The sequence below is a fragment of the Pholcus phalangioides genome, unplaced genomic scaffold, assembly GCF_987345545.1.
Source record: "Pholcus phalangioides strain wild (caught in Gottingen) unplaced genomic scaffold, Ppha-v1.0 ptg000015l_1, whole genome shotgun sequence".
NCBI lineage: Eukaryota > Metazoa > Arthropoda > Arachnida > Araneae > Pholcidae > Pholcus > Pholcus phalangioides.
Genome location: NW_028301608.1, coordinates 24,281,952 through 24,570,309, shown reverse-complemented (window position 1 = coordinate 24,570,309; position 288,358 = coordinate 24,281,952). Strand labels below are relative to the sequence as shown.

General features: G+C 37.3%; 1 protein-coding gene across 4 annotated transcripts; it reads left to right on the top strand.

Moving 5' to 3' along the window:
- The first annotated feature begins 84,658 nt into the window (after positions 1-84,658).
- Eph (Eph receptor tyrosine kinase) lies at positions 84,659-272,356 on the top strand. 4 transcript variants are annotated; one of them, XM_089243216.1, is made up of 17 exons: positions 84,669-84,973; positions 251,899-251,978; positions 254,108-254,768; positions 254,879-255,034; positions 256,103-256,405; positions 259,753-259,967; positions 260,255-260,336; positions 261,592-261,700; positions 261,808-261,884; positions 264,773-264,817; positions 266,240-266,383; positions 266,510-266,757; positions 266,957-267,055; positions 267,351-267,461; positions 268,505-268,699; positions 269,012-269,154; positions 271,052-272,356. In XM_089243216.1, the coding sequence occupies exons 1-17, from the start codon at positions 84,889-84,891 to the stop codon at positions 271,317-271,319; spliced, it is 3,021 nt and encodes a 1,006-aa protein (XP_089099342.1). In that variant the 5' UTR covers positions 84,669-84,888; the 3' UTR covers positions 271,320-272,356. The 4 variants fall into 4 exon arrangements, with proteins under 4 accessions (XP_089099345.1, XP_089099342.1, XP_089099344.1 ...); XM_089243218.1 differs by having other exon boundaries at positions 84,776-84,973; positions 261,808-261,875; positions 271,052-271,418; XM_089243219.1 differs by lacking the exon at positions 264,773-264,817 and having other exon boundaries at positions 84,659-84,973.
- Positions 272,357-288,358: the final 16,002 nt, after the last annotated feature.

Here is a 288,358-nt window from a genome sequence, read left to right as displayed (position 1 = left end):
AGATGGGCGGCGGAATCGTATCCAATCATATCTATCAGAATGGCGCCCTTTCGTGCAAGAAAAAAAAAAATTGCTAATATTATCGTTGAGATGTCCTCTAGCGGAAATATATTCGTATAAAAATGAAATTGTCGTAATGGTTTGCGTGGTTTGAATTTCTTTTTGATTCATGGATGAGTCGTTTGTCCTCGAAATGAATCGGATCAAATGACCCGTTTGGAATTATTTGAAAATAATAATGAGAAATGAATTGATTTGATCTTTTGTTGAAGATTTTGTGGGAGAGGAGATATGTGAGGGGGTTTTCTATTTTTAATGTTTCTATATAAGATGGAGGCTCTCATGTGTAATATTTATGAAATTTTTATGTTTTAATTGTAGAGCTGTATTTGCATGTCTTTTGTTTTTTGACGACGGTGTATAATTAGATTGCGAATTAGTGTGAATAAGAGTTCGATTGGAGGATTTTCTTTTAGTGAGCACCTGGACACTGATTTCATAAGATTTTTTGGTGAGGAAAATAGCATTGTTTTCGCAAGAACTTTATTGGGGGGAAAACTTTGTTTTCTCAAGAGCTTTGTCGAAGAGAGCGTCTTTTTCACCAATGGTTTATGGGGGAGGGATTGTTTTTATATTAGCTTTGTGGAGAAAAAAAAACATTATCACAAAATCATTGTGTGTGTGTGTTGACAAAAAGCAAAAACACTGATTTTAAAAAATCATTTTGACAATTTTTTTTTTCACAAAATCATTTCGACAACAAAAATTTTATTTTCACAAAATGATTGTTGGCAAAGGAATTTATTTTTACAAATGATTTTTGAAAAAAAACCCACTTTTTTACAAAATCATGTTAACAAAAAAATTGCTTTCGCAAAATCATTGAGGGCAAAAAAACATTGTTTTCATAAAATCATTGTCCTTGTCAGAAAACTTTCCTGACACAGGGGTACAAAAAAAAACCGGCGACGTGACCGCAGAAGAAAATTGCTACCGCCGGGAGTCCCCCGTCGAGGTGGGCTCCGACCTCTCGATGAGTATAAAAAACAAGCCAGCCGTTCGGAATCGGCATTAAATTGTAGGCCCCGATCTAATTAGCCGTTGTGTGCAGAAAATGACCGTGGTGACAAAAATGATCAAATTATCAATGAAATAAAATCATTGAGGGCAAAAAACCTTGTTTTCATAAAATCACTGATGGCTAAAAACATTCATTCTCCGAAACCATTTGTGTGTTGGTAAAAACATTCATTCGGCGAAACCATTATTGGTAAAAAAAAAACTTTTTATTCACAAAACCATTGTTGACGAAAAGCATTGTTTTCACAAAATCGTATGAAGCATGATTGATTTTGTTGAAACAATTTTTTTTTTTCGCAACAAAAAGCTCTTGGAATAAAAATGTTTTTTTCTACAAAAAGGAGGCAAAATGGAAACAATGTTTTCTCCTAATAAAGTTTGTATGAAAACGAATCCCAACAAAGCACTCGAGAAAACAATGCTATTTTCTAAAGCCATGTTGTGTTTTTTTTTCGGGCCCTAGGGGGCCAGACTTTTCTTGAGGCCCTTTTTGAAAGAATTATTATTATGGAAATAAGAGTAAGTTTTTTTCGAGCTCCCTTTTCGGGCTCTGGGACAGTGCCCCGGTTGCCCCCAGCCTAGTTACGGCCCTTTTATTTTCCTTAGCCGAAACTCTTATGAAAAGGAGTGATCATTTGCTCGGTTCTTCCCAAATGATCTAATCCTCTAAATCTCTTATCCACACGATCTAATTTCACAAAAAGAAACATACAAATAAAGCTCAACAATTAAAACTTCACAATTTGTTATGTAAACCAAATTTCAGACACACCGTGACCCACACTTTGAGAAACATTAGAATTAGAATTCAAACATTGAAAACACATATAAGTGAATTTATTATCAGCAAATTATGAAAACTATGTTTTCCGTGATAATGATAATAATTCATTGTGTGTGTAACAAGGGACTAAAAGGCCTTGATTGTAATATAATTTCTGTGTACACGTAACTCTCTGTGTTTGTAATCGAGTAATAATTCATGCAATTAACTCAACCTTCCTGAAATCAAGGACCAGTAAAATGTCTAAAACAATTTGACGGACTACTTGTGTCCCGTATTACGGGACATACCTGTAATTTTAGTTTTCCTGACTTTTTTTTAATACATTTGTCCCGTTTTTTCAACGATACTTATTTCAATTTCAAAACATTGGGAATTTAGGACCTACTAAAGTCGCAATACATACACACACACAGCGTTTTCATAATATAAATTATATTACGATAAAATGGCAAAAATTATACATATAATCATGACTTATTTGCCAAGTTTAACGTTTTTCCGCAATTTTAATCACGATCGGTGATTGTGGCTACTTTTGGCAATGTTTTTTAATAACAATTGGCGATGTCCCGTATTTTACAGATTGCATATTATCCATATTGCCCAGTCTATCTTTTCTTTGTCAATGAAATATGGTCAGATCCTTTGAAAATTTTTTTCATGAAATACTACAACTACTAAACCACACATGCACCTCGTCCACAATCCCCTTCCGAACTTCTAACGAATTGGTACATGTTGTAATGTGCGTGTCCGTGTTGTGAACCAAACGTGAAGTTTCTTATAGTGCTGCCATCTATTTTTCGAACTATGAGTGAAGTGTAATAAGATTGAAGGATTCGTGAAATACTGTACATTTCGTGAACTGCGGTTTGTAGCAGCACTTTATTTCCCAACACCCTTCACAAATTTTAGCAGTAATTAGAAATTGCATTTAAAGCAATGAATTGCAATTTTTGGCAAAATTTTGTGACATCCAGTATTTAAGACCGCTATTTCTTCCATTGTCTTCGATAATGTATGATGAACACTATGGCAAGATAATTTTACTTGAATCCATATGGATATTACTATGTAATATCAATTACAACGGGTGAATAATTTTATCAAGTCTGTTCGCGGAGCACCTACGCCATCGTCGCGGACTACCTCTGGTCCGCGGACCATTGAGAAACGTTGCCTTAGGTCATAGTCTCCCAAACTTTTTGTTCCATCGCCCCCTTCATCAGAAAATGTTTTCTCTCATCGCCCCCCAACTCAAGGAAACCAATAGGATCCTATGTTAAATCAGTAGGTTCTATCACCCCCTTGGACCATTCCATCGCCCACCAGGGGGCGATATTGCCCACTTTGGGAAACACTGCCTTAGACGATCGATTCCCCATAACATTCAAAATGAACATTAGAAATTAATATCAATTTATATTTTTGTTGGAAACACGACGAAAAACAAAATAAATGTAATGATAGAAAAATATTTATTTCATGGATTGTACTGCGGTAAATCTTGAAATAAAATAAATAGTGCAAAAAAGAAAAAAAACACCAAAGCAAAAAAGCCAATTGTTTGCAATGGCAATTTCCAAGTGAAGATATCATCTTGGCCCGGAGATCGAATGTCAAGTCAGTGTTTGTCCAGTGCTACTGAAATATTACCGTTCCTTTTCTATTTGGAATGGCGATGGGAGAGGTCATTTTTCTTATTCAGTCGACATCTCTGTCTCTCTCCATCCACCTACTACATCAACTACAGCAGTGGACACACAACAACACCGTATAAGGACAAAAAAAAAAATAATAATAAAATACACCATACACTGCAATCTTTTCTATTTGTAAGGGTATTAGAAGAAGGACCCGGCGAAAGCGTTGATTGAATCTGAGGGACCCGTACGTAGCTCTCCTCTCGCTGCCTCTCGCCTTGTGTACGTACCACCTCCAACCATGTCCAGTCAGTTCTTTCAGCTGTTCAATGCCAAAGTACATTTTTCTCTCGACTTTATTTATTTATTTTTGTATTCTCTGGACACATACCTCCCGGAGTTTTTTCCCACTCCCAAGTCCCGGGAAAGAAAAGAAAATATTCGTAGGGATGCCGTGTTTTAGGAATCGGTAAGGGGGTCGAAGGCGGAGGGGGGGGCATAGGAATGAATACAATTGCCCGAGAAAGTTCATGATTTCCTACCCCATTTTTCTTTCTATTTCTTTTTAACCCCTGAGGCTCTTGATGACTGACCGCTGGCGATCGAGGCGGATATGAGTGATTGGAAAATATTGAGCGAGGTCCCCCCCCCCCCCCCCACTTTCTATATAAGTGAAAATCTGTGGATTCTTCAAATCATAAATTTATGGATCCGGGAAAATTTTGAGTGGAACTTTTTTTTGAGAATTTCTAACATTATATACAGCAGTGTTTTGCCCAACTTTTTTGATATCACGGACCCCCCCCCCCCCTATAGTAAAGGTCAATGCACCGCAGACCCCCTGCGGTGCAGAAGGCCAATTTCGATGCCACTCTCACGTAAAATTTGAAATGCATTGTTTTTTTATTATTTGCATGTCACAAAAAAATGGAATATGTTGCGATTTCACAGTACAAAATATGTCATTCATGCAATGGTAGTGAGTGAAAAAGATCTCGTGGAGGAGGTCCGCGGACCCACGGGTTGGGAAACATTGATGTACAGGGTGATTGTGAATTCTTGTGTGAAATATAACTTTCATAAAATAAATGAAATCTTCGAAAACTGCAATTGATTTTTAAATGAAGAAAATCAATTGCAGCGTAAATTAATTTTTTGTGTATTATTGTATACTGTGTATATATTGTTTACAATTTTTGTTAATTGCATTTTTAATTGGGTTGCTATATTTGTGAAATATATGACATCCATTCCTCTCATCGCCCCCGACTCTCATGCAAACCCATAGGATCATATGTTATATTTATAGCTTCTATCGCCCCCCCCGGACCATTCCATCACCCACCAGGGGGCGATATTGCCCACTTTGGGAAACACTGATCTAGGCCATAGTTTTTAAATTTTTTTCTCCTCATCGCCCCCAACCCGAGCCAACCTTGGGGTTTAGTATAGGATCCTATACTAAACCCCAAGCTTCTGCCACCCCTGGTCCCTTCCATCGTACCCCGGGGGCGATATTGCCCACTTTGAGAAACACTGGTCTAGGCTGGCCCATTGTCGTCCTCACAAGTTCAAAGGCCCAGACCTAAGCAGTTTTGCTTGGAGCCCTTTGAATACGCTTTCCATAGTACTTCTACTTGACCGTACACGCACCTCGTAAACTCGTAAACATCCTTCTGGGGCAGGGGTTCTCAAACTTTTCCCACCCACGGCCGGCACCCCCCTCTCCATGATGAACGCTTATCCGTGGCTCCCCAGAGAAGTTTAACAAAGAATCTCAGCGAAAAACCTTTGTCAGGGGCGCCACTCCGCTGCTAACAGATTGAGAACCCCTGCTGTGGGGAATTTTCAACGAATTTCCACCATGTCAGAAAGTGTGTTTTTAATGTGCAGTATATTCTGAGGCGCTAAAGTACGTACTTATGCTGTCAGGGTTATGCGTGTGTCGTGTGCTGTGTCCATCTGTCTTCCAAATTTTGAAGTAAAAATGCTAAGTGCCTGAATTTTCATATTATGTAAGAATAGCACTGAAGGCCTGCCTATTCTCTGCTGAGATTCTGTTTTAAAAATTTTATGATAAAAATCGTTAATAATTTAGGTGGCCCCTTGTTTGAAGCAGAGCCTCTTCGACCCACCCTTTCAGACTCCTCGAATTAACACTGTTTCCCCCCCCCTTCTCTTCTGGTTCTGAATTGGTAACATTGTGGTCGAAGTGACTGCACTTCGATCATGGCAAGGTGATGATTGGTAATTAATGATAATGTGTTTGATGGCCGTTTTTATTTCCGTGAAAATATCGTCAGCTGTGGGTGTCTATATTCGTATTTTATAAGTTGAAAGCTTGGGGAATTTGCTTTTAAGGGTTCCGCCAAAATGCTCAGCCTCCTCCCCCCCCCCCCAACAAAAAAAAACTTTAATCACGAGTAAAGTTTGCGCACTGAATTATCCCGTGAAATTTCAACGGAAATTCTTGATTTTCGTCACTTTTTTACGCGATCATCTTTTTTTTTTTCATTTCAAATTCAGTGAATTCAACGCGTATTTTAGTGGCAAAATCAAAAATTTCAGTCAAAGATATCTCGGTGAATTTCCATTTATAGATTAAGCTGCAATTTTACTAACTGACATTTTTTTATTCAAGTCCGTAAAAAATTGTAATTTTTTCTATTTCCTCCAATTATTACTGCGCTATCACAACTTCATTTCAGGTTTCAATATTCTACTGATATATATATATTTTTTAATATTATACTTTAGTTTTTTTTTTTTCGTAGAATTTTCATCCCATTCGGAAACTTTTCTTATTTCGTGTAGGAATTCACAGTATCAAGAAAATAATTTAAATAATTTTCTGGATATTGTAAACTTTCTCGACATGAAAAATGATTATTATAAAATAATCATTTTTCATATTGTACATGCAAAAAAAAAAAAAAAAAAAAAAACATTTCCGCATAACAAGACGTGTTCTCGATTTTCATTGACCCCATGGCAGGCTTATGTAAGCTTCATCAGGACGGTTCTGATCGCGTTTCCTTACTGGGAGGATGGACAATTAATTATGTTATGCAGAATGGGAGAAAGAAAAACTTGCATAATGCTTAATACAAAAAAAAAAGAAAATAATTTTTCCTTTTTTTTTTTCTTTTTTTTTTTTAAGAATAAGAAAGAAAGCAAACAGGTTTTCTTGTAAGAATATTTTTTGTTCAAGCCCATGTTAAGATGATGATAGTATCTTAGCCGGTTTTGTCGCCATTTTGTTTTTCTATTTATTTTTTATTGTGTTTTTTCCCCTTTCTTTTTAATCATTGGCTTTTTCTCTTTTATTTTCTTTCTTGTTAATAACATGCTCTTCTTTGGAACCGGATTTCAACGAACAATTTCTTTATTTTTCCACCGATGGAGGAGTTCATTAAAAATTGTAGAAAATGATTGGCGGTTTTCATTTATTTATTATTTTATAATCCTCCATGATGAGAAGGATGAACTAAAAATAGTGAGAAAAAAAAATCACTTTGAAAGACTTTTTTCTACGTTTTTTTTAAAGGAAAATACATGAAAGAATAAGGCATGGTGTATAGCAGCAAAATATCAGCGTTTCTATTAGTTCCGAGTTTTTCGTGCCTCTTGTTGTCAGTAGATGGCTCTGTAATATTTTAAGCCTAGTGGATTTGAGGGAAGAAAAATTGTAGAAATTTAGATATTATATATATATAATAAATTATTGACAGAGAGGAAAAATGTAACAGAAATTTCAATTGAATTATTTTCAGATATTCAATAACCTCCAAAAGAAAATTATCGGAACTATGTCAATTCATGTTCTTCTCTAATATAAGGCGTTCATAGGAAAAACAACTTTAAAGCCGGAATTATACACTATAAAAGTCTTATAAAAAGCCTTTTATAAAACATGAAAAATTCAGCCAATAAACTTATCGGTAGCATTTGCTTGAATGTAACCTATGATCTTTATTGGTTAGATTTTTTAGGTCCTATAAGATGGATTTTATCAAACTTTTATAGTGTAATACCAGCCTAAGAGGAGATATATCTTGTAAGACATCTATAAAAACATTTTTAATCATGTTACGTGCGGTCGAATCGCAATAGCAAAGGCGGTGGAGGGTAGTTTTAGAGAGTGCCCAACAGCACTTCACCAAAGGCAAATATATTTTTTCGATGGATTTGCTACGATATGTGTCATCAACCATTCGAGGACCATATGCATGCGCCTTCGGATCGAATTGCAGTTTGGCTTTTAAGGTTAGGCTTCACTAAACAAAAGGTAATCAAAAGGTAAAATGACTTGTGGTAGAATTTACGTTGCCCAGGTTGGCCATGAGAAGGCCTACCATGTTCTTTCCAGTCGAGTTAATCGTGGCAGGGCCGCAATTAGGGGGAAGGAGAAACGGATCTTTTGTCCTCCGTCTCTGGACCAGGAGGCTACACAAATCTCACCCTCTTTTACCCCTCGTTCAACATCACTAAGGGCGCGCCAAAATGCATATTTGCCCCGGGTGACCGAGCATCTAGTAGCGGTTCTGAATCCAGGAATTGGAGCCCTAATGATATTGAACAAAAATTTGATCTTGTTGATCTCTGATAACTTACCCATAACGTGGGAGTGGATGATATGGCTCTGAACCGAAGCCTGGGATAAATAGTAATATTTTTTTACATGAAAAAAATGTTTGGAAAGGGTCTGTGAAAATCTTGGACTGGGGCCAGCAAACATGGGTCTCGAATCCCCGCTTCAGGATGTGAAGCAATTGGCATACCGTAGATATTGCAGGTATGCTACAAACGACTTCAAATCGAGTGATTTTTTCCAATAACAATTAATCGGAATCTGGGAACTGAGCGTCCCCAAAAAACTCTGTAAGTGTGCCGAGCCCCCTTTATAATTCAGGAATATAAAATGCAATGCTCCTCTCTTCTGCGTACGCCATTATATCCTAGCTTCCCCCCCCCCCAAATACTGTCTTCGTACAGGACAGGGTCATCTTAACTCCATCATGAGTCGGTCCACTTGGTGAAAAGACGCTACAGTGTCTCTTACGTCTCTTACATCCCTGCAGTCCTCAATTTAGAGCAGGTGTGACCATATGCGCCAATTAGACGAGAACCACTCTCCAATAAGATAAATGCTATGAATTCCCTTTAAAGGATAACAAGGGCGTAACGAAGGGAGGGGGGAAACTTGGGGGTCTGCCCCCCCCCCCGAAATGTGAGAAAATGACCGAAAAAAGGGAAAAAGATGGCCAAATCCATTGTTCTGTCACTTTGTTCCCCCCCCCCCGAACGAAATTTCTGGCTACGCCCCTGAAGGATAATATTCAGCACACGGTAAACCTTTCTAAGCACCCCTGGGGGTCCGTGGAACCCTGGTAAGGAACCACTGATTTAAAGTAATGCTACTCGTACTCGACTTAAAGCGATATGGCTCCTTGCGGTCCTAGAATATTCGAAGGAAGCCACGGGTAAATCATATGAAAAGGAAGCCAGAAAGCGGTGAAGAGATGACACTTTCAAGTGGAATATAGTAAGAAAAAAAATTGATTTCTTTCAGAATGCAGCAAAGCTGTCCATAAAACCCAAAATCATCTTAAAGAAATGGCCTCAACGTGGGAGTAGCTGATATGGCTCTGAACCGAGGCTCGGGATAAATAGTAATATTTATGGCCTCTAGGCCCATTCGAGCATTGCCGAGCACTCATGTCCATGGGAGGGGGGGGGGACCTACATGAGGAGATCTGGTACTGTGATTTTTGAATGTGAGTATGTAAATGTGTAATCTGTTACTTAGCTAAACATGGGGGGGGGGGGCCCAGAATATCACTTTACCCGGGGACCCTTTATGTCCAGACGGTGTAATGCATAAACCCTTTTCCCCTCAAGAAGAATCCAGGGACCACTGATCTCCAGGGTAGGCACGGACCCAGAGTAATGCGTCAGATGGGGGTGATTAATTGTGTAGGTTTGTGTGTGTTGGGTCGTCCCGAATTCTACACACACCTACATTTCCCATTTAATTTCGCTCTTAGGAGGGATGATCACCTTTCCCCCCCCCCTCCTTCTAAAACCTTACCTGGGCCCAATGTTCCAAAAATCGATTTTGTTCATGATAAAATTAGTTTTTAGTAAATTCAATTCAATAAATGCAAAGTTTGTCGCTCCTGGAAGAGAGTTTGCTGAATAAAACAGTGGATTGGTCACGAGAAGAAATGTGGTTCAAAAGGACGATCGGATAAACAATGTTTAGAAACACTGATTTAGAGCAGTGTTTCTCAACTTTTCTAAGACTAAGTACCACTAAATTATCTATAAAAATTCGACGGACCACTAATTTACAGTTATGTGGACCTAATTTTTTATTTGGACCTAATGTGAAAATGTCATCAGCAGTAAGTATATATATACAGTGGATCCCACTTATAAAGTTTTTCAAAACACCGTTATGAAGAAAATGTTGTAAGCGGGAATACGCTTTAAACGAGAAATTTCAATCAGTAATAGTAACAGCTATTACTTCACCAAACACCAACTCTGGGGGGGCCATATCGCTATATTACAATTTACTACCATTAATGAGATGGGTTGGAAATGAAGGCGCTATCTGTCGGAGATCGCCTCAAGTTCGTTAGGGAAAATATCTTATCTATATCCTCCCTTGGGTTTGAAACTAAGACCGTGAAGGCAACCTCTTCACGGTGACAGACGAGCATCTTACCACCACGTCACTCGGGCTTGGGACCGACCGCGAAAATCAGTCGCACTAAGCGAGAAAACGTTGTAAGTGAGAACGTTATAAGTGGGATCTATTGTAGTTGCATACCTCTCCGAGACCGTCCACCCGTTTCGGAAAGAGCGCAAACCGTCCCAAGATGGTCTCTCTGGGCGGTCAGTGGTCATGTCCGTCTGTCTGTAGTTGCATACAATTGGGTTATTTTCGTTCATACTGAATAAAATTTTCAAGTTTGACCACAGACCGCCTGTCTCATCTTCACGGACCACCTCTGGTCCGCGGACCATTGTTTGAAAAACCCCGATTTAGAGCATTGTAACATGTATTTTCCATCCCCATTCTTCTCTCATTAAAATTAAGCCACCTACGTACCAGAGCCACCCATGCGCGGGTGGGTTCATGTGTCAAATAAATTTAAATTAACTTCAACGATTAAATATAAATAAAATTAATAAACCATAATTAATTTACATGAACATGGATACATAAAATCTATACATCTTTTAAATCTTCAGCTTAAAAAAAAATATTAATCTTAACAATACCTCTCACAGATCCCTCAACAGCCACGGATACCTCTTTGAAAACCCCCGAAAAGCTTCGATATTTTTACACAATAAACCAATTCCATCCGATTATATCCTCATCTTAACACAAATTCAGTCTCCATTGAATTTTATTTTTTCAACAGAAAATCCCGATAATTAATTTTCTAACGGGCTGATTTTTGTGTGGAATCCATCGATTCTTTAGAAATCACGTGACCGACAAATTCTTTGAATTCGAAATTGGTTTTTAAAAGTTAAAGGCAAATAATATCATTCAAAAAGAGAACGGAGTCAGCTATTTTTGGAACAAAGAAAATACTTTTCCCCGTACGAAATGAACAGAATATATTTATATATATATTTTTTTTTCGGATTTTCTTTAAAGGAATTAGAAATTCTTTTGTTCTTTTAAGAAAATTTTTACGCCGTGGCAGCAACTCTTGATAGTGAGTGTGTGTGTGTGTATCCTTATCTTTAATCTCGAACACAAAAGAGCTATTTAGTAAAAAAAAATTCCACAAAAAATTCCTGAATTGAAATTTATTCCCCCTATACATTCTTTTAATCAGCTTTGAAGTGCCGAATTATTTAACTTATTTGAATCAAGAAATTTATCAAGATGTTTAAAATTAAATTCCTTCATATTCTTTGGAATTAAATTTATCCATTTCTTTGAATTAAATTAATCAATTTCTTTGAAATTAAATTAATCAATTTCTTTGAAATTAAATTAATCTATTTCTAGAAAATTAAATTAATCAATTTCCTTAAAATTAAATATATTCATACTCTTTGAAATTAAATTAATCTATTTCTAGAAAATTAAATTAATCAATTTCCTTAAAATTAAATATATTCATACTCTTTGAAATTAAATTTATTCATGTTCTTTGAAATTAAATTTATTCATACTCTTTGAAATTAAATTTATTCATGTTCTTTGAAATTAAATTTATTCATACTCTTTGAAATTAAATTTATTCATGTTCTTCGAAATTAGATGTTCTTGTATAACAAAAGTCCTGCAAAAGAAAAATAAGAAGAAAAAAAATTCAGGCCATCAAAAAACAAATGAATGGAAGAAATAATTTGCGTACCGGGGAAAAAAGGGGAAATAATTTGTGGATCGGCAAAAAATACATAAACAGGAGGAGTAATTTGCTGACCCGCCAAAAAGAAATAAAAAAAAGACAAAAATTTCAGACGATCAAAAAACACATGAATAGGAGATATAATTTGCGGACTAGGGGAAAAAATGGGGAAATAATTTGTGGACCGGCAAGAAACAAATGAAGAGGAAAAATAATTTGCTGGCCGGAGAGAAAAATAAATATAAGAAAAATAATTTCAGACCCCCCCTTCAAAAAACACGTGAATAAGATAAATAATTTGCGGACCGGCAAAAAAATGCACTAAAAGGAGAAATAATTTGCGAACCGGCAAACAATATGTAAATAGGAAGAATAACTTGTGGATCGGCAAAAAAATACATGAATACGAGGAATAACTTGAAGACTGGCAGAAACAACGCATAAGTAATAGAAATAATTTGCAGACTGGTAAAAAAATAAACAAAAAAATAAATAATTTGTTGGACCTGTGCAAATAATAAATAAATAGAATAAAAAATAATTTCAGACCATATCAAAAAACACATGAATAGGAGAAATAATTTGTGAATCTTAAAAAAATACATAAATAGGAGAAATACAGTAATTTGCAGCCCGATAAAAAATACATAAAAAGAACAATTAATTTGCAAACCGGCAGAAAATACACGAAAAAGAGAAATAATTTGTGAACCGAAAAAATACGTAAATAGGAGGAATAATTTGCGGGTTGGCGCGGAAAATACTTAAATATAGGAGAAATAATTTTCAGACAGGCGAAAACAATATAAACAGTGAGTATTTTGTTTTTTAAAATCTAAAATTATGTGGCGGCTACATGAACTGGTGGAAATGTTTCGTGTACCGGCACCGGTCTGCGGACCAGCGGTTGTAGGAACACTGATCCAGTGCCGTCTTAAGGCATGGGCCCGCCCGGACACGGCCCGAGTGTCTCAAGATAAGAGGGGGCCCTCACAAAAATGAGATCTGGTTGAAATTTTCGAGAATTTGCCTTGTAGGGCCTCAGAAAAATCCCTTGGCCCGGGGGCCCATGATGCTCGTAAGACGGCTCTGCACAGATCTGGATATTTTGCATGCATTTTGTTATAACGTAGCGCCAAATAGTCATCACCTATCGGAGAGAATTTTCCAATTAATTTTTTTTTCATTATTGTGAAAAAAAATTAGACTCTTCGACACAGGGTGGCAACTAGGAGAGTATGTGGGTCTGGTGCCCCAGGCACTGGATCAGGCAAGGCACTGAGTTTACCGTTTTTCGTTCTAAATTACGGGTGGGGGATTGCCAAAAGGGACATTGGCCCTTGCGGGCAGTGTAAATTTTCGTTTCTAGTTGCTGCCCTGCTTCGACAAGTTTATGAGCGCAAACCGCAACTCAATGAGAACCCCAATCATTGAACCTCATACGTTGATTTTTTATGATTTTTTAAAATCCATCCAAATTTATGTGACACCCTGTATACTCCCCTTCCGGTAGGTAAATAGCCCTGCGCTGACAGGTGACAAACAAACAGTGCCATGCTCAGTACACATGCTCAGGCGAACGCCCATTAATCACGTTATGTTGATTCCTGCGATAATCGGAATCACTGCCAATAAATGATTGATTTTTGCTTCGTCTATTATATCGAGTAAACGGGCGGTCAAGCCCATTACGAGTACAGCATCAGTATTACAGAGGTACATCATACTCGTGTGCATCGCGTGTCCATCTTTTCAATGCCGTGAGTTGAAATATGAACGCGTGTTAGCCATAAGCATTTATAAATGGCGTGTTCTTCGCGTTTAATAACGGAAAAAGCGGAAGGGGCTCGTGAAAGCGCGTACATCATTACCGGTGGTACGGTGCTCTCTTACGTACACTCTACATATTGTATTTTATTTTGTTCACCACGGTCCATAACGATGTTGTTACGTGAATGAAATTCAATAAGGTCATTTACGGTACGGAAATTTTTAAGGTTGGACTGGACAACACGACCGTTTGCGTGCGTTTTTTTATCGGTAAATTCTCGGGGTTTTTTTCCATGTGGATTTTCTTCACGAATTTGTGTCGACGAAAATGGTTTTGGTTTTATTTTTGTACCGTTTAAGAATCCAAGTAAATACTGTCGGTCGAAATTTAAATGCCGCGGAGTTATTTAATTGCCCGTATTATGTGCTAATACCAGCGTTTGTATGATAGGTCCCGCTGCTGCTGAATAATTTATACAGTGGCGTTTAAACGTGTAAGTGTTGACAGGTTTTAGGAAAACGTTTTCTTTGGTTTTTCTCTTTTGTTTGAATGTCCGACATTAGCCTGATGAAGGAAAGGATGGAATACGAAATTGCCGTTTTTTTTTACTCCTACATGTCTTCCGGAAAATGAATTCGTAAAAAATTCTGGAGTTTTTATTTAAATGAAGTTTTTTCGAATGGAAATATTTTTTGCGAATACAAAATACGTAACATTCTCAGCATTATGAAACGTCATGGTTTGACCGAGATTTTACCTGTTATGGTGCCCCGTCTAGTGACTATGGGATCTGGTGCTATGGTTTTTCCCAAGTATAAATTGGTAAGAGTTTTTTTTTTGCCGAGTAGGAAGCACCGACTATCTGTGAGCTCGGGGAGCCCTGATGCTTTTGGGCGATCCTGACGTCAGTTCGCATCGTGATGAACAATTAGAGATGATAGATTATATATAATAATATCAATATTTACATACAAATACAACGCCACAACAGGCAAAATGCCCAACGTGGTGGCTGAGAAAAAGATGCCCATAAAAATATGAATGTCATATATTTCAAAAATACAGCAACCCAATTAAAAATGCAATTAATAAAAATTATAAACAATATATACACGTGATAAAAATTATACAATGCCCATAAAGAATACTTATGGTTGTCTTATTACCATATATAATGATATGTATCATAAATCTTCAAAAAAGGATTACATATTATTACAGTTAAACTCGATTACAAAGACATCGAAGATTCTCTGAAATTGTGTCGTTATAACTAAGGTGTCGTTACAACCGAGGTTTATGTTTTCAAAATCCTTTAAGTATAAAAACTTACTGTTCATTCTACATTACACGGAGGCACCAAAATGCGTATACGTCCCGTGTGAAAAAGTATCTACTTGTAGCCCTGTTTGTGCAAGTATTAGTAACAAGAAAGTTTTCTTCTTTAAATGCTCTCTGAGTTCCCGGGTTTTTAAGGGTTCCGTGACGTTTGTGGTACCCCCAAGAAAGCAGTCACGGAAACCTTTGGAACACCAGTGGGACCCTTTTGGTCATTCGTGTGCTAGCAAATACTCTCAGTCACACTTTTACCGACCTGTCCCCCCCCCCCACCTCCTCCACTCACGTGTTTGCACACCGTTTTGATCACTCACATTCTTGCAAACTCTTTAGGCCACTCTTTTGATCGCTCATTGACCTGGTCCCTCGCTCTCTAGGCCACTCTTTTGATCGCTCATTGACCTGGTCCCTCGCTCTCTAGGCCACTCATGTGCTTTCACACTGTTTTGTGCCAGGTCACACCATGGTTACAGCAGGAATGGCTTGTTCTACACGTTAAACGGATACTTTTTCTAACTGGAAGTATACATCTAAAATAAACGGTTCGCCAGTAAAATGAGGCAAGAGGAATTATGGAATCACCCTGTACAGGGCCGCAACTAGAATTGTAGACGCCCGGGGCAAACGTGATTTTGTCACTCCCCCCCCCCCTCCACAACTTTAAATTTCGATAATTTCTAATGGTGTTTTTTGTTCCCACCTAAAACTGCCGCCTTTATAAATTTTGCCACCCAGGGCAGTTGCCCCCTCTAGTTCCGGTCCCGATATATACCAATCGTATATAATCCTGTATACACCAATGTCCACATCAAACTTTATTAGAATATTCGGGAATGAGTGTGGATACCGCTGCCAAATTCCACGTGACTCATTCCGATCCCATTCATCCTTCTGGTGTTATTTGACAGCAAACAATATTCATTATTCATATTATAGAAAGAAGGCCATCAACCTCCCTTACTTCAATATTCCTCAATGTAAAAAGGGTTGGTTCCCTTTATTTTCCTCACAATCCTGAAGGTACCACCGCCGCAAGAATCCGGGGGATCCAGATGCTGCTGCTCTCCCATCTTTTCGGAACTAGTTTTCGGACCATAAATCTCTTCCCAAAGTCAGTCAGTCAGTCTTTTTCCAACCACTGATATATTTGACTGCCAGTCAACCCCATCCATGTGCGAAAAAAAAGCAAAGTCTTCTCTATTATATTGGGAAGAGTAGTAAAGAGATGGGAACCGGTTTTTGGCTTGGGAAGTGATAAATCACCATCTAGTGATGGTGATGGTGCCTTCCTTGCTCGCCCACTCAGTTTGTGTCGCTCGCTCACAGAATATTATCATACATAGGACAGACTAGAGACGGATTTATAGTTTTGCCGCCTGTGGGCTCTACACAAATTTTTTCCGTTCTCCACGTATTCCCGCCTAATTTTTTTGACCACTCATTGCTACAAATTTGCCGCCCTGGGCTATATAGCCCGCTTCCCCTGTAAGTAAGCCTCTGTCTCCATGTCCTTCTTTTGGTAGCTCACTTACCTGGTCCCTAGCTTTCTCCGTTACTCTTTTAGTCTCCCATGCTTCCATACACTCTAGGCACTGCTGTCTTAACGCATGGGCCCACCCGGGCATGGCCCGGGGCCCTCAAGCAAAGAAGGGGCCTCGTCACAAAATTAGATCTGGTTGAAATGTTCTAGAATTTACCAGGTAAGGGCCTTGCAAAAATCACTTGGTCCGGGGGCCCCATGATGGTCTTGGGACGGCACTGACTCTAGGGCATTCACATACTTGCACACACAATAGGTCACTTCATTAGTCAATTACGTGCTTGCACACTGTTTTGGTCACTCCCATGCTTTCATATCCTTTAGGTCGGGGGGGGGGGGGTTCTCAACATGTGCTTCGCGGAGCCCTTGGGTACCCCTCCGCGTGCACTTCCCAGGGGCTCCCGGATGCTCCAAGAAGATAAAATAAATCAGTAATTTAGATGAGTAAAAAAAAAGTTAAAAACCACCGCTCTTTTAGTCTTTCACATGGTTTCATATGTTCTCAATCACTCTATTGGTCTCTCACCGATCTGTTCTCGCTCTCTCCATCTTTCTGAGTCACTCACTTGTTTGCACATGGTTTTGATCACTCACATGCTTGCAAACTCTTTAGGTCATTCCGTTGGTTACTCGGAATACTTGCAAACTCTCTTGGCATACTCTTAGTTATGTACCCCCCCCCCCTTTCCTCCGCAAATCTTGGTGTCTTTGTCAAAACAAATTTTGCCTCTTTTCTCCCATTCGTTTCAATTTCTTGCCCACTCATTGCTCAAATTTGCTACCCTGGGCTATATAGTCAGCTACCCCCCTCCCTTACCTGCAAATACGCCTCTGGGAGAGACAGAGAACTGACTACTGAATGCCATGATGAAGAGAAAGGAACCAAATATCTAGAAACAAATGAAAAAAAAGCGCTCGGATTCCTGATGGTTTCCATCCATTTGGTGCTGCGCGATCCCCGATCGATCCATTATACTCGTACAGCACCATCCTTCCCAGCAGGACTAATGTGTTATGTATCGAATGTTCGGGAACCTCACGTCTTTGGTAATCGATCGACATATATTTTTGTCCGCCACACCATCAGCTATTATATAACCAACCCTCCAATTCGGAGGGAGGGGGAAGAATGCAGACAGGAGTGAAAAAAAAAAAAAATGGGAGATGGTGGCCGGCCACCAAAGTCATCATCCATCACTCTCCGCCGAATGGACACCAGAGAAGACAATGCATTAAGCACAGCGTGGTCACCAGTGCTCCCCGCGTCGATGTACGTCACATTTCATCAATGGGTATTAAGATAGTCATCATCATCGTATCTGCGAGACTTTCTAGCAAAAAAGCAGTCATAGGCCTGAATAAAAAAAGCAGGCTTGTATTAAATGTAAAGAACTGTTGTGTGTGTTATATAGGAAAGATTCTTTTCAACTTTTTATTATTTGGCCTGTGGCCGCTGTGGCTTCATTATCTTCTTGTGGCCCCTCAACTTGGCCCGGTCTCTCTTATAAAGTTGGAGCGAGATGTAGGAACCAAAGTTATTTGAATAATTTAAAAAATATATTACTTATTTTTTTTAAGTTTCGGAATCAAAAAAAAATTTGCGCAAAAAAATTGTTGGAGAGAAAAATGCATGAAAATAATGTGTGAAAAAGAAAAGTATGTGTGGAAAAATGCACAAAGGTATGTGTGGAAAATTGAAATCGTGAAAATATGCATGGAGATACGTGAAAAATGGTGAAAACGTGAAAAAAAAAATTCATGAAAAAAACAAAACGAAAAATACATAAGAATATGTATGAAAAAATACATGAAAACGTGTGAAAAAATGCATGAAGATGTGTGTGTATGTGAAAAAAAAAGTCGTGAAAATACGTGTGCGTGAAAAAATATTAAAAAATAAAAATTTGTGTGAAAAAAGGTATGAAAATAAGTGTGAAAATGCATGAAAATATGCATGAAACAAATTCATAAAAATGTGTATGAAACAAAAATGCATAAAAAATTTATGAAAATAATGCATGAAGATATGCGTGAAAAACATCGTGAAAATAGATATATGTGTGAAAAAACAAATATATATATACGAATATATATAGCTTACGCATACATGGGCACACTATATGTGTTTATTTTGATATTATTTCATATACTTTGTATTCCTGTAAATATTTATAATAAACCGAAGACCTCTCATTAATTTCGGACACTATTCGGGAAACACCCTCCCGCCCCCTAACGTACGTACAATGTCTGGCAAACGAAAACGCAAAATCATCTGTCACAAGTCATCCAAATGAAATCTACATTATTTACTGAATATATCACTTCAAATAGTCTCTAAAGCCATTGTTTAACTACTCATCATATCCTTCCTGTGTATATGTACGCATACAACTCTGCTCATAGCCACTCTAAACGGATAATAGAAAGCCCCCCAACCACCCACAATATACGTATGAAAAATACAGTTTTTTTTACTGTTATTTCGCTCCCTGTATATATTGACTAATCGCATCCGCCCGATCCATCCTCCCACGTGCCATACGCATTATATTAGGAGAAGGAGCAATACTTCGAACCAGTTGATCCGAATAGCAAATCGAGTGATTAGTCACTCGTACAGGATCTGATCTGATCTGATGTTCGGTTGCGCAGACACGCGTTCCGTACCACCACCATCCTGATGACTTGGCCTTGCTGTTGGATGATGGCTTTGGCGTATGAGGGGTGGTTGGTACTGTAGTATAGTATTATACACACATACACAAAGAGCGGCGGATTCTTGATGGATGGGAGTCCGACGTAATTAAGCATCAGCCGCTACCAACGCCGTTTTGAGGGCGATTTCCTGGCAAAACAGGAAGGCATTGACTTTGATGATAAGTATTCCTCTCCTACTATAACCCCCTTGAAACAAACCTCTTCTGGTCTGGTCTGGTTTTCATCGTCATGCAGACGTTGTTGTGGTAATCCTTTTACGCCATTTATAATGGGTAAAGCAAACCGAAACTCCATATGGACGCTTTTGCACTTTTTGGCGTAATCTCTTTTCTGTGGTTTTGGTGTTGTATCCCGGTCTCATCTTCTCTTCTTATAGTTCGTTGGATGGATTCAGGCAGCAGATGTTGCATTGGTTGCACTGCTAGCGATAAAAGGGGTTTTTTTTTTCCATCTCATTTCTCTCCTGTAGGTACTGTTGGCGAAACATGTTCGAAAATGAGAATTTAAAAAGAATTATCGGTAAAAAAAAAAGTGAAGACAGGGAAGGATCACCTTGGTACTTACCATCAGATGGCTCCGTCGAAAATTGACGAAGGGGGGGAAAGAGAGAGATAACAACGAGGGGAATTCGCGTTGATGCGTCAACATGAATGACATGAATCTCGAAGACCAAAGCTGCGACATGTGTCGGCTGAAATGGGTGCGATCATTAAGCACAATTGAAATGTTTCGTTAGTGGTGACCATTAATCAGCGGAGTGCAGATTTCGCTATTTTCCTCTATATAATATATTAATTGCGAATTACTCATTTCGCGAATTTTCAACTGACAAGGTTTTCTATAGGAATTCCCAGTTCCGACATTTGAATATGCGAGGGTTATTTCGTAAGGATTGCGCAGGGTGGTGCCACGCCACTGTGAAGTGAATGATACTACGATGTCAATACATGTATAATTGAGTTGAATTGACTTGTGAGACGGAAAAATTGGACGTGTGTTTTCGTTACTTCTGTGTAGTGAAGAGTTTCTCAACTTATTATTTAACCCTTGCAAAATTCTTGTAATGATGCCCATTCTCCTCAAAATAATTCTTGACGCTATATATCAAAATTCTATGGAATCCTTGATGCAATGCTAGGTCTAGAAATATGTTGAATTCTGTGTGTTCGAAAATTAGTTGCAGTTTTTCTCAACTTATTTCTATGTATTTAATACTGATATCTTCACGCGTATTTTTTTTCACAGCTATTCGACTCCTTCTCTCTTCGATCCTGACTATCTTCCACCTCTGATTTTTACCCGTAGTCCCCTTAGAATGAAAAGCTTATGTCCACAACAGGACGATTAAGCCGTTGAGCATTCTGCTGCAGAGTTTTTCCCATTGATGAATTGTAGGTTGGGATTGAGAATTGATATATTGCGGCCACTAAAAAAGAAGAAATTGTGGTCAAAAATTAATTCACCAAAGAAGTCCATTGTCCCAATCGACACACCAATGAGAATAATTACAGGTCGAGCATATAGTCACGTTTAGCTTGAGCTCTGCGTGAATCAATACTTGATCACAAAATTGTGCAACAACTCATCTATATCTGCATTATAATCGTCTTTCATTGATCATTTTTGTCGAACCACAGTCATTTTCTGTACACGAGGGCTAATTAGACCAGGACATACAATTTATTGCCGATTCTGAACTGCAGCCTTTTTTTTAATAATTACTGAAAGGCTGGTGCGCTAACCCCTCTGTATGGGACTCCTTGCCGTAGCAATCTTTTTCTGTGGTCATATCACCGTTTCTGTTGTACCCCTGTGTCAGGAAAGTTTCTGACAAGGACGAACCGAGTATCGAACTATTGACACCTCTAAACATCCTTTGGTACAGTATTTTACTCCGTATAACCCTCAGGTTATCGGTTAAAAAGTGGTTAAATATTAAAAAATGCGGGTTATCTACCAGATAAATTTGCAGATTTTTTCCTTCTGGGACCACGAAAATAAATCGTACTAAGCGGGGAAATAAGCGGGATGGTTGTGAGAAACAATATTATTTAAAATAATGTCTGTAATAAAATATGCATAGCTCATTTAATATAGCCTCCGTATAATAACATATATAATATATATACTAACAAACAAACAAAAAAATACGTTTTACATTTACAACATCCACTCGCCCTTCTATTATATACGCCAGTGTTTCTCAAATTGTTATCACCTACGGCTCCCTTACCCACTTCGTCCTCGGGAACAGTTTGGTATGTATTTTCTTATACAAAAGAACCACTTCAGAACATAAATAGTCTCACAAATAAATATCTCCAGAGCTCACCGTTACTCCCTTGACAAAAATTGGCGACACCTTAGGGGGCCGCTACGTACACTTTGAGAAACACCGATATATATAAGACCAACAGGAAGAAAATATGTCAGAACATCTCAAATAAATAATCAGTCTGGGCGGTCAGCCTGAGTGAAGACGTCGATCAAGCCTCAATCATCCTTGTTTGAGACACGTGACCTCTCTTTCTATGAGTGTGTGTGTTTTCCTATAGCTCCTGATGCTTTGTTATAGACAGTACCCGGAAAAAGATATATCACACTTCCAATCACTTCTAGCGACCCACTCAATATTATTTGCTTGTGCTATCCTCTCTTGTCGTGTCGAAATCCATCATATTTCTTGACGAACTTGTACACAAGCGTGATTTTCCGCATTTCTTATTTTTCTTAAATTACCAGGTGATCGATATGTATATTGTACTTGTATCGCTGGCGGAAAGATTTGGACAATTTTTCATTGTCCAAAACTGTCTTTTTAACTGCCCATTTTTCACTCTTTGGATACGGAAATGTGTCGTCAGCCGTAAACAATCATAAAAATTGACAGCCATAACCGATAGAGTAGTACATACTACGTATACTAAAAAACAACCCCCAAAGATGGTAGGCACTACATTTGCTGTACTTATTATCATGAGTCACCTCAGAGTCTGTTGGGTACCCGGTAGTGGTGTGATAGATAGAACGGTCATAAAATCATCAGGACACCCCTCTACGGGGCAGATAACTGAAACCTTCTCCGTACTTTGAGGAACAAAAGAGTACCCTGATAATGTACGGGGGAAGGGGGGGGGGGAATATAGGAAAGTTAAAACCACATACGTTTCAATGGAGATGGGTTTTTTCTCTCTCTCTTTGCCAAACAATGTGGGTGGCAACCCCTTTTTCAAAATATAAGGGGAGGAAGTACGATATAATGGCTGTCATAGTTAATTGTCCCCCAAGTGCAGATAAAGTCTGTACTGTGTGTGTGTGTGTAATCTCAGTGGCCCGCCCCACAAACTTGGGGTTCACCACACAAGAAATTCCATACATGGTTGAATTGCCAACTTGAAAACGCCCCTATGGAGAGAGAGAGTGTGTATAGATATATCGTTGAGACTTGGACAATGGATGGGCACCTTCTTCTTCAGAGCAGGACATAGAAAAAAAAAAGACGGCTCCTTTTTTTTTCGTTTTTCAACACCTGTGGAGGTTGACATTGGATTCATGTTCGCATGCCATTGAAAAGTTTCTACCGCATGTCTCGAGATGTTCCTTTTCTAGTGGGGTCCAAGGTCTACGTGTTCTGAAGCCGACGGGCACTTATAAATTTATGGTGTGTATAAATTTAATCAATAGTGCTCAACCTATTAGAGAGTGTGGGCCATAGGCGTACACAGGATTTTGTCAAGGGAAGGGAAGGGGATTCAATTTTTTTTTCTTCTAAAGGGGGGTTTAAATTTTTTACCTACAAAATAACAAATTAAACTGCAAATAAACTGTAATTTCAGCTCGGAGGGATAGAGGTTAGACCCCACCACCTATGTACACCATTGTAAGCGTTTATTGGAGTTTATTAAAATTTTCAGATCAGGTGGTTGATCAGAAGCGATCGGGACATTCGCGGTCTAGCAGGAAACGTGACGACTGTGGTCAAGGTCTGCCATAACTTCGTTGTTGGCGTTTTATCTCTCATTTTCCCCCCGAAGTTGCGATGAAATTATTGGAAATTATTCCCTAGAGTAAATAATTTTCTCCCCAAACCAAGAATTTAGTAAGTATCATTGCTGAGGGTAATTCCTGTATCCCAAGACTCAGTTCTTGTCACCAGCGACAGACGGTGCTCGTGACATGAAGAATATTGAAATCTTCTAGAGGTTTATACTGATGTTCAATCAATACACGAGATCCTTTGGAAATTAGAGATTTTCCGATAACATTATATTGTAATTAGAAAATTTCTAATATCTCGGCATTTTTCAAAAAGATATTATCATTCATTGTCTGTTCACTAAAACATCATCTATTCCCGATATACATACAACAGATTCTTATCCCACCGTTACCTACAGTAAATACAGATAGAGATACTTTGCATAAATCTGGTGGGAAAACAAGGCAAACAGTGGGTGGTCGTGATTCCAGCCAGATCACAAGAGTCTTGAGATAATTTTTATATTCCGTGCTAATCACCTTCTTCCCTGTTAAAATATTCATACCTTCTGTAGCCAATAGCGTAATGAACGCAAGTACAGTACGTACCTCCGGTGCTCAAAGATGATGATGATGATGACGAGGACAGGGGAGGGGAGGAATCGTAGAAGTAAAGATGAGTTTTCCAAAACAGTACATTACGGTTTTTGCTGCCATTAACGCTCGGGCCGCAAACGTTAACGGCTAATTGCATCTTCACCGATTACCACCCATTTCCAGTTACCTAATTAGTTATTATATATATATGCATGCATGCACAAATTCAAACACGTACCACAAAGAATATTTGCATACATGAATTAAACATTATACATGGAAATTGGATGACTTTCTAGGTCCCCCCTTTTTTTTTACTCTGGTTACAAAATCTGTATTTGATACTGAGTAGCCTACGTACTTTGATACGTGAGGAGATAAAAATACTAATTATTATGATGAACTACGTTCCAATCGACAAAAGTACTTTCTCAGTGGGTCCTATACTACTACTCTTAAGAGTAAGTGTTTCGAGGAGAAAAACAACAATAAATATTTCTTTGATTATTATACTTTGGAATCTGAGATGAGAATAAATAAATAAATAATATTGTATATACTGTATTATATATATATATACTGGGCGTAAATGATTTCCTTCTGGTAATGACTCTGATAAATCAAAGAAGAAACTTGAATCTTCTGTTTTTGTTTCAAGGAGGAGAATTCGGGGTGATGGTACGAGTTAAGATGGAAGAGACTGGACTGTCTGGTCTTACCGAATTACTAATTTTTCGGTACGTTGAGCATTTGTCATTAACAAAAGTTCATTTCCCGGTATTTTTTTATTTGTTTCTCAATGGCTTCGTATAACTAACTGATGGACCTGTAATAAGATCGTCGTCGAAATTAAGAACTATTTTCAAGAAAATGTTTCATTTTTTTTATCTCTTGATGTGTTTTGAAGCTTTTAACCGTATCCTGGAGCTGATAACCATCAATTTACCGAATTTTTCTGTCATTATAACGCTCTATGAACGGTGATGTTTCAAATGATGATGAGAATCTGGAAGTTTTCTGAAAAATTTATCTAAACAATGTGCAGATAACGTAGCTGTCAACCCTGGAGAATGAAAATTAAAGATTTTAGCACGGATATGAATTCTGTACAAGAACATTACGGAGACAAATATAAAATGGATTTTTGTAAAGGAAGTAGGGTTTTTGTGTTTTTTTTATAAATGAAAATAAAATCGTTTCTCTACTATGTGAAGTGTAATAATAGCCAAAAATTCTGATGATCATCCAAAGCTGCATCAAGAGAAATATTGAAAAATATCATGCAAAAAAATGAGCGCCAAACGAGAGGAAAAGGATAAGCAAAATTGACCATCAACTAAAACTGCAAGTAGAATTACATTTATGGCCAAAAACTGCGTGATCCCTGCTATTAACTTTTGCACTGAGCTCCGGTCTATCGCCATATGTAATTTACAATTGAATGAGTTGTGCCAGAATCGTACATGTGTACCTAACAGTTTGACAGAATTATGAGTGAATTGTAACGATCGAACATTTGACCGTTGTAGCTTTAAGCCTAATGCTCTCTGCGACGAGACTTCGTAACGGAGAGATCGGCCAATACCATCTGTAACAGAAGGTCTCCGCGCGAAGATCGTGACGTCACTGAAGAAGGTCATCTCACCTACAGACCTACAGCCATTGGATATAGCAGACCGACGCAGACGCCACGAATTTTAGTTGGGACCACGAAAATCATTCGTACTAAACGGGAAAACGTTCTAAATGGGTAACTTTATATGCGGGATCGACTGTAATACAGGGGTGATTCCATAATCAACCCTTCCCGCAGATTACTGGTGAACCGTTGATCCCAGAAGCGTACTTCCAGTTAGAAAAATTATCCAAATAGCATTCACACACATGTTGCAAGGGGTTGTAGAGTTATTAAAATTCAAAAATTAACTTTTTATACAGGCACTTTGTGATCAAAAACTCACTTAGAAAGTTGCTATCCTATCTGTGCTGAGGCCAACAAAAAAATTCCACGATTCTAAGTGCAATATTCGCTGAGATATTTGAGTTCCAAATTGGAGAAACGTTGGGAAAGAACAGCATAAATCAGGGAAAGAAGCGTTACTCGTAAGTCGATGCGTTCTTTCCAAATTTTCCTATGGTTTTTGAATTCAAACATCTCTACAAATAGTGCACATAGAAACTTGGAATGTTTTTCGTTGGTCTCAAGAGAGACAGGAAAACAACAACTTGGTAATTGAGATTTTGAGGACAGGATGTCCGTATAAATAATTCGTTTTTATATTCTGATAACTGTACAACTCTTTGCAATATGAATGGCGTATATATATCTTAATCCCTTACCGACCAGTCCCTCGCTCTCTCAAGGTCATTCACGTGTTTGCACACCGTTTTGATCACTCACATGCTTTGCAAACTCTTTAGCTCACTCTTTTCATCACTCACTGACCTGGTTTCTCGCTCTCTAAGTCACTCGCTCTTCACATTGTTTTGTAGTAGGTCACACCATGCTTGAGACATGAATGGCGTATCTGAGTTCTACAAGTTACTTGAGTAGGCCTACTTTTTTCTAACTGGAAGTAAGCCTCTAGGAGATCAACGATTCCTCAGTAAAATTCTACAAGGGGCATAGGCGTACGCAGAATTTTCTCAAGGGGAGTATTTGAATTTTTCTTTTCTCAAGGGAGAGGGGTTTACGTTTTTTCCTGCAAAATAACACCATAATCTCGGCTTGAGGGTGGGGGTTAGCACACCCCCCCCCCCCCTGCGTACGCTTGTGACAAGGGGAATTAAGTAATCACCCTGTATATTTCAATTCATTGAAATGTACAGCAGTTCAGTTGTTCTTTATTACTTTCAATTAGCTATTTCTCAGCAATTTTAGCAATAACTGGCTTTCCCGCCCCCATGTTTGCTTAATTTTTTGGCTAGAAAGATTGATTTTTCCGGTATTTATTAACAAAAAAAACAATAATTACGGTCTCTCTCTCTCTATTTCCAATATTTTTCTCGATAGAATATGGTTAGCCTTTCTCTCAAATTAAAAGGTGTCTCTTGATTGCAACTCGAACAGGATTACATGGGAGATGTTTGTGTTCATCACAAGTAGAAACTCCAGCAAAACTAATATGCAATAGCCCACTGGGTGCTCCAGTGAGCAGCATCACAGTGCTCGCGAGCAACTAAAGATATCAGCCGCAAGCCATCCGTGAATCCAGCTCAAAAATAAAAAAAAATTCACAAAAATGCATCCCATATCGGGAAAAGTCACGAAAATATCGATTATCGGAAGAAAAAAAAAATCTTTTCGTGAGAGAGAAATCCTTTCCCAAACAGACATCAAAGACGGAGACAGCGTCATCTTAAACGGCGGCAGAAACATCTTAGACAAAGAGGAATACAAAAATAAGTAAATGGGGACGATCAACACAATATATGTAGGTTTTATAAAAGATATACGTATGTAATATAATATTTTAAAAAAAAAAATTGTCTGCCTAACCGAGCTGAATATCAATCGGTGGCACGAATCCGTTAATTTGTCTTTCGAGTTTTGACAAGCCTCTGAAAGAACGGCTGTAATTTGCCTTGATCGATTAGGCCCGGCCGGCATCTTTTTTATAAATACAGTGCTCTCTCTCTCTCTCATAGTTGAATAGTAATGAAATAACCTTCGGGGAAAGGGGACGCTGCAAAAAAAAAAAGGTTCCATCATCATCACTATCATTACTATATCATCACCATGATTTTTTTCATTCACTTATTTATTTATTTTTTATTAAAAATGTACCGGCAAGAATTTTTAGTTAATGGATTGAAGTGTTCGGAGAAAATCATTTCAAAAAGAAGAGGGGAAAATACTTTCTTTTTTCCTGACAGTGTACGTGTAGATCTTCCAGCCTTTGAAAATATATTATATCGATATAATATTCATTAATCTGAAATAATCATTAATTAATTAGTTACAGTAGAACTTGTTAATTGGAATTTTGGATAATTTTTACGAACTACTTTTTTAGTTTTCTATCTAATTAAGTGTTAAAATTTCTTGTTTAATTCGAGCTTTTTAGATAATTGGAAGTTGGGGGAAGAAAAATCATGATTTTTGTATGTGTAAAGTTTATTTTGGAAAAATTCTATACAAGAAGCCAGTCTTTGCAAGAGCGTAGCGGGGGGGGGGGGGGGGGGGACTTGGGGGTGTGGTCCGTCGCCCGAAATGTGAGAAAATGACCGAAAAAAGGGAGAAAGATGGTCAAATCTATTGTTCTATCACTTTGGTCCCCCCCCCCCCGAAATGAAAGTGATGATCCCCCCCGAACGAAATTTCTGGCTACGCCCCTGTTTGTGCTTTATGCTTTTTTCTATGAAGTTGTTAAACAGAAAATTGAAAATTTTTAAAGACTGATGGAAGTTTAAAAATTCTAAAGTTGTTCTAATATAAAATAAAGTTTTCATAACATTTTTTTTGATAATTTAATTCAATGCATTTAATTTAATTCCCATTTTAACATTGTTTAGCTGGAGTGCACACATTGAGAGTGTTCAACACACATCGGGACGTTCAGGTTGCAATACGTTAATGAAAGCATATTTCCTTGATAGCATAAGCGAAAAAAACGAATTATAGATAAACGAAATTTGGGAAACACTTTCATAATGGATGATCATGAACTATTTTCCTAAATCAGGTTTTAAACGTGGTCCAGAAACTCTGCAGTGATGTCAATTCCACGGAACAGTGTAGCAGCTAAGATCAATTATATGTATTATAATTAAAAGTAATTAAAATTTGGGAAACAGTTTGTTATAGCTGATGACAAAAATTTAGTAATTGATAAATATTATCCTATTGTGAATGTCGATGATAAGGTTGAAATTTATAGTCATTTTACAGATCCAGGATAGATTAATTGGATAATTGGAACTTTTTTCCAGTGGCTTTGGACTTCGAATTAACCAAGTTCGACTGATTAATAACGTTCTCTTGTTGATGTGTATCGTTAAAATGTTCTTTTAGCAATGGAAAATAATGTTCTTTCTGTCTCTACCGTACACCCTTTATATTCCCATTAATTCCTTCCCTGACATTCAGTTCTGGATATCGGACAGGGCAGGTGTGAAGGGGGTGATCTCATCAGACCGCAAAATATTAAGGCTGTGGCGTACACAGAAGTGACCTTTGGAGGGTCAATCCTGCGTATGGGTCCGTTCAAGTATTACGTAAGCAAATTTTTAGCCATTTTCGACCCCCCTTGTCAGCAAAAGTTAGCAAAACTCTGACCCCCTGCCCCCCCCCCCCCCTTGTCAGCAAAATTTCGTCATCGGCTCTGCCCCTCTGAATCCTAATGCATATTGGTGGGATCAGAGACGTGCACGGGAGAGGGCATAGGGGGTGCACCCCTCTCACAATCAAAAATTTATTCTTTAATGCAAAAAAATATTTTTTTTTTAAATTTGAAATTTCGGAAGAGAATACCTTTACATGTTATTATAATCAATTTCTGTTAATTTCAATGTTATTTGAAGGCTTTTTTTTTTTTTCTTTTTTTTGAAGCCGAGCACAACTCAGGTCTATCGCCATGGGCAATTTTCTACCTAGTGAGTTGTGCCGGAAGTGTAAGTATGTGTACCTAACAGTCTGTCTGAGTGCGTATTTAGTGTTGTGTATGATTTATTTTATTTATTTATTTTTTTTTAGTGCTGTCATCTATATCTCAGAAGTGAAGTGAGTGTAGTGTAATGACTGAATATTTGTACTGTTTGTAGGACTGTTGCTCTCTGTGGCGAGACTTTTTAACGGGGAGATCGGCTCGCATTTGCGCCTTGAAGTTGAGAACCACAGAAAACCAACTTCAGCCGACCACCACTGTGGTGACGGTGGGGCTCGAACCCGGGTCCCCTCTAAGCCATATAATGATAAATTGCATAAAGGCCCTTGGCCCGTGGACCAAATATGGCCCTCGGGGTTATCTGATGCGGCCTGCCATCCTCAAACCTAATTTTGTAAAAATGAACTCAGCGGCACATTTACAGACAGCTTAAGCGACCCGTGCCACATTTTTAGATCACTTAAATGACCCGGGACACAGTTCCAGAACACTTAAGTGATCCGTGACACATTTAGAGATCCCTTGAGGGACATGTGACGTAGTTTTAGAGCACTTAAGTGGAGCCCCATTGCGGTTCTACATCACTCAAGTTACCCGCGGCACATTCTCGGATTATTTAATTGATCCGCGGCATATACTTACGGATCACTTGAGTGATGCGTGGCACAGTTCCAGAGCACTTAAGCGGCCTGGACACAATTCCAGATCACTTGGATCCGCGAAACATTTAGAGATCACTAAAGTGGCTGTGCAGGGCACTTATCAATAGGGGGAGGGGGATGTTACTTCAAGTGCCCACAAACTATTTTCTCGTTTTTGGCGCACCGAGTATAAGATGCCATTAAGAATATTTAATACTTTCATAAAGGGTGGTTGATGACGTAAGCATTATCCAAAACCCCTTCCACTTGCCATCAAAAGTCAGCAAATCGGAAACCCCCTCCCCGCCCCATCGATAATGAGGTAATACTTGAACGGCCCCTATGCCCCTGCACAAGATTTCAGAAGGACACAATGAATATCCTCCACAGGATTATTCTTTGTTATCCAACCTTCCAAAATCATATGGAATTAACAGAAATTGATTACGACAGCATATAATTGTTTTTCTTTCAATTTTTCAATCCATGGGTTTTCAAATGGTGTTTCGTGACAACTTATTTGAAGTTCCGCATGATCAAACGCCACGGAACCCTTAAAAATCCGGGAATCCGGAGAGAGCTTTCAAAGAAGAAAACTTTCTTGTTACTAATACTCGCAAAAAGCTGTTCTTTATTTTAAATTTCAATGTGATAGTGGCTTTTTAAAAAAAAAATCAGACCACTCTTGGATGACTAAACAACTTGGAAACAGTAAACATTTCATTTTATTATTTTTTTTACATCGAATTTTTGAACCAGATGTTTATGAACATCATTTTTCTGTTTCATCAAGAAATTATCTATCTATATATATAAAATTGATTTTCTGTCTGTCTGTATGTGTGTGTATGTTCTCTATACAAATCTACAATTTTAAATCGATCGTCGTCAAATTGTGCATATATACCGAATGGGACCCGACTTGAACGATAGGCTACTTTAAAATTTTGTCAGAGCAGGGCAAATGCCCCAAATGGGCAAAAAACCGTAGGGCAACAATGTTTTTGGGCCTCAACAATCAGTTTCGGAACGTTTACTTTGGTTACCGTGGTTCCCTAGCAATGCGTTTCAGACGTGTATATGCCTTTACAATGGTTTGTTACTTCTCTAATCCTGTTATTATATGAATAATAATTTATGCTTTTATAATAGCTTGTCACATTTTCAAGACTCCCTGTAATGAGGTTTTTTTAATGACGTCATAATCATCATCAGCATCGCTTTGAGGGTCAGGGAAAGGGTGATCCTCATAGAAATCAGTGTTAAAATTGCGAATTTCAATGTAGAAATGCGGAAATTTGGTGGGGTTTTCTGTCACATCAATAATTTTAAAAATTGTATTAAATACTCGATTTTTGAAATATTGAGTTCGCTTAGAGATATACGAAGCCCACGACATTAAATATGAAGTAATTGCCGGACGTACTTTCGAGTTGGATATTCATGCAATAACATTGATTTCAACTTTTTATTTGTATCTTCTCAAGCATGAAAATTAATGTCTTTGTATTGTCTTTTAATATGCAACTGCATAAATTCATATAGTTTAGGTTTGCTATTTAAAATTAATTATGGGCCCGTAAAAAGTACATCGAAAAAATTCCACAGCTTTAATTAAGCATTTTTTGAAGCAGAAACAGGCAGAGATGGATAACTTGAAGTTCAAAGGGGGGGGGGGGGATCGAAATAACTTTATTTTTACGTTTCTTTAAATCTATATTTGTTTCTTGCGTGAGTCGCGTAGGAAGTCGCCATATTGGTGAACTTAGATACGGTTTGCGTGTCTCTCAAAGAAAGAGGGAGATATTACGTGATCCAAAAAGCCTCATTGAAGAAAACCCGGGCAACGCCGGGTATTATAGCTAGTAAAATATAAAAATGGAAAATTTTTTTTTGGAAATTTTTTGTCGACTAGTGATATTCTTGAGAGTGATGATTCTTGATTTGCAGAATTAACGTGCACTTTACGGGCAACCCAGGGCAATCTTAACGCATTAGTCCTACCCGGGCACAGCAAGGGGACATTATTTGCATAGGGGCCTCAGCAATAAGATCTGGAGCAATGATTTATGAAAATAAATATGTAAATTAAGAGGTGGTGCCTAACCCCTTCTTTTATTTTACCCTAGGACTAATGAGACGGTAGTAGGGAAGCAATTTTTTTTGGATAAATGGTCAAATATTTGTTTGAGTTCCGTGTAACAGCCTCAATATCATCAAGGGTTCCGCGAGAAGTTTTACGTAGGAAACACCTAATCTAGAGAGTGTGCAAACACATGAGTAACCAAAACAGTGCACAAGTATGTGAATAACCAAAATAATGACCAGGTAAGCGAGGACTGAACATCAGTGTCCTAGACAGTGTGAAAGCATGTGAATGACCAAAAGAGTGACTTAGATACAGAGGCACATTTATGGTGTGGGTAAATATGCATACAATGGGCAAAAATGTATACATATTGTAAAAGGTTCTGTTTTGGTTGAAAAACAATTGTTGTTCATTATTGCTGTATTGGCGCCTTCTGTTGTAACCACATATGTAAGGAACATAGCCAAAGATGAGTTCTCATGCGTCCTCATGTCCAAATTTTGGAGTATACGACACTACTTCAATGCTTTCACTCTCATGTTGAGCTCGTAAATAATAAATACTGTCGTTAAGTTGGAACTCCTGCTACCATCTGTGAAATACAAAAAATACTAACCATCAGCCTGCTTAAAACACTCGGCGGAGCAGAATAAAGTATTTTATTTCAATAGCATAAAAAATGTAATGGCGATAGTATACGAGGGATCATTTTTCTTCCAGATAGTGAGCACATTCTCTTTTATTTCCCCTGCACTGACCTGTTGTTTCTCTGCGCACAGAATGTCGATATCTGTGAGAAACGACATCCCAACAAGCTACCTTCTACAATATAGGGAATTTTTCTCTACTCGGCAAAAACCCTCTGCACAGGGAAGCATTCTCAGTCATTCTCAGACTCTAAACGTTCATACTTTTTAAACTTACACACAATTAAAAAAATTAGTGCCTTTTTCTTTACTACTTTCGTCCATAACTAATAAACGGGTGAAAATAAAATTTTATCAGAAAAGATATGATTTCTAGAAAATACTGGGAATAAGTGTACAGTACAGGTATACAGTGTGTCCGTCCGTCGTAGAGGTAAATAAAATTTATAATAAGATTAAAAAAAATCAACCACGTGGAAAGTGGGAGTGAGCCACCATATAAAAAAGTAAAACAGAATGGTAAATGAAGTTTCCAGTGGTGGAGCTAGTTTAATACCGGGTTTTCCGTAGAAGTGACAACGCCTTACCTTTAAATAATCTTAATGTGCTTGTGATCTGAAACCCGATATCCTAAAAGTGAATTGAGCGGCACATTTACAGTTCACCCAAGCGATCAGTGGCACTGTCTCAGATCACTGCAGCACAGTTCCAGAGCAGTTAAGCGACCCGCGGCACATTTACAGATCTTTCAAGAGGTCTGCGGCACATTTTCAAAATCATTTTAGTAACCCGTGGCACGGCTATAGATCGCTTTAATGACCTACGGCATAGTTCTAGAATCTAGATCACATAAGCGACCCCCAACACATTTACAGTTCACTTAAGTGACCTGCAAAGCACTTCCGGATGGCACCACTCCAGATCATTTAAATAAGTGTAACACGGGACAGTTCCAGATCACTTAATTAAGTGGCCCACGGCACAATCCCAGATCACTTGTAACCTGCGTCACTGTTCCATAGGACTTAATTAAGTGGTGCGTGAAGCTTTTCCAAATCGGTAAAGTGGCCCGCACTCCTTTAAATGTTGAACACCCTTGATGTAAATCCTTGGGAGCAATTTATGATATTTAATTCAGAAAGTTTGAGGTCTATCAATAACCCACGAGGAAAATAATCAGCCTCTACGGCATCGATCTTGAATGCTTCATTGAGCACTGTAGTGCTCGCAAGGATGTCATGGTGAAACTGCTAGTTATAGTCTGACCAATCACAGTGATACAATAAAAAAAAAACTAAGACATTCCACATAATAAACAACATTTATATAAACATGTTCGTTGTTTGAGGATGTAAATGTTCACACATTCACTAGCCAATCATTCATATAAACGCGGAAGACTCACGCGACGCGAACATTTCCGAAGGCAACCCATTGAAAGATCGTGACCTCACCTATCGTCGATACGAGTCCCAAGTACGTGGACATCAATCAGTTTCACTCTATTTCATTGGCCAGGTATGACCTCAGACAAAATGATAGTACATCACATAAATATACACTGTACATTAAATCCATTTCCCGCAAAACGGTAGTCGAAGCCGGAAAATGAAAATCAATCCAATGAACTCTATCCTGAGATTTTTCATATCCAATAAAGGGATTAGTTATGATGTAGGCCAGCGGTTCTCAACTGGTGCTCCTTCTGCACTCTCCAGGGGCTCCGCGGCTGCTCGAGAAAAATAAAAAAAACCAGTAAAATTAAAAAATATATAATTGTAAATCCTTTTAAGAGTAGTAAAAATAAATCAATAACTTTGATGAATAATTAAGAAATGGGCCTACGGGGCTCCGCCGTAGAATTTTTTTACTAAGAAGTGCTCCGCGAGTCAAAAAGGTTGAGGAACCGCTGATGTAGGAGAGTGAGAGTTTAGGCACTCGAAATCGTAAAAAAAGCCAGAAAAGGCACCAAGAATGCTTAAATAGGCACTAAAAAGCATTTATAATTAATAAAAAAATTAAGTGAAAATAACTAAATACTAAAATATTAAGGGTCCAAAAATTTTCATTCGCAACATGTTTTCTAATTATGTTTATTTTTAATTTATTTTTCTATTATTTTTGTTATTTTCTATTATTACATTTTCGTAATTATGCAAGTTTTCGCATATGTTTTCTCCTGTATTTCTGTAACTATGTAAGCAAGTATGCAACATGCTTTCCCGTCTCATTTTTGTAATTATACAAGTTGGCATTTTCTCCCTCTTTTTTGTAATTATGTAAGTACTCAACATGTTTTTTCTCACATTTTTGTAATTATGCAAGTTCCCAACATGTCCCTCCCCCGTATTTTTGTAATTATACAAATTTACAACATGTTTTCTATCCCGTTTTTGTAATTATGCAAGTTTTTGCAACGTTTTCTATCCCATTTTTGTAATTATGCAAATACGAAACTTGTTTTCACCTCACATTTCCCTGATTATGCAAGTTCGCATTTTTTCTTTCATTATACAAGTTCGCAAATATGTCTCCTCCTCCCCCATTTTTGTACCCGGGCAACGCCGGGTATTTTTGCTAGTTAAATAATAATAATAGAATTAGTGAATAATTGTAATTACTGTTTAATGAGAAATCTTAAAATATCGATGTGAGTCAGAGACATACATTGGGAGAGGGGCATAGGAGGGCTCATGCCCCTTATGCAAATTGTAATTTTTTTTTATATTTCTGCGAAAAAAAATATAGAAAGAAAATACCTTTTGTTTTTTATTTCAACCAGTGCCGTCTTAACGCATGGGCCCACCCGGGCACGGCCCGGGGGGCCTCACAAAAATGAGATGCGGTTGAAATTCTCTACGACTTACCAGATAGGACCTCCGAAAAACCACTTGGCCCGGGGTCCCACGATACTCTTAAGACGGCCCTGATTTCAACCAATTTCTGTTAATTTTTAAATGGTTTTTGGAGGGTGGTTACTCAAAATTTCTCGGGAACAAAATGTCTGTGCCCATTCCCTTAAGTCTTCTGTGCTCCTTTTCCCCCAAATGTCGATCCTGCGTGCCCCTCTGATGTAAGTAGTTTGATGGTATGTTGATTGCTTTATCTGAAAACTACGTATAGCAAAGATGTTTGTCAAAGTCTTTTTCACTTCTATGCCTGACAACACAGCTTGACCATAGACATGACCATTTATAGAGGAGAAAGCAATAAAACTTCGAATCAAATATGCCTATGGCTGTGTGTGCACATTTAAATAGACCTATCAAAATCCCACGCTCACGAAATTACGGCAAATAATTCTGAGAAAAGATTCTTCAAGATCCACTCCTTCTTCAAGATTCCAGAAAACGCATGGACTCTCGAGCCCAAATGGACAGCAGAAATCACTAATAACATGTCACCACAAACTAATGACATCACTATTTAGTGCTTGTGCCCGGCCTGTCGTCCATCCATCTTATTGCCTGTACTTTTTCTTTCCTTTACATCTAGTCTGACGAGAAAACGGAATCGCCAAAGATTACCGCGTAGGCGACCGGAACGGAGGCCTATTTTTATGTCCACATGTATGGTCACATTCGACATCATCCATCTTGATAAGGTCCCATATGCCAGTTCTACTGATCTGTGAAATGATTTTTTTTTCTTTACCTTCGACTTTTAGGCCGCATTATCAGTCAAAAAAAGGGGGGCGGGCCTACCTTATTGCAATGCCTACTGGAAAAAGGTATTGAAAAATAGTTTCTACCATGACCGTACACACACAAACGTCAAACCTAGGTATGACTATTATTTCCGACAATGAAAGCCGACGGTAAAAAGCTCAAAAATTTAAACCGAAAAGGCTATTTTCTTGTTGGGCCAGGCTATTGAATAAAAACGGCCGGTGATGAAAGGGGTTGCGAACAAAAAAAAAAAATGCTGCCCAGCTGCTTTGCTCTTTTTGTTGTGACCCTACCCGGTAGGGCTTTGTAATGGGAGCTTGAAATTCAAAGAAAAGCATGCAGCAAATAGGATTAGTTGGTTGTATATATTACAAGCACGACTAAACTTGTTGATACGGTCTCCATGGGCAGAAATTTGGCTTTTATCATATTCAGCATGGCGGGGAAGGAAGCCCCCACTTACCGAAAAAAACCTACATTTCACCAGGTATTGAAATACATAGCACAGAATTTAATTTATTTCGTCGTTGCCCAGCCCAATGAGGCTGTCTGACGACTTACAAATAGCCTTTCTGAGGCGTTGTGAAGGAGAAAGACAAGTTTGCACATGTATATGTAAAGCATGAGTGTGTGTAAACAAAAATCCAGTCGAACGTCATGTGTAAAGTACAAATATAGTATGTGCTCCAAAAGATCGAAATTAGGGGAAAAACTAAAATATCCAGTGTTTCAAAAATCGTTGGTAGACAAAAACCATATAACACATATAAGACATTATAAGATATGGAGATAACGCATACAGATACAAGAACGAGTACCGTGTACCAGTTGCAGAAAAGATGAAGTGGGATATATAATAATTTATGTGGACAAATGATTATGAAATTTTCCAACTTTCTGATCAATATAGGCTATGTCATAAATTGCTTAATAGTTTAAAAACTAAAAAAATTGTATATTTGAATGCGGCTTACAAAAAGTAACTCTCACAAAAAAGGAAAAAATTTTTTTGCCACATAAAAAGAAATTATTTCAAACTTTACATTAGTGCCGATAGATAACGCTGCTGCACAAAAGCAAATCACTGGAAAATATGTAAATCAGCATAGGCGAACGCAGACTTTTCTCAAAGGGGGGGAGGGGGTTAAATTTTTTTTTCTTCTGAGGGAGGAGGGTTTTTACGTTTTTCCTCCAAAATAACAGTATAATCTCGGCTTGAGGAGGGTTAGACCCCAAAATCCCCCCTTTGCGTACGCCAATGCAAATCAGAGTTCTATAAAATACAGAGTTTACAATTGAAAGCTCATTTCTGAATTTTCGGGTTATTGTGATTAGCACTTCATTGTGATATTAATATTGGTGAAATAAAGCCCGATTGGTGAAGTTGTTGCCACGAATCACCGGCGAAAGCTTTACGAAATTTCGGACACAGAAGAGATTGAAAAAAAGGTTCGGATCCAAAATTATGTGGCTTGCTTCCGTGCAACGCTTTCTACCGACAAAAATTTAAACTAATTTTTTTCTGAACCAACAAAAAAAATCCCTTATCGTGAGAATAACTTTTTTGCAACCCCCATTCAAATTTAAAGCTTCCTTCAACTTTTATGGATTTTTTTTTAACTATTTACGAATTTGTGAGACATCCCGTAGATTAGGCATCTTCAGTCTGTTCCTCGTGAGCACCATGGTGCTCCCCAAAGTACTCAGAGTGCTCAAGTACTCAGAGTGCGTGAAGCTCCATAACCACCTGCACTATCTAGTATGCCCATGCATAAAGACGGCCCTGCTTTTTGGTACCTCCTCGGAAATTTGTTTGTAACTGATCTGAATTCCAAGACTTTTTTACCAGTCCCACTAAATTGAATTTCGGTGAATGTATAGAGCAAAAACGAGTTAATATCTGGTCCTAAACCCTATCACATACTGAGGAGGGGGGAGGGTCACAAAATTGTTCTCGCACTGGGCACCTAAATACATAAGTCCTCACCCTGATATTATTAATAAAGACATCTTAATACAAAGACTCGAGATAAATATAACTTGAATAAGTAATAATAACCCAGGATTGAGAGGTCAACGTTTTTATTTAATATTTTTCCTGCTCTCACTTGAGATTTTTCCGTCCGCCCTGTTCTTATTACCACGGACGGCCATTATTGGATTGACAGGCACTTGAGACAGGAAAATAGAAAGCCAAGTAGTCAGTGTTGTAACGCCACTTGTACATTTTTTGACATCTTTTTTTTTTCCCCGTCGATACGTTTTTTCTTTTTCCTTTTATTTTATTCGATTGAGGTATGGATAAGTAGATACTTTTGTTGGCGAGCCACTTGCTCGTATAATAATCAGAGTCCAACCTTCTTGAAGTCAAGTGCCCTGAAAATGCTCGTTTTGTTGCTCTCGAGATCGTTAGCTTTTATATTTTGTATGTACTACCTCGTTGAGGACGTTCGCGTGCGACCGGAATAAAAAGCCTCACGCGATATTTTTGCGACCTTAGAGAGAGAAAGTGTAGCCACCCACGCGCCCGTCACTGCCTCTTGTATATGTACTGATAAATATACTGTGTACATATATATATATTTCTTATAAGTTTTCGTTTTCCTAGTCGATAATAATGTCTACCACGAACATTTACGATTTGTTTCATGTAATAGTTTTGTTTTTTCTTCTGATATTTTTGTGTGAGGGGGTTTTCCCCAGTATTTTTGATTTGGTACTGTCTATGGTGCCACCTCCATATGACACCTATTGTCTTGATAATGGTCTAAAAGACTTGCGGGGGAAAATATTATATTTTCCAGTGAGATAGAGAGCCATTTTTTCTAAATCTATTACGCTATTGAAAGGCATATGGGAAAAGCTTTCAAAACATTAACCCTCAATGGTCCCGTGTATACTTGAATATATGAATATACATGGCAAATAAATTGTTAAAAAATCCATTATATCAATTTATTTTCTCGTGTTTTGGTACTTTAGAAAGTTCATCTTTTAGTGTAATTTTAGTACGAAATACGGCTATGTAAGTGGACGCTGTGATGGTCAAGTGGTCATAGTGACGGACTCGCATCCGACGTCCCAGGTTCGAATTTTACTGGTGCCACAGTGGTAGTTGTATGAAGTTTATTTTCTGTGGTTCCCAACTTTGAGGCGTAAATGAGAGCCGATCTAAAGTTAAAACGTTTCGCCACAGACAGCAACAGGCCTACAAACGGTACAAATATTCAATCATTACACTTCACTCACCTCACTTCTGAAACATCATTGAAAAATCAGACACAACGCTAGATACGCACTTAGACTGTTGGTACTTACACTTCCGGCACAGCTCACTAGTTAGTAAATTGCCCAAGGCGATAGACCGGAGTTGTGCTCGGTTTGAAAGAACTGCAATACTTTTCATCTAGAAAGAGTTGATTTATTGTATCAGGGCCGTCTTAAGAGCATCATGGCCCCCCCGGACAAAGTGATTTTTCTGGCACCCTACCAGGCAAATTCTCGAAAATTCTAACCAGATCGCATTTCTGTGACGCCATTCTTCTCTTGAGGTCCCAGGGGCGTTCCCGGACGGGCCCCATGCGGTAAGATGGCACTGCTCGTGGGAGTCATTTTTTGAGAGCTGCTGAAATTTCATTGCTTCAGAGATGTATGAAATCACACCAAATTGAGGAGGTCGGAAGTAAAATTTAAGGTTCAACTTTCTAACTATTCAACTTTTCTAAGCAAGATTTTATCTGATTATAGATAACATTAAAGTCAGGGCAAAACATTTACCCTCAATCAACCATTTTGCATGTTTAAAAATCCAAAATAATTAATTCAATTGCAGAGTAGATACAACATTTCCATGTATGAAAAAATGTTAATAAAACCAATTTACATCTATTTTTGTAAAAGAGAAAGAAAAATTCAATCCATTTTTATGGGACCATCAAGCAAAATAAGCATGTGGTTTGGAAGCCAGGAGAAAAGGAACACCGCAAAAAATCATGAATTTGTATTCATCTGAATGGGGGGGGGGGCACTAACATCACTCGCACTATTGCTTAGGACCTTCTAATATATTAATCCGACCCTGGGTGAGCAATAGAGGGTTAAACGTTTACGTTTAAATTAGGAAGTGAGTGAGATTATCGCGTGGCAGCAGCACATAATAAGATATATATTTTAAGAACATATCCGAATTTTTGGCATTGTGAATTTTTTAACGCAAATTTTTCATTTTTTGAAAATATTTTGGAAGTATTGACTTTTTCAGGATTTTTAGTGCATATTTTGAGGTTTTAATGCATATTTAGGCCTTTCAAGTGTAAATTTTGTCATTCTAAGTGCATATTTCGGCATATTTTTAGAGCATATTTGCATATTTCTAGAGCATATTTGCATATTTCTAGAGCATATTTGCATATTTCTAGAGCATATTTGCATATTTCTAGAGCATATTTGCATATTTTTAGAGCATATTCATCAACTTTTTTAGTGCATATAATCCGGGCTCTAGTGATTATAGTAATTATATGAGATATTCATACATTAGTTATTTATACCTTACAACGACATTGAAAAATATCTTCCCTTATTTTTCAATCATGAGTATGTAAAGTTCATGAAATGAACTTTTTTAGCGAAGTCCACCATTGTTACAGAGAACCTTGAAAAATATTTGAAAAAAAAATATGGAAAGAAAATAATGTCATTTCTACTAGAAATTCATACGATTCGAACATAGCCAGACAAGTCTACAGATATTTCAATTAACTTAAACCTTGAATGGGCAAAATTATAATTTGCCAGACTGAAGACGCATAGCAATTTTTGAACAACTGACCTGAATCAGGAATAGATAATCAGGACCTTAAATCCATTAAGACGTGGTTATTGAAAGTAAAAATATAATGTCGTCTTTTGTAAAAGGAAATTCATGTTTTTGTTTAAAATAAGTGCTGAATTTCTGAGAGTAACACAAATTATAATCACGAAAACAATTAGAAAGTAACCATGGGAATTACGAAATGCTTCAATATTTTTTAATTGAATGTGATATTTTTGCATCCTACATACATAAGTTATGTTATATGATTTTCTGTCTGTATATTCTATATAGAAATATATAATTTTCGATTGATGTTTTAGATGAATTTCTCATACACAACGAGGTTTATTTTTTAAATGTTTTACATGAGTTTTCCCATCTGAGGTTATGGTTGATACGTATGATTACCTAGAAAGTTAATTGTGGAAACATGTTCGAGACACGGGCATGTATGTTAGGTAATACAAATTTTAGTCATATTCACAATTTTTAGCTTAATATAAGCACGTTTTTACCAAATACCCCAATTTTTAGCACAATGCAAACAATTTTTAGCCTAATATACACAATTTTAATCTCAATATATTTTTTAGTCAATGCGCCAACTGTCATTTATTAATCATTTTTAGCCTAATATGAAATTTTTTTGGCTTAATGGAAATTATTTATAGCCAAATATAAAACGATTTTTAACAATTTTTATCCAAGTATAAGCAATGTATTCCCTGACCAGGGGTGTCAGACTCAATTGGACCTTGGGTCATTTGCTTCAAAATTATCTCTGAAGTGGGCCGCCAATTATTAAAAATTAATAATCATAAATATGTTAAATTACAAAATTTGGTAATTAAAATTTTGTTAGTAAACGATTAAAAATTAGTTTCAAATGTTTACAAAACTGTTCAATTGGAATTGGAGGGATGTGAGAGAAGAATCATAAAATCCATAAAATTAATTCTACCTACCTTCAAAAATGATTCAGAATATTTCTTGTCTAAATGTCTTTTGAGCAATTCAATTTGCTCATAAACTTGCCAGTGCATGGAAAATTATAGGCTGATCTTTCCCTTGAAGTTGGACATTCAAGTTACTCCAATACTCTGTAATACCAATTAGAAATGCTAAATATAGAGAGCACCCGTGTCTTATCATCTCTCTTATTTCTAGAAACGTTTACCTCTTTTAACAGTAAAAACGAATTATAGGAATAAGAACTACTTGGGGGTCCCTGAACCGGATAAATTTCAAAGTAATCGTCGCAAGCTTTAGAGAATACAACTTATTTCTAACTCTTTACATCAAAGGGTCTGCTGATAAATGACGCAATGGAAGATTGCAGTTTAAGAAAATCTGAATACATTTCCTTCAATTTTGCTGTTAAGTCTTGAAGCAAAAGAGTTTCGTCAATAGAAAAGATTTCTTAAAACTCCTTATTGATGTTAATATTATTGCCCCCCCCCCCCGATAAAACAGTCTTTGAGCCCTATGAATGCCAGAAATATCGTCGAGCACTATTGAAAAGCAATGCGCATTTGGGGATACTACTTCCAACTGGTCACTGAAATTATCAGCTATTGTTTTTATTCTTTCGCCCCCAATAGGTCTCGATACAAAACTATCATGAAATGCTTGCACATGTTTAAGACGGACATTTTCTACAGCGCATTTATATCTATTCTTTAACCAATGAACCGTCGCTGAAGGGTTTGGAATGCTTCTCGAATATGTAGCTGATTTCATATGTACGTAGAGTAGTCTCATTGCCATTTTTTGAGCTGAACTTACACTTTTTACTAAAAAAATTATTCATGAGTTTGCTTTATTTTAATTAAAAAAAATATGTATACATTTTGCATCTTGGGACGTCGTGGGCCGTAGCGAGTTCGACACCCCTGCACTATACATATAAATATGAGTGACTTTCAGCTTGATATGAAAGATTTTTAGCCTGATATAAATAACTTTTAGCTTAATATAAACGGTCTTTGGCTAAATAGAAATTTTTTTAGCTCGATATAAACGATATACACACATGCATAAATTTCTCTTCAAAATAAAATCACTAATATTTTCTTCTCCTTCCTCTCATCGAACATACTTAATATGTAATTAAGAAAAGATTTAATCATCAACAGACATAATCATAGGTGACACACGTCCCATCTCATACTATATTAAGAATTCATTTTCCAACATCCTAAAGAATGTACAGTTTTAAGGAAACACGAGAACCTTGTATTAGGATCCTATGTCTCTGCGGTAGGTTCCTCATAAAAAAAGAAAAGGCAGCATAAAAATCTGATGCCGTGTCTCCTTATCGTATGGTCGACTAAATTCAGGCAATCAATGGTCAGCCAGACGCGAATTGGATATTGATACTCAGAAAGGGGTTATAAAATGGTGATGGAAAGGGAAATGGTGTGTTTATTCATTCATGTGTGAGGGTAATAATCGATAGCCGTGTGTTGTGTCCTTTTCCATCCTACCTATAAAGGTATCTTTTTCCTTTAGGTAAAGAGTCTAGGTAGGCTAAACACGAAAAGAAAAAGGAGGTCGAGATCGTGCTCTAAACTATCCGGTCGTGACAGCGATAACTATATACCTATAGTATAAGTAGTTTGCTATGTGAAGCAAGACGATGGATGATGTTCTTGGAAATTGAGAGGAGATGCTTGACGACAACGGCTGTCATTACGCCCGTTGATTACTTATTATTATTTTATTTTTATTTATTTTTTCGGATTCCTCTTCTCTTTTTTTCCTTTTTTTAAACGTTTAATGGTTACGACAAGAGATTATTCGTGCATGTATTCCTACGCAGAAAAATAAATGCCCGGAAAATAAAAATCTTCGTTACATGTGCATGTGATAAAATTCTTGTTTTCGAGTTCATAGCTTTACCGAGAAATTCAGTATCGATTATAGGCTACTACTATTATTCTTTTTTTTTCCCCGATTCTTCTCTGTGAGAAAAAACGTTCCTTTGGCGTGATTTTGGACCTTTCGAGTGGACATTGAACGGACGCGGGGAAAAAGTCCCTGGTTGTTAGAAAACGATGTATTATCTCCTACTGGAAGACGATGGATGGTATTATCATTCACAAGTACATGGAAAAATGTTTAATTTTTCTTTTTAGCATTTGATTTGTGACCATTTTTTTACCATGTTATTATTAGAATAAAATGACTAGGAAATCGATAAGTATCTGCACGGTCGAAATCAGGCAGAATACTAGTCTAACACAATACAACTGAAATACATCAAGTACGTATTTCATTTTGTAAAATTCATGAAAATCACATGAAATTTTCTATCGATTTGTGTTCGTTACGTCAAAAATATGAGTCAAACATTCTGTCTTGAGAGCGGGGGCCCCCGAGCGAACCCACCCCTCTCCAAGACTAGAGAGAAAAACGGGATATATTTATGCGGGTAAAACGCGTTTTACCCCCCACTCATCCTGTTTTTTCCCAACTTTCCTCCGCTTGTGAATTTCCATATCTCAGTGAATATTGCACTTAGAAACGTGGAATATATTTTTTTTTGGCCTCTGTAAAGTGTCCATATAAAAAGTTATTTTTTTTTATTTTAATTACTAAACAACCCCTTACAATATGCACGACTTATCTGAGATCTACACGCTATTTGGATACTTTTTCTATTCGGAAGTATGTCTATGATCAATGGTTTGCCAGTGATTTGCGGCTGTTTGCTATGCGCTCTGTATATTCAATACCACTGATTTACAAAACACTTCATGAAGCATTGTGCTTTACATTACTCCAAAACTTCGACACCACTTTACCCCCAACATTCTAAAAATTAGTAATTTATCATACTTCAAAAAACCCACATGAAGCAATACCAATTTTCAGTTATTCACACCTTCTATTGATTTTTCCCACTCCCATTATTCAATTCAATTATGTGAATCAGCTCAGTTTACATATTGCATTTTATACTCATTCTTTACAATTTATGTCGATTTGGAAATCGCGCAATATGTGTATTTCACGTAAATGCACTCCCTTCTGTTTCCAAAAAGGTTTAGAAATCACGATAAAGTATTATGGGCATTCGATTTTGTTTCCATACTAACCGATTACGGTAAACGTCCGTTGTAACGAGTATACGACTTATAACGAGAATATCGCTATTACAAGTATTTCGCAAGTGATTGTCAGCAGCTAATATGTTAAAGCTACAAAAAATATTCGATTATAACGATGTCATTTAAGAATCAAAATCAGAACTCATTCGCTATAACGACAATGGAAACTCTCGAAAAGCATGTTTTCTTTTTTACTTTCTTGAAGAATTATTCATAAAATGGAGACTGGAAAAGGAGTGGAATTTTTTTTTATCTCTTCACCCTATTCACAGGTGTTTATAAACGGGTCATACCAGTACCTTCAAATATACAAGAGGACTGCATGCTATATCTTATCTTCCTACTATTTATATAGGAGGTTGAAAACACAAAATTTTATTTGTAGGTGCGTTGGGTGGGCAGGTGGTGCACGACCCCTGGTTTTGACGTAGTTGTTAGTTCCCTTGGAAAAATCCCCCCCCCCCATTTCTTGGAATCTTCCAAAACTGGACACAGAGCAAACAGGTATTAATCATTTGTTCTGTCTTTCCTTCTCTGCATGAGTGAGATAGTCTTTGATTTTTTTTAGACTCTTTCTTTCTTACAAAGGTTTTTAAAAGCTGGCTGATGCGAAGATATATTCTGGAAAGGGAGAAAATTTAACTGCCCCTGCGGGGAATCGGATCCACGTCCTTTCACTTTCCGGGTAAACGCCGTAGACCACTATAGACCAGTCTTTCTTTCTTCTTTTTTTTTCTTTCTTTTTTTCTATGGAATAAAAAAGGAAAAGTTTAGCAATCCAAACAACACTTTAGATTTTATTCGAATGTGAAAAAAATGACACAAAAATTAAAATCGCGAAAAAATTCGGGCTTCCATCGTCATCTTTGTGTTCAAAAGTTCAAAATAGAAGAGAAAAAAGGGTAATTTATCTAGTCTGTGTTTCTTCCCAATTACAGTCCAAAAAACTAAAATTCGTTTGTAACAAGAAGTCCGTTATAACGACAATCTTCCCATCTGATTGGGAACTGTCGTTACAACGGACTTGCAGGACCGTCTTAAGAGCATCATGAACTCCCAGGCCAAATAGTTTTTCTGAGGCCCTACCAGGTAAATTCTAGAAAATTTCAACCAAATGTCATTTTTGTGATGCCCTCTTCTCTTGAGACCCCCGGGCCGTGCCCGGGTGGGCCCATGCGTCAAGACGACACTGCGGACTTGTACTGTATATTCATTTTTTTTTTCTCCCTCTCTTTCTCTCTCTCAAAATTTCTGCGCAATGCAGTCGAATCCCGATATGGCGAACTCCAAGAGACCGGAGAAATCACTTCGTTATAACGAAATTTTGTTATAAAGCAATTCCAGGTTTTTACATTGTTCTTATGTAAACTCATCTGAGAGTATTGGAAAAGTGTTCGTTAAAACGAGATTTTTCCACTATAATAGTATTCGTTAAAACTGGAATCGATTGTATTTTTTTGTTGCTTATTCAATGGCTAACAATATGTATTTGTGTTTTGTTAATAGGATACTTCCATTGTATAAACCGGTACAGTTTCGGAATCACTTCGGAAGTTTTATTCCTTTCAGACAGACAGGTGGTAGTAGAGAAAACAATATCAAGTTCCCTATTTCCAAGAAAACTTTCAAAAATCTTCAAGTTCTCACTTTGTTTTTCTTCTAAATTTTTGTTTTTTTCGGGAATTTTATACGCTATATTTTCTTTTAAAAGTCGAGAAGACCTTAACCAAATAAATGGCAATCGTTTCCAGAATTGAAAAGTTCGACCGATCTTGTAAATCGAGTGGTAAACAAAGTCCGACGCCCGAAAGGAGAAGCTCATTGGGCGTGAATCACTCTCACTATCTCTTATGTACAGTATAATAGTAATAATATGGTGAAAGAAGGGAAGGAATCCAATGGAACGTGATTGAGATGCTAGAAGTTTCCTCTGACGAGAGACGGGACTCTGACGAATCACCTTTCCCCAACGTTTCGAGTTTGTTCAGCGAAAGGGAATCACGAGAGGAGATAACAAAAATATAAGAAAACGTGGACGAGCCATCCACGAATATACAGTACGAGCCATCCAACGCAAGAGAGAGAGAGAGAGAGAGTTGGTTGGCAATGGGTTAAAGCAAAAGGAAATGAAGCAATGATGTGTAAAAGGGGGTAGGAAAAGGAAGGTTTTAGCGGTTCCCGGACCTTATTCCTTCAACTTCTCAACCTCTGCCATTTCCAGGATAACCTTTTCTCCTGAAGGATCTTGGGTGTTGGTGGGAGAAATGTCGGGCTTTAGCTCTCTCTCTCTCTCCAGCACTATTTCGTTTCCTCCCATGATCAATGAAGATACTTCTCGGGTGTAAGCTCAAAGGATTTGAAATTTTCCTTCAAGTTTATCTTCGGAATTTATCGTGGAAACCTCTTCATTTGGCTTGTGCGAGGATCACGCGAAAAGCGTTTGCTTGCTTCTCTACCCTCTAATATCTCTTTCCGAAAACGTTGGTGGTTGGTGAATGAAGATCTCTCTCTCTCTCTCTTTCTACGTTGATCCTGAATGATTAGTTAACAACAGCTACTTTTCTGTCGTATAAGCTCCCCTTCTTTTGTAGATCAAACAAGATGGCTGATTGAGGACTCGGTGAAATCATCGGATTCGTGCGTTAAATTAGGATGAGTTCTTTCAACACTTGGGAGGTTTGGAATCATCAAAATTTATACTGGGTGATTCTAAGTTCACGGGACAAGCTTTAAGCGGTGTGAGACCTATGGAAGCATTTTTAGTCATAGAATGTGTGGTCGAATGGCAATAGCAAAATTGGTAGAGGGTGCTTTTAGAGAGTGCTCGCTCAACAGCACTCCAAAAGCGACGAATATCATTTTTTTCCGACGGATTTGCTGCGATATGTGCTATCAGCAATTTGAGGGTGCATATGCACCTTCGGATTGGATTGGAGTTTGTTTTTTATTGGTACTTGATTGGGCCATCGAGGTTATGCTGCTCCAAGCAATAATCATGGGGTATAATGACTTGTGGAAGAATTTCATCGACGTTACAGGCAAGGTTCGTTAACATTATTTTCAATGAAAATTTCTCGGACTCGCCAATTATTGGCATAACTAAGATGTCGTTACAACCCAGGTCGGTATGATGAGTTGAACTGTAGTTGCATGATAGTCAAAAAATATTTCGTGCTTAGTTTAATTAGTTTATACATCAATGCCAAGGATTATGTTTGCCTTTCCTCCATGAGGTTGATTTTTTAATGAAGCACGAATGGAAAAAAAAAATCATGAGTGAAAGAGCCCGTACGCTATTTTTTACCGTTTTCCTCTATTTTTCTCCTTTTCACAGATTTAATTTCGAATTTTTTCGGTGCCTTAATTCAAAGAGTAATTAAAAGGAGTACACAGTACGACCTCTAAGAGTTCATTGCACTATATACGTACAAAAAAATTCAATCAAGAGGCATCTTTACTCCAAAACTAGACAAAATATTATTTTTATACACTCCGCACCAAAATAGCACCAAAGTTCAGAATTACTTCCATCCACTAAATAGAGGTAGTGCTGCGTTGACGAATAATTCATTTCCTCAACATCAGAATATGTCTACCATGTGGGTAACATACGTACGCAAAAAAAAAAAAAATTATATCATCGTAGTACGATGTAGAAATGTCTGGAATTTTACAGGACGTCTCGGAACAAGAAGAAGAAGATGATGAGAAGAATGTAGGAAAAAAAAATGAAGATATGATGACGTCTTCATCATCATCTGTGGTAGTAATAGTAGAAAGACATTTTCTCTTGATGGCAAGAATGGATTGCGTACAGGAGGGGGCCTCCCCTCCTTCACTACTGCATGTCTCATCATTTCCTTAAGGAAACATACTTGAGGTTCATTCCCTTATGTAACGATAAATGACAAGAAAAAGAGGGAACTTAATGAATTAAATGAATAAGGACACCCTTGAATTTTTTCCCTCCATTTTTCTTTTTTTTTCTACCGTCATTTCAATTTATCTTTTGCCTTCTTTCAACTAGTCCTTTTATTTATAAATTGTAATTATTCATCCTATTATTTAAATATTTAATTTATATAAATTATATTATTTAGTTCTAAAAATATTAATCTCCTCTATTTGCTCAGACTAACTAACATTCTATTCAATAAAAATTAGTTCTCAATTTTTTTTTTAATTTTGTAATATTAATTTGGATATGTTTTTGAATGATATCAACCTATTTTGAAAACTGCATTCTTTCTTGTTTTCAAAAATTTTTTCTGCTTTTTGTGTTTTATCTAATTAATGTGTGTTTTTATGATTGTCTAATATTGCTGTTTAAGTCCTTAAATGTTCACATTTTTATCTTATGCTATGATTATTCTTCCAATTTTAGGATTAACCTTTTGAACGACATAGTAGGAATCATTAAATATATGTGAAATGCCATACCTTTTTTTTTAATGAAGTATGCTTTCTTCTGATTTTCTGTAGCAAACTGTAAATAATCACTATAAGTCAATAACTGTATTATACTGAAAACATGAGCGTTTGAAAGAATAGACACTGCACAGTCCGGCAGTGATCTATCAGTTAGAAATTCCTCGAAATATGGACTGGATCGCTGTTCGGTGAGTTAAACTAATGAGTACAAACTAACGGATATAGGAAAAAGCGTTCCATTGAGAAATCAACTTAACAAAACATATGAGTTTGTCAATGCTAAAATAAGATTCTTTTAAGGAGGCGAGATATCTCATCAATGCCGCTTAAAAAACTAAAAGAGAAAATTTTAACTCTCAATCAATTAATTAATTTATTTATTTATTACAATATTAAATGTGTAAGAGTTGTTTCATACATTCCTTTCCAACACCAATTTTTCTAAACGTATATATATATATGAGTTCTTCATAATACATACTTTAGCTTATACATACGTTATGAAACATGTATCGACGGCCCAGTTCCAAAAAGCAACAACTCATAAAATTGAATTTTTAAGTCATGCAAGCCATGAGAACAGTGGAGAAATGCCTCTACATATTGCAAAACAGCAACAACTCACAACCTTTACCTTTTACCGGCTAAATTGAGATTTAAACTGATATATTCGTGATTTTTTTTTCTGTTATTTTCCCTTCTGATTCTTTAGTTTAGAAATGACAACCATAAAATTCTTGAAAAAAAATTCTGTATGCTCTTTAGACTTGGCCATGTTCATAAAAAAAACGAAAAAATCGAATTCCATTCTTCCATGAGAATAGGTGATTTAAGAAAGAAATTATGGCACATAAGTTCTGAAAATGAATGAAATTTTTGTTTTTTAAATTGAGTTTGGTCACACATTCAGGAAAAAAAATTAAGCGCTTTCATGTAAGAAAATTTGTTTTATAATTAATAAAAGTTGGCCGTGAAGAAGTTAATTAAGTATGAGTTGATTTCCATTCACTCCCATACAAAATAAATCATTAAAATGAAGATATCTCAAAACATTCAATTTTAAATTGTTGCCTTTTCTTTTTCAACCGGACTGTCGATATCATCTAGAACAGTATCTCAAAGCATGCGTCGCAGCTCCTAAGGGCATTGCCAACCTTTGTCAGAGAAGTCGCGGGGAACCAGAGTTATTGATATATGTACCTATTTATGCATTGAAGTGGTTCTGTTAAAAGGGAAAATATATCTGCTAAAAATTTCTGGGGAGCGGCAAAAGAATCATGAATCGGGGAAGGGAGCCGCGAAGGACAAAAATTTGAAAACCACTGATCTAAGAAATTCGGATTTAAATAAAATTGAAATAATTCATTACTACGCAGGGCCGTCTTGGGCCCCCCGGGCAAATATGTTTTTCTGATGCTCTACCTGGCGAATTCTAGACAATTTTGACCAGATCTCATTTTCATGAGGCCCCTCTTCTCTTCAAGTGCTCGGATTGGCTCATGCGTTAAGACAGCACTGTTACTATGTAATATACTGGGTAGGCACAAAATAATGGACACTTTTGAACATTTAACCCTTCAATGTATTTATAATTTTTAATTTACCTTTCTTAAATACTATTTATGATTCAAAACGCATCATTAGTTTTCACCACTACTGCAAGAATTTATTTTTTCTGTAGTCTATTACAATCAAATACATTCAGTCGATATTTGATTATTTATCGATTGATTTAGCAGCGCCGTGATTCAGTAAATGAAATAACATCAGTCATGTTGGGGAACGGCATTGTTATTCATGATTTTCTTTTTCAGGCATTTTTCATTGAATAACTAAACGATTTATTATTTTTTATATTATTGTTTAAGGTATACACAATAATGAATTATTCCGATCTTTCATTCCTCAAAAATCATACAAGAACGAACAAACATCCTAGAGCCAAGGATATTTCCAGCTAAGACTAAACAATAAATTGAATTAATAGTAAAATAATAAAAAATTTACATTGGATTTTTAATAATTGGAATGTATTGCGTTGATTTAAGTACACAAACAAGTTTGATAGCATTTATTTGCGCTGTGCTAACAAGATTTCTTTCACACTGAAAGCTTCTTACAGTCAGACCTCGATATAATGTCGCCCCCTACAGATCGAATAAAAATGGCTTCATAAGCGGGGTGGCTTATTGCGAGTAATCCCAATTCATTAATTATTCTGTCCCATAAAAAATGACGTTATAGGCCGGACGACGTTAAAAGTGATAACGCAATACCGAGCTCTTACTGTATTTATGAAAGCTCGTAATAAATATTACACGGGTACTATGTAACATTTAAATAAGAATTTTCAATTGAGACGTGATGCGAGATCGCGTATGAAAATTAACAATCCTCCGATTCAAAAACTATGTAGAGTGAAACTTCTATGAAACGATATTCTGCGAACCAAGAAACAAAATATTGTTGGTGGTTATCAGTGGTTATCAAACTTTTGTTACCTCCGGCTCCCTTATTCAATTTCTTTTTAACCTGCGGCTTCCACAGAATAGTTCGATAGCTATTATCCCATATAAAAGAACTACTTCAAAGCATAAATAGGCACACGAATCAAGATCTCCAGGTTGCCGCGACACTCTAAGCCCACTCTTTTTATCACTCACATGTTGCACACTTTCTTGGTCACTCTTTTTTACGTTCACTGACTTGGTCTCTACACGCATCTGAACAAATTCGAAACGACATTGAGGTGAAAAACTTGGAACTTGAGTTTTTTTTTTTTCCTTTTGGAAAAATATATACACAGACGCACATACTGATACAATATTTTTAAGCTTTTTGTTCTCTACAAAAATAATTTTTTTTTCTCGCATTCATATCATTTCAGGAAGCGTCAAGTCTCGGCGAGACTGTTCGAACGCTTCACTTCTCAACCATTCATTCTTATTGTGTCCTCGTGTGGTTTCAACTCGGTCTGAGTACATTCGGTAGAGAGAGAAAAAAAACTGAATCAGTTTCGAATTTATTGTTCTGGGTACCTGACCATAGGTATGGATTCACCTTTCATCAAGTAACATAGCGTTCTATTGAAGCATATGAGGCAATGGTAGAACTGTTTGCGTTTCCGTGTCCTCTAATTTTTAGCGTCATAGCACCCGGTGGGGTCTGTCTAGATCAGGGGCACCCAACGTAAAACTTCTAGAGGAACACTTGATAGCTATAAAGCTGTCCCGTGGAACCCTTGATGATAATGAGGCTGTTCCACGGAACTCGAACCAACTTCGAATATTTATCCAAAAAAAAAAGACATGTCCCTACTGTCATCTCAATAGCATCAGGACAAAATGAAAAAAAGGCACCACCTCTTAATTTACATATTTATTGTTATAAATCATTGCATCAGATCTTATCGTAGAATCCCAAATGCAACTGAGGTCCACGTGCAGTGCCCAGGTGTTAGGTGCTTCGGTCTAGTTTGTTAGTTAGTGCCCGTTTGGGACTCGTGTGTTAAGATGGCCCTAGGTGTCGCGTAAAATACACGTAAATTCTTCAATTCAAAAATCCTTACTATCAAAAACGCAACTAGTGGATAAATATTTCTAAAAAAAATCGTTTTTACAACGTAATCTCCTGATAAAATGGAAAATGATATTCATGAACTTCTGGAGCCTCTGGTCCGAAAATTCGGTGTAAAAAAAATGCAATGTTACTGTTTCTAAGTTGTTCAGTCATGCAAATGGTCCCGATCTTCTTTTTAAGTGACACTATTTCGTTAAAATTCAAAATAAAATGCAGTTTTGCGAGTAACAAGAAAGAATTTTCTTCTTTGAAAACTCACCGAGTTCCAGAATTTTTAAGGGTTCGTCCGGTTTTTGATCATGCAGAGCTCCAAAAAGAAACTCTCACAGTAGAAAACCCATGGCCTACATCAGTGGTTCTTAACCAGGGATGCAGGAAATTATTATTTTTTTATTTTTTTTGGGAGGAGCCAGATGAAGAAAAAAAATATTGAAACATGCTGACTGATTATTCAAGTAAACTGAAATGACATGATGTGAAAAATTGAATTTTTTAATTTAAAAAAAAAAACGAGTCATGCCTACGTTTCGACACATCATGTTTTAGCTTAGACAACAAATTGCAGAAATGTGTTCGCTAAATTTTAATGTTTCCATTCTGAAAAGATTTTAGAAAAGCATATCCTTAATTTCCAAATGCATTTGCAAGTTTCTTTTTCTGTTAAAACTATACTACATCCATTTCTTTTCGATCTTAACTGCATGAATGGTAATTGAAATATGATTTCATTGAGAGAAGTGCGAGTCAGCTCACGTATTCAAGTCAAGTAATTTTAATTTTGTTGCGTTCATACTTGAGTACCTTTCTTATTCAATAAATTAATTTTGCAATTACATTTCAAGTTTAGAATTTTTATAACAAACAGTGGATAATTAATGTGGTTAATTGGAAAAAAATGAAATATTTAACAAATAGGCAACACATTATTTAAAAAGGGATGCAGGCAGGTAAATCGTATTACGGGTGCGGGATACAAAAATAAGTTAAGAAAAACTAGACCCCCTAAGATGAGCTTTTTTCGAGAATTCATGAGTTTCTAAAGCAGGAGTTTTTAACGTGGGTTGTACAGACCCCTTGAGTGCCTTTGAAAAGATTTCAGGAGGAAGCTTTGATTAAAAAAAAACCCCTCTTTGTTTTCTACATTGCTATATACAGTGTAACTTGGCTAATTTTGAATTTTGGATATAATTGAAACTTTTACAATCTCCACTTGTGTTTTCTAATTTAATATTGAAATTTCTTGTTTAATTCGAATTTTTTTCAAATTTTTTGGACTATTCGAAGTTGGAGGAAAAAAATAGAGGTTTATGTATGAGCAAATTTAGTTGGGAAAAAATATATTAGCAAGTCAGACTGTGTTTCTCTTGACCAAGTTGTGAAACAACAAATCTTCGAAAACCAAAAATACATAATTTGGAAATTCTGACGTAATTTCGGCACCTAAGAATGCTGTTCTTTCGATCTTCACTTCTCGTTCGAACTGCCATGCTAACATTTTGTCTGCAGAGCAACGTGGAAAAAAATGGAGAACCAGTCCTTACCCATGTATTACGGCAGACTTTTGATTTTAAAAAAAATGCTAAAACGTACGTCAGATTTTAATTTGCTTTTCGCGTTAGATTTCTTTTTTTCATCAATTCAGTTCGACAAAAAAAAATTACCATTGTTGATCGGAAACCGGCAAAACTCCATAAAAAGCTTATGCGTGCTGAATGAATCCAACAAATGTGCTTGAATGACGAGTGAGCTATTTCAAATACAATGAATTATCAGTATACTCTCCAGTCAGATAAGGGGGCTTCTTGAACATCACTTGTTCGAGGCCCCCATGATGCTTTTGAGACGGCAAAGGTTGTAGATGTCAGCAGTCATCAATTGGAGTTGGCAGAACGACATATGAGCATACGATGGCTTTTTGGCCTGGATCAATTCTATTCAGTTCTGTGGCGTATTCATCAATATTTTGTTTGGATTCAAAGAGAGAGATGAAAGTTCTCAAAAACTTTACTCAGTTCATTTTCTTACCTCTGTAAAACGCCACGGTCTCCTTTCACGAAATACAACTTAGCTCCTGGAGTCTCTTAATGCCCTGTCACTGGTACCCTTGCACTGCATTTAATTTTTCCCAATAGTGCTGCTCTCCTTGAATATCCTAACGTCCTAGGTTGAGAAGCACTGGAGAAGATAAAAATCTAGCAAATTACAGTTTAATACATTCACTTAAAATTGAAATCATCTGAGACAGTCGGATAGTTTCCAGTGGCTGGCCATGACTCTTTCGAGAGAGAAAAAAGAGCCACCAAACAAGGAAATGAGTCTCAAATGACTCACTTTCACCACGACAACGGCTTGGTTTAACTTTTCTCAGAAAAGAGAGGGGTAACTACTATCCATCTATACGTCTACTTCCCCAGCGATTGAGCACCCGGTTGTTATATTCCATAGATTATAGATGTTTGATACGCGATTATCATCTTTTTGATCTTCTATTTCATCACACACAAAAGGGTTAAAAATCTTCAATGATAGATGCTCAACTACCCTAATCATGCGAGCGCACCTGCTTCAATATGGAGAGATCATTGTAGAGAGCAATGAACCGATACTTCATAATTTTGTATTTTGGAGAGAAAAAAAAACATGGCATCATGGGAAAAAATAAATAAGTAAAAAAAATCCTCCAAAATCCCGAGAATCGGATCGACGAACACGATGATATTAATGCGAGAACATTTTCATAAATGGCCGACCGAAACACGATACACGAGTACTTCAACTAAAAGGCAATAGTCATCCCCGATGACGACAAAACGATGAAGATCGATCATCCTATTCAATCTTATTAGTATTCGCACGACTTTCATCCACCATTTGATCCGGTTTTGTCTTATATCAATACAAAAGTATGTTCCTATTTTGTAGGCAGAGAGAGCGCTTGCTGTACATACGTATATCTATAAAAGCTTGTTGAGTAATAAAACGTGATGTGTAATGGCCACCTCTCTCTCTCTCTCTCTCCTTATGGACTATTATAGCTACGTATTTGTGTGAGCACGTCGATTTTTCTGGAAAAGAATCCAATCTGTATCGAAGATTCAGTTCTTCGACAAGTTGTGGCTAGTTAAATGTTGATGGTAATCATTCGCAAAAATACTTTCTCTTTCCTGGAAATTCTATGAAGGAACTGAAACACTAGCGCAGTGTTTCCTTTTTGATATCGCAAACTCCCCCCCCCCCACTGCAGTGAATGCACCACGAACCCCCCTCCCCCCGTACCCATAGCGTCAGAAGGTCAATTTTAACGCCATCCTCAAATAAAATGCAAAATGTATTGCTTTTTTATAAATTTGCATATCATAAAAAAAATTTAATAAGCTACAATTCCACAGCACAAAATGTGTCATGCTATGATGGGAAAAAATGGCCTCCGCGGACCCGTCACAAAATTGTCACGGACCCCGGTGCGTCCGCTGACCAGGGCCGTCTTAAGAGTATCATGGGCCCCCGGGCCAAGTGGTTTTTCGGAGGCCCTATCTGGTAAATCCTAGAAAATTTCAACTGGACTTCATTTTTGTGAGGCCCCCGGGCCGTGCCCGGGTGGTCCCATGCGTTAAGACGGCACTGCCGCTGACCACAGATAGGAAAGCACTGCACTAGCGAATTAACTTTTCAATATCATACGTGTCTACTGTAAGGGCGTTCAGAATGCGGGCCGCTTCATAGATGTGAAAACGTGCCACGCGCACTAAATTAAGTGATCAGGAATATCACCGCTGGTGACTTCAGTGATCTTTTTATGAGTGGTCTGTAAATGTGCTGCGGTTCACTTAATCCATTTAGGAATGTGCCATAGAGGTACAACATAGTGCACGCTGGTTTCCGATTCCGTAATAATCCATAACGGAGTGGATTTACGGAATCGGAAAAACGACCGTGCACTATATATTCGTACCCTAAGCTACTTGAGTGATGGGGAACTAAGCCGTGGGTCACTCAAGTGTTCTGTAAATGTGTCGTGGTCCGTCTGAGTGATCTGGAACAAAGCCACAGGTTATTTATGTGATCCGGAAATGTGCTGCGGGTCACTTGAGTGCTCTGAGAATGTGTAGTGGGTCACTCAAATCCGGAAAGTGCCGCGGTCCACCCAAAAGTGATCGGGAACTTCACACCAGATAACTTTATTGATCTGGAAATGTACTCATGATCTCACTTAATTGAAAAAATTAGGTTTGACGTGGAGGCCCCATTTGTCACGCGGAACATGGGTCGAGAATGGTTTGAATTAGAGTGTATCAAGTTTACGATACCACATGTACAACTAAAAAGTTAAGGTGCGTGTTTACTTATTATAAATAACATAGAAAAATTATTTAGCACTATCATTGATTTTCCTTCTGCAACAATTTTCAATTGTCCATCTGATTGTTTTTCACGGAACACTTGAAGTGGCTTCACGGAGTACAAGTGTTCCGTGGTTCACGGATTGAGAACCACTGGGTTAGAACGTCCCCATTGGCTTGAGCGAGAATTGCCTGAGGTATCCTGAGGTAGCTATAAATGGTACATGTTTTCTGCATAACTTAATTCACCAAATAGTCTCTACCCGAGATGGTAGAGGTGGTCTTTGGTGGTCAACGAGATTTTTGGTGGTCAATCTGGTTTTGTCACCGGTGTCAAAGTAAGAAATTTTTAATCCTGTATCTTTAATGAGTATCATGTTATAACTCATGAGTTATTAATACTCGGAAAATCAAAATTTGTAGGGTAAGATCACCCAGTGAATTTCGATCTTCCATTCCCATCTCGAATGTTCAAAATATCACATTCATCACCATCTTTATATGTTTTCCACATTCGCTCTGATGTATCCATGACCAAAAGAAAATAAGTGAAAAAGTTAGTCGTATGTGTATCAGACAGGGTGCGGGGTTGATAAGCGTTGCCACATCTTGTCTCACTGACAGAACACGCGACAACCGCCCTTGGACAATAAACGTCGACAGAGTGTCACAAGCGACGTGTCATTCACATAACATTCTAAGAGTTATATCTTCCCGACTTTTTCGTCCCGTTGAAAATCACGAACTTACAGAATGGGAAAAAAACACATATATATAGGACGCATCATCGGAGCGATCGTAAATTATAGTTTAATTTATAAGCTCCACCTTTTTTTAACCAAACCTTCGTGGATTTTTCGGTTTGTGATACCAGATCTTCAGGGGAAGTCGAATTATGGGCATCTCCACAATGTTTATGCGCCGTAAATCCACAACAATTTTTTGTTTTTGTTTTAGTTGTTGACCGTTCGTAGAATTCGAAGAATGAACCGTTTCTTATTTTTTACATTGTCTGAAAAAATGTTTTTTCCTTTATTTATTCATTCAAGGGGAAAAATTCCGCGATACACCACTCACTCCGTTAGTCCAATTTCATTCAAGTCAGATTCACAATGCAATTACTCACTGCCATAGAAGGAGTTGAAAAAGCGAAAAAAAATCAATGGGATAAATATTCAGAGCACAAAAGAAATGGAATTCACCGATGTTTTGTTGGGAAATTAAATATTATGTACAGACAATTCGATTGATTAAATAAGAAAGAATTAAAAGTCTAATTATCCAATTAATCTCTCCTGGAAATGTAAAATGATTAAAAATTTCAACTTAATCATCATCATCCACGTGGGATAATAACGATCAATTATTAAATTTGACATGAATGTCGCTCTCCACTTGTTAATACAAGATATACAAAAGACTGGATGTTGTGAAGATATTTATTATTTGAGATGTTAATTTTTTAAGGAAGGAAAAAACTCATCTCTGCCTCTACCGGGAGTCGAACCCGGGTCCCTCGATTGCCGGACGAGTGCTCTGTACATATACGCTCTAGCGAAGGAAAATCTCTATCTACTCTGTAGCTTAGTGGTCATAGCACTCGTCCGGCAATCGAGGGACCCGGGTTCGACTCCCGGTAGAGGCAGAGATGAGTTTTTTCCTTCCTTAAAAAATTAACATCTCAAATAATAAATATCTTCACAACATCCAGTCTTCTGTATATCTTGAATTATTAAATTCTTATAATCGGTTACGAAACTGTTCCCCGAAATTTTAATAATTTAGTTATAATAATATTGATATAATCTGTTACATTATTACACTGCTCTGGAATCGGCATCACTGCGAAATTGCATGACCATGTTCAAAGCTTGATTTACGGAAACAGTTCATGATCATCAGTTGCGAAACTGTTCCCCCAACTTTGCTCATCATTCTTATACTATCAAGGAAATATACTTTCATTAACGTATTACAATCTGTAAAATCCATACTCTTAATGACGACAGAAAGATTCAGATGTTGAATGGTACACGTTGATCATTATGAAAGGGTTTGCACCACACAGGCTGTGTACTAAACATTAAGTAGTACACAGAATCGATGCACTCCGGCTGGGCTGAATAATGTTAAAATGGGAATTAAATTACGAAAAAAATAATAATAGACAAAAAACGAACTTGTATTAGTTTTTGTAAAATTTTTGTTTAACAACTTTTTTGAAAAAAAAGATGCAAAATCTGACTGCTTGTAGAATTTTTCCGAACTAAATTTGCTCATAAAAAAATCTTGATTTTTTTCTCTACCTTCGGATTAGAATTCGAAAAAAAGCTCGAATTAAAGAAGAAATTTTAACATTGAATTGGATAGATTGAATTGGAACTCAAGGGGAGTTCGTAAATATTCGAATTAACCAAGTCCTACTGTATTATGAAAATTATTTACATGATTTTATGATATAAGAAAAACAAATTAAAGAAATTAAATACAGTGAAAGAGATCGCTACAACGATATTCGATATAACGATAAATCTCTTAAGAGCAATATTTTCTCAACTTCCACTGCCGTCTGTTGCGAAGAGCAGTCGAGTTGCGAAAGGCAGTCGAGTGGTTAAGGAACTAGCTTCTCACTGTGCAGGTCTTGATTCGAATTTGGTTCGGGCTGGATGTCTACTAACAGTAACAAATTCCCTGGATGCATCATGCTGATCACTTGGTATATTTTTTTGGGAATACGTGAAGATCACGTTATTTAAAAAAAAAATCTTGTTTGGAATCACCGATAGTTCACTGTCCTCTCGAGAAATCTTCTCGATGCAACGATATCCTTTACTGCAATAAACTTTTCCATAACGCTATTCTTGAGATTTTGAAACCGCTACCACGATATTTTTTTATGTTTCATTTGAAATGTCCTTCAATATATTTTTAAACTCGTCAAATGTTTGAATTCTCCCGAGGACGTCTAACAATATCAGTATTTGGTACCAGCTGATCATACCGAAAGTGTTGATGAAGTTTTCGGTATCGCTACTTTTTGTGTAATACACCAGTGTACTGCGATAAACCTCTCTTTACACAAACCCAACTGAATTTTGTTTATCAACTGAAATTAAAATTTACACATGCTATAAATATATGTAAAATGAAATTTTTGAGGTGAATTAATACTCGAAAACGCGCATTTTTTTGCTATTTCTAGCAACGCTGATTTAGAAAAGATGCCAAAAACAACATAAATTTAATCCATTTAGCAAGTGATGATAATGCTGCCCCTCGATATAACGATAATCTCTCTACAACAGTGTTTCTCAAAGTGTGCGTCACGGCTCCTAGGGCCGTCGCCAACCATTGTCAGGGACGCTTCCTGAAATGGATGTGAATGCCTGGGAAAAAAACCACTTCTATACAGGACAAAAAAAAATTAAAATATTTTATCAGATGAGAAATTGTATATATATTTTTCTTAAAAGAAACTCTTGTTCCAAGTTTCCACCTCACACTCAATTTCATTTCATATCTCGACTCGAATCTCCTGACGCAATGCTTTTTCTGTGTCACTCGGGACGTCCGCTCATCAAGATCTAAAGCGAGAGAAAAAAAAAGATATACGCGCATATGTATTGTGTATAAGAGTGACCGGAAGAACGTGTGCAACATGTGAGTGACGAAAAGGGTGCAAGCATGTGAGCGAACAAAACATTGTGCATGTTATGTGAGATAACAAAACAGTTTACAAGCATAAAAGAGACCAAAACAGTGTGCAAACATGTGGATGACCAAAAGTGACCTACAGCGTGTGGCAAGCATGTCCACTACCGAAACAGTCTGGAAGCATGTGAGAAACCAAAACAGTGCGCAAGAATTAATGAAAAGAGTGATTTTTTTTTCCAACTAGGTCAGTGAGCGATCAAAAGGGTGACTTAGAGATTGTGTGAGCATGGAAGAGACCAAAAAATCTTGAGTGGATATAGGGATATCCGCTTGTGGGGATACAAGCGGATTACCTTGCGGCTGGGCCATGCTGGAAGAACTCTCCTGGCATCTGGGCCCGGTGAACATCCCCCGACTCGCAAGCCCCAGCCGGGACCCCACTCCATTGCAAGCAGCAGCAGCCACACTCCAGGAAGCTCCCGGAAACCTCCGTCGGTCAAGAAGGAGCACGGGTGGACCGCCCGCCAGTATCGCACCACTAGATCTCCGACCCAGCAGAAACATCCCGGCGGCCCTCGGCTCCACCAGCCCACGAAAGAACACCTTCATCCATGGCTCATCGCTCAAAGGAGCAACAGAACGAAACCAAACGTCCGTACTTTTCCAGCAGCTCGTGTCTGCCCATGTCATCATTGCACTCTTGTCCCCACCAATCCATCTGTAGATGGACCCATAGCATTTCGACTGCCAATCACTCGCTTCAGCTCTTCTGCCACCTGAAAGAAAGCATACATAAATGGCACAAGCAGGCACTGAACAGAAATGACAGCGAGTGGAAACTGTCAGGAAAGAACAACATGATATACATCACAGTTCTGTTAAATGGGCGGGACAGAAGCAAAAAAAAAAAGTTTACGGTGATATACGCGGTGAAAATTTCCATGAAACATCACAGTCCATCCGATGGGTATTCAGGATTACAGAGCAATGGGAATTCGAGAGACTAGACACAAAATAGTCTCACAAAACATCACAGTCCAAAATGCATTCCAGGACTTTTGCTGACAGGGGGTGGGGGTCAAAAATGGCTGAAAATCTCCTTACGTAATACTTGAATGGCCCCTTATGGTCATAGTAGAATTTTTTCACCAAATGGGAGAGGGGGAGTTGTGTGGTATTGTAGACCGAGTTGAAACATTACAGGAGGCAGCGGTCGAAACCACACGAGGACACAATCAAAAACTTTACGCTTCCTGAAATGATATGAATATGCGAGAAAAAGAAATTTTTTAAAAATATTATATCAGATGAGGAATTGTGTGTGCATATATATTTCCTCCCCCAAAAAAAAGAAAACAGTTCTAAGTTTTCACCACACACACACACACACAATTTCATTTCAAATCTCGACTCGAATCTGCTGACGCAATGGTTTTTTTTGCGTCACATGAGACGTCCGCTCATCAAGATCTAAAACAAGAGGAGAAAAGGGTATACTGTACGTGTGTATGTACAGTGTGTGTGAGTGTATATAGAGAATGCGTGTGGAGTCCTCCGCGCAGGAAATGATTCCCAAAGCAGCTGTTCGCGATCCTCTGCATCCGAGCTCTGGTTATTGGATGTGACAATCTGAACCGAGACTCCATTTCGCGATTCTCTCTTTGTGTCTTCTTATTCTTAGAAAAAAACATTACGTGGTTGACACAATAAATTCGAAACAGATCTTCTTCTTCGAAGGAGAAGTAGGAAGAAAGAAAAAACCAGTATTGTATGTGTCTGTGCATATTTCTTTTTATGTATCCTCGTTTCAAGAACACTTGTAACTCAACTGTAGATTTACTACGCATGTGTGCGCATAATGTCACTCTGAATAACCCTGGAATATTCTTTCTTATCAGGCGGAGAATGAAATTTCATTCCGACCAATCGCGTCGTTTCGTTGGGATTCCGATTTATGCGACTGGTGTCGTTGGTGGATCGCGAATCACAGAAGAGCACAGAGTAGGACAGTGCGGGCCACTTCACTGATTATAAAATGTGTCGTGGGCCGCCTAAATTATCTGCAGCAGATGACTTAAGTGACCTGGAAATATGTAGCTTGCTACTTAAGTAGTGTGGAAATGTGCCAGGAGTCACTTGAGTGATCAAGAAATGGGCCCTGGGCCAGTTGAGTAATCTAGAACTAGTATGTCACGGGTAACTTGAGCATAGCCCAAACATCCTGCAGCAGGGCCCCTCGTCTGGGATCTTTATCGAGTCCCTTCTAAAATGAATTGAAAACGTGAAAATATAATAAATGATGATAATCGTCTTGGGGGGGGGGGGCAGGGCTGGAGTCCTGTGACTCCTTACCTTGTGGAGGCCATAAACTTGAAACACCGTGGTTTATGTACTCCGCAATTGTGCCACACGTCACTCAAGTAATCATCAATACGTCACAGGTCACTTGATTGATTTTTAAATGTACCGCGGTCCACTTAAGTGATCTGTAAATGTGCGCGTATCACTTAAAGGATGTGGAATTATATTTCGTGAATCGCTTAAGTGCTCTGGAATTGTAGGTGACTCAAGTGATGTATAAATACGTCGTGGGTCACTTGAGTAATGTGGAACTGTGCCACGGGACGTTCAAGTGCTCTCTGTAAATGTGACACGGGTCACTCAAGTGACTGTGAATCTGCCGCTTAGTTCATGTTTAAAAAATTAGGTGTAAGGTCGCGGGCCACATCAGATAACTCGGAAGGCCACAGTTGGCCCGTGGGCCATAGGTTGAGTATATATGCAGTAGAGCTTTCATAATTATCAGTTTCAGGAAAAGGATTTGATTACTGAAATTTGTTAAATTACTATAATAGGTATCTAATATCTTTCATTGTGGTCATCAAGTCGAACAGTCGCTAAGGTGTCTGACTGCTTTTTTTAAGACTATAGATAGGCTTGCTTAGTGATATAGTATAGAATTTTTTTTTCTTATTCAGTATTCAGTAAATTTAATCTTTGTTCCAAACCAGGAGTTCCTCAATGCTTTCCGAATCACGGGCTCTGTTAATGCACGGTTCCCAGCGACTTGGGAAGTCAAGGAAATTAAAAAAATGATCAGATGAAGTGTAAATTAGTCAGAGAGGAAAATTTCAAATTTTGAAAAATAAAAAAATCGTAATAAATAAAAATTTTTTAATACGAATCACCATCTGAATCTGCCTTATCTCTCTACTGCGACTGTTGACAAGATGAATAATCTTATGATGCCGGAGTTCCCAGGCAGCAAAATACTGTATTAAAAACCGTAGAAACAAAATACATTAAAAAATGCGCATTCCCTACATATAATCCATCGCAACCACCTAACAAAGTCCTAGTTGAAAACTAAATAATAATAACTCTAGTAGTCTAAATCTTATTATACAGCGTGTTCAGGGAGTCCTTTCCCGGGCCTTTTTTCTTCGCAACCGGTTATGGAAGCATCTTCAATTAGAAAAATTGTCCAAATAACGTGCCCATTTTACACATGATATTTATTTTGATAGTTGCCCCCCCCCCCAGAAAGAGGCCGTGTCAGGAAAATTCACCAGGAAAATTCGCAGACCAACAATTCACCGACCTCAATTTGACATGAGTGAATGATCAAGTGAGCAAATGAACGAGTGAGTCAATGAATGAGCGTGAGCGAAACCGGCTTTTCACTAAAACCAACTTGCTCTCGTTCACTCACCAGGTCACTCAGTCGATCACTCACCAGGTCACTCAGTCGATCACTAGGTAGCTCATTCTATCACTCACTCACTGGGTCGCTCTCTTGCCATTCACTCACTAAGTCGTTCATTATATCATTCACTCACTAGGCCGCTCATTATATCACTTACGCAGTAGGTCACTCATTCTATCATCAACTCACCATGTTGCTCGTTCTATCATCAACTCACCATGTTGCTCGTTCTATCATCAACTCACCATGTTGCTCGTTCTATCATCAACTCACCATGTTGCTCGTTCTATCATCAACTCACCATGTTGCTCGTTCTATCATCAACTCACCATGTTGCTCGTTCTATCATCAACTCACCATGTTGCTCGTTCTATCATCAACTCACCATGTTGCTCGTTCTATCATCAACTCACCATGTTGCTCGTTCTATCATCAACTCACTAGGTTGCTCACTCTGTTACACACTCAATTACCTGGTCGCCCACTCTATCATTCGCTCACTCACCACTCAACACTAACCACTCTGTCACTACTGTATCAATTGCCGATTCCCTCACTCGGTTATTCCTCGCTCACTGACTCGTGCTGAACTGTTGACGGTGAATTTTCCGTAAACCCTAGAAATTTTTTTGGACATATGCTATACGAAATTAAAACCCATATTTGTGCGGGCCTCAACACGCACCCACCATTCAGTCATTGCAGTGAGTCGCAAAATTACCACCAGGCCGATCCCGGCCTTTTAATAATTTCAGTAACGTAAAAATTGGTCTTTTAAGGCTTTTATTTCAAATTTCACAATAAATCGATGCTGGAGAAACGCTTGCATCGCCCCACCGATAATCACATTAAAGACACGAAAGTGTTTTCATTTTTTTGATTCTTTTATGCGCCCGCGTCGAGCATGTGATTGGAAAAAAAAAAAAACATGCCCGGTAAGAAATTTTCACATGCCCCGGGCATGTCGGGCAATAGCCCTGCTGTCTATTGAACCCACGGCAACACATGCAGAATTTTCCATGATATTTTACTGTTTTCTTCTTGTTTTTACACGTAAAAAACAAAAAATCCTGCTTGAATTAATTCACCTGAAACTTATGAATAATCTATTGAAATTTTTTTATATTCTGATATGAAACCGCTTTCTTTTTTTGTTGGAGCGGTTGAAAAGTTATAGAGATCCATAAAAATCATATCTCATCACTAAAAGCTTGCGGAGAAATAAATCATTTGCTCGATATGTCGGACGAGAAAGGCATGAAATACACGTGACACTTTGATTGATCGATCACATTTTCCAAAATTCAGTTCAATGGCACCGTCGAAATAAATCTTTTTGCTGAATTCTTTTTTCTTCTTTTGAATTCTAATATAGTTATTAATGAGACACAATTTTTATTATGGTATCATTAATTTAGGCGATAAATTTACGTCATTAAAATTGCCTTTTTTAAAAAAAATATAAATCGAGTTTTTTTTTTTACTGACTTAATATGAATTTTTTAAGGAAAGACAGCTTCATTAAAGGAAGTCCGTCCCATGGATGATTTGATCATAATTAACATTTCAGGTTGAAAAATAGAGTCATGATCGATTCTATAACAAAGGATTAAAATATGGCCCGTCGGCCAAATTTGGCCCTCTGAGTGATCTGATGTCGCCTCAAAACTAGCTTTGTAAAAATAATTAAAAGCGACATATTTCAGATGAATTAAGTGACCCGGGGTGCTGTTTCGCATCACTTCAGTGGCCCATTGCATGTTCTCAGATCTCTCAATCGGCCCGCGGCACATGCACATATCACTCAAGCAGCCTGCATCACACTTCCAGTTCACTTACGTGGCCTGCGGTGCCGTTCCACATCGTTTAAGTAGCCTGCGGCACATTCCCAGCCCAGGTCACTTCGGTCACCTGCAGCACATTTCAAGAACACTTAAGTGGTCCGCGGCTAATTTCGAGATCACTTAAGGAACTCGTGGTACGTTTCCTGACCACTTAAGGGATCCACAGCACGTTTCCAGATCACTTAAATTACCCGTGTGATATTTACAGATCGCTGCGGCACAGTTTCAGACCATTCAAGTGGACCGCGGTACATTTACAGATAACGTAATTTCCCGAGGTGGTAATATGCTCGTCTACCACCGTGAAGGTTGCCAGGTTCTAGCCGCGAGATAAAATATAGATAACACGATATTTTTTCCTTCATCGAGCTTGAGTTGACCGCCGATAGATGGTGCCCTTCAGTCAAAACGAAACTCCTTAACGGCAGTAAAATGCATTATAACGATATTGTCAGAGTTGGTGTTTGATGAAGTAGATAACGTAATTAAGTGGCCCGCATTCTCTTAATGGTTGAACATTCCTTGACACAACACATTCTTTTCTGATTTTTTTATTTTATTGAATTTTAATGTCATTGTGTAAGAGGTTTGCTTATCTCATTGAAATAATACGGAAAACTAGAATGGTAAAAATTACGTCTTTTTTTTGTAATTAAATTTTTAAAATTTGAACTCGGAACATACAGGAAAGCAAAAACTTTCTCACGTGTAAATTATCCCAGATATTGATATTATCGTGTGACAAAAAATAATAATTGACTTTCCCCTCCCCCTTATCAATTTTGAATTTTGTTGATCAAGATGCTCTTTCTCCGCTTCTTTACCATGGCAAAAATGTCTCCGGTTATCTCATTCACTTCGTCGAATTCAAATGACTTCCTGAACAAGAGGCATTTTCTCATTCAAATAAAATTCCATGCATTTTATTCCGGTGTTTCGCAAATGATAACAGAAGACTGAACAGAAATAAAACGTCACAAAGGGTTGCAATTTATGTTCATATCATTGAAACCCGTGAATTCTATCTGATGGGTATCGGAAATTATGTCGTCTATCATGTACAGCTTCGTGCCGAAAGTTCCCACGGCTTCTGTTCGTTGCACATCAAATAAAAGACTCGTGATATGATAGACGGAAAGCAGTGTATATTATATAGAAATATTGTATCTTTAACACATCATTTCTGAAGCATGATGATTCCTGATTCAAAGATAAAAGAGAACCGATATCAGTCCGAGAATTATTATTATTATTATTATTGTTAGGTTGATGTTTCTCAGAGTGGGCGATGAAGGAACCGATTAGGGGAGCGATAGAATCCACAGATACCCCTTGGATAGGCCCAGTAGGAGGCGGTGGTAACATTTGTTTTTCTGAGAAGTGTGAAGACAAAGGCGTACGTGAGAGGGCACGGGGGGAGGCTTACCTATCTCCAGACGATCAAAAATTAAAAATATTTTCATTATATAACATGATTTAAAAGAAAACATCGAAAGATAATATATTTATGTGCTGTCGTAATCGATTTCTGTCGATACAAAATTATTTTTGAAGGTTGATAATTGGTGACAGAATTCTATGGAAGTAATTTGTTTGTTTGTTCCCGAACCCTGTGTGCCCCTCCCTTTGGAGGGGGCCAATCCTGCCTCCCCTGGGTAAAGATGAGAAAGAAAAATTTGCATGCTAGATTTCATATTTTTAATATAAAAAAAATGAAGATTGGTCAAAAGGTTGTTATTATCAAATTCATGGTAGTTCAAAGCAGGGCCATACGCAGGATTGGCCTCTGGATGCGTACTCCTCTGGTTCAAAGTAGCCACGAGTGTGTTAACTGGCTACAATATTTTGGGGACGTACTTACTGAACTACCAAGTAAAGCTAAGGCCCCCACCCCCACACTCATGTTCAGCCTGATTCTTTTTTTTAATCTTTCGAACGAGCTCAAAACTGCAATCTGAGAAAATCGCGTTTCAAGTGTTTCCTTTCTAATTTACATACATTTGCACTACAATTCATTTATTTTTTGAATTTTCAGTTTCAAAAGGAAAAGTTGACGGATTGATACGAAATTGTTTACATTTAGTTTGCGTTGAAATGGAGTGCTTTTTCGAAAAATTGTCATTTTACGAACCGGGTATTGAACTCGCGAGGCATCTTTAAACATCCTTTGGTAATTTAGGCAAGTATCTTATCGACCTGGGCTGCCGAGCCCGGTGCGTTAATACATAAATTTTCCAAAAAAATTTTCAGAAAAAAAAATTGAGAAAATCATCAAATTGAAATGGTGAAAATTTTATTGAAATGCATTCGAATAATTCTGATTAATACGAATTTGAAGGGATCTATCCAGAGGCGTATTTACGGAGGGGGTTTCTTAGCGGGCCCAGGGTAGCAAGTTCAAAGGGTGGTAATGAGTAAAGGGGCCGTAATGAGTGGTCAAGAAAATTAGTAGAATTGGAGAAGGGTGGCAAAATTTGTGTATCCCACAGGAGGCGAAACTAGAATTCCTCCTCTGCCGAGCAAGGAAGGACTAGGAAAGTCGATGCCAAACCAAATGACCTAAAGCAGCGGTTCTCAACCTTTTTTGACTCGCGGAGCCCTTTTCAGTATATATTTTCTATGGCGGAGCCCTGTTTGACACGAGAGGCCTGTTTTTGTACATAATTTTTATGGCAGAACCTTGAAGGCCTCTTTTATTTACTTATCTATCAAATCTACTGATTCATTTTATTTTCCTCGAGTCACCGAAGGGCTCCGCGGAGCACCAGTTGAGACCCGCTGACCTACAGAGCGTGCAAGCATGTGAGTGGCCAAAAGACTGGACTAGAGACAGCGCCGTAGATCGCTTCAGTCACTAGGATGACACCTTAGGGTTTTTGTGAGGGGAAGGGGCAAACATGATTTTGCTGTCCCCACCACTGGAAAATTGAATTATTCTATTTCCATGTTTTTCGTTTATTTCCCTCCTGAAATTCGCTACCTGGGGCAGTTGCTCCTCCCCTGCCTCCTCTCTCTAGTTCTGGCCCTGCCTAGACAGCTTCTTCCTCAGGGAGTCAGTGAGTGACAAAAGAGTGACCTAGAAAATTTGAAAGTATGCGAGTAAATCAAAGAGTGACCTAGAAAATTTGAAAGTATGCGAGTAAATCAAAGAGTGACCTAGAAAATTTGAAAGTATGCGAGTAAATCAAAGAGTGACCTAGAAAATTTGAAAGTATGCGAGTAAATCAAAGAGTGACCTAGAAAATTTGAAAGTATGCGAGTAAATCAAAGAGTGACCTAGAGAGCAAGGGTGCCAAATCAGTGAGCGTCATCCACAGAGCTTGCAAGCGTATGAGTGGCCTAGAAAGTGAGGGACCAAGTTAGTTAACGGCAAAAAGAATTGCTCAAAGAGTTTACAAGCATATGCGTGACTGAGCGAGTGACCTGGAGAGCGAGAGAGCAGGTCGTGAGCGACCAAAACAGTAACCTGGAGAGTGTGTTAGCGTGGAGAGACCTGGAAGGTGTGTAAGCATGTGAGCGAGCATCGGAGCGACCTAGAGGGTGTGTGAGCGTGGGAATGACCAAAAGATTGCCACAAAGAGCGAGAGACTAGGTCAGTGAAAGATCAAAAAGAGTTACTGAGAAAGTAGGCAAGCATGTGAGTGCCAAAGAGATTGAGTTAGAGACAGAAGCATATTCTGAAGGACTGGGTGGGCGAAGTCGGCTATAGCCGAGGGTTGCAAATTTGTGGAATGAGTGGTCAAAAAAAGGCAGGTCACTCCATGCTCACACACACTCTCTAGGTGACTGTTTTGGTAGCTCACGACCTGGTCCCTCGCTCTCTAGGTCACTCATATGCTTGTAAAACTCTATGGGTCATTCTTTTTATTGCTCACTGATCTGGCCCCTTGCTAGAATGGGACTAGAATGGAAGAAGTGCGGCGAAATTTGCGTAGCCCACAGGCAGAAACATCATCAATCCACTTCTTCATCCCTCTGTTAAAAAAGAAAAGTTTCTAAACACAATCTGATCATTAACAAAATATTTCTTAAAACGATGACGTCAGAAACACAATTTTTCAAATCGCAATTAATATCTGATTATCCAGATAATCTTCGGGTCATTCAAACAATATTTTTGGAAACTATTTTCATAATATAGAAATAATAATAATTTCGAAATCAGATTCCCTATATAATGCACCTAATGGTTTCCTGAACTACTAAAGCGCGGAAGTTCAGACTAAATGCCGTAAATGACTTTTTTCTTTGCCTATTTTCGCACTCTTTGTAAAAATGCTTTTTTTGAGTTTTCCTGCCGTAAATGCCTATTTTGACATATTTTTTACGTTTATTCGTGGATTTAAAAGGCCGTATTCTGTAGAACTTTGGTATTTTTAGCATTGAGAACTGTAGAAGAAAATTTTCCTGTTTATAAAATCTTTAACTCTTAATATTTATTCTCATCAGCACTACCGGCTCTATTTGAATGCATATAGACTGAAGTGCCCGAGAGACAGGAAAATTGGTGTTTTGCATTAAAGTGACTCAGCTACATACAGGGCGCCCTGTAAGTGGCTGCACGGCCTTTATCTCGTCAATCGTCCGTCGTAGAGGTATGATTTCAATTTGAAAAATGCTCAACAGCCATTCATAAAGTACCCTGTACCAGTTTTGATAGTAAAAATACAGTGTGTAACAAAGTAAAAACAACAACATTGTAAATGCTAACTGCATCAACAGGGCGGGTGGGAACTGACATATAATGTTATTTTGATTTTATTTCTTTTACGTCGTAAATAAATGCATCGCAAAAAACCATGTGACAAGTTATTACTGAGATTTGCAAAAATCATCTCCAGAATTTTTGAATTTTTTTTTTTTTCGAATTGTTTCAAAGCGAAATTTTTTTTGAAATTTTTTTGGAAAAATATATCATTTTTATAGCATGTTTTGTAAATAATTTCATACGAAAAACATTACAGTTTTTATAAAATTATTCTTTAATTTCAACTAGCACTATTGTATATATATATGTCAGCTAATTATTCATTAAGTATTCGAGTAAATCGAACTTAGACCTAACCCCAAAGGATCACTAACACTTTTTTTAGTATAATAATATTAACATAGCTAATAATTAGGGCTGAAAATCGATTAAAATTTTTCACTGTAACTCAAGAAATTTGAATAGATTAATCGAATTTGAATCGAATACTTTTAAGTAGCCCTTACATGGGGTGTATAGTATTTATTATTTTACAACAAATTTATTTGGCAATCTTTTTATATCAATTGACGCTACAAAAATATATATTATTCATTTCACTCACCTTTTCACTAGCTGAAAGCAAATATTGGAATAGATTAAGAGAAATTAAGGCCCTGCGCTTGAAGTGATGCTGAACATTTTAGTCAGATTCTGGAATTTCTTCTCAAGGATCTTGTCATTTTTTTACAAATTCAATCATCTTAGGTTAGTCACTGATTTCGAAACTGCTTACGATACTGTTCACAATGGCGAACAAATTTCGGTATTGTTTTCTAAAACTGAAAAAAACCTTTAAAATTGAAATCACCACTAATTTTCCATGAATCGACTTGTATTTTCTCCATGTCTTCAAAATTTGATCACAATATTGATTCAAATATTTTTAAATATGGTCACTCATCCCAAAAAGTTACATCTAAAAATATAATTTAAGACATCTAATCGGTTTCGGCAAACAAATAAAAATAAATGATGAATTTTTATTAAAAATTTTAATCTAATTCTAATCGGATTAATCGCTTCAATTAACTAAACTAAAATTTTTAACTGCGATTAACAATTGATAGATTAACCGATCCGATTATCGTAACAGCCCTACTAATCACGATTAATATCGATTATCCAGATAATCATCGGGTTATTCAAACAATATTTTTGGAAACTATATTTCCGTAATATATTACACACACATCGAGGGGAGAAAAGAAAAAAAAGTACATAAGGGAGAAAAGAAAAGTAACAAAACGGCTGGGAAAAAGAAGAGAAAAGGAAAAACTGTTGAATTATTAATGTCATCTAGTGAATATAAATACGTTCCTTTTCTCTTTTCCTTATGTCTTTCACTTTAGCAAAGCAAACAGAGACCGCCCATTGCCTAACGGGCTGGAACGATACCTACCGACATCGCATTTTAAAAGATGCCAATTGCCAGCCAAAAAAAAGAAATATGATAATAATAATAATGATAATAATGATGACTTCTTCCTTTTCTTTTATTGAGTATAAAAGTCCTACGTTGCTTATATAGGAATGCCGTCATTCTTTTCTTTTTTTAAACCTCTGTCGATATTTTATTCATTTCGGTAACAGTCGAGCCTCGTTTATACGTCGCTCAGTTATACGACTTTCGTATTTATACGACGTCTGGCTCTTCGGTCGCGATTCGTTCCTATAAGGGCTGGTTCGGTTAATCGATTGATCGGGTCGGTTATTTGATCAATTGTTAATCTCAATTGAAAATTTTAGTTCAGTTAATCGATTCCATGAATCCAGTTGAAATTTGGTAGAAATTTTCATAAGTTCATAATTTTATTTCATTTCTTCGACGAAGCCCGTTAGATGTCTTAAATTATATTCCTAGATACAGTCGACGCGGCTTATTAGAATCATGCATAATGTTATCATCTGGGTATTGTTTTCACTTTTTTTCAACATGGAAAAAAATTGGGACTTTGGAATATGTTACTAAGTTTTTTTCCGTCAAATGTTTTTATGTGTATTCTGAAGATAATGTTTAGCCAAACTTAATTTTTTTCTTGTAAGTTATCGTTATCAGGCTGCAAGACTATGTAGGAGGCTAGAAGGTCCCCCCCCCCGCCCCTTGTTGATAAACATTTTCGTACTTAAGTAACAAAATCAGTCCATAGAATTCGATGTGATCCGTGTACGTGTGGAGCTGTTTTTGCAATGGCTTTTTTTTATAGTGAAGGCAAATGCATGACGGAAGAAAAAGCCCTTTCCTTCAGTTCATGATCAATTTCTTCCAACTGACCGGATTCAAATTTATTTTCCCGAGAGACTTCCTCAAGGAATTTATGGAACGTATTGTGTAGATCATAGTTTCCCAAACATTTTTTTTTTTCATCGTCCCCTTCAGAATATTTCTTTCCAGATCAAGCAAATCCATAGGATCCTATGTTATACTCGTAGCTTCTATCGCCACCCGGGGGGGGGGGGCGATATTACCTACTTTGGGGAAACACTGGTGTGCATTAAAAAAATATCACAATTTGTGATAAACATTAGACAGTTCTATTCTAGCCTCACAATCACTGAATAACAAACATGCAGAATTTTAGCTTAAGGGGAAAAAAAGGAGGTCCCCTACACACAAACAAGTACAATAAAAAGCAATGGGAACGATTGAGTATTTTGCAACCAATAATGTGTGAAAGAAAAACAGTTGTCTCATTGTACCCAATACCCGTTTACCATATGTCCCGTTCAACCAAACGAGAATTATGGTCACTGTACTTGCAAGCCGGACTTTTTCAGATATAGATATCATTTGGTTATTATTATAAGATACCACGAGTCCCGCTGTGATCACATCCTGTGACGTAAACTGTACAAAATTTCAGAAAAGGGACCAAATATTTAAAAATATTTTAATCAATGTTTTGACCAAGATTTTCGACGTAACGGAAATACAAGTCGATTCATCGAAAACTTTTTATAATTTCAGTGTTTTACATGGGTTTGATAGAGGATTTAGAATACAAGACCCAAAATTTGTTGCCTCCACCGTGAACAGCAGTTTTTGCAGAGGTCTTAACGCATGGCCTGAGGGTCACATTTGGCCCTCGGAGTTTTTCGTCATTTTCAAAAAATAGTTTGAGGTCGCGGGCCACATAAGATATTTCCGAGGGCCACATTTGACCCGTGGGCCATATGTACGCATTAAGGACTTGTGAAAAAAACGTAAAGCCACAGCAATTCATAAAATAAACAAATAAACGATAAAATTAATCAGTCGATTATCGTCCGCTGTGGCGGTCAAGTGATCATACTGATGGACTCGCATCGCAAGGTCCTGGGTTCGAACCCCACTGGCGCCACAGTAGTCGGCTGAAGTTGATTTCCTGTGGTTCCGAAATTCGAGGCGCGAAAGTGAGAGCCGATCTTCCCATTAAAAAGTCTCGCCTCAGAAAGCAACAGGCCTACAAACTGTACAAATATTCAATCACTGCACTTCACTCATAATTTGATACACAGATAGCAGCACTGAAAAATCAGACACAACTCTAGATACGCACTCAGACTGTTAGGTACACACGTTCACACTTCTGGTGCAACTCATCCAGTAGTAAATTGCAAAAAGCCTCCACGTGAAGCTCGTGACGTCACTGAAGTCGTCCATTTCATCTATAGTCATTGAATATGCTGCGAAACAATGTAAAGACTTCGCATTATCCAATGGCTACAGGTGGAATGGGCGACTTCAGTGACGTCAAAGCTTCGCCGGGTGTCTTTCTGCTATAGAATGTGTTCGTTGAGCCCGGTTTGAAAGAAAATTGATTAAAATTTTCTGATCAACCATTCAAAAATTTCAATCGATTCCCAGCCCTATATTAAAGACAATAAATTTTATAATATTTCGTATGCCTGTTGGAGGGGGTTACTATTTCAAAGAAGTCTCAGTTATGCATTCATGAGACGTTTTGACCCGACCTCTTGAACGTCGTATAAACGAGGTTCCACTGTATTTAGACTGGACGGATGGACGGACAGCAGCTGCTGCTGTTGCTCCAGAAAAGAAAAAAGAGAAAAAAAATCAGAAAAAACATAATAATCATAATTCTTACCAGATTCATCCGCGGTTGATTTTTTTTTTCTTTTTTTGCAACTGAGTTATCATCATCAATGATTAGTAGAAAATTATTACATATCTTTACTAGTACGTACGTACTTATGTTGCTGTTCACCACTGCTGCAAACACGAATGATTTTGATCCATGTTTGTTTGATTAGTTATTATTATTATCATACCCCCGTCTTTGATCATGACCCGCTTTTTAGCCTTTGGGTTTTTTTGATCGTGACCAGCTGCCCTGTTTTATCATTTCGAGTCTGGGATGAACGAAATATTTTGTCCGCGGGTTATGTGTATAAGGTTGCGAATTCATACACCGGGTGTGTGTGTGTTTCGAGACGTACCACCCTTCTAATTACTACTGACAAGACAAATAAATGTGCGATATAAATTAGTAGGGGAATATATATCATTGATGCAAATGACAGAATTTCTTGTACGAGTGTTAATGGATGGCTAGCAAAAGTTTTCAAAAAGTCATTAATTGTGTGTTATTATAAAAAGAGAGGGTTTTATTTTTTGTCACCAGGTTATTATGGTTCGATTCATTACTGAATTGATTCGATTCTGGCACTAGGAGAATAAAAATATCGCTGTTATTTATTAAATCGAATTATTTGTCATTGGTGAAATAATTTGGACTCATAACACTACAGAACAACTAAACAATCACCAAGTGTTTTCAAAATTTTGCTCTTTTCAATAAAAATGTCTGATCTATATGAAACGATAACGTTACGACAAATTTCATGATCGTACCCGATATAATGATAAAACCCATGTATGAACTATCATATATAGCATACCATATAGTAAAATTTATCAAGTTAACCAACGACGCGACGCTTGGGCATTTTGCATAATCGCTAGTAAAAGTGATAATTTTTTTAGTACTTATTAAATTTACCAACGACGCTGGGGTACTATTAATTCCCCAGCGCGACCCAACCCGCAAGGGTAAAAGGCTTATATCCCTGGAGGGACAGAGCCTGGGCCGTGACTGGTTTGTCAGGGTACTATTAATGGAATAATAATCACCGGAAAAAGTCATAAAGTTTGAGAAATTTATCAAACTTCCGAAATTTCCCGGCGATTATGCATAATAAGCAGTTATTATGTTATGTTTAATAATTATCTCATTTACCGTAACATATATTCAGATTCTTTATAAATTTATTTTTAATTACATTTATTATATATTATATTTTTAAGTTACTATAAAATCCCTCTTCTAAATCTTATAAAATTGAAATTCGTAAAAAGCATTTTGAAAATTTCGGTAAAAAATTTTCATTAGTGTTCAGTTTGAAGTTGTTTTTTTTTTTCTAAAAATATTTTTTTGGAATTTATGTATATTCACGAATTTTGTTTCAGCTTAACTCACAATTATAATTTTTTTTTTTGTGAATGTATAGTATTTAAAAAACACTGGCAATGCACGTACTGCTATTAATAATCATGAAATTTTGAATTACGTTATATATAAAGAATTTTTCACGATTTGGTATACCCAGAAAGTTTAAGATATTGCATTTATTTGATTTTTTTAGGAGAACGCGTGATGAAGCATGAAATATGATATAATTACCGATTTTTTTTTCAAAATAATAATTCAGAGTCTTTTCAAAGGCCGCAAAACTATTTGTATAATAATGTCTTAAGGTATCTTTAACCTACAGTACTACGGTTCTCCCTGAAGCACCCAGAGTGCTCGATGCTGGTATCTAATTTCGTGCTCGCGAGCACTTGATCAACGTTTCAATTGCATGCCTTGTAGTAATTGCATTCAAGAACTGAAATCATCCTGGTTTTTTTTCATGCATTCGCATTTGCACCTTTGATGATGAGTATAGGCAGTGCTCACGACTAGAAAAAGTTGTCGACCTCTAATATACAGGATGATTATAATTAAAGTTCCCATACTCTGAGTAGTTTTTCTCAAAAACTGCTTATCCGAATATTGCCAAATTTTTGGGCATTTTTTCATGGGTTGGAGAAATTTATGAAATAAAAAAAAGTGGTGCTTTTTTATATTGCATTTTACATTTTCCCATGGTCCATATAGCGCATATACTAAGTTTCAATGGAATACGTCTTCCAGAACGGGCTCTTCATAGGTCTGAGTAGTTTCAGTATACTAGCACTGCTCCGACCAACGTAGCACCCGTCAGTATACTGACACTACTCCGACCTATGTAGTGCCCGTTTTGGAGGACGTAGTCTATGGTATACACGCTATATGGTCCATTGGAACAAGGAAAATTTAATAAAAAAAGGAGTCAATTTTCCACTGGTGGTCAAAAATTAAACTTTTTTAAATTAAATAAATCTTTCCCCGTGGCCTCATTAAGATATCCTAAAAACTTGACTGTATTCGGATAAGCAGTTTTTTAGAAAAACTACTCAGAGAGTACGGGAACTTTGATTATAATCACCATATACATTAACAGATTACCATTATTTCAATTGAGATTAAAATTGTTTAACAAATACTTGATCGATCAGAAATAAAATTACGTTGTCGAAAAACCCGGTGTAAGTTGAAACAGGGGTAGAGTGATGCAACACGATTTCAGAATTGTTAAAAAAGTAATAAGTCGTGAAATAAATTAAGCCCAACGCGCGCGGGTTCTCAGACACCTCGTTGGACATTTTGCCTGTTGTGGCGTTGTATTTATATTTGTATTAAGAATTGGTGAAAGAAAAATTTATTTCAGAAAAAAAATTCAAACTTAAAGAAGATATAATTTCAGATTAAACAAAATTGTTCAATAATTTGTAGAATCCTGTTTAATAATTGGGAACACCATTGGTATATGTATATGACTTCCTGGCCCACGGGCATCATAGAAAGTTTTAATTTTTCCCGGAATGTCTATGACAGGTTGAAAACCCCTGCTCAAAGACTCTAAATTAATTCTCTATGATTATTTCTGTGTAAAATAATATTTATGTACTAAAAAAAGTCTACAAATCTCATTTATTTTCAATTTTTTTTACGATAATTATGTGCTATATGAGTCAAAAAAAATATTTTTGAGGACGAGTAGACACAGATTAGTTGGGTACCGCCCAGAATATTTTGGGCATACAAACTCATTCTACACTCGACGTATATCCAAAATACTGATAGAAAAATTACTATTTTGATTTAAATAAAAATTGATTTTAATATCGACGATTCAAAGGAACTGTATTACTTTGTTTTTGTTTTTGCAAAATCCTCCTTGTTCTCCTTCACTTAACTTTCTTAGAAACGTTTCCGACTATTTTCTCTCAATGGCATTATTACTTCCCCCCATCATCTTCTATCAGTGTTTGTACGGTGAAAAATGATGTGGCGTGAATAATTGTTCTTCAGTCGTCAATATGAATATCGTCATAACAATTTCTGTCCAAAAAGAAAACATAATAATATCAGTGTTTACTTAGGAACCAATCTTCTTAGATCGTTATCAATAAATTTCCATATCGCATGCATATTGATCGTAAAACATCTGGATCGATATGTGATGGAAATTATGAAAAATCGGTTCATTTTTTCGACCGTATATTTGATCCACAAATGATTTTCTCGCTAAAATCGTTTTATTTTTGTATTCTAAAAAAGTCAGATAATCATAGTCAAATAGATCTTTATATATGAGATGTTATTTCTACGAACGAAATACAGTGGAAACGAGGTACGTATATATACTGTGAAATATAGAAGAGAAAGTGCGATAATAGAATACGGTGGGAAGTGTGGGAAGTGGGGGGCACTCGATCGATCCTTATAAATAGTTGATCGTTTTCCACGAAAAAATAACTTTTTTTAGTATTTTATGTGAAGGATTTTTGGAGATATTCAGAGATTTTCTCTTTAATGTTTCATTATATTATTCTTACGGTTGTAAATTTTAGTTTTGAAGTATGTTAAACTGTCAGAATGAAGCGACTGATCGATGAGTAAGCCATCTTTCGCACAAAAATGTCAGATTTCATGATGAAATGTTAAATTTTTCTTCTCTTTTAAGGCACGATTATCTCTTTTTGAAAAAAAATATAGAAAAGGCAAAGTTTTTTTTTGTTTTATTTGAATTAGTATAATAATACACTATTATTATCATTTTATTTGCTAATTAATATAAATTAGTAAATAAAATGTTAATATTTTAAGGTTGGATTGAAATTAGTTTTTTTTCTCTGCAAAATTATAACAAAAATTTTTAAAAAACTAAAATTTATTTTTCTTTTCAATCTTAGTTTTCATCTTGAATTCAAATTTGTTTTTATGTATTACTTATTTATTTACTAAATTACGCATTTTTTTTTTATTTCATATTGAATTCGAATTTATTTTTCTTTCATCGTTAAATCAAAATTTATTATTATTTTGAATTCAAATTCATTCAGCTCAACATTAAAGTCGTAGCAACGCAAGTAGTACAAATTTTTTTTTAGAACGCACAAGTAAAAATATATTACATCCTACCCAATTCAGTTCCCCCTCAGTGATCACCAGCAGTCTCTTACTTTTCACAAATGCATGGGAGTCGCTTGATGACATCAGTAAAATGGTTTCTAGTGATCACAGCAATAAAGTGGATGATTTAAGTGTTGATATTATTCACAAATATGTCGTTAAATTTTACAATCCACTCTACAGTAAAAGTGGTAATAGTAATATTTTGCAGGTAAAAATGCAAAATATTACTAGACAGCAACTTGTCATTCGATAATTGGCTCTGCCTTGAGATCGTCCACCCTCACTAGAAAGTGGATGGTCCCGGAGTTTTGGCGATCCACACGTCAGCTCTTCCCCGGAATTAACTTTGTGATCTCCCTCTAAGTTATTGGTTGAACGTCACGTATTTCCAACTTTGATTTTATTGAAAATCGTAGAGGAAAACTGAGGAAACGTCATTCCAGTCTCATCAGATTCACAGAACAGTAGACAGCGTAGAAAAACTTGTCTCAACAAGTTGTCTTACTTGAAGAGCAACATCTGAACCTGGTTACCGATGGAAGAGTCAGCGTTGTTCTAGTTTCGCTAACAGACCAAAGTCTCATCCTTCATATTATGAAGCGGAGGACAATTAAGTATCGGGCGATGATCATTCTCCCAGTTGAACCACCGCCCTGACGATCACATTTGCCGGAAGCACCAGCAATCCCCAAGTAAATGAAGGAAAGTTTCATGTTGTATTCCACCAGTTTGACGAGGCAATCGGTTCCCTCAGAAGACTTTACGAAATCAATGAATCACAATTTGAAATAGGGAAACGGGATAAGTCAACTGAATAACCTTCATCGTCGGAACTCCAGAGATCAAATACAAAACACGCTCTTTATATGGGCAAAAAGCCATCCGACATTGTTCCAGAAACAATGAGCTACCACGGCATGGCCAGCTCAGTATCAACAATATGGCTGAAATTTTCATACAGCAATGGACATGAAAAGGAAGGACATCTCTGTTATTCTGCTATTGAGTATCTAAAACTCAGAGAAGGAGACATTTTCTAGCTTCAGTACATATCAGTTATTATATCGGAATATTTTGTATTATGTGGAATATTTTGGTGAACTCGGAAAGGAAAGCCATCTTGTCTCAGCCAGGACTCGAGCCCAAGCCCTCTTGCATACCGGACAAGCATGTTACCATCTGTATCACTGGAGACATGACCGAGATCACCTCAGCAAAATATCCAGAAAATATCTGTTTCCTTGATATCTTGGGCTGAGGAAAAAAGCCGTCTATCTCTCTCTACCGTCCCATTTCCTGAAGTTTAGAGAAGCTACTACTAAGGGTTAGAGGATGTTCCTGTTTGTAATAACGGCGAGCCTAAAGCCGACAAGAAATGTGCCGCATGCAGGTCAGTTCAATATTGTGATAAGTATTGCCAGAAGCTGCATTGGTTCACTCACAAAACTCTATGTGCGTCTCTGAATAAAAAACGGCTAGCGGAAGAAGAAGCAGCAGCGAACAAAAAGAAAGCCTGACCAGAAACGGTTCAGGCCGAGGAAAAATCAGAAACCACAGAAACTGGAGAATCAACTTCTTCAGCCAAAGAGAAATCAGATGGCGAAGATAAGAAAGATAACTGAACATTTTTAGTCTCCTAAAATGCCACCAGAAAACATTACACGGTAGAATACTGTCATGACTTTTTACCCCAGATAAAAACGCTGAAAATATTCGGGTAGGAGATAATGTGAATTTTTCATTAAGAAACCTCAACATCGAATCAGATTTATGTGTGCGTCCAATGGCGACTGCCCACCATGAGAGATGGTTGATGGTCACTCTTTGAAAAGTTAAATTACCTCTGCTGCCGATAATATCCTGTGAACTGTTTTAAGTGACGCTTTAAATACCAGTTAATTTGAGATTTGGTTGTTGTTTCAAATTTGTAATCATTTTAATTTTGACTAGTAAGCCAGGGTCGGAACTAGGAAGGGAGGAGCAACTGCCCTGGGCAGCAATTTTAGGTGGGAACAAAGAACACCGTTATAAAATTATTGAATTTTAAGGTTGTGTGGAGGACGGCTGAACATTTTTGCCCTGGGTGGCAAAAATCCTAGTTACGGCCATGCGTAAACTATAATTTAAGACTTTAAAACAAGAAAAAAACTTCAGTAGAGCTCACTTTACCCAATCATAACGTTTTCCGCTAATTTTTTGGATTTTTCTTTGATGGTTGCAAGATTATCTACTCCCGTTAAGTACAGATACCCACAACTGATCACATGTCATTGAGACGAAAACAAGACGTCCAGCCGATTGGCATCCAGAAAAGATTAAATCACCTATCGAAACCTTACATATAACAAAATTGGACTCGACAATATGGTTGTCTTGTTCGAACCAATCCAACCGGCACCCCATGCATATACAGGGTATTGGAAAAGTAATAAAGAAGGCCACACACACACTCATTCTTTTATGAATCTTTTTATTTTTGCACAGGGGCAAATTCTTGTGCTTGGATTTTATTCACAAAATTGTGGCACCTTATCAGGTTTCCCATCACGAAAGCCTCATAGATGCCAGCAATCGTGTAGTGGTGATTGACTGAATATGATTTTCAGATGGTTTGATTTGATGATCTTTTCTGGTTTTCTGACTTTTAAGCGCGAACACGAGTTTGTTTCTATTTAAGAAAAAAAGTCACTACAACGAGTAGCAACAGAAACAACTGGGGTTTCTGTTTTCGGTCATCATTGCGCTTAATTTAATTTTTATCAGCCACCTCGTTCGGCATTTTGTCTGTTGTGGCGTTGTATTTGTATTTGTACTAATGCCTCTACTTCAGTGAGGCATGATCGTGTCTCCAGTGGTGTAGATGGTAGCATGCTTGCCAGGTATACAAGAGGGCTTGGATTCGAGTCCCGGCGGAGTCAAATGGCTTTTCTTTCCGAGTTCACTCAGAGGTTCTGGTTCACCTCAGCATAATATAAAGAAAATATCGATTTCCTCAAGAGAGGTTGCAAATGCCTCTACTTCAGCGCTTCACGTAATTGAAATAGTTAAAGAAAGAAGTGAAGACATCTGAACTAAAAACCAGTGTATCTTTTAGTTTTTGTCTTTGTCCTGTTGAAGTTAATATCAAAATTCGAGGATGGTACTAAACTTTTCAAAATTCTAATCTTTGAAATGTTGATTTTACTGTACATTGTGTAACATTTAATTGAAATCCGTTATCGTTTCTAATAGTCCTTCATCCACTTTTTGGTTGCAATTTGTGTATGACTCTGCTGTGATGGCAAATTGTTGTTTTTATCTTTGCAATAAGTTATTGTTCGTGTGAGTTCTCCAACAATTACATTTACTTCCCTTCATGAGATATTTTAAGTTTTGTGGTAGTAGAAAACAATTTTTTTTTTCGATTATTTACTCACTTGATTTTTATACAGAAATAAAAAATCTGATTCATAACATTTCTGATTAGCCTGATGAGTTCATGCTATTGTTATCAGTGATTGAGTTGCAGCAAAATAAATTTTTTTTTGTCACGTTTTAAGAACTGTGGTGTAGATGGTAGAATGCTTGCCCGATTCGCAAGAGGGCCTAGGTTCGACTCCTGCCCGAGACTAGATGACTTTTCTTTCTGAGTTCTCCTCGGAATAATATCTAGAAAATATTTATTTTTCCTTGATTTTAATGTACAACGAAAACCTTGAAAGTCACGTTCCCCTTGCTCTGCGATACACGAATTACACGAAAGACACCCCCCTCCCCCCAAAAAAGAAAAAGGATTTGTCCCTGGGCCAACCCGGACTCATCAAAACATAACATTAACCCCTTATTATTATAAGTTAAAATAAGATTTTACAAATCAAATTCTTTAAACAACACACACAAATTTCACAAGACGTCGGACAAATACTTATCGAAAAACAGAGAAAACGGCAATCGGCTAATGAAAGCCTTTTTCTTGAAACGAGCTCATAATATTATATTGATATTTTGATTGATATTTCAATTGATCCAAAGCTACACATCCATATCGATAGTCATTTTAAAATAATCAAATATTTAATGTTTACTTTAAATGTTAAGTTTTACAAAAATCATAGGAATTTGGGGTGTGGTAGTTTTTTTGTTTTTTGGCCTTTCTTCTTCATTCCCCCCATCCCCTCCCCCCCCCCCCCGTTCTTCTTCCAATCAAAGAAAAAAAATAAAAAGATTTTTTTTTTCCGTTTTGTTCTTGCTTCGACAAGCCCAAGCCGAGAAGAAGAACCAGTCGCGTCCCTCGGATATTTTTTTATGACGTCACTGGCAAAAGAGGCGTGGCTTACGGGGAAAACGCGGAGGCAAAGAAGATCACAGGCTGAGCGGCTGAGCACTGCTTCTCAGTTCAGTTCAGACGAGGGTTTGCCACCCTCCGCGACAGTTGTGCTGGCGGGGAGTTCATGCGAATTATTATTATTCGGCAAGTTTTGAACTCTTCTTTGCCGTCTCTTCTACTAGCTTGTCAAGTTTTTGTTTTAGTTATTTTATTATTATTTTCTCGGCCTTCTATACATTTTGTTTGTTATATATATTGCATCTCCAGTGGGGGAAAATACATATATGTGAAGGAATATGGCGTCCAAAATATGTTTAAGGATTTTTGCCACAGTTTTTGTGTTATTATGGACATGGACAACAACATCGTACGGGAAACAAGGTAAGAAAATGTCTCTTGTAATTTCTCGAGATTGTGTTGATGCCATCCCGGGAGGATGAAAATGTTTTTATTATTACTTTTTCTTTTTTTCTACTCTTGTATCTCGCCACCCGGTTCTTCCAGTGTTGGTGGCCACCGACCGATCCTCGCTGGCGTCGAGGATATGGTGGTGGCTGCTGCTGATGCTGCCCCATTCGGGTTCACTGCGCTCTCTCCTCGGACTTATACATTGAAATGATAGTGTAAGAAAAAACAAAACCGAACTCTCCCGTTCGAAACCCGAAACCTTGACGCTTTTGATACATTCTTTCTCACAGCAAGCCATCTTCTCCAATGGCGATGAAATTTTATCCCCTAAAAAAATGCTCAGCTATACCACCCTTGTCAAAACTTATAAAGATGTCCAGGCGCTGTTAATATTTGTTTCAGTCTTTTTTTTGCCATCTTTGAATGATGCTCATCCATTTAATTTGAATGATAATCATGCAGTTATGTTATGGAAAATGCTATTTACTAGCAGATTTCTGCCCAGGTTTTTCCATACAGTAAAACCTAGCTGCAACGATAAAATCCCTCTACAACGATATTTTTTCAAGTCTTGTTTGGAAATGTCTATATTCTAATGTTAAACTGCTGCCTCTCGATATAACGATGATCCCTCTCCAACGATATTTTTTATTGGTCGGCAGAGTACCGTCATATCGAGGTTTCAACCATTTGGAATATCAGAAGCTTCTAAAGAGGAAATTACGTCTTTGCATTGTTGGAAGCCAAAGCAAAAAATTCCTGTTGAGTTAAAGTTAATATTTAAGCCGAGAAATCATTGTTGTAGGTTAATAGGTTGTAATGGTGACTGCTGAGATGCTGCCCCATTCGGGTTCACTGCGCTCTCGGACTTATACATTAAAATAATAGTATATGCACAAGAAAAACCACCAAAACTTTCCCGTTCGAAACCCGAAACCTTGATGCTTGTGATACATTCTTTCTCACAGCAAGCTATGTTCTCCGATGGCGATGTAATTTCATCTCCTAAAGAAAAATAAAAAGCGATATCACCCTATCAAAACTTATAAAGATGTCGTGTTCCTGTGATCACAACGCAGTTGATATATATTTTTTTTTTCTTACTTGAATGATGCTCGTCCATCTAATTTAAATAATAATGTTTATCAAAGGTCATATTAAGTGTCAGGGTTGTTCAGTGGTGTCGGATGTCTGAATTTTTGATGGAGTGAAAGAGTTAATCGGAACTGATGGAGGACTGCTTTAGTGAAGAGTATTAAGAATGAAAAATATGTTGCCGGTGCCGTGAATTGACGAATGTTGTCTATTAAATGATGCTAAGTCGGGGTGATGTTGTGATATGTGCTGAGATCGGCATTTCTTTTCGTGTTTGTCGAGCCAGCTTCCTGCATTAGGGAAAAGTCCTCTTAACTGATTTGGATGCCCCGGGGGAGCCGTTTCTTTAACCCTGATTTTATATTTCTGGAGGAGCGAAAAGTCGGCATCCTACAAAAGGCGCAAACATGTTTACTTTCATCATCCATATTTTTGCTTATACAAACATGTACTTTCAACATTCCAAGATCACAAGCGTACAAGAATTGCTTGAAAACGCAAAAAAAGTCCATTAATTTTATGGGGAAGAGACCCCTTGCTGTCACGTAAAAACCCCCACTGTTCTAGTTATAAAAGTTGTGCATTTGTCATCTATGCAACGTATCAAGTTATTTATGTCGAATGTCGAAAAATAATTCAATTAATTGATTATAAATGGTCATTAAATCAAAATTTGTATGGTTATAGCAAGTTAGGGATTGTTTATTAGCTAGCTTGAATTAATTATCGAGTAAAGGAGTCACTCTTCAGGCAGTTATGTTAGGAAAAATATTTACTACACTTAGCAGGAATACCCAGCCTCTGGAACATTTGGGGTTGTAAAGGGGAAAAAATACGTCTTGCATTGTTGAAAGCAATAAAGTTAAACATTCGTTAATACTGAAGCCTTGGAACAATTGTTGCAGAAATTTTTTTTTATTACCATTTTGCTCTGGAGCTCTGCTGAAATTTTCAAATAGCAAAACAACATTATTCCCAGTACCTGAAAAATCAGGGCAATAAAAAATGGTCCGGAGAAATGTAAAATATTTCACGAAAATCTGGCAAGTATGCAAATATTTGATGGAGACTGGAAATTGAAAAACATTTAGAAAGTTAGAATTTTTTGAACTACATTTTCCTTCTTCAATAGCTTTGGCCAGGGAAAGTCGAGGAAACTTTTCAGTTTTAGTTATAGAAATTATCTATTTCTAGCAGATTTTTCTGTGAACCCTGTTCTCTGTCTGGACTTGCTTTGAATATTTTTTGCTAAGTTTAGCGAAGTTACATCCAGAACCGACTTAAGAGCATTGGGGGGGCTCCCGCAGGGCCGGAACTGGGGGCAGGGTGGCGACTGCCCCGGGTGGCAAAATTTAGGGGGTGGCAATTTTAGATGGAAAGAAAGAAAATCACCATAAAATCGTCGAATTTTGAAGTTGTGGGGGCGGTATAATTATCTTTGCCCAAGGTGGCAAAAATCTTAGTTACGGCTCTGGTTGCCCGGGAAAACTGATTTTTTTTTATGTCTCACTTGGCAAATTCTCGAAAATTTCAACCAGTTCTCATTTTTGTGAGGCCCCCGGGCCATACCCGGGTGGATCCATGTGTTAAGACGGCATTGGTTATGTCAGAGACTTAAAATTTTAACGACAATTATGAAAAAAAATACATTTATGTCAGAGACAATAAATGTATTGACAAAAAAAAAACGTGCGCAAAAAGAGGGAGGCGAAGTGCTCCACGTTCTGGAGAGCCGGAAAAACAATCAGGGTTCCCAGCGACCTGGAAAGTCAGAGAAGTGAAAAATTGCCGTGAAGAGTCAGGAAAAATGTAAAATATATGTCAAAAGTCAGCCAAATTTGCAAATATTTGATAAAAGTCAGAAAAAAGCTTATGTAAATGAAAAAACTGAAACGCATGAAAAACAACATTTCGAAATTTAGAAAATATTAGTTTTTTTTCTATTATATTTTTTTCTTCTTCCGAGTTTTGTTCAATGAAAGTCAAGGAAAAGATCAAGCAGATTTTTTTGGGAATAACAATAATGGTTGTTGTTACAATTACGACAAATGAAAAATTCTCTGTTAAATACTCGCATTGTGTGTGTCGATTGAAATAGAAATTCTAGCTGAGAACCTCGCATAGTCCAACAAGTTCAACTTCAACACTTGTTTATGTAATTGATCTCACAAAACCAGAAAGATAAATTTATTTGTACCCTTTTTCCCACATGAAAACGCATTTTAATGCCCTTTTTATCGATACTAATGCTCCGATAACAGAAACAGAACGTTTAACTATCGATAGGTCACTTTTTTTCCCCGATACCTTTCCGATTCCATTATATTCCCACCCGGTCATTTCCTGTCATTATACCTAAATTATGAAATCTGTGCCAACTTGACTATTTTATTTTTTTTTCCTCCGGTGCCAAGACCGAAGCAGCCTTTTTCTCATCAGGCTGTACGTGTTCTTAACGCTCTGACGAAGGACTTGAGTGAAATGGTCATTTAGCAAATGTGATTTCAGGTGAAGTAGTAGTAGTACACACAGTATATAGACAGGGAAATGGGATGAAATATCACTTTGACTGGTTGCCAAGTGGTTCCTTATTACGAAGGACACTACTCGCCATCCATCTACCATGTGGCTCTCATTATTATTATCATGCCTTGAAAGAGTCACTCCGGCCTGTTTTCACACTTTCGGTCACCCACCTTGGAAAGCATGTGTAGGGTGAATTTCCCCTCAATTTTCCTAATTACGTAGGCGCCACTCGGCTACAGGAAAAGAAGAAAAAAAATCTTTGTAGATTTTAAATATATGTAATGGGTGGAAGTAAATTTTTACGGGCACATAATCGCTTAATTTTGCTAATCGAATAAACGTTTTATATTTTTCATTCAATTAACTACATGTATTTTGCTGGCAGCTTTGCATTTTACAGCTTGGGTAGCAGTTCAGTAACGAACACGGTAAGCTCGATATTATCCGATATTTTTAAAGAAAAGTTTATTCCCTTGCCCAATTTTGCTTTCAAAACATTGTTGTCAAGGAAAATTGTTTTGGAACTATTGTTATAACTTCGACCTTGTGAAGTGAGAACACACTAAATTTCAAATTCCAAGAAAATTATTCTGCGTGTATTTTTTATGAAAATGTGGGAAAAAAATGGGCATAATGGACAGCCATCAGGACTGGACAAATTCCAGGCACCAGATCGTCTTTGCGACTACAAAAACGGTATTGGCACCTAAATTTTTCTACATGTGGTTGCTAAATTAGAGTAAATTTCTATTATTTTTGAGGTTTTTAAACTGAGAATGGCAAAAAATTTTCTGATTCCATTGTCGTTTAACGTGGAAAAGTAAAAGAAAGCATGTTTAGGGCCATTTTTCTCGAGAAAAATATGCTTGGCTGCTAAGCAATCGGGCAGGTGCCTAATTATTTAATTTTTTTTTCTATTTGTCAAGCTCTGACAGTCGTGTGAAATGGATGTAACAAAAAATAATGCACAATGAATAGTTAGGACGGTGCTTTACGAATGAGAAATCATTTTTGTTTGTTTGCTGGGGCCTTTTTTTTTCAAGACTATAGATAGGCTTGCCTTTTTCCTTATATATATATAGTATTCAGTAAATTTAATCTTTGTTCTAAACCAGGGGTTCTTCAACCCTTTTTGAATCACGAGCCCTGTTAATGCAGGGTTCCCAGTGACCTAGGAAGTCAAGGAAATTAAAAATGATCAGGTAAAGTTAGAGTAAATGTGGCAAAAAATCGAAAAAAAAATCTGTCGAAGAAAAAAACAAACTCGGAAAACATTCAAGAAGATTTTGAATTATATTTCTTTCTGCAGTAGTTTTTTGTCCAGGAACATTCTGGGATATTTTCCCATTTTGGTCAGGAAAATGAGCAGACAGACTTTGCTAGAAACCCTGTAATGCCCATAGTCAGAAGAACAGCATGATTATCTTGACATTATTTGCATCTGAATCATCGTGTTGCTAATTCTTGTTCGTAGCTTGCATTTGGTGTTTAATTAAGTCGGAGGTGTTGAATTGGTAGGCCAGATCAATACCCGTAATTTCAATTAAAATTTTTGAACTTATCATATTCTCTACATGCTGTATTTATGAATTTTGAATACAAAATTTCACGCGAGGCCACATTTTGTATGCTTGAAAATTCGAATATGAAGAAGCCTTTTGATGAAGACTTTATCTGTTGTCCTTCTCTCTGAAGTTGAATATGAATATATCTGTTCTAAATGAGGTAGCCGCCACGTGTTTCGGGAATCATGCTTTATTATATACTTTATAGAAAACGCTATGGCCAGCTATAGATATGCTGTATGACAGGGATGGACTAATCCCCGGTACTAGGTTGCCATGGGGACTAAAAAATTTGTGCAGGTACCTAAAATATTCCAGGAATTTTTACTAAATTTATATCAATATGAAAATTCAAAATTTCGTGTTTAACTCTAACCCGAAATATTGTTATCGCGTCAACCAACATAGAAAGGGGTATTTAAATCTCGGAAACCAATCATTTTGAATCGTTTTTCGCTGAAAAAATATGCGTGACTCGAAAGATATTTTTCTGGTGCCTAACTTTTTATTCGATTTGTCAAGCCCTGCTCTATGGCAATACATACGTATACGTATATAAAATTATGTATTATTTTTCGAAGAGGCATCTCTGGTGTGTTGGAATCCAAGCAAAATATATTGTAGCCGCGTGTTCTCCAATGTACAGATCTGAACCCATAATGGTATCATCAATGGTAGAACTCGTTAAATGAGATAAACATAATTTATTAATAATGCTTTCTTATCAACAAGACCCGGCGTCTGACGGGAAGCAATCTCTGGAGGAAATCGATCGATTTCTCTTTTTCTTCTTCTTATTTTAGTAACATAATATAAAGTAATGGCTGTATATCAATCATATCTGGCATCCGAATCCAATCAGTTCCGAAGATAACAGGAGATTCTGAGCTAATGCACTCCCTAAGAATCCACAGAATCGCAGTAGGCGACGAAAGAAAAGTTTCTAATAAAGGAATTTTTAACCCTAGATAAGGTCGGGACTGTTATCGAGACGTCTTTATTTGTATTTAGCCCCAGCGCTGATTGAGAGTTATCATTCGTTAAACAAACACAGCAGTCGAGTGCGATAAACAAATGCTGGAAAGAGATAAAAACTAAATAGAAAAACTCTCCACCAGAGAGAGAGAGAGAGAGAGAGTGAGAGAAACCATATAGGCAGATATATTTCTGCTGCTGTCTATATAAATGAATAAGAAATGTTGATAAGTTGGTTTTGGCATATCAACGTCAAAACACATTACGGCGGAAATCGACAACTGCGTATATTTTCTCATACAAATACTAAAATAGCATTCGCATGACATTAGGGAGGTTGGATTTGAGAATGTAAACATGTTGGCACAATGACGTGTTTCTAAACATCGTTTGTAGATGGTTGTTTGTTCCTTGTACACCAGGGTTATATTTCTCTCTCACGATTGATTGCGCGGAAAGAGTGCGTAACAGCTCAATATATTCATCGAGGGCTTGAGAAATCCCAGGCGCCAGGGCGTCTTATGCTATGGCTACTAGAAAATCGGTATTTGGTGGCTAAAATTTTCTATGCGTGATTGGAGTCCAATGATAACAAAATTTTCTGATTTCATGACAGCCCCAAAGCAGAATGTTTTGCATTGTTCTGCAACGAGCCGTCGGCTGACTGGAAATGTTCTGCGATAAAAATCTCAATAGAGCATTTTTCCTGTACTTTTTCCTTAAAATTCTTCCAGATTATTTTGCAGTAGCACCAATTGTTCTGCGACATACTTCGCAGACTTTGGCATATACTGCTTTGAGGCATGGCAGTCTGTCTTTCAACATGAAAAGGAAACAAAAATAAGGTAACGAAAGGTTGAAAAAGCATCATTTAAGACCCTTTTTAAAAAAAAACCAGCGGCTGGTGCCTAAAATTTTTCTAGATTTGTAAATCCTTGTATTCAGCAATGAATGACTTCTAATATTTCGACGTAATTTTACAAACCTGCTCGCAATAGTAAAAATACAGGTGAAGCTGGACCCAGAAAAAGGGTGGGGGAGTCCACACCAACAGAGCATTGTTGGAGGGGGCAGTAACTTAAACTAACAGAACCTATCTTATTCATATTTATAATTGTGATGAATTTTGAGAAAATTGATATTCGGCCAAATAACTGTTCGTTCCATTTCCTAATCCCTAGTGCATCACCTCGAGACAATTTAAGGTTTGATCTAGATTTGAAAAAAAAATGTGACAATAGAAAAAAAATGTCAAAAAATTATCTACGACTTCGATAAAATTTCAAGTTTCGTAACGACTAAAATAACTGTGCAACATTATTCAAAAGAGAAATAGTTAATTTTCTATTCCAAGTTTTGATATCTGTATTGCATCATATAAAGTAGCTACTGAGACCGCATGTTAGTAATATAAAGTAGTTTTTCTCTTTTCTTCTTGTCTCATATGTTTTATCAATCAATCATTCTTTCGATTATCATGAGACTCTCATATGATATTTCACATATCCTTGGAAGGTTCTAGAGTTTCATCTCGATTTTTTATATTTCGCGACACGCCTTCTCTCCAATGTCCTCTCAATACTATAACGTCAACTGTCATGCAATCCAACGCAAGGTAAATTAGGTTTGTGGTACAAGCACATGTAAATTTTTCAATTTCTATCTGTTGATTGAAAAACAAAAATGTAATTAGCTTTTCCTTTGTAATTACTTGTCGATATATTGAACCAATTATGAGAAAAAAAATGATGTAATTAAAATATGTTTTCTCTTAGTTCCAATATCCTCAAAACAATTTATTTTCCATGTAAGAAAATTCAATTAATTCAGTAATTTTAATGAGTTGCTTTATGTCAGTTTGGCATGATTCCAACGGGGGGAAAAAATTATAGTGTATTTTAGTTATTTTCCAAAATGTGGTCCTTGGACCTCTGGAAGTTGCTGAAGGATCAGCGGATGTGGTTCCAATAAAGACTAAACCCCGTAATGAAGAACTTCCAGGGACTTCAAAATTTAATTCACTATATTCGATATGATACAGTAATAAAAGAACATCCTATGGGATGAGAACATTGTTATCCGAAAAAATAATTTTCCAGAGTAATTTCACTCCTCCCCAAAATTTATTTGGTAAGTTTGTAAAAAGATAGAGATTTTTTTTTTTAAATGAAAACAGAAATGACTCTTAAAATAGTACCTAAAATTTGAAGGAGTATTTTCCTTCTTCGACGAAATTTTGAGGAGTAAAATTGAATTTTGATGCGTATTGGCGAACATGGATGAGACCAAAAATTTCGTCCGTCATATTCGGAGGCTCGTTGTAGCGGGATTTGAATGTGTCAAGTCCAGTGGGTGATTTTTAGCCGGGGTGCACAAACCCTCTTGGGAGTCTTTGGAGAGGTTTTAGAAGCTTGGATTAGGTAACAGTTAACTTAGTAAGTTTTCAGATTAATATGTGCTGAATATTCTGTGAAGAGGGGAAGGGGTGGTCTTGATTTTACTGACAAAGGGGTTCTCAGCCTTTCTCTTATTGGCACAAAGGGGCCGAAGAATTGGGTTAAGAATTTCTGATGTAGTGCAGGGTTTGACAAATCCCCATGAAACAGGTCACAATAGTGCATCAGTAGCAATAAAATAATATATTAGCGCCTAAAATTTCCTTGGTGTGACTAAAAAGCTCGAACGAGAGGAAGACGCTTTTCTCCTAAAATATGTGGTTTACACCTAGATTTTTTCTTTCTCGATTTATCAATCCTTCATCTGGTGGCTTCAACATAGCCCAGGTAATCCTTAGCTCCTTCGATATTTGACCAAAATCTCCTATAGTACCACAAATACAAATACAACGCCACAACAGGCAAAATGCCCAACGAGGTGGCTGATAAAAAGATGCCCATAAAAATATGGTTGTCATATGTTTCAAAAATACAGCAACCCAATTAAAAATGCAATTAACACAAATTACAAACAATATATACACATGATAAAATATTATACAATGCCCATAAAGAATACTTATGGTTGTCTTATTCTAAGAATGGATAGAGCTTCTCGATTTACCCCAACATGTTTATCGTATTTCTTTTTAAACGTGTCAATTGTGTTACAATTTACTACCTCCGGGGGTAAGCTATTCCATTTATTAACAACCCTATTGGAGAAAAATTCCCTGCGACACCATAACCTTGCATTGTCCCTCACCAATCGATACTGGTGTCCCCTTGTAAAAGCAGTCGATTGGCGGTGTACTAAAAGTTCATGGTTCATCCTATCCATCCCATTGAAAATTTTGAACACTTCGATCATATCTCCTCGACACCTGCGTTCATCCAATGTAAACATATTCAAAAAATGAAGTCTTTCTTCATAACTCAAGCCCTGTGTGCCAATAAGGACACGCGTAGCTCTTCTCTGCACCCCTTCAACCAAGTCTATGTCCCTCTGTAGGTATGGTCTCCAAAACCTTACAGCATACTCCAGTCCAGGGCGAACTAAGCCTCGAAAAAGCGGAAGAATGACTTTAGGAGAACACGAAGAGACCTTTTTGAAAATGAGACCAAGCATTCTATTCGCTTTTTTGACAACCGCTGAACAATGTTCAGAAAACTTAAGTCGCTCGTCAATGAGAATTCCCAAATCGGTGACTCTAGTTGCATCCGGGATAGTGACACCATTCAACTCGTAAGAGAACCGTGGGTTGTTCGAACCAAAATGAGCGACCATGCACTTATCTACGCTAAACGTCATGCTCCATTCATTTGCCCATGCTGCAATCTTGTTTAAGTTGGTCTGGAGCAACTCCCTATCGCTTTCATTCCCGATTACCCCCATTAGCTTCACATCATCTGCGAATTTGCTAGTAATTCCATCGATACCCTGATCGAGTTTGTCGATAAAAAGTGAAAAAAGTATGGGGCCAAGGACACTTCCCTGAGGAACTCCACTTGTGACGTCTGTCCAACCAGAGAATTCCCCGTTCACCATAACTCGTTGCGTAAGTAGTGAATAATTTGTTTTTAAGTTTTCAAAAATGCTTGATAAAATTTAACTAAATTTCTTAATATTTATCTTACATGAATTTTCGTGATCTATTTTTTCTTTCATCACATGATATCTAATGTTTTTCTAAATATTGTACGGAGTAATACTTGTACGTTTAGCCCATACCAGGGCTTGACAAATCCCCGATTGATAAATTGGAGTCTCAGGATGACACAAAATTTTCTGAATTTACATCAGTGTGTCGAACAACATGAACATGCTTATGAATTTTTTTAAGCACATTGTAATCCATATACGGAATTTTCGCTTGGAAGCTTCCCCCACTAACATCTCAAGGAGGTTTTTATATGGCCGAAAAATTACCCCTAAAATTAGTATGAATTGAAGCACGAAATCTCCAAAGTTTGTTCATTACTGTTTTTTACAGTCGCGTAATGGTCATAATGGCGTTCAGACGTTGCTGGGTGTTTTTAGATTGATATATATATAAAAGGGTTCCCTCCTATTCATGCACGCATTTACCCCGCATTCGCGTGAGCTCTCCATCTCCCTTGATAGAAAAGCTCCACCCATTACTTTCATTTCCAGTGTTTGTGGAGTAGCAAGTGCAACAATAATATTTACGCGCGTATCTGTACCATTAGGGGGTTTTTACATCTTTCTTTATGGACTTTCTTTCGACGATTCTGACATAGTTGAAGCCGCCCGTTTGATGAAAATGAACATATGTTGAAAAAAGAAAAATTAAAATGCATGAAGTAACGGGAAATAGGTGAAGATCAATTGCAATGACAAAACCTTTCCAAGATCATAGATAGGTTTGGGAAAAATCTTGGATAAAGCGTAGGTATCGAAACCTACTGATCTGATCCTTGAAAGAGCACCTGTATGGCAACTTTGACATGATCACAAGCTAATGATGATTGAAACTTGTTCGAGTGGGAAGTTGGACATGAGCATTGAGTATATCTTCAGTGAGCACTGTGGTGCTCGGGAGAAACACGTCAAAGATGCCGGTAATAAAAAGCAAGGAGACCGTCGTAAGAAGAAATTTTTAATCATTATTTAATGCAATTTTATGAAATTCCCAATTAGGTACCACGTGCGTATCCGAATATGCTTCCGGAATAAACTAGTGCAATGATTTCGTTCACACATCAGGAATACTCAGAATAGCTGTAACTCAATCAATACGTGTTCTTATGTTATTTAATACAATTTCCATTCGCCAACATGATTGGATCATCTCTGCGCGTGATGTTACAGTGAATGATAAATTATATTTTTTCGTTCACACTGTAGTTTTTGGCTGATATTCTTGTTGGACCTGTACCATAGGCGGAGATAGACTTGGAAGTCTAGGGGGAGGCACGGTTATTAATGCTAGGGGGCACGATGATGATGATGTCAATTCATATTATATTATTCATATACATTAGATCAGTCGACTCCACCTTTGACGCTGGGGGGGGGGGGCGCAACGCTTCCCTCCCCGTACCTCCGCGCATGACTTGTACTTGCTGGCTGATATTCTTTTTGGGTTTGTTCTTGTTGCCTGATATTCTTGTTAGAATTGTTCTTGTTGGAGGATATCCTTCTTAGATTTATTCTTGTTGAATTTGCTCTCGTTTGATTTATTCTTGTTTGCTGATATTCTTCCTGGATTTATTTGTGTTGAATTTATTTTTGTTGGTATATATTCTTCTTAAATTTGTTCTTTTTGGCAGATATTCTTGTGCTGGACTTGTGCTCGTTGGCTGATATTCTCTGTGGATTTATTTTCGTTATCTTATATTCTTGATGAGCTCATTCTTGTTTGCTCGTATTCCTGTAGGCTTATACTCTCGTTGGTTTGTATTCTTGAATTAGAATTCACCTCCTAATTTCTCCTGGAATTTTCTGCCGCGATACTCATGCAATCATAATGGCTTGTCATTATCTTTTCCACATAAGAACCCCACGAAGTTTATCTTCCCAGAATATGGCGTTTTTGGTAAGAAACCATTTTCTTTTCTTTCTTAAAGAAATAAGAAGCCAACCTTTGCACCCCATGTGGTGCCACATACTGACAAAATATCCTGTATATATATACAGGTTGGTACAGCTCTTGTATCGCATTCCAGATACCGTATAATGGCGTAGGAGATAAAATATATATATATATATATATATATATATATTTTTTTTTTTTTCTCTCCTGTGTATTTGCTCTGAATTTTTATTTTTTATTTTCGTTGGATTGTCAGCATCAGGAAACACTTCAAGTCAGGATGTTTTCTTTTTTCTTTTTTTTGTTATTCTCTTCACCCTCGAAGAAAGAAGCATTCCATATCCACAGTAGAGAAGTATGCACTTGTACCCCCCACTTCTGCTTAATGGATTGCATTGCATCGCAACCTTCCAGTGCTCCCTCTCTCTTCGAAGACTGTAGGAGTTCCGTAGAAAATGTAGAGATTGTTAGGTAATAAGTGCTCATTTCAGCTTGTTTTTGTGTCCTTTTTTTTTTTTCGTCTCTCTTCCTTTAGGCGGCTTATCGGAGGCCTAAGTCCACCAGAGATTTCTTCCCAAATCTTTTTTACATTTCCGAAACCATCTCGAAAGTGTATGTCGAAGCCATTCTTAAGTCCATTAGTCGCCGGGTAGGCCTCCATTGTTGATAGCTGTAATTCGCTATGAAAAATAACGAAAAAAAAAAAAATTGGGAGGCCCCGTGTACTAAAACTGTCGTGCATGCGGCCGATTAGACAAGAGTCTGGACTCCTGACAATCGACGCGATTCTTTTTGCGTGTCTTTTTTTTAAGGTTTTCCTTCTATTACCGTGCATGCATGTGCCTCCATCTCCAGAGGCTCCATCCCCACGCGAATTTCCTTTCGATGATTCTACGATATATCTTATATTAAGTGTTTATATCCGCCGTTGATGACTTTATTCACGAAAAATGCTTGACTTATTTTCATAGAAATACAGATTGTAATGGTACAGTGACACCTTTCCTGTAACGTCAATATTTGGCAGTCTGGACTGATTCCCATAGTGAATAATGTGTCAACGGACCTTACTTATGACGTTGATTAAAATGCAATGACCTAGGATATAACGTCACGTTTTAATGTTAATCTCACATATTTCACATATTTTATTCAGGAAATACATTTAAAATCACTGCAGATTTTTTGTAGTCCTGTATTTCTGTATAGGAGTTCCTTTATAAAGGAAGAAATAGCAATTTGGCAACAGTTTTGGCAAGAATTTGCGATGTCCCGTATTTATGATCCCTATATTTCCGTTTTTTTCCTCGATCAAATATGGTCATTCTAAAACAATTCTTTACCAGGGGTCCACGGATCTCTTATGGGGCGTGGGGGGGGGGTCATTGAAGAGGTTTCAGTGGGTCCGTGAGCTTGTATGTGGAAAAAACTATTGACGTATTGTTTTAACATTTTGTGCCGAATGTCACTCGGTAAATGAGTCCCTGGCTTCTGCCTTATTGGCACATAAGGCTCGTGGAATACAAAAGACTAAGGCCTCCTCCTAGTGTGAAACAGCAGGGCTTCACAAATTGGAAAAATTTTAGGCGCCAACCAAATTTCTGGATGGCCAAGAAGGGTTTTGATGTGTGTGTGTCAAGAAAAACGTCCTAAAATATTTTTCCCTGACTTTTTTCCCCTATATCTTTTTCCTGTGTTAAAACGACTTAATTGTCATGAAATCAGAAAATTTTGTGACATTCGTAGACTCTAATTTAGCAATCACATACAAAACAGAACGGACGGAGCATGACTAGGTTCCGTCTCTTACGCGATTTTAGCTCATTGCCCTGGAGGGCGCGGTCATCTCTGAGAAAATTGGGGTCCCTATCATGTGATCTAAATGACCCCTAATCATGTATAAGCATTTATATACAATTACAAAAAACACGCGCAAGGTCAGACATATAACGAAGAGAATCAGATTATACAATGAGTTCGGGGCCCCCTTTTTAGGGTACTCAGGGGGCCCTTAGACAACATGCATTCACATACGAGATTCAGCAATCACGTATACAACAATTTAGGTACCAATGCTGATTTTATAGTAGCCATGGCGACCTGGGATTTATCAAGACCTGGTCTGAAATAAAGAAATAACTTCATGCATAGTATTTTATTGCATCTCGTTACATTTGCCATCAAAGAGGGATCTTGATAACGTAAACCTCGGTTGTAACGACAAAATTTCACTGTGCTATGGAGGTTTACTGTACCACATGCATGCGTACGAATCATCTTCCATCTCCTTCGACATCATTTTTTTTCTTACTAGGCGAAGGTCCTTCACTGTTTTTGTTGTATTTGCGCAATTCTTAGTGTTTCCAGTGTCCCACATAATACAGTTCATTTGCTAACCAGGCTTCGTAACCAGAGAAAAATTCATCAGCGAGACAAGAAAGACACATACACACACACACATATAGAACCTGGCAATTTGTTTGCCCAGTTGACCGCAGCGGTCGTCGCTGCTTTTGTTGTGTGTGTGTGTGTGGACCCTTAAGAAGCAGCAGCGGCTTTCATTGGCTGTCATTTTCGTGGGTAATGTTTGTGGCTAACGTTGTAACCATTTTTTTTCTTTCATATCAATCAAGACAATTTTTTTTCACCTTTTCGTTCTGGTCTGTGTGCCGCTTGTACTATATATATATAGGTCTATACTCTCTTGTCATCCCCACGTGAAAAAAGACAATGCAATGGTTGTGTTTCCAAATCCGAGTCTTTCACTGTCACTCGATTATCTCCAAAGAAAGATGTCGGTTGGTACATCTTTCGTGTTGTTGTGTCTTGTTATCTCAAAGAGCAGATACAAGAGTTATTTTTTTTCAGGTCGCTCATTCTTGGGAAAATTCAATTTTCTTAGCAAATAGAGCAGATACGTATATGCCATGCTGATTTTGTCCAGTGTCTTTCTATCAGTGAATAATATTTGTTAGTAAACCTTTCGTAAAAATCTAAAATAACGTTTCTCAATTGTGGAGTTAACGTTATAGACTAGATTCTTAAACTTTTGTACCCCACGGACCCTTCGTGACGTGACAATAAGATGAATGCCGATGACCCCCCTTCCCCCTGAAAATAAGATGAAGACCAGGGGCACCTTTACAGAATAATATTTAACACATAATGACGCAAAAACAATAATTCACTTGTTTTTTCATCCAAGCTCTTCCGGAATCCCCAAAAATCCTCAAGGAACAAATCGTTTTTACCAGTAGAACTCGGGAGAAATAGTGATGAATCCCGAGATGAAAAATAGTTCTCACGATGTTTTATAATTTTTTTTTCTTTTCTTAGCCTCCAGGGTTTCCTGCCTGTGCTCAAAAGCCTTAGACTTTTTTAATTAGTTTCGCCATGGCAGGACTTGAGCAGGTGAGAAGGTTGCTGTACGAGCGGGCCGCAAAATGTTAGGGCGCCATAAAACTGTATTTTAATACATTGTTTACTTATTGTATTTTGATCTGAACTGCTTAACGAATCCATAGCTTGAAAATCTATAGATAGGGCTCGACTAATTTCCAAAAGTCCACATGCTCCGGATATATTGGACTGTAGCTTTGTCTAGCTCTGTGGGGAAAATTTATCTCACGCGTTATATACGGACATACATGTGGTCACAAACTCAACCCCTCCCCGATCCTTGAATACGATCGTTATTTATTTGGCAGGACCCCATACTAAGGATTTTAGCTACCTCCTTGCATTCATTTTTATAGTTTAAATATTTAAATAAATATTAGATATTTAAATATTTTTAAATAGGATGTAAGATGACCTTCTTAGGCAAGCACCCTGTTAGCTTTCCTATGCCCCCCCCTCCATTGTGTTGGCATCACCATGAGCTCCCGGACAAGTGAGATTCACTGGACAACATCCTCTCACGTTTTACCACAAGCGTCTTTTAAGTCCACCCCTGAATGTCACAATGTTTTGGGTTCCGTTTATAGTTTCGTATTGTTCAAGGGTTTCATGTGAACATGAACGTTGTGAACTTGTTTCTTAGAATGTGGATATGTTTTCAATTGTTTCTCGGGAGTAAAAATGTTAAGGAAAACTGAACTGAAGCATGGTTCTCAGCAATGATATTAACACACAAAAAAAGGAATGGACGTCTGGTGAGTAACAGCTCTAAATCGGAATGAATCGTTTGTTCCCATGAACTGTAAATTTCACGAAAGCACTGATCCAAGTCGGGATTTTAAGTCGGCTCAGCTGTCACTCATTTCTAAATCCTTGATTTGCGTGCTTTGTTCAGAAGTCGTGTGCATAGACACGTGTTTTCTTCCACGTCCATGACTCACGGGAAAAACATCTTCCTAAAAACCGACCATCACGTTTACGAGATTTTACAAAATGCCAAGACGTCCTTTCTTGAATGCGATGGCAGTTTGAGCTTGAATACAAAGTTTAAGCTTTTCTCCTTCAGAAGAAACGGATTCGGATTCATGGTCTTTTCTTTTCGCCTGCCAAATAGATCAACCACCTGTATACCCATGGATATATTTTTTGCCCCTAGTAAGTTCCTGGCGTCTGGTTACCTCTTGGCAAATGGTTAAATCACGGTCAAGAACGCCCCAAGAAACTAACCTTAGGCAGCAGCGACTACAAATTACTAACTATAAATGAATCAATTCTCTTCCTTTTCTTTTAGCAATGGCGTATTTTGAAGGTTAAAATGGAAAAGGGGCTCTAACATCTGTTATGGTGCGACCTGTTTACAGAGAGGGAATCCCTACAACACGTGTGCTGCAATTACTGTACTAAAAAAGTCAATATGTAGTGTTGTTATTTCAGGAGGGGCGGTATGCGGGGGCCTCCAACTCTCGCGTCATCCAGCTGTTGTTGCAATAATACTGCGTACCTGCCAACATTAAACATGTATGCGGAGGGAGGGTGGTATCTTTCAATTTCTGGGAGGTTCACTCTCTTATGGGGGAAACAAACAACTCACGATGAATCCGGTTTTTCAATTTTTTTGTGGAAAAAATAATAAACCATCAGAATCATGACAGGCCATCAGACTTTTTTGTTCATTTCCACCGATGACCTCGATGGCTCCTCCTCCTTCCCTCCATTACACAAACATCGTTAAGCTGGTTGGATTAATGGACATGCATTTTGTTCGGACTGACTATGTACTTTTTTTTCGTGAAAATATTGTTAAAGGTATCCTTCACGGACGTGCGTTTCAATGGAATCGCTATTTGCGGTTTTTAATAGAATTAATGAACAATGTTTGTGCTGACATTGCGTAAGAAGTTTTTATCCTGTCGATAATCATCAGTTGAAGCCTTATGATGTATGGAATCGGTAGGAAAGTCGTGTGGATTTAACGGCTTCGGAATATCTGGGGTGGTCCAATGGATGTACCTATCCTATCCATCCCGTTGAAAATTTTATACACTTCGATCATATCCCCCCAGACACTTGCGTTCCTCCAATGTTCTTCGGAGGTCCGGTGGTGCGATGCCGGCCGGCGTTCGGCCTGCGTTCTTGGTGGCTGGTGGGCTTTCGTTTTTCCAGCATGACCCACCCGTATAAGGTGACGTGCTTGTATCCCATAAGGGACAGAGCGGGGGCCATGTTTGGTGTTTGCATAGGGTAAGGTCCGAAAACCTTGCAGCAGCATACTCCAAGACGTACTAAGCCTCGGAAAAGCGGAAGAATGACTTGAGGAAACGCGAAGAGACCTTTTTAAGAATGAAGCCGAGCATTCTCTCCGATTTTTTGGGCACCGCTGAACAATGTTCAGAAAACCTAAGCTGCTTGTCAATGAGAGAATTCCGAACAAATAAGTCATACTAACCAGGAAAACGTTCTGAGAGGGATCACATATTATACAGAGGGGTTCTACTGTATTTTAAGATACAAACATAATCAAGTGGAAATAGTTGGATCTCCGAACGATTCAGATCCATGATGGTGATTCGGTAAGTAATGTGATGTACACACTGTAACATATATATATATACACACACACACGGAACTCACTCTCTTTCCATCGAATAAAGCGAGAGAATTTCGACGAACCATGCCTTCGATATACATACTCGTAGTTTGCCTATCCACCGATCTCTCTACTGCTTTTTATTTTTTTTAGTATTAAGCCTTGTATTAAGTGGCTCGGTTGAATGAACTACTTTGAAACGTGTTCTCCACGGTATAGATTCCACTCGCCCTCCCCGAAACCCAGGGTCCAAATCCCAGTTCGTTCCACCTCGATTAAAAATTCAGTCATCATCATCATCATCACCACCATCATCATGGTATCTATCTCTCTGCGATCCCTTTTCAGAGAATTGAGCTCTTCAATCCGAGTAGCAGCTACTCTCCATCCAAAATCCCTGTTGGCGCTCGTGAGTCACGGCCCAGTGTCTTATCAGTAGTTTGGGCTCTCTCTCTCTCTCTCTCTTCTGTGTTGTGTGCGAGGTTTTTAATACTTTTCAACATTTCTCCATCCTGCTACGCCCGTAAATGTGTATGTACGGAGAGAGAGATATATGCTGATCACGTGAGACATCATTCCTCGCACCCCCCCCCACCCCCGGGTCCTGATAATCCCATCATCTCTCGATGCCCCCTTCCCTTTTCTACATCAGTGTTTTTTTTCTTCCCCTCATATATACACCTGTAATTAATTTTCATGAGTCTTAAAGTCACTTTTTTTTCCTCCTCTATTGACTCATTTTACCTCTCACGAGCGAAGATTTCTCCATTTCTTTTTTTCCTACCCCACCCCATATTTTATTTATCTATATACATGCTATAAATGGATTTTATGACCTGAAAAATTGATTTCTTCATCAATTTCTGTGGAAAAAAATTTTAATGGAGTTTTCCAAACGTTTTTAAACGAAACAGATATTTTATTTTGACTCGGATTCTTGTAGCCAGGGTTGTGTGTGTGTGTGAGAGAGAGCTTACTGGAGTCTGTGCCCCTTCTGAAATATAATGTGTCAACCCGTTGCCCCCCACAAGGTTATGACTGGCCCGGGCCACAGGACGATTCGTCCGAAGTTTACATTAGAGAAAAGAGAGACCTGTAAAACAATTCTGGCCTGCGGGGGGGGGGGGGGGGTTGCCGCCAAAGATCCCAGCCTAGGTTTCCTGCTCGGTACATGCAACCGCACACACGAGAACCTGACAGAGCTGTAGCCTTGAGCCCAAGTATGGAAGTGAAATTTATTTTCTCAATCACATATAACACTACTTCACCACACACCAACTCCGGCTACATCGCTGTAGGCAATTTACTGCCATTTACGAGTTGGGTTTGAAATGAAGGCGTCACATATCTGCCTGTGGTCGTCTCAAGATCGATAGGGAAAATATCTTATCTTAGATATAAGTTAGGATTAGGTGTCTCTTTTATCCAGGGGTTATATTGGATAGATTTCGGGAAGTCCGAAATCTATCCAAACCTCCCAAAATGAGAAATAAATCAACTCTGTTTTCACAATGTTATATGCTGAATTTATTTTTTAAGGGGTCAGGGGCTTCATCTTACCCTTTTTCAGTCAGCTGAAGGCTGGTTGCAGGACAATGTAAAACATTCTGCTTTAGGGTCCTACAACAATGGTTCTAAACTTTTGTCACCCACGGCTCTCTTGCCTTGGTAAATGTTCATCCGAGGCTCCCGAAATAGTTTAACGAAGAACAATCCAAAGCACCAAACAGGAACACACATCAATATTGAGAGCTCACCGCGACACACACACACTTTGAGAACCACTTTGACCTTTGAAGACCGGACACACCCGACGATATCTGAATCCATAGGCTCCCAAACGGACGGAAAAAAACTTCCTATGCGACCCTGTACAATATACATACCACCCCTCACAACGAAGGGGCTGACGGTGTGCCAGCCTAAAAGCCCGAAGATCAGTCTTACACATAAGTACAATTTCTTTAATGTATACTTTATAAAAAATTGACTGTAAAATCAATCCGGCAGGGGGAGCACAAAAAAGGATTTTATTTTATTTTTTTTTATTTCGAAATATTTTTCGGCCCGAGCGCTGCACCTTTTACGCGTAACTATATCCGGCCTAGTGAATGGCATCATAGAAATCTTTATCATTTGCACACTACAGTCCATGCAGAATAATTGCGATTTTTATAGTGACGTCTAAAAAAATTGGCATTAGTGCCTGAAATTTTATACGTGCGTGCGATTATTGAACTGTGGTCTGAGAACAATACAAAATATTTAGAAATTATGTCAGCATGTCTATCAACATGGAAAAGGGTCACTTGGAAAAGTTCCAGAGAAGTTTATTTTGGACCATTTTTCTCGGGAAAAAAAACATGTTTGGCACTTTAGTAGACTAAAGCTGGTGGTGGTGGCGTTGGTTGTGCACATTAGTGTGAAATGAAAAGATCTTCAGCCTCTCATCTCTCCGTAAATGTTCATTTATGCAATTTTGAAGCTGTTCATTTTAGACTTCGGTCAGTTTTGTCGTTTTTGCAGCTCTCCTTAGTGTTTAAAAAGAAAAGGAAAAAAAAAACGCAGTGCCTGGAACGAATTGAACGATTTTCCTTAGAAACCTATGAGGAATCGAGTTTCGACTAACGAATGTGATTCCGGAAAGAAGATATTTCGTTCCAGAAATAAAAGTATCCCTGTACTCGCAAAAGGTCATTCTCGTAGGTCAAGGTGCCGCTGCACATTTTATCTGCTTTTGTATATATGTATATACAGTATAATCCGCCATTCTACTCTTCCATTTATCAGAGCTACATGTTGGTACCATACTTGTGTTCGGTAATGGCACACACGCCATCACTTTCAATACACTTTCTTTTGAAAGTGAAAATTTTTCAGCATGAGTGTCTAGACTTTATCAGCGTATATTTTTAGGAATATCACTCCTGAACGAGAGAGAGAGAAAGATCACTTTTTTTTTTTGTAACTGAGCAATTAAGAGCAGCACTCTGCACAGTCTCTTCCCGCCTTTCAACCTTTTCAAGAGACAGCAGCAGCAGCGCTGGCAGTTCCTTATCGGCTTTTAAAGCTTTTTCTGCCTTGTCACTTGCACCCTCGCAAAAGAATTACGGAAATCAACTCTCTCTCTCAGCCTCCGTCACAATGAGGTAGATTCCTGGAACTCGCTTTTTCGCCCCCACTCAACTGTACTGCAGTGACTCACTACTGCACTGGTGGTGGTGGTGCATTTCTTGCCTGTTCCTGGATCCTACATACATACATCCCTTTTGCGATCCACATTCCCCAGTGCTCAGTACATCCGCCTGGAATTTCGGCGGCGGTGGATGGTGACGAGATGAGTATGCTCTGGAACGAGGGGAGAGAAAGATAGGTGTAGTGCGGGAATCGAACCTGCATTTGTCTATACTACTACTACCACCACCACCACCCCACTGTTACTCGCACGGAATTTTCTCTCCACCTCGCACCAATCGATCAATATACTGTACCATGGGGGAAAGGGTCGGTTTCCACAACACGTAAGCAATGTGCAGTGCGATTCTATGTACGCGGTGGGCGGCGTGGGGCGTTCTAGATCGAGGCCTAGGCTTCCAGCTTATTCTCACCCAATGTTTATGAGGTTGATGGGTTTTGGTACGAAGGGAAGAAAGTTTGCGTTGAGGGATCGCATCTGACAGCCCCCGCCGATATCCTTGGCCATTACGCCACCTAAAGTGTGTAGTAGGTAGATATCGTTGAATTATTCCAATCCAAGCACACTCTACGGTGTTATGTAATTCAATGATGAGATTGGGCAATATATAGATCTGTTTCTAGATATAGTAATTACATATCACTAATTAATATATTGCTGAATTAGTTCAAGGCAATAGCAAGGGTGGTGTCAGCATCAAAGAATACTTAGAGGAGTTGAGGAGTGTTTGATTGATATAATTAAAGAAATTTGTCATTTATTTATGACGGCTTTGGTAAATATGTATAAAATCGTGTGCATCAACTTCATGTAAATTCGTCAATACTACCAAACCCCCATTATAACGAATTTTAAGGGTCCCAAAATTTTGTTTGCTACATCCTAAGAACATTCTATGGGACGAGACTAAAAATTTCATTTATTATATCTGGAAATTCGTTATAAGCCAGGTCGAATTCTCTATAGACTGGTTCGACTGTAGTCCTTGGATTTAAATCAAAGAATCACGATGATTTTCCAGTTCAGGTTGAACAAAGTTCGAGATTGAGTTGGAGCGAATTTTTTGGAGGAACCCTCGCCCGTTAGCCTACTCGTTTATGAGCCAATGACTGCTGGTCCAGAGATATATAAAGTAACCGAAATTCAGTGATCATTAACTATCATTAAAACCATCAAACTAACGATAGACCGAGGGCACTTAACCTCTTAGAGAGTGCAAGTATCCCAAGGGATTTGATTACCTGACACACACACTCACAATGAAATAGTAATAATTTTTTGCCCTCGTCCCGTCTCAACCAGGGCCGCAACATCGAGGAGTGCGGCCCTTTCTATGTATAAAATGATTTTGAGTAAATTTATAGTGCTAAAAATTTCATAAATGAGATGGATCTCCTTACCCCGGACTATACAACCATCAGGCTGCCTATTGTAGGCGTTTTACGTGTAGATTTACTGGATTCTAAGGTCATCTATTCTAAGATTCTAAAAGATTCTAAGGTCTATTCTTAATCATACTTTTTCTGCCATATTCGACGTAAATATTTTTTTATGTGTGTTTATTTTTTTCGCAGATTCGGGTGAAAAGAAGGAGTCTTGTGTTAAAAACAAGCCTGTAATAACCTGCAACTCCCCTTTATTTGGTCTTCACCCATGGCTCTCAGGGCTACAAAGAAAGTTACATGGCCCCCTTGGTTTAAAAAAAAAAAATCTTCAGAGTTGAGGGACTGTAGAAAAAATAAGTTTGGAAGACTCTGAAGTAGAAAGAAGCAGATTGCAATTAGTACTGCAATCCGGGGCTACTTTGCACCAATGCTGTAAAAAGGATTCGACCTTACCTAGCGGTTATTTTAAGGAAAATTTCCAAAAATTTTCGGTTCTGCGTGACAGGAGACGTTATCGGTCAACCTCATGTATTTGAGTTACTGTGATGCATTCGTCATTTTAACTGTAAATTTGACTTTTTATGGACTACAGTTCCAGCTGAAATTGACTAACACAAATTGATAGGTAATGTTGGATTCTCTTTTCAGCATTGGTGCAAAGTAGCCCCTGTAGGTGCAAAGTAGCTATGGTCGTCTTAAAAGTATCATGGGTCCCTGGGCCAAGTTTCTCCCCCCCCCCCCCCTACCTGGTACGTAGCTAAAAATGCTTGCCTGCAAATTTGAATTCTTACTCTCGAAAATTTCAATCGCATCTTATTTTTGTGAGACGTCCTTCTTCTTTCGAGGGGTAGGACCCCTTGCGTTAAGACGGCACTGAAAGTAACGTCTCATTCCTGATCCAAGTTTCATCTGCCCCCCACCAAAAGCGTGAACCTGGCAGGGTTCCAAGCCTAGGGATCTTGAGAAAAATCTTATACATATATATTTGCTATACTAAAATTCACTCACTACGGGGAGGGGGACGTAAATTTCTGGCCTGATCTCAGCTTACGGACTCAAGGATGTGAGGGCCATGCCGAGTTTAACAACCGTGATATGGTTGGCATACAAGATTCGCCCGTCCGTCCATCATCATTTCTGCCCAGTCGGGTCGTCCGTTGTGTTTTCATTGGTCTTTTTTTTTTTGTTTTTCGAAAAAAAAGGCGATCGATATCCACCACCACCACGTACACGTATATAGAGTCGAACCCAGAGCCAGTCTCGAACCTTCGTTTTCCACCCGACACATAAGCTCTATTTTGCTGTTGTTCGTTTTTCTCATTCTTCCCTCGATAGGGAATTATCTCACATTCCATCGGCAAATTTTAATGGAGACACGTACTCGGTTATTGTTACTTTTCTTTTCTTCTCCTTCAATGTGCATGTATGCACTTCATACACGTTTGGCTGTTATTATATAACATTGTCTTATTTTGTTTTTATTTTTCGGTTGAGAAGATAGTTTTGTGCTTGTTACTACAATGTGGAAAAAAAAAAGTTCTTATCGGATTTTGTACTTCAATGCATTTGGATTCCAACGTAAATAAGTATGAAATTGGGTACGGTTATGTTGGTGTGTGTGTGTGAATGGTATACAAATGGGGGTTGGGAGGAGAGAGTGAGAGAGACCTCTATATAAGAAGATGATGTCTTGAGAGTTAATTGTATTTCTATATCTTTCCTCGTATGATATTTGTAGATGTTCATGTTCTGGGTTTATCTTTTGACATTGTAACACGACTATCATGCCGTTGTTTGTTGTGCTTGTTTTTTTAATGGGAATGATTAAAGGGAATGGAAGAAATGTTTGAGTTGATTCATGGCTGATACTCGCGTGGAGAGTGTATGTGCGTCCTGAGTCATCTGATAGCAGGATATTCACTGTACGAGAGGTTCGAATACCGGCTGGAGCAATGGGTTCCTGATGCCTTCCCGAAATCAGGGATTTATATGTGCGAAGTTATCATTGGTTAGGTTTATACGGTTGTTTTCCATTATTTTTATGGAAAAAAAAGTCTGAATTTTTTTTTTGTTTACATATATCAGGAGATGGGTGGTACGAAAGTAATTTTTATGGTCCTCTCCACACATATTGTATAGTCCATTGCAAGAGTGCGGCTAAAGGCACTAGGACCGATTTTCATCATACATTTTTATATTTTTTTCGTTATAGATATTGGATACAGCCGTTCTCAAACGAGATTCAGTGGAACTTTAGGGGGTCTCTTGAGATATTGCTTAGGGTAGGGTTTCTAAAATTTTTGACTCCCTTAGACCAGAGCCGGAACTAGAGAGGAGCAAAAGGACAACTGTCCGGGGCGGCAAATTTTAGGGGGGGGCGGGTCATAATGTCATTGAGTTTTACAGTAGTTGCATATAATTTTACAGTGGAAAGGGGACAAACATGATTTTGCCCCCCCCCCCTCACACACACACACTAATCCTAATTACGGCCCTCCCTGCCTAGTCAATATGTATCCACAGCTCCACAGAATAGTCTAACAGAGAACCGCTTCATAGACCGAACACCTAAATCAATAATGTCAGCTTTCCCTGACGGCTCTGACAAAGGTTGGCAATGCACTGGCTCAGGGAATCTAAAGAATGGCAGCGCAAATAGTTATTAGTAACGCCATACATTATAATGATGTTTTGCATGAATATTATTTCAAAGGTTCCCTAAAATGAGGAAACCATTTCGATTTTAAATGATTTCTTAGAGCAGGGGGTTCTTAAACCTTTCGTGTTCCGGACTTTTCGTGCCAATAAGACTAAAGCCGGGACCCTCGTTTGCCAGTAAGTTGAAGGTCGCAGAGCCCGCCCCCCTCACAAAATATTATTCAGCTCATATATAATGACGTAAAAACAATAAGGTGATTGTTATTTCGTCCAAGCTCATGGACACCCTGAAACCTCTCCAAGGATCCCCCAGCTCAGAACACTGTCTTGGAGCATGGTTATTTTTTGTCTCCTAGAGCCTAGAACAGTGGTTCTCAAACTTTCGTCACTCGCAGCTCCCTTACCCGATTCATGGTTCATCTGTGGCTCCCCAGCGTAGTTTGATGGATATTTATTTTCTCATAAAAGATTCACTTCAAATCCTGAATTTCCAAGCAAATTAATATCTCTAGCTCTCCGTGACGCCCCTAGGAGCCACGACGCCTATTTTGAGACACACTGGTCTAGGACATGGAAATTATTTCAAGGGCTCTATAAGAGCAAAAAGCCTGAAAACGGTGATATAGAAAATCAATATATGGGGATGCTAAAAGTCCTGGCGAAGAGAGTATTACAAACTGGCTCAATAGGCTCTATCAGGGCGTGACAAATCAAAGAAAACTTTGAGCGCCAGCCAAATTTCTTAGAGGCGGAACGTTGTTTTCGTTGAAGAAAATCGGTCCTAAATAATGTTTCCTTCGACTATTTTCAGGCACATGATTATTACTTCCTTATGTAACTATTTACTAACAAACTGTCATGAAATCAGAAAATTTTGTGCTATCCATAGACCAGAGCTGGACAAATCGTAGGTTCTAAGTCTCCCATGGCGATGAAAAATTCAGATTGGCACCTAATTTTTTTTTATGTTTGTTAACTGAATTGAAGTCTCAGTACTGTAAAATTTTCTGAAATTATGTCAGCCTTTCTACTGGGAAGGAAAAGGGTCCCTAAGTCCCATAGATGTCAAAGAATACACTACTGCATTTTGGATCAATTTTTTTCTGGATAATGAATTTAGGCCTGTCGCCTAAATTCCCCGATTTTTCAAGCTCTGGCATAGACTCTAATTTAGTAATCATTTATGGGAAATTTTAGGCACCAATACACTGATTTTCTAGCCGCCATGGCCTCCTGTCCATCCGTGGTCTATATGTGTGTATATTAAAAAAGCCTCAATAATCGTATTTTCTATATGGCATATATACCTACGAGGTACCTATCCTCATATTGACGAAATTTTAAGTTAGGTTAAACTTAAACAGTTGAAATCGAATCAATACTTAGTCAATCAATATATTTTCGTCACATTTTACGGAACCGAATGCTTCATGGCCCGGTGCGACTGCGCCCTTTCCTCTTATAAGCCCTATACTTTTATACTATTATACACATTGGACTAAGTGCATATAATCGCGTGTTGAACATAATAGGAATGTATGGTTTTGTTTTTGCTCGAGATATTCAACAATGCGAGACATTTTTCGGAGTTTTCTTCCCGCCTCTACGGGAACGGATTATGTTTCATATGGCATTTTAAATGACTCATATGTCAAAATTATGTCGTCAGTCATCACGTCGAGCAATACTATCAATTCTAACTGGCATTAAAAACAGATCAGCGGTCATTTAAATCGGATTCGATCACCAAACAAAAGAAACGTGACTCTTTTGAATAGGAATTTAAATTCGAATAAGAAATTCCATTTGTGAGGACGTCATCAGTGATGTATCGAATTTAAGATTAACTGGGGATTTTGGGTGCATGTCATTTTACATGAACCCGGTCATGGTTTTCTTCTTCTTTTTTTGCTGTTATTGGAGAGAGAGGAATTTGGAATAGTGGGAAATCACTAATTAATTATGGATCATTTAGTGGATAAATCACACTAGTGATAAATTAATTCAGAATAATCTAATGATCTAGTAAAGGGGTGCACAAACTTTTCATTCCGTGGGCCAGAAACTTGTGTGTAATGGGTAACCATAAAACCTGTATTTTACGGGGCGTTCTTGTAATTTTGGCCTTCTAGATTTTAACCCTTATTTTTAACGAAGCTTAATTGAATTTTCAAATTTTTACTTAGAGGACTTATCATTTTCCATGATTGGCGATTTTTCAGCAATTTTAGAGATATTTGGCAACTTTACTTGCTTTTGGCATTTTTTTCAGCTGTATTTCCCTAACGAACATATTAGAACTTTCCTTTGATCAATTTTTCAGCTGTAAATGGCCCCCCGTACTTGCCTTTAAGAATTTTTCTTTTGCAATCTTGCCTTTGACAATTTTGTTGGCTGTTAGCAACTTCACTTGCCTTTGACATTTGTTTAGCGATAATTGGCGATATCCCGTATTGATCCCGATAACCTGCATTTTTTTATGAAGGAAATATGGTCAGTCCCTTGTCATTTATAGTGCTGCGTGTATTGATATTTTTCTAGAGATCACCTTTCGCGGACCGGATGAAACTCCTTGTCGGGCCCCATCTAGGTGGTAGGAGGTTGTGCACCCCTGGTCTAATATGGGATCTGTATCTGATCCCCTGATTAACAGCACAATGTGGCAGATTTGAGGAACGAGTGGTCTATAGCTCTATACCATCAAATATAACCGGAGAAGGGCTAAAATTTGAAAAGTGATCACTAAATGCACCGCGGATCACTAATATTATCTGGGAATACGTACCACAAATCCCTGAAGTGATGTAGAACTGCACCTCAGATGACATCGAGGTCAACATTTGGCACGTGAGCCATGGGTTGAGCATCACCATCTACAGCAGAAGGCCTCTGCGCGAAGCTCGTGATGTCACGGTAGAAAGTCATCTCACATATAGCCTTTGGATACTGCAGGCCAACGCATTCGCCATCTTTACTCTTTTTTTGTAGTAGATCAAATGGCTATAGGTGAGATGACCTTCTTTAGTGACGTCACGAGCTTCGCGAGTAGGCCTTCTACTATAGAGATGATGTTGGGTTGAGCATGAATGCATTGATGCATTGACTGATGCTTATTGTCACTTTGTCGATAATGATATACCGTACGTGTATACTCAGTTAGTTATTTCCAGTTCGTACGATGCATTAAAACAAATTCCATCCCGAATTCTATTTCTCCGAGGATCTCTGTATCTTCAATTATTGCCCTTGACCCCCCCCCCCTTCCGGTGTGAAATAGGAGGGGGCTCCCCTACCCGTCGCAGAGAGAGAATCCTCGGTGGGGTTATTGCCAACGTACATTTGTATTGTCTAACCGGGTTTCCATTAATTCAGGTTGACATTTCTCTCACCCCTTTTCCCATCTGTATCTGTACATTATACAGACGAAAACAACGTCCATACATCGAATGGTGATTGGTTGCGGTGGTAAATCAACTTAACAACTCTGGTAACCCCGGCCGCCCTTTCCCTCTCCCTCCCTAGTCATCTACAGGGGGCGAATGCTCATTTTGGTGTGGCTGGTGAAATACTGTAGGTGACAGGAGGTGATCCCTCAGCGGTCGTAAATGACCATATACCGTATTACCTGCTTCCCTATCTAGTGGGGATTGGTATTCTTCCAATATTGCTTATCACTCGTTTCCAGGGAATTCGGGGTCCATGGACGCTGATTCGAGCGATATTTTTCCTTTTCTGGGAGCGGCCATTTTGTTCTTATCTTAGTGGTTGCATACTGTCTTTTGGACATGCATGGACTTGCCTACAACGAGACCTGATATATCGATGAATCTCTGTCACAAAGAAGCACGAAAAATTCTGATGAGTAGAAATGATGCTGTAATGTCAAACATTTCGAGAAAAAGTGTAACTACTTTTAGGATCAAACCGAGCTGCCATCTAAGCCTGTGTTAATGTGAGGCTAAACCAGTGCCTCGTGTCGACAGAGGGCCTACACATTCAGATCTGGTACTTACTTTGATTTTCGCATGTAAGTGTGTAAATACAGTCGGGCCCAATTAATCGGAGAACGGATAATCTCGCTGAAACGGAGAAAATCCTCCAACACCAAAACGTCTATCATAGAGGAAGCAATGTTAAAGCTCCCCGCATGATATGAAAATTTCAACGACCTTTTTCCCTCCGCCTATTCGAATATTACGATTCACACGTCAACTTTTAATACACATCAACCCCCTATACACATAATGTTTTTATTGAACGAAATATTTGTAATTAATGGTGGAAAATATGATACGAAGTTAAGATAAATACATTTGAGAGTAGTTACTAGCCTCCAAGTGTTGAAGTCGTCTTCAATACGTACATTTAATTATATCGTTTTTATTCTCTGTTGATCCAATAGAGAGCGCTAACTTTCCTAATGAAAAAGTAAAAATCTTGGGTTACAGATTCGAGATGCTTTATTTAGTATTGATCCTTCATCAGTTTTCAATATACAAACTATACTAATGTTGTAAAACGATAATTGAATTGTTCCCTGCATTAATCGTATACCCCGCTTAATCGGATATTGGGTACTGGAATCGTTGATATCGGACTAAGCTGGGGCCCGACTGTACGTGAGCTGTTACTTCGAGCTAAGTACCGGGGCCCATGATGTGGAGAAATCTGTACATTGAAACCACACAAGACGAACATTCACTGAATCAATTAGCCCATGGGTCGTCCATATTTATAAAACTTCTCTTTGCTATGAATTTACTCAAAAAAATCAATTCAATTTAATTGCGCAGGTTTTTACTCAAGGATGAAGGTGGAAGGGGGCACAAGAATAAAATATGGTGCGAATTGAGAAACGGTAAAAGTGAAAAAAGAAGAGAGAAACTGATCTTGTGGGATATATTTATAGAATCAAATAGCCAAGTATTGGACAATGGCGCCTCATTGTGATTTTTTCTGTAAAAAAATTATAAACATGACTCTCAGGACACAACACAATTCACTTTAATTGTTTTTCCCCCCATCCAAACTAATGTTTATTGAAGAAAATGAAAAGCCATAAATAATTTCGTTCCCAGAAGTAATATTTGTGACTCCAAATCCGTCACTCGTTCCCAGAGGAGTGATTTTTGAGGCGCCACGGCAGCATCACAATGCTCCGTGAAAATACCTTTCCGAAAATGAAGGCTAATTTTTCCCCCGATCGGTCTTCTGATCTGTGCCTTTTCTACTCTTCGGCCCCTTATTTTACAAAAGGTGAAGCGCACACACACCCCAGGGGGAACGGTTTTTCAGGTGGCCTAGACACAATGAATAGCGATCAAGCAAGCCTCCTCCTCTTGCATTTTTCCTGCCAGGAAACTACAGCAAATCCGCAGCACGACAAAAGACGCAGATCTGCCCATAAGAATAGGCCCAGGTAGCTCTTTTTCACATATGGTTTTTCAGAATGAAAAAAAAAAATGTCATAGGGGGATGTGGGCAAGAGCAACAACAACCATAAATCTTTCTATTAACCATTCATCCAACGTACGGTATGTAATTTCTATGGCAAATGAAAAGCCGTGGAATTCTCAACCATTCATGTTTCCAATGGAAATAATATATAATATAATAATAACATAATCCTCTGGAATATAATATAATAATATTAAACTCGAAGCAGGTCAATGTGAAAATATGTGAGCTTGAATATTTAGATAAATCAGTTTTTGTCATCTGTGATAAGCTTTCCTAGCCTCAAACCATATATGCTCAACTCATGGCCCACGGGCCAAATATTGTCCTTGCACTTATCTGTTGTGACGAGAAAAATGAACTAAACGGCACGTTTATAGTTCACTTAGGTGACCAGCGGCACATTTACAGATCACTTAGGTGACCAGCGGCACATTTACAGATCACTTAGGTGACCAGCGGCACATTTACAGATCACTAAAGTGTCCTGAGGTATTTACAAATACTCAGGTAGCTCGCAGTGCAGTTCCAGAGCACCTAAGTTACTCGCAGCACAGTTCTAGAGCACTTAAGTTACTCGCAACACAGTTCCACATCACTCAAGTTACTGCAGCACAGTTCCTCATCACTCAAGTTACCTGCAGCACAGTTACAGATCACTCAAGTGGCCCACGGCACATTTCGATGTGACTTGAATGGCCAGTGGCGCATTCCTAGATCTCTTGAGCGGCACGAGGTTCCTTTCCTAAAGATTGAGCACCCTTGCCCTGAATTGAATCACTGGACGATATTGTAATCGATTTTCGTTTACACGAGTGTATTTCCGCATGTTAGTAATGTCTCAAATCATTTTCATATTTCGTTCCGTACTTTTTTGATTGATCGTTTTTATCATTTCCACACGCAAACTAATCATCGCAGGAGAAAACTGTAGAATTTCGTTATTATTTTATTATTATTTTTATTCATCCGTAAAAACGACTGATGCTGGGTCTTGAACAAAACAAATCTTATGCCTCATTAACCGCACGTCAAGACCGAGTATCATGCATTTTACGTTATCAATAGCGATCCTAGTATTCGTTTAATGCATCTTTGAAATCTATAGGCCTATTATACTCATACGTACTGTTCATATGAACAAAAAATAAAATCCTGTCAATCATTATACAGTGGAATCTACCAGAAGTTCTAAGAGGGTCACTCTCTTCTTGTTCCTTTTGAAAATCGGCCATCCGGAGAGTTGGTCGGTTAGATCAGTGTTAGTATTTTTCTCTCGTGGCCCTTTTTTTGAACAATATTTTCTTCTCAGTCCCCCTAACCTTTTCCCCATGAGGGAGACCCTTTCTCTACTTATTGAATTGATTTTTTTTGATAAAATTTATAGCGAATAAAAATTTATATATGGTGGCAGATTTCTGTTCCCTGGGCTAGAATTCATTGTCCCCTCCCCCACCCGAGGATCATGGCAGTATCCACCCATGTGTTGAGATAGCGCTGGTTTTATATGCAGTTTTGTTTGATTCTGAAATTGATCACTTTTTTTTCTGCCGTATTTCACATTAAAAGCTTTATTTCTTCACATCTGAATTTCTCTTCTGAGTTCTCTCTGCCCCCCCCCCCATAACCAACCTGTTATGACTTCCCTTCCACTTGAAATACACCCACGTGGCCTCCTTTGGAGTATTGTATTCCAGGAATCGCATGGGGGCCCTCCCAGTGATCCCTATCTTGAGAACCACTGAGTTAGATATTTTTTCGGACACAAAACGTGTAAAAATGCATGATTTTTTTTTCTTTCATTGTCCGAAAAAGTAACAGATGAATTTTTCTGAAAACCATGGTCTGAATTTGGTCAAACTTTTGAAATCAGATGGAAATTTCAAATCGCTGTATCAGAAATCATACATATTCATAGGTGCCAATTCTTCCGATTTTTCAGCCTTGTTAAAAAAGGTTGGGAAATTATGATATAGAATCTATATCATAGTTTCCCAACCTTTTTTGTCCCATCGCCCCCTTCTTCAGAAATTTTTTTCTCCCAGCGCCCCCCAACGCAATATCACCCATAGAATCCTATGCTATACGCGTAGCTTCTACCGCCCTCCTATAACATTCCATCGTTAACTCCCACGTTGGGAATCACTGGTCTGTATCATCTATATATCGTCACCCGTTGCAATCCCAAGGAAAAAAATCCCTGGGTTTTTCCATTTATTTGTGTGACATGTTTCCGTTGATGCGAAAGTATATCATCACATGATAAACTACAGATTTTTCAAGTATGCGAATTGGCACCTATGCATATTTATGCGAATATTAAATATTGGATAATCTGGAAAGTCAGGGAGATGAAAAATGGTTAGCGTAATGTTGATATATTTTACAGGAAAAAATTCTGTGAAGCGAAAAAAACTGAAATTTCGGACCATTTGGAAAAGGTTAAAATTTCGAATTGTGATTCTTTCTTCAAGAGTTTTGGCCAGAGAAGGCAAAAATTTTTTTTATTTTGGTCAGGGTAGAGATTTAAAATTCTCGAGAATAATCTTTTGGAGAATATTCTCGAGAATATTCTCATCAAGGAGAATATTCGAGAATATTCTCTGGTAGGACTACTATTATATAAATAACTTGAGAATATTCTTATAAGTTCTTGATGAGAATATTCTCCTGTTATTTATAATATAGTTACATATAATATCCTTAATATTCTCTGGAAGGACTACTTTCATAAAATACTGGGGAATATTTTTATAAAAAATAATAAGAATTATTCTGAAGTTATTAATAATAGTCCTCTGAGAGAATTTTCTCTGTCCCCCGTCTCTCGTCCCGTCAATAAAGGGAATATTTAATATTAAAGTTTGAAAGCAAGAAAATTAAACAAACACGGCTGCACTTCTTTTGAAGAAATGTGAGTGATACAGAATTTAAGTGTATGTGCATTGAGGAAAACAAAGTTCTGTATATTACATAGAATGAAGGTGATTGTATAAGAATAGCTTCCTTTATCAATCAACTTTGATTTAATTTCTTTTGTTGTGAACTTATTTTTAAAAATTTAACTCATTTTAAAATAATTTTTTAAGGTTTTAATCTGAAGGTTTCTAAAATCTTTATAACCAAAATTTTAAAACCTCTTATCATGTGACCTGGAACCTAAAATTTGTCATTGGGGGTGATTATACCAAAAATTGTTTTGTTGTAAATGTTTCAGGTAATGAAAACTGATTTATATTTCACAATATAAATCAAACAACAAAATTAGTTAAAAATTTAAATTATTTAAAAGAAAAATGAATATTCTCGATTATTCTCAAATTTTTACATCCAGGAGAATATTCTCACCTCACATCTCTAGGTCAGGGAAATGAATAATCAAGAAAATTTGTTCAGTTTTTATCGCATTGAAACAATTATTTGTCCTGAATTTCTGAAAAATTTCCCAATTATTTAAGAGCTCCACATTTTTACATGCTTTGGGTATAATTCTCGACTGCTGTTGCCTCTTTCATAATTAAATCTCATACTGTGACATGGGAACTGCATTTAACAAATGGAAAGCCATAGGGCAACTTTTTTGAATTATATAATTAAATAATAGCTACGTGACATGGATACACTCCTCATTAGTAGAACGAGTATGAGATGAAGATGGAGAACTTTTCTCTCACATAAAAGACTCTTTAAAGCAGGGCTTGACAAGCAAAAAAAAGTTAGGCGTCAGCCAAATTTCTTTGGTGCCAAGTATATTTTTCTCCAAGAGGATTTCCAGCGAAAAAAAAAAATCCGAAATAATTTTTTTGCAAGCTTTCCTCGGCCTCAGGTGATCTTTTTCCCTCTGTTGGTCAAAACATTAACGTAAATTCTGAAAATTTTGCCTTGTCCTCAGATTTCAATTTAATCATCATATATAAGCAGCATTCAACTGCATATCTTAATATTTTAATCCATTACATTACTTCACGATCTCTGCATGTTTGATATCATTCGAAACAGGAATAGTATGGATTTGTCCAAACGGAAATATATTATATTATTTTCTTTTATCATATTTTATTGTGAGTGATGAGCGTTTGCTGCTAAACACGTGGGGATCGGAGATATAGTAAAGAGCATGTTTTAGCCTCCTTTGATACTATACAATATTACAGACAAGGCCCTGTTTATAAACATTAGAAATTTCAAATTAATTCAACGATTAGTTTAAAAGTTCTAATTGTTTTACTAAACATCTGCCAAAACCGACGATTCCATTTAAATTTCCTCCGGGCTTGAGGGGGTTAATATTATTTTAGAGAATTTTAGTTCGTTGTGCTTAGATTTACACAGATATTCGGTCTAATACCTGAAAGCACTATTCTGACGAACCGAATATTCGGCAAAAGGGCCGAATACCGACTAGCAGCCGAATATTCGTCCCATATCTACTTTAAAAGAGAAGGCCCGTCTCCTGAAAAATTCTGGCCCAAAGAAAAGTGAACACTTAAGAAATTCGCCCTTTTAGAGATGTTTTTATGCAATTCATTTTCTAGTCTTAGACTGCGGGTTCGAATTATTCCATTTCCGTTTCAGTTATTTTGTAACGTTTCAATAAGTGAACCCGATTCAAACAAAACCTGTTCCAAAGTGTTGTTTAAAAAAATGCCTCATAGACTTTCTTCACATTCAAGTTTTGTTTGCTTTGAGATTTCGTTGAGAGCGTTGTTATTCCGAGCTAGTAACCACTCTGGCGTCATTAATGGATCTTAAACTTCCCCCAATAATTCGAGTTAATGGCTAAAAATGAAACGTTTGCTGAAAGTAGCGGTCATTTCCTTTTTTTTTTTTTTTTTCGGTCTCCTTTCATGTGATGGCTCATGTAAGCGCCTCTGCTAAATGTTAATCGGCCAGGTGTGAGTGAGTTCGAGTCCACTCCCTATACTCTCGGAAAACGATTTCTCTTGTTACTAGGAGAAGAAGAAGAAGAAGCGAAGAGAAAAAGAGGCAAGAACAGAAGCAGCAGATGTTGATTCAAGTGTATATAAACTTACGGATGCCCCCGAGGATTGTTAACTACATTATGGTGGGCCCCCCGTGCATTAATCTAAGATGTTGACGGGGGCCCTTCCCCCATCTGAAAACGAATGTTCCCAGAGCTGTTGTAAATCCTCTAATGGTCTTGATATCTAGGTTCCACTCATTTCACTGAGCACATTCATCCTGGGTCGAGTACGTGTTGTCGGCAAATAAATCAGAATCGAATATCACTTTGATAATGTATGACTTTGGTATTCAAATAAATCCAATTTTTTATTATGTGTTGAATGTAAGAAAAGGGGTGGATAGGAACAGCCTCGAGCTTTGCTGATATACTTATAAATACTGGTCTTTGTGAAGATGAATCTTTGAAATTTTCCTCGATTTTTGTCTGCCCTTTTCCGGTCTACTGTATGGTTTCCTTTCACTCATATTGCGAAATTAAAATAAAAACTTTGGTATTTCTATTCACCCTACAAGCAGGGGAAACAGTTGTTTTCACGATTGTTTCGGTTAGCAGTGTCAATGAAAATAGTCGCTGGCTTTAGATGAAGAACCATCAATTTGAAGACAACTTTTATTGACAGAAAACTCAGCAAAATGACAAAAATCGAAATAAATTCAGGGATTTTCAACCTATTTAACAAAGGATTATCCCTCATTTTAATCAACAGTTCAACTGAGCTTGTCTTTGAAACTAGGAGAGGACTAGGTGGCGTATCATACTTATGGACAGATACACGGGGAGGGGGGAGGGGTTGGTGTGAAGGAATAGATCACCCCCCCCGTTCAGTAGAAAATTTGTATTAGTATAGGTGGAAGGCTGAAGGTAGACGTTCGTGGTTCTTCTCTCTCCCCCCCCCCCCGTTCGAGTAGCCTGTATCCGCTTATTTACATAAGACATTCAGTATTCGGATTTTTCTTGTAAAAAAGGCCAATACTACCTTAATCTTCTTAAGCAAATATTTGTTTTCCCATTAGTTTTCTCAATTTTAAAACTATCTGGTTATAGAAAGTTTGTTTCTTGGCTTCTTCTATTGCTTGCGAAAAAAAATCTGGTTATTCAGAAATATATTTAGAGAAAGATGTACTCTTAACTTGTTAATAGAAGATATACTGAAAAACTGGTTAATTTTTACTGATTTTTGGAAAAATTTCATCTCTGCCCCTACCGAGACTCGAGTGCTCTACCACCTAAGCAATAGTTGATATTTGGTCTGGTAAAAAGAGGGATTTTTTGAGGCAGATTAGTTGGTTATATTAGCCTGGCTCGGCCTATATTTGTGAATTGAGTGAAGCATATGCACATGCTAAACTGTGATGGGGTTTTGGGATGGTTCAACTTAGATCTCTGCTTTGTCTTTTCCCACACATTCACTTCCTCTTCTTTAAAAACCGTTAGAATCCTTTTTTTCGAGGATGTAACTAAAAGATGTGTGGGCCAGAAGGTAACTATCTTGTGGAAGAGAAGTCTTCAGATGATGATACAAATCTTTTTACCGTCTGTTTTTTTCCGAAACTCTAAATTGTTGGGAAAGATAGGAAAATTTGTTTCTATTTTATTCACAAATAATAAACCTATGGATTAACATTACAGAAAAATTTTTTTATAACAATTACACATGATTGACTTCAGTACATTTCTTTAAAGGCAAGGCTTGACAAAGCGAAAAGATATTTTGACTCCAGCCCAATTTCTTAGAAGCCAGGCCTGGGTTTTATGCTCAAGAAAAATTGTCCTTTATAATAATGTTTTCTTTTACTTTTCTCATGTTAAAAGACGGAGTATGATGAAATCAGACGATATTGTGTCATCCTTAAACAGGAGTAAAGTCCAATTCCAAAATTTACTCTTATTTAGCAACCACATTTAGGAAATTTTAGGCTTCAATACCGATTTTCTGGTCGCCATAACGGCCTCGCGCTTGTGATTTGTCGAACCCTGGTTTAAGGAAGAAATTATGTCAGTAACAAAATGAACTTTGCCTCTCATAGACACCACCTTGGGCCTAACTAATTAACATATCCTTTCATTTTCGCAGTTTGAAGCACCAAAAATAATAAGAATTCCTCAGCTAGTAGCTAGTATTAGTTTGCCCCTTCGTCAGATGACTTCAATCGTTTGTACTAATTTTCACCCCCCCCCCCATTCACCTCATTTTACGGTGCTCCTTTCATCATGGTTCATGATAATGATCTCACCTTCATCTAATTTCGTAATCACCGTGCTTTACAGACTTGGTATAATCGTTCCGTGAAGCATATCAGCCTCAAATAATTGCAGTTGCGTAGCTTTAGTAGGTTAACAACTGTAATAGGTAGTACATACTGCCATCATTATTCTAATTTACGTATTTTTGTTTTTCCGTGTATGTGTGGATCTTTTTCCGTTTGCGATATCTATTCAATGTTTCGAATTACAAGGCAATGTTCTTTTTGCTATTTTTTGTTTCTTTATCTCTCTTGCCTTTTGAGATAAATCTCTTAACATTCAATCTCAATCAATTTAGCCATTCTCCAGCAAGAGATTCTTTCTTCTACTAATAAGAAAAAAAGAGGAACGAAATTCGAGATATCTTGTTGTAAAAGGAAAGGTGATATCTCGAAGTGGTCTCGACCCTGATTGACTATTTAGCACCGTGGCAATTCTCCTAATTATAGGTTAGTCCTCATTTGCAGATACGTGACTGCCTCATTCCATTCAAGTCCAGTGGCTCGAATGATGATGAAGAGGCCTGCCTTCTCTCTTCTCCACAGCTTTGATTTCACTTTCATTTTTCTTATTCATCTTTTTATATTATTGTAATTGAAATATGTGCTAATAGCTCGAATATCTTTCTCCTTTTTTTTACTATCTCTTTCTTTTCTTTTATCTTCAATTCTTATCTATCTCTGTGATTGCTTTCTTCTATTCTGTTGGTGGTAAATGATTTCAGTCGGTAGAATTCTATTTTGTTGATGATCGCGTTTTCTTAGTTTGTTAGGGTGAGATCTGGGTGAAACTTAAGATTTGATCTGGGAAGTTTCATTGCTAGTTTACTTTTGGGTTTCTAAATTTTAGAATGTTGAATAATTTTCAAAAAGCAATTGCATCATGATTCCCAAATCCCAGAGCGGATGTGCCTTTAGCATATCACAGGCCAAAGGCCGGGATGTTTCGCTTGCCCTATAGTGGAGAAAATAAAAATAGAATAAATCACGGGACCCGTCGGGAGAGTCCCTGTAGGCCCCCTATCATATTGGAGCAGAGAACAATCTTTATGTCATTCGATTTCACTGTTTTTCCTACAATATAAGATTTATTTTAGGGATTAAATTGTATTTCATCTTTTTTCTTGTGTGAAGCGTACTTTTGTTACTCAGTTAAGTAAATTTACAAATGCGGTATATTGATGGAGTTGGTCGAAAATTGTAGTTGAATTAATCGACTCGATCAATCCGATTGAAATTCGATTAATATTTGAACTAAAAGTTTGTGAATTGATTTAATTTGTTTGTCGAAACCCATTAAATGTCTTAAATGTTCCTATACACAATGACGGGCCAGCAACAACTCAAAAGATTGCATTTTTTTAGTTTTGCTCACCATGAGAATGGTGGAAAACGCCTCCAAATACTCCGCCGACACCCCAAAATACTGCCAACTCTGCTTATACGCCTTGCACTACAATTAATTGTGAACTTTCTTTCTTTCAAACTGAACAAGGCCCAGGCTCTATCGGCTTCTGTCAATTTTAGCGTTTGTCCGTCAAAGGGCAGGACCGTGTCGGGGGAAACTTTATAAAACACAAGTAAATGTACGTACATAAAATTTCATATATACAAAAAAAAACACAATGATTAAATACAAAAACAGTGCAAATATACAAATACACTGAAGAAATGCGAAAATACAAAACAATACAAAAATTAAATTTTTCATCTGGAATTTCTAACCTCCTGAATTCATGGAATTTTACTTTATAACTCAAAAAATTGACCATGTTCAACTATCTTTTACATAATTTTTTTACGGTAATTTACCGTAAATGTTTTGCCGTGTTTTTAAATTAAAATTTACCTTTAGTTTTTATGGACTAGAACGCAAGAAAATTAAAAAAATTCTTTTGGATGTCAAATTGGTAGAACAACTGATTATCGACGGGTTGCAGTTTATCATCTACTTAATACATTTTCCAAGTCAATGTGCTTGCACCACCTATCGTGATAGAGCCTGAGTTTGTCCCGGTTCCTACCACTATCACTCGATGCATTGAAAGGTTAAACACGAACTGGTTCACAATCGACCATTTTTGACTGCGATTCCTTAAAATGAGTTTCTGGAAGACTTTTCACATTTCAATTAATTAATTTTTATCAACATATGTCCTGTTGGCAGTCAAAGGTTTAAATTATTGAACAGTCGATTGTGGAAGTCTGGATGGAGTTGAAAGAGAGGAAACAAAATGACAAGTGGGCAAACAATCTTTCGGTGATCGATCAGTTAGATTAGTCATTCGGTGACATCCCTCTTCTAGTGACTTCTCACTATCGCAAGTCATTCTTCAATATTCGAAACTAATTAAGAAAATGCAACCCGAGTGCAGTAAATTAGTCACAACGATCGAAGAGTTCTTAGAAAACAAATGCGCACAGATGCCCTCCATTTGATGTCCATTTAGCTCGCGCGCGCGTGCACACACGTGTTGCCATTTAACTAGACAAAAATCTTCATTCATTTTGTTTTCTTGACACTGGGAGGAGAGTTTTCACTAATGATGCGATCTTTACTGCTACTAGCAAGGAAATGATACCATTTCACTTTCACGCATTTCTCTCTCTCTCTCTCTCTCTGGCATATACAATATGTGTGTATATGTGCCTTCTTCGCATGGCGTCTCTATGTCATTACCATCATCTCGGTGGCCACGGTAATCGCTTTTAGTGCAGATGAGGACCTCATTCTGTGAATGGAGTGCCTGCTAATAAGTTACTTCCTAGTAATGACCCGAAATTGTCATTTTCTCCGGCTCTCTCTCTTGTTCTCGGCTCTTATAGAGAGAGAGTGAGAGTCGTATACATATGTATATCATACATATGACCCGGTGATACACAAAACTGAGTGTAATGTTGACTTTTTTAGATGATGTTTTCACACTTCCCTCCAGTGGAATATGGCTTATCCATTCTCGTCACCATGGCTTGATCCTGTACACTCTTCCTGCGTACCTTTAAGCTAAGCGTTACAATTATGATGAGTTTAAATGATGTCGATGGATATTTATAGTGTGTCTGTTAGAAGTACTTTGTATTCAAAAGCTCAGTTCTAATTACTTTTATAAAACAACATTTTCTTTGTATAACCAGCGGCGTTTGTAAACCCTTTGCTGCCATTGGAAAACCTTTACTATGATATTCAGCAAAACCTGTTTAAGTTGGACACCTACAGTTCCATAAAAATCTGTCAAAGTTAAAAAATCATCCAAGACTTATCCTGTAAAACAGAATCTCCATAATACTGTACCTTGGGGTTGCACAAATCGCAAAAAAATCTTGCGCCAGAAAAAATTTTTAGGTTCTAAAAAAATTTACCTGAAGAAAAAGGTCCAAAATAATACTTCTTTTGACTTTTTCAGGGCATGGTGACCCTCTTTCATGTTAGCAGATACGCCGCTGTAAATTCCAAGCATTTTGTTTTGCCCTCAGCCTACAATTTAGTAACTACATAAAGAAAATTGAAGGTGCCAATAATACCAATTTTTTAGTCGCCATGGTGACCTGGCACTTGTCCAGCCCTATTGCACCTTTTTATAATAACAACATATATATATATATATTTATGATAACGTGATCTTCACGTATTCCCAAGGGATCAGCATGATCCATCTAGGGAATTTGTTAGTGTTAGGTTAGTAGACATCCATGCCCGAACCGGGATTCGAACCCAGACCTGCAGAGTGAGAAGCTAGTTCCCTAACCGTATAATACTTAGTTTCTTGTCTTTTTATTTTTTATTTTTATCCCCAATAAGTTGAGAACGCATTTAGGCACGCTCTAATATAAGATCAGAAAATGCCAAACTGGAACTAGACGTGCGTGGGTTTTGTTTTGGGTGACTTTACGAGTAAGGTACTGAGTTTTTTCAGGTAATCATTAGCCTGTCGTTTATGCATTTTCTTCTCAACTATATTACGCCTTTTCGCTTCTGTTTGATGAATATATTTATTCACATGAATATAGTGGATGGATGGAAATTTTTATGTGTATGCTTGAAGAAGAATAAGAAAATAAAAAAAAAATAGGTAGGAGTTTGAAGAGAAGGAAACTCAAATAAAGGTTCACGTTGTTTCTCCCTCTTGACCCTCAAGAGTTACACAAATTATTATGGTGTACGCTGAGTATATGAAAGAGCTCAAAAACCTCGTGCAAACATTTCTGCTAAAGAAATGAATATTGAGGTAGGAAAGAAAAAGAAATGAGGAATTTTTCCATCAAGCTTTGTTTCCTGTTTTTGGCATCTGTGATGAAGGTTTGCGGGGTTTCTTCTCATTCTCTACTTTATTATTATCTCCGAGTTAATGCAAACGAGTTTTTTTTCTTCTTGTTTTCCTTTGGACAATTTGCCATCGTTGGGTGCGTCCGATTGCGAGCGATTCTAGTTGGTTTTTTGAGAGAACTCTTGGGTTAAAGATCAGGAGATGTGCGTATGTGAGTATCGTGAGTATCTATCTTTGTGTGTATATATGTATACACATACACAAGCACTTATGAACTCGATCAGCCAGTTTCATGTTCCAAAAAAAGCTGAAAATAGAGATAAAGGGGAATTTCCACAAAATGTAGATTGGAATAGTCGGATGGGAAATACGAAATACATAGTTCATGTGATTCAAAATAGAAAAGCGAACTTATTGTTCAACCCCCTGAACTAAGAAGTGCAATAATTATAATTGGATGATTATTTTTATGACAAGAAAAATTGCTATTGCCTTTTTGTGAAAGCCAAATTGAGTTCGTTTGTCTTTTTTATTGATACGATGAACAAAATTTAACAGACGTGATACTTGTGACATTACGCAACCATAAAAAAATTATACACATACCATATTTTTTATTATACTTATTTTATCATTAAATGTTTATATTATTTAAATTTTCTATCATTTGATTGCGTTGGATAAGGCTTCACAGATTGTAAAAAGTTTGGGCAAAAAAAATCCAAATTTTTTTTTAGAAGCCAGGCATTTTTCTTTTACGGGAAAATAAACCCCTTCAAAAAGAAATAATCCTCTTTTTCCTCGACGTCTCCTGGACTTGGTGACCACTCACAATTTTGGACATGCTGACATAAATTTGAAAAAAAAAAAATTTTCTTGCTTTCCGACCGTAGGCACCGGAACCTGGTTGGCCGAGGCTGTTTGAATCCCCTAATAATTAATGAATATACAATCTCTCCCCTTCCTCCCCACGGACGGGCTTGAGTTTATACGGGACCAGCAACCCTTTGAATGTTTTCTTCATGTCGACGCCTCTACCCAACAACCATATAGAACACCTATATTCTATAAGTGGTGTTGCTCTACCTCGGACTCAAATGCAATAATCACCCATAGAGACGTTTTGACGCCAATACCAATGTCCTAGTCGCCCATGGTGACTTGGCAACTGGAATTTTTCATGCACTGACGTAGGATGACGTCTGGATCATAATCCAGATAAACACACACACTCTTAATATTCACCGAGGATGTTATTCATTCATTTGTGGAATGGATCAAATTCCCTAATGGACCAGGTTTTGTAATCCAATACTTCGTTGCATATAGACATCCAGCGAAATTTCGGCTTCACTTACTATTTGTGGTTCCAGTTATCCGCAGAAAGGGAAGAGTCTGGAGCAAATTACTACGGATGTGGTGGCCCTTCTTTTTAAGGATATGTGGTGAAACCTCAATACAACGATACTCGATATGTATAATGCAAATTCCACTTCAACATTAATTTTTCGTCTTGTTTGGAAATTCCAAAATACCGCCTCTCAATATATGACGATGATCCCTCTACAGTAATGTTTTTTGTTGGTCCGCAGAGTATCGTTGTATCGATATTTCACTTCAGTATAAATTAAACTGTTTTATTATATTCGCTCGCGTCACTTTTCAACTCATCAACGACGTTTTTCCCCGCAATTCGCAATTTTTGCAGCAAATTCTCATTTCTCAGTCCTCGTGCAAGAAGCCATTCTGAAGAAACTTTGCATTGTGCTCGTAACCCACTCGTTCCGCGTTCCAAGGGCATCCCATATTACTCTATCCCGGTGAATGTGCCTGGCTCGCTTTACTCAAAATCATTATTTTTATTATGTTAATCTCGTGATAATATAATTTAAACATCTTATCCTTGTGAAGGAATATTATTCTGGGAAAATTTTTTTCTTCCAAGGACTGACTATACCTCATTTTATAGAAAAAATGTGTGTATGCACACGAAATATGTGAAGGACATGCTGAAAAATACCGCATTAAGAAATTTATAGTTTCCTCCAAGGGATGGTAATTTAAAAGCCACCAAAATTTGAGTAAAACGTAAAAATTTTCTTAGAAAATAATGCAGTGAATAAAATTTATTCGTATCGAATCACAAAAGCAATATAAAAATACAACACTAATCACAGACATCCGAACTAGACTGTTTTTCCCTTGATTTTTCATTCGAATGTTGCAATAGCGTGTGTCTGGTTTGTTGCGCGCGTGCGTGATAAACATTATACTCGTTTCGAGGCACGCGAAATTTTAATTTGGTTTTCGAATAAATATTCGAAGAGGTATTTATTCTAGTAGAAATAAGAGAAAAGAGTATATTCGTTTATAATGATCTTGAATAATATCGTGTGCTCATTTCCATAATAACGCATCGATTCCGTTTTTATTAATATTTCTATTGTATTGTACATGTGAACCGGGAAGAAACATCCAAGTGAGCATTCATATCAGTGCAATAATTGTATTCAATTGCCGTAGGCTGTAAAAGTTTATGTTGGTCATGGGATTTATGTTTATTTCTATTCTAATCCTAGATAGATAACATTAGAGACTGGATTTTCGATTTGAAAATGTGATTTATTGAATTGTTATATTTTGATTAATGTTGAATGATTTTATGCTGTATAAAATCATTGTGAACACTATGTAATGTATGATCTCTACATAAGCGCAGCACTTTTTTTTCCTTTTTTTTATTAATTATTTAAATTTACCGGAAATATTTCCCTCTAACTTCAGTCTAGGATGGTGGATTCGATTGCTGATATTGATTATATGTTTTTTTTTTTTAAATATTGGTAAATATGAGAAGGGGGGAAAAAAGAAGCTAACAAAATGCTGATAATAATTTGTACGTTTTCACCATTATGACACGTTGCATTTAGTTTAGTTTTTATGGCAAAATATGTGCAGTGCACCCATAGCATACAGAAGGAACTGATAGAGGGTCATAATATATGAATAAGAGCGGGCTTTGGTATTTAAAGGGTGTTTTTAATGGTAAACATTTATACAGAACTCCGGCCTATCCGGCCTGCCCTTCCGCAACATTAGCCGGATAGTCCAGATGTATATTCTAGAAACCTTTGGTCCAGAGTCTACTGAACCATGTATCGTATATTCAAATGTACCATGTACCATATATTCAAATGTATGGGACTATAGAAGGTTAAGAACAAGGAGATATTGCATATGCATTGCTTTATGGAGTTGTATCCACCCGACATTTCCGTTCCGATTTCTTTGGTATCATTACTTAAATTCCCAATAAAAGTGTCCAACTTAATTCTCGTGAAAGTTCTGGTAACCTACATAAATATACAAAAAAACCACCTGAGCTGCTGTATGGTGTAATAAATAATTCCCTTTTTTTTTGGAGGTTCTCTTCTTTTCTCAAAATTGCGCTTCCTTCCCGTGTGTATTATTATTATTTTTTCTTAATCCTATCTTAAATCCTCATCGTTATGCTTGTCATCTTTCATAATGAATAAACAGATGGCTGTTTGTTTAAGAACTTGGTTGTTATTTTTTTTCTTTTTAAAGCTCGCGATATTATGACCCCGATACGCACTCACGCCTACATCCCTTCAGTTTAACCGATTCGAGAGTTTTATTTTATATTTTTTTGCACTCTTTTAGTTTGATATTATTTTAATTATTATTATTTATATTATTTTTTAAATATTTTGTCTCACGTAACGTTTATTTTTTGTCGTGGTCAAACTGACCCAGATCTTGTTCGCAATGGAATTCTTTACCGATTTCTATTCTTTCTTTATTTATTTTTTTAAATTTCATCTCCTGATTATAATTGTTGGTGCCTTATCGTCAGATCGGGAATCAGAATGGAAATTATTATTATTATTATAATTATTATTATCATCTAGGCCACGTAGAGAGAGAGAGAGAGAGAGAGAGAGAGAACATTACTTTCATTGTAGTTTCTCGTGGGATTTCTTTCCTGGAAGTATTTCTTCGATTTTTCGTGATTTTTTTTTTTTTGTTCTTTTAATGGAATTAATTTTCTTTTGACCTTTTCTCGTTATTTTCTCGGATCACGCGAGAGATGCCATTATTATTATTTTTTCTGAACAATTATTATTCTGGTGGAGGATTTTTTTGTGTTTTTTAGTTTTCTTCGTGTTGCATATCAATTATTCTGGGCGTCAATCAACGTCAACGTTCACTGAATTCTAAAATAAATAAAAATCCATTGATTGATATATCAAAGACCTTGGCTCGATTCAAGATCAGTTTTGACTTCTTTTTTTCAAAGCTGATTTGAAATTTAGCTTTTTTGTTGATTCATGTATCAGAAGTATTTTTTCTTTTTATAGTTATTGCGCCAAGAAAAATTAATTGTTTTACAACCCTCTATGGTTCATCCCCCCCCCCCCGTGAAAACGTATTGAAAAATAAAAAACTTTCAAAAACGGATGTAAATGGGTGCCAGTAGCATATTTTTTTAATTGAACAATACACATCAACACAGCAATCGATTCAATTAATTAGAGTGGATTTTTTAATTAACTATAAAAACTTACTAAGGGTAAAATTTTCGTTTGTCTCAACTTTGCTAAGTCAATGAAATCTTGCTTAGCAATGTTGAATAGTTTTTACCTTAAGTATTATTTATTACCAATTTCCTCAGTTTGGTGTGGTTTTATGAATTTTTGAACTACTGTATCAAAATTTCAGCAACTCTAAAAAATGGACACCGGCAATGAATCAACTCTTTCTGTATAAAAAAGGTAGTATCTCTTACTTATGCGCCAGCCAAGAGAAAAAGAAAAAAAAAGACGCATAAGTGAGAGAGGAGTATATGTAAATATATGTGAATATAGCATTATTTACTTATATCTTTGAGTAGAATGAAAAAAATCGTCGTATAAGTGAGAAAAACGAAACAGTGAGAGGGTATTCAGGTGAGAGATCACTGACCAAGGTGTTTATACATAAAACATTCATTATATCGGGTGCAAAGGAAGATCGCTAAGTCACATTTCACTGCAGAACCGTTGATCCTAGAGGCGTACATCCAATTAGGAAAAGTATCCAAATAACGTGTACGACTCAGATACATCACTCATATTGCAAGGGGTTGCATAGCCATTCAAATACAAAAATTAACTTTCAATACTGTACTTCGTTCTCTAACTTTCAATTGGAAAATTGTTGCTCTGTCCCTTCTAGGGCTAACAAAAAAAAAATTACAGCGTTTGTAAGGGCGATGTATACTGAGATGCTTCTTTTCCTTAATTATGCTATTCCACTTTTTGAATTCAAATATCTCAGTGAATATTGCATTTAAAATGTGGATTTTTTTTTTTACCTCAAGAGAGACTGACTAGGCAATCAATTTCTCATTGGGTTTTGAGAACAGTGTGTCCGTATGAAAAGTTAACTTTTGTATTTTAATAACTATACAACCCTTTGCAATATGAATGACAAAACTGAGTTCTACACGTTATACGGATACTTTTTCTAATTAGAAGTACTCCTCTAGAATCAACGGTTCACCAGTAAAATGTGGCCACCTTGTATGAACTCATTTTATAATTTACATTTGCATGTTCCATCCTTATTTTCCTATAAAATAACGTGTGTATCTCTTTTGTGGCCACACTGTATGTCAAACTTCACGGACGAAATGCAGAACTTCACGAGCTTCATTGCAGGAGATACAGCATTATTTAGTGGAGCTCGAAAAAGTGATTTTGTTCGTTCCGATGAAACGGTCATTGCTATTTGTGTGGGTGAAAAGCACTATCATATAATCAAACCAATGACTTATAACCGTCCGTCATGTAATTTCGCGAATTCACTTTCACACCATCGCATTTACGCGTTCCTCCCCCCCCCCCCTATCGTACCATCATCCATCGTAATTTAGTGGAATTTTGTGGAAAAGTATGCAAGCGCGTATTTCCACACATTTTTTTTTTTTTATCTTATTTCACACCCCGAATTACAATGTGTATGGTCATGCCGTATAGCTATCATCATCATCATCGACTAAGGGATTAACACTATAGCTTTTTAGGGATTGCTTTCCCACCGTGGGGGGTTATCTGCAGGAACTCAAGTGACGTCACACACACACACACACACATAAAACGAGGGCGAACGAGATTAAGAGATTATGTGCTGCGTACGTCCATGACTCACACAATAGAGTTTGGTCATCTGTGACTCCCACCTCCGACATCTTTGATTATGATCGCTCGCTCACGTGAACGCCATTTTTTTTTTTTTTTTTTTTTGTTATATATTCCGATCTCACTCTCCACTATTTTCATTCCACACAGAAAATCTTTTATTTAAAAATTTTCGTATTCAAATCGGACGTCCGTGCTGTGTACGTACATACATACATACAATACGATGTTGAATCCTGCGGACGGAAGGGTGAGGCAATCGTAGATGAATGATCGCTTTCGGGTACTCGAAAATGAAGAGAAATTTTTAGTATTCATGAAGACATGCATAATTCATTTCCATCCATGTTCAGTGGGGAGGAGTAAAAAAAGACTCCCGTTTTGATTAATATCCGGAATCATAATATTGACTTTTATCGCTTGCTTGCGTCATTCGGCTTATATATGTACGTACTGTATATATACATTTTAGTTACTTAGTATTAGTAGAAAAGACCGCACACACACGCTCGGGTTCCCCCATGCTGTTCTCGAGGTAATCAGTAAAGGAATTCGATGGACCAACAAGGAGGAGGAAATGGCCGATTGCCAGCTGGCAGAAGAGTTAGTTCTCTCTCTCTCTCTCACTGTGTATTGCCCCCCTGAAAGGGCCTGTGGATTATACCGAAGGGTGGAAAAGCTCATTTGCATTTTTATGATCATTTTCACTCATAATTTAGATGATGAAGGGAAAAGCCGGAATTTTTGCATCCGAGCAGGTGCGAGACATGTTTATATGGCGGTGCGTACGGGAATGATACTCTTCTTTTTTTTTGTAAAGTCAGGTTTTGAATTTGAATCGTGACTCAGTGGAAATTTTAAGATACATACCGCCTGTCTTGTTTAGTGTGTAAATATCTTTTCATAAGTTTTTCCTCCCTTTCATTTTTCCTTGTGTTTATCCCTTTGCGGAGACTAATTGGAAATTATATTTATTGGTTGAGCTGAAATCGTGAGAAGTGGGCGAATAGTGTACGTATGTTGCAGTACGTAATGAAGGAATTCGTTCATATCCGCATGGATAATGAAGAGGAAGGTGTTTGCCGATTGTGTCACGTTGAAGAAAGATGAATCTAATTAAACTGTAGTCTAAAAACTTTTGCTTCTTAGACCGTAGTAGTTTGTTATAGACAGCTTATGCCTTGGGACTCCTATTCTCGTAGAAAATGTTGGGCTCTGTCTCGAAGAATAAATGTACGTTAGAAAGTACATTTTTAGCTTCATTTGATCATTTTGGTCACACCACGGTTATTTTCTGCTCACGAGGACTAATTAGGCCGATACCTACATTTTATTGCCGATTCCGAATGGCAGTGTTTTTTTATACTCACTGAGAATTTGGTGAGTTAACCCCTCGATGCGGCCATGTCACCGTTTCTGTTGTACCTCCCTGTCAGAAAAGTTTATGACAAGAACGAATCGGGTATCGAACTCGCGAGACCTCTAAATATCCTTTGGTACTTAGCCGAGTATCTTATCGGGGCTATCGCACCCAGAAAATTTGGCGTTGGCATTCAGCATGGCATCGCACAAATCTCATATCAGGTTGCTCGTCTCTTAGCACTAGCTCCTAGTCGTCCTCCTAACCAGATCATGGCCGGCCGTTCTGCTTCAATGAAGTGATACATGCAGGTGGTCGAAGAAGACCTGAGCCATGCTGTAAAATGTGCAAGTATGTGTTGTGAATCTAACGTGAAGTTTGTTTCAGGGTAATGCTTGTTACAGTGCTGCCATCTGTATTTCAAACAATGAGTGAAGTGCAATGATTGAATAATTATACCATTGTAGGTCTGTTGCTCTCTGTGACGAGACTGTGTGTGGGAGATCGGCTCGCATTCGCAGCTCGAAGTTGGGAACCGTAGAAAACCAACTTCAGCCGATCACCACTGTGGCAACAGTGGGATTCAAACCTGGGTCGTTGCGATGCGAGTCCGTCACTATGACCACTTCACGTCCACAGCGGTTAAGCTCCTAGTCCAAATCTAAACAAGCCAGGATGTGCCTCTGAACGTTATCTGGAGGAAAATTTTATGTGATATGGAATGATGTTATCAATACCTATATAATTATGAATATTGTAGAAATAGCGTGAACCGTCTATGGTATCGTGTATATTTCAATATATGCTACGGCCAAAGCCCGAAATCAGTCAGTTGACACGGTCAATGTCCAAAATTAGCCGAAAGTGGGTGGGGATCCCCTTTTCATCGCCATCAATACCTCCTCCCCCCCCATCGATATTCCGATTCCTTTGATCGTTAGAGTTGGCATAGCTAACCATAATTATAACTAGTAATAATTATCACTCAAAAAAAAAAAATACGCCAACTTGGCGATGACCCCGAATAATTCCTTTTCTTTGGCCAAAGATCTCCAATCATTTCACAAACAGGCTAGCCAAAGTTGGAAATTCGGACATTGGCCTGGTCTACTGGCCGATCAGTTCGACTTCGGGCTTCGGCCGTAACATATATACATGTTCAAAAATTGTACCTATACACCTATTACATTTTTTTCTTCTCTCGATAATTTTTTTTGGGGGGAGGGAGTATCTTAGAAAGTACATCTTTTAAGTGTCATTTCCGTTCAAAATACGGCTATAATAGAGTACACAATTTTGTTCTACTAGAAAGAGTTGATTACCTGTCAGCGTCATTTTTTAAAAAGAGCTGCTGAAATTTTACGAGTTAAGAAATTTATAAAATCGCACCCAATTGAGGGAATCGGAGACAAAATCGAAGGAAACAACCGTTCAACATAGCTGAGTAAGATTGTATCTGTTTATGGATGATATTAAAATAAAGGCAAACAGTATATTTCACCCTTAATTAACTATTTTAGCCAATTACAAACTTTTCGAATAAATTAAATCCCAGTATTGATGTATCGTTCAATTAAAAATATGCTGAAGGCACACCAAATTGCATCCATTTTTTGGAGAAAAAAAGTAATAATACGTTTTTATGGGGGGGAGGGTGAACTACGGAGGGTGAAAAGAACAAATAACATGCTATTTATGCACATCGAATTATATAAACTCATGGTTTTCTTGTCAACAGGACTTGACAAGTCGAAAAAAAGGTGTAGGCTCCAGCCAAATTTTTTTAGGAGCCGAGCGTAAATTTATCTAGAAAACAGTCCAACATACTCTATTTTTTCGACTTTTTCGAGGCTTCCCATGTTAGATGAAATGCTAACTAAAATTTCGGATATTGTGCGTTGTTTTCAGACTCGTATTGAGCAATCGTACATAGGTAACAGGGTTCCCAACAAATCTGAAAAATCAGGGAAGTGAAAAATAATCATGGAAAATTTTAAATATTTGGCAAAAATTGGGAAAATTCTGTTAAGAGAAAAAATGTAACTCGAAAAAAATATTTGGAAGAGGTTATACAGTCGAATCCTGTTATAACAAACTCTAAAAGACTGGAGAGATCATTTTGTTATAATGAAATTTCGTTGTAAAGAAATTCCAGGTTTTTGCATTGTTTCTGTGCAATCTGGGGGATTAGAAAAGTGTTCGTTAAAACGAGATTCGACTGTAAATAGATTATATTTCTTTCCTCAAGAGCTTTGGTTAAGGAAAGGCAGGGAAATTTCTGGGGTTTTTGTCAGGGAAGGAACAGATTTTGCTGGAAACATTGACTTTTCTTTGACTGCAAGTCCAATGTTTTTGTTGTTGTGACCACCTAAGCAGCACCCGGAATTCGCAAAAGTTCTGGTTATCAATACTTATGCAACACAAAAGCGAATATGGCACGTGTAAATTTTCTCAATCTCATCATCCATCAGAAATTATGGCCGTGAGATTTTGGATGGCAAAAAAAAAAAAAAATCCTTCATCTGAGATTGAATACAAGACCTGAGAGAATTTCGAAACTTGCAAAACCTCACCGGTAGCTAGCTCTTGGGAATGGCCTCGTTTCTTTAAGATCTATCTCTCACTATAAGAAAAACAAGGCATATATACTTTTACGTTCGGTTTTTTTGTTTTTGTTTTTTTGTTTTTCAAATTAAATTTCACTTTCATGAATTTCACTCCATGAAACTCGCTTTAGATTAACTCACATTCCTTTCCAAGGTCTTCAGATTTGCTTCGGTGGTGTGTTTCAGTTCTGCTTACACAACTCGCAAGAAATCTTAATCGAAAATCTAAACAGTAATGGTTAATTTCGAAAATTAGATTAAGAAGCTATCTTGTTCAGTGTTTAATGAAAGTTTTGGAGAGATAACCCTCATCTCTTGGTGCTATAACAAGGTTGTTCAGCTCTTTATATCAAATGAACTGCTGAAGACGTCTATGTGACCTTTACTGGCATCACTGACATCGCGAGTAAATTCGCAATTTCAAAGCGTTGAAACCTTGTTCGAAATATCACAGATTGAATACTTTACTTCATGCTTCTTCAACTTGTTACTCGTAAACACCCCAGTCCTCTTTGATGCTCGATACTTGTACCTTATCTCGTACTCGTGAATTTGATCATATAATGCCCCTATCTATAAATCTATTCAAACTGTATTTAATTATGCTGATTTGAATTTGAGTACATGTAAGGGCTTGACGTATAGGCACTCATCTTTTGATGATGGGCATGAGACAGGTATTATTACCCATATATCCATCACCTTCCGGAAGCACCCAGGACAGGACTCCTAGTGACCTGGAAAGTCAGAGAAAATCAAGGAAAATGTGGCGGATTTTTGGCAAAAAGTCAGGGAAACATGTAAACAATTGATAAAATTCAGGAGAAACTTCTGAGTTAAAGGGAAAGAAATTGAAATGCGAAAAACATTTTTGGGCGGTCAAGATTTTAAATCATATTTCATAATATTTATTTAGGAGTTTTGATCAGGGAAATGATCAGTCACAGATTTTTTAGGACCCCTTCAAGAGCATTCAATGGCTTTGTGCCTGATTTCTTACCATCGAATTATTTTTATTGACCTCCATTATACTCCTCGGCATATTCACAGATCACTCAAGTGACCGGCAGCACAGTTCCAGAGCACTTAAGTGGCCACAGTTCCACATCACTTAAGTGGCCACAGTTCCACATCACTTAAGCAGCCCGCGGTGCATTTAAAGATCACATAAGTAGCCTTCGGCGCTGTTCTAGATCACTCAATTAAGTGGCCCGCGAATCGTTTCCAAATCAATGAAGTGGCCCGCACTCTTCAAGAGGTTCAGTACCCTTGCGCTCTAACCAATACTGTGAACCGATACTTCAATAGAATAGATATTTTCTGTGGATGTATCATCGGTTCTTCTAATGCTCAAGCATCTAAGCTCATGTTATCTTATTTGAATTGAGAACCATTTTGCATAAAAAATAAACAATGTAACCCCGGTTGCTCGTACTGTTCTTGGCTAATTCTTTAACCTAATACTGAATTTCAGACCGGTTTATCGGCTTATCATATTTCGAGGTCTAATAACTAAATCATTTGAAAACTTCCTGGTTTTTAGCTTTTTTTTTCTTTCGAAGCCAACGAAAACTTTATAATGAAGCATCTTCTTTTTTTTTTTCCTATTCATGTAATAAATATGTTGCCGAAAACTTCTTTTTCCGATCAGAGAGGATTAAGGACGATCAGTTTTTTTTGTTTTTTTTTAGAGAAGTGATAAAATTGAGAAAGCAAGAAAATTGGGACAACGAGTAGCAATTTCTCTTACATGTGATTCACTGGGGATGATTTACAAAATGGATGCATTAAGTGGATACGCTTCTTTAAAGAATTGACTCTCTTTGTATGAGGTTTCCAGCTTCATTACCGTACTGCTTTTTATTACATAGTCGTGTCTATCTCTCTCCACGTGAGGATTATAGGATGCATGAGTAAGGCACGGAAATCGGAACTTGGGTCACACGAGTCCTCAGTTACCTAAATGCGAAAATACATTTGCCCAAAAGCTAGTTGGAACTCGTAAAGCAGCTTTGACATTTACTATTTGAGTTTTTTTAGGGAGTCCCTGGTGAGAGTCGCCATTACTGGAATATTGATATCTTCACTTTGTTTAGAATTATATTTTTTCGTGTTTTAAGTGAATAAGATATAATAATACAGTAATAAAAAATTAGCACACAAAAAGATGTTTTTTTCCATTGAGGAAAAATGTTTTTTGTTCAATAATTTGACCTTAAATGACCTTATTTTATGAAAGGAACAAAATGAACATCCTTATATGATTAAGACTTTTTTAAGTCCTAGATTTAAAATGAAAACTGTCCCCGGAAGTCACAAAGGTGATTTTTTTTTTAAATTTAGGTTTTTAGGCAATTAAGTGAAGTATTACGATTTTTTTATTGTTAAAATGTCGTGTTTCGCCTATGGAAAGTTTTTAAGGGCTTATTCGGACTTTGAACGGAGCTCGAAAAATATTGAAGTTATTTTAAATTATTTTAATTCTTTTAAGTTATTTTATTTTGGCAGTGTCCAAAACGATTGTTTTAGACTATGAATGTTTTTGTTGTAGTTATTCTGATGTTTATTTTAATTAGCAAATGCCTTTTATATATTGTCTTTTAATTAATTGAGATATGTTACTTTTTTGAAGTAAGATAAATTTTAATGGTGTTGCTAAAACTACAGATTTGATAATTTACAATTGATATCTTCATTTTGTTTAGAATAATTTATTCGCGTCTTAAGTGAGTGAATAATACAGTAATAAAAATTAGCCCACAAAAAGATGTTTTTTCCATTGAGGAAAAATGTTTTTTGTTCAATAATTTGACCATAAATGACCTTATTTTATGAGAGAAACAAAGTAAAGATCCTTATATAATTACGTTTTTTTTTTTCCCAAGTCCTAGATTTAAAATGAAACCTGCTCCCGGAAGTCATAGAAATATATATTTTTTGATTTTGTGAATGACGTTTTCAGCAATCAAATGAAATATTACGAGTTTTTTATTGTTAAAATGTCGTGCTTCGTCTAATAGAAATTTTTAAGGGCTTATTTGGACTGTGAATGAAGCTCGAAAAATATAAAATTTATTTCGGTTTTGAATTACTTTATTTTAACAGTGTCCTTAACGAAAGTGTTTTTGAATGAATCTTTGTGTTATAGTAACTGATGTCTAGAGGTTAATTTTAGTTATTTGAATTAATATTGTTTTCTATTGCCTCTTAATTAATTGATGTCTTTCTTTCACAGGTAAGACGAATTTTGATGATTCTACTGAAACCACAAATATTTATTTAAGGTACAGTTGGAATTTATTTTTCAATGTGGATTGTGAAAAATTGATTATTTTATTATTTATTGCCAAAAAAACGGATTAGAAAATATTTTCAATACCCATAGCCACGCCACGCTCAGTTATTTTGCGGCTCGATGTAAAAAAAAATTCCAATCACCTACAATATCTATGTTGTAGAGGCGATAGGGCTATATCCCAAAGGCCCTGGGATGGACCTCTTTAAATTTCTCTTGATTTTTATCTTCACTCTAAATGGCAAAAAAAAAAATGAAATGAAATATACGGGACAACGGCTAAATGTCCTCACTGGGAAAAAATCGTATCCTGGGGAAATCTTGTCTATATGTGTAGTTCAATATTAAGATGTATCTTTTTACAGTATATGGATAACTATAATTTGATAGAAATTCAAGCCGGGGCTATGCTAAACAATTCAAAAGAAAATGAAATACGCAGTGAATATATTTTAATCTCGTTTCACGTTCTACACTATTTTTCTGCCCTGTGCTGTCGTTCAAATCTGGTATCGATTACCATATATGGGTTGGATCAGGCTCACCAAGTTAAAAAAAAAAACACTTGTCAAAATCACTTAAACACACACACTATTTTGCTACCCATATTGATATATCTATGCACGCCCCTTCCCAACAAAGGAGTAAAAAAGCCCGGAAATTGACCTGATATATTTTCATCTCTTAATTCATTATAAATGCGTAAACTAAATTAACTTGAAAACCAAGTAGACACGAGACTATCTAAAAGTTTTTAGAAACCCCAGGAAAAAAAAACCCCTACGCTTGAGTGAAGCAATGCCATCTTGAAACCTCACAGCATTATGGGCTCCCCAGCAAGGAGATGATCTTTAGATCCCCTTATCAAATAGCTCAACTTAGTAGCGCCCATCCAATTTATAATAAAATATTACTGTCGTATTATTTATGCAAATTATTATTATTTTTTAATTTTTGTCTAATTAACATGAAACTCATTATGCACTCGGGACCCTTGCAATTACCATGTGAACCTCATAAATCTGTTCTGAATGCAAGACCTACTCACACAATCCCATGTGTTGAGAGCACCCTAGAGAGGGGGAGTATTTTTTTATTTGAAAATTCTCGTGAAATACATTTATTTCACTGCAGACTGGTTGTAGCTCTTGATTTCCCACCCATGGCTATTCGTACGTAATATTTGGCAATTTCGCCCATAATCGGCAACATGTTCGACAAAAATTGGCCAAACCCCCTATATTTGCGCAATCCCAATATTTAATTTTTTCGCTAAAATGTGGGCATCCTAATCATAATGAAATAACACTTTTATGTACAGTGTTTGATTATATTTTTCATATATTTAAAAGGTCTTGAAAATGTCAACCTTGATTGTAATGACACCTCGGCTATAACGAACAAATTTCTGGGAATCTTCAATGTCGTTATACCCGAGTTTGACTGTACCTATAAATTGATAGAATTGTAAGCTAAGGTTTTGATATACCGAATTTAAGTTCAAAAGTTAGAATGAAATTCGTAATTATTTGATTTTAATTCTATTTTACGTTTAGTCGTGGATGTACCCTTTGCACCTGCGCAAATCGTAGTCTATTATACATTTACAGAATTATTTCACTGAACTATGAATTCTGAAAAAGAATTATCAACCAGCATAAACATTATTATACAATTTTTTTCGTCGAAGAAATCGCAAAAGGATCATTCTCAGGGAATGTTGAAACATCGCGGTGTTCCGCCGTGTTTTTTTATGGTGTCCTTTCATCTAACCCTAAGCACCTCCCGCATTTCCTACGGGAAATAAACTTTTCACTCCGTTTCTTTCAACATAATGTGCATCAAGTAATACCGACTTAACACGTTTTTTTACTTTACTTACATCATATTTAATTCCGGCTCCCACAAGGAAAATGGTGTTTTTTTTTATATCAATGAACACTTTCCATGGTCTTGGGGAATGTTCCCAGCTCCCTCAAGACGTCTTTTTTATCTGTCGCGTTTCGTCTTTGATTGTATGAAAGGGATGGTGAAAAAAAAACATTGCACTCATCAACACGCCTACAGAAAATTGTCCAATAACAAGATTACACAACCTTTACTTCTTCAGTACCCCCTATCCTCCTTTTTTTTGTGATTATCTGCCAGTGTCTTGGGAATAAGGAGGGGGGGAAGTCATCTAATAAGGTGGATGATGCTATGGGCGATGACATCTTTGCCGGGGGGGGGGGGGGTGATGAGAACAGGCATTTGTACCATCCATATTGGAGATGGTAGGTGAAGGGAACCGTGCTCTCCTCTCTCGTCGTCATCACACAGTGTAATTTTGTTCTCGCATCGGGTTTTTATATCTACCTACAAGCTTGGCTTCGGCCCTATCGGGAACGAAAATCATTGAGCTAATAATCTTTTTCAATATGCCCATCACGGATGGAATCGCAGTCCTTGACAGTGACTCTCTCTCTCTGCTGCTGCCGCCGCCGCTGCTATACTATAGGCTTATCTTACCTTTTTTTTGCCAACCTGTTCTTAGAGGTTGGATCCACCACTTACCATCACTGCCACCACCACTAGGATCCGGCCTTTCACTTTCTGCTTCTTAGCCCGATGATGATTTTCATCCGTCCGACCATGCCTCCTTTTTGCCCCGGCCACTTTATATTATGTCCCTATGTAAACACGAACCATGTCACCATCGTTGATTCCAACCTCGACAGTATTTAGTGGATATTAAGTAGATGGTTTTTTTTTTTTTACTTCCATCCCCTGTGGTGTATCTCTCATAATAAAAATGTTTCTTTTTTTTCCTTTTCTTGCTTTTTTTCTTAATGTTGCCACCGTTTATGGCTGTAATGAGATGCAATGGTAAAACGTTTCGTCTTCTTCTAACGAGTAGTACGTGAAGAGTTCTTTTCTCTTCTACTTAGTTCCTAACCATGTGCCCACTCTTTGCCTTTCATTTCCTTTCCTACTTACTCGATAATGACTGAGGATGTCTATTACATCCCAAACAGTTTGGCGTGGAATTTCATGTTCGAATCAGGTCGGTATTCTTTTTCCCGCACATTAAAGGGGTTTACGGATATTTTAACGTGTAAAACTGCAGTGTCGTACTATATTGCAGTGGTTCTCACTATAGATCTATATGGTCCACCTAAGATATTCTAAGGGGGTCATGGGTGAAAATCAGGTGAAAGGGGGAAGCCACGAAAATTAGTTGGGGGTGGGGGGGCACAGAGAGCTGTGGAAACAAAAATCTGTTGTGAAGCTTCCAAGTGCAGTATAGTATGGTGGTGAAAATAAGGGACTAGTTTCAGAAAATTCAGCAAAGCTGCCTACTGTACCTGAGCGGTCTCAACGAGTGGTCCCATCTTTGCATGACGGGCACAACCCGGGGACATCATGGCTTATAGAAGGCCTACATGATGAGATCTGATATTATGATCTTCGCGAGTAAGTGACACTATATATTAAATATATTTTAACTTTTAGTTCCTACTAAGTATGGGGATAAGATCACCACTTTGCACGGAAACTTTTGATATTCAGACGGCCCTGTATAGAACCCGTCACAAGAAAGAAGCTCACTGAACCAGCTGAGAGTAGGAACAGATTGAGGTCGGGCAGGGTGATTTATTGTGCAGCCTCGATGATTCGTTCCGTATTTTACGGGACAGACCCATTTTGTCTTTTGAGAAGGATGATCTCCCTCCTCTGGATCTGCTTCTAGCTCAAGAGTCCAGATCAACCTTTAAATAAAGTTTTTGTTCATTGTAAATTTAGTTTCGAATTAATTCTATAAGAGAAAAGAATCTCACTCCTGGATAAGGGAGGGGCTGGTAATCCAGGGGGGGGGGCTGGATTAGATGGGGGGACGAGAAGAAAATATGATATTTTCCCATACATTAAAACCACTTCAAAGCATAAATATTCAAAGCGTAAAAGTCAATAGCTCCGGCTCGCGGCGATGCTCTTGACAAAGGTCGACGACGCACTTAGGAGCAGTAACGCACACTTCGAGAAACACTGCTATAAGGTCAAGTCCACGTACCTCTCTACCGGGTGACTTTCAGCAAATAATAATGTGAAAAAAATAAGTTATCTGTTTCCTCCTTTAAGCTTATGGACCTCTCCAAGGACCCCAGGTTAAGAACCATTGTCCTAGGCTCTGTGCAACCAACGGTACAGTCCTGCGCATAGCCGTGGTTTCGAGAAACCAACGGATAATACAGAAACATTTTCCACATTATTATCATTCTCCGGATGCCATTGTTGTAGGACCGGGACTCATGGATCTCTCTCTCTCCTGGCGAAGAAAAATTCTGGACCGGAAATACCAGCCAATCGATTAACTAAATTACTAAACATCAATACCAGATCTCACTATCATGTCCTCCCCAGTGCCGTCTTAAGGCATGGGCCCACCCGGGCACGGCCCGGGGGCCTCAAGAGAAAAGGGGCCTCACAAAAATGAAATCTGGTTGGACTTTTCAAGAATTTGCCTGGTAGGGCCTCAGAAAAATCACTTGGCCCGGGGGCCCATGATGCTCTTAAGACGGCCCTGGTCCTCCCCCACCCCTTACGCACTTGAAACCTGCCGGGCCGTGCTCGGGGTCGGCTCTGGTGATCAGTGAATACGATAGAAGCTCTTGGCGCTTCAGAAATTTTCTATAGTTTTGATTTTTTTATGTATTTAAAAAAAAAATCTAAGAGCTTCAATTCCTGAACAATTCGGTTTTTTTTTCCCTCCGTACTTGCAGGAAGTCACTTCAAGGCACACATGACATGCTTTTCTTCCACTCCTTATTTTGATACGTGAAAGAAAAACATGTTGATGATGTTAAAAATGGGAAACCCCTTTTTTTTTTAATTCCATAACGTTGCCCTCCCACATCTTTTATGAGTAGAATCACGAGATTATATACCACTCTGTACAGTTGAAATTGTGAGTGACAGTCGACCCCGCCCCAGTTATTTTGGCGCTCAATCCTCTGATGCCTTCTTTTCCTCTCTCTTCGAAAAGGTGAGGAAGAGGAATTTTGTGTTCTATCATCACAGAGATGTTCAAAAGCCTAGAAGCCAAAAAAAAAAAGATACGTAAGAATATAAAAAAGAAAACCCTCACCAAATCGCTCTGACCTTTAAGAATGACCCCGAATTTTCGGCTTCCCAAAGTCGCCGGTGCCGCCTTTGTGCCCGAACAGCCTTTACTATATGTGTACATCTTTTGAAAAGATTTGAAAAGCGTGAACTTCTCTTCACTAAAAGCTGCTGGCCTTTTTTTTTTTAATATTATATTGCTATTGAAGATGGGCGTTGATATAAAAAATGCCGCGTGTTTCAACCACGGCCATATACATATGCATCGAGTGTTCTTATATGCTTGTTATTTCCTAATGAATGTCCAAGGTGTTCAGTTTCCAGTGAAAAATGTTTAAAAGTGTACGAATATCCACGTCACGAATCGCGGAATATGAACAAGATGTTACACTTGAATCGAAATAGTGTATATGTATATATATATATATATATGTATACACATACATAACATATATATATATGTAAAATGACATGTCCTGACTGACTGATTCATCATTGCCGAGCTGAATGAATATGAATATGAAATTTGGTCCGTAGTTGTAGTTCATGACGTAAAGACCAACAAAGAAGGGGTTTTATTTCGTGATGTTAAAGACTCACTAAAAAGAGTGTTTTGTAAAAAGAATTTTTGGTAAGAAGAGTTTTTTTTCGAAACCCCGAAGAGGTTCAATAAGGGAGGTCATGTGGAAAAATCATGCCGTGCCGAAATCGCTGAAATTAAATATGAAATTTAGTCAGTATCATATTTTATAGTGTAGATTCATCCCCCAAGGGAGTCATGAGGGGTTCAAAATGCTGTATGGGGAATCAATCAAATAATTTTCAAGTTACCAAATCCACGCCAGCGAAGCCGCAGGCAACAGCTAGTTGGTCACATGGACGACAAGATATAGCTACAGAAAACTGGCGATGTGTAGAGATGACAATTTTTTTTGGAAAGAAAAACTTGTCTCTGCCTTCGCGGGGACTCGAACGCCGGTCTCTCATATGCCGGATGAGAGCTCTACCACTAAGCTATGAAAGCAGTGTGAAATTTAATACGCTCCAAGGAAAAGGTTTTAAAGTTTATCTTTTATTTCCCATGTATATTTTAGTTCTATCCTCACTTCCATTTTTTATAACATCCATGTTACAAATAACATAGCAATTAATGCTTTACGGCTTACGGCTAATAACGGCTTGACATGTCAAACCATGACAAGTCAAGCCGTTATTAGCCGTAAGCCGTAAAGCATTAATTGCTATGTTATTTGTAACATGGATGTTATAAAAAATGGAAGTGAGGATAGAACTAAAATATAGATGGGAAATAAAAGATAAACTTTAAAACCTTCTCTTTCAAATGCTTTAAGCCCTTTGTCAGCTGTTTTTTTAATTTTCTTTTTTTCAAAATAGGTGCCGACTTCTGGAAAACCCAGAATATTTTAATTCAAGTACAGATATAAAATGTAAAAAAGAATCCACAAATAGAATTAAAAAGGTTAGTGGCAACAGTCCAACAGAGATAAATTATAAATAAATGAAAATAGAGTTAAACGAGCTAATTGCTTTTGTTTACCTTTATTACTACTGTCAGGTTCGTTTATTACGAAGTTTTTCTGTTTCCCATGAATTTCATATTGCCTATCTATGCTTATCAAGCCGGTTCGGATATAACGAAGTGCACGAAATATAACTAATGTTTTCGCTGTTTTTTTTTTTCAGACTTCGTTATAAGCGGGCTGTATTTATTTCTTCCATCGTTAACCTTTCTAGAAAATCTTTCTAAGATGTATAAAAAATTAGTATATATGGAAGTTCATTCGAATTAAAGAACATCATCGAAGGAAATAGCCCTTCTATTTCAGATATGATTCCAACTCAGCTCAATTAGTCACTGGTCACTTCCGTGTCTGAACCCGTATAAAATAACGCATTTGGGTATTTTTCTTTCCGCCGATATTCCGTACGTTAGTGTATTGCGTCTGTTGTGTCTATAACATCGAATCGATTAGAAACGAAAAATGACTTCGTCGTTATACCTACATATGACTGTTCGATTTCTTTTCTAGGGATCATGCTTGAATGATAGTATCCTTTTAAACTCATTAAACCTTTAAGAACAATGCACCCGAATGATGAAAAGAAAATGATTAAAGACCCAGCCGGGCATGTTATGTTATCCTTACGCATTTTCGCTGTAGGAAAAGCCCATGAACTTGGCATTATTGCCGAGTTTGGTTTGCATAATGCCTTTAGGTGGTCAATACGCTATTTAATGTTGAGGAAAAGAAAACTCTATTAAAGATTTCGATTGAGTCCCGAAAAACCCCGTAGTGTTGGCGCGAGTATCATTATTGTTACTGTTCTTGTTTGGAAAAGAATGTTGTATAAAAAAGGGTTGAAGGAATATTTTATTTTTTTTTTAGACCGGTTTTGGTCCATTGCGAGATGGAAGTTTTTTTTCCAACCTTGTGTGTCTGTGTGTTGTAAGTGAACTTATCGGGCAGGCATTTCTCTTTATGGCGGATGCGAACTTGAAAAACGCTGCCTTTTTCAAAGACAATAGAGCTTTTGCCCTTGTAGTGGGCGGAGGGTTCCTTTCTATTTCTTATTTTTTAGGTGCTTTGGCCCATTACAGACAACGGTCTTTTTAAGTTGATGGAGTTCCGTTCGACGTTATTTTTATTTTATTTCTTGAATCTTGATTCTTTTGTCTTTCCTGTGTGTGTGTATGTGTTTTTTTAGTAGAAGATACGAGAAAATTATGCTGTGTTTGTGTGCATGTGCGTTAGGTGCGCACAAACTTCCGCATGCGTGCATGTCATTCCCATCCATTTCTTCTCCCTTGTTTTTCGAGAGTCACTCTCGTTCCTTTTGTTTTAGTCTTTGTTTTTCGACCCTCAGTGTGTGGCACGTTGGCCGTAAGGTTAGCGAATGAAATATAAAAAAGAAAAATTGGATGTTGCGGAAGTACTTGACTTTGAAATGATGGTATAGCTATCTATATGCTTTTATTACTAGAACGCAGTTGGAAATACGTTCGTCATACTTAAGTGATTGGCTCCTACAGTAGTTTATGTAAACTTCAATGATTGACGCTGAGGCGCGTTTCCTTACGGATTTTTTTTACCTTAACATTTTGTTTAGAAATTATAACTTCTACTTCTCTGATAAACCTCAAACCGTTCTGTGTTTTGTAGTATTATATATTGAAATGCACGAGACCGCACTAAGACCAGAGATTGCCAAATATTTGACGTTTTCGGTGTGGGTATGAGATTAGAATTTTTTAATATCTCACCACCATAAAGTGCTGTGACGTGGTCGGTGGGAATTATGACTCCATTACAATAATCTTTGTTATATAAAATAATCTTGCAACTGCTGACTAATAACTCATGACATCCAAGGGTACCCATCATGGGGTACACTGTGTGATATTATATTCATATTTTTGTTACTCAAGGACCTAACATTGGGTAGATTGTCTTGATGTTAAAAATGCTTTTCCTATCATTGGTGCCACCTAATAATGAAGAAATGTTTATCTCGTTTTATGGAACTGTGATTGATTGGTAGTCATTGATTAAAGCATGACTGCTCCAACTTTAGCTTTGCGGGCGATATCTCACCAAGGGTCACTTTTGCGGGTTGAATAACAGCTAAATTACTCTTTTTCGAGCTCTCGATATTAATTAAAAACAATGATAAATTCAATCATAGTTATTTTCATTAATGCAGGAATCAATTAAGCGTAACAACGTAACAGTTATAATCAATTTGTACGCATGTTCATAGGCGTACGCAGGATTTTCAAGGGGGGGGGGTGAGTTTCATTTTTTTTTCTTCTGAAGGACGGAGGGTTACGTTTTTCCCTACAAAATAACACTCTAATCTCGGCTTTAGTGGGGGGGGGGGATTTTAGTACGCCAATGTACATCTCGTACACCGTCACTTTCTACATCTTTTTTTTTAACTACTAATGCAGACTTTTTTGATGTAATCGCTTCATGGGCTCGATAAAAATCTCGAATGAGCTTGATTTTATGCACCCATGAATTAAACCCCTTCACCCCAATGGTCAGTACACCGACTACCGCTATCGACTATAATAGTGGAGTCTGACCGCTTATTTCTGTCAATCATTGGAAAAATTTTTCTTGCGAATTTTTCTAGGAAAATCCATGAATGAAAATTAGGAAAACATAAATAACCAGCTATCTCTTATTTTTTACTTGGAAGATTGATTATATATTCTCATAAAAGCCATAACGTAAAAAAAATTTGGTTAGATTTAGTGACAATGCAGGCCTATAGGGTGACGAAATAGCAGGGCTCGCCCCATTCTACGGGGGGGGGGGGGTCGCGAGTGAAAATCAAGATCAAGAGAAGCCGTGACAGGTTTTTAATGGAGCCGCTGATTTATGTGAAAAAAAAATTCTGATGTTAAGGAATGAAGTTTTCAAGGAAAATGTGTGACTGTAGTGTACTTGAGAATCCATCAGAACTAGACATAAAACTAAGCCCATCATAACGCATGGACATATCTAGACATGGCGAACCTTGATGTCCATAAGAATAGCACTATATTTTTCGAGAGTTAGTGTGTAAATAGGTTGCACTTCCAGCTAAGAGCGTAGCCCTAGTAAATCATTTTGTCCGGGGGGGGGGGGGAAAGGTCATGGTGTTGAAACTGCCTTAGATAGAACTCCTACAAGATTTGGCCCAGGAGTCTGAAGCCATATCCATAAAGTTTTTGTTTCTAATCGTAAGATTTCCTATCCTATTACATCATCCACATTTTTTCCCCCGTCCTGCCATCGTGTCATTGATTCTACGAGTGTATGATGAACCCCTTATCAAATCCAATAACAAAAACAAAATTTTCGTCTGAGTTTTCTGAACCTCGTGACCTCATTTCGCATGATATCAATCCAAAACTGAATCATCAAAATTCCAAAGTTATATTTTTGCCAAGATATTCCAATATTATACATTAAAAAAGATAGAGAGAGCGAGAGGGCGAAGATATTTTTCATTTTATTCATTGCTATTCAACCTGAGGGCTGTAAAATGTTCAGTCATTGGAATTTATGAAGAGTGAAAGGACCTATCGGCATAACGTGTCATTAACTTTGAGTGAGGACAAACATTTCTGTGCATCCCCTTATGTGTTACGAGATAAATTACTCTCTTGACCTATTCATATTTGTATTTGAAGAGTTCTTTTTATTTGTTGAAAGAAAATAAGAAAGAATTATAGCTAATATTATGGCTGGGGACTCGGATATGGTCCAGTGATAGTGTATTTCATATATATATATAATATGGGAAAACCGTTCTCGAAAAGAAATTTATATTCGTCTTGTTTGCTTGCCAACACTTTGCTTCTTTTTCTTTCTTTTTCTTTTAATGGAAAAACAACAGGTTGTGTATAATTTATACTTATGGTCTCGGACATGCATGGAAGAATCTCGAACAAACACGAGATTTTTTGACGTGATTCTTCTTAGTTGATGATAGAATAGAGCTATGGTATATCAAGTAGAAGAAGTAAACATCGTCGCATACTCTATTTCTGTGTATCTATGTGAGTAAATTGATAGCAGTAGGTGTTGATGACCTGTGCTATACTTAATGTCTTATACATCAGTGTGTCTTAACCTTGTTTTCGCCTATAGGGCCCCCTTTTGGGCCATTCTCCTTTTTTGTGCCCCCCCCCCCCTTTTCTTATTCAAGGCCTTTCCACTCACCCAGGAGCGAGACCTTCTATACTTACTGAATTGATATTTTGAATGAATTTATAGTGAACGAAATTTCATAAATGTCGATCTCTAGATCCGTGATAGAGGGGCTGAGGGTTCCTACGCAGGGCCATCTTAACACAATGCGCTCTTATGTAAAATGATATTCTGGGCTTCGTACTCAGCCAGAAGTAACTGCTTACATATTTATTTACTCTAGAAAATCATGGTGCCACATCTCATCGTGTAAGAGCGCTCGTGGACACTGGAAATGGCCGAATGTGCCCATGCATTGCTAGGCCATATCATCAGCATTAGCCGCCCCCCCCCCCACAAATTTATATACTTACTCTCGGAAACATATCGATCTAATATCATATTGTCCCCTAATTTCTCGAGGCTTCCCGGCCATGTCTAGGCGGGCACATACATTAGGACGGCCCTGATTCTATGGACAGTCCTGGCGCACTCTTTTTCCATTAAGTCACACTTTTTCCATCATATTTCACTTCAAAACTTAATTTTTATTTTATATTTTACACAGAATTTTTTCACAGCGGTTTGTAGCTCCCTTAGAAGTCTGTCATGGTTCCCCTTCAACTTGATTTTCTCCCGTGCCCCCCCCCCCCCCGGAATACCTCAGGACAAAAAGGGTGCTATGTGGCTGCAGGTTAAGAAACACCGCTATACCTGGTATCATCAACATCATTCAATTTGGTCTCGAGCACCGGTGGTTTTGCTCACTGAAGCACTCCAGAATGCTTGGAATGTCTTTGGTTTTTTTAGTAAATCAGTTAATTAGTCAGAAATATTTTTGTCCAAATTTTGAGAAAGGGTTATTCAGTTGACGAGTTATTCAAAGTAATTTGTGTGAATATATATAGAGAGAATTCAATTTTTTATTTACGCACCAATTCCGTCATAACTTGTTACAGTGGTGATCAGCAGCGGGAACATTACTCGTGTTCCATCTCAAGCGCGTGAGTTCTTCACCTACACCCGAATTCAATCACTTCATCCAAGCCTTGCGTGTACATCCACATTCAAATATGTTAATCGATTTTCCTCAGAGGGGGTGTTGATATCATGTAAAAGATAAAGGTACTTCTTTTTTATTCTGACGTATCAGTCATTTTAATGATTGTGAAAAACCAAGTTGGATCTTTTTTTTTCAACTCAATGTTAATTTGTGGATACTGTGCAATGACACCAGTCTTTTAGATTTCAATCTGGATCCATCTCGACTTTCCGAATGCCAGAAAAAAAATCATTAAAACGGTAATTGAAGTGTTCATTAATTTCTCGAAGGGGGAAAAAACAGACTACGAAGTCAAAAAATTGGATTTCCACCAAAAAAGTACATTCAATGCTCAGGCTATTTTTTTCCATAGAATATGCGATTTCTTTTTTTGTAGAAATTCGAGGTCACGAGACCTCCTACAATAGGGGACCTAAATTACTCACAACCAGTCACAATAAGACACTCAGATTATACGTAATCTGCTAGAGAGGGGGGGAACAGAAAATAACCCCCCCCCCCCATGTAATTTTTATTCCTAATCTAAGAAATGACGACTCTCCATCAGACAAAGAATGTCCAGAGAGGAATTTATTTTCTAACAATTCCGTTAAAATGTGACACAAAAATTGTACATTCTTTTTTGTTACGGCTTTATTCTCATCTTTTTTTTTTTTTGCATCTTTATAAAAGAAGGATTTCTCTCGAGCTTGTTCACAAAAGACCGACGACTTTGAACCCTCAACCCTTAGAATTTTTTTTTATTATTATTACTACTTCTCCTTTTGTGATAGTATTTAGAATAAAGATAGTGACTGACCGCCACTGAGTGAAGTCAGTCGTCCACGATCATTTTTTGAGTGACTGGCCTTTCTCTCTCTCTCTCTCTTTCTTTTGCTAGTCTTCCATTGAAAGAACAGATATTCTCTATCCCAGAGGTGCACAACCTTTTCAGTCCGCGGGCCAGATATGCGGTATTTCTGCCACTCGCGGGATAGGAAACTTATGTATATAGAGCAAGGGTGCAACCTACGGGTCTTAATCTATGGGTCGCGACCCAAACTTGGGTCGTAGGGACTTCCGATATGGATCTCGTTCGAATCTACTAACAGCCAGTGGCTCTTGAGTTATAGTTCCCGCCCCTTTTGATTCTCTTGGATTTCTGAAATGGGTCGTACAAATCAACTTACAGCCAGGATTTCTGAAGCTATAGGCTGCGACCCGAAATTGATTCAGAGGGACTTCCGAGATGGGTCGTAAAAATTTATCTACAGCCAGGGATTCTCGAGCAATGGGTCACGGCCCAAACTTGATTCGTAGGTGCTTCTGAGATGGGACATACAAATCCACTTACAGCCGGGAGTTCTTGAATTTTGGGCTCAGACAAAAACCCTCCGCATGGGCTTCCTATGAATCCATTCACATTCTTGTTATAAATGCACTTATTGCCTCACTGGTTGCACTAATTTCGAAAAATAAGAAGTCCATTGGGTTTGCAAAGCTGATCTTGTTGTTGATTTTATATCGCGGTTGAAAAAGGTTCTCCTCTCAGAATGTATGATTATAAAAAGAACTCCCGATATAGGGTGACCATGAGACTCACATTTTACGGGACGTTCTCGTAATTTTGGCCGTCCCAACATTTTTTTGAAATGTTCCGTTCCCCCCTCTCCCGTTTAATTGAATTTTTGAAATAAAAAATTAAGATTATTTTCATCATTTATAAAGTATATTTTTGATAATTATGGCTATCATGTTAATTAAGGTCATATAAATATATTCATATCACAAATTTGTTACATAGTTAGTGAATTATACATTTTTACCCATTGCGAATTGCAGTTGCCCTCTATTACCCTCCATTGGTGTTCTTTCAGTAATGTTAGCGCCGAGTGGCAACTTTATTTGCCTTTCAAAACTTTCGCAGTTTTTTCAGCTGTATTGACAACTTTATTTGCCTTTGGCAGTTTCTTTGGTTGTAATCGACTGACTTTAGAAATTTTACAATTGCTTTTGACAATTTTATCGGCTGTAACTGGCAACTTTACTCGCCTTTGACAATTTTATCGGCTGTAACTGGCAACTTTACTCGCCTTTGACAATTTTTTCGGCTGTTATTAGCAACTTTACTCGCCTTTGACAATTTTTTCGGTGGTAATTAGCAATTTAATTTGCCTTTGACAATTTTTTCAGCTGTAATGCCTTCAACATTTTTTAGTGATAATTGGCGATATCCTGGAAAAGATCCAGATTTCCCGTATTTTTTTTTATGAAGGAAATATGGTCAGCCCGGGCATTTATCGTGTGCGTATTCATACATTCCTACCGAATCCCCCTTGGCGGACCGGAGGTTGTGCACCCCTGCTCTCTCCTATCCAGTGATGCACTACCTACGAGAGAGAGAGCGAGAAACATGATTTCTCTCTATAAAGTTTTCTTTTGTTGGTGGTTCGTATATCCAGAGCGATGAAGTGGTATGTGCCCATGTGTCTTTTATTTTTATTTTACTTATATTCTCCTCCTTTCATCTATTTCATAGGTCCGAAACCGGTTTCAGTCCTTTTTTCCACCTCCTATTTTTTTATAATACAGTATATTGGGCTGACCCAGTGGATTTTTTTTTTAACTGGTGGTTCACCATCTAACTAAATCAAGGTTATTTGCTCTCTGCGTGGACAGCTCTCACTACACATAATCCATGTCTCAATCCTTCAGTTTGAAAAGAAAGAAGGAAAGAAAAAATGGAAAGAAATATTTAATACCTCTCTCTCTTCTTATGGCTTTCTTATGGGGTTTTTTTTTTTCTTTTTCCCCTCGACGTCGTTATATGCTGCGAAAATTCGGCTCGTTATGTAGCCAGCGTTGATGTGTTTATGTGCATCTTAACTTTTGGGTCAGTAGCGTAAGTTTTCGGAATGATGTGAAAGCTCGTCCGAAAAGAAAAGATTATAGAGATGAAGAGAACGAAAGAGTAACATGATGCGTACTAAAAGGGTTGAGTTTCGTTTGTCTTTTTGGAGTACGTATAATCCCGTATTTTTTATACATATGTAAGGACTTATTTATCGCGTTGGGTTTGTGATGAAACCTCTGGAATTTGATTTCTCTGCAGTGTTCATTGGATAAGATTCGGAACATTTTCAATGAGACGTTCTTATCGCTTATAAATAGATTCCGGAAGTTTAGGCACTAAAAAAGGTCAAAATAGGCAGGCAAAAATTCACTAAAAATGCCTAAAATAGGCACTAAAAAGGCATTTTAATTTTTTGGAAAAAAAGAAAAGTAACTAAAAGATACGATGTTAAGGATCTGAATACTGGCAATTCATGCACCCATTGAATTTATTTTTCAATAATAGATAGTAAGTGTATTAATAGCTAAGTTGGTATTATCATGCCAAAACAAGCGTTTGTGGTTTTTCAAGATTAGGTCGGAGTTTGATTTAATCGAATACTTGATATGTAACTTTCTGAAGTACAAAATAGTGCTAGCCGAAATTGAAGAATAATTATATCAAAACTATGTATAACGTTTTCACATCGAATTATTTAAAAAGCACCTTCATTTAATAACGGCATTATTTCTCACAACATTTTCAAGTATCGAGTTTTGTATTCGATCGGTTTGCATCGGTTTTAAAAAAAATCTCAAATTCTGGAGATGATTTTTGTGTCTAAAATAACTTGTCATAGTTATTTGCAGTGCATTTATGGTTCGGGAAAATCAGATCAAAACATCACCATCACCACCCTGTCCCACCGTGTGTGACCACGGACAAATAAGACAGTAATCGGTCAGCTATTCATCTACAATGCTGTGCAGTACGTGAGGAAAACATTGTTATGTGAAACATGTTGAGAAACAAACTTTTCTAATTTATTTCCACTTTTTCCTATACAGTATATGCATCGGCATACTCGAGCAAGGATTTATCGCAAAGAACGCAGAAATTTACGCCTATTTGCGTTGAAATGGGGCCATGAGAGGAGAGGGGGCTTGCTGATCAGAAGTAATTCCAAGGGTTGAAAATTTAAGAAAAGTTTTAAGTTCTCAATGCTAAAATATATCTAAGTTGTATAGACTATGTCTTCTGAAATTCACGAATAAACATGAAGCATTGTCGAAATAGGCATATGCGGCAGGAAAAGTTTAAAAAAGGCATTTACACAAAAAAAAGCTTGAAAAATAGGCGAAAAAAAGTATTTATGGTATTTTGTCTGAACTTCCGGGCTCCACATAAACATTCATGGATAGAACCCATGCAGTCAAACTTGGTTATAACGACATTTAGGGGCGGGGTGCATTCAAATTTTCCAAAAAAATAACGCATTTTAGATTTTTTCAATTTTTAAATACTATGAAATTTTCTGCGTCTAACTGCGTTCTAGTTTTTGTTTAACTTGTACTAGAAAAATTTTAACATAAACCGCTGGCAAGAATTATGTATGCTAATGTCACTAAAATGCTCTTTTCTCAAAACATTATGTATGCTAATGTTTGCCACTAAAATGCTCTTTTCTCAAAACATTATGTATGCTAATGTTTGCCACTAAAATGCTCTTTTCTCAAAACATTATGTATGCTAATGTTTGCCACTAAAATGCTCTTTTCTCAAAAGTTCTTTGTTAGGTAAGGAACATTTTTCCAAAACCACTGATTCAAATATCTTGAAACTTCGTGGGTGTCTCAACACTATGGCGTTACATACTTTAACAGAAGGATTTTTTTATCAATATTATTTAAAAAAGATTATGGCACAAAATATGGGTAAATTTTGTTGATTTTTGAAAAGTTGCATGTTGTTTGGGAAAAAAATAACCGACAATTAAAATCTTAAATGCTAGTGTTAAATTGTATAAAAATACCCAAGTATTTGAGAAAAAAAATTGAGTGAAGTGAATAGAAAATTTTTAAATGTTAATTAAAAGAAGATTTTTCCCATTGGAAAGAATGGAAGCCAAGATTGTACACCAACCCCCTTAAGGAAATGTATTGTTATTTACCGAAGTTGAAGTTTTTAAAGAAACTGCTATGAAATGCAGTGAAATTCGGTAATAATGATCTTGGTTATCATGCCTCGGATGTAACACCCGTAGTGGTGTTCTAGTTTTTGCTATCTGCAGCTTCCCTTGGTCATCGGCGACTCTCTGGAATAGTATAGAAAAGATCCACTCCGTAACACTGAAGAGGCACACATCCATACCGAAAGCTTGCCGTGTCGCCCCCAGGTGCCACTACGTCCCCTTTAAGAAACACTTCTATGGAGAATAATGTTGTTGAATTTCGCTTTTAACGTCAATGAAATGCAGGCTCCGAAAAAACTGCTAATTTTTATGTATTAGGCTACTGCTTTCAAGTTTTTTTTTCCAAGAAATTATTCAAATTCGAGTTCAACGCATTGATGAAATGCCTTTCTCTATCGATAATTAGGACGATATAAACAGAATTCGTTTCGTGAGTTCAGTTAGTTCGTAGTAACTAACCGTGTAGTTTGGAAACATCGGCAAAGTTTCTAGAAGCTATGGTTTCTTCTAGCCTATTAATGCTGTACTTATTATTATTTTAGTATAGTCATAGAAAAATAAGGTTCCCTTTCCGGGAATTTTAAGACTTAAATCGTTTGTTATCTGTTTAAGCTTTGTCTTTTGTTTGAAGGAATTCTCGAACTTTATTTCTGCATTATTTCTGTTAGTGGGAAATATGGAATTGGCCCTTCATGAAAGTATCTGATTATGTATTTCATTTATGTCTACCTTCCATTTGAAAAAGTCTGCAGCAGACAGACCTACAACATGATACTCACGTAACATGAAAATTCAAGCACTCACCCACTTAACTTCGAAATATGGACAGGTAGCAGCACCAGCAAGAACATGAACAAGCACAGTTCTGACAACATAAATACGCCGTGCCATGCATACACTCTTGCAACACGTTCCGACACGCACCGATTCGTTAGAAAATCCGCGATTATATGGAAGCAATTTCGAACACAGTAGTTTGATGAATGTCGTTAAAACGAGTTTGACTATGTTCGATCAGTTGCTATTTCTTATAAAGTGATTACTTCCCCCAATAGATATAATTCAAAAGTAAACAAAGCTTACATCACCTCCAGGCAAGGTCCCTGGAAATACAGAAAGACAGAGCATACCTTTGAAGTATGAATTGATGATAAAAAACGACAAGAAAGCCTGATGCATTTCTTAAATTTGACTGAAGTGGATTTCAGGAGTCTTATAACAGAGCTTGAAGATATGAAGAATGCATGCATGGACTTTGAGCTAATGATAACGATCACCGGAGCGATAATAGCTTACTTTGGATAGATACTAAAAAAAAAATAGAGGACCCCCCCCCCCCTCCCCCGTCTTCTATGAATGCTTCTCTATACGGTAATTAGAATAGATGGAGACTCAGCAATGTTCAACGACAAATAATACAACAAATCCTGTTTTTACGGCCTTAGTTATCTATCTATCCATGGAATAGGCTGATAAACATTTCATAATTTTTTCTTAGCTCAAATTCTAAAAATTTCGGGGAAGCACCGCAAAGTGCTAGAAATATGTCATCATCAAATCATGTCTCGTTGACGTTTCGGAAGCAAGCTTCATTAGAATTGCAATATATGCGGGAATCGGCCAAGACAACTGCTTTTCAATGTTATGGTGGAGCGTGGAGTTGCCATTATAACAGATTTTTGTGGTGTATTGTGTCCATCTAATAAACCGAACATGTCGAATAGTTCAGCCAGCCGTTATTTTCATGCGAAAAAAAGAACAGGTGAGCACGGTCTTGAGTAGATCTTCGTGAAGGAAATTTCGTGATTCAACGTCCAGCCGTCATCGTCCTGTGGTTTGGAGAGAACTCCATGACCGTTCTGTGTCTATGACGTCATCTTTTGAGCATTTCCTAAACGAGGATGGTGTGGACGGGAAAAGCAGGAGGATAGAGAGGAACACGCCGCTTTAACGATCATTATTCCCTCACATTAGGATAATTACATGACAATTAATCACTGCGCGACTTAAAGGCCTGTCCTCGATGTTTCCAAGCCGAGGAGATGGAAAAGAGGCGACTCGCGGCGTAGAGTGCTGTTCGCGACAGTGGAGGAAAGACATGGTGGGATGTAGCATTATTATCATTATTGTATGCCATGATGCGGCGTACATAAGTCCCATTTTCTTCAATGACTTTTTAACCTCCTTGACGAGAGGAGCGACTTTTTCTCCTCGTTTTATTTCATTATGATGTTGCTTATAAGTCTAAAAGCCAAAGCGAGCGTATATAACAGACACACGCCTGCCTCGTTAGCCTAGTCGTTATTACGTTGAGCCATTGCGTGGTTATGAGCTTTGTTTGCTTCTTTTCCTATGCTTTCATTTTTATAAAAAAAAAAAAAAGCTGTGGGAGGAGGACTCGTCCAAACCACGAACAAGCGTGTCCTTTGAAGTCCGTCCCCACCATCGTATAATTTTTTTTTTCATACGTTATCTCTCTGTTCATCCCGCAGGTACCAAACTCAGCATGCAACTGGTTAAGAAATATTTGCTTTTGTTCTAGGAATAAAACTACGTACTTATGTAATTATGGATGTCTCACGAAATGATGCGATGAAACTAGTATTTATTTCTACGGACCTCGTTATGTTGAGGTTTCCTCTCGTGGGAAAGCGGGAGGGGGGGGGGGGAATCCTATGGGTTCGTCAATTTCGGGTAGCAGAATTTCAACACACTTGTTTTGTGGGATGGTGATTAAGATACTGATCGGATCACGTCACGGATGGATTATAATTTTTTTTATACTTTGTTGCAGGTTGTTTAATAAGATACAGTTCCTATACAATGCGCGTCATATTTCCAGGTGAAGCAAAAAAAAATTCATTACAGCTGCTGAAAATATCTTCTTTTCTTTCAGTGATTTTGAACATGGACGAAAAAGTGATTGATCTCAATAAATACAGTAGAACAGACGGTAAAGCCAAACTGAAGCTTTATGTTGAATAATCGACTGTAAATAATTGAACAACTTCTCAGAAGGAACGGTGGACCGAGGATACAATTACACACAGCACAGTAGTAATGGGGCTGCTATTATGTCCCAGAACTTTGGAGGTGCCAACCGAGGTTCTTCGAAATCGGGCAAGGTAGTTGGGTATCGCTAGGTATTTTAATAGGCTGTGTTTTGAGGCACACCCGCAAGTATTTAACGTGAATGCGTCAATTTCATATTCGCGCCGAACCCCACTCGAATGTCTTGAGGCTGTTGAAGAGAATTTTTTCATCACTCAGTCGGTATCTACAGACATTTAATATCGATGATATGAACAAGAATGCTTCGATATTATGAAATTTTGGCTACGACCGTGCGTTTTCTAATTCTTTATGTATTGTCTTTAGCCCTTACCACCGTATATGAAAATTAGATTGATGTGAGACAGGGGTAATTGACGGATATGGTTTAGTAACAGTTATCTTATTAAGTATTATGTCCATCGACACCCGCTTTTTTTTTTGTAACTAACCTCAACGTTTTGCTTTAAAGTATCATTTTGGTTTTTTAGGATTGTTTTGTGTTTTTTCTTTGGTTTGAAGGCATGTATGAAGAGGAGACATTATAAACTATCTTTTTTTAACCCTCGTTTCATTTCGATCTAACTTACACTTCATGAGCTATATATAACCACTAAAGTCATTCACACTCGCCCGAATCCCTACAAACCTTACCAAGTAAAAGTGTCCCGTGAAATGCGTAAAGTGAACTTTTACTTGTTCTTTGAAATATTTAGCATTTTACACGTGATAGCGTGTCAGGTGACTTCACTGACAACGTTAAAAAAATCTACCTTATTTTTCACCATAGTGAAAAATTTAGAAATCCCTAAATAAGGAGTGATTCATTTTTGCAAAGTGCGGGCCACTCAATTGATTTGCAAACCTGCCACGGGCCCCTCAAGTGATTTGATAATCGACACAATCAAATGAAAAGTTCCATGATTGTGCAATAAAATTTTTAAAACATAAATAAATATTACTTTTCCAACATGGGTTTTATCTACTTTGAATTGGAGGAAGCTGCAGCGACAGCACTCATTGTAGGATAACCACTATTTAATCACCATCGCATGAAAGAAAAATAAGTGGGAAATGATTTAACACCATTTTTTACACAATTATGTTTCAGGTAGCGGGCCACATAAGGGCCACGGGTCGAGCATGTATTTTACTTTTAGCCAAGCTTCTATCCTAATCCACCATTTTTTTTTATCAGAGTTGACATATTTTCCATTATTACACTCAGCATCATTAAAATCATCCGTTTTGAAAAATGAAATTAAATAATGTTTTGTCGATACGTGACTATCAAAGTAAAGTCAGAAAAATATTTGTCTCTCCCTCAAATAACGAACTTATTGAACTCATCGGGGAAACATGAAACAGTAACGATCACAGAGAAAGAATAATGCCAATGAAAGTCGGTCTAGATAATTAAAGAACCATCTGAATCGACACCGACTCTTGATTTTCAAAAAAAGTCCATTCGTCAATATTACTAGTACCATCCGTTAATTCAGAGAAGAATATGAATAAGGGGGGTTTAATGGCAAGAGTCGTTTTCGATTTCTCTTGAAGTATCGAATCGATCGACGTTTCAAACCTACTTCGTCATATTTAAAAAGGACCAAAAATATTTCCGATATTCCCGATCATTCAAGGGCGGTTCCTTCATTTGCATTCACGATGTGAATCACAATCCGATCTGGAATAAAAGAATAAGACACAATAAATTTCCATCGTGCTCCAAAATAAAAGAGTGATCCGCAATCAACGTGATCATCGAATCAATAATTCTGATGAGATCATCAATTTCGCTTCTTTGCTCAATTCGCAAAGCAATATGAGTTGGATGCACACGCACACACACACACGATACGATACAATTTATATTCAAAAAGAAACGATTGTTGCAAGACAGAGTATGCGCGGAATATATATAAGTTTTTAATATGTAACCGCGAAGGCCGCAATAGTCTTTAAATGATTTCATATTTGTCAATCGTGACAGATTAATTTTCGGACAAGGTTATCAATCTGATTGAGTTTTTTTTATGTTTTATAGAAGATCAATCGTTTTTTTGTGCGATTATTATTTGCTCACTCGTTGTATTTGATGAAAGCTTACCCTGGCAAACAAGAAATTGGGGCATTTTGTGCCACGCCTCAATAATATCAGGTTCGCCCTTCTTATTTCTCTTATGTTCTGAATAACTCTTCAAGCTCTTTTTTTTTTTTCCTAATAATTTTTTGAAAGAGGAGAAAAAATTACCGAAAGAGCTAGAGTTTAGGGGCATATAAAGAAAGAGACATACGATCGAGTTATTTCTCTTTCATAGTTATGGCTCTATTTTTTTTCTCTTCTTTTTTTCCGAAATATCTATCCCCAGACTACAATCGCAGACTGGATAACAACACCCTTGAATAGAAAAGCTTTCATTTGTACTTCTTTTTTTAAATATATTTCTTATCGGATATAACTAGACAGATCCAGGTTTTAAGGTTTGGCGAGTCACTTTTTGACGATTGAGTGATCAACTACGTACTCGTTCGATAGCTATTTAAAACTATTACGAGACTATATCATTTTGTATTGCGCAGAATGCTTAGTTACTTGACGGACAGCAGTTTTTGTGATTAGGAAAGTATTTTTCGGACTTATTACGCTGTAGTCCATATCTTATTTATCGTATATATCTTATAATATCGTGCATCGTTATATTTCTTTACACATTAGTTTGTTGATTGTTTTTCACCCGTTTGTATGCTTATATCATCGTAACCCAGAATAAAAACCCTAATAATTGGTATGTGTTTGAACTTGCTTTAAAATATATGAAGTACATTGGAATACCACATATTTCGATTTTTTGGAATGTATATGAATTGGTTTTTAAGTACATTGAAACCGCGATATAACGATACTCTGCTCATCAACAGAAAATATCGTTGTAGAGGGATTACCGTTATATCGAAAGGAAACATTATCATCACCGCATGTCATCAAATTTATGCTGCTGTTGTCATCTTTTCTAAATCGACATTATTAGCATACAACTAGAAAGTACGCGTTTATGTATTTATTCACTGCGAAAAATTGTAATTGATTAGTTGATTAATAAAATTCTTTTTGATGCAATACCCTCGTGAAGTTGTTTACCACGTTGTTTTTTCGTGTTCGTTTTATACACAGAAAGTAATAATAGCAATTACCTCCTTAGCGCTTTCGGTGATCCTGAGGTGAAAAATACCGATGTAGGCCTACTTGTATGTGCATTTTTTACCCTCTTTGTGATGTGTCACCCTGCCATTCACAAATAATGTAAATAAATAAATAATAAGACACATTCAGAAGAACGAAAACAAGTGACGAAGTTAAAATCAATTTTAATGACAGTCACATAGTTTCAAATAAGGAATTAGACCCATATATTAGACCGTTATTCGGTGGTCCGCCGAAGTATTTCAGTTATTTTACTAGTCCTTGTATTCAGAAAGGTTGAGAAAATGCACTGTATTAGAGATATCTGGAAATAAGCTGTAGTCGTATGAACATCAAGACTCCAATTTGCCATTCATCACATGCTTCAACATTGAGATGAATTTTGTGTCTCGTGTGTAGAAGGAAATTGGATTTCTCTAATCGAGCACATGTGAGAGATGTTCCCAATTTGAAGGAACTAATTCCACGTAATTGTTTCTCTTGTCTTTTCTCGATGTGAGACGTGATTGAACTAGACATCATTATTATTATTATTTTATTTTATTTTTTGTCAGACCAAAGCTATCTGGTTATATATAATGACAAATATCCACTGTGAGAGTACAGAATAGAAAACGCCTTGATTGCAAGAGCTTATTCCGCAAGGTCGTTAGCGGAAAAGTCTAAGTATTTTATTTTTTCTACTTGAAGCTTGAGTCATATAGGGGAAAAAATATCATGATTTTTTTGGTGTCTAGTTAAGGGCCATCCATTAATAAGGGCCTAGTCAGAGAAAGAGACAGGCATTTTAAAGGCAGCAAAAGAAAGATGTGTGTGTGTGTGTGTGTATATGTTGTTACCTCCTCCTCTTATTTTTCTACCTGTTTAGCCTAGACTTACCTGCACAAAGTCTGACGGCCTCTTCTTTGGCGAAAAAACTTGTTTGCTCTCCCTATCTATCTAGTGTTGTGAGTCTTGTGTGATAGATTGCCATTTTCACTAAACCTATTTCGTTTGTTGTAGCAACGCCTGAAATATTATCCTGTCTGGGCCTTTTGTTCCCATGGCGGGACCTACTTTTTTTTCAGGGCCTCCTCATCTCGAGTTTTTTTTTTCCATTCGTGTATAAGTTTCAAAATGATGAAGATCGAGGTCTTCGGGCCTATATAAGTTGTTCGTCACGAAGATGGGTGATGTTCAGAACCAGATTTGGGGAGAGTGCAGTTTTCTCTCTTGAACATAACTATATTTTCTCTGTTTGGTTTAGTGTTTCTTTGTGTACCTATGTATCGGAACGTGATGTTTGCTTTTCCTTACAGATTGACATTCTTTTTATTCCATATATTTATAATGTGATCTTCACGTATTCCCAAGGGATCAGCATGGTCCGTCCAGGGAATTTGTTCAAAAATTGGCGTGTCAAGAATATAAAGTAGAAATTCCCGCTGCATAAGTACTCATGAACTTACTAACCGAAACGGCGACCCAGTCCATATTCCAAGGAATTTCTGACAGGTCGCCACCGGAGTAAATCTAAACAAAAAAAAAAGAGTAAGACAGGGGCAAAAAGTGCCAAGATGATGTGACAGGACCAAAGTCTTGATTAATTCATGTACAGTTTGGAAGTGCAGTTAAAATATGCAGTACCCTTGAACTCTGTAAGATATGAACTATCTACGAAAGTATCTTGGTCTGCATATTTTTATAACTTTATGATGATTTTGACAGTTTTCATTGAATTTTACGCATTTGAATTTATGGATTTTGCGTGAAATTTTTTGCTGTCATAGCGATAGTCAAGTTATATTGGATATTGTCGCAAGGGGGTGTCATAAGGCAGAACCAAAACTTTTTATCAACGAAGGTGTTTAACGGGAGCTCAACAATACTCCTATATTTTGCCAATGTTTCCGGTAAAAGATAAACCAGCAAATACGGGATAATACTCGTATATTCATGGAATATTTGATTAAATTTCAAATTATTGTGGCCATTTTTAAAAATCCTCCATGTGTTTTTTAATTTTGCAGTATTATGAACTCTCTCTCTCTCTCTCAGATAAAACATGATGGTATGCTACAGAGTGGGCATTTATAATAAATAAGTCTTGAGTGTCTTGGGAAGGGTGATGGCGAAAATAAATTGCAACAGTGAAAAATAGACTGATTGTCCGTCAGTCTTCCCACGGCCATCATGAACACATTCTGGGTCATCTTTCTAAATCGTTGGGTACCTGACCCAAAGCAATCAAGACGGAAGACAGCAAAATGGCTATTTTTTTTATTTTTTACGTTGATGTAGTTGATGCTGTTTACTTCAGATCAATTTGAATTTCATCTACTACTTACTCTGTCTGACGACTGAGAGCGTGCGTTAATCAAACGGGCCTAACCTTCATGTTTGCTACATGCTTAAAGGGTACGGGAGGAAAAAAAAAAGGGCCATGGGTGAACTTTTTATGTTTTTTTTCATCATTTTCTTCTTATTTTCCGACAGGAAAAAAAATGATTTACTTTGTAACGATATATTCATTCAATAAATGAAATCTTTATTGAATGAGCTTTAGTTTATTACTTCGGCCAAAAAACCATTAGGCAGCAAATGGAGCACAAAACTAGTTGCCCGGGAAAAAAGTATAAGCGCATTCGATCACCTCTACCCCGAAAAGTTTTTTCTTTTAATATTTTATCTAGAAAATGGTTTTCTAATTAATCATTTTTGCCTCCATTGGTTATTACTCTTCCTCTTCTCTTTTTTATATGCATTAATTCATCGGATGGCCTTCCTTCCCCCCTTCGTGATGTAATGACCTTATTGGTTTATTTGGTTTACTTACACCCCCCTTTTTTTTAGAGAGTCTTTTTCTCTTGCTTATTTTGGATCATTAGTGAAGGTTTGGCGTAATTCATCTGTGAAATTCTATCTCGGGTGTTTATCCGGGTCGAATATAGATTTCCGGCATCGATGCCACTCGTTAGTTAGTTTGTTTGTTCTGAATATGCGATTTTTCGCATTCATCCTGATACGACTCCGCTGATTAATCGTTAGGTGTAACACTCGATCGCTAAGTTCAACAAGATTATATACACTGCTTGGCCGATAATAAAAAGTAGCGGTGTAATGTACATTGTACAGGGTGTCCCATTAATTCGTAAATACAGTAGACCCTCGTTATAACGGAATAATAGAGGCTGAAGGTTTTCCGCTGTAATAAAAGTCCGGTTTATAACAAATAATTCTAAAAAGGGTGTAATGCTGCAAGCTGTACATCAATGAAAGTACTGTAGTTATGTCGTTCATTGTATTAATTTTTCTAGCTGGTTAACGGTATGAGTCACGCAGCGCATTCGTATTTACGTAAAACAAAACAATGGTCGATGTTTAAGCGCTTGCTTGGAAATGCTTTGTAAACGAGTTAAATACTTTTTAGATACTTAAAAAAGTTTTTAAAAACTCGTATGATAAAATTTTGAAATTTTTTCAATTTTTTAAGTGATAAAACAAAAATATAGTGATCTTCCACTTATACGTTTCTCTCAGTTACAAAACGATTTTCTGCACTCCCGTTCAATGATATAGCATAATAATGCTATTCGGTTATACGTCTCTTTTTTTTTTTTTTTCCTTGCTCCTTGCACCGACGCATAAGCGAGAGATCACTGTAAATGCATAACAGTAAAACACCTCTTGACAGGCACCCCTCAGATGCGGTCGCCCCTCTTTTACGGCCAAATAATAATTTCCGCTCGAATAATGAAAATACGCATTTCAAACCTCTGATTTTACGGACGAATTTTTTTGTCCCGCCGGTGATCGCAAAAGAGATATTTCTTTACTGTAATACGCCCGTTTTAGGGCCTCTAATTGCAATTGTCACATATGATAAGATATGCGATACTCATATTCGGATAAATTGAAAAGTTATCCGTACTTTATGTCAGTGTTATGTCCAAAAGTGGGCAATATCGTCCCCCGACGGGCGATGGAGTGGTCCGGGGGTGGGGTGGTAGAAGCTACGAGTATAACATAGGATCCTATGGGTTCATTTTAGCTAGGGCGACAAAAAAAAAAAATTCTGAATAAGGAGCCGATGGAGCACAAAGTTTCATTTTTTGTTCAACTTTTGATGGAACTTTTCATTCCATCGTCCCTTTCTACGGAAATTTATTTCGCTCATCGTCCCCCAACTCAACTGAACTCATAAGATCCTATGTTAAATCCCTACCTTCTATCACTCTCCTGGACCATTCCCATCGCCTTCTAGGGGGCTTTAGATGAAGACAATCATAATTTCTTGTGAGCAATATATTATAGTTTCTTTTTTTTTTCATGAAAGTCGCCTTCATTTTGAGTTGCTGAATTTTTAAAAAATTTGACATTTATTTTGCATGTGCATATTTTATTTCATTTTTGCAGCCACCTATTTAAGCTCTTTTCACCTTTATTCTTTGTATTTGTATGGCTTGTTCTATAACAAACACAGTAAATTTCTGTTTCTCTTAAAGCTATATTTTTGCATCATATTGTACATTAACAGCCGCACCTCACTGTTTCAAATACATTATGTTTCAAATACATTAAGTTATGCTTAGGAGTTCGGAAGCATTTTTTTGTCACTACAGTACCTTCATTTCAAACTCCCAAGATTTAAATGAAATTCCAGTCCAATAAATTAATCACTGGAATTAATTCCACACATTTGCTGTTGAAATAAAAACCGACTATTGGAAATAAATACAGCGGCTCAATAAAATTGGGATCACCATAATGGCACGAACCACTCGAATCTGTTCCATTAAAAAACACGTAATTATTATTTTTTCCCCCCTCCTCTTTCGACCTCGTCTTTTGTGCTGGTGTAATCATCGCTGAATCTCTGTTCGGTTCAGCTCTTTCTCTCACTCCCGGTTCAGTTTTCCGAAATGGTATGCGATGTATCGAGTATATATCAGTATCATACCTCCTCTTCCGCCCATCACTTCGGCGATCGAACCGCGCTTTTTGATTTCTTTTTTGCCTTTTTGGAAATAGATTCGGTGGGGCATGAAATTTGGTGCCGCCTTTTACAGAACAGCCAAACCAAGCGACGCGCTTAAAGGTATTTTGGCTGCTGTTAGGCTTCCTATTTAGAAATGGATCATTAATTTCCAATGGAAAGCTCTCTCTCTCTCTCTCTCTCTCTCCCTTCAATGTATCCCAACTATTCTGTTTTGGGTCCTTCTACCCTCGTCCACCTGCTATGGAGCTCTAGCTCTTGGCCCCTGCCGGCAGTTTCTCTCTTGTCTGTGAGTGTGCAAGTGGCGCGCAGTGCTCTCTCGCTCTCTGCAATGTACGTATAACCTCCATCCCACCTTTTATTAAGGCAAGAAGTGGCTGCTGCTGCTGCTAGGTGATCGATACCAATGTGTGGCCTTTTACCCATCCTACCACGATAGCCGCCCACTTTCCTCTCTCTGTGCTCATTCTCACTTTGCCGAGGGTATATTTCCGGGTGTCTGTGTATGTGTGTATCCATCTATAGGCTGTGCCTCGTCATGATTGTTGCAACCCGAAGCCGATTCCGGCGTTTTCTGTAATCTTGGGGTCAGGCTTGATTAGGTTGTTTCTATCTCTGTGATGGTTTTGTTCTGTTACGGCTTAGTTCCATGATTATACTCTCCAAACCCAACTCGTTTCCTCGTTTTCACTTTTTTTCTTACCCCCCTTCCATAATTCATTTCTGACGTCAATTACTCCCATATTCTTTCGGTTCTATTCTCCAACGATGTGCTCTTTCGTTGTTGAGGAATTTCGAAATAATGCATGTTGATTTAGATATATATGCAGGTTAATTGTGATCAACGGTCTCTGGTTTCGAAGTAGTCTGAAACATTTTTTTTAAAATTTGGCATGACAGAGTTCCCAATTATCTAAAAAAACGGAAATAAAAAATGGTTTGAGAAAGTCAGGGGAAAATGTGAAATATTTGGCAAAAATCAGAGAAATAGGCAAATATTTGATAAAAGTTATGGGGAAAAATTAAAATCAAAAAACATTTGGAAGATTGAGATTTTTAATTATACAGTTTCTTTCTCCAGGAGTCTTGATCAGAGACGAAGTCAGGGATTTCGTTAAGAAACCTTCATTCGTATTCATGACGCAATGTAATTTCGTTTCGCTAGTTTAAAAATTGGTCGCTTGGGGAAAAATGGTGTTTTATCACGATTGAAAACAATGAGAAATAATAAATAAACACACACATATTTACGAATAACACAATATTCGTAATGACAAGCGGTGAAAGCCGGAAACATTATTTTAAAAAATCTATTTTGGATTGTATTACTAAAACAGGCCTTTATTGAAGACGTTGCAAAGCCTTAATAATCGCGCATAAAATAAATTTATTAAAGTAATATTACTTCCCAAATATATAACTATCTTATGGGATTCGAACTGTAGAAGAAAAATTCAGATTGCAAAGTTCAAAGTAAAAAACAGGGATATTCAAGCAAAACATTTTAACCCTTAAATGCGTATCTTTGCTGCCAGTTTGAAGATGAAAATTCAGAATCACTTTCCCTCATAAAGTGAGCTCATATTCCTTCCATTTTGAATTAGCCAATAGAGGTCCCAATTAACGACAACAACTGTTTGTTAGTTGCAGCGCATGTGTGGCTGTGATTTGGCTAATTTGTTAAAGTGTTTTTTGTTTGCATTTCTTTTCTTCTTTTTACTTTGAGATGTGCAATCCGAACTTATTTCATTATTATAGTATGAATCACACAGACACACAAAAGGTAGTTATATATTTCAGAAAGTGATATACATTTACTTTATGTGAGATTTTTGAGGCTTTGCACGTCTTCAGCCAGTCCTCGTAAAGCGGTACAATAATAAATAGAATTTTTTTAAATGATTTTTCCGGTTTTCATTACGTGCTATCGACTATTAAAAAAATATATGAGCTTGAAAAAACTAGCATTTCAGAGTTAAGAAGTTTTGGTAGAAGAAATAAACAAGCCGATTTTGCTAGGAATCCTGTCTGAGTATTCGTGAAGCAATGAAATTTTCTTTCATGAATAAAAAATTCCTTCAAGAATTAGCCACTTGTGGTACTATATCACGAATGAAAACAACACAAAAGAATACATATTTACAGGCTAGTTTCTTCATAGGACATGAAGAAACCTATCTAGATAAAGTAGAATCAGCCATTCCTCGACCTTGTGTTACTCCCCCTGCTACTTCCACGGATTTCATTGTACTATAGGGAGCTATCTCTGGACAGTGACATAATGAATGGTCAATGTCTTTTCGTACTTATTCTCAATTTTGCTTGCTGAATTGACGCTGTATGGTTACAGGCATGTATTTGCTACAGGCATTTCCCCCCCCCCCATAACTTTACTTTATATACAGTCAAACTTACAATAATAATGATCTCGGTTGTAACGACACCTTTGCTATAACGTCAAGCAGTCCGGGCTGATTCCAATAAAATATAAATATAGATAAACCTTGCTTATGTCGTCGATGTGTGGAAATGCAACGACATCGGATATAACGACATATACTAATGACAAGATGACATAACAATGATATAACAACACTATGCACAGCATCCGATTACGTTTTTAGTCAAAAAAGGAAAAGTTGAAAAGGTGTTGGCCATGTCAACATCGATTATAACGAAAAAATCGCCCGTGAAGTAGCTACAACCGAGTCTCATTTAAGTTGTATTCAAGTAGAATATAGGGGAAAATTGTGGCTCATATATCAATTTATCCGACATTCCTGTTGGAATTTATCGGGAGAAAAAGTACACCATGCATGCGTCACAGCGAATAAAAGCAGCAGACGCCCTTCCATACGTTACAACTGTTAAAACGGTTGCACGCTGGAATTCACAGGGCCGGCGTCCGCGCCTTTCATTCACTGTGACGCAGATTTGCATATTGGTTTCTTCTTCTTCCCCAGGTTAAATTTGCATGCATGGTTCTTTTTCTCCCGATAAATTTCAACAGGAATGTCGTTTTAACGTTTGCGCAGCGGCCGTTTCGAAATGCGTTTCATGTTGGACCGTGCATTCTTTGATGATAATTGTTTGTATTGGTGTGTACTATCACCTCTTATTTTTCCCATCTTTTCTGAATCACCCTGTATATCAAATAATATCTCTACAAACATATTCAATCGTGTTGATCATGTTATTATTAAATTTCAGCTTGTAGCGCAGAGAACAGGTTAGATATTAAACATTTTTGTATCACTCATAAATGTTCGCTATATTTGTGTTGTTTTGACAGAGCACCAGTGGTCATCAAAGCGGAAAATTTTTGAACTAAATTTGAACTTCAATGAAAAAATTCCAATGCTTCATGGGAAATAGCAAGACATTCTGACCCGTGGTTTCTTTTCTTTTTTTTCATATCATTTCGAAACTCGAAATTGCAATAATAATCACCCGGTATGTTACGTGGTTTTGTAATAAACGTCATTTAAATTCTCCAAAAAAAGGAGAGGGGGAACGCACTTTTGAATAGTTCATTTACTCGCTGTTTATTCGAAACCCAGAAAACGGTAATCAGGAAGATGGCGATTATAGAGATCATTTATATTCGGAAAAGAAATGTAAATTTATGATAATAGAGATTGACTGGGAAATAATAACTGAATAATGAAACTGACTAGGCAAAATATTTATGTATGTAGATGTCTGTATAATTGCCCGATTTCGAACGTACCCGAAGATAATTCGGAGGTATATGACCCATTCGGTCGATTATTCATAAACGCTCTCTCTCTATTGATCGATAATCTTCTAAGATCGGTCCGGTTTTGATCGATTGGTAAATATTGTCTTCTCCTTTTCCGGTCACGGATATTTATATTTTTTTAAGGGAGTGGGGAGAATACACCTATTATGTATGTTTGATTATTTATTTATTTTGCTAGAATAAGTATGTATGTGAATGGAATGGGTCATAAATCATCATATTCATCCCCGTATGTGCGAGTATTTCCGCCTTCGGGAAAATTAAATACATGACAATCGTAATTCGATCCGATTCAGGTCCGGCCTTGCATTGTGTGTGTCCGACAGCATTTCTGACCACTTCAATTAAGTTGTTGTGGATTTTCCATTCTTTTTTTTTTTTTTTTAATTCTGATTTTTTATATGCACCGTAGTGTTTTTTCTCTTGGTTTTTATGGATAAGATCACTATTATATCGCTTTGGGAAGTTGTTGTTTCTTTGTATGTCCATTGAAAAGAATTGAGTTGATCGCGTATGCGTGATGTGGATTTAAAATAACAGGAGGAAAGTTATAATAAAATAATACCTATATAATGAGTTTATAATTTTTTTTATTGTTGGAAAGAGCTGAAATATTTTCTGAAAAATTTTCAGTTTCGATGTTCAATGCTAAAACTAGTCAAACTCGGTTGTAACGCCATTGAGGGTTTCACGAAATTTTATCGTTACAAGCGACGTTGACTTTTTCCAGAACTTTTTTGACGAAAAATATCATCAGAGGCAATCAAATACTTTGCACGAAGTTTTTTTGTTTTTTTTTTATGATCAGGAGATGGCCAATTTGATGGAGAAAAATACGAGAAATTGGGATAAAATTAATACGGGACATCGCCGATTTTCGCCAAACATCTTGCCAATCAGCGATGAAGTTATATACAACCGAATGTCTATAAATGGCCCTCGGGAGAAAAAATATGCTACTGCAAGTCTGATAAAATGTATTTCACGGGAAAACAATTACCAGGGATTCTTGAGGAGATATCAGGGTGTCCATGAGCTTGGATGAGAAAACAATTATCGTTTTTACCTTATTATGTGATGATTGTTATTCATTAAAGCACTATGGTCTTCAGCCTTATTGGCTTCACTAGGTAATAAATTGTCCAGGACGATACACCTCAGCTGTGCTCGGTTTGAAAAAAAGTCTTATTGGCAAAGTTGGGTGGAGGTATTCCTCGCTTTCGTCTTATTGGCTCAAAGAATCCGTGTAACACAAAACATTAAGAACCCTTTTCACCTAACTCTACTCCAGGAATACGGAGATTATATGATTTTTGTTCACTATATATTTACTCAAAAAATTCATTCCAGATGTATAAACTGTATCGCTCCCGTAGAGGGTGGGGGGCTCGAAGACTCTGGATAATAATTGGAAACCACTTAAATGAAATACAGTGTATATTCTCCGGTTCCAAAGTGGACCCGGAAAAGGGTTCTTAAACCACAGAGCCCACCTTAAAACTGACATAAATGAATGGGGGGGGGGATGTATGAACCATGACTTGACAAATCCCAGGTGCCAAGTCGCCATGACGACTATAGAATCAGTATTGACGCTATATAAAACAAAATTTATGTTATTGGTAAATCAGAGGCATGACACAAAATTTTATGCTTGCAAAGTGATGTGTATTTCAGCATTTTTAGGGATATAACTCATTTTTAGTGATCGGTTAAGTCTCCGAGAAGTCGAAAAACATTATTTACATCTGTTTTTCCTGAGAAAAAAAAAAACCTATGCTTGGCTCTCAAGAAATTTTTCTGGCACCTAATTTTTTTTCGATTTATCAAGCCCTGGTATAGGCTAAAAGTATTTGAATGCACAGAGCCGTAAGGGACCTAAAATACTGGCCTGAACATCAGCATTCAAGAAATCGATTATAATAAATGACATTTGAGTAATTCGCAGAGGAAGTAAATGAGCCATAGACAGTGTCAAAAGTAATAGCAAAAAAAGTTCAGCAATAAATTGTGGATATTCGTATTATGTCTTTCACACCCATGTCATGTCTGTCCAGTAAAAAGTAAAAGTCTTTGCATCGTTCGTTCATCGATCAGTATTTAAATAACGTTTAACTTGCGGAATGTTCGAGATTAGCCAGCAGACATTCCTAGTATCAAGGTAATGATTCGTAACAAAGCTATAGGTATGAATAATGTTTGCTCAAGTGTTGTTATTCTCTAATTGCATGCAAAGAGGTGAATACGGTACTGTAGTTGGTTATGCATCGGATTATTTTTTTGTTAGACACTCTATAAGAAAAATATAATGCTGAGAATCAACCGGAAAGAATCACTGATGTAAATAGGAATCTCTGAAAAAATAGAGGTTCAAATGATCAAGTGAAGGTTAAAAAAATCCCAAAAAATAATGTTTTTGTGAATATTGTCCTTCACCAAAATCTCCCTATTACCAGTCCTGATATCCTCTGAAGATGGACACCAGAGATAATGCTACTAATAATAATACTACAGAGCTTTTTGTAGAGAAAAAAAATAAAATAAAATAGACAGAGGAAATCCACTTGTGTGTGTGTTCTCGTTCTCGTGACTAGCCCCTGTCGGCACTTCTTGCAGACCCCGTAGAAAGCACATATACGTACTATGATGTATAAAAATACCCTGTTTGTTGTTGTTGTTTTTTTTCCTTTTCTCTATCGTATATGAGCACTTGGGCCGGAGCTTTCCACCATTTATCTTGTAGTCGTGGCATATCATTATTTTTGAATAGGAAGGTAAAAGAGGTATGAAATCAGAGAGAAAAGAAATAAAAAAAATTGTTCTATCTTATTTTATTTCTTCCTGGCTGGTTTGTTCATTCTCTTAAGAAAAGAAATAAATAAATCCTAAGTTTGATATTCGCTTTGAAATTCCCTTCCTGTAAACGTCTCTTTTTTTTCTTGCCCATTTCTCAAAAGTCGAAGGACTCTATGGAATAAAGAAGACGGCTCCGTATAACTCAGCGTTATCATCCCGCTTACCCATTATTTTTGTCTATTTAATGCTCTTGATGATAAGTATCTTTAGATATATTGTTTCTATTTCAGAATCCGTCTTTTCATTCTTTTTATTTATTTTTATTTTTTGTGGAAATGACCGTGAAGTATGTGCACTTGGAATCAAAAAAAAAATGAATTCATGACTTTTGGCTTTAGAAAAAAAAGACGTTTTCCTGATGGTCATATGAAAGGTTATTTCGTTGGCGTCATCGAAAAATGAAATTTGGAATTTCGGTTGTTTTATTAATAATTCTGGTATTTGATGCTTGTGTTATTGGGATTACATACGATATTTCCTAATTTTTGTTTTTTGACATTTTTGGCTTGAACTACTATGTTTGAGTACTTTCAGTATAAGTATTATGTTTAATAGATTATACTACCAACATAGGTTGCATGATTTCGTTGATTCCTGCGTTTAATTCGCAGATGCAAATTTCGTTAGTTTGAGAAAAAATATCATTGTATAGCGGGACTCAACAAATCTCAGACGCCAGGTCGCCATGGCAACTAGAAAATCAATATTGGTGCCTAAAATTTCCAATACGTGGATAAAATTTCCAATGAACTAGGGTCTGGATAACACAAAATTTCCTAATGTCATGACGGTGCGTTTTTAACATAATAAGGTAGGATATTAAAACCCGGAAAATTCAAAAGAAACATTATTTACGGACATTTTTCTTGAGCAAAAACCTGGTTTGACTAATAAGAAATTTGGCCTACACCTAAATTTTTTCTTTGATTTGTCAAGCCCTGTTGTATTGTCCCCAGTGGCTTATAATTCGTATTAAAAAATCGTGTGAAAGTTTCATTCTTTGATCATGATATCCTAAATCGTGTTATTAACCTATTGGTCGTGACCCAAACTTGAGTCGCAGGGGCTTCTGAGATGAGTCGTACAAACCCACATAGAATCTGGCTATAAATCTATTTGTTGCGTCACTAGTTTCAAGTTTGTCTTAACTTTATTTCAGCGGCGTGGGTCGTAACCTAGACATATTTCTCGGTGTTCCAATAATTCCATAATTTCATTTTTTACAATAATTTGGTGCACCTGTGTGATTCAGAGGGTCCTATTTCAATCCCCGTTGTCCCACCGTCCAAAACGCTAATGACTGACACAAATTTCGGAAACCAAACATTTTGTTATTTAGGCATATTTAACGAGGATTTTTTTAAATTCGAAATAGACCCATATCTAAGTTTTCTCTGCTAAGCGCCCCATTCCAAAATAGAAAGAGGCATGCCGAAAAATGACAGTATTACTTTATACGTGAATCATTATGGTTTAGAAATGCGATATAATATGGCATGAGGGGAATAACAATAAATTAAACTAATGTAGCAATTTTAAATACAATTTTAGACTCACTTAACGTCTCTATTTTCACACATAAGAGCTAGTACGATTTTCTTATGGTGGGTAAAATACGTAAAAAGACTTATCTAGTATTTTCTATAATCATTTTATTCTCCTCTTTCATTAATTGTCACCATATTTTATCGCCAAAAAAAACTTAATCATTAACGAATGATAATATCTCGATTGGCTATTTTCGAGTTATCCATTTGAGTATTAGTAAGAACAGTATTTAAAATTTAAATTATTTCATGGAGGAAAAAGATATAAGAAATCACTTGATGAGCTTAGATACTGTATAATTTAAATTTATGGTGAAACAAAATTTCCTACTTCGCGTGCGTAAAATCTCGCCGAAAAGACTCCTCGTTTTTACATTTGCATAATTCCCTCAGCAGTAATCATGAGTGATAATATACATCGCATTAGTATTAATGAAGATATAATATATTACATGCTCGAGAGCTATTTAAACAGCATCGTTTATACGTTAAAAAGCCCACTTACATCAAATCCAAAAGCACGATTTCTCTCACTCTCTTAACATATAACGTTATTTGTAACTTAAATTAGGTATCGCCACGTTTATAATTATTCATAAACCACCATTTCGACCCAAATGGTTATCATCGTAATCGTTCCAGAGAATATTTACTTTTATTATTATTTTGAATTGAAATGAATATATTTTGAAAATATTCTATTTTATTTTCCTTACATATACACAATTAACGTTATCTTGTTCTTATTTTTAGGTAAGTCGTGACTACTTTTCTGGTGTTCCGATACGGCGTCGATTTGTTTTTGTGTTATTTTTATTCTACTTTTAAACCGGGGTCAAAAGGGGTAAGTGAGAATTTAGCGTGAACTCATAAATAAATAAATTGTGTGTTTTTCTACAAATGATGAATTCACTTTATGATTAATACCCGATAATATATATTCCTCATTGTGCCCTCAATTTGATTCTCAAGAGAAAGGAAAAAAGAATTAATCTATGCAGAAGAGAAAGTCTCTAGAGATAGTTTTTCTCCTCATTTTATTGTTATCTTATCTCTACTATTTTCCAATGTGTGTATTCCGTAAGTGGGAGCTTGAGTCCTTAATGCGGACGTAATTACTAGAAATAACTTCAGCAAACATTCCTCCATTTTCGGAAAAAAATAAAATAATGAAATAAAAATAATAATAAGACGTTTGTCCTCGTTTTGTACCAAAAAAAATAAAATAATTTATATAGTAACAACACTTCGGCAGATGTTTGAAAATATACATAATAATGATCAGATACGGCAGTGATTATTTATGAATGCTTTCAATTTCCTTTCATTATTATTATTATATTGAAACAGCACGGGAAGAAGGTCAGGTATTGAACTGTGTGTATATACGTTATACTGTATAAAATGGGGTTTTTTTTTTTCATTTTCTGTTTGTTTGTCTTGTTTGAGACTTTGTCAGATTTTTTAAGAGAGAAAGCCCATTAGCCTAGTTTCTCAAAGACAAATTCAAAAAAAAAGTAGAAATATTACTTTTGTAAATAAAGCGTAGGTTGAGTTATTTCTTATATGTATTTTTTTTGTATTTCTCAATTCCTCTTTTCTCACATATTTACTCTCTCTCTCTCTCAACCTTTTAATTTCGGATTTATGACACAAACAAATATAACACGCCTCTTCCATTAAGGCATATGTATTCGCGTGTATGTTTAAATTATTATTTTTGTTTAAAAAATGCGTATGTTGTCAAATGTTGAATACACGTAGATTTCTTTCTCTACGATCGGTTTGGGTATTTCTTTGAGGCTTATTAAGTCAACCGGATTACTCAAGATTATTATAACCTTTGACCTGGTCAAATAGCCTGAAAGCCTTGTTATTAAAGACTGGTGGGATTTATTTATTTTTTATTGTCCGGGAGGGAATAGATGATTACGGTCAGTAGGTGGATTTTTTTTGTACTGAGCTTGATTATGAACACAATGCTGCTTTTATTACATTAAGCCCCTGTGATTGGACAACGCACAGATAATCTCGACAAGTGTCAGGAAAAACATAATTGAATCGGAAATTAATTTTTTTTTTTTTCAAGTCACTTATTGACCACACCTTCGAGAAAATTTTTTATATTAATGCTCATATTTGTGCTACTGTCTTTCTGGTTCTTGAAAAATCACTCAGAAAATATTCGATAAAGTGCTTTCATTCTCATTCTATGGAATGGATGAATTCTTTAGAATTAGCATTAGGTTGAGGTTGTTTCTTACGCATGTTTCTATTTCTTAAAAAATCTTTTTTCACATATTTACTCTCTCAACTTTAATTTTGGGATTTATGACATAAACAAATATAACACGCCTTTTCCATTAAAACATATAAATTCACGCGTGTGTTTAATATAAATCACTTTAAAAGAAATGTGTGTGTTGTCAAATGTTGAACACACATAATTTTATTTCTCTAGGATCGGAATCTTTATCTATATCGTTTGTGTATTTCTTTAAGGCTTATATAGTCAACCGGATTACTCAAGGATAATATAACCTTTGGCCTGGTCAAATAGCCTGAAAGACTCGTTAATAAAGACTGGTCGGGTTTATTTTTTTATTGTTCCGTGGATAGATGATTACGGTCAGTAGGTGGTTTTTTTTTTGGGCTGAGCTTGATTATGAACAATAACCTTGAAAAGTGTCAGAAGGGAATATACAGGAGACACCGCTTATTAGAATCATAGATAATGCAATCATTCTTGTATTGTTATCACTTTTGCAAAGTACGGAATGTACCAATATCATAACTTGGGTAAAAAATTCGTTATAGTTATCATGACTTTGGTTTATGTTATCAATTTTTTTTTTTCGACGAAAGTTTTCTTCTTTTTGCATATTTTGAAGCGGTGGTTGAACCAGACTCATTTTTCCCCTATAAGTTATCGTTATCAATCTGCAAGACAACGTAGGAAGTCAGAAGGCTCGCTTATTGGCAAACATTTCCGTACTCGGGTTCACAATGCTCTCAGTTGGACCGTAATAACCACTATCATCCAAGTACGTGCAGCGCTGCTTTTGCAATGGCTCTCCTATAGTGAAGGCATGCGTAAGGCAAAAGAAATGTCCCTTGGTCTCTTGGTCAATTTCTTTCAACTGACCGCATTCGCAGTTCCTCGGCCGAAAGACTTTCATGAAAGAATTTATGGAACATATTATATTAACGTACATAGAAAAAAGGATCATAATTCGTAATACGCATTAGACAGTTCCAAGTCCTCGCAACTTTCGAACTAAAAAAATTATTTCACCCTGAAGGGGTAAAAAAATTCGGTTTCGGAGCACTTAAAAGTTCACGATTTAATATTTATGTAAAATGAATAAATAATTAGGTTAACTGTTATGGGAAAGAAAAAAAGAGATGTACCGTTCGAAAAACGGAACGTATGGTCACCATACTTAAAGCCAAGTTTTTTTCGGATAACCAATTATAAATCGGTTATTATTACCAGAAACCCTGCAATACTGGTGGTCAGATCAAATAGGGACCCGATGTGATCACATATTAAGCGGCAAATTACTCTGTAATTTTGCGTCGGGAATTAATTTTTCATTCAAGTCATTTTCTAACCCTCAAGTTCTTTAATTTTTTTTCGAGCTGATAGTTTTTTCATTGTTGATGACACGTATTGAAAGCTGGAAAATCATTTGAGAAATCTGTTTCGAATTGTGCTGCTTGTACAGGGCCTTATTGAAGACGTGCAAAGACTCAAAAATAGCACATTAAATGCCTTAAAAGTATATAACACTTAATTTCCAAATATATAACTACCTTCTTCAAACTATGAAATGATTCAAACTTTAATAATAATAAAAAAAATCGGATTGCACACCACAAGGCAAAAAAGAAAGAAAAGAAATTCGAACAACACTATAACAAATTAGCCAAATCTCAGCCACACATGCCGTGCAACAGAGTTGTTGTCGTTAATTCGGACATCTACCAGCTAATTCAGAATATAAAATGGAAAGAATATGGCGTTAACCTTATGTGTAAGGGGGATTGAATTTTTATTTTCAAAAAAACTGGCTGCTCAGGAACCCTTGGCATACATGTAAAGCCACACATTTAAGGGTTAAGACTGTGATAGGACAGCGCGCAGATAATCTTGACAAGTGTCAGAAGGGAATATAATTGCATCAGAAATTAATTTTCTTTTTATTCAAGTCGTGTTTTTTTTTTTAAGTCACTTATTGACCACACCTTTCAAAAAATTTTTTTTTATATTGATGCGCATATTTGTGCTACTGTCCTTCTGGATCTTGAAAAATCACTCAGAAAATATTCGATTAAGATTGGGTTTTTTTTTAATGTAATGCCGCTCCTCTAGTAAACAAATAAACTTTTAATGGCTTTGTATCATGCTGGTCGCTGACACTGCTGTAATCAGTCAACTTTTACCAATTTTTTTTTCTCATCCGTTCTATAAATGGTTCTTTAGAACGGTGTTGAGGTTTGATTGAGCTTTCGGATCCGCCTAGAGTGGATCTTAGATTTCAGCCCTGAAAAACAAAAACAAAAAAAAAATGCTTTCTTACCTTCATTGTCAGAGGTTTAAATAATTATTATAATGGGAGAAAGAACGTTTGGCCCTGGAGTTACAGTTTAATGGGTCATTGTCGATTTGCGTTCACTTGTTCGAGTGTTTTCCGTTAATGATCCCGAGTTATAGTTTTAATGGATTTTTGTTTCGATTATATTTTGTTTCTTCTGGATACTCTATAATCGGTCTTTTTCCCTTCTTTTTTTTGTCTGTTAAGAGACTTTATAGATGTTTGTCAGTTTGGAGTAGGGTATCCAACCGTTTTGAGTCACATTTGGAGGAATAGAAAACTGCTTCGAGCAACACTTGAAATAGCAACGATATCAAAATTTATCATTTTGAGTCGTAAAGAATGATTAAAGGTCTTTCTCCTGTGCTAGCCGGCTGAAAAACACTTTAATATGGTGTATGAATTTTTTTTCTTATTTATATTAGTTTAAAATTTTAAAATTGCATGTTAGGCCGCAGTAATATCTTTTCTGGGCAGCACGTGGACTGCGAATAGCGCGTATGGTCCAAAACAGTTAACAAATTTTGCCCGTCAAGCATTTTTAAAGAAACATAACAAAATATCCGAAGATGATGTCGCTCACGTCCGCTATTACTACGCAGGTTTCGACAGCTGGCTGATGCGAAGATCCAGAAAAGAAAATTCAACTGCTCCTGCGGGGAATCAAACACACGTCCTCTTACTTGCCGGTTGAGCGCCATGTACTACTAGACTTCAAAGGGGACGAATCCTGTTTCCTTAGAGCTCGTGTGCACTAAACGTGAGCTTTGGCTTGAGTTAAATCAGTATGTCCATGTACGGCCCCGTTCAGCTCTCACGAGTTCCAAGGAAAGATGATTCGTTGCCTTTGTAGCCTAGTGGCCTAGGGCGCTCACCCTACAATTGAGAGAGAACGTTTGTTCGATTCCCCGCTAGGGCAGATGAACTTTTTTTGAATCTATCTTCACATCAACCAACCAGCTGTCAAAACCTTTGCAATAACAAATTATTTCATTGAAATTTTTATATGTTTTCGTATGGTAAGTTTGGGCCATATTTTTTAAGACCCCTGCCTTATCCATCTCCCCCCCCCCCCCCCCAATACACAAGTGAAACCGTTTCTACTTATTGAATTGAATCTATTCAGTAAATTTTTATAGGGAACAAAAATTTTATAAATCAAGACACCCCCCTCCCCCCAGGCTAGGGTTGATATAGCTTCCCTCTTGTACTTGCCTGTATGAAAGGTGGTCAAAGCCGCCAAAGGTGGAAGTGAGCAAAGTTCACTAGCTGAAGGATGTATCTAGACGAGAAACATACTGAGTTACTGAAGGAGACAAAAGGGGCAAAGAACATCTAGAGAGGAAAAATAGGAATATAAGTCAAATTCTGTGATGCATTACTAGTTGAGAGTAAATAATGGTTGAAATTTTCTGCGGTTGTAAAATTGGTAACAAGTGTTGAAAAATAAAATTGAATGTGTAAGTAATACTAAAATATAATACACATCATTAAATTTGATTGTCAGTATCATGACATTAAAAATCTTTCACTTATCATTTTTTTAATATTTAATCAATAATAAGTTGCTTGATTAAAATTCAATATCGATTAATTAAAACACCAATTTTATTTCTAACTGTGATGAATTTTAAGAAAATTGATATTCTGCCAAAACATTAGCCGAATGTTCGGTATCCGGTTAAATCACTATTCGTCTCATTTCCCTAGTAAAATTAAAACTATCTTTCACATTCTGTAATGCATAATGAATGATCATGCCAGAGTTTGCGCATCCATGCACTAGACTCTAGAGACTTCAAAAAAAAAAAATCAAAAGCATTTTTTAACGTAATGAAAATTCTTGCATCTGCTTGAAATTGCACCCATAAAATCCAAACCAGACAGGCATTTCCGCCACATAAAGCACAGCTTACATCACGAAGTCGGAAGTTATCCCGCCAACTGATTCCTCTCGATGGCCTAAATTTTTACGGTATCCTCTTAACCATTAATTATCCAATTGAAGAAAAGTAAAAAATAAAAGACATTTTCCACGACTCATCTTTATTCATTGGTGTAAATAAAATAAAAAAAAAGAAATAATAATTCGCGTGGTTCATTTCCAGCACTTACTGCGGCTGATGATGATGAAAACACAATCATTTACGAGCTATTAAATGTCAAATCGTGATTGACACCTCATTTTCGCTACAAGATAAGAGGGACTTGGGTTTCTCTCCTTCAATAATGGAATGTTATGGATCGTGATACAAATCTATCTTTGCAATATGAATTCTTTTCTCCTCCCTGGTGTTGGTGGTGGCCGCCGAACTAGTATATTTCAAACGGTCATTGAGCCCTATTTAAAGCTTGAATTCGTTTTAAGAAAATAACGTGCTCTTTTTATTTTGCTTCTTCTCTCGAGTAAGATTTTATGCCCATTTTTTTATAGCTCCCTCTAAGATGTGAAGAACTTCGTAATTTCAGCTTGTCTTTCGTGTTTTAAGCCTTTTATTTTTCGTTATTTGTTTTTTTTCCTGTGGATGGTTGTATTGATTTTTTTCTCCCCTTCATCTTGCATCTGTGGCTCTCCCATATCCACTTTTTTTTTAATGTATATAGAATAGCTTCCCTTGCATGTTTTTGTATTAGTCCTGTATGGAATCTGGAGGCAAAAAAGGAGGGGGGGGGTAATAAGTACAACAGGGGTTCACGAATCCAGTCAAGACTCCACGTGTGGCTCTTTTTTTGTGCAAAGGGGGGATTGTTTTCGTCACGCTTTCTGCCGATGACCAATGCTAGCCATTTTAGTCGCATCCTCCATTCCATCTTTGGCTTTTCCATCGCTGCATAGATATGTTGATGATCATGTATTGAAAAGGATATAAACAGAAATTTTTGTTATAACCAAATATCTGCATCTCTCTTAGTCTTCGTGAATCAATACGGTGAAACTCGTTTATTATGGCCATGATTCTCCCGACACCTTGGCTATTTTGTTCATTAAGCTGTATTCCCCTGGATTCCCACGGATAATAACGTCAACTAACTTCGTTTTTAAGTCAACAACTAAAATTTTACGACTTCAATTCTTTTGTGTGTTTTTTCCAAGAAACTCTTTCTTCGAGCTCGTCACATTCATGAAATATCTTTTTCTACTGATAACTGTAACGTTGAGAACAGAATTTTTCGCATGATTTTTTTCTAACATCATGAATAATTATGGTAAGTGTCTTTGAATGACTGGGTCTTTTAAGAATGTTCTACATTACACTTTTAAGCAATATAAAAAATGCCTGAAATAAGAATGAAAAGGTTAAATGGCTGATCTGAATAGGTTAGAGATCCATTCAGACTAGTATCTATTGGATACTGTATGACAGGGATTAACAAATCCCAGGTGTACATCGGTATTGGAGCCTAAAATTTTATGTATGTGCTGGCTAACTTGAAGTATAATGACGGCGTAAAATTACCTGATTTGGAAATGATGCCTCTTTCAACAGCAGAAGAGATCATTGAGCCTCGGATAAAACGGAAATAATCATTGTTTGAGACTGTTTCTGTTGGGAAAAAACCATGCTTGGCTTCTAAAAATTTTGGCTGGCGCCTAATTATTTTCCGATTTGTCGAGTCCTTTTGTATTACTTGTCTTGCTGAAAACCCTGCACATCGTAATTCAATGATCAAAAAATTGATTGAAAACCCAACATCAATGCTATCTTAAACGCCGAATCAGTGGATGCTTTTAAGAGAGAACTATTTTTTTCACTTAATCATATATCTCTCAAAATATATACTGTATGTGCCTCGCATTTCCACACCATATCCAGCATATTCCACACCATACATGCTAAGAGAAAGCACAGGATGCTATAAATCAAAACAGTTCCTTCTTAAGAAACAAACAAAAACTCTACATAGTATCGGCATCGGGATCAAACGAAGTCGCATTGATCTTCATACGATTCACGCTCCCATGAATTCATTCACTGCGACGGCAGTATTTATTGCACAGTATATTTCCCAAAAACTCTATAATAACTGGAAACCTTCTTATACTTTGAAACTGAAAGAATAATAATAATAATAAAAAAAATCGTTTTTGCTTCAGTCTGGTCCCTTCACTATAATTGCATGTAAGGACGACAGATGTTCATCGATACGATCTGACGTTGCGGAAAATTGCTCGACGACCTTATTCAGGCGGGATCCGCAAATTCCCTCTTCTTTTCCTATAAAAAAAAATTTCTGAGAGAGAATATTGCAAATTTTTGTTATTTTTTTAGAAAGAAGAGAGTAAAAAATAGGGAAGAAAGTTACTGTTCTCCTTTGCTCCAATGGTTCCAATCTTAAACCTTTTGCCCTCGAGAAATTCCTATAGGGGAAAGCCGGGCCTCCTATAGCACCATGTACATTAGATATATAGATCCTAGGGGTACCTATATAGGAAGGATAGATTGTTATCCCCCTCTGCCTATGTATATGAAGGTGCTCTCTCTCTCTCTCTCTCTCTCTCTCTGATGTTGCCTTTTTAAATGCAAATCGTTTGCCAATCTGTTAAAGGTGGGAAAATAGAAGTCTTCTCTCTCTCTCTTTCTCTCTTTCTTCCCTCTTCCTATGCATTACTTCTGGGAGAAGCGAATTTTCCAATGATCTGAGTTATTATTCAAAAAAAAAAATTTTTTTTTCCTTCTGGGGGCGCCCCTAAAAAATACGGAACATAATGGTTGGTGGTTTTATAAATTTGGTGCCCCCTTATCCTGACTATACAGACTAAAGTTGGGAGAGAAAAAAACTGTACAAATCTTCAATGTCTTTATCAGAAATTCTTGACCTATGAACGATGTGGAGATGTGGTTATATGCCATTGTGCAGCTGGGCTCTTTATTTTCTGGTTCTTTTAGGGCGTGAAACCTCAATACTGTGTTTCCATGTTTCTCGATCGATCACGGGTTTGATTCTCTTATGGTTTATAATGCTTATTTCGTGTAACAGTTGGTTAAAATAGAATCAGGATGTGTATAACGTGAATCGGCGCAGAGGTGATGTGAAAAAAAAGGGTATTTTATCCTTATTTTTGGTGGGTATAAATTCCTTATTAAAAAAGGACTTAACGCATCCTGAGCTGGAGACTGAAATCTTAGTCAAACATTGTCTGGCTGAATGACTGGAAATATGTGTAACTCATTTTTATTTTTTATTTCATATTTTTATTTATTCAAGAGTAAAAAAAATACATATTCAATTGAAGAAATTATCCCCAAGGAGCCAGGAAAGGCTCATACTGGATATTTCATACATACACAAATCAATGAATATACAGTATAAATGATACACAAACAATAAAATAATTATAGGAAAGAAAAAAAAATGAGAAGTTTCATTTGTAGAAATTTACCAACCTTACCAAAATGAGATCTACAAAAAGCCAATCTACAAAGGATGTAAATATGCGGGGTACCATCTGGTTTACATCTGTAAAAATTTGCCGAGTGTGGCAACTATCCTTTGTTTACATTTTGAAAACGGGAATTTTTTGATATTCGGAAAAAAAAAAATGTTTTCCCTTTATCTAATTCAAGTTACAGGGTGCCCAAAGACGGAAAGAGGTAGGTTGAGGCCCCGAGCGCAGAAGAAAATATTGCCCCCCCCCCTAAATTAGAAAAATGTGTAAAATTAGGTTTTTTCGGGACCCTTCAGAAATCGGAGCCCGATGTTTCCCTGTGTTAAATCCGCCTCTGAGGTTGCCCCAGATCTTTACCACCAAAATGATAGGGCTAATAAAAAAGTAAATAAAAAAAACAAAAACATATAGCACACTGATACCAAAATAAAGATTGACAGTGAAATTTCTTTCTTTCAGCCACGGGCAATAACGGAGAAAGGGATTTTTTTCCCTTCTCCGGTATTAGGTTTCCGATAGGTATTATATATATGTAGGGGAAAAAAATACTTCTCCGGTCTCGCTGCCAGGGTTACCCTAAAAGACCCATTTTTTTGACACCAGTGGCTTAAATTCAATGTCAACATGCGTTAAATAAAAGTCATAAAAGTGACACTAGATTCCATTGCAAAAACTGTTTGTTTTCGAGGTCTGGAATGCATATTAACGAATCTCATCTTGATACGAGTAGGGGAGAAATTTTGCGTCCCGTGATTGGTCGTAATGAGTAATGGAATAAGCCACACACTTCACACAGCAGGGTTCTTGGAGAGGTTCAAGATGAAATATGAGAATAAGAATATTTAAAAGAATGGGATTCTTTTTTGGGATTTTCTTTCATCTCTTTCTCTTGCCTACCGTTCTTTTCACTATCTCTCGTGGTTAAAAAGACACTTCTTTCACCTAATTATATAAATTATACCTTTTTATAAATAATACTTTTTTTTTTACCATTCATTGTTTGATTTTATATTCAAAAGAAGAAATATCGTCATTCTGTGTTCATCTTGAACTTCACCAATAACTCCGCTAATGGTGACATCCTACCTTCGTCACTCATTTTCGACCAATTACAGGATTCCAAATTTCCTCATTACTCGTGTCAAAGTAAGGTTTCTTAATATGGTTCTGAGCAGGGCCATAACTAGGATTTTTGCCCCCTGGGCAAACATGATTTTGCCATAATTCGCAGTTGTCCCCCACCCCCCGCCCCCCTAGTTCCGGCTTTGGTTGTGGGACATCCTTATATATAGTCTTTCTTTTCCGGATTTATGTCTTTCTTATATTATACATTACAATTCCTATATACTGTATAGCCTCTTTTGAGGTAACGGAAGTAAGGTGCTTTGCATCAGTCCGGGGCTGTGAGCGGTTCTATCTATCTATATACTGTATACATATCGTGTCCGGAACGCCGGAATTTTTAAATCGTTCAAAAATCTCTATAAAAAACAGGATTTTTCATATAAGCATTGTTGAACGGCCATAGTTTGGGTTAAGACAAGATGATTGTTGGCATCGTCGACGATCATCTAGTCAACATATTTTCATGGATAATTAACGATAGGCATTCTGGCCAGCTAAACAACGTTTGGCATTCTGGCCCTGACAAGTGATGAATTCCATGTTGCGACTGTCTTCAGTATGGATCCTAAACTGTGAATCAAGTTGAATCATATCTCATGTAACATGTGTTAAACTTACGTTTATAGATACGCTCAATGGAAGTGGATTTACCTCTGCAGATTTCGTTCTGGTTCTGTAATACTTTACTCTATAATAATTCACCGACGGCATCAAAGACGTTTATCTTTCAGCAGTTTGACTTCTAATGCATCGCTATCAGCAGTGCAAAAAAATAGAGAGAAAGAGATTGAAGTAGCAGAGGCAGGAGCTGTTCAGTGTTGAATTCAACGTCTCGACATTGACGAAAACGCATGCTGACATGTTGACCGGGGGAGGGTAAAGTTGTAAATACAATCGCTCTGCTCATTACTCACGTTGCTGAAGGAAGCTTCTGATGATTGTATCTTCTTCTGCTCTTTCGATTATACTGTACTAAAGAAACCCCCCCCCCCTCATTTTTGTCTATTTCTTATTTTTATTTTTTTCGTTTCCTTCCATTTTCTGGGAGAATCTCTCTCAAAAATATTTTCACCCTATTTTAGTGCCTCCCTCCCTTGTACTTATCATGGATAGATATATAGGCTCTTCTTTTTTCTTTTTTGGAATTCTTATCCCCATCCTAGAATTTTACACGTTGAAGTCCGTGCCTTTTATATAACCAAAATAATATCATTACGTACCTTGAAGGCTCAAAATATCGGGTAAGTTACACAGACGGGAAAAATTGCATAATTTATATTGTGCATAGACTTCCAGATTCTCTATCGATCTTCAAATGTACACCAGGTGGTAATAAAATCACTTTCTCTGTTTGTGGACATCTATGGCTATATACAACTGATAGGATTGGAAATACTGACCAATGATCAGAATATCACAAAATCACAAACTCTCCATTACATTACGGAGAGAGTTCGTTACAATCGAGGTTCGTTATAACGCCCCCCCCCCCCCACCCCGCGTTCCACAGAAAACGAATGTTATATTTGGAGATCGTTGTATCGAATGTTTGTAGAAACATTTAGCTTCTGAACCCATTTTTGACTGACGTTTCATTTGCGCAACGTTTTGTTTAAAAACATTTTCTCAAATACTTTCATTCGAGTTTTTTGTATGAAATGAACATTTTTGATGGTTAATGATCGTCATGGTATTTTTTAAAATTTGTTTACAGTGAAATTTTATTTTTTATGATTGTTTTCAAAAATGAAATTTTGAGAAATTTTATTCCGGTTTAACATCTGAAAATTTTTTCCCTGACCCTGAACATAAATAAAATTTTTTTAAAACGGAAGGAAAAAAAACAATTTTTTCCCAAAATTTTGTAACATGGTTGGTTTCCCAAAATTATAATTACTAATTATTTTAATTAAACTAAAATAATTAATTTACCTTAATTAGAAAGTTGATTAATTTGAATTTAACATAAACTACAAAGAAAAACATGCTAAATTTATATTCAATTTTTTAAAAGTTCGAAAATATGTTATTAAGTAACCAGTCATCATACTGTATATAAAAATATTTTGTGATTTTTGGTCATGATTGTAATAGCAGTCAAAAATGGGTCGAGAGAATTCATAATATTGTTTTTTACTTAATGGTAAAAAACTTTATACTTTGCAGTATTACAAATGTTTTCTTACGATACATCAATAACAACTGTTAAATTTCGTGGTGAAACTAATAATTTAACTAATATTATTGTTTATGAAATATTAACTAATATATCGTATTGTTTTTTTTTCATGAAGTTAATAAATCAAAATCCGGTCGCTGATTTTAATCGAGGAACTGTAACAGTTTTATTTGATAGGTGGCGAAAAGAGTTCTAGTTTATTGATGTTTCTCATGTGTAATACGGGTTGATTCTAAATTCATGGGACACACTTTAAGACACCTAAACATTCACTTTTGGTCATAGAATGTGTGGTTGAATCGCAATAGCAAAGACGTTACAGGGCTGTTTTAGAGAGTGCTCAACAGCACTTCACCAAAGCAAATATCATTTTTCTCCGACACATTTGCTGCGATATTTGTCATCAACCATTCGAGGCACCTTTGGATTGGATTGGAGTTTTGGATTGATGCAACAACCATCAAGGTTATGCTGGGTCAAACAATGATGAAGCGGTATAATGACTTGTAGAATTTGCGTTACCAGGTTGCACCATGAGAATGCCTACCACATTACAATACCCTGCACCCTGATCACGAGCATTGGCGTACACAAGATCGTAAGGTACGATTGGCCAAATATTATTCGCCTCAGGTGGCAGAGTGTGTAGGACTGGCTCTGATTGGGACTTTTTTTCAAGGAATGAATTCCGTGAATAAAAAAGTAAGTACGAGATGTCTGATAGCGTGAATTCTGGTGCTACGAAGTCGAAAATAGATGGATTGATTTATAACTATTGAAAAAGTTTAGACTTCCCACTCTAACTTTTCATCAAATGTTCACGGACACCTTAAGGGTCCTTGGAGTGATTTCAGGGATCTGAGAGCTTGAATGAGAAAAAATTAACTCATTGTTTTTACAATGCTACACAATTTTCTGGAAATTATATTGTGAATAGAGTCCCGTGACCTTCATTTTATTGACACATAAGGTCCATGGAATACAAAAGGTTAAGAACCAGTCATTGTTTTCTCTTATTTAGGACCGTTTTTCTTGTGATTGAAATCATTCTTGGTTCCTAAAAAATTTGGCTGTTGCCTTAATATTTTGACTTGTCAAGCCTTGATCTAACGAACTCTCTACATGAAATCAAGCCTAAAATCTGGATAACCACGTGATTATTCGCCCGTTTTCGACTCCAACAGCGTCAAAATTAGCCCTGTCTGCGATTTTAGGTATTTTTTCCACGGAATTTATTTCCTTTTACCTTCATAACTGTCGATGTAAAATTTGGACGCAATTCGTTTATTGGTTTCAGCTATATATTTCTCAAAATGTGCAAAGTTATTTTATGGTCACCCGGTATCATCATTTGAGAATTTCTTTTGACAAATACCAGAAACTACGTCTCGTCGCCGTTTTTATTCCCGCATTAAATCTGTCAATTGACGATTGCTACGTTCACGATGTTCGGAATTTCATCGTTGATTCCAGCTACATGTAGCGTTACATCATTGGCTATTGTTCGATTAATCGGGAGTCGAGTATTAAATTGGGGGGTCGTTCTTAGAAAAGAATTTTTTTTTCTTTCGGGTCAAATGATGGATGTTGCTGTCTACGGGAATAAAAGTAGGCACCAGAAAGAGAAGATTATATATAAAAGGGGCGTTTCATTGGAAAATAGGGAAGACACGGAAGGCGCAACCGTTCACATGCTGTATATATATATATATATATATATATATATATATATATATATATATATATATATATTCCTTTAGACAAGTTCCGACACTTACTGCCACAACACGCCATGTTGCAAGGAATGTCTAAAAGATCGCTTGTTCGCCAAAGAAAAATAAAAAATGGGAAAAGAGAAGAAGAAAGCCGAAAGTAGAGTTTTTAATAAGCTTGTCAAAGTATCCCAAGCTCCATATAAGTTCTTAAAATTCTTGGAAAATCGAGGAGAAGGAGATAATTCTTCTCCCTCTCTTTCATGAACACTGTTATAACGTCAATGGAATGTTCAATGAAGCACTTTTGACTTTATGCAGCGAGTTATTTTCTTCTGCGATACTCCTACGAATTCATTGTGTTGTGATACGTGATATACTACTACTACTACTGCAAAACCACACATGCATCACGTACGTCCATGTTCCTCTGCGGAAATTCCAACGAATTTATGTTGGAATGTGTGTGTCCGTGTTGTGAACCTAACGTGAAGTTTGTTTGTGTGTGATGCTTGTTATAATGCTGTTGTCTGCCCTCAATTTTTCGAACTACGAGTGAAGTGTAATGATTGAAGATATATGCCGTTTTCGGTTGCCTGTTGCTCTTTGTGTCGAGACTTTTTAACGGAGAGATGGGCTCGCATTCGCGCCTCTAATTGACACGGGATATAGCTAACCATAGACATTAAAATCATAATTTTATATTATTTATCATTTATGAAAGTGGACCAGACCATCAGTCAACCACTTGGGCTGGCATACATTACAGACGCTAAAGTCGTAATTTTGAATAACGCGTACCGTTATCACGGATTTCTTTTGATTTGACTCCCCCCCCCCCCCCCCCCCGCCAAATTGAATGCTTTAATGGGCATTGACGTGATCGTGATTTCTCCCCTCCTTAAAAGCCTCTTGTTTCCGCAATGAGAGGCCCAAATATTTTGATGTAACTAATGAGCTGATTTCTTGATGTAACACTTTTTCCTGTTACGCGCCTCCCCCCCCCCCCCAAAAAACCATCTTTTGCACCCGCTGAAAATTCGGTAAAAAGTGTCTACTTCTCGAAAGAAAAACAAAGCCAACTTCAAGAATCACATGTGATCTTTTGCAGAGGGATTCAGTGATTTCTACTATGCCACTTCTAATACAGATTATGGAATTGCGTCGGAGAGGGAGGGGGGATTAGAAAAGGGGGGGGGGAAGAACAACTAATTCCCTCAAATCAGTGCTCGGTCAAAATAATATCGCGTATACCTGTTGAATCTGGAAAGTTTGAATATTTGGTATATAAATCAAAGCTTGAGAAAAAAAAATTAGGCGCCAAACTTGGTTCATTTGTCGGGAGAAACGGTCCTATATATATATAAATGAAATTTTTTTTCTACCTTTCCTGAACTTATTGTCCCCCTTCTCATGTTGAAAGACACACTTTCATGAAATTTTGTGTCCTCCACATGCTCCAATTTAGCAATCACATATCAAAAATTTTAGGTTCCAAACCGATTTTCTAGTCGTCATTGCGACCTTTCACCTGGAATTCGTCACTCCCTGAAGTCCATCAAGTGAACTTTGCTGGGAACTCTCGATAGACCAGACAACACCAGGTGATAATGAAGATGCCTTTTTTCCCCGCGTCTATCAGACATTTTTAAATCACAAAACTTGTCGAAAATTTGTGTGATACGAAATGCGATTTACAGTCACTTTCAGTCGTACAAAAGATTGACAACACACCTGTATAATTTTGCTTGAAAGTAACTGAAATCCTGAGGCATTTTAGAGATTTTTCGGACAACTCCATTTTAGGTGCATATCGAAATATCACGTTAAGCCATACTGGGAATTGATTCCGTCAAATTCCTACATTCTTCGCAGACGTTTGATTTTCCATTTACACTCTGCATATTTTTAGAGATCACATGCACACACAGAGTTATACAGTTTCTTTCACACCCCCCCCCCCTCTTCTAACGGATAGGCGACATTTCTGAAAAGATGTCGTAACAGAAATACTTCGAACCAGGGCTAGACAAACTAAAAAATATTGGACTTCAGCCAAATGGAGCCAATAATTTTTTTATTTTTTTTTGGGGGGGGGGGGAATATCTAAAATAATTTTTAACGCTTTTCTGGATCCTGGTGGTCTTTCTCCATGTGGCTAGAAACGCATAAACAGGATACATACTATCGGCCGCCCAATAATTACGTGAATTCTTGCGAAACACTAATTTAAAAAAGTGTTTTTTTAGTTTTTGATTTGACCAATATTTATGGCACACGCATTAAAAATTGATGACGTCACTTTCGAATCCTGTCAGATTCACCGAAAGTACACAAAACGCAAAAAACTTGGCGTTTTTAAGCTGATAGCAATGTTATAACCCAGAGAGTAATCAAGAAAGCTAAAGCTGTACACACCAGTGTTTTCCCCCCTTGTTCTTTCCCTCAAAAAATTTCATTTAACAGCGAAGGGAAGAAAATCACCGCATTTTTTAGCAAAAATGTATTGATTTTGGGGAAAAAAAATTCAGAAAAAATTATATCTCTCGTTTGGCTAATGCTTCACAAACCCGATAATGAGTTTGCCACTGCAGTGGGGCGAAGGTAACACGTAATAACAAGGTTAGCATCACTCCACACGAAGAGGAAAGATCGCCAATCGTGAAAGAAAAAGGCACCAACGCTGATATTTTATTCGCCATGGTGACTGGTGACTGGGATTTCTCAAGCCCTGCTTCATATCATCGTATATCAAGCTCGTAATCGCTCGTATATCAAGAAGTATATTGAACATGAAAAAGAGACTTTTATCTACGGATAGATCTCTCAAAGATAAAACGGATGATATCCTACTCTTGTGAATACGTCTTCCGTTTTGGGTACAAGACCAAACACCGTGTTGCACTGTAGAAAACGTATCCACTTCAAACTTGCCGTGTAGATAAATGACACAACTTCTCAAATTTTATTTATTTATTCATTTTCACTGTTAAATAAATCAGAAAAAAAAAATCGTGTGACATTGCTTAAGTTTCTATACTCATCGGGAGAGAAGAAAAAAAAAACAAGCCGGCACATACACACGCGGTGTGAAACATACACCGTTCAGTAACAAAAATGTAAAGTTCAATCTCCCTCATTCATCTCTACCCCTTTTCTTACGTTGATGGTACACACACATTGAAGCGTTTTTTTGCCTTTCTCTTGTTGAACTCAATCAAGCAAGCAAGGAGGTATCTTATCCAGCAGGTTCGAGTGTGAAAGTGTCTGTTTGTCGAAGCGAAAGTGAACTTTATATTATTATTTCTTTTCTCGGAAAAATCTGAACGTGTTGAAAAAAAAAATTGCAATTTTTTTTTTTTTTCTTTCGCTTTTGGGAGTAATTTTTCTTTTCTCTTTCCCGTATTTTTCTAATTCCAAGTATATTCATGGACGCGAGAAAGAAACGTGACGGAACATAAGAGAAAAGTCCTTTTTTTTTTTCACTTTTTAATTTCTTTTTTTTAAATTTTTTCATGCTCTGAATGAGGTAAACTGTGACTTTTTCTCTTCTCCGACATGTCACTTCTGTTTCAAGGTAAAAATGTGCATAATATAAAGAGATAGGCAGAGAGAGAGAGAGAGAGAGAGGATTATATCACGAGGAGAAAACTAATCAGAGGGTATTGCATTCTTTTCTTAGTTTTTGATTTCTGCCGAGTCTTCAGTCTGATTTTTTTTTTCTCGAGTCTTATTCGAAGAAATAATAATAATAGAAGAATTTTCTGACTTTCGGGAATTTTTTTCTTTTAAATTCTAATCCCTGTAGAAAGAATTTTAATTGGTTTTTACCCCTTTCTCCATGTTTACGAGTTAGAATTTTCTAAACGAGTTTATTATCCTACAATGCAAATTCTTTTTCTTCTCTTATATCCCTTGGGGGCAGCGCATGGAATGATTAAAATCACGATTGTTTTTCACTGGTTATTTCTAATATTGTATTGAGTGACAATGAGATCGTATTGTATTTGTCAAATATTGAAATCACGCTTTTTTAATCTCTTGTGAGTTACGTTGATGAACTCTTTTCAAAAAGATTCACGTTTGGTTTTATATTCACTCCGAAAAACTCTATAAGCTTTACGAATTCGTGAAAATTCAGAAATTGTCATGAATTTATGCTCAACTCCCTAATTCATGATATACTCGAATCATATTGCTTGGCATATTGACACGAAATTTTTGTCCACAAATGTGTTATACGCTATGGGAAGTTCCACTTTACTGTATTCAGCTTCTCAAAAACCCATTTAGTGGGCAAATGCAGGTGATTTGTGAAACTATAGCACATTTTCAAATAAGAAAAGCAGATGTCAGCTTCAGCAAAGACACGAAACAAGCACAACTCTAACATAAATACGTTAGTGCTACTCGTATACATACATACAGTGTATGTATCAAATCCTCAGTGAAATTTCTATTCTGACATGTCTCTGTTGGTCCTCGTCTTCTGGTGACTAGTAACTCTTTGAAATGCGTATACTATTTAAAAACAGCTGAATGAGATATAGTGTCCTTCCTGTATAGACTATCTTAATCGATTCATTTTGTTTTTTATGTGAAAATTCTCATTTCTAAAAAGAAAGCGAAAATATTCTCAAGATGAAAAATGATGAATATCTTATATCTACATCTGATGCAAAAAAACTAAGGGGCCTAAATGACAATGAACGATATTCTGTGCATCTATGTTCAACATCTGAAAACAAACCACGCTTATCAAAAATACACTGCGGGAACTTTTTCTACAAACGATATACTAAACAAAAATATGGTTTCGCTTATAGTTTGATGTGCGTAATAAAAATATATCCAATATCCTCGTAGGGATCTAATAAAAAACGTTGATAAAGATAAGAACGCCTGCATCCTTTGCCCCCCATTAAAGTAAATAGAAAAACGAAAAAACGACGTTTTTTCCTCTTCTAATAAGAATGGATGAAGGTAGAAAAATATATCTATAAAGAAAGTCAAGATTATACTAGAGGTTGAAAAAAAAAAGAACAATAGAGATGAAATTAAGGTCCAGGGCCCTATCAGCAATAAGTAAGAAAAGAAATAAGGAATGGGCTAGGAAAGAAAATAAGAAAGGTTGTGGCGTTAAGAGTCGGGGAGGAGACGAGTGACGTCTTGGAAATTGTTCCACGATTCCTCATGGAGCTCCGTAATTAACGGCAGAGCGCCAAAAGGCTAATCTTCTGCCCGATTCCATTAGTGAGTAGGCGGAGCTTGTTGTTTTGCGCTTGAAAAGACAGGCTTCCTTGTGTTTACTTCACTTTTTAATGAGGACACCATCCATGGGCTCCTCAAGAAATAACACACAAAAAAAACTGTTTATGATTTCGTGGGAAAAATAAAACAAGGTATGGATTCGTCTCTGTGTGGAAGAATCTTTGGCCCTTTCCTTCATTATATGGAATGGACTGTGACTTCTTATGAAAAGGCATCATCGTATCATAGAAACTGTTGTGTGTGTGTATGTGTATGGTTGGTTCTTCACGCCACCTACACCCTACGAGTTCTGCAGCTAATTTTGATTAATTAAGGTGACCTTAATTAGTCGAATATTAACCGCGAGGCTGTTTTAATGATGTTCTTTCGTGCTTCATTAATATGCTCGTGCTGAGTAGTTTTATCTGTTAATTGAGCTCAAGAGTGCGGCATCTGTGAAATAAGCGGAAAAATCTGAATTTTGTTTTCCGAATCTTAACCGAGTTGGATTTTTGCCGTATCCTTTTGATCGGAATCGTCGCAGATGTTCGGCGTCTCATCTACATGCTGCCGTAATGGTATTTTAAACAAGATACTAGTCGTTACTTTATGTTGAAATTTAATCTACAGAGCGCATAGTACGATTGGTCAATTATTAGTAGCAGTTGTTTTACTTCTATTAATATGCTACTACTAGTAGCATATATCCCCCCTGGTGATTTTGTTTTCAAAATATTATCAATAATTGTATTTTCTCTCTCTCTCTCTAGTTGATTTATTTTATTTTTTCTCACAGAAAAAAGTTATTAGCGAAAGGATAAGATCCTACCTCATAGGATCCCTATACTATATCTGTAACTATTATTTCTCCCTCCCGGTACGTTTCCATTGCTCCCTGGTGGGTGATACAGCCCACTCTGAGAATCACTGGTATGGATATAAATGTCCCTGGTCAAAACAGCCTTCTTGTGAAATAATAAGGGTCTTCAACCTCATTCGAGTCTTGAGCATCATCAAGAGAAGAGCTGGCCCATGAAAGTTCTCATACACGTTTCAACTCTTTCAATTATTTGTCCCGTTGTCCTTCCTTCCCCCCCCCCTCCATTAAGAGAACCCTTAAGTTCCCATATTGTATCTATAGCTTCTACCGCCCCACCCTTCCTGATCTTCGTTTTCCCATGGTTGCCACTGCAATGGGTGATATCATTCTCTTGAGGAAACGGATAATCTTTGGATGGCGTTTGAATGTGGCATCCGGTCATGGAGCCGGTCACTTCTTGTATACAAAATTAGAGATTCTTGTGAGCTTAGGTAACGAGCACCAGGTTCAAGATAACTACAGTCGGCCCAGCGTTATCGGATATCAACGATTCGAGCACATAGTATCCGATTGTGCGGGGGAAGAAAACAATTCAACTGCTATTTTATAACGTTAGTATAGTTTATATGTTGAAAACTGATGAAGAATCAATATTAATAAAGCTTCTCGAATAAGTCAGACATCAAAAATAAAATTAAAATAATATTTAATTGCAATGATCACAATACCCGAGATTTTTACTTATAGGAAGTTAGCGTCCTTGGATCAACAGAGAACAAAAATAAAATAATTAAATGTACGCATTTATATAAGACAACCTTAATACTTGGAGGCAGTACTTACTTTTTCTCAATGTTTTTAATCTTAACTTAGTAACATATTTTTCATTAATTCCAAGTGTTTCAATTCAATATAAACATTGTGTGTATAATGGTTGACGTGTATTAATAGTTGATGTGAGAAGCATGAAACGGGAAAAGTCGTTGAAATTGTTATTTTAAGAGGGGAACTTTTGGTGCGCCGGAGGATTTTATCCGACTGTATCATGAAGCCAGTTTCGGGGTGATTATCCTATAAGAAATTCTCGTACCTCGAATCGGTCGTGCAAAATGAAAGCAAAACTGCAGCGCCGTGAATTCAAAACAAATAGACGAGATGTTTCGTCATGTTTTTCTGTCTTCTTTCCAATCACCTTTTGAAGTCTTGCACAGGTTTTCTTTTTTAGACCAAAGGATTCCTTGGAAAAAAAAATTCATGTTACCCCAAAAAATTCAATACTCCCATGTTGTTTGGTGACATAATCTAAGATTTCAAGAAAACTAGTTCTAGTCTTGTTTTTTTTCTTTTCTTTTGTGAAAGAGAGTGTATGTTTTCAAAGGACAAAGAAACAACCCGCTGTGAAGACCATCTGCAAGACTTCAAGGAGGTTTTTTTTTTCCTTTGATCTGAGATACTATATATACATTATAAATATAAATTCCTTTCCCAGTGTTGTTCCCCCCCCCCCACTTTTCCTTTTTGCACTGCAAACAGATCAGGTTCTAAAGAAAACGCCGAGTATGGGGAAGGCAGGGAGCTGCAATACCAATCTATACCGAAAATCATGCATTTTTTCCTTTATATTCCTTTTATCTCTAGTCTTTGATTCATGGTGGGTTTCTAATATCTACTATACGACTGTAATAAGTGACCAAAAGAAGGTTTATCCAAGCCTTTTCTTTCTCGATGTTGGGTGCCATGTTTGCTTTAAAATGAAGGTTCTGTTTGTTAATGGCGTGTGAATAGGAAACATTTTTCGTTTGACATGTATATCTTGTTATGGTCTGAATGATGGCAATATAACTTCCATATTTATAATAGCCCAATATCACGTGATGTAGTCTACTGTATTTCTTTGAATTATGTATTAACATGCAGTCTTATTATCAAGTTCTTTCGATATAGGCCGTTCAACTTTTTAACCCGCTGATCAAAGAAACATAGTTTTTTATAAAAGTTTTATAAAAATACTTTTATCAAACTTTTATAGTGTAATCCCGGCTTTAGGTATATGTTATTTATTTTACGTAGGGAGATACAATATATTTGCCAGGCCACAACATACAATATATTGGCCAGGCAAATTTCCCAACGATCCATTATCAATGAAATTGTAACGAATACAGTTGGAAAAGTATAAAAAATTAACAACATAAAGTACATTGTGCCGATAAAAAATACGATCGGCCCCCTCTAAATCGGATATCAATGATTCCAGAACACAATATTCGATTATGCGGGAAATAATGGAATTGCCATTTTACCTCTCTAGTATAATTTGTATGTTGAAAAGTGATGAAGGATCAATATTAATAAAGCTTCTCGAATAAGTCAGACATAAAAATGAAATGAAAATAATATTTAATTACAAAATTATCCCAATACCCAAGATTTTTACTTTTCATTAGAATAATTAGCGTCCTCTATTGGCACAAGAAAGACCAAAAATAAGATAATTAAATGTATACGTATGGGCATTTTGGGAACCATTTGGGGCATTTGCCCTGGTCTGACGAAATTTTAAAGTAGCCTATCGTTCAAGTCGGGTCCCATTTGGTATATATGCAAAATTTGGCGACGATCGATCTAAAATTGTAGATTTGTATAGAGAACACACACAGACACACAGAAAATCAATTTTATATATATAGAAGATTGGAACGGAACTTCATATTGGAGAAATAACTCAAGTGCATTCTTTAAGATTTCATTATTGATCAATGAAATTTTTACATGTGAATTATACGCAACTACGGACTCTTCCCCCCCCCCCCCCCCCGATGTAGCAAATTTGCATCCTCGGAAAGCAGAAAAAAAAACGGTAATACAGTTTCTGAGTCAAAAGTATAATCCTTATGCACCCACCGTAAGTTCTAACGCTAATAGATGCACTAATTAGCGAGTGTTGTATAGTAAAAATGTATCATTGCATTTCTCTGTTATTCTGAGGTGCTGCTCCCTTAGAACATGTAAATTCAAATATTTTGAACGTCAAAATTTCAGTGGAAAATTAGACTTAGAAACATAGAACTTTTTCTATTTGACGCATTAAAGACACGACGATAGTTTTCTATATGCGATATCAGTAATGGGTTAAGGGAGTTCTTAGCCTATACGTCGCCACCCAAACTTGGGTAGCAGGGGCTTCCGGAATGGGTCACAATAACAACCAGGGGCGCTTGAACTATGAATCCCGTTTCCTTCTGATTCTCAAGTGCTTCCGAAATGGGTCCCACTAACAGCCAGGGGCGCTTGAACTATGAATCCCGCCCCCTTCTGATTCGCAGGGTCTTCAGAAAAGCGACCTGCGAATCTACCTAGGGGCCGTTCAAGTATTACGTCATTATCGATGGGGGGGGTGTTCCGATTTGCTGACTTTTTATGACAAGAGGGGAAGAGGGGTTGGGTAATGCTTACGTCATCAACCACCCTTTATGAAAATATGAGTTATGGGCAGAGCTGATGACGAAATTTTGCTGACAAGAGGGGGGGGGGTAAAAATGGCTAAAACTTTGCTTACGTAATACTTGAACGGCCTCTTACAGGCAAGGGGTTTTGAGTCATGGGGTTCCGACCACTGAACTTGATTCATAGAGATGTGAAGATTGATTGATCGTATAAATATCTAATAGCAGCCAGGGATTCTCAAGCTAAATGGGTCATGACACAATCTTGATTCTCAGAGGCTTTCTATATAGTCTTGCGAATCTACTTACCGTCCTGTTATAAATGCACTTATGGCGTCACTTTTTCTCACTATTTTCGAAGAACATACAGTGTCATGGGTCGCAAAGCTGATCTTGTTATTTATTAAGGTCACTGCTGGAAAAGCTTAAGAACTTCTGGGTTTAAGGAGACCATATGGAAGACAAAAATTGCGTTTCATTCCAAGTACAAAGTTGATCAACTCTTTTATTCCAAGTACTGTCGCTCATGAAATAAATGGCACATCTATTTTCAAAACTTTATTTCAGTACATTTTTCTAACTGGCGATATATTTCTATGAACAACGGTTTAAAAGTCATAGAAGTGCGTAAAGACTTTATGGAGATCGATATTACTCGCTGACGGATATAAAATTTTGTATCATTTCCCCTCCCCCCGCGCTCTTGGGAATGGTGTTTGCATCCATTTTTGAAGGGAGCAATATGAAGTTATCTTTTAGAAAATAATAATATTTTAAGGAAGGAGAATTTCTCGAGGGACGTCAAGAAAAATAACGTTGAAGGGAAAATGTGTTGAAGTATCCCCAGAGAGACAGAGATTTTTGCTCAGCGAGTCCCAATTCTTTGTTGAAGGAGGAGAAGGTGGTAAATCATTGATAGATTACGAGGGTTACACAGAAGAGGACCCATGCGTCAGCAGCTGTTGTCATCTAGTCGGGCCTGCCAGCCTGTCACTATTTTTTTACCGTCTTGAAATTTTTTTTATTTTCTCAAAGACCACACACATACACATCGAGGAAAGACATCTACAGCTCCCTCGGAATATTTTTTATATATAGATGTACAATCATGATATTTTAGGGTTTTTTTTTGTCCACGTGTGTGAATGTTTTGCGTCTCTTTGGGTGGCAGCAATTAACGCCACAGTAAGAAGAGAGAGAGAGATCTGTCTCTTTTGGTGCCGCCCCTAATCTTATATCGTGTTCCAATGAAAACAGGAGCTACAAAATACATCTGCACCCACCAACTCTCTCTCTTTTCATAGAAGAGAGAATATTATTGGAACTCTTGTGAGAGAAAGTTTAGCAAAAAGTGCCACCACCCATGTAGTTCGGTGACATAATCAGATGAAGTAGCCATTGATGTTCATCTTGCTGCTCTGTTGATTATCAATTGATATTCGATTTCGAACTACATGAAAATATAGCTATTACTTAACATCCACCTCACATGCATTCCTCTGCGGAATTTCTAATGAATAGAAGTATATTTCTATGAACAACGGTTTAAAAGTCATAGAAGTGTGTAAAGATTTTATGGAGATAGATATTACTCGCTGACGGATATAAAATTTTGTATCATTTCCCCTCCCCCCACGCTCTTGGGAATGGTGTTTGCAACTATTTTTGAAGGGAGCAATATGAAGTTATCTTTTAGAAAATAATAATATTATTACATACATGCGCTTGTACGCATTGTGAACCTAACTTGAATTCTGTTTGATGTTTGTTATGTGTAGCGCTGCCATCTGCCATCAATTTTTCTAACTATGAGTGAAGTGTAATGACTGAATAATTGTACCGTTTTAGGCCTGTTGCTTTCTGTGGCGAGATTTTTTAATGGGGGAGATCGGCTCATGTCTTTTCGTAATGAGGTATTTGACGGTCAACCCAAATCGTTTTCTATCATCGAGGTTCAACTGCGAGCCTATCTTTCCGTTAAAATTTCTTGTCGCAGAGAGAGCAACGGCCCTCCAACGGTACAAATTTCCAACCATTACACTTCACTCACGATTTGAAACATAACAGTAGATGGCAGCACTAACTTCATTCACAACGGACGTCTTCATACGCAGCAGTCTGTTAGACACTCACACTTCTGGCATATCAGACCTTAAACAGGGAAAAGCGGTAGCAAGTTGCTAAACCACAAAAAACGATGAAAAACAGGAGGTTAATTCGGTGTAGATGAACAAGTCCAGATGACTTGAAACAGAGTAGACCATGGTTGTCCAACTTTTGGTTCCTGCTACAACTAGGGAGGAGGAGAGAAGGGGAACAACTTTCCCCGGGCAGTAAGCTTTAAGGCGTCAAATTTTAAAAGAAACAAATAACGCTAATAACAAAGAAACAAGAACAACGTTTTACAGTGGAGAAGGCAGCAAAATCCCGTTTGCCTCACCTGAAAATGTCCCTAGTTACGGCACTATCTGCTGCTCCCTTACAATAGTGATAATCTATTTTCAATTGCTCTATAGTAGTGTTTCTCAAAGTGAGCAATGTGGAGAATGGAATGTTTCGGGGGGGGGGGGGGGAGGAAGTAGAAGCTATATATATATATATATACAGGTATAACACGAAGTCCTATAGGTTGTGTAGGTTGGCTTGAGTTGGTGATGAAAACAAAAAATCTGAAAAAGGGGACGATGGAACAAAATGTTTGGGAAACTGCTCTAGAGAGGAAAGATTCTCAACCTTTTTCTTTCCACGGACCCCCTGTGCCAATAACATAAAGTTGAAGTCCATGGATACCCTATGCCAATAAGATCAATTCCATGGAATCCTCTGCGCCTGTGAGATGAAGAAGTCCATGGATTCCCTGCGCCAAAATAAGATAAGTCCGTGAATGCCCCCAGTGCCAATAACGTGAAGGCCACCCACGATTGCTCTACCTATATCTTTCTTCCATCGGCTGTTTGTAGATCTACTTCGAGTATTCGTGTTAGAGCAATGCCCTTGGCTTCCCGTGACGCATACTTTCAGAACCGCAGCAACACAGACCAGGGCTTCACAACATTTTGGTGCCAATACCAATTTTTTTTAAATCAACATGGCTTCTAGCATTGCCGTAAGTAGGCAGGTGCACCCGCACAGGGCCCACTTTGAAAGGGGAGACCCGGAGGCCATTCTGGGCCCAAGAATGGGCAAGCAGGGGCCTAAATGCAAATTCTTGCACAGGACACAGAAATGGCTAGTTACGGCACTGGCTTCTAGTATTTACCATGCCTTGGAACAGCTTATAATTAAATTCATATTCCATCCTCACAACGAATCGTCAAAGGGAGTTTAAAAAAATTCACGTGTTACTATTTCCCTGCAATAATCCGTTTATAGTTCCCCCCCCCTCCCTGAAATAATCGTTCAAAAAATATTAAAAATCCGAATAAAGCTCGCCAATTAAATAAGCTACAGAAATATCGCCATGTATTGAATGCGTCGTAACTCGACACTTGGCGAATGATGAATCACGACGTGTTTGACGTGTTAATTTATTCAAGGTAAAAAAAAAAATCATGTCGCGTGTCAAAATTGGTATAATAAATAGGCTTTTCTTATAACAAAAATTTCTTTTTTGGTACGAATTTCATCAGAATTTCGGGCCATGTCAAATTTATTTTGCTTGTCTCTTTATGAGGTGTACAATGATGAATGAAAAGGGATTTTCACTGTATATTTTTAATAAGTATTTTTTTTTCAACTTGGGTCTTTCGATTGTGTTCCGTGTCTTTCTCCGCCCTTGTCGTGGATGAGTACCAAGAAAAAGAAGATAAGTCCTGCTTCAAAAATACTGTAAAAATAATTTTTTTTTTTTGTCGCTATCTCACGCAGAACCCATTTTCAACGATAATTACCAGCAAGAGGAAGGGTCTTCCACCCATTTTCTCTCTAGTGTGTGTGTGTGTGCGCGACCCTCTCTCTCTTATGATGAAATCTGTTCCACTCTTTTTTTCTGAAAAGTCGAGAGGGAAAGTTAAGACTAAATTCATGAGGGGTAGATAAGAAGGGAAGACCTCTGGTCCTTTTTAGTTCCTCGGAAGAAAAAGAAAATAATAAATTGGGGTGGAAATTTTCTCGATAAGAGTGTACTTTTATGGGTGGATATTTCGGGGGCCCTCTCTTTCCTCTGAGCATAACGTTAAAGGCTTGGTATTTAATCTAGTAGAAAGGCTTGTAAGTGAACATCTGGCCAGATGTCTTTCGGTTGTGTATTCTTTAAATATCTTTCCATTATGATGCTGTAATTTTCCCATTTGTAGAAGATTTGCGATTCATTTAAAAGTGTTACGGGTTGTGCGTCTATTTTTGAGATTCGACTCGTTTTATTCGGTCTTCCTTGAAGTTTTTAGCGTTTTTTCTTGCTGGTAACGGAAAAGATCAACTTTATCTCTTGCAAGTACGGGGGCCTAAATTTTTTTTTTCGCTCATAACTTCGAGCTGTTTTTCGGTTATTTTCAAAGTTAATTATTGTTTCAGCGGTAGAAAAGTAATCTATGTGGCCCATGACTGCATCGTACTGCACTTAAGCGATGGTGGTCTTCCAAGTATTTTGATCAGAGCAGAATAAATGAGAGTTGATGCGGTCTGGTCAGTGTAGTGGCTGTGTTAATGTGTCCATTATTTTTTTTTTCCTCTCGGAAACATGCTTTCTTTTATTTCGACTAGTTTTACTATATTAATTGTAATTCTATAAATGTTCAGAATTTCTGCTAAATTTCGAATGATAAATTTTGGATTTACCTTGATTTTTTGGGTTTGCCACATTCTCATCCACTGCAACACAATTCTTGGATTTGCAACATCTTTTTAACCATCGAAAGATTCTCGTAAAATAACTCTTCTCAACTAAAATAGCTCTTCTTTGTGAATATTACGACAGTGGAACCTCCATAACGGACATTGCCCGTAACGGACCGTTTTTGAAGTTGCGACGAAACAGCGCCTCAATGTACGTCGCTGTATTTTCACGGACATTTCCCCGTTGGCGGACAAGTTTTCGATCCCATGATGTCTGTTATAGAGAGGTACCATTATATAAAATTATACTGGTTGACATTGGCGTACGCAGAGGGGAAATTTTGGGGTTCTAACCCCCCCCCCCATTTTTATAATTATAATTTTATAACGGTGTTCTTTGTCCCACCTAAAATTGCCGCCCCCTAAATTTTGCTGCCCGGGACAATTGCTCCCCCGCCGCTCCGGTGTGGGACTTCCTTCGGTAGCAATCTTATTCTGGTCATGTTGTCGTTGTTTCTGTTGTACCTCCGCGTCAGGAAAGTTTCTGACAAGGACGAATCGGGTATCGAACTCGCGAGACCTCTAAAAATATCCTTTTCTTCAAGCAAGTATTTTATAGACCTGGGCTACGGCGACCGTGGAGTTTTGATCAGGGACATTTTGGAAATTTTGGTCAGTGAAACGATCAAGCAGATTTTGCTTGGAACCCTGCAATAACATCAATTGTCCAAAAATTCAGCTTTCAATTACCCATGTGTTTGAACACTTCGTATATATATTCAAAACACCCTGACTACGATAAAATCTATACCCAGACATTTGGGTAAATTTTAATATTTGTATATGTGGCTGTAAAATATTTATTCAATATGAGAAAAAACTGGCAACCTCATATACGCCTTAAAAAAAGAACTCAGAACTGCAGGGTCAACCTAATGAAAAAGAATAAGGCTGATCTATAGAAAAGATGAGTAAATTCACAGATTATTTAAAACAAGATTGCTCCACCTTTCGAAGGGTGCGGGCCACTTGATATGGCCACAAATAAAATGTTTCTTGACTTTGAACGGTTTTTATATTTTATACTGCGTAGTGAAAATTCTAGAACCAAAAACATTTTTGAACTAGGCTAGATGACTCAATTTTAGCCACATGACCGTTCGAATCCATAGTAGTAATTGCAGTGGAAGGGTCTGACTGTTCAATCACCGTGATTTTTTAAAATGACCAAAAGATACTAATCAATCAATTAGTGTATAAACACAATCATATAGTTCATTGTTACCAAAATCAAGTTCGAGTCACTGGCCACACATCAGAGGGCTCCGCGTTCCATGAGTTGCGCATCTGTGTTTTAAAACGAGGGAACGAAGGAAATATCAATGAAACGGAAAGGAATTTCGCACCTACTATGAGAGAATCGGATCGCCATTCATGAATCACTCTTGAAATTATTCCGGATTAGTTCTCAAGTGTTATTATAGTCTTCTTTTAGGGAAAAACGGTAGCATCTTCTTTTTAAGGTGTTCGAACCATTAACCACACGCACGTATTGCAGCCAAAAAAAAAAGTCGGGAAAGCGATATATAGTGTAGTCTCATTTGCGCGCGTGCGTAATTTCTCTCAGGAAGTCACTTCAACACGGCGATGGTGATGGTGCTAACCTGTCGTCGGAATGTTTTTCGGTAATGGTCCATGCAGCGATTAACGCTTGCTTTCGGTTGGGGTGTTGATGGATGCGAAAAACCTTCCAACCATGAACCTGCTGATGATGATTCTTTTCGTGTGTATATGCGCAGTGGAAATTAACACCGCGCATTCTTCTGAAAAATGCATTATTTGTTTGGCCATTTGTGAATGATGATGTGACTTCTACCTTTTCGTTCGTTCACTGGACGCGTCGCTACCTCCTTCCTGCGAGGTCGATCCCGTTCGGATGATCCCGTGTCTTTTTCTTTTTTTGTTTTTCTTATAACGATGGATAGTTTTGTGGGAGGGAATCGTGGGGATCACGGTGCGTGCGATCGATCCTCAAAAAACTGCGAAGTTTGCTCTTGCGAAACGTTTGCCCATTGAAAACCGAGAAGAAAGAAAACATTAAGAAATTGAGGAAGTGCATCGTCGCCCATCCCATCGTGTTGGCCAACTCATCATCGAGAAAGTGCTTTTTTTCTGAAATACGCAACTTTATACGTGAATTTAGTGAAGAAGTGCTTTTTTTTATCACATCAGGAGTGTGAAGAACCCACGGGATTTCCCCCCTCTAACAAGCAATTTCAAATACGAATATTATTACTTAAATTTTAGTACTGTTTCGGGTAGATTTCAAATGTCCTTTGTCAATGAAAAGTGAAGAAACGAGCTTCGTTTTAGTAGCTTAGTTTTTTTTATTCACTTTAATTGGTTAGTTTGGCTTCTCATCAGAAATTTAAATCCTCATTAAACAGTTTTTCTTCTTCTAATGGTTTAGAGCAGTGTTTCACAACCTTTCTAAAAACAAGGACCACAAAAATGTCTGAAACAGTTTGACAGACCACTTTTGTCCCGTATTACAGGACATTCTTGTAATTTTCGTTGTTCCGATTTTTTTATACACTTTTCCCGTTTTTTCAACGATACTTATTTGAATTTGTGATATTTACTAGTGAATATTTAAAAATTGCGAATACACACACTAACTCCCACCGTTTTCATAATGTAAATTATTTTATGATAATTATGTAGAAACTATAAATATTCATCTCACGTATTTGTCTCCTTTTGCCCTTTTGGGAATTTTAATTACGATTAGTGATTGTGTCTACTTCTCACAAGGTTTTTGATGACAATTGGCGATGCTCCGTGTATATTTTACGGATTGTTATTTGAGATCCCAGAGTTAACCGAATTTTATTTTTCCAATGAAATATAGTCCTCAGATTACATTTGAATATTTTTTTCGTGGAACACATTTTTGTTTTCTGTGATTTGCAGCAGCCCTTCATTTCCACACCCTTCAGAAATTTTAGCACAGTAGTTAGCAAATTGCATTTTAAAGCCATAAATTGTAATTTTTGGCAAAATTTATTGTTATCCCGTATTTAGGATCGCAATTTCCTACATCCATATGGATATTGGTAATATCAGTTACAACGGATAAATATTAATTTTTCAAGTCTACCAGCGGACCACCTCTGGTGCACGAACCATAGGTTGAAAAACGCTGGTCTAGAGTAGAGTTTCCTCAACCAATAATCCTCAGATCAGGGCTTTTCCGCTAAGATGAAACATGTGGTCAACTTAATTAATGGTGATACACCAATTTAATTTCGGAAATTATTCAGTTGTATGCAACTAATATTAATGATAATCACATAGGTTTGAATAATAAACAATAAGTACCCCTTCGATTTGTTTAAGAAAGTTTAGTGGTCCTGTGATTCAGAAAGGTTTAGAAACTCTGGTTTATATATATAGAGAGTCCGTGAAGTTAATACATTCAATACACACTAAATTTATATTCACCTGCGCATAAATTCGGGCTATCAATGCCTTTCGTATATTAATAAGAGTCATGGGAAGGAATAAGTACGCGACTGATCAACGCAAACAACACCCTATCGATTGTTTACTTTCACTTGCGCATTTTCCTGTTTCTTCAGTCATCATATATATTATGGACAAATGTTTAGAGAATTTTCAGTTAGGAGGATTTTAAAGTTTTTGTCAGGGAAATGATCAATCATATTTTGCTTGGAACCCTGATATTGTAAATCTAACATAAGCTTTACTATGCAAATTTTAATCTTCTTGGATGCAATTCAAATGGAATGAATGAGTTCGATTGAGAGAGTGTCAATCAATCATGACCTCGCGAACACAAAACTAAGCACCAAGCTCTCTTCGGTGCCTCAACGAGCATTGACGTGTTTGCGAACAACAACGGATGAGAATAAGACGTGAAAATTTCACCGGAAAGTTTCAATTACTAGATCATGAAATATTTTCCGAATACATTGAAGCTTTTTCTCTCCACGAAAAAATACCACGATTTTCGTACATAAAAAGAATATTTTATACATGAAGTAAATAAAACCCACAGGTGACCAGTTCTTTCCACACTCAGAAAACGTGTGCTTTCTTAGGGAAAAATATCACACAAAGGAGACTTATAAGAGGGGAAATTGAACTAAACACTCCCTTCACTATCCGGATAAAAAAGAAGTTTAATCCGTTCTTTTTATATAAAGGAGAAAAAATAAGATGAGATATATATATTTCTATGTAGTATTGCGATTGATCAAGGGTCCTTTCCTCTCCTTTTTAATCCTCAACAATATATGGGATAGGTATATTTTTCTTGAGATCCAGTTTAACTGCTGTTTTTATAACAATTTCTGTTCCCCCCTCTTGTTACTGCGTCGTCCTCTTTTAGAGGCTGTTATGAAGAGTAGAGGTTGGTTATGTATCCGTGGATGGTCGAAGCACAATACATTCTGTACAACTAACATATTATTTTTACGGAGAGAAAAATTTTTTTGTGAAGATGATCGAGATTTTTTGTTATTTTTAAATCGAGGGGGAAATCTCCCTTTTTTTGTGTATGGAAAGGAGATTATAGTTGAATTCTTCTTTTTTTCATTGTATGTGTAGTAAAGTGGGCTTGACGTGAAAGCATACAGTACTCTGTGGAGGTAGTTTTAGTTTAAAGAACTGAATGGGAGTCTTTAGAAATGTTTTTTGTAAAAATGTTTTAAAATTTCGATACCAGAGAATATAGGATTGAAAACTTGATCAAAGATGTGGTTTTTGATTTTTTTTGACTATTGGTTGATAGGTAAATTCAATAAACCGTGGTGAAATTAGTAGCTGGGCCCATAAGCCGAGAACCTACGCAATGTATAGTATTATTTATACTTTTTTCCCTAGTTCTTATCATGAAAATCACTTTTTTTTGGGGTTGCTGGATAGTTTAATGTAGTTGTCATCCAGAATATTTTTTATATGTTTTTTTTAGCCATCCCGTTGGTCAGTTCGCCTGTATTGGCCTTGTTTTTTATTTGTATTTGTGCATTTATATCATGTCCAATCAGTGGAACTTCTTGATAACACACCGTGGACCGAAATGTTTGGCCGGGAATCATTTCTTCCATCTCAATTCTCAAATTATTCCTCCTATTAATTCAAAATTTTCATCTACTGCGGAATTATTTCTTCCGTCGATTCTGGAATTATCTCTTAAATTAATTCCTGAATTTTGAATTTTCATCCATTCTGGAATTATTTCATACATCGGTTCTGAAAATTTTCATTAATTCTGAAATTATTCCTTCAAAAATTGATTCTGAAAATTTTCATTATTCAGTTCAATTCTGAAATTATTTCTCAGTTCAATTCTGAAATTATTTCTCAGATCAATTCTGAAATTATTTCTCAGATCAATTCTGAAATTATTTCTCAGATCAATTCTGAAATTATTTCTCAGATAAATTCTTAAATTATTTCTCAGATCAATTCTAAAATTGTCTTTTACATTAACTCTGAATTTTGAGTTTTCATCAATTCTGCAATTATTTCATCCATCAACCCTGCAATTATTTCATCCATCAACTCTGAGATTACTTCTCCATTGATTCTGAATTTCATCAATCCTGGAATTATTTCTTCCATTAATTTGGAATATTCCAGGGCAAAAGGGATCCTAAACACTTTCAGGGCCACAAAATTCCCAAAACACCCCTGGTCCCGCTTCTAATAAGGGCGGCCCTGCCGCGGAACCGCAGTTGAAGAACACTGTTCTAGGCAAACTCGTTAGGACGGCCCAAACAAGAGTTGAAACTGTGCACCACACACTACACACATGGCACGAAAAAAAATATTATACTCTCTTCTATTTTCCTTCACGATCGAGATAGAGAAACAAAACAAAACTAAAAAAAATGAAGGCAGCTTTACTCAGCAGGGAACATAAGAGAAATGGAAAAAAAAGGCTAGAGAAAGCCAGGTGCTGCGGCGCATGCGCATTCGGTGGGAAGAAGGGTCACGGGCAAGGGCTCCCAGGGGGGGTGAAGCAAACATCACAGGGGGAGGGGGGAATAAGTCTGATCGATCTATGGAAGAAAGCAGCAGTGGGTAGCAGCAGCAGCAAAGCCAAAGAAAATAATATGAAAAGGCCCAAAGAACATAATACCGAAAAAAGAATAGACACATCCAATGTTGTAGGGGATACAGCCAAAGGGAGGCGGATCCTGTATTTAGACAGGGTGTATAAGCGTATTACAGCAAAAGAAATTAATGGTGCGCCCGCTCTTCTATATATGTTCCTTATAGCTTTTTTTTTTGTTTTGTATTTTTTACCCGACGCTGACAAGGTCCAGTTTTTTTTTTAAAGAAATTATGTTGTATATATTATATAAGTCTTATCTTTTTCTGAAAAAAGAAAAACAAAAACTTATCCTTATTTCAATTTAAGAAGCATCGTTATTATTCTGACATTGGTAAGAATAATGATCGTTTCTTTTCTCTTTGAATTTGTTCTTTTGTTTTCGGGGCCGTCGTCATTGTGGAAAAATGACCGCCGCGTTGATGATGATGATGATGACGTGAGATTGACCAGACCTTCTTTTTTTTTTTTTCCTCGTTGGAAATTGAATTTTGAAATTGCATGCACGTCTGTCCGTTCGAGAGTTTTATTAATTTTCGATGTTTTTTCTCTGACAGGATAAGTCGCGTGTTTTTTTTTTTTTTTTTGGAGGTGGGGGGGGGGGGGTCCCGAGATTAGCGGTTTCGTGGATCGTCGGTATTAATGGTTGTTTCGAATTGTGATGTCACTTCAAATTTAGTTTTTGCCAAACTGATTTGTCCTTCTTTTCCTCTTGGATTTTTTTGGGTTTTTTTTTTTTTGAGACAATTCGTAAGACCCTGAATCAGGAGTTCTTGATATTTTTCGCTTCGCGGACCCTTCGAGCATGCATGCTCGTCCCATTGCTCCACTGGTAAAATGTGGCACTCTCGTAGTCATCTAGTCATCTCATGTGGTCCGCGACTTCAATCATAATCCCCAGTAGCACACCGATATCGTTCGACGTAGTTCGACATTAGAGAAATCTGGATTATTTCAAAAAGGGACTAATTATCGTACAAGATATTCTTCTTCGAAACGAAATGCCGTAAAAATTAGAGTAGAACTAGAGAAAAAGAGAAGACATTTTCGCTTCTATTGAATGGATACATTTTTACTACATTGTTCGATATCGGACACGTGAAAATTTCCGACCTCTTTCCGACGTTCGATATTCATTCGGCTTTCCGATTTCAGACCGGCATCGGTACGATATCCTAACGATATCGTTGTGCTACTGGGGAATTTTGTAAAAATAAACTTAACGACACATTTCCAAATCGTTTAAGTAACCAGCAGTGCAGTTCCAGAACACCTATGTGCCCATGGCACATTAACAAATCTTTTAAGCGACCCGCGGTGCTGTTCTAGATCACTTTAGTGGCCCACGACACGTTTTCAAATCAGTGAAGTGACCACACTCTCTTGATGAAGAAAGATTGAACACCCTTGCTTTCTGCCAATAAGACAGAAACCAGTGACCCCCCTTGCCAATAAAACGGAAACCAGTGGCCCCTTTGCCAATAAGATAAAGGCCACCGACCTCTTTAAGGAATAAAATTCAGCCCATAATAATGAAACAATAAAAAGTAACATGTTTTCCAAAGCAGGACCGTAATTAGGCTGGAGCAATCGGGGCCCCAAGCCGAATGGGGACCTCATAAAAAATGCACACGTGCTTTGCATAATTTTTGCTTTCCCAAGAAAATGTCTGCACCAGGGCCCCGAGAAGGGACGCTGCGGTCCTGCTCCAAAGGATTCTTAGGTCCCTGATAAACACTTTCCGTGGCAAGGTAGAAATCTTTAAACCCCTTGTAGGATGAGCCTTTAAGCGACACAGGAAAAATCACTAACCACTCTTTCAAAATGCTATATCTTTTTCAATTGAGTAGGCTTTCTTCCGATTTTTAGCGGATGCAAAGTTAGGGGCATAGGGGGAAAAAGTTTTCCATTGAGATATCAACGTTACAAAATATGTCTTGGGCTTGGAATGATAAAATAACATGTTTTTTTTAAGAAGGGGAGATGTCTCTTTAATGCTACTGAGAGGGTTCAGAACCACTGCCTTAAATTATAGTCGTAGTTGCTATCTATCTCCTGGATCATTCTAGCGACCCTCATGAGTCATTTCGCCCACTTTGGGAAACACTTATGTCCAAAGAGATAAATTTTATTGAAAAACTTAAATCACGTCATAATGTGGGAAAGAAAAAATAAGAAACCCTTTTTTTTTTGTCCTGCTTTGAGCATCTAAAGGGGTATCTCCGAGTGGGTGGTAGGCCATGTGGACCCATATCCTGCAGTAGGCTGGGTCTCAGACGGACACCCGATCCAGATTTATCATGGATCCCCCTGTAGTGGAGTTATAAAAAAAAAGGAATTGTTTCAGCCCCTTGGTTGAAGCTCTGCCAGTTCCACGCTTGCAGGAGCCATGGGTATGGCACCTTTAATTTCTCTTGGAACTGACCATTTAAAGAAGTGACCATCTTAAGAGATGTAAGCAGCAAAGAAGAGGTCATGTTCTGGACTGTGCCGCGGTGACCTAAATATGTCACGGGATGCTTCTGGGAATGTGCCGATTATCACTAAAGTGATATGGAACTGCTCCATGGTTCAATTTAGCGATGTGGAAATGTGCGGTTTAGTTCATTTTTATAAAATCAGCATCGAGGTTACGTGCCACATCAGATGACTCCGAGAGGCACATTGGCCATGGGTTGAGCATAGCATTTGTGATTTAACGTATAAGATACATCTCCATAGTGGGAAAAAATATCTCACGTGTGCTTTGTACCACATGGATGTCACATGAACCCAATTCCATGTGCGTCTAAAAGGATGCACGTAAATTTTACGAAATAGATGGATGAGTAGTAAGGTGAATTTTTTTTTTACGTTTTCCAGAGGAAAGAAGGGGTGAGCCGCCACTTATTTTTTGTTTCCCCGGTACGTTGCGTGCCGCAAGGGAATATCCAGGAAGGCTCTAGAAGCGTGCAACCTGATACTCTCCCTGCTTTGAAAATTTAATTTTGCAACAAAAAAAAGGGAGAGAAGACCAGGTCTGTGAGCTGACAGATTTGTATTTTGCTCTTTCTCTCCCTCCCGCCATCTTTTGGCCGAATACTCATCCATTCCATTGTGAATTTGCTTCAGGAAGAAAATTTACAGTTGACAGGCTTTGTGTGAGTGGTTGATTGGCTCAATACTACAAAATAACAGGCGGGAGCATGTGTATAAAGCAAAAAAAAAGAAGAATTGTATGGGAGACCGGATTCGATTTCAGTGAATTTTTCGTCTCTTTCGAAACGTTTGAATAAGATCTTTGGGGGACTGAATGGCTCGTTAGGACCAAAGTATTCTTTAGAATAGGTATGTACATATACCCAGCTTATTTATACGTATTGTAAGACTAGTGATGTTCTAGCCACGGAATGAAAGGAGACCACGATAGAGAGATATTCTTGCCTGAGATATTCTTCATTGAAATCTCAAACTCGTGTTCCCAAAAACCACGAGAGAAAAATTTACTGGGAGGTAAGACCATGGTTTCGTGCATATATTCGTTTTTTGGGAGTTTCATTTACATCATATATGCTCAACCCATGGCCCACGGGCCAAATGTGGGCCCGAGACATCAAGCCTAATTTTGTAAAAATGAACAAACCGTTGCATTTACAGATCACTTGAGTGACCCTCGGCACATTTACAAATCACCCAAGTTACCCGCGACACAGTTCCAGATCACTTAAGGGACTTGTAGCACAATTCTTGAGCAATTATGTGGCCGGACTCAAATTACCCGCGGCGCAGTTCCGCATGACATGAGCGGCCCACATCGCATTTCCAGATTACTCAAGTGACCCGAGACATATTTACAGATAACTTTAGGGACTTATGGTTCATTTCCAGAGTAATTGAGCTCCCTGCGGCACATTTACAGATCACTTGAGTGGTCCGCGTCGCGTTTTTAAACCAATGAAGTGGCCCGCGGAACATTTAAAGATCATATAAGTCACGCTCTCGAAGTGTTTTTAATCCAATAAAGTGGCCCACACTCTCCTATAACGGTTGAGCGCAATTTGATTTACATCATTATTTGAATGTCTTTTCTGTAAATCGGGTGTCTTCACAACGTCTTAGCTTGGACGAACCACGGTGAGAAGAATGCTCAATTATGTATTCGATCAAACACTCCATTCGAGGATTAGCACCATAGGCGTAAACTTGTATGGGGCCCATGGGCACGAGTTCCGTAAATAGTTCTTGTTAAAAACACGGTTGAAGCAGTGGGGTTGGAGAGTTTTGTGGAATTCCCTTCGGAGGTGTAGAGGAAAATTCTAGAAAAAAAACTGTCCTATTGAGAGGTGCCTTTCATGATAGTTATGAATGATTTTTAAATTCTGACTTGATCAATTGTGGTACGGCCGTTGCCAGAGGGTGAGACTTGTGGAGGATCCCGCGTTCCCTCTCCTCGGAATGTTATAAAATGACTGGTATATAGGAATCACATGATTTACTGTATTGTGCTGTCATTTCGGTTCGCGGCCCGGCCGGGTTCCGGTTGGAATTTTCTCCGGCGCGACCGCAATCTCTGGAGCACCGTGTTTTTTCTATCGCATAGGGGATTGCTTCTTAACCCTTTTCTCCGAAATAGCCCCCTTTGGTTCATATTTTTTTCTCGTGGCCCTCTTGTCTAATCCAGCTCCCCTCCCTCCCACCCATATCAAGGAGTGAGACCCTTATTATTATTATTCAGTTGATCTTTCGAGCAAATAAATATGGAAGAAGAATTTCCATGTGTAACGTCGACCTATGATTCATTGGGGGAATCCGTGGGGAAAGGGGTGCCGTCTCACCTCCATGGCCTCTCGGGCAAAAAATGTTATGGAGCCTCTTGCTTCAGCTAGAAACAATAGCTTACGTATTTACTTACTCTCGCAAATCATGGCACCAGATCCCATCATGTAATAGCGCCTATTGACATCAGGGCCACGCCTGGATGTTTTGAGATGTCCCTGGTTCTCCATGCAGGGCCATTTTTAACAACATCGGAACCCCTCCCCCCTGCTGGGATTACCTGTATATACAAATTTGCATACTTATTCTAGAAAAAAATAGTGTTAAATCTCGTTATCGTTGGACCCTCCTACGCATTCAAAACTCAAGGCCCAAGACTGTGTCCGAGTAGGAGCATGTAAAAGTTGGCCCTGGCTCTATGGGCAGTTCTGCTTAATTCTAAAACTAGTCAACACTTTTACCTGCCATATTTCACTTGAAGGTTCTTTTTTTTTTAATCTTACCTTTTTCACAGCGCTTTGTGCCCCCCTCCTCCTTCCCACCAGCCTGTCATGACTTTCCTTTCCTTCAACTTGATTTTCACTCGTGACTTCCTTGGAGTATCTCAGCACCACAAGAACACCATATAGCCCCAGGCCGAGAATTACTTTCTTAGGTGTCAGAGCCTGGTCGTAGTCGGTTCGTTTCCTTATTATATTTGTCCGTCCCTTGGAAAAAATTTCGGCCTACGGGCCGGTTAAGGTATTGGCTCTTAATAGCCAAGGATATACAATGGTGACAGAGTATTACTGTATTATGCTTCTTCATTCAAGGAATGGTTAGTTTTGGACTAGAAAAGTCACTCTGAAAGTATCATTATTTCACTCTAAGTAATATTTTTTAATCGATGGCAGCGGCTATACTCCATCTACCTTGTATAGGAAGCAAGGGTAGTCTCATCTATCGCGTGACACAGTCGCATCTGATTCGATGGGCAAAGTAAAAACCATCTATTTTCAAATCTCTATATATTTTTTTTTCCGATGCCATTACGCGATGGCAATGTTCCTCTGCTGCGACTGAAAATCGCAATTTACGATACTAGTACCAGAGGACGTTAATGGCTTCGACGTATCTATGCTTTAGATCTATGGGCGAGTCTGTGGTGAGTGTTGAAACAGCGCAATCGATCTTCATTTCCTTCGATAAATGCGTGTTTTGTAATGGTGATTTCACTTTTTTTTTTTTTTTTCTAATTTGTTTGTGTATATCTTCGTGTCTAGCTAGTCATCAAGCATGTCTTTAGTTCAAGGAAATTGCTATTGGCTTCATAATTAATCCGAAACAGGCTTTTTTGTCTTCTCCCGTTTTCTGTTACAACTATTGTGAGATTCTTGAATTCTGGCTTATATAGTAGTCGTTATCTTGAGACATCATTGATAATTTGACACGATCAATTATTGTTAATTAGAAGAAGTGTAATTTTTTTTTCATTGGATTATTATGAATATTTTGTAACTACAGTCGGCCCCGCGTAATCGAATAACGGATACCCCGCTTAAATGGATAAAATCCTCTAACACCAAGATTTCCCTCATATAGAAATGTTAAAGTTCCCCGCTTAATATGATAAATCCAATGACTTTTCCCCCTTGAAATGCAAGGTGTACAATTAACAGCTCACTTCTGAATTTTCCTGTCGCTTGCGCTCACATGAGATTTCCATTGTGATGTTCACAGTAAAGGATAAAGCGCTATTGGTGAAGTTGTTTTACCTCAGCCACTTACCTGGCTGAATCTCGACGAACGTTTCGGACACAGAAGAGATTGAGAGTTTAGATCAAATCACTCTTGACAGACTTTCGTCCAGTTTTATTCTGTACTAAACCCCTCCCTCCCGTTGAGAATAACTTTTTTTGCGAACCGCTTTTAACTTTCCCAATTCCTTTCAACATGGGAAATAGTTGTTGAGTCTAGAAAAGTATTAGAACCGTTTTTCTAAGCAACACTCGTGCTTGGCTCCTAAGAAATTTGGTTAGCTTTTAAATAATTTTTTTCGTAAGCTTCAATAAGCTTTTCAGAATGTCGTGGGAGAGAAATAAACACAAAAAAATTAAAAACGAATGTGTTACGTGTTTACTCACATCGGACTTAACATTATTCTGCAAGAAAACCGGACGGAAGTGCTGCCCGCTGACAATATATCCAAGAGGCTATAATCAGGGTTTTTGAATTTTATTTTTTACCATAATCGTGGGTTCGCGTAGAATTCGTTGTAGCAAAATACTCCCGGGATACTTACCGACCTTCTCCAAAAGATCGTGAATGTAACCAACAAAATGGCCAGCCTGATTTTCCAAAAAAAAGAAAAAAGATAACATCCACATCACACATCTACTAACACACAAACAAGCGAAATTTTCCTTTCGAATCTGAATCCTTCCTTTGGAAATGGATCATGTTCTCTCTTTCCGTAAGTTTTTGTATTCAAGAAAACTCGCTACCATGTTTGTTCTCAATGTTTATGGAAGGGACAGGGGAGACCTTTTTTGTGTGTACTGATACCAATCTTATCCATATATAAGAGATGTATATCTGTGATAGCCATCTTCTTAAGAAAAGAAAAATTGAATAGGGGAATTGTATTTTTTTCACTACTTCTCTCCCACTTGCTCAAGCCTTGTCATTTGCGGTAGCGAAATGTCCATACCTCAGCAAAGTGATACTTCTAGAGGTTTTTCCTACCTATTGAAGATAAAAAAAAAAAAAAAGCTTCACTTGCAAAGGTGAAACGAGGAGAGTGAGCTTCACAGTTCTTTTTGCTTTGGTGTGGATGGAGGACACTTACTTACCTGGGTATAAACCGACAAAAGGAGCTCAAGCCCAGCTGCTTCCCTCAGCAACAACCATTTTTTTCTACGTATTTATATATATACATACACACGCAGAAATAACAACCAGCTTTCGTGAAGCGCGTCATTGCCAGGCATTGGACACAGTATCCTTACACTGCCCTGCCCTGTGCCTTGTTATAACTACGGATATGTCCTCCTCTGGTTGCCTTTCACGGTATGATATAAAAGTGGCGGGTTTATAGGCGGCATTGTGAGAAGGAGTTTTGCGTGAAAAGAGAAGGTAAGGACGGAAAATAGATATAAAAAAGGACTTCTCTTTCCGCTATATATATTTTTTTCTCTCCTCCCTATTATCATGTCTCGACATTGGATACATTTTGTGTTGTTGGATATATTCCCGTGAATTATCCGGTCCATTGTGAGTCGTATCCGCAGATGTTACATCAGGAACTTTTCGCATTTACATACGAATCCCTCCTTTGATGGATTCGGACACGGTTTGTATGTTGCCGTGCCTAAAAAACCGTATTAAGTCGTCCTTGTTTGAGAACCTGTTTTTTCCTTCAGTCTCGCCCTAGAAAACGTTTTATCGTGGATTAATCTTGCGTATATAGGGCCCAATCATGTGGATAATTGAAAGCTCATGTCCTAAGTTGCAACATAATGCTGCGTAACTATGAAAATGCATTTTCCCCGAGTTCTTTTTTTAACATCACATACAATAGAAAATCATGTACAACGATAATAGTAGTGGTACATTTTACCATGTTATTAGTGAGAAGAGTGTCAGGTGAGACGATAGCGTCACTTGCTGAGATGTTTACAAGTTACGCTATGTAACTTGAAAAATATTCGAGAGATACCGAATGTTCATTGAAATTTTTTTTTCTTTTGTTGTTTTCTGAATAAAATATCTATAAACCCACACAGTTATAAATTTGAATGAACACAGACATGAATGAAAATTCAGAGCTGAAGAAAATTTCCAATTTATCAAAAACATTTTTCCAAAACTAATGGAAATCAGGGAAATAAGAAGAATTGATGAATTGAAAATAGCAAAAATAATTGAAAGAAATAATTTCTGAATTCATTGAAATTCAGAATTTATGAAGGGGAAATCATTTTAGAATTAATGAAAGAACTTGTTTCAGAATTATTAGGAATGAATGAATAGGGTGATTTCAGAAAGAATGAAGTATTTTTAGGATGAATGAATGAATGAATGAAGCAATTCTAGAATGAATAAATGAAGCAATTTCATAATTAGTGACTGAAGTAATTTCATAATTAGTGACTGAAGTAATTTCATAATTAGTGACTGAGGTAATTTCATAATTAGTGACTGAAGTAATTTCATAATGAGTGAATCAAGTAAGTTCGAAATGAGTGAATCAAGTAAGTTCGAAATGAATGAAGTGATTTCAGAATGAATGAATGAATGAAGTGATTTCAGAATGAATGAATGAATGAAGTGATTTCAGAATGAATGAATGAATGAAGTGATTTCAGAATGAATGAATGAATGAAGTGATTTCAGAATGAATGAATGAATGAAGTGATTTCAGAATGAATGAAGTGATTTCAGAATGAATGAATGGAGTAATTTCAGAATAAGTGAAGGAAGTAATTTCAGAATAAGTGAAGGAAGTAATTTCAGAATAAGTGAAGGAAGTAATTTCAGAATAAGTGAAGGAAGTAATTTCAGAATAAGTGAAGGAAGTAATTTCAAAACGAATGAAATAATTTCAGAATGAAATGTTAGAATTAGAATTAAAATTGTTAGAATTATTGAAAACTCGGAGTGAATAAACGGAAGTTTCAGTTGTTCAAAATTGTTGTGTGAATGTACAAAATTAATAGTATTAGTTTCATCTGATCATTTTTTTCGCACCACGGTCATTTTCTGCACACGAGGGCTAATTAGACCCCGGCACCTACAATTTATTGCCGATTACGAATGGCCATCTTTTTTTATACTCATCATCGAGAGGTTGGTGCATTAACCCCTCGATGTGGGACTCCCTGCGGTAGCAATCTTTTTCTGAGGTCTCTTGTCGGCGTTCCTGTTGTATGAATGTCCCCCCTGTGTCAGGAAAGTTTCTGAAGTAGTAGTTTCAGAAGTACTATAGTTGAATCCCGTCATAACTAACTCCAAGAGACCAGAGAAATCACTTCGTCATAACGAAATTTCGTCACAAAGGACACAAAGGAATTCCAGGTTTTTAACATTGTTCCTCTGTTAACATATCTGGGGGATTAGAAAAGTGCTCATTGAAACGAGATTTTTTCCCGCTATAACGGTATTCGTTAAAACGGGGTTTGACTATCGTTCCAGATACAGTCGAATCCCGTTATAACGAACACCAAGAGACCGGAAGAATCTCTTCGTTACATCGAAATTTCGTTATAAAGGAATTTCAGGTTACCTAGCATTGTTCCCATGTAAACTTAATTGGGGGATTATAAAAGTGCTCGTTAAAACGGGATTTTCGCTATAACGGTATTCGTTAAAACGGGATTTGACTGTATATTCATAATTCGGAATGAATGAACAAGATAGTTTCAGAACAATTGAAAACTCAGAATGAATGAACGAAAAAGTTTCAGAATTGTTACATGAATGCATGAAATAACTTCAGAATAAACGGAAATGCAGTAGTTGACGTAGTAGGTACAAGATGACCACTAATGACGGCACAACAAGTCACACCATAGTAGTAGTGTGAAGTCTGCAGATTAAAATGAGGGAAAATATGCGCAGTACGCACTTGTCTAACATTCATAAATTCTGATTTTAACATCATGCTCATTAATTTTAGATGACCTACCTACGTATGTGGAAATAAAGGATTCACTGCATTGGCTCTTTCGAGACATTTTCTCAAGTGAAGGTTTCACGTGAACTACGGGTTGATACACTCTAAAAATCGAAGAGAGAGAGAGAGGATTCACCGGTTGAAAGGGCAGGGAGGAAAAGACCGGGGGGATGGGTGAGTAGTCTAATTATGTGACTACCCTTTTCTGCCCCTGGGCGGGATAATGTCCGAAAAAGCTTCTTTTTGTACCCTCTTACCCCGTCTTGCACGTTCCTCCTATGTTGTGCTGAAGGGCGTTTGCACACACACTCGTCTTCTCCGCCATCAGTGACGAGGACGATGTTGATGACGATCATCATTTGTCTTGTGTCCATCCCTTTTCCTCAACCTTTTTCCACCTCGTACCTGTATTGATCGACGATGACGCTCCACCACGTCCCTGTCGGTGTGTGTATGTGTGTGTACGTACGTGTATACCCGACGCTGTAGGACGTGCTACTCTGTAGATAGATCGTTAGTATACTAAGATTGTCGTTTGTAATCATTTGCTCTCTCTCGCAGATTTATTAATCCTTCGTTTCAGATTATTGTCTGAGTGGCATGTTTCATTTCTGCCATTGCCGTGTTGTATTAGTCGATTCCATATTTCGTCTGCTACGGGGGTTTCTGGATCTGAAATGGTTCGTGTTAGTGAATTCCGTATAACTTTAGGTTCCCATTCGCGCATATACTTAATTCTGTTTTAGTAATTATCGGTTATACTGTAAAACTATTTCGCGGGATGTTGATTTTCGGGCATCAGAAATGTTTTACGATTGCAAATGTTTTTTTTTTTTTTTATTGGATACCATATAAACAGTACTACAACGCGAGGATTCCCAAATTTTTACATTCGTTTTCAGGGCCGCAAGCAAATGCTTGATCACCCGGGGCCAGCACAGCCATTTTGACGATCCCTTCTAATGTTGAAGGAAAGGTCAAAGTGTGAAACTTGTGTGGAAACCCCCCCCCCCCGCCCTTGTCTGGCACCCGGGGCACCAGACCCACCTGTTCTCTCCTAGTTGCGGCACTGTTCGTTTTTTCAGAGTTTAATTTTGTCGATGTGATTATCACACATAGGCTGTAATCTTTGGTGGTGACCCCAGGACAGATTTTTCACGGGCTCCTCTATGGTGAATTTGTAGTGTGAAAAATAAAAAAATAATAATCAAAATCATCACGGGCCCTGGGGTTGGAGCCCTGTCAATTCCATCTTTTTTCTTGGAGGGGGGCATGGTAATGATGATCGATGATCTTCGGTAGAACAGTGTTTCTCCAGAGCCACATGGGTCCCCTTGTGGCCCTGGGATGTATTAAGGAGTTCATGGGTAAATGGAGGAGTGAAGAAATGAAGCTTTTCATATGAAAAATTGTGAAAAAGCAGAATATATAGCAGAAATGTCCATCAAGGGCCTCAACGTTATTATGATTTTCGAGATTAAGTATGCAAATATGTAAGGTGCCACTTTCATCCAAGTATAAGGGCCCTATAACAACCCTCTGCCCGGGGGCATTCATGATGTTGGGACGGCCCAGCCTAGAACGAGAAAGAAGTTTACAGAACACTAGCCAAAAAAACCGTAGATCGACCTTATTTATAATGAGTGCGGGCGGGGAGGGGGGTGGCACGAGAAGTAATTGTCCGGGGGGGGGGGGACATGAGCGAAAATAAGTTAGAAAACATTAGTATAAAAAAATGTTGGAGGACAGTTGGCACTCGATTTTTTTCGCCCAGTTTAAAACGTGGTATTATGTTCTTAACCTATGGGTGCGACCTAAACATTGGTCAGGGAGTTTCCGAGATGAGACATTCAAATCCACTAACAGCCAGGAGCTCTCGAGCTAAGTATGGGTCATAACCCAAATTTGATTAACAGGGCTTCCGAGAAGGGTCGTACGAAGCAATCAATTTATAGCTAAGGATTCTTCAGTTTTGGTTTACTACACAAATTCGATTCGCAGGTGCTTCCGAGATGGTTCGTACAGGTCCACTTTCAGCAAGCCCGAGATTCTAAATCATGGCCCTAGGCTGGGATCTTCAACAGGTCCTAAAGTCAGACTTTTCACGGAAACCTTCTGTAGTGAATTTACAAAAATATAATTGCCCCGGCACACAAGGCTGGAGTCCTGCTTTGGTGGGGGGGGGGGGGGATCACTACACAAATTAGATTCACGGGGACTTCCGAGATGGGTCGTACAAATCTACTGATAGTCCTGTTATGAATGCACTTTTATTGCGTCACTGGTTTCACATATTTCGGAGAACAATTAGTTCCATGGGTCGCGAAGCTGATCCTTTCTGTTAATTTTCGGGTCGCCGCTGAAAAAAGGTTAGAAAAAAACCCCTATTCTCTACTGTTGGGCCCTAGAACGAAGAAAAAGTGGAAAGAAGAAGAGAAAATCGTCTTCATCGATTGCCGGGATCGTATAGTCGTCTCTTTTACCTCTCAGCCAACAAGCTTGCCTGCCTGCCTGCGTGCGCGCACAGATACAAACACACACACACACACACACAGTGAATCGACCCACCATCTCTTCCTTGAAATCGGCACTGCTGCTGGCGAAACGAGCCTTCCCGTGTTTTTCGTGTGTCCAATTTCCCCTCTTTCCACCAGAAAAGCTGGAGTTTTCTCTCAGCCTTGACGTGTGTGTGTGTAGTGAGAGGAGACACCCGATCGATTGCCGACCTTTTTGGAAAAGACACAAACCCCTTTACAAAACGGTTCCGACGTTCCTTGTCGCCTGTTACATGGAAAAGGACCGTTTTTTCCCCGCTTTGTATTTCTTTGAAAATCTTGTCGATAAGTTTGAAAAAAGTTATTTCCATTCGCAACGTCTATTATTTCGGTAATTATAATACGGGGAAATGAAAATGGATTCTTCGGAATTTATGCTTTAGAGCGCACACATGCTTAACCTATGGCGGGAGCGTCAAATGTGTCCCACGACCTGAAACCTAACTTTGTAAAAATAGACTAGGCGGCACATTTCTAGATCACTTGAGTGATTCCTGGTGCAGTTCCATATCATGGTTGGCCCATGACATATTCTCAAATCACTTAAGTGGCCTGCGGCACATCCCTAGATCACTTAAGTGGCCTGCGGCACGTCGCTAGATCACTTAAGTGACCCACGGTACATTTACAGATCAATTAAGTGACCCACTGCTCAGCTCTAGATCACTCAAGTGGCCCGCGGTGCAGTTCCAAATCACCCATGCGGCACAGTTCATTACTTAAGTGTGCTGCGGCATCAGTCTTCCCTTCTGTTAAGCTCTATTCATGGTAAGTTATTCGGCGTTTATTCCTCTATTCTAGGGGTTCTTAACTTTTTGTGTTCTGCGTGCTCTTTGTTCAAATTTTTGGAAACCCCCTTTCCCTGGAACCTCTTCGTGGACCCCATAGACTCTAAAGATATAAATCTTTAGTCTATGGGGATATCTATCTACTGATATACTAGTAGGGGGATGGATCTATATACTAAGATATAAAGGTATATTATTCTTACTCTGTGGTGGACCCCTAGAGATAAACACCGTCACTAGAGTACTAGGCCCAAGTGAAACACGCTTGAGTAATTTCACTAAAGATAAGCATCTGACCACTAAGGTGGATTGTGGAGAAGCCAGATATCACTAATTGCAATCGATGAAAATTTGGTGGTGAAGTGAAAGCTGCTTTCCGTTCAGGCCCGAATCGATATTTGTGGTGCAGTTTATCATCAATTAAAGGTGACTGTCATAGACCCCTAAGTACCTTTAATCACCAGACTTATTACTTCTGCAAACATTCTATCTTTTCCAGAAATCAATAAAATTTGTCAAAAATTGGCTTTAGCTTTCTATAGCTCCAGTCCGGGAACTCTTTGTACATCCGGTGAAAAAAATATCTGTACCTGTCAATAGTTTTAAGAAAATCACCTGCTCTTAAACGTTTGATCTCTCCCTCTTAAAAGATGAGTTTTACCCGTAATAATGACCTGGGGGGCCCCCATATTACTGCATAAGGAAGAGAAATCCTAAAGATATTATGTAGAAAGACTAAAGAAGGGTGGTCTCTAGTGGGCCTTATATACCCATGTTAACTGTATCATTTCTCTCGTTCTTTACGACATTCTTCCTTAGAAACGAACAAGAAAGAGGAAAAGATGTCAATTTTTCTACTCCCTCATTGGGTGGTCTGATGCCGTGATCCTTCGAAATTTTTGGCAATTTTTTTTTTTTTTTTTTAGCGATCGGCACAGCCGCCCCGGGCACCTATGCGTAAAAATGATGTGTTTCAGTACTAAAAAACGAAGACATAGGAAAAAGGACCCATCCAATGTCTTAAAAATGTAAGAAAAAAAAAAGAATGGAGATCGTATTGCCCTGACCCCTGGTGGCACGCTCTCGGTCTGACGGGTGATGATGTACATTTTTCGTTTTCATTTTTTATTTATTATCATTTTTTTTATTATTATTATTTTCGGTGAATGGAAGCGCCATGCGGCTTTGATTGGGTCATCAGCCCTCAGATGCATTACTTCTTTTTCTTTTCTTTTCTTTTGGTTTATTACCTTGGACCGTCCGCCACCACTGCCCGCTCAATATAATCTCTCGTCTTCGTAGTTTTTTTGTTTTTTTTTAAGACTCGGGCCCTGCGATGAGAAAAGATGTTCTGTCACATCTATTATTTTCGTGGGATAAGGCATCTGTATGTGCTGTCAGCACGCCATATGTAGTAAAAAGGGTGGCCCCGGGGATTTAATTTTTAGCCTCTCTCTTTCTCTCTGAGGTAATCTTTTCTCCTCTTCCCCCCTTTGTTACGAAAAATCTTTGTTATTAACAACCCTTTATTTCTAACTATGGCCCTTTTTTTCGAATCCTTCTCTCTCTTAAAGGCTGTATAATTGAATTTTTTTTTACGTAAGCTCTGGGAATTACCGCTGATACAGTGTCAGTGGGATGATGAATCACTACCGGTTGGAAATGGGAATATCTTTTGAAGATTATGAATGTGTGTCTCTGTGAGATTTCGCATGTAGTTTGGCCTTGTCGAGTCAATTCTGCTCTGAGAAAGTCTCGACTATACAGTGAAGACATCGTGGCTTTCAATTTACATCACTGGTTATTACAGGGGTCCGTCCTTGGAGAGTTTTCGAGGGGTCCGTGAGATTGGATCAAAAAAAAAAAACCCTATAACGCGTTCTGTTTTTAATTGAATATTATTTCGCGAAGCCGTTCCTGGTCTTCATTTTATTTGCATATGGGGTCCGGGGAACAAAAAAAATTGAACCTCTTACAAGTTCATCGAGACTAGAAAAGGCTTCAATTTAGTTTCACTGATTGAACAGTTTCATTGGCCCAAGCAAAAATTGTCTGAGAGTTTCAATTTAGGTAATTAGCTGATCAAAAGCTGGGTTTCTTGGCCTTTTTTCAGACTATAGCCCCTTTGGGCCACATTTTACTCTTATGGCTCTTCGTCTCCAGTGGCGTATGCAAGATCAACCATTGGAGGAGGCACAAGGATTTTCTTCCTGTCTGAATTACAAACCTTCACTTAGACCAACGGTTCTCTTCCTTTATGAGAGTGCGGGTCACTACATTGGTTTGAAAACGTGTCGCGGGCCACATAACTGATCTCTAAATGTGTCGCGGTTCGCTTAAATGCTCTGGAACTAAGAACTATCTGCATTCAGATTTTGGAAGCAATAACTGATGAGGATATTTCGCCTACTCCTATAATGCTCGAATCTTCAATGTTGTAGGCCAGATTTCTTGCTCTCTATGGTGGAGATTTCTTATACAGTAGATCAACTCTCTCGGAGTGAAGCCCCTGGGCGGCGCCCATGTGTTAAAGACGTCCTTAGTTCTATGGGCAGTTCTGCTGATTCTGATAGTGTTTACTATCAGAAGTAGACACTTTTTCCGGCCATATTCCACTTAAAAGCTCAATTGCTCTTTTTCAAGTTTTTTACAGCTTTCTATCGCCCCTCTCAACCTCCTATCACGTCTCCCCCCCCCCATTTCACTTGATTTTCACCCGTAGCCCCCACTTCCCTTCCGAATATCCCAGGACCACAACGGGGCCACTGATCTAGAATCTTCATCACCCATTACTTCTCACTCTACAAGAGCTTTCTCTTTTGGAATAAACGTTATCTCTGCACAACCAGCGTCCCCTGCAGGTCAACCTATTCCAAGAATCTTATCTCTTTATATTCAGTATGTTAAGAGAAAAACGTAGGGTTTTTCATAATAATTTCGTGTGCAGTTGTCGAAAATGGAATACCCCTGACCCTCAGGAACCTAGAGGTTGCCACAGCGAGAGAGATGGGATGCAGAATAATGTCCATCGGGAGTGGTTTTCAACTTGTTCTTATTAAATCAAAAAGCTGCATGGTTAGCGAGCAATAAGGAGGGGCCCCTCGAGATAGATTTTGCCGATATGGAAAATAGATTTTTTTTTTCTTGTATATTTTTTGGATTCATTTATTTTACTTAATGTTGTATCGGGGAGAATAAATAAGGGGGGGGGGAGATATATTATGTACACCATGCGGAGTTTTTATTTTTTTACCTATTTGTATATTATTATTTTCCGTCGTGCATTTACTTTATGCATACAAATGGCGGTTCAATGGCCCCTCAGGAACTCTGCGGGGAAGTCTTGTCTTTATGCACAAGTTCCCAATGGTATCCTACCAGCGGGTGGCGTTCGGATCAGGTTTTTGGTTTGGAAACTGTCTTGGTTTGTTTACCCTCCATCTCTCTCTCTCTCTCCCCCTTATGTAATGTTGTTCTTGGTTCTTCACTGCTGGGCATCTGAAGAAATTATATGTGCGTGTATGTGTGTAGGATTGACGGGGAGGGGGATACAGGGGGAAGTATCGCTGCGGGGGTTTATCTTAGATATACGAAATACCGGCGAAAAATTTCGCGCCGTTGAGAAAGTAAACTTTTGCAACTAATGACTAAGACACCCATAAGTCTTCTCTCTCTCTCTCTCTCTCTCTCTTCTCGTGGTGGATACGATTTTTTTTTCTCTTCTGGTTCGAGTCGTCGAGCAGGTCCATTTGTATTATATGTTGCTGCTACTGATTCGATTTAGAGGGTAAAGGGTTCAAGAGAGAGTTAGCTAGGGGATGGAGAAACATTGGACTCCAGATGTTTAGCTCAAAGGCCTCAAATTTTGCTTCGTTTGGAAAACCGTAAAATTGCATTAGTTTCCATGGTCGTGCGATGAGAAAATTTGACCTCCCGTCCCTCTAATATACATTTATGATTAAGCTATAGCAGGGATGCAAAACCTCCGGCCCTCGGAAGTTGTTCCTATAGAAAAGTATCAACATACATAACACGATAAATAATAAATACTTAGGCTGACCATATTTCCTTCATTAAAATACGGGGTATCGCCAAAAAAAATTGTCAAAAGCAAGTGAAATTATCAATTACAGACAAAAAAAAAAATTTCAAAGGCGAATAAAGTTGCAATTTACAGCCGGAAAAAACCCAATTTTTTTTCGACTGCGAGTGCACGCAACAGCACTTCAGCAAAAAAAAATCATATTTTTTCGACGGATTTGCTGTGATATGAGCTATCAACTATTCAAGGGTGAATATGTACCTTTTGACTGTATTGGAGTTTGTTTTTTTTTTATTGGTGCAAGGACCATCAAGATGATGCGCCAAATAATGATCAAGTGGTAGTGGTATAATGACTTGTAGAATTCGCATTGCCCAGGTTGCACCTACCGCATTACAATACCCTGCTCCCACGAATGGTTGATTGCACTTATTGCAGAAAATCCGTCAGACAAATATTACATTTGCTTTTGGTGAAATGTTGTTGAGCACTCTCTAAAAGCACCCTCTGCCGCGTTTTTTCCATGAATTTAGGGTAGAAAGTATGTACGATCGCTCGTGAGCACTCGCTGAAACATTCCAGAGTTGGCTATTCGTTGCTTGTGTCCAATTTCAAACTCTCGATGTTATTGATAGACTTAAAATACAAAAACCATAGCAAGTTGCATCTACGAACAGGATTATACTGAGTTGCCATGAGTGCTCATGAGGGTGTAAATGGTGCTCGTGCCTCGAGAAATGTTGAAATCCCTTTCGTACAGTATCACATGTACGTGCGTATGAAATTCCGCTGGGTTTTTAGTAGAGTCTCGTTTAACTTAAAAACCTGGGCCATCTTAAATTCTCATAGTTTGTTATCAGTCTTGAAAAGTCACGAGGGAAGCATTGACAAGCGTGCATTTGAGAAAGAATTTTCGACCACACGCATTGTATCATACCATTCTCACACATGCGTGTATTATAGTGAAAAGTCAGTGACCATTAGCTTTTTCTACAAGTTAAAAAGAACACCTGTAAGGGAAGAAGTACAAACAAGAGAGAGAGCCTCGTTTATTATTATTTTTTCGACCAGGTCAGTCATTTCTTTTGCTTTTCGTTCATCGAGAAAAAAGGTCATTTTATTTTATTTTCAACTTATTCTTTGCTCGGCAAGAAACAAAAGACCGGTTCCTTAAGGTCTGGTTCCTTCTCAATTTTTAACTCAGCATTTCACAAACCGTGAAATTCATTTCCGAATTGTTTCTTTCACACTCTCTCTTTTTTTAATGTTTTGAGAGAAAGAATAACAAGGCTTTTAAGAAGCGAAATATCTCGTCAACGCCGTTTAAAGGGTTAAATAGTTAAATAAATAACTTTAAAAGCAATCGAGCCGTATTGACATGCTGGATGTAGGATGCACGTTTCCTCCAAATCTTTCTAATTCCCATTGTCTTATTAGTTTGTCATCCAGTTGATTCAAGCCACCTTTCGGATCTCATTCTTCCATCCTGTTTAAGAGGTTTGCCTCTCCTGAAAGTTGAATATTTCGGAGGGATATTAATTCGGAATACTGTTCTCTAGAGCAGTGTTCCTTAACCTTTTTCAGCTCATGGCCCCCCATGGATCACATTTTGTCTTGTGGCCTCCCTGTATAGGCCAGGGCCTCCCGAACCAAGATTGAGATACTTTTTTTTATATTATGAATGAAATTTGAATAAATCAGATCAATATCTGGAATCCTGGCTAGGCACAGATTCAAATGGTGGATTATCATCCTTCCCAGGAGTCAAATTATATGGTAAACAACGGTCTGTGTAAAATACGGGACGATCCAAGGAACCTGCACGATAAATCGACAACCTTCCCAACACATTAACCGTTACTCTGGCGGCTCTCCATACTTAGCTGGAAATAACAGCTTACATATGAAAATCATAGTACCAGATCCCATATAGTGCAGTCCCCTCCCTCCATTATAGACATGAAGACCCGGGTCATGCCCACATAGACCCAAGGGTTAAGATGTCCCTGGTTCTATGGACGGATCTGATGGATTCTGAAAGTAGTAATATTTTTCAACCATGTTTCCCTTTTAAAGCTTTTCTCTTCACAGCTTTCTGTGACTTCCTTCACTACCTGTCGTGGATCACCTTTCTTTTGATTTTCTCCCGTGGCCCCCCCCTAGAATATCTCAGGACCGCAAGGGGGCCATATGGCCCCAGGTTGAGAACCACTGCTCTAGAGCAATGCTCTTCAGCTTTTTTACAGCTGCAGACGGGCGGAAATGGGAAAAATAATTGGGACGGCAAAAAAATAAATAAATAAATAAACAAACAAAAATACACAATTTTGAGACTGACAATAAAAAAAATTGGAGAAATAGTTTTCTGACCGGTACAAAATAGATAATTTGCAGAAATCATTTGCGGGCCGACAAAAAATAAGTAAATACAAATAAATTAGAGAAATAATTTGTGGACCTCTGCAGAAAATAAATGAAAGAAATACAGTAATCCGTAGACCTTTTGACCGGCTAAGACAGAGATAAATATCAATATGAAGACGGTGTAATACAGCGAAACCTCGATATAACGATACTCTGCGGACCAAGAGAAAATATCGTTGTTGAGCAGTGTTTCCTCAAACTTTTGTCATCCACGCCTCTCTTGCCCAATTCATTGTTCATCTGCGGCTGAACAGAAAATAGTATAGGTAGATATTTTCACTTATAAAAGGACCATTTCAAAGTATGAATAGGCATACAAATAAATATTTCCAGCTTGCCGCGACGCTCCTAAGAAAAGTTGGCAAAACTCCCTGGAGCCGCGACGCACACTTTGAGAAACACTGTTTTAGAGGTATTGTCGTTATATGAAGAGGCAGCAGTTTGACATTAAAGTATAGACATTTCCAAACAAAACTTGAAAATATCATTGTACAGGGATTCATCGTTATATCTAGTATCGTTGTAGCGAGGTTTCACTGTTTTAATAATAAACCAAAAATTATGTAGCTGCTATATAACTTACTACTGAATATGGCAAGATTCGTATATTCATACTGGAGCTCACACCGATAGTCGTTTCGGATCATTTACTTAGCTCTTCGTTGTTCGGAACCATCGAGTGTATTCCGACGATTTTGCCATTGTTACTTAGCTAGCGTTACATTGCTCTAGATACAGTAAAAAAATAATAATTATCTTCTAATTTGATATTATAAAATATGAGTCTGGTTAAAAGCATTTGCATATATTACTCATATTTTCGCGATAAAAAAAATTAACCATGGAAAAAAAAAAGACTCGTATCTGGAATCAGCGAAGAACGTGGTTGCACCGTATCTCTAAAGCTCGGACTATTAATATTGCATAATGTTTGGTGTCCATAACGAACGAACTAATGCACCACCAAACCCGAAGAAGGTTCATTTGAAGAGGCAAAAGAGATAGAAGTGGGTAGTATCTTCAGACTTCACCACTTATCCTCTATCTCTTTATCCAGATTTCTGAGTCCGATATGAACTGGGACTAGCTAGGGCCACCAGAACCAGATCTCGCCCTGTCTGTGAGAGTATATAGTTCTTGGTATTCCGCGTGATGGCCAGACTCCGCAAGGGATGATGAGCCAGCCGAAAGTTAGAAAAAATAAAATAACAATAATGACAAAGTAGGATAAACCGGTTGCTCCGCCAACGCTCTTTTCTCGTCTACTGCATCAGAACATGCCTTTCGACCTCATCAACTCAGTAGACGACTGACTATCCATCCACTATAGAAAAAAATGGGAGGTTAGAATGAGAGAAGGTTAAGCAAACATCGATCCACTGTGTTGTTGTATATATATAACATATATCTACCATGGCTATCGGATCAGTGTTCATCTCGCGCTGTCTGGGCGCTGACATCTATCTACCCATGTGCTAAGGTTGCCCGTTTAATTGAGAACTAAATTCTATAACATCATCTTTGGGCTTTTCCCCTTTCTAATTTTTATTACACTGGACCTCGTTTCGGTAGGCGTGGTCACCTTATTCGTGTTACTACGTCTCTGTCTAGGGCCGAGTAAATATAATAAGCTTCATTTTTTTTTTCGGTGTGTATAGAGATCGTCTAACGAACTGTGGGCTAAGAATTTTTCGGCTGACAAAAATGGTTTTTTTGGTGATTTTTCTGCCTCGGCTGACGAAGATTTATTTTTATTTATTTATTTTTTGATCTGGATGCACAAGCCAACATCACACAGCAGCTGTAATTTCTTGCCGATCGGAATTATTGTGACTTGACGCCAATAAACTCATTTGTCCGACTCGAAATCTTTTTTTCCAGATGTGTACATTCACTTCTCTTTCTAAAAGTTTTTGAACCATTTCATTTAAATTGAAAGATTCAGCTTACAGATTTACCCACAAGCCTTCCGATTTTTTAGCCTTTTTAAAATCTCCCGGTCGGATACAAGATTCTTCCGATTTTTCGTCTCTTTATAGAAAAATCCCTAAAACCCTCAAATTGTGCTCCTCTTTAATGGAAAATCTCTAAAGAAAGTACACTTTCAGTCCTTGCAATCCTATGCTCGACCGGGGCCTTCGTGAATTGTTTCCCTTCTTACCGGACAAGCATGAGAGAATCGGTCATCACGAAGGCCTCCGCTGGACATGCTTCCTAAGAAAAAATAAGAGAAATTTTTGGATTTCAAATACGGAGAATTAGCAATTGTCGCCAAATATGATGCCAAAAGAAATGAATTCCATGGAAAAAACATTATGATAAATATGTGAGATACAGTATTCATTTGGTCAAATTTTTCTCTTGTAAGCTGCAAAAGCATTTTCAATTTTTGATTTCAGTAAAGGATAAAAAATGTAATAGGCTTCGTGAAAAAACGGGGCATTTTTATAAAAAATATGGGACCGTCCAGGTTAAAACTGGGCGTACAGTCATCCCATAAAATTTTAACCCCCCCCCCCCCCCCAGTTTTCCCTTTTCTTTATATTGCATATTTTTTTTCGATGCGAAACATTTCATCTCGTTATAAACTAGTCACGAGACTAGTTTAAATTTGTCAAGTCTGGGAATTGGCACCTATGTGTTAGAAAATGCATTGAAAAAAAGGAGCCTACGTGTTTTCATAGAATGCGTTCTTTCAGTGAGACTTAGCATCAAACTGAACACACACAACCTGGACACTAGGAGCTTATCTTTTCCATCTGCATGTACGAGAGACAGAAATGAGCTGACCAAATCACAAATGGATAGGGACACCTACGAAGTCAACTAGGTTGTGTCAACACCAGCTTTAGTAGGCTATAGGCAGGCTGATGGTGTTTGTTGATTGCATACCGTATATACTAGATATTCAGTGTCTCGTCTTCTTGTAAATTCTCATTTATCCAATTTTGAAGCTATTCATTTTAGTCTTCAATCAAGCTTTCGTCTTCTTTTATAGCGCTTCTTCGTGGTTAAAAAATCTATAAATTTTTGGCTGTACCTGAGAAACGAATTGAACGATTTACCATAGAAACCTATGAGAAATCACTTTTCGGCTGACGCAGAATCCCACGTGCCAGGCCGCCATGTGACTAAAAAATCGTCGTTGGCGTCTAGAATTTTTGTGTATGTGTGATGACTTAAGTTTTAGTGTGAGAGCAACGTGAAAATTTTTAAAATTTATGTGTTTCAACCCACATCGATAAGGTCACCGGGGTCCAATTAATGCCTAACAAATAATTTTGGCTCTTTTTTTCCCTCGTAAAAAAAATATTCTTGGCTTCTAAATAGTTTAGCTAGTGACTAATTCTTTTTTCTTTTTTTTTCGATTCGCTAAGCCCTGGGCTAACGAACCTGATTCCGGAATGAATTTTCTTCGCTGTATTTTGATCCGAGCATGTGATTTTTTTAGCTGATTGTATTAAAAATCGACCAATAGCTAACATGGTCTGAAAGAGCGTTCTGTGATTACGTATTCGATGGACATAATTAATGTGTCGAGGAATTTCCGTTAATTATATTTTTCGATTATGTGTTTAATTAAATTGTTAATTATTGAGTGAGGCTTGAGTCTGTCGTATGCGAGGCTTCTGTGTCTTGCTTTTATTTTCCTCGCTCGTGTATTCGTATAGAATGTCGACTTCTGGGATAGGGAAAAGCGGATGTCATCATTAATTAACTCGTAATTAATTACGATCTCTTGTCATATCGATCAACTGCGTTCGATGTGGGTCATGTTGTTCGAGTTCTTCGATACCGTGTGTGCGAAAAGCTTTCGTTCTGCAAATGTAAAGAAACAAATTCAGCTATTCATTTTCAGTTTTTGATATATGACCCTTCTCTGTTCATTTGGAGTATTTGTAGCCTTCATCGGATTCTTTGGATCAGTTCATTCTTTCATCAGTTTGCTTTGCCTGTTGGGGCCATGACTTTGTATCCACGTACTGATATGCAGCTTCTCGGTAATCTATCTAGTAGTCAAACAAATGGCGATCGGAACTATCCCACTTGTTCAACTATTTCCACAAAAACACCCTCGAAATTTTTGGGGGAAGTGAAATTACTATTTGAAATTATATTTTCAGATAGCACTGGTGTATCATACAGCCATCATCATAGCCTACTTTTATCAGCTAACTGGTTTTCGATGCGAAAATCCCCATGTAGAAACAAAATTTCATAGCAGCGATATCAAGAGAGGAAAATCGTAAAATGAATAAATTATAATAATTTTTTTTTTGCTTAGATGAGTACTTTTCAACCTTGGATCATATGCCTCTCCCACTACCCTTGTGGTCCTGGGATATTCAAATGAAGGGGGGGAGCTGTGATGACAGGTGGTGAACGGGGAGGGGGTTACATAGAGCTGTGAAAAAAATTCAAATGTACAATGCAAAGCTTTAAAATGCAATATGGTAGGAAAATTGCGATTATATACTTTCCATAAAACAACAGAACTGACCATAAAATCAGGGTCATTTTTACTCATAGGCTCCATCATCACGCAATAGGGCCTCATGCCTCAGGGGGCGTGTACATGATGCAATGAGTACCTGTTTTAGTATGCTAACTGTTACTCTTAGCTTAGTATGGGGGTCCCGAGAACACCACTTTAAACGAGGAGGGGCCCATGATAGCTGCTGCACAGGACCTCTACTGGAGAGAAGTTCTTTGAACTATTTGCCCAAGGTTCGACATTACTGGAAAAAAAAAAATTTCATTATTAGTTCATTGATAAAATAATTTCAATAAGTAGAAAAGGACTCGCTACAAATTCCAAATTCCTTTATACTCAGTGTAAATAAGTGGAGGCTACAAGAAAAAAAATGGATGTAAGAAGGTTAAAAAACACACACACAGGCCTTGGCCACATCCGATGACACTTCATTGAACTTAGTGCGATCCAATTTTGACATATTTGGCACCCCAAAACGCAACCATGAGAAGAGTTCGGATACATTTTGTACAGACGGCGTGTATCTAGCTAACTGATTGATTGGGAATCTTCAATTTCAAAATCACGCAAAGTTCACCCTCTGAGCTCATTAGAATTCTTACATGATTGGTTGAAAGTTTTCTCCTGGAAACAAATGACCAAATGGACACGACCCCACACTACCTCCCACTCTTTCTACTTCTCGACCATCATCGAAAGCTTTCATTCAGCTTCATTCATATCCCTTCCTTTCCGAGCGGTGGTGGCAATTATGTGCATAACATATCAGGGGTAATTCTCGATATTTTGCACGATGGTAGGGGTTAAGCGAGAAGGGGAAGCCTCTTTAATGCATCCAGCTGTTGTATAATATAATAGCTAGCTATTCATTTTGTACGTGCGCATCGATCGATCCTGGCTAGTCACCCCCCCCCCACACACACACATCCAAATTTACGGAAAACTCCCCCCCCCCCCCACACACCCGGCACCCTATAACTTAATAGAACCAATAAGTCGACTCGCAACCACCATGTTGAATGTACATTCGCATATCTCTCTCTCTCTCTCTCTAGAAGCGGTTTGCGTCCACGTTCGTGTTTGTTTTATTAGAGGAAGACCTCTCTCTATACATATATATCTGTCCCTTGTTCAATTTCCAGGGAAGGGCATTATGTTTAGATGAGAGAGAACGACCGAGGAAATTATGTCCGACGTTCAAACTGCCGTATGTCCGTTTATATCTTATCCGTATGATTCCCGCTTTGTCTTGCCCATGTCCGTCCCAGAAGTGGAGGGGAGCCGTTTAAAATGGCTTCCTTGTCCAACTTGGCTTGCTTATTGCTAGTCCCTCTTCCCCTTTCCCATCCATCGAAGAGACTACATGCTATACGGATCATGTTGAAGCGGAGGTATTCGGACTAGAGGTTTGTGTTTCCATATTCTCTGGTTTGTTTGCATTGTTCGTAAATTTACCTCTATTCGTCTATTCGTGTCCCGAGGCATCTTCGATTGTCTAGCAGTAAACTTCTGTATGGTTAGTTAGCAGTTGCATAATTTTGTTTAATGCGCATGAGTAAATGTCAGTGGGCTTTATATGCATGGACGCATTATATAACTTAATTGAGAGCCCAAAGTGGAACCCAGCACTTTATTCAGTCTAAAGTACCGTTATTTATCACTTATATTGTAAGTAAACTTTGCATAATTATGCTGTTTTTGTCTGTCGTTCGTGCTCGAGATCTGCTTCTAGAGCTAGGGGTTCTTAATCCTTTGTGCCAATAAGACGAAGGCTACTATACTCCCTTTGCCAATAAGATAGAATGTCACGGACCCCTTTACATAATAATATTTGGCAAATTCTAATGAAAAACAATAAGTAAATTGTTTTCTCTCAGTGTTTCTCAAAGTGGATAGCAAACGCCACAACAGGCAAAATGTCCAACGAGGTGGCTGAGAAAAAGATGCCCATAAAAACATGGATGTCATATATTTTCAAAAAATATATAGCAACCCAATTGAAAATGCAATTAACAAAAATTATAATCAATATATACACATGATAAAATGCTATACAATGCCCATAAAAAATACTTATGGTTGTCATATGCCCCTGTAACAGACAGGATAGAGCAGTAGAAGCTAGATACAACATGGGGATTTTTTTATGGAGTGACTTAGCAAGGGAAACTATGAAACTAAGCTTATAGAGGACTGTTGACACTAGAGCAGGATTTGCAATTATTGCTCTAGAGTAGCAAAAGCTATAAAAAAAAAAAAAATTCAATGGTGGGCAACAAAAATGTAAATGCAGAAATATTCATCTTTGATTGAGTTACGTGGAACATTCACGTGCTACCATCAAGGGACTGAACCGTTGAAAACATTTGTTCCAGAGCATACATAGCTCAAACAGTGGTCCGTGGACAGAATCTGGCCCTCGGAGAATCCGATATTACCTCGTGACCTCGAATGTACAGCCAGTTTTCTCTGTCTGGTAGTCCATGCTTTCTTTCATAATTTTTCGTGAAACAAGAGGATTATCCCGATTGAAACCTTCCATTCGAGTAGTTTTCTCAAAGATGGCAGTGCAACGTACCGGAGGAAGGGGTAGAAGCCGTAGATCGAAGTGGGATCCTATGAATTGGCTTTTAGCTAGAAGAAAGCAATAGAAAAACATTTTTTTTTCTGTTAAGGGGGATGATGAGAGACGAATACCAAACTCTGCATTAGCTTCCATTGCTGATGATGTCTGGAGCCTATGATATAAGTTCAAATAATGTCCAACTTAATGATTATCCTGACTGATCGTACTTCGAGATCTTCAAAAAATATTCAAATTAGGGAAAAAACCATCATCAGAATTACGGACCGTTTTACTCGGTCCACGAGGCATTTAACATTAATTAATTACATATTTAACAGCTGAGTGGCTTGTCGCAGGTTTTGAAATAATTTCAGTGGATCCTGATGTCTGAAACTTTTAAATGTAGATATGATTCCCAGCAACCTGAAAAATCGGGGAATTTCAAAAAAATTAAAAATAGAGAAAATTCAAAAATTAGGAAAGTGAAAAATAAAGAAAATACAAGTCAGAAAATGAAAGATAGTTAGGAAAAATATGAAATATGTGGTAGAAGTCAGGGAAGAATTTTGTGGAGAGAACAAAACTGAAACCAGAAAACATTTGAACAGAGGTTAAGATTTTTAATTATGTTTCTTTCTTTTCGGGAGTTTTAACAGGAAAAGTTTTCGAGTTTTTGGTCAGAGAAATTTTTGAGTTTTGGTCAGGGAAAGTCAAAAAACAATCAAACACAGATCTTGTCAGGACCCCCCCCCCCCTTCCCCCTGACCGCACAGACCTGACGTAGAATGATAATATGAAATATTCAATCAATCATTCAGAATTGATTGAAATACTTTTAAAGAGCCTGATTAAGACCTACTAATAATCTCGACATGCTTCAATGACAAAGACTAAATCTTTGTGACATATAAATTCAATTCCACGCGGTCATAGACACTATTATCATGGTTTCTCAGAACTTTATTTTGAAAAATCAAATAATTCACACACATTCAGTGTCATTTTATTCGTTTTGCTGCTCTTGACGGAAGCCAAACCTTCAAGAAAAATTTATAAGGAAAATATTTCAAAGAAAGCGGGGAAAAGATGCGCTTCATACGATTCAATGGATCGTGAATATCAATTTTCTTTTTTCAATTCGAACCGCTTTGAATTTCTTCCGAAGTCATTGCTCTGAGAGGGCAATTCACTTCCTAATAAAGATCGACACTATATTCATTCATGCTTCTTTATTTAATTTATTATTATTATTATTTTCAATTATTTCTCACCCCGTTTGATTGGCAGCACCTCGATGTAATTCGTGTTATGTGCGGTTGTCAACCCCCGGGGTTTTAGCTCGCATAAGATTTCAAATAAGTGTTCGGGTTATTATTATTATTATTATATTTCTCCTTCCTGAATGTGCATGTAACGAACCTGTTCGCCCATGTTTATGATAAGATCACTGTTTTCTTGAGGAGCTGTTACTTTTTTTTTCGGTTATTATTATTATTTTCCAAGTCACCGCCGGTTATATATACGAATAAACCCTATTCTCCATCTCTCAACCCTCCCTGAAGCGCCCAAACACTTAATTACACTTTAATTAATTGGTGTAGAGCAGGTGCTGCTACAACTTTTAGTTGCAATAACTTAACCCCCCTCCTCCCCTCTCCTTCTCTACATTCATTCCCGTTGATGCCACTGAAAGTAATTGAAGTTCTTGATGTTGAATCTGCGTGGCATCATGGATGTTGTAAATGGTAATGGTGTTTATGTTAGTAATAATAATAATAATGTATGTGTATGGTGTGTTTTCTTTTTGGTTCGTCATCGTGGAAACCGGAAGGAATGTTTAATTATCTTGCATTTTGGTAAAGTTGAGATCGGAAGATATTATGTCTACCGCAATCTTACACACGTAAGAAAAAATAAATAAAATAAGATGGCCATCTCTTCTCCTGTATGAATGCCGTGGCGTTTCCGTGATATGTTTTGACGGATTTCTTTTTTTTTGCCCTCTGGTGGCATTTATATATACGTATAAAAATGGTGTGTATATATATATATATAAATAAATCTAATTTACAACTCTCGGGAAACGCTGTGATTTTTAGTCTTGAGAGGGCAGGTTCATTGGCTGTGAGAGGTTTGTGAGAATTTTAAATAAAATAAATTGTATGGTATTTTTGTAGAAGAGAGATAAGTGATAGTGATGTTATATCTGGAAGGGGGAATGAGTGAGAAAATGGAAAGGCGTTGATGCTGTCTCGTCCAGTTAATAATACGTTTCAACCAATATTACTGAGTATTTACTATACGAAAAGGACACTCGTATTAAAGTGCAATAATTTCATTTTAAGCATTTATGTTTGTCAGTTACTACATTTCTGGCATTAAGTGCCGCGGGGGCGTATAAATGTACCACAGACTATATTTATTATGCTTCTTAACTTTAAAACCGTATTGATATGATTTCCCCCCCCCCGTAATAATCCATACTGTACAATAAAAAATAAATAAATAAACATTATAATGTGTAAGTGAAGATTATAATACAAATATATTGCTACGTAGCATGTGTCATTCATGTTGCAACAAATCGAGAAACCTCGATCCTTGAATGAAGACAACCACAATTTTTATTTTCTCAATAGTTTTCAGTGGAAATTGCTTTTTCTGGGAGAGGTTGTATTTTTTTTTTATCTATTTCTCATAACGATATTTTCATGGGCACTTTGCTTGTTGTGGCCGTTGAATTTGTGTTTGTAGTGACATTTTTTTGGGAGACGTTGTAACAAAAATAATTTTTTTTTAAATAAATTTAAAAAAATTGTTTTTAAAAGATTTTCAAATGACATAAATGAATAGGGAAATGGGCATTTTCTTTTCTTGCAAAAACGTTACCAACAGACTCTTCCGTTCCTTAAAAATTCTATATTGTTGAATGAAATATGAATGAAATGAATGTGCGTATTTAACACGCCACTGCGGTTTATGTACGGTGATTTCTTTTCTTTTTTTTAATAACGAAATTACGTTATTCATGTACGGGAAGCACCTTTCATGAATTAAATTTAGCTTTTTTTGTAATTCAATGTTTCCTTATTTTCTATATGTAAATATTTATTAGAAAAATCTGTACTGTGGCCGTGGGATATTCTATGGATGAAGTTACGTATAGTTACGAAGGGTAGAAATTTGAAAAGACTTGTTAACGTATGTAAGGTACGCGTGTCATGCGATTGTTCGAATAGAAGAGCGAGATTAGAGCGGCTCGGACTGAAGAATTCGAAAAGAGAAGATGTGCGTTCGAAATTCTGCCGTAGTTTTGCAGGAATTATAGTTGCTGTGAATGAAACCGTTTCTTCGTTCTCAAATCCTCCTTCAATTGGGTTTTCACGCATCTTCAAGTCCCCGGCGAAGAAGAACCCGAGAGATCCGCGCGACAGAACAGTATGATTAGACAAAGTCCAATTGAAATTTGCAAAGTCCAAGCCGCCAAAGCAGAATGTTTTCTCAGCTGACTGGAAATATTCTGCGTTAAAAATTCCCATTCTAGTGTTTTCTACGCTTTTCTTCTTAGTCTTCCCCCAAGGTTGTTCTGCTCCGTACGTCACAATATTCTACTTTGGAGGTTCCAAGCTTTGCAACACACGTAGGTGCCGTTATTCTATGTGTCACGAGATATTCTGCGGATAAAATTATATGGAACATAGTAATAGGAGAGTGCATTGATGATTACGCATTGTGGTGGGGTAAAATAATTTAGGGCCTCAGAAGTAGTGCCAAGTGAGACAGTTTCACAAAGCACTGTATTTAAAATTGTTTAAAAAGTTGTCTACCAAAAGGCAAACGTTTGAATTTAAATATAATGTTCCAGTTTTTTCCCCCCAAAATGGGTGATATCGTTCCTCGGGAAGAGCTTGAACAGATCATGAGAAATTGGAAGCAATTGGATACAATCAAAGCCTCATAGATAGCTTGTAGTGAGGGAGACTGGTGCAATATAGGATTCCATGGGTTCTATTACGAAGGGCCCAAATTGAATTCTGGATACAACACAGAAAAAACATAACGAAACTAAGGTTGAAAACATTCCCCAAATCAATTTATTCTCCCACGCCTCCAAGCTCTTAAAAGTATGGTAATATGAAATAGTAGTGACAACAAAAATTATAAAAAAAAATTGAGTGAACTTTGAATGAATTTGAAATGTCCAACGCGTGGATCACGTAAGAAATAGTAAATAATGTTATTCTGGACTTTGGAAGTTTTTCCGCATGGCTTAATAATCATCGAGAAAGATCGCAGAAAGGCGTCTAGACGTCCACGGAACGGATCACCAGGATGAGAATATCACTGGTGTCTATATATACAAATTCAGCGTTGTAAATGATCTTTCCAGCCGGTCACTGTTGCCTCAATGGCGCCGAGTAAAATTAGTTTTGAAGAAGAGGATCTAATTTTCGAATTAAAAAAAAAATTTTTTTTGCTCTTTATTTTTCCTTCGTGGTGAAAGTTGTGTTATCATTCCAGAAGAGTTTTTTTAATTTTTCTGTTATCTATTTTTTTCAAGTCATTTTTTTCATCTTTTCTACCAGTTTTTCTGCTCTCTCTTTTTCTTTCTGTGTAAAGAAGAGATACTGCTATACTTTCTTTCCTTCCTCACAGTCGGCCAGTAACTTCTTAGAAAGAGTAAAAAAAAAAAAAGACAGAGAGAGAGTTATATAAAAGCTCCGACGACACCCCCGTCGTTGACAGTAAAGAGAGAAGGCGCGAAGAGTTATTTTTAAAACGGCACCTTCTTTCTCTTTGACAAAAAATTTAGACTCTCATCACCCGCCTCATCTTATGTATGTGCTTTCGAAGACAAGGCCCGGGCCTGTTGGTAGGCCCCGTGATGAGTATATGGTAACGATGCGTGATAAAGCTATTAAGAAAGGACTCGCAGGAGCTGCGCTTCACTTATCCCTGTACATTTGGAGAGCCCCCCATTTTTTTTTTTTTCCAACGCTGAGCTTCTGCCTTGTAAAGACGCCCTTTTTTCTTTCTGTTTGTTCTTCATTTCAATAATTTTCCTTTTCCGTTTTCGTTATATCTTTTGACATCTTCGCCACCGCCTCCAGAAGTTCTACCAAACAGCACTTAGAAAGTCTTCTCTCCCTGCACATTCAAGTTTTTTTTCTTAACATAAATTTGCCTTCTGTTGGTTCAACTCCCTTCAAGTCGACATAATATAAGGCATACTGTAAATGCCATGTCAGCAGCTGTGCTAACCTTTCATGATGGTTCGTTTTCACTAACATTTGGTTTTTTTTTATTCTTCGCTTTGAAATTCCTAAACCCCATGGAATTTCCTCTGAGAAAAACCCGATGCAAATATGCACTAGATACCGCGCATGTGCGGGAATCCTATCGCAATGCGAATATTAATCCAACTCTTATTACATAGACTTTTCAAGAACGTAGTTGTATTATTAATCAAGCTCAGTCTGCGTAAATCTGCCCAGAATATTGTATCTATCGTCGCCATGCATCGGTGGCTTTTGAAACTAATTTTTCCCCATTTTGAAGGCCCTACCTGCCTCTGATCCAGGGGTTCTTTTCCATTGGGGGTTCTTGGAGAGATTTCTGGGAGGCCGTGATCTTAGATACAAAAACTATTAATTCATTGTTTTTACATTACTATTTGCTGAAAGTTATGCTGTGAAGGGGTCCTTGGAATTCACCTTATTGACGCAAAGGGTCCGCGTAACGCATGAAGCTAAAAGGTTCCCATTCATGCAAACCACAATTTTTTTTACCGTCATTTGTTCCATTTTAATTAGTTCTCAAAGTTTTAACGTACACGTCACATTGATATCATTGGTTCGACGCGACGCCAGTGGGAGCCGAGAAGTTCACTTTGGGAACCCCTGGTAAGGTGTGGCTGGGGTACTTTTATCTTTTCTATGTTTCACGTTGAAGGTCAGTTTTCAAATAACTACTTTTTGAAAAAAAATCTAGTTTATCTGTTTGATACCCGAATAGCCTTTCGGGGGTGAACGGCAGGTGCGGTCGCACTTTGCAGTGACTTCGCATACGAGTTATACATAATTTAGTTGGGAAATGATTGCAATAAAGTAAAACATTATAAGGAAACAGATATTTCTGGATTTTATGGTGAGGTGAAATCGGAACGAAAAGTCATCTGGTCTCCGCCAAGACTTGAACCCAGGTCCTCTCATTTCGGGCACGCATGCAGAGGGCAAACAATGCAAGAGGGCTTGGGTTCGAGTCCCGGCGGAGACCAGGTGACTTTTCATTCGAGTTCACCTCACATAAAATCCAGAAAATATATTTTTCTTTGATATATTGGGCTAAAGAAAAAAAGCCGTCTGTCACCAAAGTAAAGAATTTTTTTCCTAATTAAAAAAAGCAAAGCTTGTGCTCTTCAATTATGAATATTCTAAATACGTATAATTAGGGATGATAGAAACAACGAATTAGTGAATCGTCCCGTGAAGGGGCCCCCGCATCTGGTGAGGGCAACCCCGTTTGATACCCAAGTTACTTTCCTTAATAATATCCTCATGACAACTGTAACTGTTTATGAGCGAGAAAGGTGCTTAACCTTCTATGATCCACGGGCACTTTGTGTCAATAAGATGATATCCACTGACTCCTTGTGTCAATAAAATTAAGGCAACGGACCCCTTCATAGAAGAAAAAATTAATATAGTACAATACAGAGGTTCTTAACCTGTATTGTGCAGATCCCGACCCTAACTTTGGTGCTAAAGGCCTCCGAGATGGGTCGTTTAAATCCACCAACAGTCACGTATTCTTGAGCTATGGGTCACAACCCAAGCTTTATTCGTTATTAAGGGCTTCTGAGATGGGTCGTACAAATCCACGTACGGTCCTGTTACAGATGCACTCATTATGCCAGTAGTTTCACTAATTTCGAAAAACAAACTGTGCCAAGGGTCACGAAGCTGATCTTGTTGTCGATTTTGAGACGCGACTGAAAAAAGTTAAGAACCCCTGTTATAATATTAATCAGTAAGTTAATTATTTTCTCATCCAAGCTCACATACCCCTTGAAATATCTTCTTGGAACCCCCCCCCCCCTTCTTTTCCTGCCCAAGTGGTCCGTGATGTATGAGAAAAATCTCACGTAATCGATATGTAACCCAGACCAGGATTAGACAAATCGCAAAAATGTCTAGGTGCCAAAATAATTTTTACCCTAAGAAAAGGACCAAAATAATACTTTTTTTACTATTTCAGGGCATAGTGACCCTCTTTCATGTTGGCAGATATGCCCCAATAAATTCCAACATTTTGTGCTGCTCCTCAGCCTGCAAATTAGTAACTACACAAAGAAAATTTTAGGCACAACACCAATTTTTTAGTCACCATGACGACCCGGCGCCTGGGATTTGCCCAGCCCTGACCTAGACATTTGTTCGCAACAACACCTGTATTATAAGAGACGGAATTTCCCGATGTTAATTCTGTTGTGGACAACGGTGACGTGTTAGCAGAGATGTCTCACACGTACAAATCTTGTGCGAGCCATCAGGAATGGCTGTAAACGCTGTCATTACTCTATTTGGTGCGTGGGATATTACGAGCTGTTTCATTTTTCATTTCGGCAGGTGAAAAGGAAAGTTGTGAGGACCGGCTGTAATTATTTGTAGTTATCTGATCGGGAGGTCACTTGCTATGTCTGTAGTTCGTTGCCGAGTGTCTCATTTTGGCTCGGAGCAAACGACGAGACCTTTTTGCTGACAGGGCTTCTCCGTCCGTTCGACGTTGGCGTTTTATCCGAAAGGAATGCCTGTGACATTTCTCAAGACTCACGTTACGTCTGTTTGTCTTGTCTGAGTCTGCCATATTCCCTCGCCCTATCTTCTTGACTGGCCTATCACTATCGCATTAAACAATCTTCGAAACCCAATTAAGCTAATTGGCATTTTTTGCATGTCGCATGTCAATAAGCTTTTTCTTTTGCTATCTAACTCTACGCGAATCTCTTTTCTCTTTCGTCTCTTGAATTTCCTCTTGATCTTTAGAAGGGGTTATCTCATTGGTTGATGAGAAGGCTCGAATGAAGAGAGCCGCTGAAATTTTTCGTTTAATATTTGATTATTGATGAGACACGAAGACAGCCACTAACAAAAATTGGCATTAACTGGCATCTTTCAATCGTGAAATGTTTATCGTCGTGTAATCCTGTGAGAGTGTAATGGCCAAGCAATGACCTATGTACAGAAATTTTGAGATAAACGATGTCTCTAGGTCCAATTAGATGCGATCGAAACAGATTGGCTTCTCCGTGTGGGTAGATTGGAGGAGAGAGTCAAATTTCTACCCAGGGTCACCATCGTTAATGAATCTCTGGATTATAGCACTATTTCTCAACCTGGGACCATATGGTTCCACTGTTGTCCTGGGATATTTTAAGGGAACCACGGTAAAAATCAAATGAAAGGGGAGCTATCACAGGCGGTCGAGAAAGTCACAGGGAGCTGTGAAAAAAAGATCTAGATGTGAAGAAATAAAGTATAAAACCTCCAAACCTTTTCTAGTGAAACATGGGAGGAAAATTGCGCTCAAAACATTTAAATATCACTTATGTGGCCCGTGACACGTTTTCAAATCAATGAAGTAGTGGCCCGCACTCTTCAATAGCTTGGGTACCCTTCATAAACAAACTGTTCCGTCTAGATAAGTATGGTTCCCGAGAACATAACTTTGCACGATGGTACATGATGTTGAAATTGCATTGCATAGAACTCCTCCTTTTGAGATAAGTTCCTAAATCACCCAAAGGAGGAGTTCTTCAGTCTGGAGGTCGACCTCGCTTAAATTTTTGTTCACTATAAATTTACCCACAAAATCATTTCAATATGTAGAAAGGGTCTCACTCCTCGGTAAGGAGTGGGGCCCTGAATGAGTCGGGAAGGGGGGAGCACGAGAAGAAAATATGGTTCGAAGAGGGTCACGGGCGAAATAAGCTTGAGAAACACTTTGTTAGAGCTGTAACCTCTCGATGAAAATCAGATTAGAATCGACTATAAGTTTTTAGGGTCCGATCCAATTACCGTAACCCTCATACACGGAAAATGACTGTGTTGCGGCAAAAATGGCCAAATTATCTTTTCTTTAGATCTTGAATGCGGGAATAATATTTCCTAATTTCATATCTCTAATCATCATTCATATTCTCTCTCAGCGACATCATCTAAAATATACAAAGATATATGCCTTGCCTTTAATGCTTATGCAATACTTGAATGGTCCCTAATAAGGGTTTTTCTCAGTAACTATATCTTCTTTTTTTTAATAAAGTTATTGTCTTCTCGGTCCAAGAAGAGTTTTATTCCTCTTCTTCACCGTGGAATCCATTTGCTAGATTAGGGGTTCCCTTTTTGCTTTTTCTTGCTTGTTCCGGTTTGTGTATGTTTGCTTCGATGCACGTTCCACGTCGATAACTATGTTAAAAGGAAAGGGGTCGGTCGTATTTGCACGTGTGTACGGTACACATTCTATGAGAGAGATATACCGAGATTTTTCTCCTTCTAATACAGAAAAGTCCTTTTGTTGTATTCAGCTAATTGGTTGATGCAATAAAAGTGAATAAAGATGCATCCTTCGTGAATACGAGAGAGGACCTCTCTCTCTCTCTCTCTCTATCTCTTCTCCATTATGGTTGAGATAACTCGGGAAGAGAGCGAATGCGAGTTCTCCTTACCTCATTAACTTAGTACACATATTCATATTGATTTCGTTGAGTGGCAACAATACTGATGTATTTGTGACAAAAAAAACTTTTATTGAAATGGAATTTCTCTCTTTCATGATTAGTGTAAGTAGCAGTTGCAATATCTTGTACTCGGTTTGATTCGTATTATAATTATGATGATGATAGATGATGAGCCTGACTATTACTGATCATATTAGTCGCTGTCATTTGGCTATTGTTCGAAAGAAAATTATTATATAGTTATATATCATTTGGAATCGGGATGCAGTAGACCAGTTACATCCACATTTTGTTGCTCGCGAGCACTGCGGTGTTCGAGGATTGAGGATTTCGTACTGATTCATGTACTCTTTGATCGTATACCCCATGAAAATTGCAGTCAAGAACTGTAATTAAGCTGATTTGTGAAGCAATTCACAAATTACACAAATTCACATTACAGCAATTCTAGTGCTGTAGTGGTGAGTGGGTAAGATACAGAGTTAGAGATGGGAAGAGTTCAGTGTACATGGGTTCAAACCTACCCACCTCTAGATAATTACACTTTGATGCTGTAGTGGTGGGTTGGTAAGATAAGGAGTTAGAGATGGGAAGAGTTCAGGGTACGTGGGTTCAAATCCACCCACCTCCGAATAGCTACACTTTAGCCGCTGTGGTGGTCGAATGGTTATAGTGCCGGACTCGTGATGCGAGGATCCGGGTTCGAACCCCACAGTGGTGGTCGGCTGAAGTTGGTTTTCTGTGGTTCCCAACTTCAAGGCGCAAATGCGAGCCGATCTCCCCGTAAAAAGTCTCGCCACAGAGAGCAACAGTCCTACAACGATAAATCGTTCAATCATAACACTTCACTCATAGTTAGAAAAACTGGGGGCAGATGACAGCACTACACATAACAAGCATTACACAGAAACAAACTTTACGTCAGGTTGCACTACACGTACACGCACATTCCCGCATTCGTTGGGGGGTTTCGCGGGGGGGAGGGTGCATGTGTGGTGTAGCAGTAGTAGGTAGGGCCTCCAAAAAATGGCTCGGGGATCCATGATGTTCTTAAGTCAGCCACCTCGTTGGGCAATTTGCCTGTTGTGGCGTGGTATTTGTATTTGTATTTGAATATGATGTATTATTATGGCAGGGCTTGTGAACAATCCCAAGTGATTGCTAACAATCCAAGTCGCACAACATGGTAACTAGAAAAAAACTGGTATTGCAGCCTAAAATTTTCTATTACTAAATTGCTAAACCGGAATCTAAAGATGGCACAAAATTTTCTGATTTCATTTTACATTTTTTAGTATGGGAAAGCGTTGGCAAAAACATCATTTCGTACCTGTTTTTTTTTCCGGTGGCTAAATATTTTTCTGATTTGTCAAGCTTTGTTTTATAACAGGCGTTTCAACCTATTTTTCGAAAAGGCTCGTGAGATTTAGATCAACATCCCAATAAACCATCCCAATCCAGTTACTTTCGGGATTTTAAATTATTTTGATTTCAGTTTGATTGTATATGATAGGAAATATCCACCAAGAATCGGGATTCATTATTAAGAGCCATATTGCTAAGAGCAACTCAATCCTTTTTTGCGGAGACAGAAAGGCCAATGGTCACAAGCTAAACATCTTAATATTCTGCAATTACATCAATTTTATATTGGATTTTTCAAATTATTTCAAGTTTGGGCTTATTTCAGAGTTCCCATGTACAAATGCAAAGGCCACGACAGGCATCATAAATGCATGCACACAGATGAAGGACATAAAATACTGTATATCATCTGAACTCAAATCATCATGATAACCCTTAAACACAAGTAGAATTGGGTTAGAGAGATCCATCAATATACGCGAATAGAATATCTGGCATCTGCATCGTGCATCTTTGGATATTTCAGTAAGCACCGCGGTGCTCGTGACTCGAAAAAAGTTGAAGAAACCACCCTCTTTCCCCTACAACAGACTATAAACTTTTTCCTACGTTTTACTAGCGGTCCAACGTTTTTCAAGAGATCATAAAAGCAGATCAAGTGCGGTAATGCTGCTGTGAATTCATTTCTTACATGCCATTCCCAAAAAAATAAAAACAAATTACAGTTATTTATTAGCATGTTTATATCAATTAATTACAACTGATTCGAATTGCACGGTGAATAAAGAAAATTAAGTACTATTTGGGGGAAAAAAGACAATTTACTAGCACAATTATTTATTAATATATTTATTGTATTATTTAATTAATTATAACTGATTCATTCATTTTCTACTTGAAAAAAGTCTAATTATTATTTCAATAAAATATAGATTTCAAATTGATTCTAAAGATGCTTCTGAATGTGCAGAATTATTCCAGCAAAATGTTTGATTTCTCTCCGTTTCTTTGGAATCTTTTCAGTCGTGCTGCTAGATACAACATTAGAGAGTTCCTTGGAATGGACGAGGTACCCGTACGGTCCACAAGCGAGGACGCCGGGGGTATGTTAATCAATGTTTTGTAATGAGTTTTTGATGCTGTTATATTATATAGATTCAAAGAGTCTTTTGAGAGTTGTTTTTTTTTACCAGAGCCTGAGAAAATATACCTGTTTCCAGGTAATGGGATGCGCACATGCGCTGAGAGAGACGGTAAATTTTTAAGAGCTCTCGTGGGTGCCATCAGTGTCACAAAGACGATCATTCTCCGCCTTTTCGAAATGGTTGCGCAAAAGGATGTATTTTGCCGCTAATGTTATGCGCAAGTTGCCGTAATTAGAATGCCTATTAAGGCACCGCTGGAAACATTCCGAAATCTCTTGCCACCGATTCATGCCCTTCGCTCCACACCTCTTCTTGAAGACGAAGCCTTCATCATGGAGTTGATGTAGCATGAAACAGTGCCTTCATCTGATAAATGTGTGTGTGAATTGAACCTCTCTCGAAAACCACCATCGCATATTGCAACATCATTATGTAATGACGTATGATAACCTCACGGGGATATGAAATCATTTGTCGTTAGCCGTAGTGCTAACAATCATATTATTAAAATGGCATCATTAAAATTCTTAAATTAAGTGTGACTAGTTTCTCATATAGCCTTGTGTTGCAATATTTCTATTGGCAGCTTTCGTGTATTCTAATTTCCTAGATCAGTGATTTTCAACTTTTATCTCACATTGGTAAAATAGTGAAACATTTATAACTGCTTAGAGTGGAAGTAACTGCTCTAGACCAGTGTATCTCAAACTGATAAGACTGTATGGCTCCCTTGCGGTCCTGGGATATTCTACGGGGGACACGGATGAAAATCAAAGGAAAGAGACACCGTGACAAGGGGCAAAGGGGAGAGCAGTGAAAAAAAAATCCAGATGAAGAAGAAATAAAGCGAGTTATATATGAGTTGTAATGAAAAAATGGCGATTGTTTTCAGAATCCAGCAGAACTGCTCACAAAACTAAGGTCATTTCAGCGCATGAGCCCATCTAAATATGGTCCGGCGTTCGGAGGAGTTCATAGAGAGGCCTACACGATGTAATTAATATCTACGTTACTGTTACTTCCAACTTAGTATGGGGCCCCGAGAACATCACTCTGCCCGGGGAGCCCACGTTGTTTGAAACGCCCTGTCTAAAATCCTTACTAGAGAGAAATTCACCGAGATCTTGCGCAGGGTTCTGGAAAACAACCTCACTTGAAAAAGTTTTTGTTCACCATAAATTTTCTAAAAAAATCATTTCAATAAGTAGAAATTGTCTCGTTCCTGTACAAAAGGGGGGGAAGGGGGGGTTACGGGAAAAAAGATCCTTATTTTAACCAAATGTGGAAACACTGCTCTAGATCATATCATGTGTGATAACTGCCGATAAAAGTTATTTTAAGTTTTTTATAATGTTTACGATAGCATGGTTTCCAATGACCTGGAAAGTCGGGGAAAATGTAAAATATTTGACAAAAGTCAGGGAAATATGCAGTATTTGATAAAAGACGGAAAAGCTCTGTGAAGGGAAAAAACAAACTCGAATAGCAAAAATTCGAAATTTGGGATGTTAATATTTTGGATTATATTTCTTTTTGGGGAGGGAAATTTTGAGGTTTGGTCAGGGAAGTGATCGAAAAGATTTTTCTGGGAACCCTGAACACTGTTCCTCAATCTGGGTTCCGTGGAACCTACCCAAAGTGTGTTCTGGAGAGGAATACAGTAGTAGTAAGTGGAAGTGGAGGCGTATGCATGGGATAGAGCCTTGCTCTCCAATCAATTCTCTCCCAGTCAATTAAAAATGCGGAATGTTGTATTCAAGGAAAAATTGCTAATTTCTCTGGAAGAGATTCCATGTGCACCCCCCCCCTTCTCAATCCATCAGTGTGCTCCCCCCCCCCAAAAGGTAAGTCCTACGTACGCTTCTAACTAAAAGTGGCAAATAGTTTCAGCTTACTCTCATATGCTACCTTCAACACGGTACCCCCAAGCAAGGGCAAAAAAGTTGAGAAATGCTTATAAGAGTGACTTATAGTTATAATTTGAAATGTAAAGGAAATGAATTAGACTCAAATTTTGTACTGTGCGTACTCTATGAAAAGCTTATGAAAGTGGTTTGTATAATCTATAAACGTTTATTTACTTGCAGTGGGTCGAAGAGAGCTTCACGAATTTCGACCAGGGTATCAACTGGAGGTCGTACGTCGTGTGCGACGTAGCCTACAACAACGTCAACAACTGGCTTTGGACGCCATTCATAGAGAGACGTGAAGCCAACAGGATATACATCGAGGTGAAATTCAGCATGAGGGACTGTAACCTTTTCCCGGGCATGGCTCTGTCCTGCAAGGAGACATTTTCGTTGCTGTACTACGAATTCGACGCGGCCACAAAAGAGCCGCCACCCTGGGAACCGGATTCTTACAAACTTATAGACCGCATAGCAGCTGACGAGGGACGTTTCACTTCGACCAGCGAAGTCATCATAAACACCGAGGTCCGGAGTGTCCCGATCACCAAGAAGGGCGTCTATTTTGCGTTCCGTGACCAGGGTGCTTGTTTGTCATTGATCGCCATCAAAGTGTTTTACGTGACCTGTCCGAGCATTACGTTGAACTTCGCTTTCTTCCCGGAGACGCCTACGGGACACGAACTCACGTCCATCGTATCCGCCGAGGGCCAGTGTGTCGCCAACACGGCAGTCGTGGATACGCCGCGGCTGCTCTGCAAAGGTGACGGCAACTGGACGTTACCGTCGGGCGGATGCAAGTGCGTGGCCGGTTACGAGCCCATCGACCAGTCTTGTCAGCGTTAGTATATCCATACAAAAAAATATAATTATTCTCTCATATAATATTGTGAACAGCATTTTCAACGAACATTTATTGCTTGAGATGCATAATTTTCGTATTTATTTCAGTGTGTTCGCCGGGGACGTACAAGGCAGCCGTTGGCGACGAGATGTGTACGCCTTGCCCATTGCACAGCACTGCTTCGTACAGTGGCTCCGTCGAATGCCAATGTGACAGGAATTTCTTCCGATCTCCGAGTGACCCCAAGTCGATGCCGTGCACTGGTGAGATTTCGCTGCATAGCATTAGTATTCAGGGTGTCCGGGCTCTCTCTCTCTCTCTCTCTCTAGAGGCTTCCAAAAATAATATACTGCGTGACAAATGCAAAGGATGCCTATCTAATCGTTAGGTATGACGAAAAATAACGTACCTAACGATAGGCATCCTCTAAAGAAATACGAGTTGGCACATATTTAAATAGACAGCCTAAAGTACCTTTATTATGCAAAATGGAACAGATATCAACGCACGGCGAAAAATGATAAGAAAAATAAAAAAAAGATCCCCGCAATACAGAGCCGTCTTAAGAGTATCATGGACCCCCGGGCCAAGTGGTTTTTCGGAGGCCCTACCTGATAAATCCTAGAAAATTTCAACCGGATCCCATTTTTGTGAGGCCCCTCTTCTCTTGAGGCCCCCGGGCCGTGCCCCCGGGTGGGCCCATGCGTTAAGACGGCACTGCCGCAATAGCAATTTTAAGCAGTTACGAAAAGTGCTCATTCTGCTGGAAATAAGAACAGATACGAGTTCTTCAGCATGAAGTATGACCTCGGACACTGATGCACACTTGGCATCTGCTGCGCATGCTGTCCACTAAACTGTTGGAGAGAACTGGAAGAATTTTGTCCCATATTCTTCCTTCAAGGTGATTTTGAGTTCCTGCATGATTCGTGGAGGGTTTATGTCTTTGAACAATATGTATGCCAAATGCTGGATGCCCATGGGAGAATCACCACACCTCAAATGCTACTAAACACTTGACAAGACATCGAGTACCTTGCTCATCTGCAGAGCCACTAAAATGCTCATGTTGAACTCTTTTAACCTGGAAATAAACTTAAGAAATTGCAGCTGAAATTTATAAATAAGCATGAGTGAATCTCTCACTATAAATCATTATTTTTGGATACCTAAATAGCCCGAACACCTGTATAACTGACCATTTTATAAATCAAAATTAAATCAACCATGTGCAGTGGCGTTGATGCTAGTTACATGCATTCGCGTTTACTCATTATAAATGGCAGGCCCTTTGTATGTTTTATTAAATTTTTCATCGCGTTTTGTTACAGAGCCTCCATCGGCTCCAAGGAATCTGACGGAAACGTTCATCGATCAGTCGTCCGTCATCTTGTCGTGGTTCCCTCCCAGGTACCTCGGTGGTAGAAACGACACTTTCTACAAGGTAGTGTGCGACGCCTGCAGCAGTAGCGTCACTTTCCTGCCATCCCAAGAAGGGTTCACGACCACCAAGTTGACCGTAACCGGACTGAATCCAGTCACGACCTACAGGTTTCAGGTCTATGCTGAGAATGGGGTGTCCGGCATGACGACCAGCAAATTCGCCGACATAACCGTCACAACAGAAGCTTCAGGTAAAGGCAATTTTTACATGCATATAATTAATTTATTTTTTATTTTTACTAGCATAGTCTGATCATAATTTTCATTGTAATACCACACCACGGGACGTTAGCACTGGGGGTGCCCCACTGTTTTGTAACACTGTCCCGAGAGCCCGAGGATTAATCCAAAAGAGAAAATTCCATACATATATTGCTCAAGACGAGCACCCATGAGTCAGAAATACTTCTGACGCCCTTGAACATGCCCTTCTGACAGCCAAACTCGGTTGTAACGACAACTTTGGTGTAATGTCAATAATTTGCGGACCTTGCTGATTCCCATAGAAAATTATGTGGTACGTCACTTTTTTTTTGACGCATCTTCTGATTTTATGGCGTATTCTAAGACCTAGCAAGATTCGTGGAAAGTCAGTGAAACGAAAAATTATCTAAATAAGAAATCTAAATACAGCGACATCTCGCTACAACGATAAGTGAATGCAAAATTCTATGCAAGCCTACAATGACATTTTTTTTCAAGCCTTGTTTGCAAATGTCTATAGACTAATGTTAAACTACTACCTCTTCATAAAACGATAGACCATCTATAACGATATTTTTTCGTAATCCACTGAGTACCGTTTTATCGATTAATAATAATAAAACTCAAAAAACAAAAATTTGACATTTGTGAGGTCAAGATTTTGAATTATATATGCAGTTTTTCTTTCTTCCGGAGTTTGACGGGTAAAATCTGGGAAATTTTTGAGTTTTTGGTCGGGAAAATGATCGAGCAGATTTTGCTGGGAACTCTGTATTAATGACAGGGTTCCCAACGACCTGGCAAGTCAGAAAAATGAAAAATAGGCTGAGAGAATGTAAAATATTTAGCAAAAGTCAGGAAAATGTTCTGTGAAGGGGAAAAAAAAACGGAAACTTGATTTAAAAAAAAAAAAGTTCGAAATTTGGGGAAGGTTAAGATTTTTAATTACATTTCTTTCTTCCGGAGTTTTCATCAGAAAAAGTCAGGAAAATTTTCGAGTTTTGGTCAGGGAAATAATCAGGCAGATTTTGCTGGGAACCCTGGATGAACTCCATCGCCATTATAAGTAAGTTTTCATGCATTGAAATTTCTATTAATAACAAGGGAAGAGCTAGTAGTCAATAAACGGAACTTGCTTCTAGAGCATTAAGTTGTACCTTATAAATAGAATTTTTCTCCCCTCCCCATCTTTATATGTACCTAATATTCGTATCATGATAGTCTGGACAAAATGCAAATTTGACTCATTGATTACAGGTTTCTCTTAGTTGGGTTTTCTTCTTCCTTTTTTCTTCCTTAAATATTATTATCATCCAGAATTGAGATAACTTTTCTTTCACTGTAAAGTTCACTCAGATAAATTCCTCGGGGCATTTTTTTTTTCTTTTCGTTTCAATACTGAGCACGTTTTTCATAATTTCGGTCTATCATCGCGAATATGATTTTGGTTTTTTTTTTTCATCTGTGCCTATTTTTATTCTAAATTGCCCCTCCCATACTCATGTCTTAAAAGATGTCAAGTGCAGCACGTGTAATTAAGAATTGAATGATTACAGCCCATTTTCTTTTCAAAAGAGAGATAGAGAGAGAGTTATCAACCGTTGTATCAGGGGAGATGACGGCAGTCCTTAACCAACATATATTATGTGTTCAGTGACAGGCTCATCTTTTGCGTTTTGCCCAATCACTGAATCATGTTCTTTGTCATTGCCGGACAAGGATTCGTTTTGAAAAAGAAAAAGAATGCAATGCCCCGAAATTACTCCATTTGAATAAGAGGAAGCGCTTACGTCTTATTATACTAATTTTTATTTCAGATCTAAAAATCAAAGGGATGTGCTTTGCTATTTCATGATTGTGAGCGATCACTCTATCAAAAGAAGTCCTCGTTCTTATTAGAGGTACTACATGAGAGGTCCATCCCCTCGAGTCAGATGGCCATTTAGAATTCAGCTTATAATATTTTGAATGCTCTTTCTCCGATCCTATATTTATGTAACTCGTTAAGTCAATTAGATGTTTTTAAATTCAACGGGCCTCTGAAAATATAATTTCTTAGCATTCTCCAATGAAATGAGGATTTTCGGAGGTACTACTTAATCATCGCTTCAATCAAATATTTTATTTTATTTATTTGTGTTTATGGTAATTGTATGACGTGAAATTACTTCGAGCGATTATTATATGTTAAATTGTGGTTCTATATAGCTATTTAGTTATTATATAACTGTGATGTTTCTTCTACTGAGGTTTTTGATGTCAGTAAATTCATGCTTGTTTAATTGATCGCTGTTATTTTAAATATAGTCATCGTTTCTTGGCATTGCCCGACATCATACTACAGTGGACTCCACTTATTGGAATCATACATAAATTTTGTAATATGACATAAAGGAATAACATTTGGGTATTGCTATCACGTTCGGTTCGTAAAGTACGAATTGATAAAAATAAGCATTGTTATCAGGATTTCGGTTTATTATATATATATTACTTTTTTTTTTTGTCCTAAGTTCTTTGAAGTACTTTTGCGCATTTTTAAGCTAAGATTGTACCAGCCCCCCCCCCCCCCAATAAGTTATTTTTATCAACCTGCAAGACTATGTAAGACAGGGGTTCTTGACCATAGGTCGCGACTTAAACGTGGGCCTCAGTCGTTTCCGGAATGGGTCGTACAAATCCATTTACAGTCAGGGCTCTTGAGCTTTGCAGGGGTTTCCAAGGTGGGTCGTTCAGATCCACTAACAGCCAGGGATTCTTGAGGTATGGGTCACAACTCAAATTTTATTCGCAGGGGCTTTCGAGATAGGTCGTACAAATTCACTAATAATCAGGAATTCTTGAGCTGTGGGTCACAACTCAAGCTTGATTCTCAGGGACTTCCGAAATGGGTCGTTCAAATCCTTTAATATCCAGGGGGTTCTTGAGCTATAGGTCCCGACCCAAAATTGATTTACAAGAGCTTGCGAGAAGGCGTAGGACTCCACTTACAACAAGGGTTTTTGAGCTATGGGTCACGACCCAAACTTAATTCGGAGGGGTTTATAAATGCACTTATTGCGTCCTTGGTTTCACTAATTTCGAAAAACAAATTCCCGTGGGTCACAAATCTTATCTTGTTGGTTTTGGATCGCGGCTGAAAAAAGGTTCAGAACCCCTGATCTAAAATGATCTTTTATTATTCTCACAAAAAATAGCAATTACTGTAATTGTTTGCACACACACACACTTGTAAAGATGGGAAAATTTGTAATTTCTTAATTTCATAAAAAATTTCAATTTCGAAGGAAATCGAGATAACTTTAATCTTATCTCATTCGCATTTTATTTTCAGTTCCCTCTGTGGTTATGAATGTGAGGGTGTTGTCGGTGAAGAGCACCGAAATATCTTTAGCTTGGGACGCACCGGACGATCCATTCTCAGATGCAGAGATGTACGAAGTGAAATATTCTCAGAAGGATAACGAGAAGAATGCCTCTAGCATGCTGACTAAGAAGAAAGAGGCCTTGATCAAGAATCTGAAGCAAGGAACCGCCTATATCTTCCAGGTAAATTGTTTAATGGTGCATTGTTCTGCGTTTTTACTCCTTCCATGTAAGCATTTTAATTAATTTCGGGTTTGATTTAAAAGGTGTTGAAGTTACGGAGCAATTTACATTTTTTTTCTTATAACGTTAACATTAGTCAGACATTTTTTTTTTTTTTTTAATAGGCATTTTCCTTAGCTTTGATGCTTTATCAAAAATAACAGACGTTATAATTCTTACAACCTTTCAAGTCTTTACAATAAGTTATGACTTATTTGTTATTCATATCCATTCTGTTCATTCTTCAGGTCAGAGCAAAGACTACCCATGGCTGGGGAGAATACAGCAAGCCCATCAATAAAGCAACTGGCACTGTGTTGAGAACAAGAGGTATTACGATTATGCTTAAAAGTATCTAATTTAATTGAAAGGTTTTCTTACGGCAGTGTCTCTTGCTCTTAACAGTGGTACAATTTCAAAGGATCTTCTTAATCAGGAGAATAAACAGTCAAATCTCGATAAGTCGAATGTGCAGCGGCACCGACGAAAAACTTCGAATTATCGTTACTTTGATTTATCGGAAATTACAGTTTCAGAGTGGGAATTTTTTTTTAATTAAAATAGAAGTGCTATTTACGAATATCGTATTAGTGAAGTATGTCAAACTACTGGAGATGAAGAAATTCGAAAAGATGAGTTATTCTAATTTAATTATATTTAATTGCTGAACGAAAATATTTAGAAACAAACTAGACATACATGCTGTATTATGGAAACGAGTGACTATGTGGTACTCGTATAAATGAAACAAATTATAAATAAAGTGTATATTATTTATGTATATTTTTTTATTACGATTATTTTCTGTCAAAAAATACAGTTATTTTTGACTGTTCTTCTCTTTTTTGTCCTTCTTCCGTGAGAAAGTCATTCACAGACAAATGTAACCGCTAACTTAATCTGCTATAAATTCTTTTGCTAAATGCTAAATTCTATTGGTAAATGCTTTTTTTTTTTTTTAAATTCACTCATTCCCAAAAACTTTGACTTAAACAAAGAAAACTTCGAGAGTTAAGAGAAAATTTTAACATTACAGTACAGAAAGAGTTCTCAAGCTAATTGAAATCTTCGACTTACACAGATATTCGAGTTATCAGAGTTTGACTTATCGGGAATTGGCTCCAATGCGGTGAAATTATTTTATGTATAATGAGTCATTTTACAGGTGTTATTGAATTGTACCCACTGCCTTTGATCTTGGTAGAAGCAGAAACATATTTAGAGGAGGGCTAGGTAGCCTACATGCAAGCTACCTAGGGAGAATAGATGGGCAAATTTATGAGTTTGGGTGATCAGACTAGTACAAGAGAAAAATGACCAAACCTTGTACATCACCTCATAAATATTCCTCTGGGTAATTTCATGAGTTTTTTTTTTAAATTGGTGCAAGCGAGGACATGTATTTGTGTTTGTGTATGAGTGGCTGTAACAAATTGATATTGTTAGAGTTATGCATGATTCTTGTTATACTGGTGCAGCCATCTGTCTTCCATATTTTGAAGTGAAAATGTCAAATGTCTTAAGTCACATGTTTACAATATCAATCCTTATCAATAACTGTAATATATTTTTCATTCTGTTGCAGAACTCGTTAGTGATGAACAAGTTCAAGTGCCGATCATAGTTGGAGTGGCTATTACAGTCATTGTAGTCATCATAGTCATCATTGTCATGATTGTTCTATATATTCGCAGGTAATTTTAAAGGCTTTCACTTTTTTTTTCTTTTTTTTTTGTCAGAAAATTTATTTTACTTAATCAGTCATTCAATTGCAGGTGTCTAAATTTTCTGTTTTTTCCAGAAGCTCTGATGAGTGCAGCAAAAAACAACCAAGTGACTGTGATACATTAGAATATCGAAACGGGGAAGGTAAGAAATGTAAGGATTCATTTTCTTTTTTGTTTTAATTTATAGAAAATAATTTTTTCTTTTTTTGATATCATTAAATGTGCTCTAAAATGATCTAGTAAAATATATGAATTAATAAATAAACAAAACTCATGTGTGTCATGAATGTTTCTAATTTCTTCTCTCAATGGTATTCTTTATTCAAGAAATGCTATATACAAGATTCTTCAAAGAGATTCAAATTCCTGTTTATTGATTACCAACCAACTTCATTCTTCAGTTGATTTATAGTGAATAAAATAAATATGATAAGGCAAAACAAGCCATACAAGAACATCATTCAATTAAAATTTATGTTTAAGATATATATAGATAGATAGGTAGAAGCATCTACACTTTATCCAATAGTTTTGAATCATTTTCTGACATATGGTGGACATTTTAAGAGTATATATTAACCCCACAGATTTGGTTATAATATAAAACAGGGGTTATGTCATAAAATATGGCTGAGTTTGGGTAAGAAACAAATGAGAAATTGACCTGAGAAAACGTAGCTGAAAATCATTTACCTTTTGATTGTAAACAATGAAGAAATAGAGGAAAAGTATTAAGAAACAGAATGGAGTTTGAGCTTTAGCTTCTTGCTTGAAGGCTTTTGTTTGGAACATTTTGCTCAATTTGGCTTTGCTGCTCAAGAATCATTTTTACAAAAAGATACCTCAGAGGTAAAATACACATGTATAAAATAATAAGTAGTATTCATAAAACAGCAATAAGCCTAAGATATGTGATGCTGCTCGAAAAACAATATGCATGTTATGTGTACATGCTCACACTACACCTATCTTTTTAGTATGCATGAATTTAATTTAAACATTTTTCAAATTTGGAAGTTAGAAACACAGCACATTTCTGTGACACATCACAAATCTTGTGATGTAAACTGTAAATAATCTTTTATATAAAACGGTTTCAGAACGTAAAAGTCAAATCATTTGAAACACATTGAACATTGAATGTTGAAACACAGCAGAATTTGAGTAAATCATTACTCGACATTGCATAGTATGCTAATGCATGGATGCTGCAATACTGCGTAGCAGTAAAAATACAGAAATAAAGAGGACAAACATAAGCATGTTGCATAATCCATAATTGTTTTAAGCTCTTGTTTCACATATGCTGATAGCTATTTTTTATAAAAATTTATGCACAATTTTGTATGTACAATATTTTCTGATGTTAATTTGAATGTGAATTCATGTACAAATGTTTATGTTGCTAAGCACTAAGCATACTTATGTTTTGCTTCAAATTTGCTTGAGGTGATGGTAGTTAATGCTTTTGTTATTGTTTTTTTTTCGCCTATTTGTTATATTCTTTGCTATCCTGCATGAACTGGTGCACAGTTCCTCTTTTGCAATATGCTGCAATTTGCTTATTATTGCTGGTCCGCTTATGCAAATGTGTTATTGCTACCCAGACAATTGGTGGAGAAGAAACTATAATTTAAATTTTCTAATGTAATAGGGGATATTGAATCCATTTCGTTTATCATATAATTTAACTTCAAGCTACGACTCATTCTAGCAAAGATTTAAAGTTAAATAATAAAACGAAATGAAACTTTTTTTACAATAAATAGAATGTGTAGCATTCTATATTTATAAATTAAAAAGAAAAACTTCTTTTGATATTTAGAGTGACCCTGCTTTATTGATTTGTTGTTGTTCCCTACTAACGAGATCATAGTCATCTAATCTGGTACAGTTGTTAAAGATATATATTATTGTCATTCCCAAAACAATATATTTTTATTATTTTTGCGGAATCTTATATGAAATATTAGAAAGACATGCTTTAAAAAAATTTCTCTATTTTCTTGTTCAGATTGTGGAAAATATAATTTTCCCCATGAGAAAACATGTTTCATTGAGAATAAAATATTTTTCTATTTGCAAAAAATTTTTATTTTTTGTTTGTTAAGGAAAAATTAGTTTGAAGCATATTTATTAAGAAATTATAATCTCTCTTGCCATTGCAGCATATAATTTTCTATGAAGTCAAATCGTGTTTTACAAAAAATTAAATTTTTACTCTGTCATGTCGATTGCTCATAGGGGATTGACCACTTAAAGGGTTAAGGTGCTATAAACTTATTTAAAGCCAAACGTTTACAAGAAATTTTTTTCACTTATTCAAAAAAAGATTTAATTGTTTTTAAAGCTTTGTGAGTTATTTTTCATTTCTTTCCATCATCTTTTTCCCCCCTCCCAAATTAGTAATGTCATCTTTATATTCATCTGTACTTAATGTGTTTTTTTTTTTATTTGATTCAATGTAAAATTTTTACCAACTTTTGGCAATATTTTCCAAGTAGTTGTTCTTTACAGGGAAAATTTTTTCTCATTGCTAAAAGCGCATTCATAAAAGTACGGGGATGAATTCATTTCCTGTCTTAACTGATCTTATAAAACTGATAGTGGATTATTATCATGCCATCATTGTCATTACAATTATTGTCAGTAAAAATTAATTTCAATGTATACAGATCTATTGACCTCGTTCTAAAACTCATAATAATGTTCTGAATGAAAAATTTTTATCGATCGCAAAGTTCATGGGGTACCTAACATCCTTTTATTCTACATCATATAAAATTATGATATAATAAATTTTTTCTTTTAAATAGTTTTTCATGCATATAAATAATCACCGTGTGAAAGATTCTTTTTATGCATTTTTTTTTTTCATGAAAGGTTACAGATTATTTTATGGCTGTTTTACTGTGTTTTTTTTCCCTTTCGCTGTTGTAATATTAACTTGCTTTTTTGGGTTCTTTTTTTTTCTTAAATAAATGTTAAAAATGAGCTTATCGCCAAAACAACTGATGTTTGCCTTCTCCCCTCTAACAGTAGTGCCAGCTCTTGTTCACCCACCTATCGTTCCCACTGCATGGTGTAAGTAGCTGTTTTGCTGTCTAATGCTTAAAGTTATGGGTTCTAACATATATGTGTGTGTGTGTGTGTGAGTGCGCGTGTGCTTTTGCATTTGTAATAAATTATTCTTTATATATACTGTGGAATAATACTTTTGTTATTAATACACATTGTAGTGCAATCTGAATACCTTAGTGTAATTTTTTACCTATAGGTCTTTTTAATTTGTTACTATTGTCATAGCACACAGGCATCTTCAAACCGTTCTTCTTAAGCACTGTGGTGCTTTTATGTAGAGAAAGACGACCTCTTCTTTGCAAATAAAAATATATACGGAAAGCTGGCTGTGTGAGGAGATATTGATGTTTAGGGAAAGAAGTTAGCAAAATGTTGTTGCCCTCCATTGCACGCAGCCATTCAGCATCAGCACACATATATACGCTCCAAGGAGGGAATATTCTATCTGCTTTCATAACTTAGAGGTAGAGCACTCGTCCGGCAGTTGAGAAAGCAGAGTTCAAGTCCCTGTAAGGACAGAGATGAATTCTTTCCTAAACAACAGTATCTCCTCACAGCCAGTTTTCTGTATATACTGTTGTGCTTGTTGGAGCATCTAAAGCCATGTATAACATTAGCAAGCAGAGCAGCTTGCAAACAGGTTGTTACAGTGATTTGTGAACAATGAAATAATCCTTTTTAAGCCATTCAAACTGAACAACCGGGAATATTTTTTTCAATGAACACAAAAGGAAGTTCGTGTGCCCACTAATGCATTAGAACTGCTCTAGTTGGTGTTACCTTACATGCACTGCTCAATAATGTATACGCGCCTCAAGATCACTGAATACTTGTGCCAATTCAAGTATTCACAAGGTATTGATCAACAACTGGATTAAGAACCTGTTCTTGTTGTGTTAAGCACATGTGTTAGTTACCATATAAGTACTCTTCTTTTGATGATGAGCATAGAAAGTGCTTGCAACTTAAAAGAGGTTGAAGACTCCCTCAAAGCAGAATATGCCAAAATGTCAGAACAACCCGTGTTGTTGCAGAACAATCTGGAAGAATTTTAAGAATAGTGTAGAAAAATGCTATTATGTTTATGCGAATGTTTACCGCAGAACATTTTCAGTCAGATGAGGGCTCGTTGCAGAACATCGCAAAACATTCTGCTTCGGGAGAAGGCTCCTGATACAGTTTATAGAAAAAGTTGTTTCTCGGGTAGATTATTCTGATAATTCATGAAATTTAGAGAAAATCAAATGACATCTGTAATTATGATTCAAGTCTTCCTATTCAATGAGTTAAAAATCGACTCAGAAAACAGAATATTCACATAATTTCCAAAATTTTAAATACTTGTTAGTATTATCAAATAAGACTTGCTTTTTAAATTGCCTAAATCTTGTCCATTATTTCATTGTTACAATTTTTGTTTTGCAGTAACTACTCCATTGTTCACTCACTGTGGAACTTCACGATCATACATTGATCCTCACACATATGAAGATCCAAACCAGGCTGTTAGGGAATTTACAAAAGAAATTGATGCATCTCACATTACTATTGAATCAATTATTGGAGGTGGTAAGTTACAAGTTTCATAATTTTGAATAAGACTTTCCTTAGATTAGTTTCTGTTGTACAATAATCATTCATTGCTGGGACAACAAAATACTGAAATTGCTTTCTCCATGTTCCTTGTTGTTATAGGAGAATTTGGTGATGTCTGCAAAGGGCGTTTGAAATTACAGGGTCAAACTGAAGTGACAGTGGCAATAAAAACATTAAAACCAGGATCTTCTGATAAAGCTCGAATGGATTTCTTGACTGAAGCGAGTATCATGGGCCAATTCGATCACCCTAATGTTATTTATCTCCAAGGTGTTGTCACCAAGAGCAATCCTGTGATGATTATCACAGAGTTCATGGAAAATGGTTCCTTGGATACATTTTTAAGGGTGAGTAAACATTAATTGAATGTGGTAATTGATTTATTCAGTTTTTGTTTCATATTATCATATGGATTGATTATAATCAATATTTTCATTTTTTTTTTTTTGGAGTGAAAACTATCTTATGATTGTTCTTGTTGATATAAAATTTTGAATTAATGCATTTTATTGTTTATCACTCCAATTTATTCTGTTTCATTTTTAGGCAAATGATGGCAAGTTTCAGGTTATCCAATTGGTTGGAATGTTACGAGGTATTGCAGCTGGAATGCAATATTTAGCTGAAATGAACTATGTGCACAGAGTGAGTTAAATATTTTTCTTTAAATTTTGTTTAGTTAAAATTTTTCATGTAAGACATTTTATAATTTGAATTACAAACTTGAACACATTTGTTATTTACTAGTTATACAAATTAGATTTTTATATTTTTAACTAAAAATTGTTTTTTTAATTATTGAAATTTTAATGACAGTCCTGCAACACAAAGTTCATTTGCAAATGTAGTAGACTGATTTTTCAAAACTATATTTTATGTCTAAATTATAATTTGATGTTCCTCAGGATTTAACTTTTTTAAATTTAATGTCTCATTCCAGGATTTGGCAGCAAGAAACGTTCTGGTGAATGGAAACTTAGTATGCAAAATTGCTGACTTTGGACTTTCTAGAGAAATTGAAAGTGCTACAGAAGGAGCATACACCACTAGGGTATGTGTTCTGTGTGAAATCAGCATTATAAAATAAATACCATAATGTGACTGAGAGAGATTCTTTCTAATTCTTTGGTAGAAACATTAAATCTCTCAAACCTGTCAATAAATCAAACTATTTCACAAGATCTACAGAAGGTGATAGAAAAAAGTTCTTTATTTACTGTAAAAAAGTCAAAACACTCCTTTCCAGGGTGGAAAGCATATCCCAAATCTTGCTCATTCTTCTCACTGAAGATTAGTCTTTATTATTTATCAAAGCATAAATAATTTTATATTGCATCGAGTGGCAACAGACCACAGAGAAATCATTTATTCTAATATTATATATACATCAAGATAATTTTTGTTTCTGAAAATTATTGTTATCAAGAAAATCTCATATCTTGAATCGTACTTTACTGTTCAAAGTGATGCAGGGCTCTTTAATTAATTCCACACCCTCAAAATATTAATACTCAATTGCTCATACAAAACTCAATTTGTATAGTGCAGCGTACAGCATATTCACAGAAACCTAGCGGCCTAGGTCATTTGAGCCCCCCCCCCCAATAAATTTTGTAGGGGCTGAACCTCCCAATAATTTCTGTAAAAAGCAATGCAATGCACCTTCCCTCTCCTGCGTATGCACTTCAGTTCTGTATATACGGGATGATCAGCAGCTTTTCCCCGCCCCCCATTCCAATGTTTCGTTCATATGCCAGCGCCTCTGCACTACAGTGCATTTCCAAGTGAGAATAAAAATCATTTCGCTTCCAAGACAAATTCAGTACACAGTACAGTGTGAGAATCACTTTTGGCTTCACACTAAGCAAATGAGCTTTTGTGTATTTTATCACCTCGTTCTCTTATGATGTAAACTCCTGATCCAACATTGCTTGTTTAAATTTTTATTGAGTAATTTTACATGTATCTTGAATTGCTTGCTAGTTTAACTCCAAATGCTATTGTAAATAACTGGAAATTAACAACCACCTTGATAATGTTTGATTGTAAGTTTATAAAAAGTGGTACAGTTTTCTCACAAATTTGATATTTCAGGGTGGCAAGATTCCTGTTCGCTGGACTGCTCCAGAAGCTATAGCTTATAGAAAATTCACTTCTGCCAGTGACGTATGGAGCTTTGGCATTGTATTTTGGGAGGTGATGTCATATGGAGAGAGGCCATATTGGAATTGGTCAAACCAAGATGTTATAAAAAGCATTGAAAAAGGCTACAGGCTTCCTGCACCGATGGTACGAGAAAATTCGAGCACTTTATTTTAAAGAAAAAAAGTTTTTATTGTTTTAAGAAAAAGTTAATGGCTCTAGCTGCCTAAAAAAGGTAAAAAAGGTATTAGGAATAAGAGTCAGTTGTACTTTCAACATTCTTATGACAGTGCAGCACTGCTTTAGATATATTTTTCTTCTAGAATTTATACTTCTTTCATGTTTGTTGAATGCTGATTCAACAGTTAACATAAATAACTTATCTAAAAACAACTGATAAATTAACCACATTAAAATTTTCAACATTTATACAAAACTCTGCATTCTGACATTTTCCAGGATTGTCCCGAAGCATTACACCAATTGATGCTGGATTGCTGGCAGAAAGAACGAGCTCATCGACCTACCTTTGCCACTATTGTCAAAACTCTTGACAAACTGATGAGGTGTCCAGAAAGCTTAAAAAAGATTGCTCAGAATAGGTAAGATATGATCATTGGACCATTATTCATGAATTGCTCATTTTTTTATAAGCATCTTGTATCCAATATGATCATGCCATATAGACTCATATAATACTGCCCCTGCATTATATTAAAGTGATGTTGAGTCATCAATTCTATTGCATTACGAGCATGTGTTTCATCTTAAATGAAATGTTATTCTACATTTTTGTATAGTTCTGGCATGTTGAAAAACTTGATGCAGTTTTTGATTAATGAGCAAGGATGAAGAAATTTTAGCAATGATACAAGGATGGCCATGAAACTGACACAATTTAGAGCCATCTGTAACATGAGCTAACCACAGAGAAATGAACGCTATACCACATAGAGATTAACTACTACTATTAAACGCGCATTCACCCCCTCCACATTCCTTTGGCAGAACTTTTGACGAATTTGTATATGCTAAAATGTGCATTTCAGTGTTATGAAAACATAAAGTTTGTTTCTGTGTTGTTTGTGTAGAGCTGCCATCTATTTTTTGAACTAGGAGTGAAGTGTAATAATTTAAGATTTGTACTGTTGTAGGCCTGTTGCTCTTGGTGGCAAGACTTTTTAATAGGGGATTGGCTCAAATTTGTGCCTCAAAATTGGGAACCACAGAAAACCAACTTCAACCTGGTGAACTGTGGCGACGGTTAATACAGAGACTAATGAAGACTTGAGAAAAGAGATTTGGCATAAACACAATAATTAGTTTCAATATTCGCAGATAGGAAGCATAGCAAATAAGCACAGCTAAGAGTCTTGAAGTTTAAAATCTTGGCTACAGCATCCAATTCAGCCATCAATCCAACGCCAACTCTAGTCTGTAAAAGAAGAGGGGAAATCTTCTGTTAGACATTCTTATAACCAGTTATGGATGCCACGTTACCCCAGCACCTTAATTCATAACTATATCCATACACAAGCTGCTAAAGTTTCATTTCTCAGGTGAAAGAGTTGTCAGTCGTTTCTTTCCTATTGAACAGCCACCTTAGTCTCTAGATCTTAGTCCGATTTGACTTTTGGCTATGGGGATATCTGAAACCTATGGTAATGGTTTTGTAAATTTGGCAACCTTAAAATATAATTTAATATGGACTGTGATAAAGTGATGTTGCATTCAGCTGGAAGGGGAACAATTTGTGTAGGGTGCAATTCCCAGAGAATTGTGGGTATATTGAATATGAACTTCAAATTTCTGAATAATAGTTTATTTTTCAGTTCAATTTTATCACTGTAATTCAGTCTATTAATCATTTCAAAATGTAACGAAATTTTAAAAACAATTTTTTTTTACATAATCCTTCTTCCTATTTCTTTATTAGTCCCCATATCAAATTCCCTATGAGAAATCATACTACACATCGCTGCCTCAATACTATAACTTGCCAACTTGAAAATATGATTTTTAGGTAATTATGAAAAACGACACACCTTAGCTTATGCTACAACTAGGAAATCTGTAACAATGTCTAAGTGAAGTTATTCTTGTTTGTCTCTATGTAACATAACGTTAAATAAATGCTTCATTCAGTGTTTAAATGTGTTTTTCTTCAAAAAAATCTAAAATCGAGTTATCTAGTTGTGGTATTGGCTTTGACTGATGTGAGTTTGATTATGGTCATCCTGTATTTTGGAAGGTAAATTCAGTAACTGAGGGAAACAATTTTCTAATTTATTTTGGTGTTGATTTTAAAGAACAGATTCACATAGATTCAATAATTTTGAATGATGTTTTTCAGAAAAGAACTTTTCTGAATTTTTTTTAATGTATTTTAACAATATAGATAGATAGAGTGAGTTAAATTTCAATGAAGTATACTACTTATTGAAAATAATAATTACACATATGTTTAACTCTTTTCTTTTTTCCCCCCACTGTTTTTAGGCATCAAAATCCGTTAGACCCAAATGCACCAGACATGACCCAATACAAGACTGTTGAGGATTGGCTGAATGGTATCAAAATGGGTCGATATCAAGAAAATTTCCAACAAGCTGGCATCACGTCAATGGATGCTGTTGCTAGACTAACACTCAAGGACCTTACATCCTTAGGTGTTACATTGGTAGGACATCAGAAAAAAATTATAAATAGCATACAGACTATGAGAGCACAGCTAAATGCTAACATGTCTGAAGGTTTTCTTGTCTAGCACGAATTCAAACAAACTTTTGTCAAAGTTAGTCGCTGTGTGTTTTCCCATCCCCCGATACATTTTTTTGAGTCAATCTGGCTGGTTTTTCTGATCTGCCAGAGGAGGAATGGAAACATCCACCATGACAAAGTTGTCAATTCAATTTTTCTATTGTGAGAATCATAGAGCATTCGTATTGCTCAAGTCCTGTGATTGTGAGATTTACAAGATAAGAATCTTGGGCATTTGCACGATTCCAGAAAATTGCCGAGAAGAAGCTGCCAGGGAACTGTGTACATTCACTGCTCACCATATATTACATTGGATATATAAATATATCTGCATGTGTGTATATGTACTCTGGCCATCGAGCCAGTTCATTCTTTTGTGTTCTGTAAATAACGACATATCATGCGAAAGTTTAACAAAATTGTGATGCAAATCCTGTTCGAATCGAGCGCTTATGTGAATATCGATATGATTTGGTTCAGACCCAATGCGTTCATCTGCATATCATTCCAAGAGTAGAGGTGCTTAGTCCCAAGAGTTTATTTTGTAGGTAGCTACAACATCACCTGATGACAATGGTTATAAAAGTGGATGTGCGTTTAATTTACTGTGATCAGAATTTCCTGTGTAAATATACTGTGAGGTTTATGCTTTTTTTGTTTTTGTTTGTTCGAGTGACTTTATTGTTGTGTGTATGTGTATAAAAATCATGGTGCTCATTGTACATGTTAGATGTAACTGTGAAATGTTCAAAGCTGGACTGTGAGAAACTAAAAAAAAAGAAAGAAGAACACAGTTACAATCCCGTCCTTGCTTCATGAACACACACAATGAATTGCGCAAGGAAAACTTTGTGTTTTTTCTGCATATAAAATTTTGCAGGTTTATGCATTGTATATTCCTTTGTGCACATGCACTCCTAAGCAATATGATGATGATGATGATGACGACGATGATGATGATAAAAAGAATTTATGCAATTTTTCTCTTCCTTGTGTGGTTGGTGCTTATTTTTTTGAAATGTGAATTTAAAATCTGGTCATTCGAAAAGAAAAAAAATATGCAAGAAATTTCTTTCTTGAAAAAATGAGAGGAAAGTTAATAATATTTTAACTTGTATAATACAAAGTATACATAAAAAATAAATATATATATATTATATATTCTTGAGTACAAGATTTTTATCATGTGAGTGTTAACAATGGGTATTTGTGTGCTTGCAATTCTCAGGATCTGTGCTGCTAGATGCCTGCCAAGATATTTCCATTGTTGATTGCAAAACAATGTTGAATGCTTCAATGCAAAATTCCATTCTGATTTTTTGATAAAATTTTGTCCTCATAAATAATTTTGTCACACGTTTTTTCTAGCAAATAATATATTTTAATCAGAAAATATATTTATTTTAAATAAGTCATGCATGAAGCTGAATTCATTGAGATTTATGAAAACAGGGTCTGTTACACATTTGTAATATGAGTATTTAATACTTATCTTTGAATTTAAAAATCTTTTATAATTTAAGAAACTTGCATAAAATTTTATCTTCATTCTGAATCTGATATTCTTATTGGCAATTGTTTCATTTCCCGAGGCTCATAATTAAGCAAAGATACATTTGCTGACAAACGTCAGATGCTAATCAGGGGAACAATTAATCCCATTACATAGGTAATTCATGGCATATGAGATAAATACAGTGTTATCAAGACCTTTTTTAGTCAAAACATGACAAAGATCAATTCAAGTTACCAAAATTTTTTAAATCAAGGAATTTTTTTTGTTCTCCATAGATTTTTCATGCAATGATCATTGTGAAAAACAATTTAATACTCCTACTACCTTTGATGCCGCATGAATATCCAATGCCGCCTGGCAGTCCAGTGGTTAGGGAGTTGGCTTCTGATGGTGCAGAGAGAGGTCTGAGTTTGAATCCCAGTTCAGGCATGGATGTTTACTAACAGATTCCCTGGACAGATTGTAAAGATCTCTTGGGAATACGCTGTAAAAAAAAACTGAAAATCAGTTGCATGCACCATTGTGAAACTGAATGACCACTTTTCTCTGCATTCATTTTTGTTATTAGTAATAGAAAAAAATGATTCCGTATAATATTTTTGTCTTTAAAATCTCTACTGGTAAGAATCTCTGAAACTATTAGTAATCTAAATCGCAAAAAATTATAAATACATTTGCTATGCGACAAGTAATTTGAAATATAAAACAAATTATATTTATTTCAAAATAATACAACATATATAAGAAGACTTAAAATAATAATCATGTAACTGAGCTATTAAATAGTCATAAAAGAATGTCTTTTCTTCACACAAGTATTTACCGCACACCAACTCCAGTGATATATCGCTACACAGCAATTTCCAACCAGTGGAGTTGGGTGGGAAATGAAGGCGCTTTCTATGCGTGGTCGCCCCAGGCTCAGTAGGTAAAGAACTTGTTTCTGATGTTTTCTGCCCGGATTCGAACCCATCTTTTCAACACAGGTCTCGATCATATTCATAGGGGAAGATAGACCTGAAAGTCTGGGGGGGGGGTGATGATGATGATGATGTCAATTCATGTATACGCATATACATTAGATCAGTAGGCTTCACTTTTGTGCCCCTCCCCCTCCTGTATCTCCACCCATGATCATATTAGCAGACTTATATAGCAATATAAAAATAGGAATCGAACTTTTGAGCTTTTTAAAGATATTAACCAAGTGATATATTTCTTATATGTGCTTTATATCTGTTTACCAGGCAGAACATTTTATTTAATTTTTTAATGGCAGGCATCTTGTGGCATAAAACTGCACTTCACTCTCTGCATTTTTCTTTTCCCAATAAACACTGGGGAAACTACGATTTTAAATTTTTTATTTATTATTTTTTCATGAGATTTTTATGTGTGTTCCTATGCAAGCAATCATACAATGTTGTAATATAGGTGCTTCGTTGCATGTCTGTGTGCCATCACGAATTCTGAAATGCATGAATATAGACGATTCTTTTTATAATTATTATTTCAACTCTATGCATTCATGTAGCTCAGAAGAGAAAAATTCTGAAAAAAAGAAAAATTTCTGCCTATTTTATAGAGAAATAAATAAAAAAGATGGTATTTTAGATATCTTAAAAAAAAAAAGCTGGTCCCCATTTATGGTAGACCTGTAGTGAAAAAAAAATTGTGTAATCATGCAATAATAATAATTATCTGAATTTGTATTTGACTTTGAACATGTGTATGCGTGCGCTTATCCACATTTTCATCACCTTAGAATTTATTCCTTGGAATGTGAAATTGTTTAAAAAAACATCATTTTTTAGTTTGTGTGTTCGTATTCAGATAAAGTTTGCTGCTGTTTTTTTTTTATTTCTTCTAGAAAAATGTTACTTACACATAAAATAATTGAATTTTATGGAAAAAAAATCATATTCAATTATTTTTTTTCTGATGTTGAAGGGCACTTAAAAATCAAATTTAACAAATCAATAATTCGTGTACACATTTCACAAACAGATCACATTTCATGTAGATTCTTGAATATTTGCAATTTCAAAAAACTGAATATAATTTGTCATAACACATAAGAAAAAAAGCACTTTGTAAATTAATTGAAATCAGCATATGACACATTTTTTAAATAATTTTCATAAAAACACCTACCAAAACTTTCAACAGTTTTTTTCTATTCATTGCTAGGAACAAAATCAATTTCAAAACTGAAAGCTGTTGTGTTTTGATTAAATTTCATGGTAATTACCACAAATATGTACATATTAATTTGATTTGGATGCTTAAAGTCAAGCCAGATTCGTAGCGATATGAGAAAGTCATGGCTGTGTGTATTACAAAAAAATGAAAGTCATCTAATAATATAATAAAAACTAACCTTTGTGTTCAGCATATTATTTTTTGTCTTGAAAATTAAATTAATCAAAATCAATAATATGCATAATACAGACTATATCTTTACAATGGTTACAATGGTTCACATTTAGGTCCCTTCTGGCCTATTCTTGGGCCCAGAGAGAGAATGGCCCATTTAAAGCTATTTCGGAGCTCCCCTTCAAATGGGCCCTGTGTGGGTGCACGTGCCTAGTTATGGCACTGGATAGGAATTACAGTTAACTCGACCATTTGCACAACTGCTACTATCATGAGAACTTCACTGGCATCATAAGCACCGAACCTAAGGGCTGAGGCCATTTGAGCCCCCCAAAATAATTTCTGAAAAAAACAATGCAATGCACCTTAACTCTCCCGAGTACGCACTTGAGTCCCGTACATATACGGGACGACTAGGAACTTTCAGCTTCCCAATCCGTTTTTCATGTCGGCACCTGACTGGTGTATATAATGTATTAGCATCACCATCAATTAGGGCCATCTTAAGAGTTCCCCCCCCCCCGGGCTAAGTGAGTTTTCTGAGGCAATACCTGGCTAGAAATGCTTGCCTACAAATCTAGTACTTACTTTCAAAAATTTCAATCAGATCCCTTTTTTGTGAGGGGCTCCACTCTGGTCTTGAGGCTATGCCCGAATGCCCCCCCCCCCATGCATTAAGACGGCACTTCCATCTTCCATTTATTTAGGGGGGGGGGGGTCAACCTTGAACTTCAGGGCAAGGGAGCTACAAGTAAATGAGGAACCGTATAAATTATAGGACCCGCGGATATATAACAATTAGTGAACCAAACAGTCTAATATGTGCACAGATGAGTAGGATTCAAACAAGCTCATTGGCTTAAGTTATGGGTATCTTTTTATCAGCCACCTCGTTGGGCATTTTGCCTGTTGTGGCATTGTTTTTGTAATTGAAATGGTTATTTTTAAGCCACCAGTTCATGCTATTGACTGAGAAATATCTCCAATAAATTAGAAAAATCATGATGAAGAAGACAAGATCTCAATGCTCAATAATTCACACCAACTATCAATGGCAAAAGACAGTATCAGGTTGCATATAAATTCCATTTTAAATTTTTAAGATTTAAAATGGAAATAGTTTGTAATATATCACTGGGAAGATGAATCAACATGTGGAATTTTTATAGGAAAACCCATTGTGAAAACTTCTCTAACACACAGTCAGTTATTTATGCAATGCTGTGGATAAAATCGATTTCAAACCAGTTCCCAAAACTACCATTCCATTTTAATAAAACTTTATCATAATAGGGTGAAAAATATATTAATTACTCTGGTGTAAGATTTATTTGATTCTTATACTCCAATTATAATGTGAAGAGATAATCATGCCCAACAAATTGTGTTTATTCAGCATAGTCTATCTTCAGACTTAAAAATTGAATTTATTAATTCATTAAATCAATTATATGCGTGCTGACTTTATCTCATTACATACAGATTCATAAATTTTACAATAGAAAATAAAAGTAATTTGTAATAACACTGGGAAGATAAAGCACTGCGTGAAGTATGTAATTAAGAGTTTTAAAAAAAACATTGAAACTTCTCATAAAACCAGTTATTTGTCCAATGTTATGGAAGAAATTAATTTGAAAATCTACATCATATCAATACATATTAACAAAACTTTAAGGTATAACAAATAATATTTATTACCATTCAGATTTGATTTTGATATTCAAATATTTCATGATAATTCATCAATTATCTTAATAGACACAGCCTTGCACTCTTCTTCAATTGCTAAAACTTTCCCTTTGAGATGCATATAAGTCAGAGATGTGTGTTCGCAGTATATGAAGTGAAAACCATCTCAGTACAATATTTTAATAAAAATGGCATTGACGTGTTCAGGATGTCTCAATAATTTCTATGCAAATATGATTCATTTATAGCACAATGGAGAATTTGTCAAAATTGATTGAAATGATGAAAATTGAAGGAACTAAGAAAAATCTATATTTTGATTTAGTTTAAAGAATATATTTCATGCCTACACAATCACTCTAATGAAATGATAAATATCTACATGTTGTTGCATTAAAAATGTTTCACCATTTCTAAAAAAATTTATAGAAAAGAATAAGTTGTTTCCATGGGTCATGTGTGCACCACACACTAAAACTCAAAAGCTATGTACAATTCACAGGTTTAAAAGAAAAAAACATGTGCACCCTGAAATGTTAATATATATATACAGTCACCATGTTTCAAATACACTGATTATGTAGAAGTTTCACCCGTAAAAATAATGTTGAGAAAATTTCTAAGTTGTTTAGCAAAAGGAATTACGTTTCCTCATTTTACTGTGTATATTATTATCTTCCTGTTTCGATACTTTTATTTGAGTTGAACAAAAGTTAATTGTGTAGTAATAATTGTGTTATAGAAATGAACGTAGGTGAGAATAAATGTAAAATACTAATTGTGTGTGGTTTTGTACATTTGTTTATATATAAATATATGTGTGCGTGCGCGCGTGTGTGAATTTGTCATTTAATGAAGAAAAAAAATGCATCTTATTTATTTGAACATTTCACGAATTGAAATGTGTAATGTTTTGTAAAGTTGGCATAATTTTTTTTCTACGTTACTTAATTTGTACACGTTCTACATACTGTATTACAATGTAACAATCTCTATGATAAAACTGCAGACAAAACATTGGAATTGAATTGAAAGTTTCTTTCAATCTTTATTAGACTGGCTAGTCACTGTTTGGTTTTTCATTTTAAGGAAAACAAAAAAAATTTGGAATTCAATGCGCTTTGATCTTTCATCATTACCATCATTATTCGGGCATTTCTTTTTCTCTCTCTTAATATTTGAGTGGCTTATACTTTGATTCATACATGTAAACATGTATGGTCGTTAGTGTTTGTTTCTCTGTATTTGTATCCATTTTGTTTTTAAGAATATTCTTGTTTGGAGCCAACTGTTTGTTATAAGTCTTTGAATGCATTAATAAAAATTACTTTTTAGAAAAAAAAAGTTATACATTGTTTTTTTTTTGTCACAGTTGTATTTTTAGTTTTCAGTTCTAATATAGAACGTGGGTGTGATCAAAACAGGTTAAAACAATACTTTTTTGCCGTTTCTACTTGTATTATTTTACTTCAAACAAACAACAACTGTTATTGTTTTGCATCCAAACTTGATAATTTAATCTATATTACTTCCCAAAAAATATTTATTAATATTATACTATACTGTTTCTTCCATACGGCACATTAGTTGAAAAGTGGTCACGAACTTCAATCGAAGAATTATAACAGTTGTGTTTTTTCATTTGGTAGGTGACAGCAGGAGTTCCAGTTTAATGATATTTTTATATGTAATATACTGTACTGAAGGGAGTCATCAATGTATGGCCCGTGAGCCAAATGCAGCCCTCACAACTTTTTTCCGTGGCCCACTGACCTCTTTAAAAAAATACTATAAAGGGGAATTAAATTAAAATCCGTTCAAGCTCGCTCATAGGTGGAGATAGACTTGGAAGTGTGGGGGGCATGGTCATTATTGCTGGGGGGGGGAAGATGATGATGATGTCAACTCATATATACATATATACATTAGATCAGTCGACTCCACCTTTGACTCTGGGGGGACAATACCCAGTATCTCCGCCCATGAGCTCGCTGGTCACTGAGAGCTGTACAGCAGTATTTATAACTAATATGCTTTTGATACATTAACAGAGCCATCCTAACAAATTCTGAGGGCTCGTGCCTAAACACTTTTGGGAAACCCTAATTTTATGTGCTATTTCGGGAAGGAAATTCAGCATATGAAAAGGTATAAATAACAATAGAATTACTGAGGATCCATCTTGACTGAAACAATGATTTTAGAATTATGATATTTCTAATAAGTTATGGACACAATTTCTAAAATAAATATTTTTAGAACTATTTCCAAAGTATTTCAGATATAATTGTGGAAAGAAGTAATTTCAGAACCCTTGAACGAAGTGATTTTATAATCAATTTTTAAAAAAAAATTCAGTTATTGAAAAAATAATTCTCACTTGATTGTAGAAATAGATTCAAACTTAATGAGCGAAACAGTATCATAATTTTTTCGGAAAATGATTTCATGATTACTTTGGGGCCGTTCAAGTACTACGTAAGCAAATTTTTAGCCATTTTTGACCCCCCCCCCCCACCGTCAGCAAAATTTCGTCATCAGTTCTGCCCCTCTGAAACCTAACGCATATTGGTGGGATCAGAGACGTACACCGGGGGGGGGGGGCATAGGGAGGCTCTCTCGTGCCCCCTTCCCACGATCAAAACTTTATTTTTTTAATGCAAAAAAATATTTTTTTTTAAATTGAAATTTCTTAGGAAAACACCTTTATATGTTATTATAATCAATTTCTGTTAATTTCATAGCCTTCAAATAACATTGAAGGCTATGAACTCAAAATTTATCTTTGATAAATTCATTGCGACCCACTTTCTAAGCCATACAATGATAAATCGCATAAAGGCCCGCGGACCAACTATGGCCCCGGGGATTATTTGATGCGACCTGCCCTCCTGAAACCTAATTTTGTAAAAAAATAAACTAAGCGGCACATCTACAGATCGCTTAAGTGTTCCGTGGTTCAATTCGAGAACATTTAAGCTGCCCGTGGCACATTTTCAGATGTGAACAATGATCACATCAACACTTAAATGACCCGGGACACATTTCTAGAACACTTAAGCGATCCGTGACACATTTAGAGATCCCATGTGACATAGTTTTAGAGCACTTAAGTGGTCCCCCAGTGCGGTTCTACATCACTCATGTTACCAGCGGCACATTCTCAGTTTATTTAAGTGATCCGCGCATATAATTATGGATCACTTGAGTGATGCGTGGCACAGTTCCAGATCACTCAAGCAGAGAAAAATTTAGAGATCACTAAAGTGGCTCTGTAGGGCACTTATCAATAGGGGGGGATGTCACTTCAAGTGCCCAAACTATCGAAAGGTTTTTCTGGTTTTTGGCGCACCGAGTAAGATTCTGTTAAAAATATTTCATATTTTCATAAAGGGTGGTTGATGACGTAAGCAAAATCCAACCCCCCCCCCTTCCCCCCATGTCATTAAAAGTCAGTAAATCGGAAACCCCCTCCCCCATCGATGATGGCGTAATACTTGAACGGCCCCTTTCAAAAATTATTTTATAATCACTTTTAGAAATAATTTATTGATTATGATTTCCTCATCACTTTTAGAATTAATTTCATTGAATCATTGAAAAAATAACAATTTCGTAATTATAAATAATTTCAGAGGTTTTTTTTTTGTGAGCGACAAAGTTTCATAATTATAAATTTTCACATCCCTCTACTACGAATTTTCCTGAAATTTCATAAGTAATTTTAGAATCATGAGCAAAAGAAAGAAAAAAATCCAGAATTTGCGAGGGAAATAATTATTTTAGAACTATTGAAAAATAAAATGAAAATGTGTACGTATATATAATGGAAGAAATACTTTCACAATAAAAAAAAGAAGAAATCAGAATAAGTTCTGAATAAATTTCAAAACAAATTCTTTACTTATTTGGGCCCCATTTGCCCATCCATCAACACACTACTGTACATTACATTAAATTCTTATGAATCTGTATACCATCTTATAATATTATACAGTCGAATCCCATTATAACGAACTCCAAGAGACCGGAAAAATCACTTCGTTATAACGAAATTTCGTTATCTGTGTGAACTTATCTGAGAAATTAGAAAAGTGTCCGTTAAAACGAAATTTTTTAGCTCTAACGGTGTTCGTTAAAACGGGATTCAACTGTATACCACAGTATGACTAAAAGACTCGCGGGCTTCATGGAAGTTTTTGACTTGTCTGAGAGGTTGAAGACCCCCCCCCCCCCACCTGCTAGTACTGTATAATTATTTTCAATATTTTCTGGAGAACACATATATTTTTAACATAACATTTTATTTTTATCCACTTATTTGGTAATGAACAAAAGTAATTAACACAAAGGCACCTTTATTTTTATTTTTTTTTACTTGGTTAATAAGTTTACAAAATGTGGACCTTTACAGTCTGAGAATGCTTTCGCGTGCATAGAGTTATTTTGCTACGCAGAAAAAGATTCCCTACATTGCATAAGGCAGCATGTTATTTTGTCATTCTGCAAAGATATCGAAATTCTGTGCGCAGAGAAACAAGAGGTCTGTTCAGGTGAAATAAAACAGACAGGGCCGTCTTAAGAGCATCATGGGCCCCCGGGCCAAGCGGTTTTTTGAGGTAAATTCTAGTAAATTTCAACCAAATTCTCATTTTTGTGAGGCCCCTGGACCGTGCCCGGGTGGGCCCATGCGTTAAGACGGCACTGCCGACTGCACCCCCCCCCCCCACCTAATTGCGGCCCTGGTCAAAATTATGTTTAACCCGGGCAACAATAATCGTAGCTACGACCCTGGCCACACATATACTTAGAGCACACATTCAGACATGTACCATTTCGTTAAAAATGCCGCAGAGGAATTTGTACGAGGTGCATGTACGGTTAAGTAGTAGTAGTAGTAACTCAAGAATCCCCGACAGTAAGTGGATTTGAACGACCCATCCCAGAAGCCCCAGCGACCCATAGATTAAGAACCCCTGATCTAGGGGGATCTAGATCAAACCATAAATACAAATACAAATAAATACAAATACAACGCCACAACAGGCAAAATGCCCAACGAGGCGGCCGATAAAAAGATGCCCATAAAAATATGGATGTCATATGTTTCAAAAATACAGCAACCCAATTAAAAATGCAATTAACACAAATTATAAACAATATATACACATGATAAAATATTATACAATGCCCATAAAGAATACTTATGGTTGTCCTATTCTAAGAATGGATAGCTTCTCGATTTACCCCAACATGTTTATCGTATTTATTTTTAAACGTGTCAATTGTGTTACAATTTACTACCTCCAGGGGTAAGCTATTCCATTTATTAACAACCCTATTAGAGAAAAATTCCCTGCGACACCATAACCTTGCATTGTCCCTCACCAATCGATACTGGTGTCCCCTTGTAAAAGCAGTTGATTGGCGGTGTACTAAAAGTTCATGGTCCATCCTATCCATCCCATTGAAAATTTTGAACACTTCGATCATATCTCCTCGACACCTGCGTTCATCCAATGTAAACATATTCAAAAAATGAAGTCTCTCTTCATAACTCAAGCCCTGTGTGCCAATAAGGACACGCGTAGCTCTTCTCTGCACCCCTTCAATCAAGTCTATGTCCATCTGTAGGTATGGTCTCCAAAACCTTACAGCATACTCCAGTCCAGGACGAACTAAGCCTCGAAAAAGCGGAAGAATGACTTTAGGAGAACGCGAAGAGACCTTTTTGAAAATGAGACCAAGCATTCTACTCGATTTTTTGACAACCGCTTAACAATGTTCAGAGAACTTAAGTCGCTCGTCAATGAGAATTCCCGAATCGGTGACTCTAGTTGCATCCGGGATAGTGACACCATTCAACTCGTAAGAGAACCGTGGGTTGTTCGAACCAAAATGAGCGACCATGCACTTATCTACGCTAAACGTCATGCTCCATTCATTTGCCCATGCTGCAATCTTGTTTAAGTTGGTCTGGAGCAACTCCCTATCGCTTTCATTCCCGATTACCCCCATTAGCTTCACATCATCTGCGAATTCGCTAGTAATTCCATCGATACCCTGATCGAGTTTGTCGATAAAAAGTGAAAAAAGTATGGGGCCAAGGACACTTCCCTGAGGAACTCCACTTGTGACGTCTGTCCAACCATGCCCGTTCACCATAACTCGTTGCGACCTATCTCTTAACCACGATTCTATCCAATTCAGCAAGTTGCCCCCTATTCCAATCTCGTGTAAACGCTTCAAGAGTTTGCCATGTTGGACCCGATTCAATGCCTTCTGGAAATCAAGGTAAACAACGTCGACATTTTTGCTCTTACCCAAAGCCTTAGTCACGTAATCATAGAAGCAAAGGAGGTTAGTTACACATGACTTCCCCTTCCTGAACCCATGCTGATTATCCGACAATACATTATTCTCGTCTATCCACTTCACAAACTGCCTTTTGATGATAATTTCCAAAATTTTCGAGAGGGAGCTCGTCAAACTCACTGGACGATAATTAGACACCACTTCTCTACTACCCTTCTTAAATATCGGAACAACGTTAGCCAGTTTCCAATCTCTCGGGACGATACCCTCAGCAACACTACTCCTGTATATCTGTGTGACTGGCCCCAACAATTCATTAGCACCTTCCCTGAGAACCCTGGGATAGATATCATCTGGTCCTGGTGCTTTGCTTGCACATACATTTCTTAGAAGATTTAGGACCTCCACGTCTTCTACTTGAATATCGTTAAGGGTTTTATTACCCCATGCAACACCCGTATATCGAATATCATTATCTCCATTAAAAACCGACGCGAAAAAGTCATTGAAAGCACTACACATGCCTACATTGCTCTCTACCTTAGAGCCTCCTATCGAGAGGGGGCCAACTGTCCCCTTACATCCATTATTGACGTATCGAAAAAATGATTTTGGGTCAGAGCCAATGTTATCTGCCAACCTAGATTCAACTTCCTTTTTACTATCCCTTATCGCCTTCTTCAACAGTCTTCTTTTATCAGTAAACAATGATAGGTCACCACGTCCACTTTTATACTCTCTGAATGCTCTTTTCTTTTCAAGATAAAGGTTCCGCACGCTATCCGTGAACCATAGAGGGTGTGATGTACAAACACGCTTTTTTCGAACAAAGGGTATGACGTCGTGCAAAACAGAGGACAGCTTCGTACTAAATTCTTCCCATTGACTTACCACCCCTACTGATTCCAACCGGTCTTTGAAAACTTCCGCTAACCTTCTTCTCAAAACATCAAAGTTAGTTCTCCGAAAACAAGGAACCAGTCTTTTGTTATCAACCTTACCCGAGGAAAAGTTACAGTGAAATCTGACGATACGATGATCACTGGAAGAAAACTCTTCCCCCACCGAAACATGTTCAACTAGATCCTCAGAACTAGTAAAACTAAATCCAAAATAGCAGTACCCCTAGTGGCTTCTGATACATGCTGATACAAAAAATTTTCGAGCACCAACTTAAGAAAGTCTCTTTCATACTGATTTCCAGATGAAAGGTTCTCCCAATCAATGCCTGGGTAATTGAAATCCCCTAGTATGAGAACCCTCTTTCGCTTACACATGTAGGAAATTTCATCATGCATTTTGGCGATGTAGTTTTGATCCTTATTCGGTGGATTGTAACAAACCCCAACAATAAGCTTATGACGTCTTTTGCTCTCAAGTTCAACCCATATGGTTTCAATATCACTTCTCTGCACGTTACACTCTCTAGCCTTCAAACAGGATTTCACGTATATCAACACTCCACCCCCTTTCCTATCAGATCTATTTCTCAAAAAAGTATCGTATCCTGAGATGTGTAAGAAAGATTCATCCCCATCATTTGCCCAAGATTCTGTAATGGCTATAAGATCCAAGCCCTCCACAACTATCATAGTTTCTAAAAAATCTTTCTTGTTACCCAAGCTCCTGGCATTTATTAACACACATTTTAATTTGCCCGGTGGTTTGTTGTCAATCGAGAAGCCATCCAAGTCAGAGGTGGGTAATTTCAAGTCAGTACTGTTGTGTACATTAACTAATCATTCACTAATTATCATTAACTTAAAAGCGTGGCTCTAGGCTGTGAATTTATGCGGACGCACGAGGCACTGAATCAGGGGTGAAAGAGAAAAAGTAATTGCAAACACATTGCAAAAAGAAATCAGAAAAAAATGTTATGCAAAATTTCAAACTATGAGCGAACTGGACAATGATTCGCAGAGAAGACCACAATTTTTGACGTATTTCATCAGGCTGGGACACAGCAGCGAATTTTCTGGATTACTGGTGCGGCTTTCAATCCAGAAGGGCGCCGAAACTGTCCCACACAGGTAATAATAATTAACGATAAAATAACGCTCCTGAGTTCATCACCCATCCACGACCCATTCATTGCCTCTCCTCTGAAACCACGTAGTTGATCCGCTAATAACTGACTCATAAAGATTTGTGCATTTTCAACTTCATGTCCTTATTCTGTAGAATTTGGCTTGCTCTTGATGCGAGGATCTCACTCGGACACAGCCCGAGGACTTCATGACAATTAACATTAGATTTGTCTACGATTTACGAGAGTTGGTATATGTAGGCAGGTATTTTTAGCTAGGTAGAGGGGACCTCAGAAAAATCAGTTTGCCCAAGGACCCTATGATGCTGGGGGCTTATTACCTTGATGTAGTAGTTCCCAAAGTGTTGGTGACGACCCCCCCCCCCCTTGCGAGGGACGTGTGTAACGTTGATTACTTAAGATGTCACGAGAGAATTTCATTTCCTAAATAAAACCGTTCTGATGGAGTAAATATATCACAAATCAATATAATGATTCTTCTTTGAAGGGGAATGGTGGTACCATAGTGATCGCACTTTTTTACATTTTTTTCCTATGGGTTTTGGAAAAATGTCTGCCCTTCAAAGAATTAATTGAGCTATTTAGCACAAATATATCATATAACGCATTAAAATTCTACCTAAAATTTACTAAAAATAATATTTGAAAAATTTAATCAAGTATCGCAAATGTGTTTATGCGCATTTTTATAGGAGAAAACATGAAAACTGAGAAATTAATATGTTTATTCTCTGAATCCACAGATAAAATGCATTTATTGAAATCCAAGAAAAATGCTCTCCTCATCCCTTAGTTTTTAAAATCTTGATTCGCCGTGTTATGTTGCTTACAAGTTGCGCGCTAGGTTGCTAGTACATAAAGATAAGTTTATTCTACCTTTTTATTTATACGTTGCAGCGAAATATTCTAGTGAAGTAACAGCCCTGAGGTCATACGTTTGTGACCAGAGACGTCGCAGGAGAGAATATATGGGGCAGGTGTCCTCCCCAAGATGATAGAAAATTAAAAAATATTTCCAAATATTTCAGTAAAGAATTAAAATATCGGAAGAAAATACCTTTGTACAGCATGTTATCTTTATCAATATATGTTAATTTAAGATGCTTTTTGAAGGTTAGTAGCTCAAAATTTCTCTGGGAGAGATTCCTTGTGCTCTCCGAAACCAATATGCCCCCCCCCCCCATTAAAGGTTGATCTTGCGTACGCCAATGCTCATGACGAGGGCGCATGGTATTGTAATGTGTAAGTCTTCTCATGGTGCAACCTGGTAACGAAAATTCTACCACAAGTCATTAACCGCTTGATCATTGTTGGCGCCTTGATGGTTCTTGCACCTATAAAAAACAAACTCCTATCCAATCCGAAAGTGCATATGCACCATCGAATAAATGATAGCACATGTCGCAGCAAATCCGTAGGAAAAAATCAGCAAATCGTCCTCCAAAAACACCATCTACCGCGTTTGCTATTGCGATTCAACAGCACATTCTATGATCAAAATGCTTGTTTAGGTGTCTTATATCACCTCTTGACCCATGAATTTAGAATCACCCTGTATATTTGCACTGAGAAAGACATCAACGAAGTAGAACCACTTTCGCCACCTATCAAATAAAACTGTTACAATTCTTCGATAGAAATTAGTAATCGGATTTTGATTAATGTGCCATATGAAAAAAAGCAATATGATATGATATTAATTAATATTTTGTAAGTAATAATATTAGTTAAATTACCAAGTTTGTTTTTAAATTTTTACAGTTGTAATTTGTGCGAGATTAATGTTTGTGAGTTTTATTAATATTATTTTACCGCTGGCAAATAACAACTGTTAAAATTTTGAAGCAAACTTGACAATTTAATTAATTTATTATTCATAAAATATTAATTAATATCGTGTCATATTGTTTTTTCACGCGGCACATTAATCAAAATCCGGTTATAAATTTCAATCAAAGAATTGTAACAGGTTTATTTGATAGGTGGCGTAAGGGGTTCTGGTTCATTGTGATGCGTTTCCCACATGTAAATATAATACTGTACTCACAGTGGCGGATTAAAGTCGGTAGAGGCCCCGCGCTCACAAAAGAAAATATTGATCCCCCTTAAATTATGAAAAGGTGTGAAGTTTGGGTTTTCGAGGCCCTTTAAAAGTCGGAGCCCCGAGCGCCTCTCCCGGTGCGCCAGGGTTCTCTCCGCCTCTTATTGTGTACCGTATAATTGTTTTAAATATTTTCTAGAAGGCATATTTTTTGCTGATGAAATTTTATTTTTACCCATTTATTGGTTATGGACAAAAATGCCTCAGAAAGGCGCCATTTTTTCCGTGTACACACGTGTAATTAAATGTAATGTGCCCCCTATCTGGAAAAAAAGAAATTAAATTGCACATTTCATGTAATAACATTTTTCTTTTTTAATTGCGAGCATCTCGGTGCTCATCCTTCCCCCAACCATAAGTGTAAGAAAAAGAAAACCAATGAGGTTTGTCTCGGGTCCCCGTGATAGAGCCCTGCCAGTCCTACCCTTGAAGGGGTCATAGTGCTCACTTGAGGATAAATGCTTTATTTCATACTCAGAAGATATTCAGCGACAACTCAGATAAACATCTTATGATTCAATGATTAACATCATGATTATATCAGTTAAAGCCATATGTCACCCATTCAGAGTTGTTGTGCGGGTGCTTTCTTCTGGTGCGGGTTACAATCAAAGCTCTCGATCCGTGAATATGAATCCCAATAGGTAGACAGGACTCCAACCTCGTGAATCCCAACTATGAGTTCAACAGGGCACGGCACGGCACGGAGACCCATGGCCCCACATCCCGCAGTAGGGCCCTGGACTGAGATTTTAGGTGTGCCCCAGTTCAAACTCTTCACGGACAAATTTGTTACAAATTCCCCCAGGGAATGTTTACGAGGTGCATACACGATTAAGTAGTAGTCTAGGACGATGAATTCAATCGGTAACGTTCCTTGTGTTAGCACGTGTTTGATAAATATGAAGAAAGAAAATCCCAACCGCTTCACGTACAAGCGTTAATATGAATTTGTAGTGTTGTGAGAGAGAGAGAGAGTGTGTGTGAGACAGAGAGAAA

Excerpts from the sequence above, each read along its gene's own strand:
- Eph (XM_089243216.1), top strand. The coding sequence starts at position 84,889 with ATGGCGTCCAAAATATGTTTAAGGATTTTTGCCACAGTTTTTGTGTTA. Across the intron at positions 261,885-264,772 it reads AAACGGGGAAGGTAAGAAAT|TAGTGCCAGCTCTTGTTCAC; the intron begins GTAAGGATTCAT and ends CCCCTCTAACAG. Across the intron at positions 267,462-268,504 it reads AAGGAGCATACACCACTAGG|GGTGGCAAGATTCCTGTTCG; the intron begins GTATGTGTTCTG and ends TTGATATTTCAG.